Consider the following 277,086-nt stretch of genomic DNA (forward strand, 5'->3'; position numbering starts at 1 on the left):
CTAAAAGCTAGCATTTATTTCACCTACAGTTCAGAAATACGATTTTAGTCTTTACATCAAAAGAGAGCGAAATATACCAAAACTGAAGGAATATTCAAAACCACCAGTCGCAAACAAACTGACAATGCCATGACAAAAAAAATGACCAAAAGACAATTATACTAAACGCAACATAGAAAAACCAATGACTGAGCAGCACGAACCACAACAAAACAGAAAAAAAAGTATCAACGTTTGTGTATGTGGCTTAGTAACTAGGGAAGGTGAAGTTAACCGAGCCTTTCCACCTTTTCGTGCTAAATTCCAGCAAATTTATATTTTTCTGACAATGTCCAAAAATAGTTTTTTGTACTGCAACTTAAAAGATTACAATTAAGATAATGAAAATATTAACATACACATATAAATTCGTAAGCTAACTGAAAAATTGTGAAGACAAGTGATGTGGCATGAAATCGAAATTGCACGATATATCACTGTGTTACTATATTTGGAAGTTAGAGATCTTGCTGCAGTATTACGCTTACAAATACTGCCATAAGCCACCCTACAACATCACGATTATGGGATATATATTTTGTAGTTGTTTAGCATGCAGCAGAGTTCTATGAATTTTGTCACATAATGCTACAATTTTGTTAGTACTGGTTTAAACAGTCATGCAAAATAGACTCACATGAAAGATTGCAGTTCAACCAAAAGGTCCGACTAAACCATGCACAGAAAAACTTAAATAAAAATATATACACATCTAGAAACGGTAAAACCAGGTGTAAAATTTATTTACAACAAGAACAAATATACAAATACAAAACATGACACCAGAACAAAAAATGCTGATTGTGTTCATCATAAAGACTCAAGATGAACAGACAACACTGTAGCATAACCACCTTCATTTCTATTCTAACCAGTAGTTACAATAAAACACCATTACTTGATTTAAATACAAATATATCTACTTGTCTGTAGTTATACATTCATTGCATATACTGTTAGACGCATTTGTGGATACCCCATCCGCAAGTGGGGATAGTTTCTAAATAAATAAAAATACATATACAGTTCAAATGTGTACTTTGAATGCACAATACAGAAAGACTTGTACAAGAATATGAATTAAAACAATTTAGACGAACCAGCATGTTCTTTTTGTTATACCTATATATCAATCCTCTTACACCTCTTATTGCAAACGTTTATTTTTTGTTAAATATGAAGGGTAAATAGTGCAGCTCCCAGGCACTTCTTAAAAATCGTTGGTTTTTAATTGCTGGCTAGTCGTTTATTTTCCCACAGGTTAGGATTTATGGAACCGTTAAAAGTCACAAAGATTAGTTTTTAATTTTAAACTCTCTAAAGAAGATCTATTTTTAATAAATATTTAATTCAATATGACCTTTTTGCGACTTATTAACATGTACGAAAAAAACCTCTTTAATAATATTTGTTCTAACATAAAATCGCTTAAAGCATTTTTTTTTGGAATAAAGAAGAAAAATGTTGAAATTTACTATTCACGTAAATATATGCACCTTCCGTTGTCCTGCTCTATTGAAGATAGTTTTTCTTATCATGATTCCTTTTAAGTTTGACCAAAGTGACCGTCAACACTTTTCACAAAAGGACATGCCATATACCATTTCTTACATGTATGTTACATTGATCACCTTGTTTCAGAATTCAGATTAAATGAAAATCCACATAGAATTTTATTTAATCCGTGGCATTAGTTTTCATATGCATTACAAAATCAGTGCAAAAGAAACGCAGAGTGTCTCTTAATCATCAAGACTGGAAGGAGCGATTATGTTGTATTTCAGAAAATAAAATTTTAAAGTTGATAAATCAGCCCCAAAATTATTTCTGGTGGTCCACAGGTACTTGTGGACAGGATACCATTTGGGTGCACCTGAGTGAGAGTACCCTGAATGACCTCCTTGTAACATTTTTTTTTTTTTTTTTCACTTGGAATATATGTTGAAGTTACTGACAAACAGCATTTGAGATTTTTACCGGTCGACATATATTCCAAGCATACATATAAATCGACCGGCCAAATTCGGTGGTTTTCCTTTTTGAAGGGTTTTACACTAGTAATTTATTGGGCCCCTTATAGCTTGTAGTTAGGTATGAGCCAATGCTCCGTGCTGGGGACCATAATTTGACCTACAATGGTTTACTTGCACAAATTGTGACTTGGATGGAGTCTGAGAGTGGTCCCATTGGCACTCATACCACATCAACTTATATTTATATATCAAACAACATTTGTATAGATAAATATATCGTAAACTAAACAGATATTGATAGTATTAAGTGAATTTTTTTATCGTGCAATTTAAAAAAATATCATTATAGATATATTTTACAAACGAACAACTTGCAAGAGAAAAGCAAATGAAACGGTGATATAGGATTAAGATTTTGAGACCAAATTGGTCCTTTATCAATACTTTCCCACGGTAAAATTCTGACTGGAGGATTAAAGAAAACAGTAAGAACTTTCTGTGTTAACTAATTATCCTTGATAATCTTTCATTACAAAGTAAAATGAACTGCAGAGTGGTTTGTGTTTAGATTTTAGAGACGCCAATCCGATTAGGAACCTCCTGTCGATACGTCACTATATAATCCTACTTTAATCCAATTCAAAATATGAGGATAACTTGTACTTCGCACCTGATCTATTTGTCAAATCATATATTTACATTGCCAATAACTTATAATACAAGTGATACGAGCTTCTGTCACAATTTATCCACAAGGATATGTAAGCTGACAGGGTATATAGCCTTTTCAGCAGTATGAATCCCAAATACCCGTTAAACCAAGGACTGAGTTTTTTTATCAGTTGTGTGATGGTGCATTGCTACTTTTATGAATAAACACCATGAGCTTTCATCAGTATTATGTACAGTGTTTCAATGTTCTTACATCAGTAAATAATTTAATAAATCACCGATGAATCGGCTTTTGCAAGATAAAAACATAATATAGGCCCAAAAATGCACAATTTTACAGCTGGCAACGGATTCACAATGGCACATATACCAAACGTACAACTTACTAGTTCAGTATCGAATTTTTAATTATAAAACTAAGTTTCTATTTAAATAGTCAGGATCTGTTAATCCTTGCATCCCTACACCCTAAATAACACAAATGACACTGATTCCAATTTACCATCACATAAGAGGGCGATTTAGAGCTTGACATATTGCGCAAGTGATATGATTGCCAATGAAGAGATCACATGACATAGAAAGTAACAACTATAGTTCACCGTACTGCCTTCAACAACGATCTATAACAATACCGAATAGTCAGCTATAAAAGGCCCTGAAATGGCAATCGTAAAACAATTCAAACCAGAAAACTAACGACATGGTATGTACATGTACCTAACAATAAAAGAAAAACAAAGATAACCACTGAATTACGGGCTCTCGTGAAGTTGGACAGGCACCTACAGAACGTGGTGACACCACCCCTACCACAGCGTTGAAACAAAAAACGTTGGAACAAACTAAAACTAGCTAATTATGTCTGTGTCGTTTGGTCTCTTGTGCAATCATACCACATTTCCTTTTTATATACTATATGACCGTATGACAACCTCTGTATTTTATGTTATGTTGTCTGCTTGGGCGTAAATGCAATTTCATAAAGAAAGAAATATTGGCATGTATGTTTTGGAATTGTTTGATGTTTTGACACATAAGCAATATATTTATCAAGACGATAAAGCAGTTAGTTGCCGTGGTACATATTTGTTTTTCCATTATTTTGTACATAAATTAGATCATTATTTTTTTTCGTTGGAACTGTTTTACATTTGCCATTTCGGGGCCTTTTATAGCTGACCTTGCGGCATGGGCTTTGTTCATTGTTGAAGGCTGTACGGTGACCTATAGTTATTAATTTCTATACCATTTAGTCTCTTGTAGATAATTGTCTCATTGGCAATCATATAACATCTTTTTTTAGATGAATAAATGCCAACAAGGACATTGTATGTTAGTTATAAATCATTTAAAATATCTTTAGACTAGTAAAACAGCACAACTTACACACATGTTGAGACAACTGTTGTAAGCTGCATAGAAAAAACACTTCTTAAAAATAGCAGTGATTCTAAGAGCATAACACTCATCACACTAAATATTTTCTTTAATGTTTCGAAAAAAAATATCTGAATGAAACGAGGATACTTTTCAGTATGGTTATTGTTCCATACAATAAATGAATCATACATGTTCAAAACATTCAGGCGTCAATATGAATGGGCTGTTGTATCATACAACCATTGTATTAAACAAATACGGATACAAAGACGTTTATCAGAAAAATTAAATTGAACAATAAGATGTAACCTTACATCATATTATCTACAACTTTGTACTGAATTTATAATTATGTCTTATCCTCTACTGAGTCAAAAGTAAAAACGTAGTAATAAGTAAGGTGGGCGTTATTGTTACGGGTATATGTATACATTTGTATTATCAAATGCTCCGTTGTTTACATGATTAAGACCTTACATCTAGTTCAAGATGTTACATATGACAAATTAGTCAGCTTAATTTGTTTCAAATTTTGTTTGATTTTTGGATTAGTCGTAATTCATAGTACTTTAAGATTCTTTCAAGCTCGAAATGATTTTCATGTAGATTATAACTTAATGTTTAAAGAAAACAGAGTATTGTTTGATTAAGTGAAATTTTTACATTATATATATAGATATACATTCCTATAATGTTTCTAATCTACAATTTCAGAGAGGCGCAAATATTTTTGGACAAAAAAAAACCACAGAACGTTGTATAGAAGAAACCTTTCATCTGATGACTTTTAAAATAAATAACTTATGTTACATTATACCTAAATAATATGCATAAACACGTATATATCAATATTTAAGTGGACCTATCATTGACAAATGTGTAAACGTTTTGTAGATGGCCAAAGAAATTTAAAAAGACCACCAAATGCTGGTTTAATATATAATTTTCTCATTACATAGTTGCCCATGCCCCATTGGGTGCATTATTCTATAGAATCTGAATGCATGTATCATGTTTCTCTTCAGCAATTGTCAAACTACTTAACCCGCTTGTTACATAGAGAAACATTCCTTTTCTCATACTTTTTTGGGATAGAAGACGCATCCATCCGATCAACAAAACTACTTTAAACTCAATTGTTCAGAAAAGGGATTAAATTTTCCAATGATATGGAGATAATTTTATCACCGTCATGGTTGCGATGTTACGAATAAGGCAAGGATTTAAAATTTCTAAAAAATCGTTACAAAGCTATCGGTTTTGCCATCTTAAACTTATGTTTATCTAACCTGTTTTAATAAATATTTTGAGGAAACAAAGATGACCTCCAACCCGTTCATGCAAATCTTCTTTCAAAAAGGTTAACAAGATACCTTACAATAGACCATTTATAGTATATCTTAACCGAGGGCAAGACTAGTGTTCTTCATTAACGATTTAAATAAGTAATCAAAACGAACCATCTGTAATACTTCATGACTTAATAGGTTAAATAAGATTAAAGAATGTTTACAGAAATCATTTGAAAATGTTTGGTAATGTGGTTTATTTAATATGAAAGATTTTACACTATAAAAACAACAATAGATCACCCTAAGAACGCGTGTAAACAGATCATATACAAACCAAAGCTTTTATACATTTGTTTTGCGTTGATGTTGACAAAATTATCAATGTATTTGGAATTACATTACATTTGTTTTGGCTTTGATGAAGGTGATTAATCATGGGGACATCACAGACATGAATCTGAAACTGGCATTGAATGTCTGTATTTCAACACACAGACATCTATAAGATTCTTTTACAGAAATGTCAAACCGGTTCCTTTAACTAAAACGATAATGAGTTACTTTGTCATATATAATTGTGAATCATTTAATCTACGAAAATCCAGGTTCTCATTAATGAAGTCATATTAAAGAGTGAAAAGTTTCAAGTATAAGGGAATAAGCTGCCATTATATACAATCAAGTACATGATATGTTCGAAATAAGGATTTGCCTCCTGTCTTTTTATTAGGAACTGACAGTGTACCAAGTTTCCAGTTAATTATTAATACCATAAATGGTCCATAACAATTTAAAAACAAACACAATGGCAAGGTGGGTGTTAGACATGTCCAAAACTTCCAAGGTATAACAAAGGGAAAGCTCAATTGACCAGAATAACTTCTTCCATGCACGTATGCATAGCAGGATCTACCAGTCCAGGCATAATACATATGTATGTCACATGTTGGTGCTGGGCATATAAGACATTTTGAAGATCAAAGAGCACAATTCTTTAAAAAGTAAAGGAACAAACAATTTACTCTCATGAGCGCCTATATATCTAAAAAAAGAAAAAGAAATGCATTTTTGCGCCTGTCCCAAGTCAGGAGCCTCTGGCCTTTGTTAGTCTTGTATTATTTTTATATTAGTTTCTTGTGTACAATTTGGAAATTAGTATGGCGTTCATTATCACTGAACTAGTATATATTTGTTTAGGGGCCAGCTGAAGGACGCCTCCGGGTGCGGGAATTTCTCCCTACATTGAAGACCTGTTGGTGACCTTCTGCTGTTGTTTTTTATTTGGTCGGGTTGTTGTCTCTTTGACACATTCCCCATTTCCATTCTCAATTTTAAGACTTAGTTCCTAGTTACAATAATCCTCGTTAGAAGAATTGTATTGACAATGCAGATGCAGAGTAAAATGTATTTACAAGTCACAGTTGCAAAACCCTCACAAAACTTAATTAATCAGTTCCTTGTAGGGTTATTGATATGATTGATGTTATTGAGAGCTTGAATTTTCTAAAATATTACATAACACAAATATAGGCAATTCTACAGAGTTCAAAGTTCCATAAGTGAATAATTGTTTCTACCAATACATTCAGATGAAGGTTTGTATTGTTCATTCTTTTGTTTTTTGATGTGTTCTGCAAATTTTACTTTGGACTTTTGCTTCTGTTCTTCAATATCTAAATAAACACATAATATGTGTTAATTTATTGCCACACACCTTCTTTTTGTCACTCTTCTTGACAGTAAAATCATGTATACAAACTAACCAGTAATCAACCAAGCCATAATAAGATCAACAATCCAATATCAAAAAGAACACACTGAAACTTACAAGAACTAAAGTATTTTTAGTGCCCTTATTATTAAACACAAACTCTACATAAAAACATCTCAGACAGATACTTTTTTCAATGCATTTTTTTCTAGTGAGGTTCATTTTGGCTGTTATTTTTAAGTCCATTCTTAAAGAAGTTCTTCAACGATAATAAATGTCAGATAGGCGGTCAATAAAAATCATTGACACTTTTTCCAATGCATATGTTGCAACTTGTGCAACCAATAAGAAACTGTTTTTAAAATTCTATTAAATGGTGACGAACAGTTTGTCATTCAGATCAGCAAGGAGGCAGACTATCCTGTTACTGTGACATAAGGTAAATGAAAATTATTGCCTTTGGATCAATGCGCTCTTCCTTAATTAATGTTAAGGGAACACATTTTTTTTTCTCAGAAATCAGAGATATGGGTCTGTTATAATTTTAATGCATTAAATATCTCCTATATAAACAAATGTATTTATGTGTATGTATAGTAACATTTTTTTCAGTAATCAATATCACAGTAAGATTTGACTCCTATTAATAGTCTGGACATCACCATTTTAAACTATGACATTAGTATTTCACGTCTTAGTTTCTCATCTGTTAAGATTGTGTTTTCTACAGGATTGTCTTCGGCTATTACAGTCACATTACCATGGCAACTAGTAGTGCTGCCATCTTGATTCATCTGTTGATCGTTGTCATCATCTTCAAGCTGACATAATAAATTGTCATTTTCATATGTTGGGAAGAAATACCTGCAAAAATCGATATACAAAATGTATTAGAATATGATCAATGCATAAACGTTGTTGATAGTGTTGCTTAAAAAAATGAGCATGATTTTAATTACGTAAGTAAAGACTTTAACAAGGACACTGAACTTAAAAAAAAATAAAAATTGAAAATACCACCTCAGTACCATTGGCTTTCATATGAAAATCAGAGTTAGGGACAAGAAAAGCAACAAAAGTACTTTTAAACAGGTTTGGCCTATGACATAATGTTTGACTGTTGACAGTGATTAAGAAATGTCACTGTAGCGTTGTGCTAATGTGATTAGAAATAGTATCACTGCAATTATTATATATGGTGATAATGTATTTAGAAATAGTATCACTGCAATTGTTACAGATATGTCAATATTGCATTGTGTATATGTAATTAGAAAATCTATCACTGCAATTGTTACAGATATGTCACTGCAACATTGTGTTTATGTGTTTAGAAATAGTATCATTGCAATTTGATATAGATATGTCACTGTAACATAGTGTTTATGTGTTTAAACATAGTTTCACTGCAATATAGTGTTTACATGTTTAGAAATAGTTTCACTGCAACATAGTGTTTATTTGTTTAGAAATAGTTTCACTGCAACATAGTATTTAAGTGTTTAGAAATAGTTTCACTGCAACATAGTGTTTAAGTGTTTAGAAATAGTTTCAATGCAACATAGTGTTTAAGTGTTTAGAAATAGTTTCACTGCAACATAGTGTTTAAGTGGTTAGAAATAGTTTCAATGCAGCATAGTGTTTAAGTGTTTAGAAATAGTTTCACTGCAACATAGTGTTTAAGTGTTTAGAAATAGTTTCAATGCAACATAGTGTTTACATGTTAATAAATAGTTTCACTGCAACATAGTGTTTACATGTTAATAAATAGTTTCACTGCAACAAAGTGTTTAAATGTTTAGAAATAGTTTCACTGCAACATAGTGTTTAAGTGTTTAGAAATAGTTTCTAGCAACATAGTGTTTAAGTGTTGAGAAATAGTTTCAATGCAACATAGTGTTTAAGTGTTTAGAAATAGTTTCAATGCAGCATAGTGTTCATTTGTTTAGAAATAGTTTCACTGCAGCATAGTGTTTAAGTGTTTAGAAATAGTTTCAATGCAACATAGTGTTTACATGTTTAGAAATAGTTTCACTGCAGCATAGTGTTTAAGTGTTTAGAAATAGTTTCAATGTAAGTTTGCTTATTATAGATATGTCACTGTAACATTGTGCTTATGTGTTTAGAAAAAGTATAACTGCATTTTGATACTGATATGTCATTTTAATATAGTATTTAGAAATAGTATCACTGCAATTGTTACAGATATGTCACTGTTAAATTGTGTTTATGTTTTTTGGAATTGAATCACTGAAATTGACACAGATATGTCTCTGCTACACAGTGTTTATGGGTTGAGAGAAACAGTGTTACTTATACCAGTGGCAAATTCACGGGGGTCCGTGAGGTTTGAACCCTAACTTTTTTTAGATGATCAATGCATTTGAATGAGGACATGTGGTTGGAACCCCCCTTTTATCCTGGCTTGGGAACCCTTTTTTAGAATGGCTGGATCCGCCCCTGCTTATACAAATATGTCAGTGGGACAATGGTGTTATAATTGTCCATGTCAGTAATTGAGAGATATATCTCTAGAACAGTCAGTATCAGTAGTACATTTCATTCTTTATTAGCTTAATGAAAGTTTATTATATAACAGCTTTGCTATTCAACATTCTTCCAAATCATTGATTTAAAAAATAATAAATAAATTTTGTGTATTTACTGTCTTCTGATGGGTTGAAATTATTAATTTTATTTTCAATGTTATCAATTTTGATGGCGACACACCCACTCTGACGTTGTGTATTCATACGCCAACATGTGTGTACGTTGTTATTGTCAAGATAAATAATATAAAACATTTTAATCATACGTTTTTTGATTGAGTTAAGTCTGCTAATTGATATTTTATCGTATGTTTTTATATGTTGTGGTTTCAGAAAAAGGGAGAAGGTTTGGGCCCATTAAAACGTTTAATCCCGCTGCAAATGTTTGCACCTGTCCTAAGTCAGGAATCTGATGTACAGTAGTTGTCGTTTGTTTATGTAATATATACGTGTTTCTCGTTTCTCGTTTTATTTATATAGATTAGACCGTTGGTTTTCCCGTTTGAATGGTTTTACACCAGTAATTTTGGGGCCCTTTATAGCTTGTTGTTCGGTGTGAGCCAAGGCTCCGTGTTGAAGGCCGTACTTTAACCTATAATGGTTTAATTTTTAAATTGTTATTTGGATGGAGAGTTGTCTCATTGGCACTCACACCACATCTTCCTATATCTATTTGAGCCTTAGTTTTGATAGAAATTTGTTTATAATGAATGGCAATAATTTATTTTGATTTTATTGAACCATAAAACTAATTTTTGACTCTTCACTATCATTTTCTATGTTCAGTGAATCGTAAAATTGGGGTCAAAACTCTAATTTGGCATTTAAATTAGAAAGATTATATCATAGGGCACATGTATACTAAGTTTCAAGTTGATTGGACTTCAACTTTATCAAAAACTACCTCGACCAAACGGACGCACGGACCAGAAAACATAATGCCCCTCTACTATCGTAGGTGGGGCATAAAAACACAAATTAAAAGATATCAATAGACATCAAAAAATGGTTCCATATGTATTTATATGATCTTCAATAGATATTTGTGTATCCTGTTTAAAACTCACTTATAAGAAAAATAAAGCAGTTTTGGCTAGATATGAAAAAATTTATTTTAATTACATTTATCTATGTAATCATTTTACAACATTAAATTTTAAAATTTTAATAACAGATCCATTCAATCCTTATGAGCTCTATGGACTAATAAATAAAAATTAAATCCTGAGAAAACACACAGACATGATCTTATGAATACAATAATAAAAAAGACTGCATTCATCTACTCAGTTATCAATTTGAAATCGAACATATTTTGACAAACACGGATCATAAAGTTATATTGATATACAGGTGATATGGGAAGTGTACATTAATTCTAAAACTAATTTCCCTCTTTTTGCTTGATCTAACAGGATTTATTAAACAAGAATTTACCCCATACAATCAACATAAAGTTACTATGACAAATACTGCGACGTACAAACAGTTATTGATTTGAATAATGCATCAATTTAAATAATTATCAGATTTTGTGGTCTGACAAAATATGTGTCACCCATCATCAAGTTCGGGAGATTCTTTGTTATATAAAACCTGAAGCTATTTAATAAAGCACGGTATATATTAGCTTTATTTTTGTTAGCATTTGCTATGGTGTACCACACATCATAATTGATACTATAAGATGTCTTTAGGTGCTAATACCCAAAGGCTACTGATGCTTTGATAGTACTTGAACTTTTGGCATTGGGACTATGAATTATGTATATCATATCTTACAAACCAGTACTATCTAGAAGTACTACAGTGCATTTGGTTTGTATTTTTGGCTTTAAATGTGTGGTTTTCTCATTGACATTTTAAAACCAAATATCTCCTTTTAATAAGTTTTATTCATAAAATTTATAAAGATACATGTATATATATTTATGAAATGATTCTCATAAAATTGTAATTATAACTAAAAACAATTTCCTGCACCTGGAGTCCTACGACCTACCGGTATACATTTCTAAATGTTGAATAGTATAGGAAAATGTTAAGTTCATTCTGTATAAGTTCAAAAACTAAAAATTACAGAGTTTAATGAAAAAAAACAATCTTTAGACATATACTGTATCAAAGACTTATAAGCTTTGTTTAGTGAATGATATTTTTTAGTCTTCCTTGTTATTATATAATACAACCATGATTCTTGCAGTCCTTATTACTCCTTACAATGCCATTACTGATGTTTGCATTTCATTATTCTTTTCCACTTTAAAATAATAAATCAGCCTCCAAATATAGAGCCTGCTTTTAATCTAAACATAATCTGTTTTTCTCTAAATTAACTTATAATGTGTACTTTTTCGGACCCTAAAATAACATGATGAAACACTAAAAGAATGTTATTTATGTATCACTTTAACAAACAAATGACCATTACACTAAATAAACAAACATGACTTTCTGGATATTTACGTCAAGATTACCTACTTCAGATATCAATTCCTTACAGCTTATATGGATAAAAAGTGAAACAAGACCTCTTTGTGTGCTCATAACAACCAAACCTTCACACTAAATTTCAAAACAGTTAATATTCAAACTCAAATTAAATACACTTCTTCCTGACTTTTCTTTAGCCCTTCCTAACAATTGACTAATTTGAATCTAATTTGTCAGGTGAGCACTAAACCTTTAAAGTCACAGGTGTAACAAAATACACATCCCAACAGATAAAACTTCAAACAACAAAAAATACTAGGTCATTTTATTTACCTTACCAAGTCTTAACAGAAATTAAATGTCTGGATTTAAGAAGACAGAGGGCTCACTATTACAAAAATAAGTAGAAGATCAAAAGTGAGAATTTGTTCATATGTAAATGAGGGTCGTATAGGAGAAAACTTGATGAACACAGGCAATATCTTAGGTATGACAAGCTCTGTACATAAAGACGACAAGTCTTAACCTCAGATTTCTTTCACTAAACCCCATCTCTGGTTACTTTTATGTGGATATCTTTTGACTTGTCCTCATATTGAATGGATCACGTCAACCCGTAAAGTCACCCAGTAAGAAATCTGATCTGTAACATTAATTTTATGTGGTTGATATTGGAGTTTCGTTGTAAATTAAGGTTTTATAGGTGGCAATTTTAATATCAATAGATCAAGCTTAGATAACTTAGATAGAGTATATATTGCACCAATGGATAAGGTTCTCTACTGTAACAATGGGAAAAGACCTCTGACTGTTGACAATACAAACACTTCACTGCTCTCTTCTATAGAATTCAGGCTTCCTGTTGCAAGCAACAAGAACAATGGAGGACAGTAGGATAAAACAAATAGAAAAACAGATAGCACCAATTCATATACAACAAATTATATATGACCCATTTATTGAATGAAAAACTGCACTTAATAATCTCTATTTCATTTTGTATTTTCCCTTTTAGGGGTCTGTACTTTTAATGGGGTATAAAGCTATCCATTTATCAGATCCACTAGAACCAGCTTAGCACCATATATGAATGCCTTGGCTGATTGTTAGAACATTTTGTCTGGTGTTACATTAGAAATATGTGCAAGAGTGAATAACTTCACTGCATATTATAAAACATTAAAAGGCTTTATAGTTTATCACTTAAAGTTGAAAGCATGGTTGATTCCTTAAGATCTTGTAATTTTAACTCATGAGTTTCTGCTTTTTTTTAAATTGTCAGCTGCCCCATTTTTTTTTAATAAAGTACATGTATTACAAATCTATCAACAAAAAACTTTTGATGTACACATGAGATTAGTTTGATGGTTAATAGTTTTCATATTTTTGGGGAATTTCTGATACTGCTTTAATGATATATAAAAGAAAGAACACCTTTATTTGCATGTACCAGTATAAATAAAATTCTATTTAATTTTACCAAAGTGTAAGAGCGTGAGTATCTGCTTTATTCATATTTTATTGCAATTTGATTATCTGACGCACCCTCACCACAAGTGCTCTGCAATTTTAAAATTAAACTTTTTTTTTCAGTTAAAAAGATGAAGTTAAATTTGAGCAGACAAATTGTAAAAGTTTGTATATCAGACAGAGGGGTTTATGTGTGCTGTAAAGTAAAGAGCCATTATCAAATATCTGTCAGCGATAAAATACTACAAAGCACTACTATAAAGATCTTAAATGATATTAACTTCAGACTTTTAATTGTTTTCTTTCAAAATTGAAATGGAAATTTTGATTTAATTTTAAACTAAGCGAAGCATACGATATAAATGATTGTTGCAATATTACAGGTAACAAAGACTGAAAGATCGACAGATATGGTGTAGAAGTTGAGGGCTGATAGGCGTTGTTAAAGATTTCAAATTACGGTCACAATTAAGTTTTTATATTGACAGAATTCAATAAGTAACACAGATATGTAATGAAACCTCACTTGAGACCAACAAAATAATTCAATTAGATCATAAAAGCTTTCTCAATAATGATCGGTGAGGTGATCGATCACTTTTCTATACACAAAGATAGTTCTTGATTAAATATTGCTTCTCATCTAACAGTATACACTTTGACCATTTAAAAAAACGTAAATTGTTCATGTCAGGCAAATACTCAATTGACTTGTAATTCCAAGAATTTCTTTACACCCAGTGTTTAAATGCATATTCATTCTAATAGTCATTAAAAAGCAAGATTTTTAATATTTTCTTATTTCATCACATTAAATAAAGTCACCACATATAATCCATAATACTAAGGAGAATATTACAAAATAGCAAACAAAACTTGTGGACTAATTACTACTCTCAAGAAGAATTGAAGGCTAAATACTACTCTCAAGAAGAATTGAAGGCTAAATACTACTCTAAGAAAATAAAAGATAAGAAAATGCTTGAAAAAGCAAAACATCTATTAAACCTTTTAACTATGGAAACAAAATAATGAAAACAACATGTAACTTAAATAAATTTGCAAAATATTTTTTTCAACTTAAAGAATAAAGAATACCGTAGTAGTTTCTGAAATAATACAATTCAATACACAACTCTTTTTATTCTCATTCATTCATTTTCATTGTCAAGCCTACAATGCAAGTGAATGAATAAAGTAATCTAGAAGAGGTCAACTTATGGTTGGATGAACACCCGTTCACACCATTAGCTCGCCCAGATTCTGTCTGCATAATGAATAAACTCAACAGAGACAACTGTAGAACTAAATCAACACAAAATTAACTAAAGACAAAAGAACTAACTGATAACAGAAACCATGAGTAGACAATTCTGCAGTTACTGAAAGCTAGCATATACCACTGATGACAAAAAAAAATGGATTTGACTTCAGTAACTGAAAGCTGGTAGATTAAAATTACCACTACTGACAAATCTTTATACTGCAGTAACTGAAAGATGGTACATTGCAGTTACTATTGAACACTTCTTAACTAGATAAAACTGCAGTAACTGAAAGATGGTAGATTGCAGTTACTATTGAACACTACTTAACTAGATAAAACTGCAGTAACTAAAAGATGGTAGATTGCAGTTACTATTGAACACTACTTAACTAGATAAAACTGCAGTAACTAAAAGATGGTAGATTGCAGTTACTATTGAACACTACTTAACTAGATAAAACTGCAGTAACTGAAAGATGATAGATTGCAGTTACTATTGAACACTACTTAACTAGATAAAACTGCAGTAACTGAAAGATGGTAGATTGCAGTTACTATTGAACACTACTTTACTAGATAAAACTGCAGTAACTGAAAGATGGTAGATTGCAGTTACTATTGAACACTTCTTAACTAGATAAAACTGCAGTAACTGAAAGATGGTAGATTGCAGTTACTATTGACAACACTTAACTAGATAAAACTGCAGTAACTAAAAGATGGTAGATTGCAGTTACTATTGAACACTACTTAACTAGATAAAACTGCAGTAACTGAAAGATGGTAGATTGAAGTTACTATTGAACACTTCTTAACTAGATAAAACTGCAGTAACTGAAAGATGGTAGATTGCAGTTACTATTGAACACTTCTTAACTAGATAAAACTGCAGTAATTGAAAGATGGTAGATTGCAGTTACTATTAAACACTACTTAACTAGATAAAACTGCAGTAACTGAAAGATGGTAGATTGCAGTTACTATTGAACACTTCTTAACTAGATAAAACTGCAGTAACTGAAAGATGGTATATTGCAGTTACTATTGACAACACTTAACTAGATAAAACTGCAGTAACTGAAAGATGGTAGATTGCAGTTACTATTAAACACTACTTAACTAGATAAAACTGCAGTAACTGAAAGATGGTAGATTGCAGTTACTATTGAACACTACTTAACTAGATAAAACTGCAGTAACTGAAAGATGGTAGATTGCAGTTACTATTGAACACTACTTAACTAGATAAAACTGCAGTAACTGAAAGATGGTAGATTGCAGTTACTATTGAACACTTCTTAACTAGATAAAACTGCAGTAACTAAAAGATGGTAGATTGCAGTTACTATTGAACACTACTTAACTAGATAAAACTGCAGTAACTGAAAGATGGTAGATTGAAGTTACTATTGAACACTTCTTAACTAGATAAAACTGCAGTAACTGAAAGATGGTAGATTGCAGTTACTATTGAACACTTCTTAACTAGATAAAACTGCAGTAACTGAAAGATGGTAGATTGAAGTTACTATTGAACACTTCTTAACTAGATAAAACTGCAGTAACTGAAAGATGGTAGATTGAAGTTACTATTGACAACACTTAACTAGATAAAACTGCAGTAACTGAAAGATGGTAGATTGCAGTTAAAACTGATGAAAATACTAGATAATACTACAGTTACTGAAAGTTAAAAGATAACAGTAAAACTGATGAAAATACTAGATAATACTACAGTTACTGAAAGTTAAAAGATAACAGTAAAACTGATGAAAATACTAGATAATACTACAGTTACTGGAAGTTGAAACATAACAGTAAAACTGATGATAATACTACAGTTACTGAAAGTTGAAAGATAACAGTAAAACTGATGAAAATACTAGATAATACTATAGTTACTGAAAGTTAAAAGATAACAGTAAAACTGATGAAAATACTAGATAATACTACAGTTACTGAAAGTTAAAAGATAACAGTAAAACTGATGAAAATACTAGATAATACTACAGTTACTGAAAGTTGAAAGATAACAGTAAAACTGATGAAAATACTAGATAATACTACAGTTACTGAAAGTTAAAAGATAACAGTAAAACTGATGAAAATACTAGATAATACTACAGTTACTGAAAGTTAAAAGATAACAGTAAAACTGATGAAAATACTAGATAATACTATAGTTACTGAAGGTTGAAACATAACAGTAAAACTGATGAAAATACTAGATCATACTACAGTTACTAAAGGTTGAAAGATAACAGTAAAACTAATAAAAATACTAGATAATACCACAGTTACTGAAAGTTGAAACATAACAGTAAAACTGATCAAAATACTAGATAATACCACAGTTACTGAAAGTTGAAAGATAACAGTAAAACTGATGAGAAAATGTTATAGCTGAAAAAAGTATTTGTTAGCCAATATTCTAGTATTAAACTGGAATTATAATCCAGAGGTAGTTTAACAAAGTTCTGTAAGATATTAAAATCAATCTTTACTTATAAATGTGAAACAGGTGTTTTATAGCGACATCATTTTATTGAGATCTATAAGAAAAATTATACATAATTCTTTTAAAACAAATTTGGTAAGAATTTAAATAAAATTAAAACTTGTTCAAGTAAAATTGGTTAATACATGTATGGATTTGGTCATAAAACTCGATGAAACTGACAAAGGCTCGTCGAAGTGTCCATTTCAATACATAAATGAACTGCCATTCAAACTCATTTAAACCTTTATTTCACAATAATGTTTAGATTCTGTAGGCACATTAAAAGGAAAGTCATAAAATTCCTTTTATAGTTTTTAAGGTATAATTTTTACAAAGAGACCAATAACTAGCAGTAATTGTTAGTTTTATTGTATGGCTGATACACGCGACGCTTTATTAATATAGAATTAAACTGAAGATTACATAGTTTCTGCTTTTGTAAGAAGTTATTATATTCTTTTAAAGTTAATGTCTTTTGGCTTTTTTTAGGAAAAAAAAATAGGCTTCTTTTTTTTTAGAATTTAATTGAGTAAATTATAATATTAACCAGACTTACTTTAAGAAATCTTCTTTAAATATCATGCAAAAAAATGCTTTAGATATACTGAAAATGAAATTAAGTGTTCACCTTTAAGATAATTATGCAGAAAATTAAATAATTTACATATGTTACCCGATAAAATAGTTAAATTATTGTCAAAGTGGATGTAAAACCTCAACTATTTTAAATATTTATAACAATACAGGTAGAATGTTTATAAATGAAACCATTAAAATCTCGTTTAACAGACTATAAAGTATGAAAACACAATCATCTTAGGATGTGAAACAAATTTTATAATTCTTATGTTAGTGATAATGTGCACTAAAATTCCGGGGTTAAGTATATGTAGGGTTTGGTCAAGGTAATGTCTGGAAACATATTGTAATTCATTGAGGAAAATTATGCAGGGCTTAATGAAATGAATAACTTCTAAATTTTTGAATAGCATATACATTGTGTTATGTTTTGCTATAAAATTGAGAATGGAAATTGGAAACATGTACAGGAGACAACAACCAGACTAAAGCGCAGACATCTGTTTACATCTTACCAGAATATTTGACAATTATTTAAATCAACTTCAACGCATAAGCTGGCAAGTTTGTTTCAGATTGGCCAAGCCGTTACAAAGGCAAAGAACAATATGTGCTTTCTCATAGAGTTCAATGGCAATCTAAATGTCATGTTTGAAATCCAATCTCAAAACCATTGGAAACTAAATCTGTGCTAGGTAACCATGTTTTTCATCCTAATGAAACAAAATTAGTTAGAAAATAAAGGAGTCTCCTAATCATTCATTACTCCATAGATAGTTTGAAATGGTTTGGGGATACATTTTATCAGAATTTGTTTATCAATATTGACCACTAGGAGTCAAGAATTCCATTTGGTGGTCATACTTTTTGCCTTAGTGAAAAGATTGCCTTTCATACACAATATTTCTGCCAACATTTGTTGCCAGCAGTTTCAGAAAAGAATGCTGAAAAAATGTGGCAAGGTAATGGACACAAAAAGAATGCTATCATGATGGTTCTGAATCTGTGGGTAAGCTTCAAGCTTACAAAATAATTAAGGCTATAGTGATGTGGTATGAGTGTCAATGAGACAACTATCCACCAAGTTCAAATGAATATAAGCAATTATAGGCAATTACATCTTGCCTATTCTTGCAAAAATAGTATACAAAATCTAATATAAAACCACACTTTTAGAAATAACAGGTAGATAATGTAGATTTGATAGATTAAAAATAGGAAATTGTTAGGAAATGAATTTTTAACAGTTTTTGTAATTCGCTCAAACTCTAAAGACTCCTCCTTGTTCCTCAAACAAAATGATCATTCTACTTAGCAGGAGGCTCATATATAAATTATATGTTGTGTATCATTATGTGCAGGTGCAAAATTATGAAGCAGATTTTTACTAAATAAATAATTATATCTGATGTAAAAATATGGCCTAAACATCGCAACAAAGTATATTGTGGTAAACCTAACATTAGCGACACTCTTGGTTCTATTAAACGCCCTGTCAAGGCACATCAACATCATACCTTTTTTATTACTTCACTTTAAAAGATGGCTGCTTTTGTAAATGCAAATTATAAACAAAATAGATGTCTTCTTGTAGACCATATGGGCCATTAAGTTTTTAAAGGATACCGGTAATTAAATATAATTAACTGTCCTTTGACTAATGACATGTATATAAAACTGTTACTTTTTGTTAAAATACCATGTAAAGGGGCTATACAAGGGCTAAATTGACAAATGGGTCTGCTAAGTACTGTAAATTCAGAAATTATTGCGTGCATTTATTATTGCAATTTTGTGATTTTAGTTTATGATTTTGAGAAAAATCCTCTTTAATTCATATTAAAAATTAACTACAGATGGTATCAACATGGGTAACAATTATCTATTAATGTACAATACTTCAAAACAAATGAAATTAAAAATCTTTTTATTCATAGTTTAAGGAGTTGATGGGAAGTCAATGATACAGCTACCTAAAAAGACAAAATACAAAAGTCATCTAAGGTTGTAAATGCAATCTTAATTATCCCCAAAAATTCTTTTTTGCCAAAAACCTATGACTTCTACTTGTCATTTTAAACAAAAATAAGGGCAATGTACCGGTAGGTTGAACTGTATAAGACAACTGTCAAAAAAAGGGCCAAAATAGGTAAAACTGAGACTGCTATCAAAAATAGGGGCAACATAGGTTAAACTACAAGATATCTGTCATAAGTAGGAGCAATGTAGGTTAAACTGTAATACAGCTGTCAAAATTAAGGCCAATATAGGTGAGACAACTGTCAGAAGTAAGAGTAATATAGGTCAAAATATGAGATAACTGTTGAAAGTAGGTAGAATTAAGGTTAAACTGTGGGGCAATAATCTAAACTTTTTATTTGCACCATCATTTAACCAATTGCAAACATCAGCTTAAGCTGATATGATCTAGTGTCAGATTGAAAAATTGAAATTCAATGCTACACAAACTACCAAAAATAAGATATCTGTTAGGACAAACATGACAAAAAACTTGTTTTTAACAAATAATATATATCCCTTCTGTGCCCTTTCAGCTACTTAACCCTGGTTTATATGTAACCTTTACAACCTGGTATACATAAATTTGAGAAGGCTACATGTTTAGAATTTAAAGTACTTAATAACATGAGGCCTTGTGGAGAATAGTAACAGTCTCCTAATCTCCAATGCTATCAATGTGGGAATGCACTGTGCCAATACATATCTAATCTTTTTATTTAAAATCAATAAAACTCTGTGTACTTTTGAATAAAAAATACCACAAAAATCTGCCTTTTGATCATTATTGTATCATGCTGGTGGTTTAAATCTCAATGGGTTCTTTGTTTTTGCTGACAATGTTTTTTCTATAAAGAATTATAAAGAAATTGTGTTCTAATGTAAACATTGATAGAAAAGATATCAACATTTTGTATTCTTGTTTCATAAAATTTATAATTTAGTGTCAAAATGTCTATGGTTTTGAAGTAAAGAATTTTTATGTCCTGTTAAATATAACTTTTATGATATAAAGTTTCTACAGAATTTTGATGAGTAACAGAGGACATGCATGTGTAATAATTAAAACAGAGAAAAGTGCAACATCATTGGAACATTGCCATGAATAATGATGATAATTCTGAACCATCACCATGACTTCTAAACTCAGACTAAAGCCACAGAACTATGAAATAACTTTTATGAATGATACATGAATGTACATGTATACCCTATATCGGGTAATATTCACGGTTTGGGCCTTAGATATTTGTTAGATATCAGATGTGTTCATTAAACTTAGTGCATGGCCTTGGACAATGCATTTTAATATTCCTAGTGAGTAAATTTCTTTGTAAAAAGTCTACCATATAAATGGTGAAATTTAAACAACATGTCTTGAAAAATTTCCAGATCTTAAATTCATTATGCCATCACATTTTTTATAGCTTCACCAGAAACATTGACTTTTAGTAATAAAATCTACATGTGATTAGCACTTTTCCCTCTTTGACAGAGACCCATCAGCCCAGGCTTGTATTTCTTTCCAGCCTGAAAGAATCCTTTCAAAAGATAAATAGAAACTGTACATAAATTTAAAAAAAAATATACATCAGGTCTGTGACTGATAGAAGTTAATGTGAAGATTGATTTTGGCCATGATTAACAATAGTTTGCCACTTTCAAAAGTGACATTATAGAAACTTTTCAGAGTGGAAAAATATCTTAAATCACTCACAACAGAAGGATAATATATGGACCAGAAGATAAAACATATAAAAAATAGACATAAATTCATGTTTTCTCAACAAGCTTTAACAGTTTGCTCTCAGCAGGAAGAAAGTACTAAAGTACAAAATAAATCATTTTCTTTGCTTCATCCATGTAACAAATGTGTTCTCTATACTTTTTTTTATTAGAGACCAAAAGAAGAGGAAATGTGATTTTAATTCTAAATCAACAACAAAAAACAATTAATCATTATTCAAGACTTCATTCTAGATTTACATATTACTTTCAAGCTTTCCATTATATGAACATTTAAAATGCTTGCATTGATTTTACCAACAAAAGGGGATTAACTCTTGATTTAAACCAGTCGTTTATCAATCTAAGTGGACGTTAAATATGTATTTATTTCCTTCAGAATCTGTAAAAATACCTTTTTAAACCCTACCTTAAAATTGTCAGATAATCAGATTTTAGAGAGGGTAAATTGCATAATGATTTGGATGAGAAAGACAGATGTATATTGAGGGCAGAATGACAATTTGTTTTGAATTCATCAAGAACTGCAGTAATCGTGATATGCCAGTAGTTTTATATTTAGTTTTAGAGGTCATCTAAAACTTGAATAACCTTGTCCTTCCATATGCTTTCTGGGTGGTGTTGTCACAGGCAAGCAGATTTTGGAGAAGATGTTACTAAGTTTGAAACTTGTGTCTGATCCATTTCTTGTTTTTGAACAATAAAATAAGTTGAAATTAAACAGGAATTCAAATAAAAATTAAAGTTTTATGTTTTTCTATACATAACAAAATCATTGAAACATTTAATTTTTTCTCACAAATTTTAACGATAGTAAACTTGATTTTACTTTTTTTAGTTGCTCTTATTGACCAAGTACCAGAAAGAATTACCACAAAAAGATAATCTGTGGAAAAAAATTATTATACTTCAGAGTCAAAAGTAGGTTGTATGAAAATGGTTTAATCACAGACAATTGTCATCATAATTAGAGGATTATTGGATATCTATCTAGCTTTTTTTTTTAATGATAATAGGCAAAAATTAAAAAAATAACAATGAAATTTGACATGTAAGGGCAATAACTCTTAATAGAAGTAGACTGACAGTTTTGACATAAATCGACAATTGGTAGAGCTCACCATATTAGCCTTTTTACCTATGTGAGTTTTCTTTATTTTTAAAGGTTTTCAAATTAATAGGCAAAACTTGCATTTTACCTGAATGATTTATTTTTAGCCAAGCTGGCCATCTTGGTTGGCAGGCCCAGTCATCAGACATATATTTTTAAAACTAAATACCCCAATTATGATTGTTGCATAGTTTGGTTCAATTTGGCTCAGTATTTGAGAAATAGAGAGAAAAACAGCTGCACAGAACTGTGTTTTTGTAAACTCAGTAGTATTTTTAAGATGTTCATATGAGTATTGTAATCTTACATGAGTGAATCATGATTAAGAACTTAACTGTTGACATAAAGAGTGTATATGTCATGTACAAGTTGTAATTTTGTACAGGTTATAACATGTACACAAATATTGTACATGTTATAACTTGTATAATGCAAAAATACAAGTTATAACCTGTACAAAAGTACCTCATACATGTTATAACCTGTACAAAATATTGTTTAAAAATGGTTTTAACTTGTACAAAATCAGATATTGACCTCAATAATATTTTCCTAACTTTTTATTATTCCTTGATGTTAGTGTGTTTTGTCCTTGTTTGATACAGTTAATGTCCAGGGGTCGGTATTACGAAGCATTCTTAAGACCTGTCATTATATATATCTTAGGACATGTCTTATGATCCTCCATATGACATATCTTTATTTGATGATTTATAATTGTGAGTGTCCACTTTGAAGGCAATAGTAAAAATCCTTCATTCTAGTTGACATTAAAAGACATAAAAGGATAGCCAGAATAGATGTGTCTACAAATAAAATTGGGAATGGAAATGGGGTATGTGTCTAAAAGTCAACAACCCACAAATGGAGCAGACAACATGCAAAGGCCACAAAATATATGCTTTCAAAGTAGAGGATATATATTTCAAACATCAAAATGACATTCGCCTCATGCAATGATTTTATAATTTATAAAACAAAATTGAGTTATAAATTTACATAAGTCATGCTGGAGGCCAAAAATGTTGAAGACAATAAAAATCAAAACCAAGGAGTAAACAAAGACTCGCAAACCCAAAGGACATTTACATCAACAGTTATAAATAATAATTAAGAAACAACACGAACTCCATTAAAAACAGGGAGCGAAATCAGGTAGATCCAAACATATTGATAATGAAGCGTGGTCCAATGAAAACTATTTCAGCTCTCTCTCTTCTTTACAGAGTAAGCATGTAAAACATTGTGTTAGTCTTTGCATGCCCTCAAACGAAAGGAATGAGTATTAACCAACATTATTAGGCATCGTTCTTAAATATTTTGGAAGTATTCAGTTACTAGTATCTAATGTAATTGTCATTGAGGAAATGCAAGCTTTTAGTAAATAGTTTCACACTTATTTAAGCCATGATGGACTACATAAAACATACAATTACATAAAAACACATTTTGCAAACATAAGTCATGAAACATATATTTCTGAAACTTTGTGATCATTTTCCTCTACAGAAAAAGACACGTTCTGGCCTATTTATTGTTGTTTGCTATGCATTGGTGAACTTAAATGTATATTTTACTTCATTAAGATTTATATTAAATTTTGTACAAGTTAAAACCATTTTTAAGCAATATTTTGTACAGTTATAAGATGTATGAGGTACTTTTGTACATGTTATAACTTGTATTTTTGCATTATACAAGTTATAACATGTACAATATTTTTGTACATGTTATAACCTGTACAAAATCGCAACTTGTACACGACATATATATCTCATCTGATTCATGTTTTTGTATCATTTTTCACCAAACACATTACTCAATCAGAAATTAAGTAGAGTATTCAAATAATTATCTTTGTAAGGTTGAAAAGGTTTTTTAACTTGTAGTTTCAGAGGAAAAGAAATGTTTAAATTCAACAATTAGATTCAAGAATTGCTTCTATCAGCCATGTTTTCAGTAGGCAGTAGGAGCTAATTGAGATTTTTAAATAAAAAGACATAGCATGCATCTTTCCTTTTTAAATTAACAAGATATTAGCCTGTAGTTTTGGAGAAGAAAAACATTTGACTTTACATAGAGATCAATTGGTGTAAAAATATCACCAATTGCTCCTAAGTATGCCATCTATTCTGTATACAATAACCTTTGAAGATTACCAACTGATTGTCATACATGTAAGTCTTAAGATACATGGTTTATAGTCTAAGAGAAGGAATCTTAAAAACCTTTGAAAAGTATATATAATATCTGTAGCAATGTTTTTGTATGATAAAGGAATTTTTATCATGATGTTTCATATATATAATTTCTGCCAACTTTTATTCAAATTGGATAAATGGTTCACAGATGACACAATTAAATTTTTCAAGGGGTTCAATAAAAATGTTTATAGGCTCTCATTGGCGTTTCTTTTTCCGACAAGATTGTTTTTCTCAGCTACAATCTCAAGGAATCGTCTTCCATTCAGCATGCACTGATAAATATTTGTAGTACCATCATTCTTATGAAATTTATGCTTTCCTTGTAGTTTCAAATGAGATGGAATTTGAAAATCTTGCCGTATAAAAGATGCCTTTTTGGCGGGGCAAAGCTGAAGAAACATCAAATTTTCATATATATGTTTTATGCTCTGTTATGCTCAGTAGCTTAAAAAAAAGGAAAAATGTGCTGAGATCTAAATTGAATTAATAACTAGAGGATTTGTTCAAAGCCATCAAAACGGTAATATTATAAGTTATATGGTTCACTACTGACCCCCTATGGATCAAAAGAGGATTAGTGAAATCAAGCGAAAGGTCGTATCTTCTATGGATTTAACTCACCTTCATTAGTCTGTAGGGGATCAGTAGTCAACTGTATAGCTGCTGTGTTTTGTAGAGAAAGTAACAATGAAATACAACATCATTAGATGATGTCATGAACCCCATTTGAAATCTACTAACCCCCCTACATATCCATAGTGAGTGGCAACACAACAGCATTAAACTAATCACAAGGTCATAATATACCGCCAGTGCGATAATGCCATTGTCATGGTCCTGATTTTTATTCAACGATATGTACTTACTGTGGCTGATCCCAGGTCAACAGATCAGGTATCACATGTGTGTGGCCCTTCTCATGCATATGGTCTGTTAAAGTCTTTATGTCTTCAAACTTCTCCTGGCATCCAATACATATACCAAGGTGCACCTGGAAAAGGGAACATTTTTTTTATTTGCAACCATGTATCCATTTTTGTTGAAATCCTTGCATTAAAGAATTTTCTCAAAAGTTGTGACTTTAAATAAAAAAAAAACAAGAATGTGTCCATTGTACTCAGATGCCCCACTCACACTATCATTTTCTATGTTCAGTGGACCTTGAAATTTGGGTCAAAACTTTGATTTGGCAGCATTAAAATTAAAAAGACCATATCCTAGTGAACATGTGTACTAAGTTTCAAGTTGATTGGACTGCAAATTCATCAAAAACTACGTTGACCAAAAATTTTAACCTGAAAGGGGACAGACGGACAGACGGACAGACAAACAGACGAAGGTGGGGCATAAAAATGTTTAATAACATTTTAACAAGAGTAACTAAAATGTCTAACCTGCTTTACTGACTATGGATTTTATGTTTATAGTCCTAAATATAAAGCTTTTCTACAAGTATCATATGAACTTAACATTATTCAAGAAAATAAGGTAAATGTCATATAAACCAATCTGAAAAAACATGTACATCTTATAATCATTCCATACACCAAATATAGTTGACCTATTGCTTATGGTTTCTTAGAATCAAATACAACCAGGATACATAAATTGACCATTGAACCATAATGATGAGATTATGGTTAGATGAACCATGCCAGACAGACATGCACATCTTTCAATCAATGCATTAAATTAAGTTGACATATAATTATTGCTTATAGTATCTAAGAAACAAACTAAGCCATGAAAACTTTACATTAACCAATGAACCAAGAAACTGAGGTCAAAATCAAAAGATGAAACCTGTGTAGACCTTGCAAGATTCCATATCCAAATATAGTAATCCTATTACGGGTACTCATAATATGTGAGATAATTCAAATGACAAAATAACTATAATTTTTTTAAAGCAGTCCATGACTATGAACCATGAAATAAACTCATCATAGATACCAGGACTAATTTCTATATATAACCCAGATGCGGGTTTCATCTATAAAAGACTCATCAGTGACGTTCGAATCCAAAAAAGTTAAAAAGGCCAAATAAAGTATTAAAATTGGTTCAAGGACAATGAATATATCAGTGATATGACAGACAGAAACTTTGTAACATAAGGCATGTGAAAATAAGATATAAAGCATCAAGGCCTTCTACCTTCTGAAATATAAAGCTTTATACAAACAGTTTATGCTGCTGCTGCTGGAAAGTAATATCTAAGTCACAGACCAAACAAAAAAAAGATATAAACTAGACTTTTGACTTAAAACAGGTAAATTAACTTTGTGGAAGTTTTACAAGCTAAATGCTTACTTAACCCTCTCTGATTACTGGTACGTTATTAAATAAAGTAGAATAGGGGTTCATGTATACCGGTATACATCTTTAAAGACAGCAAACATCTAAAAAAATCCCCTAAAAATAAAGAACACCCTAGTAAGTTTAGCACACGAAAAATAGTATAAAAATACATCAAACAAGTTGATTAAGAAAGATTTATTAATTCAGATATATTTTTAAAACAATCATTCTTTAGTCATGTTTGACCACAGAATACAAATCAGAGAGAATTAAGTTTAATAGCGTAAGTTAAACCATGAGAAACATTACCTGTCTTCTTATGTAATTTATTAACTTCACTTGTTGATAGAAGTTGAGGTTCAGTCTAAGCTTTATTTCCTTCAGGTCAAGGTCATGCAGCTCCTAAAAAGTAATATTACTTGATTTATTTCACTTGACTGGGCAGGTTTAACCCGTTCGATGTGTCCAGTTATTCGTCCCTTATCATATGTTCAGTACATTTGTATATATCCGTTTGGTGACACTGATAGGTGATTAGAAATCAATAATTATTATAACAGCAATCATTCTTATCACACACATCTTCAAATAGACTGTCTGTATGCAAATTAAAATGTAAGCTCCACCTGATCAGTTGAAATAACATTGGTAATACATTGTCGTAGTTTTTGAATACTGCATGTTGACATAGACATAAAATGTCTTATAATGATATATAAAAGTCAGTATATGTAAACTTATACAATTCCTTTTTAGGAAAGTTTAAATATGTAAGATATATAATTTTGCTTCAATGATGACAAGTATGAGGGATAAATCAATTAAAAATAGTAACACTGCGCATCAATTGTATATATTTATATACCTACCGATATGTTACCTTATTTTTAGTTAATTTACAAAATTTCAGAACAAAATAAATGTCAGCATAAAGTTTTACAGATATACAGCCTAGTTTACACTGTATCTAGATGGTTGCATAATAAATAAGCTGCCTGTCCCAAGTCAGGAGCCTGTAATTCAGTGGTTGTCGTTTGTTTTTGTGTTACATATTTGTTCTTCCTTAATTTTTGATACAAATAAGGCTGTTAGTTTTCTCGTTTGAATTGTTTTACATTTTCATATCGGGGCCTTTTATAGCTGACTATGCAGTATGGGCTTTGCTCATTGTTGAAGGGCTTATGGTGACCTATAGTTGTTAATGTCTGTGTCATTTTGACTCTGGTGGACAGTTGTCTCATTGGCAATCATACCACATCTTCTTTTTTATATTTGAATAAAGATGTAAAGATGCACCTCATTGGGATTTCTTAAACTATATAAGAACATTAACTCATTACTTTTACAGGATGAAAATTCATACTCCATTCTGTACCTGCATGTAAGAATCAAGTTCAGCAGTACACAAACCCTTGAGTAAACTATACCTGCATGTGAGCATGAGGTGTATAAGAAATGCTGGAGGAAAATTCACAATAAAACAACCACACTTGGGTGTACTATACCTGCATGTGAGCATGAAGTTTATCAGGTATGCTGGAGGAAAATTCACAATAAAGACAAACAGCCTGGGCCCCTACTTCTTCCCAGTCACTGTAATCTTCTCTATACAATAAAAATAGTAATCATAGTATAACCTATTTTACTGTTGAGTATTGTACAGTAGCTTGTGAAACAAGAGTGCACACGCTGAAATGTCTCGCCTTCTTTACTTATCATAGATATTACGTTGATAGACCAAATATAAAGCTTTATTACAACTGTCACATAAACTCAACATTAACCAAGAAAACAAAACATTGATCAATGAACCATGAACCATGAAAATGAGGTCAAGGTCAGATGAACCATGCCAGGCTGACATGTACAGCTAACAATTCTTCAATACAACAAATAAAGTTGACTTATTGCTTATAAATTCAGAAAAACAGACCAAAACACAAGAACTTAACACTGAGCAATAAGCCGTGAAAATGAGGTCAAGGTCAAATAAAACCTGTGTAACAGACATATAGATCATAAAATATACCCATACACCAAATATAGTTGACCTAATGCATAAAGTATTAGAAAAATAGACCAAAACCCAAAAACTTAACTTTGACCACTGAACCATGAAAATGAGGTCAAGGTCAGATGACACCTGTAAGCTAGACATGTACACCTTACAATCATTTCTTCCATACACCAAATATAGAAGACCTATTGCATATTGTATAAGAAATAAAGACCAAAACACAAAAACTTAACTATAACCATTGAACCATGAAAATGAGGTCAAGGTCAGATGACACCTGTCTGCTAGAGATGTACACCTTACAATCATTCCATACACCAAATATAGTAGACCTATTGCATATAGTATAAGAAAAACAGACCAAAACACAAAAACTTAACTATAACCACTGAACCATGAAAATGAGGTCAAGGTCAGATGACACCTACCAGTTGGACATGAACACCTTACAATCCTTCCATACACCGAATATACTAGACCTATTGCTTATAGTATCTGAGATATGGACTTGACCACCAAAACTTAACCTTGTTCTCTGATCCATGAATTGAGGTCGAGGTCAAGTAAAAACTGTCTGACAGGCATGAGGACCTTACAAGGTACGCACATACCAAATATAGTTATTCAATTACTTATAATAAGAGAGAATTTAACATTACAAAAAATCTTAACTTTTTTTTCAAGTAGTCACTGAACCATGAAAATGAGGTCAAGGACATTGGACATGTGACTGACGGAAAGTTCGTAACATGAGGCATCTATATACAAAGTATGAAGCATCCAGGTCTTCTTCCTTCTAAAATATAAAGCTTTTAAGAAGTTAGCTAACGCCGCCGCCGCCGTAGCCGCCGCCACCAGAACACTATCCCTATGTCGAGCTTTCTGCAACGACAAAAATGGAAATGACACAAACAAAAATTCACTCACTTGTTTTATATTATTGAATTTGTCTTGTTTATAACCCAATATTAAATATTAATTTTATTCTCCATTTAACATAAAATTTAAACTACAGTGGTTTTTGTGTGAACTTTTACTATCTCGGTATTCTAATTATGAACACTTGTATAACATGATTGCTTTGTGAATTTAGTTCCTTAGATGTGTATCTCAATGCAGCAGTTTAGTAATGTAGTTTTATAGTATTTTACCCCCTTGCTACAAGTAATTGCTCACTTTAGAAGGTATTTTTATATAATATATCTTAAGGTATAACTAGCATATAATGTTAAAAAGGGACATAACTCCAGAACATTAAAAGTGAAACAACCAAAATTCAAATATTATCTGTGTTTTGTGGTAATAAGCCTTGTGTATAAATTTCATAACATTTGGTTAACTAAAGATAGAGAACAGAAACTAGTTTTGAGACATATGTATGGACAGACAGACAGACTAATGGACAAAAGTAACACTTGTATACCCCATCGGCCGCAGCAGGGAGTCAAAATTACACTGATGACTGTCATTGGATTAGCATACCGGTACATCACTAAAGTTAAGCTATATTTTTCACGGGCATGAACAATGTCTTTAATTCATATGTCTTACACTTATGGAGAATAAAATTGAGAATGGAAATGGGGAATGTGTTAAAGAGACAACAATCTGACCAAAGAGAAGGCAACAGCTGAAGGCCACCAATGGGCCACAAAGAATGTTTTCAATACAAAGTTCCCTTTAATAACTTACTCCTTTTCTGACTCCGCATCATTATCTATGGCAGTATCATCTTCTGATTGTATAGCCTCCCAATTCTTACCAAGTTCCTGTGAAAATATTATAAAACTAGTTTCTAGATGTTTACTATTTGACATGTGTTATAATTATATACATGTATTAACAAATTACATTTGGATGTATTAAAGATATTGTGCAAGTGAAATGCTTTTAATTCTACTGCTTGCCAGTTGTCTAAAAAAAAATACCCCAAAAGTTTAACACTAAAAGCAACATCAATCCTAGTGCTGACTTCAGATATCATTACTACCTATCATTTTAAAACACTCATACCCCTGCTTTTTACCAGTCTAGCTTTAATGTACAGCCTCCTAATAAAGCACCTACAGTCATTTCAACTCAAAAACAGTATCCCTTTGTTTAAAATTTTCTTAGAAGTTGTAAGAAATTTTGTAGTCATAGAAAAATGGAAACTTTTCTTTAAGATTTTCAATAAATAGAAAAATAAGACACCAAACAATTTACGAAAAAAATATGGCAGACATGAGCCAGGCCCGTAGCCAGGAATTTCCAAGGGGGGTTATTTGGACTCACAAACTCGACTTTGACAGTCACAATTCGAACAGAACGTTGACTTGAACAGTGCTTATTTGTTTTCAAGGGAGGGTTCGTCCGAAACCTTCACAACCCCCTGGCTATGGGTATGTGGACCAAGAACAACACTTAAACTACAGTCCTGACTTCAGGCAGGGACATAGGGTCTCAAAGAGAGTGTGGCAGGGTTAAAATTGTTTGTGAGCACTCAAACCTGGAATAAATGTTGGTTACTTATTTATTTAGATTTTAGAAATATTACTTTAATGTAATATTAATACTTACCAAATAATTTATCATATAAAATCTATCGTAAACTTTATTGTTAGGATTAATTTTTCTGTGTTGTTTCTTTCTCATGTGCTCTTTTAAAACAGTTCTGTCTCTAAATGTCTTCTCACAATATAAACAATTTAAACTGGAAAAAAAGAGAAATTAATCAGACATGTAGAATTCTAGATCTGATTTAGAAGTGTTTTGTATAACTTCACATTAGTGCAGGTTGTAAGGGCTAGTTGAAGTTAAAACTTTAAAGTTGAAATCTATTACATATATTTACTTTCTCACTTTTTATAACATAGACCTTCAGAGCAATAGTCCAGTTTGGCTTCTTCAATTTAAGGTGGTACCCAACACTTTCACTAAAATTAATGTGGCTCGTTTAATTTTCATAAAATTTTGTCAAAGTATTGACACTTAAATAAAAATATAGAAATTTAAAAAAATTTGAACCTACCGTTTTGTCAGAAAAATTACAAAGGTTATATAGCAATTTGACAACCACCAATTTTGATCATTGAGAAGCTTAATATTCCTTTAAAACACAATGAATTAAAACGTTACGTTGACTTTACAGAGTTATCTCCCTGTAGTGTAAGGTACCACCTTAATTGAAGCTATACTTGTTTTACATCAACTATTTTTGATCCAGTGTTTCAGTTTAATCATTCATTTATTTCTAAATCAAAATAATGGAAGTGAGAACAACAACATTTTGAATCTATACATACATATGCTTAAAGGATTGGTCTGCATTCATTTCATTCAATGACAGTCAGTCACTGGATGGGTACAAGAAGTTTTCTTTTAATTTACTTTAAATTTAAATATTACAAATTTATCTAAACATCATATAGGTGTATATTTCTTAAAGAAACCGGCTTGATTATAAATTTTTATGACATAGGCTGTAATAGTTTCATGTGATACTCTTGCAAACAGTTTCATCCTTATAAAGAGACAACTGATTTGTGTATTTGACTTTAATATCATGAGTGTTGGTTATTAACAATTTTCCTACATACTTAACTTACTTATTTAACTGCTCTTGTAATAAATCTAAAAACTCATCTTTGTATACTGAAATATAAAACATATAAATGCATATGATGTTAGTGTAAAAGTATAATATTGATTGCCAAAAATCATTAAGATACAGAGAATCAAAATTTTGCTCATGGTGATATCTCTTGTTTCTGAAAAAGCTTCTGGCCAAGTTTTGTCAAAATGAATAAGCGTTTGACAGTTATCCAAGTGTTTACATCTTCCACCACAGACTGTACCTGAATGTTGACTTGAAAAAGAAGGAAAACATATAAAGAATATTTCAATGGGACACAGAAAACAACACTTGTAAATATGTTTCCATTAATAAAGGGACATAACTCCAGTGGTGAAAGTGAAGCAACCCTAATTCAGCTTCATCTGTGTTTGGAAGTAATAAGCATAATACATATATTTCATAATATTTGGTTGAACAAAGTAAAGTAAGAAGATGGAAACTGCAAATTCAGCAATTTCTCTTTAATAAAGGACATAACTCGAGATTTTGAACTTGATCTATGAACATTTGGTGGAGGACAAGTACAGTCTGAGAATGAAAACCAATTTTGAGACATAAGAACGCAAAGTGTTACACCTTGTTCCCATCACCTAACTTCTGGGCATACACATAGAAAAAAAATCTTGATTAGTATGAAGAAGCTTCTGTGAAAGACTTCCATGGTGTTTTAAAGACTTTAACTCTAGACTGATTTGAAATTTGGTATTGTTCTAAATAATATTGCTATTGAAGTAGCTTCTATCTCAGTTTCATAAATTTCCATAGAGATATTTTTGCAAAGTTTTTAATGCCTAAAAAAACTTTAACCACAGACTGAACCTAAATACGGACTTTGCTGACAGAATGTAGAATCTCTATGTCTGTTTGGTTAAGGTTGACACATGTATTTCTGTATTGAAGCAATGATTTATCGTGAAAAACAATCATACCAAATCTCAATTACCACAAAGGTGTTTGCACAAAAACCTGATAAGGATAAAAATATTTATTCAAACAGTAATATGCAATATATTTATTTATTCAAACAGTTATATGCAATCAATTGCAATTTGTATAAGCCGCACAAAGATAACCTTGTCCTGAAGTGCCATTAAACATTAATTGGAGTTTTATCATATCAATATTCAATTTATTAAGATCCTTAGTAATGCACAGTTTTTAAACTGCCACACTGAAAATTGTAGTTGAACATCATTTTTTATTTGTTCACTATTTAATTTAAATTACTGGTTTGCATGATCATTACAAAAATCATGATAGCACAAATCAAAATATCTTTACAGTTATAGGACAATCCTGCATTCCAAAGAATACAAATGTATGTGGTGTTTTAAAAAAGGTGAAGGTTTTTTAAGATTTTCAACAGGTCTGTATATATGTTCTGCTTCCGTTTGTAATCAGTATCATTAAGTTCTAGAGTTATGCCTCTTTACAAATGGAACAAGACAGTGTCCATAGTACACAGATGCCCCACTCGCACTATCATTTTCCATGTTCTGAGGACCATGATATTGGGGTCAAAACTTTAATATGGAATAAAAATTAGAAAGATCATATCATAGGGAATATGTGTACTAAGTTTCAAGTTGATGTGATTTCAACTTGATCAAAAACTACCTTGACCAAAAACTTTAACCAAAACTTTAACCTGAACATCGCACTATCATTTTCTTTGTTCAGTGGATGGGGTAAAAACTTTAATTTAGCATTTAAATTAGAAAGATCACATCATAGGGAACATGTGTACTAAGTTTCAAGTTGATGTGACTTCAACTTGATAAAAAAACTACCTTGACCAAAAACTTTAACCTGAACATTGCACTATCATTTTCTTTGTTCAGTGGACCGTGAAATTGGGGTTAAAACATTAATTCGGCATTAAAATTAAAAAGATCATATCATGGGGAACATGTGTACTAAGTTTCAAGTTGATTGGACTTCAACTTCATCAAACACTACCTAGACCAAAAACTTTAACCTGAACTTAGTGAAGCGGGACAGACGGACAGACGAATGAACAGACTGAGGCACAGACCAGAAAACATAATGCTCCTCTACTATGGTAGGTGAGGCATAAAAATTGCTGAAATATTTGTTTCTCTAACTTATGTTTGCCTCAACTAAATGTTATGAAACTTATTTACAATGCTTATTACCACAAAACTCATTTGGCTAGCAAAGATATGTAAATCCTTGAGTTACATGAGCTGACAAAGTAAGGATAATTAAATACCTATATTGTCTTGCAGTCCTACATTAAATACCTATATTGTCTGGCAGTCCAACATTAAATACCTATATTATTAATTCGTATATTTTAACAAATTTGATTCGTTTAGAGATAGTCACATGCTAAACTATATTTTCGAAGGTAAAGAGTAAACGGCGGATAGCAAAAAGCATATTGACCGGCAAAAAGCATATCGCACGGTTATTTTTAGAATATCTAAAACCGATATACTTTGTGACGTCATGTAATGAATTTCAAGATATTGTTTAACGTTTTATAACACATGATATCTGTCATCGATTATTTGACAAAAAATCTTTAAATACATAAGATGTAAAAAAATAAAAAAAAATAACAACTAATATTTTGTTACTGTCAAGGAGACAATGTAATATCTGTAAAATTCCAATAATCCTAAATGACGATTTTGATACAAATATGGTCGGAAATTAATAATATAACAAATATAGCCTTTGTATGAGGTCAATATAGGATATATCGACCCAAAGAAGTATATCGACCTCGGACTTCGTCCTCAGTCAATATACTTCTTTCAGGTCAATATATCCTTGTATTGACCTCATACAAAGGCTGTATTTGTATACTATTGTCTGGCAGTCCAACATTAAATACCTATATTGTCTGGCAGTCCAACATTAAATCCATGATCATGAGCCATATGATCAAACAATAATGCCCTGCAAAACAATGGAAACAAAATATCTTTAAATCATTAAATCCATGATCATGAGCCATATGATCAAACAATAATGCCCTACAAAACAATGGAAACAAAATATCTTTAAACTATTCAATATTTCCAGTTTTCATTTGTCAAATCTGATAAATAAATATATATTTCTGCTGTGAAGCTTATTTAGTATCAATGAATATTTCAAGTTCTTGATTTTTTTACGTGTTTTTTGCAAGTTTGCCAAATGAAAATAACATAAATAAAAATGTGAACATTTTTGTACAAATTTGGCCATTACTTTTCTCATTTGCATCATTATACATGTGTCATTACGGGGTCTTTAAAGCTACTATCCAGTATGGGCTTTGTTCATTGTTGAAGGATGTACAGTGACCTGTAGTTGTTAATTTCTGTGTCATTTGATCTCTTGTGAACAGTTGCCTCATTCGCAATTTTACCACATCTTCTTTTTTTTTATATTATATGTTAAAATTCACATCAGGTGCAGTAAAATTGGTTTAAAGCTATCATTTCCACTGAGTCAATACCTCTGCTAGTGGATGCCAGTACTTAAAGCACTGGCATGATAATACAGATCTAAATTTTAAGAAATTTGCTGTTATTAATTTTGAAAATCATTTAAAATACATAAATGTATCTCCCTCATGCATTGCTCTGATTTCTTGTCTTGGTTTGGTTTTACTTTAGGTCCTTTTTGGTTATGTATATTAAGCCCTTCAACATTTGTATTAAGTTTTCAGATTTTAAGTGATTTTGCCATTAGCACCACTGCAAATACATGTGAAAAAGCACATTTTTTTGTAAGGTGTTTAAAATAAGTACAGTAATTGTAATTGTACATATCCATAATTAATCAATTCCTTGGGTATCTTCTGGCATTCTCTTAAACTATCAAATTATTCACACAAAAAAGCCATAGTCTATAAAATGTACAATGAAACAAATGCCTTAATAAAATATGGCACAATCATAACATTGAAAACAATACCTATTTCCTTCTAATTTCTCTCTACAGAATAGACAATCTCTGGCTGGCAGTGAATTATCTCTTTCTTTCTGTTGGATACTCAATACATCCTCCTACAGTGAAACAAAACCATATACATGTATAACATACCAACATTCTAAATGACTTAATAACAGAGGAACAAAACCATATATAACATATACCAACATTATAATTGACTAAATAACAGGCACATTTTTTGCTGTGTCTATTTACAGGCCATTTTGAATATAATGGCACAAAGACTAAAGTTTTCAAATGAACTAAGATGGCAAGATATATAACTATAGCCTTCATCAAAATCTAATATAAAAGTGATTAGATATCTAAAAAAAAAATCAAGATTTGCAGAAAAGAGTTTATAGCCTCAGAAAATAAACTACTATATGGATTGTCATGAGACAGCAACCCTACAAATGAGTTACTTTAGTTAAATTGTTTTATACAACATAAATGAAAATGAAATGAAAATAATAACATATTACTGTGGTGTGTTTCACTACAAATTCAGGTCTCACACACTGATAGACCCATAGTTTTTTTTTCTTTTCCCTTTTCTTCTTTAAAGAATGATCTGTTATCAAGTTTTACCTATTAACATTTAAAATGCAAGTTTTTATATTTATAAAGCAAACAAACCAATGTCTTTTTCTGTAAGAAATTCCTGAGACTTTTATCTTCAGACAAGACATCACTGAGTAAATAGTACTGATCTTTAGGACCTGAAAATAAAAATTAAGAGCATCATACAAGATAAGGTAAAGTCAGATTTTTACTTAAATAATATGAGACTCTTTATTTTTGACACTCTTTTCTCTTGGCATCAATTACTCATTATAAACAAGAGGCTGTCACAACGACAGCAAACCGGATTTATTAACATTTATTTGTGTCCTGGCAATATCACAAGAACCATTACTGATGAATGGAGAAAGTGAAAATCGTCAATATCAAATTTGACCTCCATTTTGTAGTCAGTATCAACATATTAAAATTTGAAAAGCTTAGATTGAATGATTCATGAGTAAATGCAACAACGTGAATGGAAACGCCATTTTACGATCTTTCAAGAACCATAACTCCTGAACGGTATAAGTCAAAATCGTAATTATTCAACTTGACCTCTATTTTGTCATCAGTAACAACATATAAAAATTTCAAAAGCTTTGGTTGAATTTTTCGTGAGAAAATGCAGGGACATGACTGGAAATACAATTTTTCAATCTTTCAAGAACCATAACTCCTGAACGATAAAAGTAAAAATCGTCATTATTGAACTTGATCTCCATTTTGTCATCAGCAACAATATATTAAAATTTAGGAAGCTTTGGTAGAACAGTTCATGGGTAAATGCACAGACACGACTGGAAACTCCATTTTTCAATCTTTCAAGAACCATAACTCCTGAATGGTAAAAGTCAAGATCGTCATTATTTAACTTGACCTCCATGTTGTCATCGGTAACAACATAATAAAATTTGGGAAGCTTTGGTAGAACAGTTCATGCATAAATGCACAGACACGACTGGAAACTCCATTTGTCAATCTTTCAAGAACCATAACTCCTGAACGATAAAAGTCAAGATCTTCATTATTAAACTTGACCTACATTTAGTTGTCAGTAACAACATATTAAAATTTTAAAAGCTTTGGTTGAACGGTTCATGAGTTAATGCACTGACACGACTGAAAACTCTATTTTTCAATCTTTCAAGAACCATAACTCCTGAACGGTAAAAGTCAAAATCGCCATTATTGAAACTAACCTTTATTTAGTTGTCAGTAACAACATACTAAAATTTTAAAAGCTTTGCCCGCCCGCCGTACATCCCCAAATCAATAACCGACATTTTTGTCACAAAAATCCAGTTAAATATGTTGTTTATTGACTGTTAGAGATATTTGGCTGGTGTCCCATTAACATATAATCCACATCACTTTTTAAACATATGATTAGGTATGAAAAATATGGTGTAAGTATAACGTCTGTATTATGTATTTATTATGGAAAATACTGGACAACACACAAAACTGCAAAATCTACTCAATGCCATTGCCAATCATTGCTAACATTTTATGATGGAAAAACACTTTTAATGCAAGTTTTATCATTCCAAACCTGATACTGTGACATTCTTTCCATTAATAAAAACATTGCAAAATTTTTGGGAATTTCAAATAGTTCGTATGTAGGACTCTGCTACAAGTGCTTACCTTCATCTTTATCACCAGAGTTAGTAAGTATAATGGAGCAAAAATCTTCTACTGGCTGTTCCTTAAACCTGGCTTTCCAATATAGGAGATACCTGTTGATAAAAATAAAAATTAAAATATCTGTAAATCCATCCATTACTTGACTTTTAAACCTGTTTCTTTCCACCTGCACTTGTATCAGAATTATTTTTTACCTTTATCTAATATAACACAACGTACTCAACTCTGATGTTTTAGAATTGTAACCTTGTAGCAAACTTCTGTTAAATTTCGTTTAGAAGGTTGTATATGTTACAGTAAATAGGTGAAATTAGGAATTACATGTAATTACTAAAATTTAGGAATTACAGGTATTTCCCGATGCACTTAGTTAATACAAGTAATTCCTTAAACGGCCCAGTTATTACCAGTAATTACTAATTTTAAAATGAATTTTTACACCTATTTACTGACTGCTAAAATAATGTTGTATTATGGTCAGATGATCAAAAGTTATGGTAATACTAACTAGAAGATGAGTTAGTACTCTTAAAATTTTGAATGGTTGATTTGTATAAAAAATATCTTGAATAAATATGGACTTTCAAATATTTGATTAAATCAGAGTAACTTTAGTTTTAATCCAAAAGGGTTAAAGTTGAGCATTATACAGATAATTTAAGACCAATTTCAGCAGACATGGAAATCAGAAATGGAAAATTCTCCCAAAGCATTATGTTTTAACTTTTTAGAGAAAACTTTGAATTTGAATATTTAGACTTATTACCTTATAAAGATAAGATAACGTTATGTTATGTAGGTTAAGAACTGGAATGAACTGTTATGTGCATTAGCTTCGAGTTATAAAAAAATATCTTTTTTTTTTTGTTAAATCATTAATAAAAATGATATAGTGAAATTATAATTCACTGTTAGCAGCCAATCTGCTACTATTTTGTTAAATAGTATTGAAATTAATAAGTTGTCGTTCATTTTTCTGTTCTATTCTGATAGACAAGATAGCTGAACTCTTCTTTACTCACTTAATTGTTTTGCATGCCCAATTCATCAAACCTTTATAGATTGTCGTGAAACATTCAAGATCAAGAAAATTTATGATTTCTTTAAATCCCTTTAAAGGAATGAAAAATTGATTCACCTTTTGTGGGAAGAAATCCTAGGTGTTCCAGATTTTTTTTATATTGCTCCTCTTAGAAATATTTGTTTCCCGTGTTCATAAAAAGGTGCTTTTGTCGATTGTCTGCTTTAAAAACTTTAACTGCAGAGTGTATGTAATGTTAACTGGGGAAACAAACTAGTCCATTTATAAGTAATATAGGAAAAAAAGGATTTTTTTTACAAACTTTACTTTTGGATATTATCATCTTATGATCATAAACATTTAGCTTCTGTTCAAGTTTAATGAAATCCAGGATATTTTGAGAAAGTTATTTTAAAAGTTTTAAACCACAGTGCATGATGGAGATTTTAGTTTAACAAAATTATGAAAATCAATTTTGGATTGATATTATTGTCTTGCATGCATATATTTACGGAGTTTCAAAACCTAAAAAACAACCATTTTCCAGTTTCAATTTACAAACACTAAAAATATGCACTTTTGATGTGCATTATATTCCTACATCCTTAAGTAAGCTCCCTTAAGATCCCTACCCCTTTACTTTCCTATTTGGTATCTTGAAAAAAAATTTAATTTTAAAACAAAAACATCATGTTAGTAAATAGCTGTAAAAATGACCAAAAAAATCAGTGATTACCAGTAATCACTGAAACAACTAGTAAATACATGTAATTACTAAATTGGCTAGTAATTACAGGTATTTACTGAAATGTTTAGTAATTACGTGTAATTCCTAATTTCACCTATTTACTGTAACATATATACCACTGTCACAATAGTCCAGTTAAACTAAGGTTTAACCTCAAACTAATTGCAACAGAAAAGGTTTAAGTTCTTATCTATAGCAGTAAGCCTATAATATACACAGAAGAAATCCCATAAAATCTAACTTGATGAAAACACAGAATCAGCAATTTTAATTTCCTAGGGAAATTAACATTGGAAAGGAAAGATAACTCCGCAAAAAATGAGTCTTTTTTGAGGTTTTGGTTGATTTTCTTAAAATTATGTAAAGCATGATACTTTGATGGGGTTTCAAGTTTGTATATGACTATATCATATCATCTTCCCCTCATGAAATGTACAAAACTCAAGTGTTTTATTTGTGCATTTTTCATTGAGGAAATTGCTAATTTGTGGCTTTGTGACTATATTAAAAAAATAATGAAAACTTTGTTTGGGTATATCTGTAAATTATATATTTGTTCAGCATCTACCTTTTTTAAAGAAACTTTAAACCACAAAAAAAAAAATATGTGCTTTTAAAATTGTTCTTATTAAATTTGAGATTCTTTACCTTGACATGCTGTAAAATATAATAAATGGTCACATAATGAAATAAGAAATGTAGATTGAAGCTTAATAAAAGATATGAAAACATCTTTGGAGTTAATTGTCATACTTTAAAGACAGCTAAAATATCAAGAATCAATACATTCTGCTGAACATAAGCCGTAAAGTTGTAATTTTGTACAAAATTTTATTGATATTTTTGCCTTTTTGCAGAGTTATCTCCCATTTCAGTGCAAATCTCCATAGGAATTTTAAAATCTTGATATTAAGGCTTCGTCAAGTTATATTTTGTTGGACTTTTTTCTGTGTATATTTTGGGCAAGTAATTCTAAAGATTAAAACTTAAAAATCTTCTGTTGCAATTACTTTAAGGTTAGGGTCATATTAATGCTAGATTGACTGGACTACAAATATTTCCTAAATTATCTACAAAACAGTGTATAAGTAATAACACGCCTATCTTTATCATCAACCTTCAAAGTCTGTCAACTGAAATTATTTCGTCTTTTCACAGTTTATTTCAAACATTATTGTAAAGGTTTTCCTGACATAATACCAAATCAATGGTTGTAAAGGTTTTCCTGACATAATTCCAAATCAATGGCATATATGTTTTCCTTTTAGAAAAGTTTTCAAACGCACGTGCACACATCAGCCAGGTTGATGACATCAGTGCATTTTCCATTAATTTTGAATATCTAATTAAACGACATCATAAACACAAAACAATTAATTTAAATTCATTATCTGACCTGAGCACGGTATCAAATGCCTTTACACTGAAGATATCATCAAACTTTTATTGCTGACTTTAAGTGGCTTCTATCTTATGTTTTTTTACACCAAATTTATTCTATTTTTGTAACCTAGAAATATATTGTACATGTATGTACAACATCTAGTTGTCAATAATTAGTTAGGTATTTATGCTTTTTTGTTGGGTTGTTGTCTATGCTACATCGTATCCATTTCTCTTATATACATTTAAGAATGTATTTTGTTGCATGTGTCTAAAATGTTCCTTTAAAGTATAATTATTGTAAACTCCTGTTCAAATTGTAATAAAAAGCAATGCATTTTCCTGATACCTTTGGAAATGACTGATAAGATTAACATCTGCTATCACTAATTTATGTTCTTTCACCAAGTGTCTCTGAACATTATCTTTTTCATCAAAAGTCTGGTTGCAAAATAAACAAGAGAAGACAACTCTGTCATTTAATTCAGTTGAGTCACCATCAATGTGAGATAAACTGAGGCATTCCAGAACCAATTTTTCTGAAAGTAGACAAAAAACAACAACTTAAACATTGTGCTTGATCATAAGTCAATATACTTGGATGCATTATGAGTCACTATGATTATAAACATGTACACCTTATTGCTATTGACTGCTGACTCAAGAATCTGGCCTGCTTGAACTATTGACCTCATACAACAATCACTTTTCCATTGTGGTGTCAGATACTTTGTATAATGACATCATTTTTTTTACAGGAACCTGTGTGATGTCCAGTAATGGTGGACAAATAGAGATAAGGTGTATTAAGAACAAAATCAATCTCTACCTTATAGTTTAAAGATATTCAGATGATTTATGTTGTGATAATACATTTAATAATTTCCTTTCTCAATTTGAATACATGTATGATAAAAAGCCCTTCAATTGCATTGTATTTTTGAGATTTACATTAAAGATAAAGCTTCAGTTCTGTATAAATATGAAGATATGGTATGAGTGTCAATGAGGCAACTCTCCATCTGTGTTAGTTTTTCTTACATATTCATTTTTGTTTCATCTCATTTCGATCTTTGTCTTATTCATTTCCATTACTGTTGCAGGATTTCATTTGTTAATATTATTCCCCTTTGAACATATAATATTCAGTGTCTTCTATTTGTTATCATAGATATATTGTACATAATTAGGTTAAGTTTAGTTTATCCTTTATATATGTGTTAGTCCTGTACTTTATGCAGTATTCTGACACTCCATGATTATTCTATCTAACAAAATTACATTTAACCTCCAGATACAGGGAAACAAAAAGTCACTGACAAAAAGTCACAATTCAGTTTTGAGATTATTTTTCTTTGAACAAGAAAACACTAATATTAAAAATATTTTTATTGTCTTTGTAATTAAATTTATTCATTAAATATTAATAATGATCAAATAATTGTGTTTAAAACAAATTATATTCAGGTCAACGGCTAGTATTTCTGTACAAAGTGGTTGAGGAGTGAACAACTCGTCCCAGCTATTAATCCCGACCATTTTCTTGTTAAAGTAAACACAAGAGGAAAATCAAACCTAAAACATTTGACAATTTTGTAAGTGCCAATATAGTGACAAATTCAGTGAAGAACAATACGAAGGCACTAGAAACTATTCCTAGCATCACCAACCCATACAAGGACTCTTTCTCTGTCTAGAGCATACTGTGGAGCCAACTATACATGTAGCTAGGAGACCGCATTGTATGCGCAGATACAGTTGAGAGCTTCAAGGCTGCTCTCCAACATCGTCAATAGGTGTCTCTCTCTCCCTTTGAGTAAAAGCTAGAATTGGTGTCTTCAATGTATACATACAGATACAGAATTGTAAACAAATTATTTGTGACTTTTCGTCCTATCAAATTTAGGACTTTATGTTCTGTGACTTTTTGTCCTGTGACTTTCTGTCCTATTACGAATTTTAATTGAGTAAATTAAACAAAACAGTCAACATGACAAAAATGTCTTTAGTCTTTAGTAAGTGTCCCAAATGACACTGTAAACACTTGTGTACGTTTCCTCTTTTGTAGTTTCTTCACAAATGTAATGTTCACTGATGTAATTAATTGAAATGGTGGCTGCTGCTTAAAAAAATTTGACTTAATTTTGATTTAGAATTATAGTGTTTTTTACTGTATAGTGTTTTTGAATCTACCAGACTCCGTTAAATAATTTTCCAGATGGCACAATATCTCATTTCGATTGTCTCTATTAATGTCTTCTTCATCGATTCCTAGTAAGGTGTCTAAATCCATATGTATATTTCCTGTTATGAAGTAAATAGATGTTCTCATCCTCTCTCTAGCCTCCTCATAGTTAGAACAATGTAAAAGGTAGTGTTCTACAGTTTCTGGCTCTCCACAGGAACAATTTTTGTCTGTTGATGGTATGATTTTGGATTTGTAATCATTTAGATCACAATAACCTGTTCTCAAACTAGTAATAATTGAAAACGACAATTTGGATGGTAAATCTTTTGGTATTTTTTGACAAACTTTTTGATGATAGTTATAATAATTTCTGCCACGTTGACTTGATTCCCATTGGTTCTGCCATTTTCTTAAAACACTTTCTCTTGCTGCACGTTTTATATCCTGCCTGGTAACTTCTGATGGTTCTTCAATTTTTTCAGCTTCTTTAGCTCCTTTTTTGGCCAGTGAATCAGCAATGTCATTTCCTTGGATATCAGCATGACCAGGTGTCCATTCAAAATTTAATGGAATTCCATTCATCTTTAATACTTTCATGTTTTTCTTAATTTCTCTTATGACTTTGATGTAATTTTCTGAATTCCAGTTTAAAGTTAAAATTCCAATGGAGGTCTGACTATCTGAAAAAAGTGTAATTGAGTCTGTGTTTTGTCTGTTTTCTGATATTAAAAAGTGGTCAACAACAAGTTTAATGGCGATCAGTTCTCCGAGTAGTATTGATCCTTTCTTGGATACAGCTTTACTAATTTCAATTTTTGGTTGATTATTTGATGGAAAAATGACAGCACCTGCTCCTACAGGGCCAGGACTACCAAGACAGGACCCATCAGTAAATGCTATACATGAATTTGCTGGAAGATGACTTAGTTTTTCCATTATTATGTGTTTTCCAACATTTTTTTGGTCTGTTGATCTTGATTTGGAATTTCCAAGGTTTTTCCAATAATCTGGAGGAGATTTATATCTTTGTAACCCATTAAACTGAAATTCTGCTTCTATACCATTTACATCAACACCTGTACATACCTTCATGTCTTCTGCCTGAATAATCATTTTTCCCACTGGAGATACATACTTTTCAGGGATGTCAATTGTTTTCCAATCATCCAGGATTTGTTTTATTGGAATGGAGATATCATATGAGTTGATTTTTGCAAGTGTACGAGTTGCAATTTCTTCTCTACGCAGATGTATTGGTAGGATTCCAGAAGCTACTTCCAAAGTCTCTACACTTGATGTTGGGGTAACATTAAGGCAAATAGCTAAGCCCTTTCGTTGAATTTTGTTCAGTTTGTCTGTTATATTGGTTTCACAGGTCTGCCAAACACTACTTGCATATTCTAAGGTGGAAAGGACAATACTTTGGTAAATTTGAAGTAGAATTTTTGTAGAGATTTTTGCAACTCCTTTGATCATTCTAAGTAGGCTAATTGCTTTATGTGCCTTTTGTTCCACATTTTCGATGTGTTTGAGAAATGATAGTTTTTCATCTAACGTGACTCCTAATATTTTTGGATTACAGTTATATTTAAGCAATTTACCTTCTAGTTGTAAATTCATTTTCTTTATTAGACCATTCCTTGAAAATATACAATATTCTGTTTTTTCAATACTCAAATTAATTCTCCATTTTTTGGTCCAATCCTGGATTATGTTAAGATCCTTTTGTACCAGTTTCTCCATGTCATTCAAGTTCTTTCCATTTATCCATACAGTACCATCATCAGCAAATTTACACTTTTTACATGATAGGTTAGCAAAAATGTCTTTGATAAAGATATTAAAAAGAAGTGGAGCTATAACTGATCCTTGTGGGAGACCTATTTTGGTTTCAAACCAGCTTCCTTTATGATTGTTAATCACACACCTTGCTTGTCTTTCCTTTAAAAAATTGTTGATCCAATTCCAGATGTTACCTTTAACACCATTATCATAAAGTTTTGTGAGAAGTCCTTCCCTCCAAACACTGTCATATGCTTTTTCAAGATCAATAAATACTGCTAATATAAATTCGTTGTTATTAAAGGCATTAAAGATGTTTTGAGTTAAACTTAACAAGGCATTTTCAGTAGAGCGATAGTGACGAAACCCTTCTTGTTCTGGATCCAATATGGAATTGGTCTCTATATAACCTTCTAGTCTAGATGTTACTACTCTTTCCATAACTTTACCCAGTATACTTGTGAGACTAATTGGACGATATGAAGAAGGGTTATTATATGTTGACTTTCCCATTTTCCTTATAAATTTTACATTTGCTAGTTTCCAAGGTTTTGGAAGTTTTCCTTCTTCCCAAGATTTGTTAAACACGTATGACAACACACTGTATAAGCTTTCATCCGCCTTCATTAATAATTCTGAAAAAATTTGATCGGGTCCAGGTGCTGTGTCATTTTTTAAACGTTGAATGGCACCTATTAGTTCATCTGGATCTATTGGTTCATTGTATTCTTTATCTTCCATTTCCTGGTCAAACATTTCTTTACTGATGTTCTTATACTTCTCCATGATCTCTTCATAATGGGTTTGATCAAAGCTGCTTGTTTTCAGATGATTACCTTTAAAGAATGTTTTCTCAAGTTCTTCACATTTCAATTGTTCATTGAACAGCACCTTTCCATCACAATCTATAAAGGGTAAAACAATATTATTTGTTGTTTTCTTTGTCATTTTTTTGAAGGCATTCCATCTGTCTTTGGCTGTACGAGCATTTGTTAATTTTGCACCTAAATGTTCCCCCCATTCTTCTTGGGCCTTTTCTGTAATCTCTTGAAACTCTGATTCAGCATTTTTCAAAATTTGAAAATTTTCCGGGGTACTTCTAGACTTAAATCGTCTTTGGGCTTGATTAAGTTTTCTTTTAAAGTCCTTTACTTCCTCATTCCACCAAACTGGATGTCTATGGGAGATCAGTTTTCTTTTAGCAATCTTAGGTATTGTATCTTCCATACATTTTTCAAATTCAATTTCAAACCGTTTTTTAAGGGAAGTCAAACAAGATATAGATTATAACCTTATCGCTAAGCCTTCTCGGCCGGCTGACCCTGCCGCTTGACCTTTTGACGCATACAACAATCACTTTTCCATTGTGGCGTCAGATGTTTTGTTTTAAGACGTCAAAATTTTACGGGAACCTGTGTGATATCCAGCAATGGAAGACAAATAGCGATAAGGTGTATTCAAGTATCGCTCAGAAGCATTGATCATAAAAAGAAGAGAAGGGGTTGCAACTCCAGGAACCACACTACTGGATACACCACTGTATTGTACATGTGGTGTTAAAATTTTACAGGAAAAACCTCGTCTGATCCACTAAACAAGCCCCTGACCCTGTGCTCAGCCTAAGCCTAAAGACACAACAACAAAAAAATTTTTTTTAGGCCCATTTCAGAATGTGAAAAAAAGGTAGACATGAAAATTAACAGAATCAATGCAAACATAATACTTCTAGCAAATAAACTTAATCTGAAAGTTTAATATAATCGTTTGACATGTTAAAATGTTGAAACCTGCAACCGTCGAATCAGCTGCAGTGGGCGCTGACATCTTGAAGTTCCGCAGTGAATAATTTATAAATAAATTTGGAAAATTTGTATGCATCATTTTTCCATCAGGTTATTGTCTGGCTGTCACGGCTTTGTTGTGAACAGTTATTTGACAGATTCACGATATATAAATAATAAGAAACCATTTCAAAATTAGCAATCGTGTGTAGTACCGAAAATAAAGTTGGTGAAATGAGAATGGACTGATAATGAACTGATGAATCAGTGACATTGCAAATGAGAGGGATTTACAAAATGCGGAAGTAAACAGTACTGTTGTGTTAAAATTACGATGGAATTAAATACATGGAATAAATCTTGTCATAAATATGGAGTTGGTAAGAAAGATATAACTTTTTAAACTCGATTTCGAAATTACTACAACACATATAATTTGAATGTTCAACAGTGGTACAGTGTAAACTGTAAAATTTAACCTCTAAGGTTGACTGAGATATAGAAATATTTATATACATTCTTCCCTGGACTATTTGCAGTCTGGAAGAAACATTGCTATAGAAGGGCGTGTTTGTTTGCTATTCTCGAAGGGTGGGGGATAGGAGGGGTCCTGATCACGAAATCCCGGGCTTAAAAACATGAAATCCTGAGGTCCCGAAATTGGAACAATCAATTCCCCAGATCCCTAAAGGGTCAATCCCGAAATCCCGAGCTTAAAAAACCTGATCCCGGAGTCCAGATAAAGGTCCTATCCCCTCTCTATTCTCATAAGGGCCGAATCCATGAAACTGAAGAAATACTGACGAGTGACACTGCGAAGCAAGTATTTTTTCATGATTTCATGTTAAACAACTTTATAAATTTTCCAATCAAATGCCTTCTATGCCCCTAAATTTTTGAGGGTTCCTGATGCAGCCTGAGGTTCAAACAATTCTCAATTTTGCCAATAACAATCATTTTCCAGCCCTTTATCTTCTATCTTGGTCAACACATCTTGCAGAACCTAAATGTACCTATTGTATTGATAATTGATATTGCTTTCCCTCTAATACTTGCCACTGGATATACAACATAACAATCAATCACTTCATACTACATTGTACTAAAGAGAGGCAAAAGATATCAAAGGGGCAGCACCATGGCTAATAAAGAAAAATACAAACAGACAGACAAACAACAATACACAAAACTCAAATCAAAGACTAAACAACACAAAATCCAACAAACACATGGGATGATATACAGTGCTCTGGAAGGGTAATCAAGTCCTACTCCACATGCATTTTGACATGTGGCACTCTTACCATTAACATTAAAATTGTAATTTATAGAACTTTCTCACTATTTTTATGGTTAATAAACTTACTATAAAAAAATGTAAGGTGAACAGTATTTATAATTATTATGTATAAATTCATGTAAATGTACATGCTTTTTCAGAATCAGGGGAAATTACAAATCATTTAACTAAAATACATTTTCTTTAAAGTAATTTCGACAGAAAAGATCCTTAGGAGGTACTTGATAAAGTTACATCAGAAGTGTTCAACTTAGTTAAACATTAACAAACTGTCATCTACATATATATGATGTATATTTTATAATTACAATAAATACATTAAAAATATAAACGTTGTATGTAGTTAAAAAAAAGATTCAGAAATAATCTATCAAAATACTTTCATATTTATATTTACATGTTCATCAAGGACTATATACATCCCTGATGTTCATGTACAAAATGATGTACAAATGTACAAAAATGTACCTGATCTTTTAATTTAAGCAAAATAACTTAAGTGATTGAGATAACTGTCATTGCTTGTGAAATATTTTGAGAAGGTCAAAGGAATTCATTTTTCTTCAAATAAAGCAATCTGATTAGCTTCAGATGTCCCTCTAACCTACTCTGCTCTGTTATTTTGGTTGGAGCAGTGTGTCCTAAAAAACAAGCAGAGTGTCAGAGATGTTTTATTTTAATTGATTGAAGATAAGATAAAATTTCCCAAAATTCAGATACAAACATCGATCTGTCATGACTGTTGGACCAGTAATTATAAATTATTTTACATTTTTGTCCCATTTATAGTATTATTAATTTTATCTTTATCATGTTTTCACCATTTTAATATAGCAATAGAAATCTTTGTAGTCTATTTTTTTTTATAGCAATATAAATATTAGAAGATGTGGTATGATTTCCTATATGAGAGTCCGAGACAACTCTCTAAGGTCGTCGTCGTCGTCCAATACTTTTAGTTTTCGCACTCTAACTTTAGTAAAAGTGAATAGAAATCTATGAAATTTTAACACAAGGTTTATGACCATAAAAGGAAGACTGGTATTGATTTTGGGAGTTTTGGTCCCAACATTTTAGGAATTAGGGGCCAAAAAGTGCCCAAATAAGCATTTTCTTGGTTTTCGCACTATAACTTTAGTTTAAGTTAATAGAAATCTATGAAATTTTGACACAAGGTTTATGACCACAAAAGAAAGGTTGGGATTGATTTTGGGAGTTTTGGTTTCAACAGTTTAGGAATTAGGGGCCAAAAAAGGGCCCAAATAAGCATTATTCTTGGTTTTCGCACAATAACTTTAGTTAAAGTAAATAGAAATCAATGAAATTTAAACACAATGTTTATGACCACAAAAGGAAGGTTGGTATTGATTTTGGGAGTTTTTGGTCCCAACAGTTTAGGAATTAGGGGCCAAAAAGGGACCCAAATAAGCATTTTTCTTGGTTTTCGCACCATAGCGTTAGTATAAGTAAATAGAAATCTATGAAATTTAAACACAAGGTTTATGACTATAAAAGGAAGGTTGGTATTGATTTTGGGAGTTTTGGTCCCAACAGTTAAGGAAAAAGGGGCCCAAAGGGTCCAAAATTAAACTTTGTTTGATTTCATCAAAATTGAATAATTGGGGTTCTTTAATATGCCGAATCTAACTGTGTATGTAGATTCTTAATTTTTGGTCCCGTTTTCAAATTGGTCTACATTAAGGTCCAAAGGGTCTAAAATTAAACTTAGTTTGATTTTAACAAAAATTGAAACCTTGGAGTTCTTTGATATGCTGAATCTTAAAATGTACTTAGATTTTTGGATATTGGCCCAGTTTTCAAGTTGGCCCAAATCGAGGTCCAAAATTAAACATTGTTTGATTTCATCAAAAATTGAATAATTGGGGTTCTTTGATATGCCAAATCTAACTGTGTATGTAGATTCTTAATTTTTGGTCCAGTTTTAAAATTGGTCTAAATTAAAGTTCAAAGGGTCCAAAATTAAACTAAGTTTGATTTTAACAAAAATTAAATTCTTGGGCCTCTTTGATATGCTGAATCAAATCATGTACTTAGATTTTTGATTATGGGCCCAGTTTTCAAGTTGGTCCAAATCAGGATCTAAAATTATTATATTAAGTATTGTGCAATAGCAAGTCTTTTCAATTGCACAGTATTGTGCAATGGCAAGAAATATCTAATTTCACAATATTGTGAAATAGCAATTTTTTTTTTAATTAAGAGTTATCTTTCTTTGTCCAGTATAGTAAGCAAGAAATATCTGCAAGAATTTTTTTTTAATTGGAGTTATCTTTCTTTGTCCAGAATCAACTTAAATCTTTGTTATATACAATATACAATGTATATTCACTTTTTACTACCAACTGATAAATTTAAATAATCTTTACCATTCAGTGATAACAAGCAGTTTTTTTACATCTTAATATTTTATGATGTATTTAAATGAGTAGTAATTGTTGCAAACTCCATTAGAATATTTTAATTGAAATTAGTTTTGGAATAAGGGAAAGGGGGATGTGATTAAAAAATTGAACCCAATTTTTCTCATTTGAAATTTCATAAATAAAAAGAAAATTTCTTCAAACATTTTTTTGAGAGGATTAATATTCAACAGCATAGTGAATTGCTCTAAGAGAAAACAAAAATTTTAAGTTCATTTGAATACATTCATTCTGTGTCAGAAACCTATGCTGTGTCAACTATTTAATCACAATCCAAATTTAGAGCGGAATCCAGCTTGAATGTTGTGTCCATACTTGCCCCAACCGTTCAGGGTTCAACCTCTGCGGTCGTATAAAGCTACGCCCTGCGGAGCATCTGGTTGTTAGATATCTTTGAAAGTAAATATCCTGAATATGCTTTGAGCATCCCTGTTTAAGACAACTAAGACAGCTAACTAACTGACCAACTGACTTTGTAATACAAATATATGCACCATTAATCATTGTTAATGATAAACATTGTTAAACAGATACACGCACATAAATACTTTTTTGTGTGTACATAAATCAGATATTAGAGTGGTTCAATTTTTAAAGTTGCCATGCTGCAAGTCTTCTAACATTGCCTAATATCATGAATTTACCAATATTTCTTGTTTCAGCTGTGGTAAACTACAATCCCATCAGACCAGAGTTTCTACCTTTATCAGTAGGTGATGTTGTTCATATTATTGAGGAGTATGGATCTGGAAACACAGGTATCACAAAGCTTTGAAGTTAATTACTTACAGAATTCTGCTTGAGTTTTTACATATTTTATTCTGATACCTAAATCTGGATTGAAATTCAAACTTACAAACTCATTACATGCTTCATATAACATATAAAACACTAAATCAATTTGAATTTAGTATACATGTAATTATAGTGTAAATATGTAATCACGGTTTATATGGTTAACACAGTACAAACATGACAAATTATATTTTATTTTGTGTTGTAATCCAGGTGCAATTTTACAACTTTATATCAGCTTTTTAGATTGGCATGGAGAGTTTTCATATCATACATGTACCCTTGAATGGGAGAAGATTGTCCCCAGTTTTATTCCTCCTTTCAACACACCTGTACATCAAACTAATTTAACAAATTTCTGAATCAGTGCCGATTCAGTGGTATAGTGTACTTAATGGTTTTATTGGCTCAGGCTACCATGTTTTCAGATTTAATGACATATACTTTGTCATGCATCTTCCATGGCCTATTGGAATTGTTGTGACTTATTAGAATTGTTACTCATACATGTCATATATCAGCAGCAATGGATCAACTATACTTGGTGTATGGAATGAGTAAACATAAGTCATGTCCATCTGAAAGAGTTCACATGACCTTGACCTAATTTTCATGGTTCGCTGGTGAATGTAAAGATTTCATGGTTACATTGTAGGTCTGTTTCTCTTGGTGGTTATATTTATAAGCTAATGGTCAACTGAATTTGGTGTACATGTTTGGTAAACTGTACCTCTGAACTTGAACTCAATTACATTGGTGATATTTGTAGTAAAACCTCTCTATGAAATATTCAAAATAAATCCAGCCATGACCTGTAAATGAGGAGAGAATTTCACTTTGTGGTATCTTGTTAATCTGTGGTAGAAGTTTGTAGGAGAAAATACACAAATTAATACTAGTCTTTTTTATTATATGACAATACATATATCTTGTGCCTTCCTTCATATATTTACATGAGGATGTTGGGACAAATAGGGGAGATAATAGATATGAATCTTTGAATATCTTCATGTTGGCCTAATGTTTTCTGGTACGCAATATTTATGACAGTTTCGTTAAAAATAATCCTAACCAGGAAGTCAGGAAAATATCCTATCATATCAATACATACTATTAATAGAATTAACATTGGTTTCTAACATGTATACAAAAGAGATAGAATTTAAATTTTTCTTTTATATGATTTAAATTTGTGCAAGTTAACTTTAGAAAACCGAAAACAAGATTCAATGGTGATAAAGTAGTTCAGTCCTGTTGGAATAATAGCTTTTTTAGGAAAAGATTTAAATATTGAGATTGTAGACAAAAGATTTCCTTTCATTATCAGGAAATTTGTAAATTGAAACCTGTTACTGTTATAAGTATAGGAAATTCCATCTGAAAAGTTTCAGAATATTTATATTATATGATAAATGTTGACCTAATTTACATCTCATAAGATTTTAAATTGTGTTGGTTAAACTACCTGAAGCAATTGGGTTGGGACTGTTATGTAAATTATAAAACTTAATCAGGTCCAATATCTTATGTTTTCATACATATATTGGTAGTGTTATTGTTTATATATACATGATATATGGTGGCCAAATCTATTTCTTTAAATTGTCAAATTTATATGAAGTTATCCTGTTGACCTGGTTTGAACAATATTTATTGCTTTTTACGACACATTTTTGAATATAGGTATTTTAAAAGCCAACAACATAAATTAAATGAGATCAGGAAGTAAAAAATAGATACCTATGTATACTATGATGGAAGTTTGACCTTCAGATTATCACTTGGTAAATAATTAAATATCTTCCTAGTGGTAAAAATATTTTTACTGCAGTTTAAAAAGCTTTTAGAAACCTAGTCTGTGCCTTGCATCTTTTCTGATTACTAAGAAATAAACTGCTGAGTCTTTATTTTTTGTTAGTTGATGTCAGTTCATGCTAGCTAAATTGAGCTATCATATTTTTTTTTTTTTCGTTTTGGTTCACGAATCAGGCTGTTAGGTTTTTTGTTTTTTATTGTATTACATTTGTCATTTCAGGGCCTTTTATAGCTTATTGTACTGTATGGGTTTTGCTCATTATTGAAGAATTTACGTCACCTATCACCTCAAAACACATTTCAAATTTGAAATTTGGTGTTGTTACATATACTGTTCTTAAGTTATGCCCCTTCTTTAGAAATGGAAAAATTGATGCATTTTTCGTTTCAATTCTCTAACTTATGCTTGCCATAACTAAATATAGTGAAACTTATACACAATGCTGTGTAGTTTGCAATTAATATTTTAGGGAAATGTAAAGTTGAATGAATTGTCATGTTTATGATATTCAATAGGTTTTATACAAGATTTTTTTAAAGTGATTTCTACTTGACTGTCTATGTTATCAGGAATGTAATTAATAATATTTTGAAAATGAGTATCTTAATTTTCACATATTTGAAGTGTTGAATTAAGGAAGAAGAAACAAACCATCAAAAATTGTCCTAATATCTAAAGTACTTTATACTATTGAAACAGGAAGTTGTTCATTGACCTTGTTCAGATATAGTTAAGTACATTTTTAGAACATGATTTGTACATAATTGTCTTTAAAAAGTGTGAAAAGGTTGATAAATATGGCTATAAAACATGTTATTTTAGTTGAAACAGTTTTCGGGGAAGACAAAACTTCCAAACTTTATGTACATAATGTTACTGCATCTCCCTTTAACATGTTTAATTACAAATCATAAAAATGCATTGTTTCCTTAAACTGTTTTATCTGTTATAAAGTGATACTTAAGTGGTCTGTCAAATTAGATCTTCCTGTCCTTATGAAAGTTCTATCAAGGATGAAGGATTTTAAAATTAGCTGTCATGATGTGTATTTGAAAAGCGGACAATTTTCAAACTTTGAGATACTTTATAGATGATTTTTGGTGGAATAAAGGACAGATAAGGGACTTATTTGGCTAAATTCTTGACTGAAATTTTAGGTTTTTATTTCCAGTTATGATTATTTTGAGGACAAGGTAATAAAAAGTAAAATTAGGTAGTTTCCATTCCATGATATGACTCTAGATAGTACCTTAAATGTAGTTTTGAATTCTTAGAAAAGCCTCTTCTACACGTCTTTGGACCTACTAAATTTGGACCTAATTATAATGAGTTACCTACCACAATGTTTGTCAATATAACAACTACTGTCATGTAAATATTTATTGTGGTACTTGCATGTGCTTTATATTTTGGATTTTCCCATTCACAAAATGTGGAAAAAATGCAATTTTCATAGAAAAGTTGAATTTTCCTTCTTTTGACAGGTATGACCATAAAAACTATGTCAATATTTATGATTGTTTTGAAACATTTTGCTTTTTAGTCTTCCAATATTTGTATTTAATCTACTCAATAATCACCTGGGTTTGGGACACTCAATTTTGAGGCCAAGTACATGAAATAGGGCTCTTATTGCACCTACTTCTCTAACTTATTTGACTGATTGATCTCTGTTTATTTAATCTCAATAAACTACTGTTTGGAGTGATACTTGTAAAGTGGATTGATTGTTGGTGTTTAGCCACTTTTAAGGACCACCTTTGGGCTTTTTTGGTGGCAGTCAGTTTTTATGTGTGAAGGAAGTCTGAGTGTCTGGGGAAAACCACCAACCTTGGATAGGGATAATTGTAAAACATCTATACCTTGACCTATAATTTTTTTCTTTTATAAATTGTTACTTGGATAAGGAGTTGTCTCATTGGCACTCATACCACATCTTCCTATATCCATTTATAATATATGAAGATCCATAATGGGGGAGGAGGGGCTTGTCCCCTTTTAACCTACCTCTGGAGGGGAATGAGAATTTAAAAAAACAGTTGTTTGTACAATATAAACAAAAGAAACATATGTCTGATTTATTTTGTATCAATATTTTAGCATTGTACAGTATATTTATGTGAGCTTATATTTTAGGAAAATAATTGGGTTAACAACTTCACAGCTGTTCTGTAAAACACCAGGTAGCTTTATCTTTGTTTAACAGATAACTTCCTAAATTGATAAACATTTTTTTCTGGTTAAAGATGTTCATTGTGACCTTGCTGATATAGGAAGCCAAATCTTGTAATATCCTGTTGCTGTACTTATAATTGATTTTAATCTTTTTATGAATGAAACAATTTATATTTCTTTGTAGCATGTGTTGTTTAGCATATATATATATTATAAATTACTAAAATGCTACACCATTCATATGAACCAGATATTTTAAGGTATAAATTTCTAGGTTTTAAGAGCATCTTAAGCTGAAATTTTGGACCTAAATACAAGGAGTAAGTCTAGTAAGACCCCTTTTTGCCCCCAAAATATATCAGTTTTACAAAATTGTTAAAATGTAATTTATTGGACAATACAATGCTTCTGCTACATTAATATGGGCTGTTTTTGACAATACAATGTACATACAGGTACTAGCATTAATAGTTATCAAAAGTACCAGGATTATAATTTTATACACCAGGCATATTAAGTCATGCAATTTCTTCTCAATTCTAGCACTTTAGTTAAATTTTAGACGGTTTTCTTGTAAAACGAAGGTGTTCATCCTAAATATTGAAATGTAAGTTGTATTTGATGATAATACATAACATATATGAAGGTTGAGGATGAACACAGATGCGGCCACTTTCATTTTTGACAAAGACCATCTGAAAAGTGTCATTTTTCAGCATATTTGGTAGATTTTTCATATTTGAGCTTGAATCAGATCATTTTTAATGACTAAATTAGTTTAAATCTTTTATATAAATTAATTTAATCAAATGAAATAAACACTTAAGTGTTTAAAAAGTGGTCAAAATCTTTCATCTGATGAACCTGAAATTTCGGCCAAAATCAGTCCTTATCAGACCTACTCCTTTGTCAAATATTACTGTAAAAAATAAACTGAATTGAACCAAATCAAATTTCCAGCTGATGATCTATAATGCCAGTTAAAAGATTCACTAATATCCATTCATGGTTTAAGAAGCATGAAACATGTTTAATATGGTTTCTAATTACTGTGTATTTTCTAAAAGTCATTGAGCAAAAAAGTTGTTTTTCTCTCTTCAAACCGATCATAGACGATCAACCAGTGAAAATTTTAAATCTAATAACTAGTGAAAGTTTCAGCATCAGAACTTTATGTACTTAGTATGTTCCAATTTTGTTTAAATCAAGGTAACAAAACAAAAAAAGGCGTTTTAATGAATTTAAAAAAAGCAGCAAGACAGGGTTAGTCATCAGTGTAAGCATCTCACTCAGTCAAAATGTCACAGTCATGACTTAAAAAAATGTTCTAAAGATAGTAGTTTTCCTAAATTAAAATAAAACTAAGTTTCTGTCTGTCATATGTCCATTGTCCTTGACCTCATTGTTATGGTTCAGTGACTACTTGAAAAAATATTAACATTTTTTGTCTGTCAGAAAGTTTTAAGTTGACCTCGACCTCATTTCATGGATCAGTGAACAAGGTTAAGTTTTGGTGGTGAAGTCCATATCTCAGATACTATAAGCAATAGGTCTAGTATATTAAGTGTATAGAAGGACGGTAAGGTATTCATGTTCAACCTCATTTTCATGGTTCAGTGGTTGTAGTTAAGTTTTTATACGACCGCAAATTTTGAAAAAATTTTCGTCGTATATTGCTATCACGTTGGCGTTGTCGTCTGCGTCGTCGTCGTCGTCGTCCGAATACTTTTAGTTTTCGCACTCTAACTTTAGTAAAAGTGAATAGAAATCTATGAAATTTTAACACAAGGTTTATGACCATACAAGGAAGGTTGGTATTGATTTTGGGAGTTTTGGTCCCAACTTTTTTGGAATTAGGGGCCAAAAAGGGCCCAAATAAGCATTTTCTTGGTTTTCGCACTATAACTTTAGTTTAAGTTTATAGAAATCTATGAAATTTTGACACAAGGTTTATGACCACAAAAGAAAGGTTGGGATTGATTTTGGGAGTTTAGGTCCCAACAGTTTAGGAATTAGGGGCCAAAAAGGGACCCAAATAAGCATTTTTCTTGGTTTTTGCACCATAACGTTAGTATATGTTAATAGAAATCTATGAAATTTAAACACCAGGTTTATGACCATAAAAGGAAGGTTGGTATTGATTTTGGGAGTTTTGGTCCCAACAGTTTAGGAAAAAGGGGCCCAAAGGGTCCAAAATTAAACTTTGTTTGATTTCATCAAAATTGAATAATTGGGGTTCTTTGATATGGCGAATCTAACTGTGTATGTAGATTCTTAACTTTTGGTCCCTTTTTCAAATTGGTCTACATTAAGGTCCAAAGGGTCCAAAATTAAACTTAGTTTGATTTTGACAAAAAATGAATCGGTTGGGTTCTTTGATATGTTGAATCTAAAAATGTACTTAGATTCTTGATTATTGGCCCAGTTTTCAAGTTGGTCCAAATCGGGGTCCAAAATTAAACTTTGTTTGATTTCATCAAAAATTGAATAAATGGGGTTCTTTAATATGCCAAATCTAACTGTGTATGTAGATTCTTCATTTTTGGTCCTGTTTTCAAATTGGTCTACATTAAAGTCCAAAGGGTCCAAAATTAAACTAAGTTTGATTTTAACAAAAAATGAATTCTTGGGCCTCTTTGATATGCTGAATCTAAACATGTACTTAGATTTTTGATTATGGGCCCAGTTTTCAAATTGGTCCAAATCAGGATCTAAAATTATTATATTAAGTATTGTGCAATAGCAATTCTTTTCAATTGCACAGTATTGCGCAATGGCAAGAAATATCTAATTGCACAATATTGTGAAATAGCAATTTTTTTTTTAAATTAGAGTTATCTTTCTTTGTCCAGAATAGTAAGCAAGAAATATCTAATTGCATAATATTGTGCAATAGCAAGAATTTTTTTTAATTGGAGTTATCTTTCTTTGTCCAGAATCAACTTAAATCTTTGTTATATACAATATACAATGTATATTCACTTTTTACTACCAACTGATAAATTAAAATAATCTTTACCATTCAGTGATAACAAGCAGTTTTTTTACATCTTAATATTTTATGATGTATTTAAATGAGTAGTTATTGTTACAAACTCCATTAGAAATTTTAATTGAGATTAGTTTTGGAATAAGGGAAAGGGGGATGTGATTAAGAAAATTGGGTTCAATTTTTCTCATTTGAAATTTCATAAATAAAAAGAAAATTTCTTCAAACATTTTTTTGAGAGGATTAATATTCAACAGCATAGTGGATTGCCTTAAGAGAAAACAAAAATTTTAAGTTCATTAGAACACATTCATTCTGTGTCAGAAACCTATGCTGTGTCAACTATTTAATCACAATCCAAATTTAGAGCTGAATCCAGCTTGAATGTTGTGTCCATACTTGCCCCAACCGTTCAGGGTTCAACCTCTGCGGTCGTATAAAGCTACGCCCTGCGGAGCATCTGGTTACGTTTTGGTCTGTTTTTCCTGTACTCACTACTGTATGCAAAAGGTCTATTATATATATTTGGTGTATGGAATTATGCTAAGGAGTACATCTCTAGCTGGCCTCATTTTCATGGTTCAGTGGACAAAAGTTAAGCTTTTGAGTTTTGGTCTTTTTTTTATGCCCCATTTGTGGGCTTTGTGTTTTCTGGTCTGTGCCTCTGTCCGTCCGTTCGTTCCTTCATTTGTCCGTTTGTCTGTTTGTCCCGCTTTAGGTTAAAGTTTTTGGTCAATGTGGTTTTTGATGAAGTTGAAGTCCAATCAACTTGAAACTTAGTTCACATGTTCCCTATGCTATTATTTTTCTAATTTTAATGCCAAATAAGAGATTTTACCCCATTTTCAGGATCCACTGAATATAGACAATGATAGTGTGGATGGGGCATCCATGTACTATAGACACATTCATGTTTCTAATACTGTATGCAATAAGTCAACTATATTTGGTAAATGGAAATATATTATAATATATATGTCAGTCTCTCAGGTTTTATTTGTCCTTGACCTCATTTTCACGGTTCATTGCACAGTGTTTAGTTTTTGTGTTTTGGTCTGTTTTTCTTAAACTATTAGCAATACTGCAATAGGTCAACTATATTTGTTGAATGGAAGAATTGTAAGCTGTACATTTCTGCCATTTCATGGTTAATCTGACCTTGACCTTATTTCATGGTTCATTGCTCAATGTTTAGTTTTCTTGGTTAAGTCTGTTTCATAGAAAGTATATAAGCAATATGTCAACTACATTTGGTGTATTGATTGATTGTAAGGTGTACATGTATTTCTCGTCTGGTTTATATGACCCTGACTTCATTTTTTTGGATCATGTTAAGTTTATGTGATATACTTGTAGTAAAGCTTCATATTTAGGACTATCAACATAAAATCAATGTTTAGAAAAGGAGGTGAGACATATCAGCTATTGAACTCTTGTTATAGTTTGTTCTTGTGTTGTGCTGTAACACTACTGTTCCAGGTTAGGGGAGTATTGAAAGTCATATTGTCTTTTAGCTCAATTGTCTTGTGTTGATTAGATATATTTTGACCTCAACATGTCTAATTTGTATGTCATTGGGTTGTTTTCTCGATGTCAGATGTTATCCCACATCTCTCTTTATTCATAGTAAGTTATAGTGGAATGTCAAATAATAAATAACACACATACAAAAACTACAAAATCTTGATGTTAAAATATTGGCCAAGAAAAACACAATTACTAGTCAAATGTGAAACTCTAAATCAATTTTAATGAATAAATTTGACTAAGACTACTAAAGATCTGCAACCAACATCAAAATTTGAAAGGAAAAAAACAATATAACAAATACCACTGATGAAAAAAAATATGGATGAGTTGATTTGGAACAAGCACTTTATTATGAAGCAGGGTTTAACTAGTAATTCCTTTTAGTGCTCAAGGGTGGTCCCTTAACATTTTACCTGGATCAATGTGGAATAAGTTACTATTGAAGCAGCTGTCTTATAATAATTATTTTTAGTAGTTTCATAATTTATTAATTTCACTATAAGACACTGTTAATTGTAAAACTGTACCAAATATTCTCTAATGAATTTTAATGTAGATATGAGTATGAAAATAGGAACTTCACATTTACGATAACTTTAAACCAGAAAAGATACACTACAGCTGTAATTCAGTATTTTTTAAATTTGTGTTAGTATTGTGTGATTTGTGGTTCAGGTATCATTATTAGTCAGTTTACTTGTACCATTGACAGTTTGAATACATAATTTGTGTTCGTAAAATAAGTTGGCAAATGTTTTAACCACAAAACCTGTTAAAAAAGTGTTTGTTTCATCAAAAATTCATGGACATTTTGATTTATAAAAAATATTGTAGATTTTACTGCCCATATTTAGTTCAAATTACAGATTTTTGTAGTGGAAAATATTAACATGATTTGGAACATGATGTTAAAATTACAGTTTATATATAATTTGAAAATGATATAGTTAGTTCAAATAAAAAAAAAGCATCTTAAGAAGGAATGAATATGTTGCCTGCTGTATCTGTTACCTGCTACTGTGGATTCATTTATTTTCAGGGGAACCAATTTTTGTGCATTTTCTTGGATATTTGATTTCATGATTTCCCAAAAGTCTGCACACAAACCAATAAAAAATTTGTCATTCAGTGAATATTTAATTTCGTGGTTCACCACTACCCACGAAATCCGCAAAAAATCGTTTCCCACAATAATAATGAATCCATAGTATATCCCTGGCCTGCTATTTCTGTATTACAGAACTAGATCACAGATATAACTAGATAGAGATTTTAGATGATAAGTTTCCTTCCCTGTTCGATAATCTATCATCATAAAATGTCCTGGAACAACATGAACAAAAACTTTAGAAGAAGAATTTCAGTACTAAAATTTCACCAGTGTGTTTACATTAACATAAATTTAAGATTTAAAATCAGTGACTGAACTAAAACAAACATACCTTTGCAATCTTCCTTTGACACAAGAGGACACATTACTAGAATTATGGGGTTTTATCAATTTTCATATGGCTTCCACAGTTGTCTTTTTCTAGGAAATAAATCCTTTTATTTGTGGAAGTTATATTTTAGAGGTCTTAAGTTTCTAACCGTATGTGGATGTAACTAACCTTCAATAACAAGAACTGCTATACTAATTAAGGTATGAACTTTGAAAAATCAAGTTTCTGTTTAATTTGAGTTCTTCCTTGTCTTATAAGGATAATTACATCAATTATCTAATATTTGTATATCCTGCTCAGTCAATTTAAACCAGAGTGTGCATTACTCTGATATGTGTATCCTTGTGTATGTTCATCGAAGTCCTGCACTGGGCTGCCATTAGGTTGTGAAGGATGTATACATATGCAGTCAGATTGGGGACACTCTCTCCAACATCCCTCATTTTTTTTGTGGCAGAAAAAAAAATCTTCCCTTATATATACATATTGTATTGATTGCTTTTTCTTTTTATCTTGCCCTGAATATGCATGAAATATTTGCCACTGAATGTTAATTAAACAAACTTACCAAATTATCCATCCTTATAAGAGTTTTCTGGGTACAGTTTGAAAATTAAACCAAATGATTCCACTACATTTCTACTTTTTGTTATTTTTAGGATGGTTTAGAGGACATTTACTTTCAAACAGAAACCAGGTGGTAAGTACAAGAATAAATAACATTTTATTTGGTCAAATTTGATGATGGGATAATCGGGAAAATATAATATATATCTAGGGCCATCTGTTAAAGCCATTAAATTCTGCCACTATCTGTCTTTTGGAAAACAAATCCATCTTTTACTTCTAACAAGGAATTATTTGAATCTGGAATAATTTTAAATTCTGGAAATTAATGAGAAATTTATGATGAAAACTAACCCAAATAAATAGGGTTAGCCTATGGAACGCCGTAGCTGCCTTATGTGTACTTGTTTTTAGATACGCTTATACTTTTCAATATATGCACATAGTTTTTCTATATATGCACATACTTTTTCTCTATATGCACATAGTTTACTTTATATGCACATAGTTTACTTTATATGCACATAGTTTTTCTATATATGCACATAGTTTTTCTATATATGCACATAGTTTTTCTATATATGCACATAGTTTTACTATATATGCACATACTTTTTCTCTATACGCACATACTTGTTCTCTATATGCACATAGTTTACTTTATATGCACATACTTTTTCTCTATATGCACATAGTTTTTCTATATATGCGCATAGTTTACTATGTATACACATCGTTCTCCGTGTGTATACTTTTCCCTTATTTTCTTGATAGTTCTTCAAGGATATACTTGTATTCAATATACTTTACTATTTCCTGATTGAAGGAATCCTGGGTACCGTAATGGTAAATAAAATGGCAGAGCCACTGATGCTGACTGTTTTAAGGAAAGTGGGATTGCAAGAAGTTTACGAAAGTTTTGAACGGGAAGCTATAACTCCTGATATAATAAGTCTGCTTTCAAAACAAAATTTGCAGTTTTTAGGTATTCCAAACGCAACCGACATGATGATGATGAGATTGCGGGCAGAATGTGTAAAATATGGAAAATCCAAACCACAGATAATAGGAGGATACTCTGGAGCACCAAAATTTGATATTGATAAATTAACATTAGACAGTTTGTTAGATTGTGGATTCCAAATATCCGATATTGCAAAACTTTTATTAGTATCAGAGCGCACAATATATCGCCGAATGGCTCAGTTTGGATTGTCAAAACAAGGCTTTTCAGAAATAGAAGATGGTGATCTGGAAAGAGTAGTTTCAGAAACCATTGAAGATTTCCCAATGTGTGGCGAGCAAATGCTTCGACAACTGTTAAGAACGAAGGGTTTAAAAATACAACGATGGTGACTAAGGGACTGCATTCATGAAATAGATTCGTCTGGAGTTCGAGCAAGGAAAGCTGGTCGTCTCCATCGGAGAACTTATAACGTAATGGCCCCTAACCATTTGTGGCACATAGACACCAACCATAAACTAATTCGATGGAGGTTTGTAATAATTGGTGGCATTGACGGGTTTAGTAGGATGATTATGTTTCTTTCGTGTAATGACAATAACACTTCTAAAACTGTTTTGGAAAGCTTCCTCACCGGTGTTGATAATTATGGCATACCATTAAAAGTAAGATCCGACAAGGGACGGGAAAATGTTTCTGTAGCAGATTTTATGCTGACGGAACGAGGTGAAAGCGGCATGATCACAGGTCCCAGTACACATAATCAACGGATCAAAAGACTCTGGAGGGACTTTTTTGAAGGCGTCTTGTGCTATTTTTATAATCTTTTCTACTACATGGAGGATCATGATATCCTTGACCCCTTAAATGATCTACATTTGGCAGCGCTGCACTATAATTTCAAGGATGAAATTAACAGAAGACTGAATGTGTGGTCTACAGCATTGGGTTGTCACAGAATAAGGACCGTTAAGGCTACTCCCCTGCAGCTTTGGGGCTCAGTGCAAGTTCAGAACCCAGTTGGCATGCAAATGAATGAGACGGAATTACCAGAATTAGGAGTTGGAGAACAGAACAATGAAGCTACCAGAGATGGAGAAAGGCCAATATTTCAACCCTTAAATCTTATAAATGAACAATGTAGGGAGATCCTAAATAATGAATTGAATCTAACAGGCGAGAACTTTGGTATTGAAGACTATTTAAAGTCTTTGGCGATCATTTCGGCAAATAATTAACATTAACAAAATCATAAAAATTACATGTGATTTAAAGTAAAACATTGTTGTTGTTGTTGTTTTATCATGATTAAAGACATAATATTGTTTTTGGTACTAGGAAGATTTTGTATTGATTCTGCACCTTTATCAACAGTTAAGATAACTTAGTACCTAAACTTTTCTCTATTATTCACCAGCAACCACAAAATAAGGCAATCTAGCATTACATAGCTCGTCTCAAACCAGGTTCTGATTACAGAACATATTGACATGTAGTAGTTATAAAAGTAAAACTAGAGGTATTTTATGCAATGCTCACACAGGGCTACCCCACGTACCCATCAACATAAATAGTAAATTATTCCGTATAAGGAACCCCCAGTTACAAGAGTTTGTGACCTTGATATACTTTATGTGCCTGTCCCAAGCCAGGATCCAGTGTTCAGTGGCTGTCTTGTTTTTATTTGTTGTTTTGTTTTCATGGGGTCATTTTGTCGGTGTGTCTTCGAGGTTGTTTATGTCTAGTTGCTTGCACTTTTTGTAAGGAGCCTGCTTGAACTCACTTGGTAGTGTAGGTGATGCCATTGTTGAAGACCACTACAGTGACCTTTGGCTGTTGTTTTGTGCATGTCCTTGTGCTGTTCTGTGGTGGGATGATATATGTGACAGTGGAAAAGGCAGCTTCAGTTTATTATTTTGGACTTTAATTTAAAATTCTCAGTTTTGATATTTTAGACTTTAATTCTCTGTGTTTTATAATTCATTTTCTTTTATATTTTCGTTTCTATTTACATTCGTATTCAAGACTTAAAATCAACATGCTTTGATATGCAAGTTAATTCTTAGTTTGGACATTGAGTGACATGTTTCAATCTGTCACCGGGGAAATAAGAGTGACTGCTAGGTTGTGTAACAAGAGCCTGCCTGAATGGCCTCTTGTTACTGAAATTGTGTGATGCACCTGATCACACAACGAATGATTGCTGTGAATAGCAATGAGAACTCTGGAGACTGGAACTCGGGTGAAACCTGACTACTGAGACTCTGGAACTAACGACGAATAAACCAATAATTCAGCATGGAATACTATTACTTTTATTACAGATGGACTGTCCAAACTAAGAATTAACTTGCATATCAAAGCATGTTGATTTTAAGTCTTGAATACGAATGTAAATAGAAACGAAAATATAAAAGAAAATGAATTATAAAACACAGAGAATTAAAGTCTAAAATATCAAAACTGAGAATTTTAAATTAAAGTCCAAAATAATAAACTGAAGCTGCCTTTTCCACTGTCACATATATCATGTGTTTTTTATCCCCTATCAGTTCTTTTATATATAATGATGGACTAGTGTTGCAAAGTGTTCAAAAGCTGTTGTATTTGCAAAGATGCGGCATAAAAATGACATGAAATTTCATTCAAAAAGATTGCATTTTATGAACAAGTAGATGTAAATTGTAATGCATAAAGCATTTACACTTTGAGCTTAGCATAATAATACATGTATGGGTTAAGTCTTCTGTGAACTTAATAAATATGGAAATAAGACATATTTGGCACTTGCAATGTTTTATGAGGTCAAAGTCAAGTAGTATACAGTGGATTCCTTTTAATCACATAACCAATTTGTTATAGAACAAGAGGCTCAAGTGGTGAGCCTGTAACCTCACCTGGTATGCTTGGTATAGGACCTCCCATGGATGGTTCATACCAAGTTTCAGTTCATTTGGCTCTACTGCTACAGAGGAGAAGAAGTTTTAAATTTCAACCAATCAAAACATGTAAATCCTCATGGCAGCCATTTTATTTTTAATGGACCTGGATGATTTATGCAAATTTTGTAAAGGACCTCCCATGGATGCTTCATACCAAGTTTCAGTTCAATTGACCCAGGGGTTTCAGAGGAGAAGATCAGAATGTAAAAGTTTACGGACGGACGGACGACGGACGCCAAGTGATGACAAAAGCTCACATGGCCTTTGGCCAGGTGAGCTAAAAATGTGCAACTAACAGGAATATGCAATTATAATCAAAGCCCCAACGGTGCTAAAACTAATTGCAACTAGAAGTAGGGCTGTCGGAACGACATCAATACCCGCACCCCACATTGTTTTGAAATATTACTATTTTTAATTACTTATTGCACATCTACAGATGATGGACACTCATATGCAACAATGAAGAAGTAGTTCCAGGGACATGAGGCATGCCTGAAATATGACTTAGACACATTTGGGCCTCTTGTTTTGGCCCCTGGACCAAAATAAAAAATCCTAAACCTTATTGCACATCTGGGAACTATATACAACCATTCTATAATAAAATTGAAACCCCAAAATGCAGAAGGAGTTCCAGGGACATACCTCAAATAGGACTGAGACCCAATTGGGCCTATTGTTTGGACTCCTCGACCAAAATCTAAATTCTGAAACCTTATTGCACATCTGCAGATGATGGGCAATCATATGCAATAAGAATTATCTTACTATGGCTTAAAATGAAGGAGGAGATCCAGGGACACGAAAGTGTAAGGGACGGACGGACAGTCAGACGGACAGACAGACGGAGACGAAGACAATATACCCGAACTTTCTTTAGAAAGTGTGGGTATAATAATCAGGAATATTTTTTATCTGTTCCTCTCCGTTTTCCGCCATTTTAATTGAATAATAGTTTAGTCGATGTCGGTAAAGAAATATTAAATTTCTGACAAAAACGTATCTTTTGAAAACTATGAGTCATCTATGTGCATATGGAGAAAAAGTATGTGCATATAGAGAAAAAGTATGTGCATATAGAGAAAAAGTATGTGCATATAGAGAAAAAGTATGTTCGTATAGAGAAAAAGTATGTGCATATATAGAAAAAGTATGTGCATATATAGAAAAACTATGTGCATATAAAGTAAACTATGTGCATATATAGAAAAACTATGTGCATATAAAGTAAACTATGTGCATATAGAGAAAAAGTATGTGCATATATAGTAAAACTATGTGCATATATAGAAAAACTATGTGCATATAAAGTAAACTATGTGCATATAGAGAAAAAGTATGTGCATATATAGAAAAAGTATGTGCATATATAGAAAAACTATGTGCATATATTGAAAAGTATAAGCGTATCTAGAAACAAGTACACATAGGGCAGTTACGGCGTTCCATATTAGCCATATGCATGAGTGCATGTCTAAAAAGGGGGGTAGTTAGTTCATACTGAAATGATAGTGACCCTAGCCATGGGCGCATGGCTCGCCCATGGCTAACACTATTTAGTTGATTTAGTTTTCATCCTACATTTCTAATCAATTTTCCAGAATTCAAAATTATTTCAGATTCAAATAATTCCTTGTTTTCTATAGATATAAAATTATTTTAGATCTGGGTATGTTGCACTCTATCTTAGTTGAAACTGTGATAGTTCTCTATGGATAAAAATGACTTCAAAATAAACAATATAGTTATGTATGAAAACAAATCTGTAGGCCCAATATCTTGCTTTAATACAAGGTCAAAACTGATGAAGACAACACATATATATTGTAACTATGTCATGAAGGGTTAGTCATTTGACAGTAGTTTATTGTGCATACATATAAACCTGTCGCCTTAAACATAAAATATGTGGGGATCAGGAATAGCATCATTGATGGGTAGGAACTGAAAATGACAGGTTTTTAAGTTTTTCGGGAACTATGATCATTAGGACAAAAAGCAAGCAATTTAAGGAATCATCATTTGGAACTCCTCAAGGGCCTAGCACTAGCAATAAGTTAAAGGGTTAATTAAGAATCATTCCAAATTTTTGGATTTAAAAAAAAAAAATATTTTAATAAACATGTGACTTGAAAATATTTTAATTTACATGTGACTTGAGAATATTTTAATTTACATGTGACTTGAAAATAGATGTATCTCAGGCATGAATGAAGTCATAGACAAGCCTATTAGATTTACATACATCAATTGTCTAGCCGTAAGGTGTATATACAGACAGGTGGTCGAAAACAAAAATTAATTACTGAGAATATTCATTTCTGTCATATGATTTGAATGTCATGGTCACAGAATAATATATCTACAAGTCATTTGTACTACTATAATATTTGTCCCAAGGAAGATGATTTTAAAATCATTGTAAATTTTATTAATGATATTTTGTTCTTATCTATAATTTTATATATTAAATAAAACTTTTTATGAATTTGATATTTATCTACCTGTCCATCTTATAGGTAAAAAGTTACTTTGTAATGTTTATAGGTCAAATTAATAATTGAATTGTGAATAAATGTGATTTATTAGGAGACTTAAGTCAATGATTTTTAAATTCCTTTAGGGTAGACAGATTTGTACAGTTTTGTCCATTAACATGTACATGATGAAGTTTAAAATCCCTTTGTACAGATGACACTGTTTCAATGTTAGTTCTATAAATTGATTGTATATATATATGTAAAGATAATATAGGGATTACATGCAGGACAACACAAAACTTGTAAAAAACAAGGAATGTACTTCACATTAACTTTGTTGGGGAATCTTTGCTGGTTAAAGTCAAATGAAAGGAGTTTCTGGTAATTATAACATTTGTCCTTGCACTGAATTAGGCTGTGCAGTTGCCAAATTTCTTAGGAAAGGTGTCTGGTTAGGTTCATTGCATATGGGAAAGCCGTCAGCAAATGAGAGTAAGAAAAGACAATAACTCAATAGCAGTGCATATCTGAAAATGAAGATAGAATAAAGGATTTTTTTTTTGAAAGAAGTTCTATGTGCTTGTCTTTGGCAGCACAACCATTTAATTATATAAAACATATTCAATTTTTATGCCCTTGTCGTAGGCAATGGGGGCATTTAGTGTTACCCTTGACCATCTTCCATCATTCTGTCCATCCAATTTTCTTTCTGCTCTTTAACTTAAGATTTCCTCAAACAAATATGTTAACTATGTATCCTACTTGCCATTTGAAGAGGTCACATAAATTTGATTTGCTGATAAACTTTCATTATTTTAAAGCATTAAGGTGGTACCTAACACCTTGACTTAAATAAATTTGGATCATTTAATTTTCATAAAATTTTGACAAAATATTTACTTTGACCCTTTGACAAAAATGTAAAATTTCAAAAACTTTGAACCACACACTTTCTCGGAAAAAAATCATTGGATATATAGCAGTTTGACAAACACTAATTTTGATCACTGAGAAGCTTGATATTTCCTTTTACAATATGTTTTCCTGATTTTACAGAGTTATCTCCCTGTAGTGTTTGGTACCACCTTAACATGTTCCTAAACCATGTAAACTATGCCACGGCTGCTACATGTTTTGTCATTCTAAATAACCCTAAATTTTCATTAATTTGAAGCATTAGCATGTTCCTAAGCTATGCTATGGCTGTTAAACATTTTGTCATTGTGAAGTTACCCTAAGCTTTCATTATTTTGAAGCATTAACAATGTTCCTAAACTATTCAAGGCTGCTATATGTTCTGTCATTGTGAAATAACCCCAACTTTTAAATGACCAAAACTACAATCAAGACCTAACCTTCAAATACAGGATGCTTTAATTTAAAATAATATTTCTATTGTTCTTAATAATTAAATGTATACGCAATTAAAATTGTGGATGGAAAATGATGATTAAATTGCTGGTATATTTATTGTCACTTTTACCAATAATTGTTTTTTTGCTTAAACTTTTATTGTTATTAGCACTAATCAGGCATTTTGCATTGCTTCATATTTTGTAACCTGGAGCTTCTATATAAGGTACATTTTTGAAGGCTTTAAAGTTTAGTTATTATGATTTATCAAAGCTAGCAATGAATTATCCAAAATATGACGGGACAAACATATTAAAAAACTAATTAGATCACATTTAGACCCTATCTTTTGGTTAGTAACATAACACAATCACAGTAAAGAAATCAAAGTTTCTCTGTACTGTTGGCAAACTAATATGCATTAGGATTTATTTTCATGACTCTTGCAGGTAGTGCTACAACAGCAGGGTACATTACAGTGACTTTCTACTCTTCTATGAACGCATCAACAAAGTAAAAAACATACAATAAAAAACATTTGTCGCAAAGTAGACTAGAACAATCTTAACACAACAACAAAAAAGTATTCAAAAAAATGGGTTTGTTAAAAGTGGATTATCCAAACACATGTGACAAAATATTTCTCTACCCTTGACTGTAAATTTCAAATATTTGTAATGTTTGGCCGACTATGTGTTTTAGAATTGGAAAAGTAATCTGTCTTGATGTCCAAGTGTAAAGATATCAAAACTCACTTGATGCAGTTGTAGAATGTTACTTTTTATTTTCAGGGAATATTTCCAAAGATGTATATACATACCAAAGACTGTGATGTAGAAAATCCAGGGTAAGCTTTACATATGTCATAAACACAAAGCAATCATTAACCATTTGATTAACTTTGAAAAAATATTCCTGAGGAGAATGTTACTCATTGTGAAATGCATACCATGATTTTATCAATCTTTGGGTATCCAAAGCATGATGCGTCAAACAATACTTTAAATCTAGTGTACTCAAAGTACATAAAAAACTACATATTATACTATGTTTTAGAGTACACTCTCACATGTTATATTTGAGGTCAGTTTTTAATACATTTTAATAGTTTACTTTCACAAAATTATGATTAATTTATTAATAAGTCAACTTCAAGTATCATTCAGATCTTTGACCATGTAAAAATAGGATCTTGATAGGTTAATTTTTGTATAAGGATTTACATCTTTTCATATGATGAGTTAAGCTATTAAGTAGGTATGAATCATTGAGATTAGGGTTATTGTTCAATGATACAGAGACAGAAACCCAACACAATTAGATTTGAAAAAGAGATTCTGCATGGCTGCAAATGAATAAATGTTATTTCTGACATTGTTTAAATAGAACACTGACATTTTACTAGTTTTCTGCATTCAAGAGGAATTGGATCATTGTTACCTTTATTTGAATGCTTGATGACCTAATTGGAAATTTTGTAAGTCTTACCAAGAGTGGATATGAAAATTTGAAATATGTTCACATGGACATGCATTGACAGGAAAACTTGCAGCTGCTTTTTTATTACAGACAATATGAGACAGTGAAATCAAAGGAAGATTCAATGGCGATGGAGTTGACATTTACACTCAGAGAGTGGTGGGTGGCATGGAAACATTCATTTCTTAGACAGGTTTGTTTAGTATACTATGAATTCTTTTATTTTCATGGGTACAAAACATTTTTATGGATTGAGGAAAACTTGTATATTTTGGATATTTTATTTCCTGATTTTGCCTATATCTGCCTACAAAGCCTATAGAAATGTTGTAATTCGTTCAACATTTAAATTTGTGGTTCACCTATACCCATTAAACCCAAGAAAATTGGTATCTAACAAATAATGATGAATCCAACATTTTTCATGAGTAACTAAAGCAGTATTGTGTTTTCAAAACTCTTGGTTTAATATTTAGTGCACTGAATAATGAAATCTGTCCGGCACCAAATTTGATATCATAAATTTACATACTACTATTCATTCAATACTGTTGCTGATGACATGTAAGTTTCCAAGGATATTTTCTTAGATAACCCATCAGTGTTTGCATTACAAAAACAACACATTTTGAGGGCATTCAGTTTTGATAAGTTATGTAAATGTACTTTAACTAATATTTCATATCCCTAGATTTTAGGCATAGATTACTTGACCCAAGACACCTTTAGGCTACTGCATGTGTTTAGATCCGGTTGGTTTTTATGCTTGTAAGCATTTCATGTATGTGGTTTTGAAAGCTTCTAGCATCCAGTTTATCTGATGAAGATTGACCACATCATTATATTTATTTTATTTGTCACTAAAATTAGAACTCCTTTTAAGTCTGGTGCCAAAACTGTAAATTGATTTTATTTTATACATAAGCCGTTTAAAATTGATATTGGGACGAAGATCCTTATTTATATTGAGTCACTTTGTATTATGTCAAGGTCATAGCTACATACATACAGAAACCAAATTTTAAATCAGAAAGAAGTTTTGAGATTATAGTTCTAGAACACATTTGATGCATACATGGGTACATTTAATGGTTAGTGCATTTCTTTTAGAACATAAATGAAAATAAAAAAAATCCCACCTGCGCTTTCTCAATGAAACTTTTACAGTGTGTTGTACTACTTTTGGGACAAATTATATCAAAATTATAGAAAACTTCATCGGCTCTAACTCAAAATATGGATATTTTTATGTTTAGGGCGTCTTGAGAAATCTTTTGACAACTTATGAAGTGCTAATTTTTAACCTTTTCCATCTGGACCAAATCACTACTTTCCTTTAAAATTCTGGACACAATTTTTTTTACAGTGTAATTTCAACCCCCTACTTGTCATTTGAGGCATTGAACATGGAGAAATAAATTTGGAAGGGGTATAAAACATAAAAGCAAGTAACCCACTGTCAACACTAGGGACTATATTTGTGGGCAACGAAAATCAAGGGACAACAATTGTGTGTTATAAAACTTTTTGAGCATCTATCCTAAACATATCACTACCTAAATGGACTGAATCCTTTGCTTTTTTATGAATAAACCTCCAGTTACTTGTTAGAAATAGTCTCTAGCATTGCCATTAGGTACTATAAGCTTGCTCACCTGAGTTCTTTAATTAATAAAGAACTCTGTGTTACCCTGCAGTTTGAGTCCATGATACTTTACAATTTAACTTATTTTATTTTATTTTGTTTTTCAGGGACAAACTATAGTTCTGACTCAAATTTACCATACAATGAATGAATTAATTCTTTTACGAGGAAAACTAATGAGTAACATGTTAACGGAAGATAGTATGGTAGAACTGAAAGAAGAAATAGCTGATATTGTAGATTGGGGAAATGGGTAAGTTATACACCGAGAGAGTGGTACAATACTCTTAAGGAACTGGTAGGTTATTGATAGAAGTTACTATAGACTTTTGGATACATATAAGTCATAGTAATACCCTAAATGTATTTTAATTGATAGGGCTCTTCAGCAATGTAATACAAAATTGTGACTCTTCCCTTGGCTGACTTTTTAGGTCAATAATGAAAAGCAAAAGTCACAACAAAGTACTGTTCCTTCAAAGCAATGTATTAAAGTGTTTTCTTAAATAATGCACCCATCTTTCAACTGAAAAACTTCTTTTTTGTAATTTTTTCTTATATTTTCAAGTGTACACAATACTTATCTACTGTTTACATTTCACAATGAAATTGTACCTATGATCTTTAAGATGCCAAATTTAAATTGTTAAACATGATAAAGAAAAGAACAACCTATGGAATTTTAGAAACATGAAATTTTATTTGCGAACCAAAGGAAACTTTTCCACTGAGTCATCTCCTCTTGGTCAATCTGTTTAAACTTTTGTCAGATTGTTTAGACAGAGAAATGAGAAGGTCAGTCTTTCTCTCTCTCTGATGGAAATATGCATCTTAGAGAAGGATATTGTAGGCTTGGGCAATGGAAGTAAGAGTTGAATTGATATTTTAGAAGAGGGAAATGGATACCCTAGAAATTACTGATATGACTCTAGAAATTGGTATAAAGATTGATAGAAATTATTACAAAGAATACAAACTTTTGACAGACAGAATGAGAATGATTTATCAGAACCCTGGGAAAATAGTTCAGTTACATAAAGAACATTACCTTACATACCTTAGAAAGCATAGAAAGAGGAAATGCCTAGATTAGGGGGAGAAGTAAATATTTTTACGAATATTGGGTTTGTTATATCAAAAACATATATCATGTTAGTTATACATCATTTGGTATATCATCAAGTAACATCAGATAATTTAAAACATTCTAAAAAGGTAGGTCACATATTACCGAAACAGGGAAAAAAAATTATAGAAGGAAATTAACAGATAAAATTTTCTTTGATTGAAATAATGAAGAAAAAAAAATGTCAATTATTATTAAAGAGGAGTATATTTATTTAAGAGTGATTCATTCCTTTAATGATTTTTCCTTATTTTAAAAGTAGCAATTGTTTATACTGTATAAGGGTTTCTTTGGTACAAAAAGGACTGGAAAACCACAAATCTTGTTTTTATTTACTTTAAAAGGACTAATGCACTCAAACCCTATTTCAGATAGGAAGTAATCAAAATTTTTATAATTTTGTGGTTAATTTGTGGTTAAACAAGTCATTAATTTAAGTTTCATTTAAGTCAGGTGATGAAAAATCTAGGTCATTATTCATTAGGTCAATAGATCATTGTTTTCATTCATCTCAACAGTTAATTTATATTGTAATTATCACATTGAAAACTTTAAAATTTTTAACAGTTGTTAAAAAAAATGACTCACAAAAGCGTAGTACAACCTTTTAAAGTTTTAGTTTACAAATTCTCATAGTTTCTATTCATTTTAAGATGACCTTATTACAAAGAAAGATCCTTCCTTATTTGTATTTTTGATTATGTTAAATGTAACAGAGTATATCCTATTGCATTTCAATATACAAATTTCATTAAAAATCAAAAGTAGATCAAAATACTAGACTTGATTAGCACTGGTAAATGATCCAAGTATTAAAACAGCCTTTGGATGGAGAGTTGTCTTATTCAATGGCACTCAGACCACATCTTCTTATATCTATTACGTTGAAAACAAATTATTTGAAAATATCAAAGGATCCAGGGCCTTTTCATACATCAATTAAGATTTTCGTGAGAAAAAAGCCAGATACCAATATATCTGGTTACATAAATACTTCATGCTTAAAATTGCTAAATAATGGATTGTCCGTGCTGTTGAATTTGTGACTAAAGTGGACTTGAAAATGGTTCTTCCTTCCCTGATTGATTAAGTACTGTTATAGAAATAACATTGGAAGGTCACTGCACCCAATCATTCCCCCTCTGCCTTAAAACTTGATTACCCAATATCCTATATACAGTATTGACTAGTTAATCTTGTTAAAGGACTTTGTACTTTTATATTCATCCTTTTTTTGATTTTTAGACTATTTAGGAATGATTGCATGTTATAAATATTTGGTTTTATGTTTTGATAGACAACATTGACACATATTTATGATTTTGTTAGAAGTCTGGAACCACATCACAGGTTACTTTTTGTCATATGTTAATGTTTTCATTATTTTGAGAATTTCTTGTTTTTGGCACAACATTGTAAGACTGCAGCATTACTGACAGACAAAAACATGTGGTCATTTCTGTCAATGTCAAGAATTAGGGGATAATCTCCAGTTACTATTGTGTTTAGATCTCTATAGATGATTCAGAAAAAAAGAAAACCAGTTTTTGGATAAATTTTACTGGAGCTGAGTGAATGTAATTGAATTTTGAATATTATTTAAAACAATGTGTAGAAATAAGTAAAAAAGGATTAAATATACAATATATAGAGAGAAATATATAAATAGAGGAAGATGTGGTGTAGATGCCAATGAGACAACTTTCCATCCAAATAACAATTTATAAAAGTAAACCATTATAGGTCAAGGTACGGCCTTCAACACAGAGCCTTGGTTCACACCAAATAACAAGCTATGAAGGGCCTTAAAACTACCAGTGTAAAACCATTCAAATGTACATTATCGAATAATATAAATTGATTTGTATGAGCTTTAGAAACAGGCCAAAAAGCGAAGCTCACTGAGTTTTTATATGCCGGTCAAAATTTTGACGGGATGTATTATGGTATACAAATGTCCGGTTTCTGTCCGTCCGTCTGTCCGGCGTAAACATGTCGCACCGTAACTTGAGAACGACTTATCCAAATTTCTTGAAACTTAACATAATTGTTTCTTATGATGGTCAAATGATCTGTATACTTTTTGGTGAAAATAAAATTAAAACTTTTTGAGTTAAGGCACTTTGTAACTAAAACAGGGGTGTGTTTTTTTTCACATGTTGCACCGTATTTCAAAAACAATTCTTGATTATGGCTTAAAACTTTAAACACTTCTTAGTTATATTAATCTAAATATCTGTATACTTTTTGGTGATGATTAAAAATTTTATTTTTGAGTTATTGAGTATTTTGTAAAAAAGGGGGAGGTTTTTTTTACATGTCGCACCATATCTCAAAAACAATTTATGAGTATGGCTTAAAACTTTAATCACTTCTTAGTTATATTAATCTAAATATCTGTATACATTTTGGTGATGATTAAAAAATTTATTTTTGAGTTATTGAGTATTTTGTAAAAAAGGGGGAGGTTTTTTTTTACATGTCACACCATATCTCAAAAACAATTTATGATTATTGCTTTAAACTTTACACATGTCTTTGTTATATTAATCTTAAGATCTGTATACTTTTTGGTGATGATTCAAAATTTCATTTTTGAGTTATTGAGTATTTTGTAAAAAAGGGGAAGGTTTTTATTACATGTTGTGCCGTATCTCAAAAACAATTTATGATTATTGCATAAACTTTACACACTTCTTTGTTATATTAATTTAAAGATCTGTATACTTTTTTGGTGATGTTTTAAAACTTTATTTTGGAGTTATTGAGTATTTTGTTAAACAGGGGAGTTTTTTTTTACATGTCACGCAGTATCACAAAAATAATTTATGATTATTGCTTAAGACTTTACACACTTCTTTGTTATATTAATCTAAAGATCTGTATACTTTTTGGTTTTTCAAAATTTTATTTTAGTGATATTTAGTTTTTTGTAAAAAAAAAAAAAACGGGTTGGGGGTTTCACATGTCCCGCCGTGTCTCAAAAACAATATATGGTTATTGCTTAAAACTTTCTCAGAAACTATTTATGATTGTTGCATAAAACATCCACACACGTCGGGCATATCATGCGCTCATGGCGCAGCTGTTTAATCTCCTGTTTTGTAGCAAGTAGAGATAAATTATATATTTTCCTACATTGTAATATATTGTTTTTATCCTGAAATGTACTCCCAACACTTAAAACTTTAGATTTTAAAATCTTAATGATTGTCACTAATTTCTCAAAGAAATCAACATAGTTTTAACATGAAGAGCACCCCAAAATGACCTGGTACATAAAAAGAAATATTCACAAAACCACTTGCTCAACATGGAAGAGGGTTAACAGGAGATTTTTATTTTGCTGTATTGGTATACCTGTTATTTGTACAATAGTCAGCTAATTGCAAGATAAATTGATCAAAAAGTCTTCCTGGTAAACATATGTATCTGTTCTCTTTGTGATGATGATCTGGAATATAAATCAAACGCTCTGTTCCTATCATGTGCACAATTTATCATTTATACAATGTATAACTTTTAATATTTGTACCAATTAGTAAACAGTGATTTAAAAGATTAGATTGTCTTGTGTTTTATTTTTTAAAAGTCCAAGTAATTGCACCTGTCTTATAGTTTAGTGAGAATTGCATAATAAAAGTGATGTATAATATATTGTGGGTTCAATGAACCAATTTTTCCATAACAATTTAGGTATTTAACTAAAGCTTTTGTTTAATGAAACATGTTATGCAAAAAAGAAGAAGTGGTATTATTGCCAATGAGACAACTATCCACAAAAGACCAAAATGACACAAACATTAACAACTATAGGTAAACGTACGACCTTCAACAATGAGCAAAGCCCATACCGCATAGTCAGATATAAAAGGCCCCATATGTCTGTTTTAAGCTATCAAGTATTATTAAAATGAAATGAAAAAGGCGGACCAAATTAGAACAAATCTGGTCAAAATTTCACATTTGAAAATAATGTGAACTTATTTCCAATAATGTAATTTCTTAAAACAAGTGTTATTTGATAATCAAAATGTTTTACCTGCTTATTTACATATTAATAAATGCTGGTAGTATTCATTTACATATGTTAGATGTTGCTTTTTGTTAAAAAGTAATAAGATATACATAGAATGACTTATTCCGCCATTTATCTGGATTTTGACAAACTTTGTGAACTGTATTACTACATTTAATACATGGTTAAATATAATGGGCTTAAATTACTTTTTTTGAAACTTAATGATCTAGAACTTGATAAATGGTGACATAGCCTCCCATAGGTAAAGAATTATGTAACACAAAACAAAATATATACTCTAGAAATTGGAAAGGGAAGATAAACTTTAATCTTCAGTTCAGTATTCCAGAGCTGTCCAATCAAGTGTACATCTTTTTAAGAAGGAAGTTTTGCTATCTAAAAACAGCCAGAAAGGAACTTTTTTGTAAATGTCAAATAATTCTTTTGTAAACATGATAGCTGTGCATTAGTATCTCTTTCATTGGAACACACCCTACTGGCCTCAGATTCAATTTACAATGCTTTTAGAGGTGACATTTACCTAGTGATATTGTCATTTCAAAATGAAAAAAAGACTAAATGTAGTTAATAGATATAAACTTAATTTGAGTTATAATTATTACTTTCTTGGTAAAAAAAAATATCAAAAGGTGTGACATCGTTATTCCACATATCAATTCTGACCTCTTGCATTATTTTTAATAAATAACATTTTTGGGTTAGTAAGGGGCTTAATGTACTACAAAATGAGTTGGATCCTGGAACAATACTTAAGGTGGTACCTAACACTACAGGGAGATAACTCTGTAAAATCAGCTAAACGTTTTAATTACGTTGTGTTGTACAGGGAATATTAAGCTTCTCAGCGATCAAAATTGGTGTTTGTCAAACTGCTATATAACCAGTGTAATTTTTCTGATAAAATGGTTGGTTCAAAATTTGTGAAATTTTTATATTTTTGCTAAAGGGTCTAAGTAAATACTTTGTCAAAATTATGAAAATTAAACGAGCCAAATTAATTTTAGTGAAAGTGTTGGGTACCACCTTAATTTTATGTAAAAAAAAAAAAACATAAAAAAAGATATTATCTGAAATTTGCAAAAACCATCTAAATGCTAATTGGTTGATCAAAAGATCAAACCTTGAGAGAACATCTTAAATCCTTTTGCACTTAGAACCTATGAATGAATTAAGCATTAAACTCTCAAAACATTGAACACAAATAAGCATTTATTGGTTCTAGTTCTTTTTGTCACAGTGACCTACATTTCTTGTTTGAGTGACCTACATTTATCAATGATATTTTGCCAATTTTGTCCTATTGTTAAACTTCAATTTGTTAAAGATAGGACATTGTTGAATGCATTGTTGGCTGAGTTGTCTCTCTGCATACTCTTTATTTATGTTATTTACTTTGCCATTAGAAAGTAACATTTATTTCTTAAGACATATATATTGTAACAATTTCGATTACCGGTAAGTTGGAATTTGGCTTTCAATTAAATGAATTGTCTAGATTTGTTTGTTTTTGATTGATGTTTTTAATTGATTTATTGTTGGTCATTTCAGACAATTGGGAATGGACTTAATACCAAGAGTTGATGGAGAACAGGTGGATGTTGATAGATGTAGTATTGTCAGGTTATACAGGGTTCACTTACAAAGTGCAGAAAATGCCAAATCTTCACAGGTGAGGGAACTATAGTATTCATATCACACAAGTTGAAACTGTTCCTTGTGAATATAGCGTGATAGAGTGTTGATATTAAGTAAATTAATACCTTGTTATATGGTTCATGTTCAGTGAATTTGTTATAACATGCCAATATTGAAAATAGTGTTAAGTGTACAGAGGTTAAACTTTAAAAAAATATTGGACCAATTAAAACTTAGGATAGAAAAAAAAATTTCCCACCATGAAAATTCAAAAATCATTGTTTACGCGCGTCTGGCGTACTAAATTATAATCCTGGTACCTTTGATAACTATTATCATAAAATTTGAATAAAGGAAGTTGGACCAGAGTGGAAATTTCTGTAAAAAATATTGAAAAGACATTTATCTCATGGTGTTAGCTACATAGTTTTCATATATAAGTCCCATGCATTGACTTTTAAGCTCTATATTTCAGAGGTTAGAAGACCAGCCTGCTTCATACCTTGTATACAGATGACTTATGTTACAAAGTTTGCGTCTGTTATATTTCAATTGTCTGTGACCTTATTTCATGGTTCAGTGACTGTTTAAAAAAAATGTGTATGTTTATTGTCATGTCATGATGTGAAATACTCACTAATGATCAGTAATACGATAACTATATTCAGTATATAGGTTCCTTGCAAGGTCTACATGTCCATTAGACAGAGGTCACCTGACCTCAACTTCATTTCATGGATCAGTGATCAAGGTTAAAGTTATGTGATTATGTCCTTTTCTCAGATATTATAGCAGTAGGTCAATGAATTGTAGAGTAAAGATACTAAGGTACATAATGATTGTAAAGTGTACATGTCAGTCGGGAAGGTGTCATCTTTTATTATTTTCACGTTTCAGGGGTTATTGTAAAATTTTTGCTTTTAAGTATGTTTTGGAAATATTATCAGCAATAGGTCAACTTTTTTTGGTAATAGAAAGATAATAAGGTGCAGATGTCTGTCTGGCAGGTATCACCTGTTCTTTACCTAGCTGTGATTCATTGGACATTTAAGTTTCCATAGTTTGGTCATTTTTTCATATATTTAAAGCAATAGGATAACTGTATGTAGTGTATGAAACAATTGTGAGGTGCTGGTCTGACAGGGTTCATCTGACCTTGACCTGATTTTCATGGTTCATTGGTTAATGCAAAATTTTTCTCATTTAGTCTGTTTCTTACATACTATAAGCAATAGGTCAACTATATTTAGTGCATGAAATGATTGTAAAGTACAAAAAAATAAGGAGATGTGGTTTGATTGCCAATGAGACAACTGTCCACAAGAGACCAAATGACACAGAAATTACCAACTATAGGTCACTGGTAGGCCTTCAACAATGAGCAAAGACTATACCACATAGTCAGCTATAAATATCTGTCTGACATTCACTTCATTTTCATGGTTCAAAGGTCAACTTTTTTTGGTTTATAGAATCAGCATTAGGTGTACATATCTGCCACTCTTTTCACAAAAAAATATTGCAATTAAATTTGATCATAAGTTATACTGAAATGTGTAGGACTTATGAGTATATATTTATTCTTAAGATTTGTTGTGAAAAGACTCACTGTTTGAATTGGTTCAGCTAACCATGACAGCATTTTCTTGGTTCATTGATAACTGTAAAGCTTTGTTTACAATGTTATAATGTATATCAAGTGATTTTTGTGTTGGCTTTAAGTTGTTGTTTTGGTCATAGAAGAGAAAATAAAGTTTAGACTATGTCCATTTTTCTCATATCAAGCCTTGTAAAATATGTTAAGTTGGATTGAAAAATGTTAGTTTATGGTACTTGTATTTGTAAATTTGTACCATGGACATAGAGAAATTCCCAGAATATGGCAAGTCCTTAAAAGAGTGTTAAAAGATACCAGAGGGACAAATTAACTCATAAATAAAAAAAAAAAACTACAACGCCATGGCTAAAATGAAAAGGACAAACAGACAAACAATAGAACACATGCCACAACTGGTCCGAGAACACAATTAATTCGTAGTGCATTTCTTTTAGAACATAAATGAAAATAAAAAAAATCCCACCTGCGCTTTCTCAAAGAAACTTTTACAGTGTGTTGTACTACTTTTGGGACAAATTATATCAAAATTATAGAAAACTTCATCGCCTCTAACTCAAAATATGGACAATTTTATGTTTAGGGCGTCTTGAAATCTTTTGACAGCTTCCGAAGTGCTCATTTTCAACCTTTTCCAGCTGGACCAAATCACTACTTTCCTTTAAAATTCTGGACCCAAATTTTTTTACAGTGTAATTTTATCCCCCTACTTGCGATTTGAGGCATTAAACATGGAGAAATAAATTTGGAAGAGGTATAAAAATTAATGGCAAGTAACCCACTGTCAACACTAGGGACTATATTTGTGAACAACGAAAATCAAGGGACGACAATGGTGGTCTCGGACCAACTTAGAAAAACTTGTCAACTTGCTATTCAGTTAAAATAATTAAGATGACACAAGTCATTTCAATGTACACTCTAGGTGGTAAATACTATATTTTCAAAATGTTTCTAGTTGAATGTTTTTTTATGGCACATATTATTTACAATTTCTATTTATTTTTGTAGCCAAAATACTCTAAGAAAAGACACAAATCAGTTTCTGTCAATACTCCTAAAGATACAGATATTGTTTTTAATGTTTTGGTGAATTTGAAAGTATCTCAGTGTAATGTTGGTGATGAATCTCAAATAGTGATGAGTGTTTATGATAACAGAGATCAGAAATTTGTAAGGTAAGATTTTCAATGCTGTAAAGATTGAATATGAGATTAATATAAAAATAAGAAGATGTGGTATGATTGCCATTGTGACATCTCCAAACAAGAACCCAAAATGAAGTAGAAGTTAAACTATTATAGGTCAATGTACATCCTTCAACAATGAGCAAAACCCATACCACATAGTAAGCTATAAAAGCCCTGAAATGACAAATCTAAAACAAGAAAATCAAAAGCCTGATGCTCATTACACAATAGTTAATGAAGCAATTATCTACTTGTGATTTTTGTGAACAATACCTTTGTGTTTGGTATATATCAATAAGACAGTAACCCAACAACATATTCCATCTTCTGCAGATCATTGAACTATTTAAAAATAATAGTCAGTTTTTACCAGAGATTCTGATTTCAGAAAATAGATGGTGGATGGAATTTATTGGAAAACTTCATTCAGTCATAAGCTTGAGGACTTCAGAAAACAAATCAGAATGTTATAAATTAAATCAATGTACTAATAATTGTTCAGGTTAAAGTGTATGAAAAAAAAGTTAATTTTATATTTTGGACTGACTGAGACAATTCAGGTTATTCCAATATAATGAGAGAACATGTGTCACAATCTTAAAAAACATATTTTAACAAAAATAATCAAACGTTGCATTTATTCAATTATTATTTGTAGTGAACAGTTTATAATTAGAATGAACAAAAATGGTGCTCCTATGAAACCAGAAAAACTTGATAATTGTTTTGGTCTTTTTACTGTAAGTACAACAGTTCTTTCCATTTTTGTTTTTTTATGAATGTTTATTTAAATAATATCATTTTGAGGTGTGGGGGGATCACAGAGACAGCAACTTGACAACAAAAAAGAAAGGAAAAATACATCAAGATAAATTCTTCCATTTAGACAGTACCTTACAAGCTATATTAGAATGTTGTTAGGCACTAACTGTTGACTGTCTGAAAGTCTTTTATCTACCATGTTATGTTATGTTATCATATTTTGCTGCTAAGGAATGATTTAAAACTATGATGTTTAAAAATATTTTTGGGTCAGTGTTTATAATTTTTTACGTAATACTGGATGGGGTTGATTTAAAACACCAAAAAATCTAATATTTACCAATTTGATTCTAGGAATTACCACTAGATGAATATCAGAAGTATTTGTATATAGTTGTTAGAATTTATAGAATTGGTAAGTAATCATTAATTGATCATTTAATGCTATATTGGTCTTCTAGCGTGGTCAATCATTACTTTCTTTTATCAATATCTTATACAAATGAAAAGAAGACAGGTAGAATTTAACTGGAGCATTAAGTGCTACCCTTTTTTCGTCTGTACATACTTCCAAAAACAGCTTCTGTTCTCTAATTTTAATTTGCCTCAATCAAATTTTATGAAACTTATACACAATGCTTATTTTATATCAAATATACATAATAAAATATATGGACTATTTTGATGAACTCAACAGCTGCTATTGTTTATGTAAACAAAAACATTTAAACTCATATATAACTGTATATTATTTAGGTCGGATGTTTTCTGACAGTTCTAAGAAGTCTCCCACACGCCCATACAGAAGACCCTTTGGTGTAGGAGGTAATTATATGTTTGTACAAAAATGTACTGTATAACTCAACTTTAAAGATGCGCATATAATATCATATGGATTCATTAGATGATATAACCTAAGTTTAAACAGTGAACCAAAAACCTCTTAAAAGAGATGCATAAAAATACCAAAGGCATAACTCAAACTCATAAGTTAAAAATAAACTGAAAATGTCATGGCAAAAAAAGGAAAAGCTATGAAAAGATAAACAACAGTACACAAAACTCATCACAAAAAAAACTAAAAAAACTCAGCAAGACAAACAACACCACTAGTGTGATCTGTACAGAAAGATGTTAACAAACTAACTAGTCAGTTTGATCACTGAGGCTCATAAGTAGAATCTTCTGTAATGATATTGTTTTTGCTGAAGCATGCCTTGGTTGAGAATATTTAAAAGGATGTACAAACAGATCTCCAAAGCACAAAATGTACTGAAAGAAAACATTAGGAGTAACAGTTACCAGTCAGCATATAATTTATTCTACTTTAAGCAGGAAAATTATTAGTTTGGGTCAATTGCTCATTTTTGGGGATATTGGTTAAAATGTTCATATTGATCCATCTAAGAAAATGAAAAATTACAAAAAAAAAGTGTATACATATTATTCCTGTTAACCAAAGACACTATACATAAGCTTTGATGTAGTTACTCGTACCGATTATCAGGTTATCTGCATGTTGATATCGTAAAATATCAGCTGCGAGACATGATATGAAGCTTTTTGTCGAGTGAGCGTAGCGAACGAGATCAAAAAGCCTTCATATCATGCCAAGCAGCTGATATTTTACAATATCAATATGCAGATAATCTGATAATCGATTTATCGGGCTATATTTGCGTGTTTCGGAAGTGTTTTCTTTGTTTCGCCAGCACACAAAAGATGACTTGATAAGTTCGGGTCAAAGTTATTAACGTCGGTTCAAACATTATGACGTCGCTGATAAGTCCGGGTCAAAGTTATCAAGGCCGGGTCAACCTATTTGACGTCACAAAGACATGATACGGAATAATATTAAGAGCTGAACAGAGTGATATAGACAGAGGGACGACCGATAATTTTGGTTATCAGCTGTTATCAAATCTGTTAATTTCATACAGATGTATTTTATTTTTTTCAGTATTAAGTATAGAGGAGGTTAAGAATGGGATGAACGAGGATTCCTGTGTTTGTTCAATTAATATATCATGGTAATCAGATATTCATACACATTAAGTCATTCTAGAATTCCCACAAAGGAATTTTATACCTCATCATTACTGATTTAGTTGGCAGAAGCAGGGAGGATCCAGTCTGTTTTAAAAGGGGAGGTTTCCAACCCATGATAAAGGGTGGTTCCAACTAAATGTCCTCATTCAAATGCCTTGATAGTGAAAAAAATGGGAAGGTACCTTATGATTTTGATGAATAGGAAATTTATTTGAATTTTATTCCTTAGTTCTATTATGGTTTCACAACAAGAACTATTACCATAATTTAATTTTATACAGCCATTTCAGAAAATTGGGTAACACTCAAATGGTTCTTTATTTGAGTGAAATGATAACATGTGATATCAATTATCCAATTAAGTAATTTGAATATTGTTATCATGTCATGATAATTTTTAAGTGTCATACCAATAACAAATATTATTTCCTTGTCCCTATTGAAAATTGTGTGGTGGAGTTAGGAGCAGAGTAGAATGTCATTAGGATAGAATTTCAGGTAAAATTAATAGGATGTGAGCTATTTTTTGTTCAAGAAGACAAATTTGGTTATAAGATAATGTCAGCCACATTTATTTTTCAAAATTAGGCTTAATTTATGTACCCGGACAACATGATTCTTCTTACAAAATGGCTTGTCTCCACCCTCTGTGTTACAAGGCAGCGTGTTAACCAACTGAGCTAAAGAAGTACTTCCTTAACTCAACTGTATACGACTGACTAAGGATCTACCATATTTTCTAAGGGAAGCAATCCTGTCACAATATGATAACTGAGTAACCACTCACCAATAGCTTTTACCTTAAGTTTGAAATTTTGTATTTAACTTTTCTAGTGTAAGCTTAATCTATCTCTAAGATTTTCTAATTTTGAGAAATGTAACTTGTTTAATTCTTAGAATATAAATGCCTTCAGTTTCAGTAAATTTCTTTTCACAATATTTTTATAAAGTTAGATACTTTAAACCTTAATCACTTAAATGAATGTTTTATTTATAGTTTCTTCTATATTTCAGTTGTATAGAAAATGAGGGAACTTTTCCAGAACTACATAAAGATCTGATTAAAAAATTGTCCAATCCAGGTGTTTCTTCTGGTGTCGGTGCTAATATAGGTAGTAGTACAAAGTTAGGTAGCAGTTCAGCACTTAGTAAAGCAGGAGGTAATGTGGGTAGGTTTTGTCAACTAATGAAACTACTCTTAGTCTGTCTACTTATTTAACAGGTAGAGTCACAAAGATCCATTTTTTAAGAAAGGTTGCTTCTGAATAAGCTATTTACTAGATAGACATTATGTTAGAAACTAAAACAATAGTATGCTAGATACTTTTAAAAAGAACTGTTTACTTGATACTTTTAAAACAACAATTTGAGAGGTACTGTAGATAATAAAACAATAAAACAATAGTTATAACAACAATATAATGAGCAACAATTGTTTCTCCAATACTATATGCAGTTTCTTTCATTTAATCAAAGTTTTTAACATGTTAGATACTTAATCCAGCTGCTATAGACAGAGGCAGATTAAGGGGGTCCCAGGGTTTCCCCCTTTTCGGGAACAAATTTGGTTGCTTATATAGGGAATCACTGAAGCCTGACTCGAGTTGGCCCCCTCTTAGGCAGTCAATGGCCCCCAACTGATAAAAATTTCTGGATCCGCCACTGATATTAATCATTAATGTTAAATAGCCAAGTTGAAACAGAAAGCATTCTTACAATCCTATTGGATTTAAATCTCAGTCTTTATGATAAGGCAAAAGCAAGTAGTACAAATGTACCAGAATTCAGAATTTCTTTCTTTCTTAAATCACATATGGTCCTTATGGTTGAAAGTAAAATATTCACTGACTCCAGTTCAAATTTTATACATACTGCTCAATCCAAATTCTACTTTTTTGCTTTTTGGCAAGGAACAAATTTACCATTCTTAACAGATAAAATATTTTTTTCTGTGTTTGCTTCTTATATTTATTAATGTTTAAAAATGTTTGAATAAACAGTTAGTCAAACCTGTCCACTGACCCAATATTTGTGGGTCATTTTTGACTTTTTCACCACTTGAAATCATCAGGTGGGTCACAATAATGTAAAAACCATGGTTGGTAAATCCAATAAGAAAATATTTATAAAAATCAGTTTTGAGCTTACAGAACCGAACTGGTAGTGCGAGAGAAACCAAAACTATCACCTATATTTTTAATTTTTAGCTTCTACGATAAAAGTTTTGTTTTTACTTGTAGGAATGTCCTTGACCTTTGATGTGTCTGTCTATGATGGTGACCTACAGGCAGTAAAAACAGATTACCCGGTGCTGTTTACAAAAGATATCACTATTATACCTAAGCTCAGTCAGTTTGATGTCATTAACCCAGGTAAAGAAATACCTCAATGTTAATTTTAAAAAGACAAAGTATTTTAATAACTCATATTTTTTTTAATTTCCTTTCTTAGAAGATCATATGCAGTATATATTAATTTCATTCAGTTAAACTAATTTTGAAATACATGTATATCATTTATCATATTCACATTTGTCATTTGTTCTTAATATCTCATCTAAGGCTGTTATCTAAAGTTAAAATGTGAATAAGGTAGGAATCTTTCATCTGTTGCTGTTTATAGTTTAAACATTTGAACTGTACACTAGTTATATCATTCATTCATTCATACTTTTGTTTGTTCATTCGTTTGTTCATTCATCTGTTTGTTCTTTCTTTCTTTCGTTTCATTCATTCAGTAATTCATTCATTTATTTCATTAATTCATTTATGTTTCTTGCTTTTGTACTTTCATTTAAACATTCAATGGAAAAGAAAGGATATTGTGTAGTTAATTTTGGCACAAAATCCCTGCATAAATTTAAAATAGAGTTCATTTATTCATTTTTACATTACATTCATTTATATGTTCATTCATTTTTAGCTCACCTGGCCCAAAGGGCCAAGTGAGCTTTTCTCATCACTTGGCGTCCGGCGTCCGGCGTCGTCGTCCGTCGTCGTCGTCCTGCGTTAACTTTTACAAAAATCTTCTCCTCTGAAACTACTGGGCCAAATTTAACCAAACTTGGCCACAATCATCATTGGGGTATCTAGTTTAAAAATTGTGTCCGGTGACCCCGCCAACTAACCAAGATGGCCGCCATGGCTATAAATAGAACATAGGGGTAAATGCAGTTTTTGGCTTATAACTCAAAAACCAAAGCATTAAGGGCAAATCTGACATGAGGTAATATTGTTAATCAGGTTAAGATCTATCTGCTCTGAAATTTTCAGATGAATCTGACATTCCGTTGTTAGGTTGCTGCCCCTGAATTGGTAATTTTAAGGAAATTTTGTTGTTTTTGGTTATTATCTTGAATATTATTTTAGAGAGAGATAAACTGTAAAAAGCAATAATGTTCAGCAAAGTAAGATCTACAAATAAGTCAACATGACCAAAATGATCAGTTGACCACTTTAGGAGTTATTGCCCTTTATAGTCAATTTTTAACCATTTTTCGTAAATCTTAGTAATCTTTTAGAAAAATCTTCTCCTCTGAAACTGCTGGGCCAAATTATTTGAAACTTGGCCACAATCATCATTGGGGTATCTAGTTTAAAAATTGTGTCCGGTGACCCCGCCAACTAACCAAGATGACCGCCATGGCTATAAATAGAACATAGGGGTAAAATGCAGTTTTTTGGCTTATAACTCAAAAACCAAAGCATTTAGAGCAAATCTGACATGGGTAAAATTGTTAATCAGGTGAAGATCTATCTGCCCTGAAATTTTCAGATGAATTGGACAACCTATTTTTGGGTTGCGGCCCCTGAATTGGTAATTTTAAGGAAATTTTGCTGTTTTTGGTTATTATATTGAATATTATTATAGATATAGGTAAACTGTAAACAGCAATAATGTTCAGCAAGGTCAGATTTACAAATAAGTCAACATGACCAAAATGGTCAATTGACCCCTGTAGGAGTTATTGCCCTTTAAAGTCAATTTTTAACCATTTTTCGTAAATTTTATATATCTTTTACTAAAATCTTCTTCTCTGAAACTGCTGTGCCAAATTGATCCAAACTTGGCCACAATCATCTTTGGGGTTTCTTGTTTAAAAAATGTGTCCGGTGACCTGGCCATCAAACCAAGATGGCCGCCACGGCTAAAAATAGAACATAGGGGTAAAATGCAGTTTTTGGCTTATAACTCAAAAACCAAATAATTTAGAGAAAATCTGACATGAAGTAAAATTGTTAAACAGGTCAAGATCTATCTGCCCTGAAATTTTCAGATGAATTGGACAACCTGTTTTGGGGTTGCGGCCCCTGAATTGGTAATTTTAAGGACATTTTGCTGTTTTTGGTTATTATATTGAATATTATTATAGATACAGGTAAACTATAAACAGCAATAACTTTCAGCAAAGTAAGATCTACAAATAAGTCAACATGAACGAAATGGTCAATTGACCCCTTTAGGAGTTATTGACCTTTGTAGTCAATTTTCAATCTGCTTCCTTTGTTTAATATTCACATAGACCAAGGTGAGCGACACAGGCTCTTTAGAGCCTCTAGTTTCTTTAATTGATTTATTATTTACTTATATTGAAAAGACTATAACCTAGGTAGTAATTTCAGCTTTCACATGATTATTATATAATCCTGAATTTATTTTTTAAAGCATTCTATGTGGATACAGTGATCAGGGGTAATTTGACAGTTTTAATAAAGAATAATGTTATTATAGTTTTTTCCTGTTTCTTTCCTTGTTTTTGGTGAAACAGTTACAAGTTACCATAGGTTTTTGAGTAGATGACTTTGGAATGCTCAAATTAGTAAATTATAGTATATTTTATGATTTGAATGTCTTAAATTCACTTGTACTGGTTAGTATTGAAATGATATGTAGATATGTGTTCATTTTTATGCCCCTCCTACGATAGTAAAGGGGCATTATGTTTTCTGGTCCGTGCGTCCATTCGTCCGTTCATCCGTCCGTTCGTCCGTCTGTCCTGCTTCAGGTTTAAGTTTTTGGTCAAGGTAGTTTTTGATGAAGTTGAAGTCCAATCAACTTGAAACTTAGTATACATGTGCCCTATGATATGATCTTTCTAATTTTAATGCCAAATTATAGTTTTGACTCCAATTTTACGGTTCACTGAACATAGAAAATGATAGTGCAAATTTCAGGTTAAAGTTTTTGGTCAAGGTAGTTTTTTGTAAAGTAGAAGTCTAATCATCTTGAAACTTAGTATACATGTTCCCTTTGATATGATCATTCTAATTTTAATGCCAAATTAGAGAATTTATTCCAATTTCACGGTTCACTAAACATAGAAAATGAAAGTGCGAGTGGGGCATCCGTGTACTGTGGACACATTCTTGTTTAAAAATAGATTAGTTTGTTTTTCTTGATCAACATTGAAAAAAATGGTAGTTGGCAAAATAGCAAAATAAAATCTATACTTTGTTAAGATTGACTCAAACTTTGTGAGAGAAAAATGAAAGTCCCAAATATTTTTGAATTCATGGATAAAGTTTTCACAAGAAAACTATTATATTTATCCGAAAATATAGGGTCATAAATTTAACACAGTCAATACATAAGAAACACTATCTTTAATCTTCAACTGAATTCTATTGTCTGCCATCTTTGTAACACTTGATAACCCCCAGTTACTCCTACACTATTTGACAGAAACAAAAGGAACTGACACATAATGGTTTACTTTTACAAATTATGACTTGAATGGAGATTTGTCTCATTGGCACTCATACCACATCTGCTTATATCTATTTACACAGACTACTCTAAGAGGAAGTAAATTTTGCACTTCCTGTTTAAGTTTTGATCATGCTTATTTCATCATTGGTTGTTTTTGTAAAGCTTTGGCAATGGTACAACAGAAGTATTATTTATGAAGAAAATTCTGTTATGGACATCCTCTGCCTTCTTTTGTTTTTGCTGGATTTTTTCTCAATTGTTTCATCACAGCTTTTTGGGGGTTTTTGCTTCACAGAAAATGTAGAACAACTGAAATATTTTATTACATTTACTGCAGATTATTTTGTAAAAATGTGATTATTTTACTTTTTTTCAATGCAAGTTCTAGGTGTTTTGGTGTTGTGACCTCTGTGACCTTTCAACCGTGATGTAGATGTAAATCACAGTAAATGTATATGTGTTGTTTGTAACAAGTTATGTGTTTTGTAATTGTATTTATATTTAACTTTGCAATCTTTGTAATAGTAGCATGTTTGAAAGAGTCAGTGTATAAGTTAACTTAATTGTTCATTTCATATACAAAATAAACAGGAAAAACTATCAGCAATGTAAACATGCAAAAATATATGGATTCAAATAGACCAGTTTAAAAATTTGAGAAGTTAAAGCTTAATTTTATCAAGTTTAATTAATAACAGGATACAAAGGGAGATAAATATTTGGGGAATTACTTTTGAACTTCAAGGGGTGTGGTTATGTTTTTTTCCCTAAAATATATTCTGATCCCCAATTTGATGAAAAAATATTATGGTTAAGCAGATGTCAAAAAAACAATTATGTTATTGGTAGGGTTGGATTTTTTTTTTTTTAAATGTTTGCAATATATGCCAAAAAAATAATTCTGACTTGAACAAAAGGGCATATGACATTTGCACCGATTTTGAAAATGTTTCGTTTGCGCTGATTTCATTTTTCATTTGCGCTGATTTATATTTTTTTCCTTATTGGATTTACAGGTAAGTTACAGGTTATACTTTTACATGTAAATTCCAGGAAATACAAAAAAAGCCACAACAAAAGGTAGAATACTAACGTGGGCCTACCTTTTACAAGCAACTAAAGCTATATTTAATATAGGTGGTACAGACCCTATTTGCCCGCTATGCAAACTTAAGAAAGAAAACCTTCAACATTTTCTCACAAGATGTCCATTTCTATGCCCCATTAAATCAGCGGAAAAGACTAATTTAAGAACTAGGGAAACATTGAGCCAATTAATTGTTGACTTCAAAAAAATAGTGGGTTCTACACTTCCAAAAGACAGTAATTTCTTAAATGCTTTTGAAACAATTTCTAGAGATTTGTGTGATAAATTACATCAACAGAGGTTAACTCAGAGCAATGCTCTATCATTATAAAAATTCATCATTCATCACATGGAATTGAACTTTTCTCAAAACTTGTCAAAGTTCAAACAGTTATATCCATGTTATGATTGATAATTCATAACATTTGTACAACTGGCTAACGAAAAAATGTCTTTAATGATATATAAAAATAAGAATTGTCTCATTGGCACTCATACCATATCTTCTTATATCTATTCACCTGTAATTTACCTGTGAAAAAATCAGTGCAAATGAAAGAAAAATTCGGTGCAAATGAAATGCAGATCGTCGCAAATGCAAAAGGCTTAAACAAATTCTATAACCGCCCTTGAAGTTCAGTGGTTGGTTCAGAACAAGAAATCTTTGTGTTGTGGCATGACATTGGATTGTAAAAAATGTTAGGAAATGCATTTTGTGCATGATTTGGTAATTAATGCTTTTTAGACATCCTTTTCCAAAACCTCTAATTGTGTTAGAGTGTAAGAATGTTTCACATAAACTTTTATTGTTGTTTTCACTTCTTTATAAAAAGCATTTTGTTATAAGCTTCAATTGGATACGTGGGATATATTTACTTTACTTGAAGATATTTATTGTCTTTTGAAATTAAGGATACACATAGAAATCTATCATCTAAAGCTAAGTTGATCCTAGATAATTCAACTATTTTTCAAACCCCTTTTAATTATATAGCTCATCATGAATTCCAACACACATTTCTCATTTCAAACTTTTTATATTTAAGCTCTCTGAATGAGTATTTACATGTTAATATGTCAAATTTGATGTGTGAATTTGAGAGTTTGACTCACCATTTGAAATGCCTCCTATTTACATGTATTGATTGAACAGGAATCATTCAATACAGAGTTGTTCCATTACCAGTTTCACTTGTTACTGACAGTGTTTTAAATTTCTTTCAGGGGAAGTAAGAAATGACATTTATTTGACCTTGTCAGAAGCTCAGTTTGAAAGAGGAAATAAGAAATCTCAAAAGAATGTTGAAGTTGTTGTAACAGTTTATAATTCTAAAGGAAAAGTAGTGGAGGTAAGTGTATGAAGTTCAAGATTAAACTTTTAATTGGAAATATGGTCATCAGCATCATTTTGCAAATTGTATTATTATTTTATTCAAAGTAGAACTGTTTTTGAATTGTGATAAAATGTTTACACTGTGTTTTTGTAGTCACAAAACATTGACACATCAACATCTGTTCTTTATAGATAGACAAGTAATACATTACAAGGATTACAAGAGTCATCAAAATATAAACTGGATAGCAGACGACACTAACCATCTTTATGATATGTCAAGTTGAGATTAAAGAATGTTAGTTTATGAAGAAGTATCTACTAGTTGGTGTGCCATTGCATAAGCATCTATCTATTTTACGTCAGTAAGATTGTTATCCCTGATCTTTCATTCATTATTTCAATAATATTGATTTTTTTCTACAGCTGACAGATTTGACTCAGTATTTGTAGATACATATTTATTTTTTAGAAGTGTATACACCATGGTTGCGGAGAAGATCCACTAATTCATTTTCCGTCCTGTGTATTTTACCATGACAACTATCCAAAATGGCAAGAAACAATTAAGGTATATTTATTTTAGTGTCAGTATCATAATGGATTGTCATTAATACTATATTATTGAAAGACCCAAGCATGGGAACTACAGTTTACAATGAAATTTTCTTTCTTGAGAAGTTTGATAGCAAATTTTTATACCATCTATTCTAGAACTTTTCAGATCTCTCAGAAACATGTAGCAATATTTTTAATTGTCAATATGTTGAATGAACTTAAAATATTTCAAAAATTAATATAAAAACAAAATGCCTTTAAAAATAGTCAGCAACATCAATTTTAGATCACAGTAGAACTTTTGAATATGACTACATTTTTAAAAGGATGTTTGCTTGTCATGTTTTGGGATTTTTGTCAGATTTTGGGAATCCTTTGGTTTTATCCATTTAAATCCCTAATAAAACTTGCCCATTGACCCCCATTTTCTTCTTTTTTATATCTTTTACATACTGTGGATTCATTATTATTCTTGGATACCAATTTTTGTGGAATTCGTGGGTACAGTGGAACCACGAAATCAAATGTTCAACGAATATCATCTTTTCAATAGGCTTTGCATACAGAGATTGACAAAACCACGAAATCCAATATCCACGAATATGCAAGTTTTCAGCAATCCATGAAAATTAATACCCACGAAAATAAATGAATCCACAGTATATAATAATCCACAGTATATAATAATAAGCCATCTGTTAAAGTAACATGTTTAACCACGCCACATTATTTATGTATGTGCCTGTCCCAAGTCAGGAGCCTGTGTTTCAGTGGTTGTCGTTTGTTTATGTGTTACATATTTGTTTTTCGTTCATTTTTCTACATAAATAAGGCCGTTAGTTTTCTCGTTTGAATTGTTTTACATTGTCTTATCGGGGCCTTTTGTAGCTGACGATGCGGTATGGGCTTTGCTCATTGTTGAAGGCCGTACGGTTAACTATAGTTGTTAATGTTTGTGTCATTTTGGTCTTATGTGGATAGTTGTCTCATTGGCAATAATACCACATCTCCTTTTTTATATATTATGTAAATTTTATTATTTTTTAATAGTTTTTGAGAACTTGATAAAGCTATGAAAAGTCAAGAGAAAACATTTTCCTTCCAAAATTTCAATGGCTAATATCTCGAAAACAAGCACATTGACCTACATATTTTTTTTGTGCTTTTGATTCCTTTATTAATCACCTTTCAATATATACTAGTGTTTTGAAAAGTTAATTATTTTGAAACTGAGCAGCTACCTCCCTTTAAGTAAATTGTAGTATAGTTTTTCATTTTGTTATATTTTCAGATCTCATTACCAATGGATGAACTTCCTGGATCTCACATTAGATTTGATGTTTACCATTGTCAAGGTATATTATTCAATGTGTCTTAGATCTTCTTAGTTTGTTTTTTAAGGAGATGACATAAACCAAGGCTCACATCTAAAGTTAACCTTAAGACTTTCAAAATGGTCGAGTGCTCAACACCATGACTACTCTAAATCATTTCTAGTAAAGAAGTTGTATGCAAATTGAACAAATAAAATGAAAACCAATTCTCAATTCACGTAAGAAAAGGAGGGAAGATGAAAATCATTCGTCATTGATTGTTGAGGGTTCTAAAATATAGTCTGAGACAAGTTAGTGCAGAAAATACTGAGTTATACACAACTGAATAATTATCTTGACTTTAATATCCTTCTTCTTACAATATTATTTTTTCTTCTTACAATTCAATATTTGGATGCCATTCATCCCATATTTTACATCTGTTTAATGTTGTTCATTAATATATATTTGCAGCCAGAAACAGAGCAGAAAAGAAACTTTATGGTTTTGCTTTTATGAGAGTTACTAATAATTTACAAATTGTTATCAAAGATGGATCTCATAATCTTTGTATATTTAAGGTAAGAAAAGATCATGGCTGAATTTAAAGCTTTTTAATTCCAACATTTCCTATTTATCATTTCAATGGCATCTCAACTGTTTCTATTTAAACTATACTTTAAAACAAGGAAAACATAATTAATACTTTAACATTAGTACATGTCGTTATTCTATATGTTTATTCTATTCTTAAAATATTTTCATTGGATCAACATTATTGCATCAACCTAAAAGTTGTATGTTAATGATACACCCTTGAATTTACCTTTATTTTTTTATTTCTCATAAGAATAAAGAAATGTTTCCTTTATTCCTGCGCGTATTTTTCTGCAATACAAAAAAATATGAGCATAAGAGAATTATTAAACCAAAGTAGTAATTGATAAATATACATAAAATATTATTTCATTTTATAATGATACATGACTTGGTTTTATTTTATAGTGTGAAGATGAAAAGAAGATCAAATTTGAGAAATATTGCAAAATACCATTTCTGGCAGAAGATTATGGCGAGACCACTAAACAGTCATCTGCACAGTCGCCTACATCAGCACCTTATGACAGACATCAGCGAGAACATATAGGAATTAGAACTCTTTTATGTTCTACAAAGTTTACACAAACATGTAAGATAGAAATTCAAGTATACACATATTAAATACTACTGTACTTGTACTTTTTTTAGCGGGTACTTATTTTTGCAAATTTTGTATTTCAAACACGTTTGTGGGTATTTATTTTCACGATTTTATAATTATTGCCTTTAAGTTAAAAGGTTTGATTTAGATTCCTGTGTATTTATTTTCGCAATAATAACCCAACTGTGAAATTTGTGAAAATAAGTATAATTACAGTAATTCTAATAATGTGTTCTTTATTTTAGCTTTGTAAACAATACAACAATGTGTTTAGATATAAAAATAATTAGATAGGAAATAATGTATGTACATTGATATTTTATGTGTATAAGTAATAGAAAACGAAGAGGCAGTGCTAACAAAGAACAGATCTTCATATCTCAGGCATGGGAAATAAATGTATATTGTTTGTTGCTTTTATTTTCAGCTGAGCTCCTTGGTGTGTTAAACTGGAGAGAAGAAAAAAGTCATATAGATAAAAATCTGAATGAACTGATGAGTGTACAAGGCACTGAAGTGATGAAGGTATGTATGTCACTGATAGCTGATATATAATGTACAGGAAACATTTATTTGAAGGTCACCCTTGGAAACAAAGTCCATAAGTGTTACTTCAGCAACAATCAGGTTTTTAGGTTAAGATTGCATGCATTCATGGGACAGGCTTGATATCTACATCTTCCAATGTTAATCATGGATAGTTTAAACAGAACCGTGCAGACAAGTGATCATTATATAGGTCTTATTCAATAAATGTCATACAATTTATAGGTGATATGTTATACTTTGATATATAAGATACAATATGATGAATATTTGAATTACAATTTTTGTCAAGAAAACATTTATTTTTATCAAAAACTTCAAACTTAATGCATGGCGTATAAATCTTTTATACAGGATCAACTACAAATGTACAATCATGAAAAAACGTGGATTACTCAAACTCAATTTGAGTTGTCTAGCAAAATGAAATGAAAAATTAAAACAATGTTTACCGTTCAGTGCTCACAAGCACTTTGATTGCGTAATAGAGGTGAACTTAATAGCAGCTTTAGCTGTAATTGAAAATTGTAAAGTTATTTTTATGGTTTTCACTCACTTTTCTTTTCCATATGTACATGTTATTGACAGAAAGATATCGGAAGACATTGGATGATTTTTGAGAATACTTACCATACTTTATGTTGGTTTTTTTCTATAGTGGTCCCTCCTGGCTGAAATGGGAAAAATACATTTATAACACCTTTTTAAGTTATTTGTTTATCACAAATACTGTAAAAGTACTTTAATTCGTGGGTATCAATTTTCGTGGTTTGAGCAATATTTACATATTCGTGGGTTTTTAAATTCGTGGATTTTAGTTTTCTTAAAAAAAAAAGAATTGAAAAAATTAAAGCCTTTAGACACGAAAGTTACAAATAGTCTGGATTGAAGGAAATTGCAAAGTAAACATTGACCCGTGTAAATCCTAGTGACAACACTAATTAACCCAAGATTAAAGACCATGAAAGGTGTAAATTAGGCCATAAACATGTCACCTAAAGAAAACAGCAACATAAACAAATGATATAAACGTATCTCAAATTGTCAAATGATTTTTATCATAATCAAGCCCAGCATGAAAATATTATTTCCCATGTGTACGAAAACTATGAGGATATAAAATGAACACTTTATCATACTAGCATATCAATACCGGAAATCTGACTTTCATCATCAAAAATATTTTTATGAGAATTAAAAGATCAAAAGTTGTACAGTTTAGGTTATTAAAGATTAAATGGGGGTCTCATTGGGGGGTTCCGATCCCAGATCCCGCTTACTGTTTTGTCAGATTCCCGTATCCCGCTTACACTATGTACGTAACCAATTCTCATTTTTTTGTCATTTCCCGGGTCCCACAAGACCTCATTTCCCGTTTTCACACTTTATCATACTAGCATATCAATACCGGAAATCTGACTTTCATCATCAAAAATATTTTTATGAGAATTAAAAGATCAAAAGTTGTACAGTTTAGGTTATTAAAGATTAAATGGGGGTCTCATTGGGGGGTTCCGATCCCAGATCCCACTTACTGTTTTGTCAGATTCCCGTATCCCGCTTACACTATGTACGTAACCAATTCTCATTTTTATGTCATTTCCCGGGTCCCACAAGACCTCATTTCCCGTTTTCACGACACAATAATTTGACTTTCACGTTTCACGCTTACGAAAAATCGGCAATCCCGTGTCACGCTTAGACCCCAATGAGACCCACTTAAATGAGTATACTCTTCCATGCAGGTGTAGTTCGGTGACTGCTATTAAAGTATTCTCTGATTTAGCGTTATTCAATACTTTCTTTAGATCATATCAGTAGTCAAACCTACATGGTAATCTTTCTTGTCTTGATTTGGACAATGGTTGTTTTATTTCGTTGGACACTTAAATTCGTGGATAGAGTCATCCACGAAAACCACGAAAATTGGTACCCCACGAATAAAAGTACTTTCACAGTAAGTGATATTGTAACTGATCATGAATGACCCATCTTATTTGCTCTATGAGTTATTATTGAATATAGAACAGATAATGATATATGTTTTGTATTTTCAGTTTTTACAGAACATTATGGACCGTTTATTAGAGATGCTGGATGATGGATGTACAAACAAAGCTCCTTATTGTTCCAAAGTCTTCCAAGTTATTGTAAGTATAATTGTTAAAAGAATTGTAAAGCAGCTACATGAAAAATACGTTTGATATATTAATAGCCCATTTTCCATACACAATTTATCATTTATATTCTGAATTCTGTTGCTTTTGGAATTCTTCTTCCACAAATGTAAAGCACTATGGTTAAGGTATCCTAACCAGGGGACGATAAAATTTGGGTGATACAAGATTTGTGATATGGATATGAATTTGAGTTAGGAATTTATATCAAATATGTAAGATTGCCGCAGTAACTGCTTACATAAAGTCATAGCAAATTAAGACTAAACACATGATTATACTTTGGTCTCATTTATCTATCTGATATAAGGAGCACTATTTAAACATTTTACTTTGACCACAACATTATATATGTACCAAAATAATGCACTTTATGACATAATAACAAAAAAATGGGATCCTCCACGAGGTTTACCAAAGACTTGAACATTGTTTTTTGCTTCTTCTCCCTTAGTATGCAGAATAAATGAGTAAAAATAAAGACTGTCAGTGTCAAAATAATAAATCCAGATAAAAAGATATGTCTTCTTGCAATTACCTTATGAACTAGCACTTAAAGATTCCAGGTAGTGTGTATGTCTTGTTCAAAGCAGCTTTCACAATCTTTTCCCATTAGCATGTTCTCGTCCTGAAGATGCACATAGTTTCTCACATACGGTTTATATGTTGGAAAGGATGGGATTTTAGGGGATAAATTTCATAGAATTACAGAACAATAGGGATTTCAATATGTATACAAATAAAAGCAAACGAATTATTTCACAATTTATATAGAAACTAAGGTTCAACTCCCTCAGGCAAGTTGACCTTAGACGGATTTGGCTAATCATTGTAAAATTGAGAATGGAAATGGGGAATGTGTCAAAAAGACAACAACCCGACCAAATAAAAAAAAAACAGCAGAATGTCACCAACAGGTCTTCAATGTAGTGAGAAATTCCCGCACCCGGAGGCGTCCTTCAGCTGGCCCCTAAACAAATATATACTAGTTCAGTGATAATGAACGCCATACTAATTTCCAAATTGTACACAAGAAACTAAAATTAAAATAATACAAGACTAACAAAGGCCAGAGGCTCCTGACTTGGGACAGGCGCAAAAATGTGGCGGGGTTAAACATGTTTGTGAGATCTCAACCCTCCCCCTATACCTCTAACCAATGTAGAAAAGTAAACGCATAACAATACGCACATTAAAATTCAGTTCAAGAGAAGTCCGAGTCTGATGTCAGAAGATGTAACCAAAGAAAATAAACAAAATGACAATAATACATATATAACAACAGACTACTATCAGTTAACTGACATGCCAGCTCCAGACTTCAATTAAACTAACTAAAAGATTATAATTTCATCATATAAACATCAGGCACAATCCTTCCTGTTAGGGGTTTAGTATCATACCATCATAACATATATGAAAAGAACATAACCCGTGTCATGCCATTAACTGTTTTTAGAATAAATGTGTTTAGTTCCGACGCAAAGACCTTATCAGTGACTCAATATTAACACCAAAATATGCAATCTTTAATGACTTGACAACAGTTTCGTAATTATATCCCTTCTTAATAAGTCTATTCAAAGGTTTTGTAAGTTTCTGAGGTGAATACTGACACCTTTGTGCTTTATAAAGAATGTTTCCATAAAAAATTGAATGTGAAATACCTGAACGTAGAAGAAGTCTGCATGTTGAGCTATATTTACGAATGATGTCTTTATGCCTTTGTATGTCATATAGCTCTTCAACTGTTTCTATTCTTAATTTACATCATTATCATTCAAAGTTTGGGCTTTGAGCATTCCTGATGAAGATAAAACCAGAAAAAAGCTTATGATGGATGCTATTTATAACATTTTATTTCATTTGTTATAGGTATTTATATTGAATTTATTATTGGACACAAGATTTGAGAATTTTAGACCAGTTTATGAGGACTACTTAGCAAAGACCTTTTCTTTTCCTAATGTTTACAAGTAAGTTATATGTCATATGACTTAATATTCATTTAACTCATAATTTTATTATTTTAAGCTGAAAATCTAGACCAGAATACTTTCTTTTATTCACCTCCAATGTCATATCTTTGAACATACACAACTGCATCTTAAATCGGTTAAATATATTTTTCTACTGTTTAAAGTTTTTATTGTCTTATTAACTGTTATTCAATAAATTCACATTCAGATGATAATTTAAAACTTTTTTTCTCAAGACATTTAATGAACCAGTTTGCCTTTGGTATAGAACAATTCTGTGAAGGGAAAGCGTTCACTTTGTCAATGGCAATGAAGGTAAGAATTGTTATGAAACTCAGAATTAGTCAAATAATATTGAGAGGAAGCTTTTTGACATTGCGAATATTGATGTTCTGTGTATTATTTACAAAGATTTCCAAATTGATTTGTTTTATGAAAATTGCTTTATCAAATAAAGTATACTCTTGAAGTGCTTTAAATCTATGAAAAAAAAATATTCTTTGTGTGCATTGAAAATATTTGATAAACAAACATATAATTTTTAATATAAAAACATTTATTATGCAAACAGTAATATATTTACCTGCATAGATGAGAAATACAAAATCTAAATTTAAGATACATGATATTGACTGTAGGTACTTGGAGAACTAATGAGACTTATAACAAGATCAAGACAGTTAGAAAAGGAAAGGTAAAAATACCAATACTGTTATAGCTTCATTCTGTTAACAGAACTATAGTTTCCTATTATTTCATTATCCAATGCTTCAACTTTTATTCTCTAAAGTTTTCTTTTGTAGCTAATTTTTATGGATTAAATAAGTTAATAACTATACATTTTTTGCAATTAATCATGGTTGAGGTATTTTTTGATAAATGGTTCTAATGGATTCCTTTCTGTTCTTGGGATACAATTTTTCATGAATTTCTTTGATTAAGGTTTCCCACAAATTTATATTAAAAAATATACACACCCTCTGTAGATTTGTGTACAGATTTTGGCAAAACCACTGCACCAAATATCCATGAAAACATGAGTTTTCCTCAATCAGTGAAATTTGGTATCCACAAAAATCAATAAATCAACAGAATATTGTATAGCGGATTATTTTCGCTGGGTGTAAATTTTCGCTTATTTTCGTGGATGGAACAAAATCACCAAAATAAATTCAGCCAACTTAAAAATGTCCATGCAAAGGTATTAGTAAAAATTTTGATACGCCAAAATAATAATTGCCAAAATATTTCTTATGACTTATTCAATGAAAATCGTGAAAATAACCTGCTATACGGTATGTAGTATTTATTCAGTTTGTAGTGCTATGAACTATGAAGACTGAAAGGATAAAGATTTTTAATACAGTTCTATAGTTATTTTAAAATCTTTTATCTTTTGTAGTCCTTTTAATGACAGAGAAAAGGAAAAAGAATTTAGAATAAAACTTCAGCACCTGTTTGAAAAAATGGGACGACTACTTTCACAACAGGATGAAAAGCTTAAAATTTCTCAGGTATGATGAATTTATATGATTTATTTAATTAAAATTCATTTTAGGTAGGCAGTAATTGATGCCTTTTCCACAATTTGTGTGCCCATATCATAAACTTGGATATGTATAGTCAACTAAGGCTATATTCGCAGTTAGTAACTCAAATAACTTGACACACTCAAGTGCTGTCAACATAGTTTGAAGCATTGAATGGGTCAACTGTCACTCATGAAATAGCATCTGTAGTTAATTGAAAGTTCATTGTTGCTGGTTAAGTGATTTTTAGCAGGTGGAAAATAAATGCCTCATACAATGTAATACATTGAAAAAGTGTAAGCCAGTGAATTTTCTAACCTTGTAAATGAATAGACAAGTTCTTGAAAACTTTTACAATAGAGGTTACCATCCCATGATGCATACAATGTTTAAATTTTACAATTTGATATATCAAAATGAAGGTATGTTTGTTTTAAATAAATATGAAACATTTTTCAGATGGAACTATTATCAAATCTACATAAATGCTATGAACCACTGATGGAGTTGATAACCAAAAGAGAATTAGCAGACCAAGTCCGAGATGTGATCACACATTTACCTAAGGCCAAAGATTTACCTGTTGAAATTAGAAGGACCAAGATGGAATTTATACAGAAAACTGTTAACTCTGATCTGTTTAGAGATGATGGTATGACTTCGTATATTGCTCAATTAGTCTTAATTTTAAATTATTATACTCGTCCCAGACTCTAATACCTGCAATCTTTTCAGAATCTCAATGGGGGATTTTAAAGCGCAAGAGGACTTAATACTCCTCTAATATTGTCATTAGTGTTTTTATCTACTGTATTTGGTCACAAGTGATAATTTGTAACTTAGTTTAGATCTGTCCGATACTCACTTCCAGTTTTCATATTCTTTTTATTACAAAATGTACTAGTGGAAGTGTGTTTAGCACAACATCACATGCATTCTTGCTAGAATTGGTTATATTGAGATAATGAAGATAAAACTATTATGGTCTGAAATTTTCAGTGGTTTTAAATAAGAACTTCAGTATTCATGCATTTTGGTCGATTGCAAATATGCCAATTTGAGATATTTGATGTTTAATATTTTCCTATTCGAGATTCTGTTTTATGAATTGCTTATTTCATAGTTTCTTTGTTATACCCCCGATTTAAAAAAGGGGGGTATACTGTTTTACCTCTGTCAGTCCGTCCGTCCGTCAGTCCGTCCGTCCCATGAATATTTTTGTCTCATTTTTCTCAGGAACTACAATACAAGGATTTCTGAAATTTGGTTTCAGGGTTTATCTAAGTCACCTATACCGTGTGATGCGTTTTCAGATTGATCACTTGACAACTTCCTGTTTACCGAACACTTGTATGATTTTACACATGATAAAATTGAGAATGGAAATGGGGAATGTGTCAAAGAGACAACAACCCGACCAAATAAAAAACAACAGCAGAAGGTCACCAACAGGTCTTCAATGTAGCGAGAAATTCCCGCACCCGGAGGCGTCCTTCAGCTGGCCCCTAAACAAATATATACTAGTTCAGTGATAATGAACGCCATACTAATTTCCAAATTGTACACAAGAAACTAATATAAAAATAATACAAGACTAACAAAGGCCAGAGGCTCCTGACTTGGGACAGGCGCAAAAATGCGGCGGGGTTAAACATGTTTGTGAGATCTCAACCCTCCCCCTATACCTCTAACCAATGTAGAAAAATAAACGCATAACAATACGCACATTAAAATTCAGTTCAAGAGAAGTCCAAGTCTGATGTCAGAAGATGTAACCAAAGAAAATAAACAAAATGACATAGCCAAGTTGAAAATTTTCGTCACATTTTTCTCAGGAACTACAATACAAGGATTTCTGAAATTTGGTTTCAGGATTAATATAAGTCAGCTATACTGTGTGATGTGTTTTCAGATTCATCACTCGACAACTTCCTGTTTACCGAACACTTGCATATTTTTACACTATTAATATTATCCACTTGCGGCGGGGGGTATCATCAGTGAGCAGTAGCTCGCAGTTTCACTTGTTTTAAAATCTTTTCTTATCTTTGGTATAATTTACTGACAGTTTCCATGTAATATTCTTAAGTTTGTATTTCTGATGAAAAACAAATCTGCTTTGAGGTTTAGAAGACAAAGCAAAGTACATGTTTTTGTTGACAAAACTATTTAAATGAATGGTCTTATTTTGAAAATTGAAGCTTCTATTATAATAATATTTACTTTTGTCTATATTGAAAATGTTATATTTTCAGAATCTCGGAGTACTTTATTATCCTTATGTTTGAACCATATAAAGGCATGTCTGATAGAGCGATATTTCCTCGACATACAAATAGCTACTTCAATACTTGGAGATATTCTGGAGATTTTTTTTAACTTGAAAGAGGTAAAAAATTTATTTAGTATTACTAGCATAAACACATCAGCTTTATTAAAGTTGGCTATATAAGATTTTGTGTTACACAATCAAATATTGTAACTATTTTTAATTTCTATGAAAACATAAGCCATTGATTAAAAATCATAAAGATGGAATTTAAGTCATGTCAACAGTTTCAATTTCTATTCTTAAAGGGAAAATTCACGATTTTTTACTTATGGTTTAAATATGTTCATTATGACATAATATATATATTCACAAAGTTTTATCGCTATATGTGCAGTAATAAAGGAGAAATTCAATATTTAATGAAAAAATATTAACTACTTCCTGTAGGTCGTGACGTTTTCTCCTGGTTTTTGCATGCCGGGATTTAAAAAACAATCATTAAAAGTCTTGGTTTTTAATCATATTTTAACGTAATCGTAAGCGCGCCGATGACTTATGCTTTATCTAATAACCATCCGATAATAAGAAGATAAAACGCACATACGTTCAATTGTACATATTCATGAGATAAATTTTCTATGTTAAACGTATATATTCGAATTATTTTTGTAGACAACACAAAAAGTTATAAATTGATTTTTAATTAATGTATTTTCGGACTGATAAGGTGAACAAAGTAAAGTACAATAATCTGTATAGACAATATGTTGGTGTACTCTTATTGACCTTTTACTATCTCTGCTATGACTTGGTTGATACGATGTGTGTATTCACGGTTCTGTAGCAATACTCGTAGATGGCTTGTTGAAAGGTAAATTGTTATTTGCAGTTCGGTATTTAACCACGCCTCTCGGGCACACCTTGCCAGGTGTGACTGTCTATTCGGATCAGTGAATTATAAGACATGGGGAGCATCCAATACACATATTTAAAATATATATTCAAGTTGGTGACAAATAAAAATTGATCGCCGTGGAATTATTTAATTATGTTTGGTGCTATTATTTATTTGAATTCAAATAAGTTAATTTACTAAGAAATACACAATTTTTGGTTAAAGACGGGAAACTTAATTCATATGTCCGATTGAAATGATTTACACCTTTTGTCCTTGATTGATGTCTAATAAAAAGGAGAACTTAGAAATTATAAATAGCTTTACCAAAGTATTTTTATTTGTCTTTATTAGGCAAATAAATGAATGAGAACACTTAGATTTAGACTTTTTAAAAGCCACGTACAAATTAATAACTGGAAGTCACTGAAGATAACTCTACCGAAGCGGAATATAATATGAACGAATAAAGAAAAAATATATTTGTACTTGAGAAGTCTTAAAACATTGACAGCAAATTTAAGGTCTTCTTGGAATGGAATCGAAAAATTACGAATAGATATTCTTTATCAAGTGTGAAAAACGTCAACCAAATTTAATCATAATCGGGGACGTCCTTATTAAAGTAGTCTTCGTCTCACAACGTATAATACTTAATAACTATTTGACCAAAGATGTTTAAAAACAAAAGACAACGAATTTAATGTCATCTTTCCCTATTTTTGAATGTAATTATAAGTCTGTTCAATTTGCAAGAATACCCCTAAAGCGGACAAATATATGACAAGCAGTTTATTCTTTAAATTTGCTGTCATTGAATATCAAGAAAGAAAATAAATCCCGAAAATTATTTGAAACTTTAATACTCAATAGCTTTCCTAGAAAATATTCACATCCCTCGGGGATTATTAGTGTACGTCCAGTTGCATATGTCGGAACAGTTGTGGTGATGACGAATTTCTTTCTTTATAATTGATATATAAATCTGTGATTTTACTATGTTCATAACTTCGGTGAACCAAAGCAAGTTATAGATCGACCTGTATTTAAATCAAATTGGTCCTCTTCTTCTTCTTCTTCTTTCTTTGGTATACAATAGTCTATCGAATTGGATGATTACATACTGTTGGTATACGTGGACTAGTCTATTTACAAAACTTTTACCCCAATTTGCACAAAATGTATGTTTCTTTCTTATGTTCAATGTATACATGTATATATTTTAAATTGCGCTGTAGTTCCGTAACTTTCTATCTGGGCGTATAAACGAATCGTCGACAAGTGCGCACGTTTTTTTAATCAACATTTCTGGAATGATCCAACTATGTCCTTTACTATTGACAACGAGTAAATATTACATTGTCCCAGAGACATATAATACAATTATATGTCTCTGATTTTCCCCAAATTAACCCTTGGAAAAAATACGTATATTTGTATATCTTCAATATTTTTTTTTTTTTTTTTTGTATCATTTTTTTTTTTTTTATAAAATATTCTTTACACCAGAAATTTTATTTATAAACAAGCGTATGAGTTAAGTAATGACTAGTATATTATATCACTTTCGGACACGCAAGACAGAGATGTATATTATACATGCACCTGATAGTTCAAAATGGAAAGTTATAAGTGATCGGCCGTGTACACTGATCAATACCTACAGAAGTGAAACGATGCATGAACTTGCAGGCCCGACAGGAAATCGCTTGAATACCTGGTCGTGTCACCTTACACCCCTCACAATACCTTTGGGAGTAATACCTTAAGCCATGCGGGTGATCAGTGGAGCGAAGATCCTAATTTATTTGAATAAAGTATATTACTTTAAAGAATTATGAACGAATTAGATTTTCGAAAACAATTTTCACGGAACTCTTATTTATGATTTGAACTTTGACTTTTTAACTAATTCCAATATTAACAGTTTAAAAATAACAGACTATATGGTTATTAGAAATATAAGAACATTTTCCGAATCAAGTTAGTTAGTCAGATAAAACAACCGTACGATTGACAAGATATCGACACGTAATTACGACAACATCGGTTACTGTAGTTTTGTTTCTTTATGGTTTATAGACATATCGTGATTTTTATTTGGACAAGATAACAAAATGGCGGAACGTAAAGAACTGATACTCAAAATTTAAAATCGATGGTGATCTCTTATCTAGCGGAATAAAACTTTAATATTTATAAATTTGAGCATTTTTATACAGAATGGACATAATATGAATTTTTGATTTTTTTGCGAAGTTTCCCTTTAAATATAAAATATTTGTATGACATAAGCATTCAAATTTCAGTTTTGTTTGAAGCTTTGAGACTTTTTATGTATAGCTTCAGAAAAATGCTTTTTGGCATGCTTGGTGGGGGTGTTGTTAAATGATATAAGTGACCTATCTATTCAAGAAATATGAAAAAGCCAAATATATAAAAGATAATTTCACAAATTTGTTCCCTTAAAGAAGTAATGAAACAAAAATACAGATTAATAAGCATATGAATAATGTGAAATGCCCTAACTAAGGCTTACTAACTGTAAGATACTGAGATACTGTGGATTCATTGATAATTGTGGGATACCAATTTTTGTGGATATTGAGGGTGTGGGTTACACACATTTAGCATCTTGTATTTCAAAATTATCAAAACCACAAAATTTAATATTCACGAAATTACAATTTTTATCCAATTTCTTAAAATAAATGAATCCAGAGTAAAATAATATTTTATATAATTGTGAATTTAAGACCAAAAGATTATGTCCTCCACATGTTCAGGTAAGTACCAAGTCCTATAACCTATCATTGTTGTTGTAAACATGTATTAACTTTGTGTGCATTGTTAACATTATAATTAATCTGCATATTATTTTAAAAGAAGGTTCTCTAGCGTTAGTTTTTCAGGGAGATGATCTTTGATCATGAGGTCCCTTCCCATTCTTCGTTATGCCCCACCTACGATAGTAGAGGGGCATTATGTTTTTTATGCCCCACCTACGATAGTAGAGGGGCATTATGTTTTTTATGCCCCACCTACGATAGTAGAGGGGCATTATGTTTTCTGGTCTGTGGGTCCATTCGTTCATCCGTCTGTTGGTTCGTTTGTCAGGTTAAAGTTTTTGGTCAAGGTAGTTTTTAATGAAGTTGAAGTCCAATCAACTTGAAACTTAGTATACATGTTCCTTATGATATGATCTTTCTAATTTTAATGCCAAATAAGAGTTTTTTGCCCAATTTCACAGTCCATTGAATTTAGAAAATGATAGTGCAAGTGGGGCATCCATGTAATTGGGACACATTCTTGTTTTTATGCTAAAATGCTTTTGCTTTAAATATATGCTTTAATGTAAAGTATTTACTGACTAGCTAATTATTATTAGCTCACCTGGCCCAAAGGGCCAAGTGAGCTTTTCCAATCACTTGGTGTCCGGCGGCGTCGTCGTCCTTCGTTAACTTTTACAAAAATCTTCTCCTCTGAAACTACTGGGCCAAATAAAATCAAACTTGGCCACAATCATCATTGGGGTATCTAGTTTAAAAATTGTGTCCGGTGACCCGGCCAACCAACCAAGATGGCCGCCATGGCTAAAAATAGAACATAGGGGTAAAATGCAGTTTTTGGCTTATTAATCAAAAACCGAAGCATTTAGAGCAAATCTGACATAAAATTGTTTATCAGGTTAAGATCTACCTGCCCTGAAATTTTCAGATGAATTGGACAACTGGTTGGTGGGTTGCTGCCCCTGAATTGGTATTTTTAAGGAAATTTTGCTGTTTTTGGTTATTATCTTGAATATTATTATAGATAGAGATGAACTGTTACCTGCAAAAATGTTCAGCAAAGTCAGATTTACAAATAAGTCAACAGGACCAAAATGGTCAGTTGACCCCTTTAGGAGTTATTGCCCTTTATAGTCAATTTTTAACCATTTTTCGTAAATCTTTTCTATATTATCTTGTACAAAAATCTTCTCCTCTGAAACTACTGGGCCAAATAAAATTAAACTTGGCCACAATCATAATTGGGTTATCTAGTTTAAAAATTGTGTCCGGTGACAAGACCAATCAACCAAGATGGCTGCCATGGCTAAAAATAGAACATAGGGGTAAAATGCAGTTTTGACTTATGACTCAAAAACCAAAGCATTTAGAGCAAATCTGATAGGGGGTTGATATTGTTTATCAGGTCAAGATCTATCTGCTCTAAAATTTTCAGATGAATTGGACAACTGGTAAGTAGGTTGCCCCTGAATTGATAATTTTAAGGAAATTTTGGCTTTTTTGTTATTATCTTGAATATTATTATAGATAGAGATAAACTGTAAACATTAATAATTTACAGCAAAGTAAGACCTAAAAATAAGTCAACATGACCAAAATGGTCAATTGACCCCATAAGGAGTTATTGCCTTTTATGGTAAATTTTAACAATTTTCATAAAATTTGTAAATTTTACTAACATTTTCCACTAAAACTACTGGGCCAATCCTTATAGATAGGGATAATTGTACACAGCAAGAATGTTCAGTAAAGTAAGATTTACAAACACATCACCATCACCAAAACACAATTTTGTCATGAATTCATCTGTGTCCTCTGTTGAATATTCACATACTATGTCATAGACCAAGGTGAGCGACACAGGCTCTTTAGAGCCTCTAGTTTTATTTTGCATAACATTATGTTAAAAAAAGAAACATTTATAGTTGTATAAGTTTGTCGTTGGACACATTCTTGTTAAATTTCTGTAGTCAGTACTGAACTAGTACATATTTGTGCTTAGGGGCCAGCTGAAACCTAACTCTGGTTGCAAGATTTTTTTATGGTGTTGAAGAAACATTGGTAGCATTGCCTGTGTTCTGATCTATGGTTGGGTTTTTGTCTCTTTTGACTTTTACACATTCCTCATTTCCATTCTCGATTTTGGTTAAATCTTTAAAAATGTAGTCTAATAGACTTTATATTCAGTTCTTTATTAGTCAAATGTTTTACATCTTATAGTTATATCTGTAGTCTTTTTTGTGATTGTCATAGCCTGTCATAGGTTAAATATTTTTGGCCTTAATTTTAACATGTGAGATCTTAGGTAGTTGTTAAAATAATCTGAATCTGTTATGAATTATGTAGGTTAGACATTTTGTGCAGCCATTAGGAAATAATTTTCAGCAACAGACATTCAAAGAACATTTGTGTATTTTTTGAAGAACTAAAAGACAGAGTTCGTATGAATATTATATTAAAGGAAATCAAGTTAAAATATATTGAATTGATTTTTGAGAGATTTTTTCTGCAAATAAGTAAAAGACAAACTGACTGTTTTAATACATTTCATAAAGATGGTATTAATCTTCAGCAGTGATAGTTTGTAGTCTTTATAAACATTTCTCTGATTTCAGGTGAAGAGTATTTCCCAGGATATCAATACATTGGCTCTATCCCTGTTTGAAGTACTTATACAGAGTATATCAAGGATAGCTGATGGAGAATTTATATCAAATCCACAAAGTTATCCTCAAGTTATGGTGAGTTGTCTCTCTTTGCAGTATCAATAATTTTCTTTGGCAATGGTGTCACTGCTACAGTTAACTTTGAATATTGTTTCTATCTTTTTTAGAAAATTGGAAAGGAATATTTTATAAAATTTGGAAAGGGTTATGTTACAGATTTTGATAAGTTTGCATGCAACTTTGGTATGTTAAACATGAAGTAAAAATATAGATAAGTTATGTGTGCTTTTTTGGTGTATTTTTATATATTATCAAATGTAAACTTTTAGATTTAATTTACCTTCCTATTTATTTAGAATTCAATTGAAATCAGCCAAAACAAATCTTAGAGTTGTCCTAAAATAATCCGTTCTCACAAACCAATAAATTTGTTTAACCGAAAAGAATTAATATGTTGGAAAATAAAAGATTTTTTTTGATAAATAAGAAATAGAAATATGCGTATTTTTGTATTTCTTCACTTCGAATGATGTTAACATCAAAATTGTTGACCCTATGACTATTTAACTTCTTTAAAAACAGAAATTTATCTCACAACAACACGTTTATTTTAAACAATTAAAAAATTGCCCAATTTCTACCACTTGACCCTTGTTTATATTTTAGTATTGAAATACATATGAAATAAATTTATTATTTATCAGCTTCGAAAACCAACTATGTCAGAAAATAGTAGTCCATGTTCTACCTTGGATAGAAAAAGTAGACGAAGTCGAACTCTGTTTCAGGGAGTTAGTCGACCTTCTTCTGAAGTTATAACAACCAAAGATGATACACCTAAATTTCTTGTATGGTTTGAATTTAAATTACTATCCAGAAACTTTTGTATAACTCTGTCAGCTTTTGTGAACTTCTGAATATTGTTTGTTTCGCTATAATAATTATAATGCTGATTAATTAACTTTTCCTGTTCATCAACTATGATTAAAATTTTGTTCATAAAAATTCTATCTTCTAACCCAACATAAGCATTTGTTGTTGTGTCCTTACAATTAATATTTCTGTAAAATCTTAAATATTTAAAAGAAGAAATTGATAATTAGATAGCTATCCTGAATGGAAAAAGAATATATTAATATTTTTCTCAACACTTTCTCCTATCAAATTATGTTCAAACATTTATTCTACTTTATTGATTCAATGTTGCTTTTTGTTCTGAGTTTGCTAGACAGTCTTGTGTAGGGAACACGCCTGACAAAATTCTTTTTTATTTTATTTTTTGTGATTTGGTTTTTATAGTTCTATATTCTTGATTATTACTCAGCCTAACTGATATACTGGATTACTTATTGAATTTATTTTCATTCAGCCTTAGGTAGGGACTATTGGTATCCATTTCATTGTTGCAGCCACAGGTATATTTTTCAGAAACTGACCGCTGTATATATGTTGGTTTACAGTTTATCTTAAAGAGTTTGAGTGTATGTCAGAAGATAAAGGTCAAATGAACAAAATTCAAATGATCAGTCAGTTACTTTGATTTTAAGTCAAGGACCGGTAATCACATGGACATTGGAGAATGGTTTCATCCATTGTCATAATTGACCTTTGATTCTTAACTGAAAAAAATGTTAAGGTTTCTAATCAGTTTCATTTTTAGCTCAACTGGCCCAATGGACTATTGCCAACACTTGCCTTCTGTTGTCCTTATTAAGATTTTTATATTTTTGAAAATTTTACAATTCTTTCATTTTGTCAATTTTTAATAGCATTTAGATACCATTTTTTTTTAATTTTTATCTATCTGTCTTTATTTTAGTTCTAAAGTAATGATTTCTGGATGATAACTTTTTAATCTTTTTGATAAAAATCCTTACTATATTGGACATTTCTGATATACATCTTATAAAGTTAAAGATTAAAGTTAATGTTGAACATAGTAGTATTTTCTGTTTCAAAGTTATTCACAATTAACATTCAAATTCTGAAAAATCACTTTTTTCCCTTACTCATAAAAACTTCTGTTACCTTGGCACAGCCTTGTTTTATTTGAATATCATCTTTTGTTACTAACTTATATGATCTGTGCAAAGCACACCTCATGACTTTGGTAATGATAAGAAAACTGGGAAAACAAATATTTATTCCTTAGAGAGATTCCAACAAGTTTATATTCAAATTATAAAAAATCATTAAATACATCCAAATATAGTAACATATGGGTAGATAATATTTTTGATAAACATCAATAATGAACATTGCATCTTTTCATCATAGAAGTTTTGTTGATTTAAAAGGTCTTTCAAAGTAATTTGAAAAGGTTTGATACAGATTCAGAACAAATAGACTACTTATTTGTCCTCAAACAGTTTAATAAAGAAATACATGAAATAGTTGATGTCAATAGTCTGAACAAGTTTAATGTAATTTCCTGATTTAATAATATGTTGATATGTACCTTGACCTTTGACCTTTAACCTTTGAAGCCAGAAGAAGATAAAAGTAAGACATTGCCAGCAAAATCACCACGACGTTTAACCATACAACTGTTGCCATCACAGCTTCAAAGTCTACCATTTAATGATGATCCACAAGCATACTGTGTAAAACTTTTAAATATTCTGCATCTGCATCCAAATTAAATGCATGTTGGTGGCTTGTACTGTTCTCAATGTGAGAAAGTTTAATTTTCAAAATGTCAAGTTGCCTCTGAATAGTAGATTCTTCCTTAGTTTTTGTGAAACCTTGCAAAAGTTACCTGTCTTTCTTTCATGGGTTATCTGTACAAAATCTTAATAAAAAAAATCGGTTTTTGGAAATGTTTCTATTTTTTAATAATTTTATTTTATAACTTGGAAACTTGCATGCTATGTTGCAGAGAAGTCTGTATCATAAAATTCCTTCAGCTGTATAATATCATTAAATTCAGAGTTGTCTCCCCTCTAAACTGAACCAAAAGTTTTCATTTCGTGAACTTGACATTTTGCTAATAAACTGAGTAATTTAGAATGGCCAAAATTGAATGACTGTCATGTCAGCATGTTCAAGAAAGAATAGTTTTAGATGGTTAACTGGTTTTGTAGAGGTTGGATGTCTTTTGAATCATTAATGCAATTGATATTAACAAAATCTAATGAACCTTATTAACAGGAGTTCATTCAAATATTAACAGCTGTAACATACATTGATGATATTAACATGAGTTCTGAAATACTAATAGATCAGGGAGTTTATAATAGTCTTGTTATTTAATGGTGACATCTAAGGTATATACATGTACTATATATGTCCTAAAAAACCATCAAACCCTAGATAAGAGTGCACTAAACTGTTATTGTGATGTATGCATGAATGCATCTTAAGATTATTTTTTTTCAATAGATAATTTATTTTTGTCAGCAAAGTTATTAATGTAAATGTCTGCATCTCTTAATTGTTGCTGAGCTTTCACTAGTAACAAAAGCAACAAATGAACGCGTTTTTTTTTTTTTTTTGCTGTATGAATTTTTTTACCACTATACTATCTTTCTCTGCAAACACACTGGCTAGTTTGAAGCTTAAGAGACTGCATTTTTTTTGTCTTGCCTGTCATAAATGGCATGAAGCCAGAAATAGGTGTAACTTTTTACAGAAATGTGGGCTGCAGACAACACCTGCTGATAAGGTTTTGAACAAGGTCCGTTTCAGAATAAACTCTTAGGATAAATCTTTATTTTGCTTAGCATTCATGCATTTCTACTGCCATATTTCTGCAGAATCATGGCAGTCAATTAAATCCATATTGACAACGATGAAAATGAGACATATTATTGTGATGTTTTATTCTGTCAATAATTTAATTTATATTTACTGTGTTTTTCTTTTGATGATGTTGAATTAAAAAGTTTGAATATATTTTATTCTTTTTCATTAAGTGTTGTATAATATGTTTTAAAATCTTGACTCTCATACGTTTCTTTAAGATAATGTTGTCTTTATGCGTCACTTTTTCTTATTAATTTTAAATGTAAGCCTCATTTATATTAGGGAAAAATTCTCTTAAAAATGAGTAAAATTAATAATATTTTCTGGTCATCTTGAAGTTATTGATAAAGTTAATAGTCAACCATTTTAGAAAATAAAACACAATGTGCACTTTTTACTTGATAAAAACTTGATTATAAAGATTTGAACTTTGAAAATGTTTTTTTCTTTCAATTTAAATATATGTTGCTAAACTTTTTGTACTCAGTATATCGATACTTAGTGGAAAAACAAAACATATAAAATACCTGTATAAAGTACTGTAGATGTTTTTGATTTATACTTATGAATTTTGTAACACTATGATATATTTCCTCAATGTTTCACAGGATAATATAGGTATTTACCAGACACAGATTGTTTCATGTTTTGAAGTGATCTTTTGTTTTCCAGGGTGAGATGGTAGCTTGTCTGACAGAACTTTTACGTCTGATGGAAGAAACTCATTATACAGCTGTAATACAGATACATCCCAAAGGACCACCTTTAAAAGTAATGCTCCTTGTTCATTATATTGATTGAACCCATATATATTTTAAATGCAAACAGCTGCAGCCCTTTTTACAAAACAATTGTATATAACACCTATTGTATAGGACAATACAGTTCATGACTCATAACTGATATTTATGTAAGACACTTTATTGAAATAGCTACTGTTTCTTAACCTTCTGATTCAGAATAAACTTGGGATCCAGTAGAGATCAAAATTCTTATAGACAACATTTGTCAACATTAGATGTGTAAAATTATTTACATGGATTTGCTGGAAAAATCTCAAATCTTATTGTTTGAAACAAGTTATTTCTCTTGGCAGTTCATAGAACTCAAACCTGCCGACTTTTCAAAATGCTCATGGGGGATTTGCGTGCAAGATGGCTGCCATAATCCTAAAATAAACATTAAGGGGGGCTTCAAATACATTTTAATGTTGTTTTTATGGCTTCTCCATACTCTTATAAGTCAAACATCATTGTAAAATTAATTGTTTTGTTTGAAATTGTGGACATAATTGTTCCTTCAAAATTTCAATTTGGGAGCCTCCATGGGGGAAATCCCCTGCAAATAGTGACTGTTGGCAGGAATGAGAACTGTACTGTTTGTGGCTGTGTAGACCAACATTGAATGAGTGTCCCATAGGTTGAACATGCAGTTATAATTTTAATAAAATTAAATCCTGGCTCACAATTCAAAATGTAAGTCAATATTAGTAGTGGTCCAAATTAATGCATGTAAACAAAAAATTCATTTGAGTAAATAAATCAATTAATTATTTTAAAAGTAACCATTTTACTAAAGATTTATCAGCATCCTTTTTACTCAGTATGTATGTTCTCTTACAGGATTTCTTAACTCAGGTTTTACATACATTCCTAGAATTACTCAAACCAGAAATGTTATCTGCAGATTGGACCATAATGAGAATGGAGACCAATAAGTATGTATTTATCAGATCAGATCCCTTATTTATATACAGGGGCCTCAGTGGCTGAGTGGTCAGATTGGACCATAATGAGAATGGAGACCAATAAGTATGTATTTATCAGATCAGTGAATTATCCCTTATTTATATACAGGGGCCTCAGTGGCTGAGTGGTCAGATTGGACCATAATGAGAATGGAGACCAATAAGTATGTATTTATCAGATCAGTGAATTATCCCTTATTTATATACAGGGGCCTTTATGGCTGAGTGGTCAGATTGGACCATAATGAAAAAGGAGACCAATAAGTATGTATTTATCAGATCAGTGAATTATCCCTTATTTATATACAGGGGCCTTTATGGCTGAGTGGTCAGATTGGACCATAATGAAAAAGGAGACCAATAAGTATGTATTTATCAGATCAGTGAATCATCTCTTATTTATATACAGGGGCCTCAGTGGCTGAGTGGTCAGATTGGACCATAATGAGAATGGAGACCAATAAGTATGTATTTATCAGATCAGTGAATTATCTCTTATTTATATACAGGGGCCTTTATGGCTGAGTGGTCAGATTGGACCATAATGAAAAAGGAGACCAATAAGTATGTATTTATCAGATCAGTGAATCATCTCTTATTTATATACAGGGGCCTCAGTGGCTGAGTGGTCAGATTGGACCATAATGAGAATGGAGACCAATAAGTATGTATTTATCAGATCAGTGAATTATCCCTTATTTATATACAGGGGCCTTTATGGCTGAGTGGTCAGATTGGACCATAATGAGAATGGAGACCAATAAGTATGTATTTATCAGATCAGTGAATTATCCCTTATTTATATACAGGGGCCTCAGTGGCTGAGTGGTCAGATTGGACCATAATGAGAATGGAGACCAATAAGTATGTATTTATCAGATCAGTGAATTATCCCTTATTTATATACAGGGGCCTCAGTGGCTGAGTGGTCAGATTGGACCATTATGAGAATAGAGACCAATAAGTATGTATTTATCAGATCAGTGAATTATCCCTTATTTATATACAGGGGCCTCAGTGGCTGAGTGGTCAGATTGGACCATAATGAGAATGGAGACCAATAAGTATGTATTTATCAGATCAGTGAATTATCCCTTATTTATATACAGGGGCCTCAGTGGCTGAGTGGTCAGATTGGACCATAATGAGAATGGAGACCAATAAGTATGTATTTATCAGATCAGTGAATCATCTCTTATTTATATACAGGGGCCTCAGTGGCTGAGTGGTCAGATTGGACCATAATGAGAATGGAGACCAATAAGTATGTATTTATCAGATCAGTGAATCATCTCTTATTTATATACAGAGGCCTCAGTGGCTGAGTGGTCAGATTGGACCATAATGAGAATGGAGACCAATAAGTATGTATTTATCAGATCAGGGAATCATCACTTATTAACATACAGGGGCCTCAGTGACTGAGTGGTCTTAGTAGTTGAACTACTGTTATCACTAACCAGTTAACAATGAGGTTGTGAGTTTAAACCCCATTTGTGCTAGCTCTAATCTAAATTGACTGGGATTGTCAGTTTAACTACCGAAGTCTGTGTTTTTTTCTGACCACTTCAGCTACTTAGCTGGAGTGGTCAGAAAAAAACACAGACTTCAGTAGTTAAACTGACAGCCAGAAAAAAACACAGACTTCAGTAGTTAAACTGTCAGCTGCTTCCTCGAAAAATAAAAAATGACCGCCATAAAATAGAACAATAGTGTTGAAAGCAGTGTGGCGTCAAACACCAATTAATCAATCTTTTACATACTTTAAAGTTTAGCCCAGATAATAACTTATGTTTAGTTATCAAAACCATGGATAAGTTCAGTAATAAAAGAATTAAATTATATTTGATATCTTTATATCCTACAATTTTCAAAGAAATTACATGTGTAAGGGAGCTCGCTTCTCAGTTTCAAAGTAATTAACTTTTTAAAAGACTAGTTTATATTGATAAGGAATTAATAAAGGAATCCAAAAAGCAAAAATTATACATAGGTCACAGTACTTGTTTTCAAGATATGAGCCATTGGAATTTTGGCGGGAAAATATTCTCTCTTGACTTTTCATTGCTTTATCATTGACAAGTCAAAGTTCTCAAAAACTGTTTAAAGGTAATTTAAAGATTTTTACAGATGGCTTATTATTATACATGTTAAAGAATTTCAAAAAGAAAAATGGTGGTCACTAGGCAAAAAATTTGTTTCAAGGTAAACCAGAGGATTCCAAAAATCTGACAAAAAATCCAAAACATGACAATCCAGCTTCCTTAAAAGTATCAATCAACAATCCTTCAAAAAAATCAATTTGTTTTTCAGTGTGATATTTTCTGCTGTTGAATATTTCTCCCAAGCTTTAAAGAACCAGTTCCTTGAAGGAGAGTACTTTGACCAACATGTAAGTCTATCTAGATGTTTTGTAATGTTATGTTTTTTTATCTCTATTATTTCAAGTAAGTCATGGTTTGTATAATAAATGATTCTAAAACATGAAAAAGACATATAATTAAAAGTGTCTCCATTACAATCTAAAAACAAGCCATAAATTCTTTTGGGATGCCACATTAATATATTAGGGTAGCATTGAAAAACTATGTGCTGTGATTCAAGTTTTGAAAAGCTTCCCCAATCAGTGAAACTTTTTTCAAGCTACAAACTATCTGTACCTTTATCTTATCTTTAAGATGACTGTAAGCAGTACCTGCGATATCAATTCTTTTCTTCTTGGAAATTTTTAAAGGACTATAGATGATATGATAAGATACAATTATGACTTCATTTATGAAAGTCTTTAAATTTGTGTTGTTATTATTGCCTTATTTCTCATAAATGTGTTCACATTTTGTAATGACCAATTCCATTGCTGTTATCTGGTTATTGTGCTTTTCTAGCATCACAATTATTTAAGGGAGTGATGTTTGACATAATTATTGAATATCATCAAAATAGGCAAAGGAAAAAGTTCTCTTTAGGCCAAATATGGCCTTGCATTTTACCTTTATCCTAAAATTTAAATAGATCTATTAAGACTTGCTACTGGTGAACAAAATCTTTTTATAAGATAACATTCTAGGCTTCAAAGTCAGTACATTTTAGAAATATTGTCAAAAAACATCAATTTTGTGCATTTTTTTTTATCTAAAATCTTGAGGAAACCCTAGGACCCAAACTTAGGATCTAAAATGCTCTGTAGCTAAAAGTCGGCAATGATGATATTTAATCCTTAGACACAAGCATTTTCAGGGTCATGGGTTGTGGCCAAGGCAAATTAAGTATAATACTGTTAAAAATTATTACACAAAAATGCATACTTGAGGGGTCATTTCATTATCATTTTTAAACTGATTTAAAAAAAAGAGTACATTTAAGGTATTTTGAAGATATTTTGAAGATATTTTGAATCAATAGGTATACATGTATTACAACTATTTCTATGTGAAATGGTACTATTTTGTCCCATTAAAACAACAATAAATTATTATGGCCAATTTACTCCTTTACATCACATACTAACATGGAATTGTCCTGATTTTTTTTTGCATTTTCCTTACATTGTATTTATTGTTGGTTAATGTGATTTATATTTTCAGTTATGGAACCTTTACTTCAGACTTGCAGTGGACTTTATAACACAACCCAGTCTTCAGTTAGAGGAATATTCAGAAAGTAAAAGAAATAAGTTTATTGAAAGGTATATTAAAATGCAAATTATTTTACATTGTTAGTGCTCTTCTTTCTAGTTTTGATAAGCAAGATAGAAATGATTAATTTTTTTTTAGATATACAAAATCTTTAATTTTACTTGAAAGAGAATTTTTGTGCTTTTGATACCAAATTATTTGCTCAGGAAGAAAAGACGCATGTCTTCTGATAATTGTAATATTCAAACACAAAAATCTTTTGCTGATGATTATTAAAGTTAATATTTTTTTTCTTCAGGTACCATGATATGAGAATAATGATGGGACATCAGATACAGACATTGTGGGAAAAATTAGGTAAAAAAAAAAAAAAAGCTTTTCTATTTAATGTTCATAGTTGTATGAAGTTAAAGGCATACAATACAGGTGTGATGGCTTGTTGATTTTTATGCCCTACCTATGATAGTAGAGGGGTACTATGTTGTTTGGTCTGTTCGTCCGTCCCTTCATCTGCCCGTCTGTTCCTTTGTCCGTCTGTCCTGATTCAGGTTTAAGTTTTTGGTCAAGGTAGTTTTGGGTGAAGTTGAAGTCCAATCAACTTGAAACTTAGTACAATGTACACATGTTCCCTATGGTATGATCTTTCTAATTTTAATTTTTAATAACAATAACAGTTTTCCTGTCATTTAAATGAATGGTTTATATCTATTGTTGTAAGCTCCCTTTCTATTTTTATAAATTTCATATATAGTGTTTCTGAGAGATTTGATTTTTAAGATTGGGCTAAAAGCAGAAATCATCATTTTTTTTCAACTCTGTTTGAAAGTTTTCTCATTGGCCATTAAACCACATCTCCTCATTGTTGTGATTACCAATGAGACAACTATCCACCAGAGACCAAATGTTATAGATATAAGCTGTTCCATGTTTGCATATGGCCTTTCACAATGAGCAATACCCATACAAGCTATAAAAGGCCCTGACATTACTCTAAATGTAAAACAATATGTGTGTAACGTTAGAGAGTGTTGTCTGTGGGAAATGCACAAAGATCTAGGGGAGCTGCTAATGGTCCAATTTATATATTTTACAGGGACCAATAGAAGACATTTCATTCCATCCATGATTGGACCATTCCTCAAAGTGACTTTGGTACCAGAAAAAGAACTCAGGGCAGCAACTCTTCCAATGTTTTATGATATGATACAATGTGAACAGAAAACCAGTGGACATTTTATTTTGGTATGCAAAAAAGTTTATGATTAGTTATCTCCCTTCACTTGACCTTGGACAAGGGTTGTCTTATTTTATGGCAATCTCAATCTTTTAGTGTGATTTATGCAAAAAGATAAATCTAAAAAAAAATGATAATGAGGATGACTTTACTCTGATTGAAATGTATAGAGAAGAATTAATAAAAAGTACTGAAAATTCTGTTTAGAAATTGACATGGTTAATTATACTGCATTTAATTTTACCTGTCCAAGGATGTATAAATAAACGTCCTTTACCTCTCCAATCCAGGAATTATACATAATACCATAGAAGTATTATATTGACAGGAACTACAAAGATTAATTAGCATTTATTTATAACCCAGGTAGCCCTGTAGAAAAGATATGGAAACTGTCTAATTAGTACACTGTCGTTAAATTCTTTTGTGACTATCTGTGATGCTGCGGTCATAAATTGACCCGAGATACTTCTTATCAATCACATGGTTTTAATCGAGACAGCTTAACAATATTACCTGTCAGAAAACACCTTTACTTATTTCAACGATTTGAAATAGTGAGTGACATTATTTTATTGGTTTGGTGGTGAAGTTTAAATCGCGATTAAGGTGTGTTCCAGTTACCGCCGGTTAACAACAAATATTTTTCATAAATATTAAAACTGTGAAGTTAAGAGTAATATATATGGTTAAGTTACTGGATACTCCTGGAAAGTAAAATTTTACAGTTTACAATACGAAAATTAATTGAGCAAGTACCAATCAACAAAATACAACATATCTAACTACGTTATATAGCTATTTATATAATACATTTCTGTCCCCTAAAATATGTTATCACCATCCTACCAAATGAAACCGTCCAAATGCTACTGGTAAATATTATTGAACAGTCGCACAAGAATTTGTATAATGTCACTATACAAATCCTTGAGTCGCAGTACTAAAAAAAAAAAAAACATCGGGGTTCCGCTTAACATTTATTTTTTACCAAATTATGATCTTACCCTTTATTTAGAGGGAAGCTTAATAATTCCTTCATTTATCTAAAATCTCTTTGATCTTTTGATTTTATCAGAACAATCATTTACAATCGTCTTAAATATGAAGGAAATGTGTGTCACTCAGTGGAGTAAACAGTTATTATACTGTAGTTATTATATAATCACAACTTGCGATATATATTACATATAGTGCAATTTCTACCGAAAAATAAATCAATAAAAATGGGACATTTATTCAATAAATTTGGTACAAATTTCCATCATCAATGTTTTTTTCTATAGAATTAATGATGACTTGCATTAATCCATCGATCACTCAATCGGCACACACATGCAAATGTTAAGTAACAGAATCTGCCGAGGTTTGCCGATTGCTGTTTCCTAAGAATTTATCACAACTTTCGATTTCTTCGTTTATTTCCTTTATCCCGAAAGCAACCGAGAATGACAATATTGTAGGGCACCACACGTTGGTATGTAGATAACGTGCCATGTTTCAAGCTAATAAACATGTCATTAAATTGCGTGCGGCATCGCAGATGACACTTTTGAAGTCGGTTGTAGTAGTTCCTGTGAATATAATACTTCCATGATAATACTATTTGGAACTCTGACAATTGATGTCTCGATTTCAAGGGAAGTCTCTGGAATTCATACCTTCTAAATATATTTCAACTCTTTAAAATTCAAGAGTATCCTAAATTGAGGTAAATTATATGACCTTCCAAATACTGTTTCGATCCCTATCATCACTAAAGAGACATTAATTGTTGAAATCTGTATATGGTGTACAAATTTTAGCACCTCATGTTTATGGTATACAATTTTTGTCGCAAGTTTATTGATTTCTGTTTGGTATTAAACTAATATAAAGATCCATTTTGTTACAGCTTGATATCATTTTATTTGGCAGTCATCAATGGCAGTCAGTAGGGTATAAGAGCATCAAATGTTCGACCTGTTAGTCAAATGCATTTTGTTAAAATATACATTTTCACTCTATTGGTCTTTTGGAAAATGTTGTTTGTGCTGTATTTAGACACCACTACAACGAAATTTGTGTTACATGTACATGCAAATGTATAAAAATTGCAGTTTTATCCAACACAATCATTGGTTTGAACGTTGTTTTCAATTTTGAGACTTGTGTATATATATATATTACTGGAAATTTGTAAGCATCAGCACAATACTATAACAGCACATGAATTATCATTGATATAGTCATATTTATTAATTAATCAGGAATAGATTACCTTATCTGTATTTGGCAAAACTTTTAAGAATTTTGGTCCTCAAAGCTCTTCATCTTCGTACTTTATCTGGCCTGTTTAACATTTTTGGAAGTGAGCGTCACTGATGAGTCTTTGTCTGGCTTAAATACAAAATTTATTTGATATGCATTTATATTAGCATTGGCAATTCAATTATTTGGCCTGCACTGTCATGATTTAAGAAGCCATTATAATTTCAATATTTATACTGTGAAGGTTATAAACAGGCAAGACAGATCTGTAACAACAGTTTAATTTACTGAATTTCAGGTTGAAAGAGAGATTATAGAGAAGTTAGACCAGTTCATTACCATGGACAACCAAGGAGACGATGAATATAAACAATTGTTCAATTCAATGTAAGTAAAAGCAACGCTCTATTATACCACACCTAGGGGCATTTTGTTTTGGGGTCTTTGCGACTGTTCTTTCATTCCTACATCTGTTCGTCCGTCTGTCCCGCTTCATGTTAAAGAATTTCGTCAAGGTAGATTTTGATGAAGTTAAAGTCCAATCAACTTGAATCTTAGTACACATGTTCACTATAATATGATCTTTCTAATTTTAATGCCAAATTAGAGTTTTGACCCTGTTTCACAGTCCACTGAACATAGAAAATATGAGAGAGCATTTGTGTATAATGGAGAAATTCTTGTTGAGAAATGATTGAATGAGTGTTTTTTAGTATCACTAATGTGGTATTTGTAGTACACATACTTCTTTGATATTTTATTGTCTTATCAAAGTTGGAATCTATCAACTCAAATATAGTAGGAATAATATTGCTGTCTACAACAGAAATTTCTTCAGTTCATTGAAGAGGAATTTTAACAGACTTTTAATGGTTTACTTTTATGAATTGTTATTTGGATATAGAGTTGTCTCATAGGCACTCATACCACATCTTCCTATATCTTTTAACACTAAGGTTGTAAAAGATTAGTGATTGTCAAACTGTTAAATTCACTGCATACAAAACCAGCCTGTATTATCTGTTGTATGGCATGTACAACATGAATTTCATACCATTTGTAAAACTATGAAGTTACAATCTGTTGAATGCTGCAGTCCATAACGTAAGTTAGTGTCCATTGTGAACGATGTCCATAGACCTAGGTGAACGACACAGGCACTTTAAAGCCTCTTGTATTATAGAATTTTTTCAGGCCAATACAGTGAAAAATGTTACCTTAGATCGTAATAGACTGGATGTCATAGAGTTTTGACCGTTGAACTATTTGACCTGTTTAAGTATGCTCTTTGTGTCCTTGCAACTCTTCATACATGGCTTATCTTATATAAAACTATGCATGATCCATTCCTTCTTACAATCATGATACTTATCTGAATCATCACAGGTAGTTTTAGAAGCAAGCATTATTAGTTATTTGTGCTATTCAGTGGTAAATGCCGAAATTCTCATAAATTGGGGCCTGCTTCTGTCACGCTTCATTGATTCCCTATATAATCAATCAAATTTCTTTCTCAAAAAGGGGGGCTGGCCCCATGCCCCCCCTTAATCTGATTCTGCTATTACTAGTTGCATGGCATTACCTTTTTTCATAAGATTTGGCTATTTTAAAAAGGTTTCATGAATAATCATTCTTTTCAGTATCCCAGATTAATTAAAAATTTACCGTTTATGTTTTTAAAAATTCAATGATTCTGAGGATTAATACAAAATGATTGTTGTTAGATAAAAAAGGATAGCTTAATGGTAAATCTATACTTTGCTGGTGAAGATTAATAGAGTCGAATCAGTCAATAGACCCATAACTCAATGAAGTATTAATTATCTCAACTATTCACAGTAAACAAAATCTTGAAAGATCTTGAAAACTAACAGAAGATAATTAATGACTGAAGCATTAAGTCTTAATGATCTACAAACATACTGCAGAGATTAGTTTCCACACTTCCTAATCAGTTTGAAATTAAGGTGTTACAGGTAATTTGTGTGAAATTAGCCAGAATAAAGCAGTAGTTATTTCTGTACTTGATGGTATTGTTGTGGTTTCTGCCAGAAATCAAAGGAGATTGATGATTTCTTGTAGTTTGTACTGGTGCCATATTTTAATGCAGTTGAATTGCTTTCTGTATGTGGGAAAATTTTAAGAATATTTCCTCTTTCTTGTATTTTTGTTTACATTATTTACATCTTGTTTAGCCAATTCGTTTTTGTAATGTTTTTCGGATGATGGTTTAAATTATTTTTTCAATACACCTCTGGTTCTGTTCTTTGGTTTGAGTAGAGTTTACTTCCCAACTTCATACCTGTCCACCCTTCCTTATAACTGTCACCTGCTGGTGAGACCTACTGGTGAGGAAGAAGTCAATCAATTTTAGTCAGTTTAATAGTGCATAATTGGATGATAGATATGAAGGCATTAGGGATATGTGTCTGGTAGTAAATATATAGAGAGTGATCAGGATGTAATCAAAATATTTTTAACAGGACTTTTTTGTACAATAAAACAAAATACTAAATATGATGAAATTCTTTTTAAATTGCAAAATGCTGATATCATTGCATTCAAAGTTAATAGAAGGTATCAAGTATTAGAATTTGAATGCTTGAACAGAGTAGAAGGAATGACAGCTGCTTGATTCACAGATGCAGTTTCTTTCTGGCATTTGTCTGTTGTCCATGACCTCTTTTTTATTGCTTAAAATAGTTATCCCATGATTTTTTTGTATAATTATAATGAGCAATAGGTCAACTGCATTTGTAATTAGTCTTAGGGGGATCACTTGCGCTTGACCTTATTTAATGGTTCAATGCCAAGTGAGTTTTTCAGGAAAGTTCTATAAACAATAGGTCAACATAATATGTTTATAAAAAGGATTGTACCGTGTACATGTCTGTCAAGCAGCGTTCACTTAACCTTGTCCTCATTTTATGGTACATGGGTCAACATTATGTTTGATGATTTGGTCCCCATCTTAGATACTTTTAGCAACAGATCAACAATACTCAGTGTATAGAATAGATGTAAGGTGTACATCTGGCAGGGTTCATCTTTGCCTGGGATCCTGGCTCACTGCACAACAGTAGAGCCAGGCGAAATTCACCAACATGGTTAAGTCAATCGGATATAAGAATGATGCATCGTGGGATAGCATCATTTCTTTACAAATGGCGCAAAACTTGATATTGTCACAAATTCATTGAAAATCATTGACATTTCATATAAGATGCAAATTTCGAAAAAAAATTAGCCTATATGATTCAAATTTTATTGATTGCCACAATAAAGCAACTGTTAATTAACGATTTGAGCGATATATTCCTTGTTTATAGAACATGCAAAAGCGCTCTTTGTAATGTTTTTCTTGATAAGTAAAGCAACTTACTTTTTGATAATGATTTGTTCTATAATGTTCATGCGTATCTTAAAATTTTAAAAACAAGTTTAAAGTAGAACTGACCATTAGTAAAATGAAAAATGAACCAAGGAAACGTGCCATTTTCATTGTTTGCTATGAAGCTCTTTGGTTACTAGTTGTTTTCAAACAATGCTTACACAAAGAAGGTCAACAAGAATGATAAAGTTGTAAGTAATTAAAATGTAAGAATTTTTTATTTTCCAGGCTAGGGAAATATTTTTAATATTGTACAGCACCTTATCATTTTGGTTATCAGAAAAGCATAAACAACTGATTTTCAATTTCCTCACACAAATTGTAATGAAATTTGTGATACTGGGTAAAGTTTTGTTTGATTTCGCCATATTTTTATTATTCTTGCTACAGAAAATACCTTTTAAAGTTCTTTTTTAAACCAAATTTTTTTACAATTGAATTTATAAGTGTATATATATATATAGGCCATTTAAAAATCATTTATTGATTCAGAAATATATTTTGCAATGATGGGTTATTTTAACCTGTAGTTGTTGATATTTTGGATGAAATAAAAAATATTAAATTGTATGACTGTCATTCCCTTTTAGTTTTTCTTCTTCATATTCAATTTCTTCATAAAACTAAACAAATGTTAATGAAAGATAATTTGAGTGACAAAAACTTGTGAAAAAAGAAGAAACCAATATCTCAAAGGTTATATATATTTTGAGAGTATTCCATGGTTGAAGTGAAATAACTTGTGGCAACAATTTTAGCTATGGTCAAATAATTTGCACTGAACAGCTAGTAAAACATCACAAGGTTGTCATGTAATGGATAGGGCACATGTACTTAACAATTTGTTATTTTTCATGTTTAATTACCTCAATTGATATGCCATTTGCTGCCTGAAGCACAAAAAAAAAAAAAAAGATGATAAATGTCTTATATCAATTTTACAGGTATGAAAATATGATTTGTAACGATTAAGGTGTGTTTAAACTGCCATTGAAAATATATACCACTATCCTGTTACATGTCCTTGTTCAACTTTATTATTAACATTTTGGAAATTATATTAAAAGTAACATGCAATAGGCCTACACAGTAATAAAAGAAATATAAAGGAAAATGAGGATATCAATTTTCTTTGTTCAATATCCATTCTATTTTCACTAAATTCAGGTATCTGTAAACATTAAGTTTTACAAAATCGTGATTTTTTACTGAATTGACTCATTATTCTTGCATCTGAGTTTAAGCTTTTATTTCAATACTTCATCCCAATTAAAACTAAATTTAAACTTGTTCAGTGCTGCTTAAGTTTGAAAAGCATTTACGTTTCTGATAAATTTAAAAAAATGAACCCCTTGTTAATGGTCACTTGAATTTAACTTTAAATTGTTGATAAGGTTATTTCAAATATTGATATAAACACTCAATGGGTGGCAAAAACCCATCACAGAGGCCACCATAAGGTGTCAAAAATACTCTGGATTTGTTTATTGTCCTCAACTTGTATTTCCTCTTTATACAATTCAATATGCCAGTTTGTTTATTTATTTGACATTTTGTTTATTTATTTATATGTTCTGTCTTATATATATTGTTTGAGGGAAAGAACAATCCTCAGATAAATCTTGAAAAGTACATGTGTAGAGATGAAGTTAATAAACAGGTTAGAGTTTTATCAATTATTAATTTTGAAATGTCTTTAAATGATTCAATTACTACAAAAGCAACAAAAAAAAAGTTTCCAAATATTTTTAGATAAAAAACTTGTCATTAGAGAATATGTCTCTTGAAATTTTTGCTTGAATTTTTTTTTTTAATAGAATTCCCATTTTATGAAAGTCAGAAGAATAGATAGAGGTATTTTAATCAGTAAATTATAAAAACTTATTGCAAATACAGTTTAGGAAAACTTCCTTCTTTAAGAAAAAATAGATGTATCTTAAATGAAACAAAAGATTTTTTTGGTGTACTATTGAAAAAAACAAAGAAGAAACTTTGTTTTAAATGTCTTTGCATGTGTATTAGTTTCATCTGCACTTAGTTTTAAATTAAAACTCTTTTTGAACAATTAGCAAACAGGAAATCACTTAGATCTTATCAATAGTTAGAATGTTGGTTCTTATTGTTGTTTTTTTATCCCTGATCATACCTGGTCAATTATGTATTGATAAAGGTAAACAGTTATGGATTCTTGTTAAAATCCCCTACAGCATGATAACACCTTTTTAAAGTAATCTTCAAGGTTTTCTCAATAGGGTGTAATTATCTTCCCTTTAAATAATACTTAACTCAACCATCGGGACTTCAATATCTGCTAGAGTTTTTAGGTCGTACTTATAGCGTCAGCTTTTGAATTTGATATTTAAAAAAAGTCAACAATAGATGATATTTTAAAAGTCGACCACATTGTGGAGCTATTTATCCTGTTTGGTAGTATAAGTGCCTGATTTGGAGAAATTATTCAATTGTGGTTTATGGTTATGTGTTGTTGACAAATAAAGCATGTATCCAGAAAAGATAACAAAGGATAAACTGATACGGTCATGTAGTTTTTCTTTTCATCAGAGACCAAAAAGTTTAAAACAACGAAGACTTTCAAGGTAAATTAATTTTCTTATTTTAGATTTTCTTTTAAAGCAAATAAAAATTATTTTTTATGAAAAAAACTACTGCCAAAAGTTAGTTTTTAACCAGATTAATGGAAAAATGAAAATCATGAGTTTATTTAGTTGCAAATAATGCATTTGCCTAGAAAAAAGAGATTCCTGAAATCAGATGCATTCTACCTTATAACTATATTTACTTAAAAGAAAGGAGTGATATTTTATCTGTATTTATAAATATTTGTACAACACATTTTGAGACCACAGTAGCCTTGAATCTGAAGAGAATCAGAGTGGAATCTCTTGTTTATAATCAATAAGTTTATTATACAAATTGTGTATACAACTTTTAACATAAAACATATTTTAAGATTATGACATATTTTGTAAAAGAGCCAAACCCTTGAGTTTGACCATGTGAAGTTATTTATAGAAGGAGGATGTTAGTGTTGAAGTTTTGCCAGATATTTTGCATTTTACAAGAAAATTACCAATAATTCACTTTAATAAAGAGGCGTAATATCAGGGGTTTTATGAAGCTATAAAGGATGAAACAATTTTCTCGTATATATAATTCTGGGTATAAAAATCTAAATCTTTCAAAAGATGTAAAACCAAAGTAGTAATTAACAATTTCATAGGTTGAGATATTTCTAGATTTTAATAATTTGTTTCTCCCTGGATAATTTAGAAAAAGGCCAACATAATTAAGGTTTCATTTTACATCACAGAGCTTTAATGTCATATAAAATGCACTTCTTAATTAAGTTGAATAACGTTTGCATAATGCTATCAAATTTACAGCGGATTACAAATGATTCTCTTATAGTGCATCCAGACTCATTTAAAGACTGAAATTTAATGTTATACTCATTGTCATAATTTGGAGTTCATTCAATGTGCCATCAATGTAGGATTATTTTCTCAGTTATAACTGGGAACAGTAAATCAGTTTCTGGTAATAATAAATTCAGCTCTAAACTAAAAATTTAGAGCTAATCAATTGAAGTAAGAATAGAATGATATTTTAGCAGTTTGCATGTCTTTGCAACTTAGCAAGAGAAGTGTAAGCTGACTGTCTTGAATACCTCTATACATGTTTAGATAAAGGCATGTACAAAGCTTAAGATATCTCTGACCTACATTCCATGCTTCATTTAATGTGTGTCAGTCTATTGACCTAAATTTTATGCATGAATTATAATACCAATAGTCCAGGTTTCAAGATGAATTATGATAAACAGCTGATTGAAATCATTAACTTATTTGCAATACAACTGCTACACTTCATTATCAATATTTATAAATTTGTTAAAAGTATAACTTTAGATCCCGAAGTTTTCATTAGGGTGGGCCCACTGACAACCTAAGAGGGGGCCACTCCATTCATGCTAATATATAATCAACCAAATTTTTTCCACAAAAGATTTTCTTAGTCACAGTGGCTGGCTGTAAATTTGTTATGCAATATGCTTTGACCTGAATTTATTGACTACAATAACACATTTTTATTGAGCCATCTCAAACCACCATGCTCAACTTGCTGTGTAACCATATTAACTGAAGAAATGTGATTAATGAAAGCAAGGATGCAAGATAAACATCATTGAGACATCAACCCAACATGATAGAAACCAAATCGAGAACTAAAATTCACAATGTTATTTATATAGTACTTCCATAGATAGATGGTCACCCTTATGAAAAGCTCTTGATATTTTTTGCCCTCTGTAAGTAAAAATGCAGAGATATCTAAAGACTTGAAATTAGTATAAATATTGAAATATATTTTTTATTTATTTAAATTCTCTGGGGCCATATTATATCACCAATATCTACCTTTTAAACTGGAGAGGTCTATTTGGTTACATAAAACATCATTCAGAAAACTGGAGTTCTAAAATTTCACACATTTGTTCTAAAGTAATTAAAACCATAAAATTATGACATATTTTGATTTACAAGTAAACATGAACATAAAAATGGAGGTACTTCAAATAGAGTTAAAATAACATCAAAAACAGATGTTTTTTTTAATCTTAAAAATAACATAAGAATCTCTCCTTGAGGGCAAGGAACTACTCGGCCCCTCCCCTGGAGTTTTGCACATGTGTTTGAAGTTATTTTTATCATGCAGGAAGACCAGTTTATTTTTCCAATTATTTCCCAGTATAGATCAATTCTACACTGAGGCTAACAGGAGTAATTTAACAGCATATATTTACATCACTATCATCATCAGTCTGTGAAGCAGTTAACAACCTTACACAATAATTACTTCTTGCAGAATCTTAGCTATAGTTAACTAGAAACAATTAATTTTAGAATTCTTTTAAGAAAAGAAAATCAAGGATATTGAGGGAAAAGAATAAGCCTTTGCGCCTTTCTTTGACTTCTTTAAGATTGTGATGTTGGATTAGTTAGATTAACATGTAGTTTGTAATGGAACATCTATGTTTGCCTAGAGAGTGCAGGGAATGTCATGTTTAGGGTAATACAAGGATTTGTCACCGCTAATGACATCATTGGTATTTACCTGGAACCAATCAAAATGTATTGATTATAGACGATTGAACCAATTTGTTGACAAACAATTTTAGCAGAGGAATAAATCTACCTAATTTTATATAATATGGGATATATGTTCATATACAACTAAACAAATTCCATGCCACAAAAATTTAAAGGATAAGCTAACAAGTATTTGTGACAATTTATTTTAAAAAAGGCCCTTCAGAACAATTTTAATTATACAGACTATATATACTAATTTATCTGTAACTAATGTTCTGTGAGATGTAGGCTAACAAACAAACGCTAGCAGTTTGTTATGGAATAGATGCAACATAGAGAAGAGTTTCTTTTAAGTGTTCAAAACTGAAGAAATTGTGCTGTTAATTGGGGTCATTCAGAGGTTAATGAGGCTTTAACAGACAATGAATTGATTGGAATTTTACAATAAGTGACAATTCGATGATCTCCTTGGAGTGAAAGAAGATATATAACTTGACAAGAAGATATATAACTTGACCATTAATTAGGCTCAGTGAAAATATATATTGATTTTAGTGGATTAATGTCAGCATCATTGTGTGTTCATTTCAAAGTCTTGATTTGTTAACATATAAGTTTATTTAAAATTTATTTGCAGTAGTAATTAAAAATGAAATTTTTTAACAGACTTTTGGATCGTGTCCAGTCAGAGCCAGCTTTGAAGGAAACTGGTTCTCAGTTTATTGTATCTGTTACTAATCTGCTGGAAAAGTTACTAGACTATCGGTAAGTTACATTTATTCTTTTAATCTTGTGTCTTAAAATAGTAATTGCTTATAAATGTCAGTGTAAAGAAACACAATATGTAATCAAAGAGAATTAAAATAAAATGAGTTCAAAACTATAGCAAAAGCATGTCTTAGACCATATTTTGACCTAAGATGGAGAGTTGTCTCATTGGCACTCATATTAACTCTTCTTATATCTATTGTGGTGTGCAGGAATTATAGGGTTGCTATAGGAAATTTTAATCATATACAATATACAATATACAATAAACAATTCCTTGATACAATCAAGTAGATGTTTTAGTTGTGGACTATACTTATGACGTCTACAGTTTCCTCAGATGTTCTTTAGATTTTTAGTGGAAAAATTCAGAAGCATCATCTTCAATCAACACATCTTTCAAACAGACTTCAGAACTTCAGTATCACTTTTAACATAAATACTTTAGACAAGAAAATTCCAGAAGCAAAATCAAAACATTATATTTAATTGGTGGAAAATGCTTTTCCTATCCAGATAATAAGAGTTTATGTTTTGTAAAATTGCATCTGTTAAAGAACAACTGTGTTATAAGTTCTGACAGGAGAATTACTCTTGAGGAAGTCATTACATCCTTTCATATTAATTCTAAATGCTTTCTAAGTGATGATGTTTCTTCACTTTAATCTGTTAGGTCAAAAAAGTATCTGTTAGAATACAGATGGTGTAAAAATGTTTGAAACATTTCAATGTGTTTGGAAGACAAATGTACAGATGTATTAACTACAAATTTTGAGGTGCTTCCTTTCACGAGTTTTCTTACAAACTATGTTAGAAAACGATAAGAGTTTATTTTTTCTGCTTTTACTGACTTGTATGTGATGGATTTTGTGAATCTTTTAAGGGTTTAGAAAAACTAAATATTTAGTTGTTAGATTAGATATATTGCAGAATAACAACCAGATTTTCAAGAAGACTTGTCAATTTCCCTCAAAATATAATATTTCGTTTTTTGTCTGTTTTGTTATGCTTTTTTTAACCAATAGTTTACTTGTGTGTGTACCTGTGTTTTTTTTTCAATGTATGAGTTAATGAAAAAAAGTCTCAGTTGTTACTTTATATTATATGTGGGATTTCTTGTGGCAAATGGAAGTAAAATCTTTTGTGTTAAAGGATTTTTGCTTCTAGTTGTTAAGAATTGCATGTTTCTTATAACACCATGGCTGGTGGAAGGTGGTTATCTTACAAGTTTACATTTTTTTTTGCAACTAAAATGACTTAAATGTATCAAAATATTGCTTTTTTATCTTTTGTTTTGAAAGGTTTTTGTTCAATTTTTCAAACTCAGAAAGGAAAGTTACAATTTTGTGCAAGAGATTTTCACTACAACCACAACTTCAATGCTACAATGACATTGAAATAGAATAAGAATAAATCCAGGTTTATCTATAAAGCAGCTTTTTAATGGTACACACATGCTGTGAAAGCCAGGAGATTATAAACAGGAATGACACTAGATACTGTTATACTTTGTAAACTAATCAGTCATAAATTGACGACTAGGGGCAGATAACTGTGTTCATTAATTTGTGACAGTGCCCTTGAGGTGGAGTTTACAAATCACATTTAAATTGAATTAAAGGGCTACTTGGTAATGACTGTCACTGACCACTATAAGAAATTCAAGTACCAAAGAATTAGCAAGTGTCTAGGTTATAGAAAAGAGACTCTAATCCAAATACATTGTAATTGTCAAAATGTTACTGGTTAAATAGCAATAAAAATCAACTATTATCAAAGGTAGATATGTAAATATGATATCTTGCTTATGAAGAAGAAAGGTTTCTCTTTTATTAAAAATAAAAAATCTTCTTTGAAATTAAATTATGTACCCTGTGTAAGAGCATTATACTGTACCATGTGAACCTCTTCCATTGTGATATGGTTTTCAATACTGCCATAAGACTATTACTTTGATGCATATAATCCTTAAGCTCAAAGGTATATATCTCATATTTAAAATATTTCCTAGATATAACTTCTTTACTGAGGAAATCAACAGAAGTATTATTTTCACAGAGAAACTGAAAGAAAGGTTAAGCATATGACACAATTAACATGTATCAGTAGGTTAAAAACATTTTTAGAACTTGAGAATTTATTTTTCTTTTACAGACAAAATTATGATGGAGAAGAAAATAGAGACAAACGTATGCAGTGTACGTTCAATATACTTGTAAGTATTTCCAGTCTAAGGCACATGCAGGCACAGGTTAAACATTTTTATAAGGGGGCTTCAAACTCAAAGAACACAAAGAAATGATCACATAAAAAAACTGGAAAAAGGGGGTTCCAACTCAAAGAACACAAAGAAATGATCACATAAAAAAAAATAAAAAAAGAAGGGGTTCCACCCCTGGGTCTTCTTATGCACATGTATGAAGTTTATATACAAGACATATAGACAAGGCAACATTCAATATTTTTGTAAGTGTTTTCAGTATAAGAGAAAACAGTCTTGTCTTTTCATGAAGTTTGATATATACTTTTTTACATACGTTTCTTTGTGCTCTATGATTGTTATTACAGATGATAAAACACAGTTTTGGACATAATTGAATTAGCTTGGATTTAGAACCTCTAATTTTTCATGTAAATCTGTTGTGAAATTGTTTATAAAACATTCTAACATACAGATGTGTGTACAGATGTATTTTTATAGGATGAGTTCTGTTGAGATTATCCAGAAGTAGGTATATTACTCCTTGTTGGTGGAAAAATCTTATGTTTAATAGTGTTTTTCATAAAAAACTTGTGGAAAGCTTCTGCAGAAGTCAGCAACGTAGTGTATTGGGTATAGAAATCTAGATTATATTCTATCTTCTCATTTCAGTTATTAAGATCTTTGGTTGTTTCAAAATTTGTGTTAATTAACAAGTTTTTATAGTTTTAGAGTAGATTTAAAAAAAAATAAGTTTGTTCTTCGGTCATCTTTTTTTTGTTCACAGCATTTTTTCAGTCAAAGTCTTGGTTCATTTCTCCTCAGTAAAAATTGAAACTTCTGTTTATAGAACAGATAATTGTTTAGGCTAAAAGAAATAGAATCATCATGAAGTTGTTTTTACACTCATCAGTTCTGTCAAGTAAATCTTTTAATTCCATATATAGATGTTTTTATGTCCTGAGTTAATATCATTTCTTCTCTTTTTGTTTAACTGAATTATTGAAATAAAATTCCTAAAATAAAACTGCATTACTCCTATCAGTTATGTGATAACTAGCTAGCTGACATGTTGGTTATTACCCATTAGTTCTTTAATCTAATGCTGTCAGTCATAGCTGTAAAAGTACAATATCTATTTTCTAACTTTTATAATTTGATCACAGTAACTCTACCAATCATAAACAAGACAATTGATGGTTTCAACCCATTGCTTTGAAGACTGTTAATTTAAAATATAAACCATATAGCATTCATGTATTACTCACTTAACTTTTAAATGGTAAAACTTTCAAACACTTCAACTCATCTAAAGTATATTTGAATCAATAAACCATTTTTTTTAGATGTTTCTGCCATTTGCCTTCTTCAGTTCTTTATTTTTCCTCTCAACTACATGGCTGACATTACATTTGTATTTCCTTTTCAACCATTGAAAAGATGTTACATCTGTAGTCACAATAATAAGTGTGATCTGGGGAAAATTGATTTTAATTTGGAACAATTTTTTTTAAATATTTATTTTCAAAAATTTGAATTGAACCTTTGTTTATTTGTTGGAGCTCAACACCACTGTCCCACCCTCGTTGATTAAGGTTAAGAGTCAAACTCACAACATCTGAGTTGACCTGCTAGTGATTACTGTAGATAAGCTACTGAGACCACACACACACTGAGTAGTTAAAAATTACTGTAAATTCAGAAATTTCTTGCAAGGTTTTTATTATTGAGATAAATGCGATAGAGTAGTAAATGCAATTATTTAAACTCGCATTTTAAAATATTTTATATGAATTAAACAGGATTTTTCTCATAATAGTAAAAAATAAAATCGCATTTCAGTCTTAAATGACAAAATCGCAATAATAAATGCACACAATAATTTCTGAGTTTACAGTGATTAGTTAACATTTAGGGGGTTTTATAATGTAAAATAAAGAAGAAACAGAATCTTTTGCGACTGCATCTTTCTGGTATTCTATTATATTTCTCATTCATGTTATAATGTACAACTATATAAGGCTACACAAAAAGATACAGATAGAACAAACTCAAAATGATAAAGTGATGAGTATCTATTGAGAACAGAAATTTGATACTGCTTTAAAAGATGATACATGTATATTTCATTTCCTATCTGAAATTGCTACCTCTGCTGTAGTAAATTCTTTCTTTTGGATTGAGGTGCCAGTTCTTTATGTTTTATATCAAAGTATTTTTATTATAGTGTGAAAACACAGAGAATGAAAATATATTGTTTTTGTTGTTCGGGTAAGATTTATTTATTGAACATAAGTGTTTTTTACTTGGAAATATAATTGGATGACCAACAGGATGTGATCTTGAATTTGGAAGGAATGGGACTATTTTAGGAACTATTTTAGAGAAAACCAAATGTCAAAGGATGGTGCCCCACTTTACATAAACCCTTTACTGAAAACACTGATACATAATTATGTAATATGATGTTAACTAACTTAAATTAAATCTTCTCTGACAAGATGATTGTTTTTATTGATCATCTAGTTATAATCCTTGAGGGTTTACATATTTTCTAGTGCCTTGAACTACGTCATAACCTAGAAAACCAGACCAGTGACCTATAGTTGATCAGAAGCTTGTTTCTGAGGTTCTATCATTAACCCCATTATTGATTAAAATGTTTGAAGAAAAAAACATGTACACCTGTTTGTATGGCAGATAAGATAACTTTGTTGTTTGTTCCCTGTTTGTCAAAAGTTAGTGGTAAAAATAGGCATCAATATTTGAAGCATTGTTCATGTTAGCTCAATATAATGCCATTATTTTTGTACTTGAACGGATAGTTTTACTTCCTCGTTGGCATTACTTTATTGATCAATGATTTCTTTTGTTTGACAAAAAATTTCTCACTGACAAATAAATATCAAATGAAGAAAAAACAGAAAAGATTTATGTAATTATTGTTTAAATAATGCAACAGATGTGACAATTTCATTCTCTGGTTTTTAAAGGCAGTGCTTTAAGGCCTGACTTTCAAGTCATGAGGTTCATCTTTTTAGATTTTGTATACTTTGATAAACATTTGCTCTAGATACAGCCAAGAATAATAGAGCTTTCATCTTTTCAATTATTACCACTGGACTCCCTTAGGGATGACATTAAAAGTTCAATGTAGGATAAAAAAAACTTAATTCACATAGTTTTTTCACTGACCCCCCCCCCCCCCCCCCCCCCCTCTTAACTTTATTTGGGAAAAATTGATTGACCAATAGGGATATATGTAAAAATTGATTTTATATATACAAAACTTGCAGAATTTTAACCCCACCCCCACCCCCACCCCCAAACTATTTGATTTAAGTTTTTTTTTATCTTACATTGATCTTTTGATGTCATCCCTTAATTTATCAAAATGCTCAATTTGTTCTTTATACTCATCAGCTTGTATATGTAGAAAATTTTCTGTTTTTTGGTAATTTTACAGGTGTATGCAAGCCCTAATTGAAATGAATATAAAGTGAAGGGTAATTTTGTTTCTGAAATATTGAAACTTACCCATAAGATTATTATTAATCCACAGAAAATGAAAAAAATGAAATTGATTTTCATATTGTAATGTATTTAGTTTTGGAAGATCAACCTAATGGGAGGAAAAAATCAAAAAATCAATAATTGATGATTTTACTATTTGATGATGAAAAGGTAAATATGTATTGATTCCTAATGATGACTGATGCTAATCTGTAGAACAAGTCACAACAGTAAAAAAAAAATGAAGTCATACTTAGGTGTGAAGACTAGTTCACAATTTATTAAAAGTTACTGATGTCATTTTCAGTAGTGTTTTCCCATATGCAGTCACTGTTCATACAGCTTCCCACTTTCATGAGAAATCATAAACTATACTAATGCTACGAATTCATCTACAGATTTTTTTTACTTCAACTTTCTGTAAACTTCAAGAAATATTTCAATTTGAATTTTTAACTATTCAGAATTTCTACCGGGACAACAAAGACAAGCGGCGAGAAATGTACACACAATATATTAAGAAATTGTACGACCTTCATAACTCATCCAGAAATTACGTAGAGGCAGGACTAACACTTCAGTTGTACGTACAATTATTGGAATGGAAAAGTGATGAGATCCACAGTGAAATGGGATTTCATCCAGAACCACAGTGTGATAGGAAAGAAAAATTACTGAAGGAAATTATTGAATGTTTTGATAAAGGAAAGGTAAGTAGCATTTATAGTTGTGGCAAAAGAGTTGTGTATCCAATCAGATGGATGTAATTCTTTGTTACTATCAATGTAACGTAATCAATTTATTATTTAGCTTCATTTACTGGTATAACCGGGGAACTTTGTGCTTAAAAGACTTCACGAAATAGTTACGTCTTTCATTTAATTGTTAAATAGACAAATTTGAAAAATTCTCAAAAAACAAGTCAATATTCTAAGTGAACTTAGTAAAGCCATCATACTATATGTAATTATCTACAATAATCAGAACAAATATTTTAATTTAAAAATGTCTATCAACAAGAACTAAATGTCACTTTATATCAGGAGAAATTGAAAAATTCTTGTATTCTAATTTGATGAGTCCCACATTGATACATAAGGCTTTAAAGTTCTGTAAGAAGTCATTATCTTTTATACTTCTTTGCCAGTCACGAGATGGCTATTAGATTGGTCTCATTTATATTATAGTTAATGATGTCATCATTTTCAGTTATGGGAGTATGGTATACCAGTTTGCAAAGATTTAGCGAGTTACTATGAGAGTAGGTTGATGTACAGAAAATTGAGTGAAATATTAGTAAGTTTTACACAAGATGTTACTGGTAAAACATGATGGTATTCTAGATAATTTTTCTATATAATGATATAAAAATATATGTTTCCAAATAAACATACCATTAGATAGGACTCATTCTCTGTGATATTTACTTCTGCCTTTAGTTTCTGTGAATATCAAAGTAATTAAAAATAGAAACTTTAAGAATTACTAAAAAGAAAGAACAAGAAAGGTAAAAAATTTATATTCCACAAAAAAATTGAAATTATTTTTTTCCCCCTAAAATAATTTGTTTCCATTTTTGGGAAGTGCTTGAAAGCAAAAGGATTGATAATCCAGGCCCGTAGCCAGGAATTTTGAAAGGGGGTTGACTTTAACAGTCACAATTCGAACAGAACATTGACTTTAACAGTGCTTATTTGTTTTCAAGGGGGGGTTCGTCTGAACCCCGAATCCCCCCTGGCTACGGGTATGTTATCTAAATAAATACACTCAAATTGAACACAAACAACTGATAAGTGGCCTCGACTGGACAAACCAAACCATTCATGTAACATGCAGTTAAAAAAAAAAGAGAGAAAAAAAAAGAACCTGCCTTCCTGGTCTGTTTGCAAAGGGTAGACCTGGGGGAGGGGAAACCGTCATTCTTTTAAATAAGGCCTTACAATAAAACCTTGAATTTTATTTTCGAAAACATGGACAATACTTTTAAGATGATTTGTATTGTGTTTCAGCAAAGAGAAGCATCCTTTTTCACCAAGATTTTGGATGGTGTACAAGTAAATGAAACTGGAACCTCTAGCCAGGAACAACCAAAGTTTTATCCAAGACAACAATCAGCATACTTTAGAGTGGCATATTATGGAATGTCTTTTCCTCCATTTGTGCAGGTGATCTATCATACTTTTCCTTTTCTTATATTTTTATGTCTACACACTCTTATGTCATGGTATAAGATATATGATTAAAAGGGGAATCAAAAATAAAGTTATAACTTCAATGTAGAGATATTTAGCAGCTGTCAATTTTAATAAGTTTTAGCATCACAATATTTTCATCTGAATAACAATGATCATTTGCTTGAATATTCCTTTGTGGTTCCCACTAAAAATATACTTCAATGCACCATTTTTATCAGAGAAGGCCACCGTTGGCACTTAAATTTTCGTAAAATCTTCCTAAAAAATAGCTTTTCCACATGCAACTAAACATTTACACTATTTCATCTATGCAATGTTGTCACAATATACTACTGTTAATCATTATCTTATGTATGGGCAAGTTTTATATTTTTTTTCCAGAATAAAGCATTTATCTATAGAGGGGACGAATGTCTGAAACTTCAGGACATCATTAATCAGTTGACGCAAGAGTTCCCGTCAGCAGAAATACTAAAGACCAACAATCCTGTGGAAGAAAGTAAAAAATACGGAGAAGCACAATGTATCCTTTCAGATTAGCATTAGACAGCTTGTCACATTTATAAGTACTCTCTGAATTTGGACATAGATTTTGTATTTTATAGCTCTAAGATGTGTGGAGCTTAAAATATGGACATAAAATAATTGTTTTTGCACATGCATGTATCAATAATACATTTAGTTTCAAAAATAACATGTACTGATTAGTTGTACATTTAGGTAAATTACATCAGTTTTTTTCTACAAAGCAATTGAAATGTTTCTGAAGTAATATTCTGTTATCCTACACATTGTCAGTTATAAAACCTTAATTAGATAAAAGATATACAAATAAGTGGTGTAAAACCTGTACCTGATCCAAAGAATGCCTACTCCTCAGACCAGAAAGTACCAAGAGAAGTGGAAAAGTTTTACGAAAGTAATGATGTAGACACATTTCAGATGGACAGATCATATCACCAGGGAAAGAAAGATAGAGATAATGAATTCAAAGTAAGAACAAACTTATGGAGAGACAAGAGCAAGTGTATTGAACTTCATGTTTCATAATAGAAAAAAAAACTTAAAGTAGTAATCTTAAAATTACAGCAAAGCTCTTGAAGAACTCCTCACATGTTCATCAATCATTTTAACATTAAGTTTAAAATCATCAGTACCTTGCTATTACAGAGGTGAAAGTCTCGCTTTTATTATTAAGTACCAAATTTATTTCACTGAGAAATTGCAGTATTTGGACCATATGATTTCTAAAATTGTTCTGATGGCTAAAAACATAAATTTACATTTACAGACATTGTGTACAGAAAGAACTGTGATGAAAACAAACCATAAATTTCCTGGAATATTACAATGGTATGAAGTAATTCAGAGTGAAACAAAAATATTTAGTCCTGTTTTGACTGCTATAAATGCTGTTAACAGTGCCTGTCAAGAGTTACAGGTCAGCATAGAAACTTCTCGTAGAAGCTGTAGTGACAACAACATGAAGGATTTATCCAGACAACTTAATGGCATGATAACAGCTCAAGTACAGGGAGGCATACCAAAATATCAGGAGGTAAATTTTCATCTCACTTTTTTCAATGCTATTGAACAAAATTAATTCATATTAAGTCAGCAGATTGGCAGTGATAAGTTTGAAATTCAGAGGACTTGGGGCCAGTAAATTCAAATGTGAAATCTAAAGGACTTTATTTGTTCTTTATCTATTTTCTGTGTAGAGGACATTCGATCATCAGCATGGTTAGATTGTTGCAACTTTATACATGTATATCATTATTACGTAATTTATACCTAAATTTTGTAATTTGTATGTAATCATTTCATTGTTATATGTAGTAAAATTTGTAATTTTAGGCATTTTTCTCTGAAGAAGTTACAAGGTTACATCCATCAGAAAGTGACAATGTTCAAATTTTGAAAGATCAGATAAACTTACAGGTAATGTCTTATTAAAAATAGATTTACACTGTTTGAGATTATAAGGTATATATATTTTAAACTGACCCATTAAGAGTGTTGGCTCAGGAGGGAACATCTGTCCATTAATCTCTACTTCCATCAGAATGTTTATGCTTTAATCCAGATGTCGTTACTTTGTAATCCCCAGTATAGCGTCTTCATCTTATTAAAAGTAAATAGAAAATACTATGCCAACAGGTCACTTTAAGCTCTCTTCATTAGTGATATGGGATTTGCAAGCTTGCTTAATAAGGCTCCTTCATTTTAGTTAAGCTTTATAGGAAATTAACAGTTATTATCCCCTACCGACAAAGTCAAAGGGAACTTTATGTTTGCACTCTGTTCGTCCGTCTATCTGTCCATCCGCCAGTCTGTCATATGAGTATTCCACACTTTTCTTGCTTGACGATATTGATTTGACATTTTGTATATTTTTTTTATTTAGTTTATGATTTTATCATGTTTTGTAGATAAGCTTGTTGGACCAAGGACTTGCTGTAATGAAGAAAGATAACAGTGAACACTTGGTCATGTTAGTCCAAAGTTTGGATGAAGAACTCAAAAAACTAATGAAGAAAGTTGGCTATAGAAAAGAAAAGAGAGCTGTAAGTTCTTTGTTATCATTTTGTAATGCTAAAAGAAGAGTGCTGGTTACATCTTAACATAAAACAAACATTAATAGAAAGAATACCATAGTTAACTATGTAGTAATAACAGAAAACACATGATTCACTTTGAAAAGAATAACAACACTTGATTCACTATGTAATAATAACAAACAACTCATGATTCACTATGTAATAATAACAGACAACACTTGATTCACAGTAATAATAACAAACAACACTTAATTCACAGTAATAATAACAAACAACACTTGATTCACTATGTAATAATAACAAACAACACTTGATTCACTATGTAATGATATCAAACAACACTTGATTCACAGTAATAATAACAAACAACTCATGATTCACTATGTAATAATAACAGACAACTCATGATTCACTATGTAAAGATATCAAACAACACTTGATTCACAGTAATAATAACAAACAACTCATGATTCACTATGTAATAATAACAGACAACACTTGATTCACTATGTAAAGATAACAGACAACACTTGATTCACAGTAATAATACCAAAACAATTCTTGATTCACAGTAATAATAACAGACAACACTTGATTCACAGTAAAAATAACAGACATCACTTGATTCACAGTAATAATACCAAAACAACACTTGATTCACAGTAATAATAACAGACAACTCATGATTCACTAGTTAATGATAACAGACAACAGAAAATATATGAATATCTATTAAAAAAAAAAATTGTCAAAATAAATATTTGGAGAGAATTTTATTTTATTTCAACAATCTCCTAGATGAAGAAAATGAAAGCATTAGCTATATTTTTTGGTTATTAATTTCAGGCTGTGCATAGTGAATTAAAGAAGTGGGACTCTGGGATGGGAAGTTTTATAGATCCCAGACCAGGAACACCAAATTCTCAACATTCAAGTGGAAGGTATGTATCTCAAGTTTTAACAAGATAGGTGTTGAAATTCACCAGTTTGTGAAATGAAATGCTAGCATGTATCCGACACAATTTACTGACAGAAATTTCAGCTAATCATTGTAAGCCTTTACTCTCCAAATTAATGATTACAGAGGGTCAATAATCCATACAGACTTTTAAAATAATAATATCATAGAACTGTTTCATATATTTAACTGAATTTTTCTAAATTGAAATGATCCTGTTTCAAAGAATTTTGACATTGAAAGCTCACTAGTAATTGATTAGATATAAGAAAATGTAGGTAAGACAACAATGTAATGACACAAAAATCAACAGACATGAAGGGATACTTTATATGATTGTTTCAAGTTCAATTTCAGCAACTTAGTTATTATCTTAGTTACCATTTTGGCAAATTTAAGTACACAGCTAATTCCAGCATATAGCTTCTGAAGACTAAGCTAATATTGATGACAGTACATACCTGGTTTTTTTTTCAGAATATATAGTTAAGGTCAAGGTAAACGCTGGGTCAAAGTTGTTTTGAAAAATATATATATATACATGTGTTTGATTAATGAATTGTCATTTCTATTTTTAGTAACAGATCATCAGTGATATCATCAGATTCTAGATCAAATGACCGTGATGATCTGATAGATCTCACTTCTACGGTATGTATCAACATTTTTTTGTTAATTTTCAAACAGACTTTCACATTCTCAAGAAAAGACAGCAACCTTTTACTAATTTAAAAACTTTTAAGAGACTATAAAGTTTTGAAATGTTTCACATTTTGTCTAATAAACAGCAATTCACATTTTTGAAATTAATTCAAAAATGTTTTAGGTAGTAATTTGCAAATGGTCAATTAAGATTCTATTTCTAAATTTAGTAATGCATTATGCAGATGTCATTTGTAATTGGAATAATTTTAAAACATATTTTTATAAAATTTTGCCTGCATCGCATTTACTTCTCATACCTAATCTGTAATTACATTCATAAACTTTTTACAATTGATAATCAAAACTGATGCTTTTCTGAGCTAGGCTACAGCTTTTGTTTTTGCTGTCTTTTTGTCTTGCTGCAGTTTATATAGTGCTGCAGTATCTTATTTGTAGTAATGCTTTATAACAGCAATAGTTAGACACTAGTATGCATGCAATATTATAAATGCCTGTTTTTCTTTGCTGGCTAGTTGAAAACATATATTTTTACTGCTAAATGAATTTATTTTATCTCAATTTTGTTTCCATCCTATTTTTATTCCTTTTACCTGAATACTTGCTTGTATAGAGATTTATTTAAACTTATGCTTGTTCATGTAGATTATAATGCACTAAGCATGAATAGAAAAGACAAGCAAGCTTCATATATTCATAATCTAAATTAAATTGCATGCCTGAAATATTTATTGGTTAGCTTAAAAGATGTCTATTTACTAACTAGTAGCAGAGGGTCTTTCAAGTTGACTTAGTTCATATAATTTTTAATGCTGATTTATAAATTAATTAAACTTTCATAACTGCCCCTGTTGTATCTCCAAAAATGAGTATGGTCTTCTTGGTAAAATACTATACACAATGTGTTTTATAAATAATTGAATTAAATTTGATTTTATCATATAATTCTTGATTTCATGTATAAACATAAATATAATATTTTTAAAAAAGTTGATTGTCCATATATAACATAACTATTCTTCAAAATATGATGATGAATATGATAAAAAAATATATGATATGAAAATAAATTCTATAAAACGTCAAAGTTGGATTTGCATTGTTTCAGGATATTCTTACATACATACTAATGATTTTATATTTAACAGAGTTGAAGTAACTTTGAATAACGCAGTAAGATTAGTACTAACATAATAATTTTTAAACTATAAACAATATTAAGATAAAATTATGTAAAGTTAATTGTCTATTGCTCATCTGCATGTATCATACAGGATATACCAATACTTATTACCTCCCCTACCACGGTGGACAGACGGAGGTACAGTCATCACTTTCCTTCTCGGAATCTGTCACTTCATCATCGTAGCAGACCTCTGTCTCTGCAGTTTAGCGATCATCTTGTCATTAAGGTATACCATTTAAGCATTGGTATGAAACCTTTGTGGGCATGGTATTATGTGTAATGAATTCAATGTGTTGGAATTGTGTGGGCTTAAGTACTTTTGGTGTTGTTTGATGGTAAAGAGTGGTAATCCAGTTGTTTTTGGTGTTGTTCCCTTTTTATGTATTATTTTTATTTTTAACCTATCCAGTCAGATTAATTAATGTTGTGATTAAGGAGCATGATAAACAATGGTGATTTCTTTCTTTTTGCATGTGTTTTAAATTTGCATTGATTTTTGTTTGAATGGTTGCAATACGTTATTTTATTTACAGGAATCATATTGAATTAAGCTAGACACTAGACAGACATTTATTTTTCATAAGGAAAGCTATTGAATAAGACATTAATTTGAAATCTCTTGTTGGTTATATTTTTCTTCTAATAGTGATAAATTTTAATGGGTTATTTTAACCAAACTTATTGTATTCACTATGTCAAGTAGGATGTATAGACAAAAGTTGTGGTTAAGGAAATAAAATTCATTTCTGTATCTGAAGTATTAATTTGGATTAAATGTCTTAACTTTTCTAGATGAACAAACCTCTCACATACAATTCATTAGTTTAAAATATATAGTTTGATATACCAAAAAAAAAAACAGGTTTAAAATTTAAAATCTGCAAAAATTAAAAGGCTGTTTGAAAAATTTTATCATTAAAGAATGAATGTCCCAATATAACCATCCTTGTAACATTTATCTGATTTCTTATTGAATGTCTTTAAAACATTCTTAATATGTGCAAGTTATTGATTCTTTAGAAGTAGATTAGCTACACTTTGGTGTGTTGATAGCAGCTTTTCTTTAGTCTTGAGAGTAGATTTCTATACTAATTCTTTAGATCTAAGACTAACCATAGATACTACTATGAACTAACATTATTGTAGACCGTGAGAGATTTGCATGCAACTAAAGTGATGATAATACATGTTATAAAAGACATGGACAGATGAATGTCATATCAAAGTATTTTTCTTTTTCTTGTTTATGTAGTTCCAAAGTCAAATTGTAATGGTTTTAAGGGGAAGTTATGTTGTCAAGAATTAACAGCATTCAGCACAAAACTTGCGATTGAATTCTTTCGATTTCTCATATTCCTCACAAAAAAAAGACAATTTAGATGCCCACACATCCCTTCCCTGCCCATTTTCGTACCCTCATCATACATGTATTAGGTGCTCTTGTTAGAAATAAGTTTGATCAGATGAAAGAAAACAGTCTTGATCCAAAACTCACAACAACATCTGAAATTATGGTAGGCAAAACAAACCTGATAGTAAACTTACTTTGATTTCTGTTAAATTTGTTATCTAGTTTCCTTAATAATTCAGTAGAAAGTTTCTACATTCAGGTCTTGAAATTAAAAAGAAAGAACTATTTTCTTAATTTACATTATAAAATATGAAATATTCTTTCAGGCTGAAAGTCCACAAAGTAAACCAACACATATTGAGTCACCTAAACCAAAGGGTAAGTTAATCATTTAGAAACAGGTGAAGTTTTTAGTTTTGCTCCCATTTATGGTGGTTTTGACAGTGTTATAGTGGGTTGAATATCTTTTTGTACATTAGTATCATCTCCTTCTTCCACAGCAGATTGATTAAACTGTGAACTCCAGCACATTAGATGGTTAAAATCTAAATATTTACAAAAAGTGTTTCAGCCATAGTAATCAGTCGTTAGTTTGAATGGTGTGAACATTCATTATATGATCATTTTTACACAACCAATTCAAAATTTACCTAGTATTAGATCATAATTATCGATGGGCTCTTAACATATATATTTATGAATATATACTACTTAAAAAATAGTATTCGTTAGCATAAAAAACCTTTCAGAGGACAAAAATGTCATCAATGGAAAAAAAGTGTTTGACCTCTAAATACAGATCAGGGAAAAATGATCCTATTCTTTATTCTTATTTGATATTCTTTAGTTCCAGCCAAGGGTAATGTGTCCATAGATACTTCTGCTATTAAACACTTGAGGACAAAATCTGTAGCATATACCAGGAAACCTCCTATTCCAGAGAGAAAAAGATCAGGTAATTACTCATTGTACAAATATGGAGTTGTGGTATGATTGACAAACTATTCACCAGAGACCAAGCATGTATAAAAAATAAACTTTTTTGTTACATTTCACTGAAAAAAATCATTTGAGAAAAAAAAATGCACTAAAACTAGTTGTTTATGGTTCTTTGAAGCTATTTCATATTTGATACATACATCCGATGGTTTAAACACCTGCATATTGAGAATTTTGTTTTTATAAAAAAACATCTGTATAGAAGATACAACCTGCTGTATTACAATTTTAAGAAAGATAAGAATAAAAATAGCTAAAACAACCAGCTGAGATATTCTTCCTAAGACCATGACCTAGTTTCATTTATGTTCATATTGACTCTTGATTGTGGAAAGAGTAAACCACAACAACTTGGCAGAATTAATTTCAATTTGAATGTTTTGTTTTAGATCCTTTTCCAGCAAGTGTGCCACGACCCTTCCCAGGTCCAGATGGATCTAGCATCATTGAGGAAGATACAGTACCTAATTTACCTGTTAAGCATAGTACATCAAAGGTAAACAAATTAATTATTATACCTTGTGGCATATTTTTAGTACATGTACAAATGTATCTTCACTTGTTGTTATGGAACGCCATCACTGCCTTATAAGAAAAAACTACTATGACATGATGCAAATGTTGCTTACATGATTTGAATTCTCCTTTATATGATGTGAATTCTTCGTTACATAATGTGAATTCTTCTTTACATGATGTGAACTCTTCTTTACATTGGCTTCGCGTTGTGTTTTATGTAGTAGAATTGCACCAAGAAGAGGTGACTAACTCTTGCGAACTTCACCGAAGTGGTGACTATATATAACTCTAAACTCAAGTGGACTGATACAGTCCGGCGAGTATTTGGAGGACTGTGCAAGGCCGACTCCGACTGAAAAACAATTAAAATCCTTATATTGTCATTAAACCGGATAACTTTTACATTAAAGGTACTGAATACAAATTGAATAAACTAATATTCATAAAACATTACAGAAACATCAAAAGTTAAATATTAAAACAGTTAAATTAACAATCCTTACTTTTATCTCACTATGGAGTTTAAATCAAATTAAACTTAAAATAAACATTTAATCAACAAATAATTAATCCATCCAAAAGTAAGGGGAATTAACTAGGCACATTTATTACACTATTATAAGGTTTATATTTTAGGAAACATCAGTATTATATACTAAACGTTTATGAGTCACTTACCAACGAAGTTGAAGGGGACTTTCGGTTTGCAATTTGTCTGTCGGTCAAAATGTCCGTCCGGAAAATTAGTTTTCCGCATTTTTTAGTTTTAAACATATTTATGTATAGTGGATTCGGTAACACGTTTTGCAACTTATATAAATCCCTTTCCACTTTGCGAATGCGAGTGCTGCCTTGTAGCGGCATCAGCCTACTCGTTTTCGAAATCTACAAGGATGTCTTTTACGTGCAAGAGATATGGCACTGCTGTTGGCAATGCTTGAAGAAATTGATTTGATATTTAGTATATAATATAACCATGAAAAGTTACAGATCAAGTTCTAATTTTGTTACGGTTTGAGGATTTTTTTGCAGAGTTATGGCCCTTGGACTTAGGAAATTCACTCAGATAATTGGTTTCCACATTTTGACTTAAAATTTGACATAAAGATTATTTGTAAAACCATGACAAGTTACAGATCAAGTGCGATTTGTGTTTGCAAAGTTATGGTCCTCGAACTTAGAAAAATAATGCAAGAATTTTCGACTATTTTTTTGTCATTAACTTACAGATTTAGATTTGAAATTTTGTTTATAGTTTTACCATTACAAGTTACAGATCAAGTTTAAATTAAGTTTTGATTTGATGATAATTTGAAAATTCATGTGATCCTTAGACTTAGAAAATCACACAATGTTCTGCACATGTTTTAGTCATGCTTGTCTAACTACCGTTATATTGATTTGATATTTGATATCTACTTTTAACATTACAATTTGCACATCAATTCTAAATTTTCTGTTTGAGAATAATGAATATTAACTGGAAGGGAACTATGTATTGTCATGCAATACTTTCAGAATGATGGATACTTCCAATACTGGTCTCTGTCCACACTTTTTATGTTTGTGTATCATTTCTTAGCCATTTTTTATGGATTTATTTTTTGAAGTTTAAATAAATTAATAGATCAATTAATTTGAAAGTGATATATGTAACAAAGTAACGTAAGTGAGACAATTGTACATGTACCGTAGAGCTTCTGGATATACATGATATAGGAGAAGTATTTTCGAATATTTTTTGGAAGGGGTTTGCCAACATTGCCTCTAAAAAATTTGAATTATGTTCCTAAATTTATATAAATATATAAAAAAAAAATGACGTATACTTAAATAGAAAATTTTAAATATGACACCGTCACGGCCATGCTTATATGTATAAGCTCTAAATGTATAGCATCACTCATAATTTACAGAAATTTTATATTCCGCTCCATTTGAATGCATTTAAAGATGTACTTAGTTGAAATTTTTAAGAATCCAGTAATTAAAATTGATATTATAAGTCGAAAGAGCATCAGCTAAGGTACAAAACAAGCTGAAAAAAATATTGATAGGTCATGGAGCTCCTTTTTGAGATGTTTCAGTTTTAAAAATTGGCGAGAAAAGGCTGACTTGTACTTTTTCCTTGCATTTGCATTGGTATTAATTGGATCTCCAAATTAGCTATTGAAGATTTTTATGAAAATAAAAATTAGTGTTATGGGGCAAAATATTTTTTTGGAAAAAATCCATGGAGTCTGAATAATAATAATAATAACGTCCGAGAGGTCCCGTGTTCTTATAAAGATGTTTTGACATAATGAAGAGTTCACATAACGTCATATGTGTTTCTTACCTCGTAATACCCATTTGACATTACGATGTAAATATTTTGGCATAATGTAATAGAAATATGACATAAAGATTTTTTAACATAACGTAAAGAAATTTTCGCATCATGTAACAAAACTTTCAGATTAGGCAATGAAACAACTACATCACGTAATGAAGTTTTCACATTATGTAAAGAGGAATCCACACCATGTAATGAAGTTTTCACATCATGTACAGAAGTTTTCACATCATGTAAAGAAAAATTCACATCATGTAAAGAAGAATTCACATCATGTAAAGAAGAATTCACATCATGTAATGAAGAATTCACATCATTTAAAGAAGAATTCACATCATGTAATGAAGAATTCACATCATGTAAAGAAGAATTCACATCATGTAAGCAACATTTGCATCATGTCATAGTATTTTCTTATAATAAGGCAGTGATGGCGTTCCATATGTTGTGGTACTTTGAATGTTGTAGATGCTATATTAATTTTAAGCCTGATCTTTGACAACACAATGTGTTGTATACATGTACAAATAATAATGCTATCAAAAAAGAAAAAAACTTTCTTTAATTTCTTACATCTTGTATTATATGAGAATCCTTCTGTGGCCATATTTTTACTCAGTTCTCATCAAAAACTACAATGAAATAAAAAACTAAACTCTGTGTATTCTTTAGTTACAAGGTTATACTTTGACGAAGTCTTAATGGTGACAAACAATAATGGAAACAGCTTTAGTGAATAAATAAGCTTTTCCCCTTTAAAATCATCTAAATTATAAAATTTAATCTTAAGTTAATGAGTTTTTTTAAGAGGGATAAAAGTCATACACATATCTTGGTTAAAGTGTATTTTATACTAACTTTGTAAAATACAGGTCAGAATGTTAACAAACAGACAGACAGTTAACTTTCCAAAAGTGGATAGTTCAAAAACAAATAAGACTATTTCTCAGTCTTATGAAAACACTGTAAGTAATAATCCCATCACACACATAATCTATATATGTATCAATATATTACACAGCTTTATATAGGAAAACAGCATCTTCTGTTATCTGGTACTTGACACAGAATTTTTTGGTCAAGAAGGCTTCATACAGTTTGTTAGCTAGATATACCATATAACATGAAGATTAGTTTGAAAATGCTGTATTCTCGCAAAATTATGCATTACTCATTGAAAAAATGTTTTGGTTAGGAATATTTAAACTTATAAGGAAGCTGAATGTCTTATTATAAATTAAACTTGAATAAAACAAAGATACGCAAAAACTGCAAAACATCAGTGTCAAGTAAACAGATGTGAAAACAGTTAAAACATGCTACTATTATCCCTGGCTAATTGAGCACTTTTAGTCTGCTCACCTATTTCCGTACAAGCATTTTTAATAAAAAAAGCTTTATTTAAGTTTTTGTTTTTCTGTAACAATAACGAGAACATGGAAAAGATATACAATTTATATCATAAAGATGGTTTCCCTAGTTTCTTACTTCATTTATTTTCAATTTACACATCAAAAAATATTTTTTTAAAGTCCTTATATCTGATATACTAGTAGTTATTTCAGATTCTTATTATAAAATAAGCAACATTATTGAAAAATTAATCTTAAAATTCCTGTTCTCTATCAAATAAATAATAAACTTTGAAATAGTGACCTATTCCAGCAGCTCATCCCTAGCTTTCAATATATAGTAAGTGCCTCTTTCCCGTTCTGAACCCCCTTTCCTTGCTTAGATTCTTGGTTATGTATATTTATAGGTCTTAGTTATAAAAAAAAATGATGATTAAGAAAAGTGCATGACATTTTAAATACATATACCCTAAACATTATGCATGCATATAGAGATACATATGTTCAAGTTTACAACCATACATATAGTCATACATATGTTGAATTTATATCAATAACATATGCATGAATATTTTACATATATTATAGTTTTATACCTTAGTAGAACGATAGTATACTATTGTTGTCTTATTAAAATAATAGTTTATTATTGTATTTATTTCTGAACTTGAGGATCAAATGGGTAACCCTGGAAGTCATATCTTTCCATCTTCATCATGATAGTGTATTTTCGATAATGATCCTTTTAAAATAGTGTACGGTTGAAAGACCATTGATTTAGTAAAATATTGAAGTAAAAAGTTTTTATCAAGGTGTGTCAGGAATAAATGTCTGGTTTTGTTAGTGATCCAATATAAACATGTACATGTGTGTCTGCATATATATGAATGCATGTTTGTGAATTCATAGCATGAACAATTGATACATATGTATTTATTATTTCCATTATGTTTGCAGACATCTACCCTGCATTATGTTATTTTATATTCCCTTTGTGATAGTAGCTTATACAAATGTCTGTCACCATATTGTTTCTGAGTGAAATAATGTCTGTCACCATATTGTTTCTGAGTGAAATTCTATGTGTGTAAATTTTTTCTGTTGATTTCCTGACTTCTTTTAGTAATTTTATGGGCATTTATTCCAGCCCTTCATGTTTTTTGTTTTGTTTGTTTAATGGTTTTCAATTTTTATATTTTCTATCCTTGAACAAGGACAGTGCTTTCATTGTAACTTTCCCTACTACTAAAATCTTTCTTTGTTCATGTTATAGACTTATTTGATGTGGTCCTCTCATCATTATACTATGATATTTCAAAAAGTTTCATGGAGTCTACCAACTGTTTCTGATTGGTTGAGCTAAGGATTTGTATAGTGACAAGGCAATCCATGTCACTATACAAATCTTTGGTTGAGCTTTCTTGGTTTCAAAAAGGGATATATGCAGGAAGATGACAATTGATCAAATTAACACCTGTGTTTGATTATAATACTGCAAACTATACCTGGTGAGGCATATGTTTGTGTTTTCCTTGGTTTTATGACTATGACTTTTTTACATTTGGAGTTCCCTGGATTTTTTAGACTTTGTAAAAACTAAATTCCTTCTACTTTTCACTTCACATTTACATTGATAAGTCTAAAAGGAAATAAATTTCCATAAAACTCATAAAATTGTAAATTGTAGTTGAAATCTACGAGTGGTAAATAGGTAAGGTTATATATGATATTATTGCCTATACTAAATAATTCTTCTAGTACTAAATAGCATGAATGCAGACTGTCAACTTGTTACATTGTTCATTTTTAGCAAGACTTCTTGGTGAGTTATTGCAATGCTGTTTTAGGTGAAAGTTTTTCAATTTGATAGTGCAATTCATATTTAAGGTCATAATTATAGACGAATAGAAATTACTTAAAATTCATTTAGAACAAAAGTTGAACACCATTTGGGTGACATTATAAAATGAATGGCGATTGGAAATTACAAATAAATTTAATTATGACCTTACTGTTATATAATTTTTATCTAATGTTGCATTATAACATATAATTGCTTATAAATAAAATGAGATGTGGGGAGTTTGTCAATGAGACAGAAACCCAACGTGAATATTCAAAAGACATCTATGGTCAACAGGTCTCCATTCATTTTCAAGTTTCAAACAAGGATGTATTGAGCACAAAAGTAATAAGCTATTTTTTTCTTTCAAATATGCTTTAGGAAGTTAATGGGATGATTGATAAATATCATGGACTATGCAAATTAAAAATTCTCTATTCGGAAAACAAAATACTTGTTTCCTGCAAGACTAAAACAATAGATGCCTAGTGATATTTCTTTTATATGAGATATTGTCTACTTTATTAAAAAATCTCAAAGCAGAAAGTTGAGAGTAACACTGAAAATGTCAAGAAAGGGAAACAGGAAGTATTGAAATCCAACAACCATTCTGAGACAGCAAACACCATTGTTGCATTTGTTTATATGATTCGTACTATACATGCCTGTAACAATTTTAACAATATTTCAAGTTTGCTTGCATAATTGTTATGAGCATTTCAGCCTTAAAATTCACTTTCTCATTTCATAGTTCATCACAATGTTAGTTATCATGTTTATGAATAATTGTTATTCTGTCACAATGCCAGCATGTTTCAGACAAGTGGGTTATTTTTTATCGCAAGGGTTTGGTTTATGAAGGGGTTTTCACCATTGAATTTATTTTAGTAGACAAAAGTCTAACCAATAGGACAGTTTTCTGACAATGCTTTTCTTATCGCAAGTAATTTAATTTGGCTACCTTAACTGCAATAAAGATGGACCTTTTCCCCCTTTAAAAAGAAAAAATAAGATATGTAACTGATGTATTTCTAGTTATCTTGCACAATATACAACATAAAAATATAATCAATAACACAAACTTTAATCATTTGATCAGGCAGATGAATTACATATTTTTTATTACTGGTTTTAGTTTTCCTATTATTGCTTGCAATCATTTTTCCTCAGAGGTTGCAATAGTGATGAAGTGTAGTTGTTTCAAAGCTATGCTTTCTCTAAAAGACTTTGCAGCACTCACTACCATTATTACTGTGGTTTAAAAAAAAACACAAACAAACACAGACACAGACACATATAGGAGACTTTTTAATTGGAAGAAACAAAATTTGTCATATAATTATGTTTTTTACTTTGAAAATCTACTTATAAACCGTTGTTGATATCTTTTTTTTTGGTGTAGGTAGAAATGGAAATTGTCCGTACATTTCTAAGATTGATCTTTTAAAGATATAAATGCATGTTTTCACCTTTGCATTGTTACCTCTTGAATGAAAATACCAAGTTCATGCTTTTGCATTTATATCTTTCAATATCTTATGTAAATAACTAGCTGTTTTGTGTTTATTTGACATGACAGAAGTGTATAGGATGAAACAGACTTAGCAATATCTTTATGAGGTTTTCAATTTTATATCATAAAATTTTCTTACACATCTGAAAATAAAAATGAAATTCAGGTTAATAAAAATTAAAGTCAAAGTCAAGTAATGAACTCCAGATCATTTATAGAGAAACATAGATACTTCTTTCAATTAAGTAAGAAACAATAGCACATAAAAGCCAACAGTTTTTACAATATTAAAAAACAAAGCTTCAAAAGTGTTTACTAGTATAATATTTTTGAAACTCAACTGTCAAGAGTAGATGAAAAATATTCTGAAGATGAAGTGGTAAAATTGGCTTCAAATTATTTTTTATTAGTAGCTACTTAGGCAAACGTAAGGCTCTTCTTTGTTAATGTAAAACGATTGTGTTCTGTACCAATGAATTCATCAAACAAGCCATTTTTGCATGTTGTCACAATATTGAAAGCAATGAATGGTATTTGTCATAGATGAAATTCAACCAATGAAGATCTGAGAATAGACAAACCATTTGTCATAGTGTCAATAATTATCAAAATTTAAAAAAAAGACAAATGAGATGGTTAAAGCATAAATCAGTAAAGATTTTAAGGAAATTGTTTAAACAGTTATTGCATGGGTACTAGTAGTGTTGATTTATTTACACTTGAAAATACAAATTTCAAATATAAATCAGCTATGTTATGACTTTTACTAACTATATATTATATGCATTTACCCTTCCCATATGCTGTCAATGATTGAATGTATGAATTTTTATAAATTTTCTTATAATTATTCCATTATTATTTTCAGTTGTTGAACTTAGAGAAAACAGATGATGGATTTTCTAAATCAAATTCTCCTGTGCCACCTCTTCCTCCTAGAAGATCAGTGCTAATACGTAATACTGTGGCTCTGGATTATACTGACAAATCTTCACCTAGACATTCTAACAGTTCAGAAGAAACAGAATTCTATCCTGGAACAAGTCCAAGATCTGGACCTCCTCCTATTCCGTCTCATTCCTCCAGCAGAATGCCAGCAATACCAAGTGGAAGAATTCCATCAAACAGTGAGCCTGCCAATAGTAACTATAACAACTGCAATCCTTGTCGACCATCAGTTATAAATCAAATTAATGTTGTGAATGGTAACAAACAATCAGATTCACGGACTAGTACTATAAGTGATAGTGGGTCACATGATAGCGTGTTTTTAAGTAACGAGCCTCCTCCACCTATTCCTCAAAGACCAACCAGACTGTCAACATCATCACAATCATCTAATGCTTCATCCGGTACAACACATACAAACCAAGAATTAGAATCATCCAGTCTTTAAAGTTTTTGAAATTACTAACTTATATTTTTTTTTCATTTTGTAATATTGGTACATGTATAGTGTAAAATCATGATTGCCACATATTTTAACTATAAATTCATTATATTATCCCGGTATTGGCCTGTTCATGGAAGTTTCACTGTATTCTAGAATGAAAAAACTGTTCATCCTTATAAACCTATATACACATAATTCCATTTATCGATTTAATCTACTAACTTAGATGAACTATTGTGTGAACAGGTCCTTTAGAAAATGATGTCTGTTTTTACTTGTTAGTTGTATGAGAATGTAAAGGTTGATCAGTAATTGGAAATGAACTTTCATTTTCTTCTATTTTATGCCAAAAAATGTTTTATTGAAACGAATAGGCAAGTTGGTGCTATAAATGATCTTTTTTTATTATTATATTTATCTATTGATAAATTGGAATCGGCTTTAATGATAATTTAAAAAATTAGAAAACCAATAAGAATCTTCCATTTAGTACCAGGTGCTTATGTATTACAGTATACATGTTTTTAGATTTGATGTATGCAAATTATTAATCTCATTCAGAATCTCACATTTAATGTAAGATGACCAACAGGTTGTCACGTCCATTGCTGAAATTTGCTTTATACATTTATCAAGTTTTATGAAACATTGTTTAGGTCAAAAACTTGTGGAATCCAGTACCAGAGGTCTTGAAAAAAATCTTTGTTGAAAGAGATTGATAAAAATATTTCACTTTGAACTCTTTTTGATGCATAGTGACTTATTACCTATTCAAAGTTAAGATCAAAATAGGACAAAATATATGTCAACCTCGAAAAGAATATCTTCAGAACTACAAGGTAAAGAGGACTACTATTGTAGCCACATCCTCAAAGTCTTCATAAATTTAAATGTCTGTTTTGCATTGCAATGTGAACGAGTGTTATATAGTTCTATTGTACTACTAGACTCTATTGGACATTCACTTGCCTTTTTAATGATGCTGGATTCCTGTTACTTTATAGGTTATGGTCCAGATCTTAGTAATTGACAAACTGCTTCATATAACACGTTGACTCTGACTTTGTTTATAGTTTGATTTCTGTCAGAGTCTTATCTGAATGAGTGCTTCGTTTCTGTTATTTAGTATAACATTCCTGACATGACAGTCAATGTTGTTAATGTATTTTTTTGTGTATTATTGATGTATATTATTATTGTATTGTTTTTTTGGTTTTTGTTTATGTATTTTATATATGTATATATTGTTAACATTTTTTTTAAATACTGCTGAAAGGTAGAACATTTCATTTAATTCAAAATCTCATTAAAATCAATTAAAGTAACAGATAACTATTGAAAACGGGAAGTATATAAGTACAGTATTTATTTAAAAAATAGCAGGGTTATTCTTAAAAGACATAATTATGGCAAGCCATTTTACTATTTATTCGAATTATTTAATTTCATTTTAATGATATATCTTATATATTATATAAGATATATTATATACTTTATAAGATATCTTCTAAAGTTTATAAGATATCTTCTAAAGTTTAAAAGATATCTTATAAAGTATATGAGATATCTTATAAAGACAATTATATAAGATATCTGATAAATTATATGAGATATCTTATAAACTATATGAGATATCTTATAAACTATATAAGATATCTTATAAACTATATAAGATATCTTATAAAATTTATGAGATATCTTGAAGTAAGAATAAATAGTAAAACGGCTTGCCATACATAATGTTAAATTCCTTCTCTAATTTTATGTTGAGGCGGTATAAAATATCTTTTCTGCAGATCATTGTGGCCTAAAATGATAGAGGATAGCAATTGTATTTTATTTGTTTTTGCACAATACAAATAAACAAGCTATATCTTTTGCAATCTCATTATGTCGATTCATTATTTTTCGTTGGATACCAATTTTCATGGCTTTTTTGGGAACAGGTGAACAACGAATTTAAATGTTCAAGGAATAACAAATTTTCCATAGGCTTATATGCAGTCTCTGCAAAACCACAAAACATGCAAGTGTTCCGTAATCCAGGAAAATAAATGAATCCACAGTATACAGAAAAATAGGGGGGGTGCTTTTTTAGTAAGAAGAAAAGGAATTTTAGATTAACATATTTTAATTTTTTTCTATTTATGTAAGTGTGCATGTTTTTGAAACCATTGTTTACCAACTTTTGTTAAAGAAAGTGAACATTTTATGAAAGGAAGTGTACTTTAAACACCCATGACGAGTTGGTGTGAAACTTTGTTGTTGTTTTTATATAGAATATGGTCAGATTATCAAAGAATGTCACAATTATTATCCTATAATGAAAAAAATGATTTGTATAGGACTTTTTATGATGAGCTTTAAAGTGCATATTTGAATAATCAAAGAAATTGAATAAAGGTATATTAGCATATTTAAAATATACTCATTTACATAATTTTTGTACTGGTAGCTAAAGATAAATATATTGATATATTTGTGAGAATAGCAACAGAATTTTTAAATTGATAATTTTCCATGATTTTTTTTTTCAAGATTGCTATGTATTAAGGTTGTTTTGAAGATTTTGCTTTTGGAAGCAGCTCTGAGTAAGAATGAAATATTTACATGTTCTCACTGGAATTAATTAAGTATGTTAAAATGTGACGAGGTTTTCTTATTTTTAAAATTCATACAAAGAACACAGTAAACTACTGTATTTTTTTAAAACTGTTTAAAAAAAAAATGTTAAACTGACCATTTAAAAAATATCTACCTTGCCTTGATGATCACTGCGGCTTCATTATAGTTTCAATTTTAAATAAATGCTTAAGAGAATGGTTTTACTGCAAAATATTTTCAGAATGATTTTATTTTACAAAATTCTTTAATCTTTACAAACAATGAACTAGGCCGATTTGGATGTTTGAGATATTTTTGTGTACTGAAATTACAAGTGAAAAATATGTTTTGTAAACCAATATGAGCCTTGAAAATAATCATAGTCTATTATTTGCTTAGATATTTTTTTAAGTTTACAAGTGAATGAAACAAAACCTTCTTTTTATATTATACATGATTGAAAAAGATGAAATGTATTTTTATTCATCTGCTATAGCAAAAATAAATTTGAATGAATTGAAATGTAATGAAATGAAAATGTAGATTTGAATAAACTGGAGTATACATATAAATGTGACTAAATTGTAAATAGGTTTTACATATGTACAGGTTTATTTATTCAGATAACATGTATTTATGCATAATATAAGAATGAGAGAGTCATGATGTCTTATGGTGGACAATAAATTGTTGAAAACTTTGCTTGTTGATTTGATTCAACCTTTCTACCTAACAGAAGCCTTCTATAAAGATAGGTATTTACTACCATTTAAATCCTTAAGGTATAAAGAACTAATCCATAGACCCATCGCTTTCTATGTAAAATTCTTCAATTTCACACTGTAATGGCTAGCTACTTGGCCTTAAGTTCAAAAAATTACATTAGATGTATGTTTCATTATAATGCTTTATTCTGATTGGCTAACTGCACGTCACATGTTATTCCTTAAGCAATTGCATCACTCAATAAAACTTCTCATTCATGATAACAAGTGGTTCAACAAAAAAGTGCACAGGTAAATTAAATAAAAAAGAATATAAAATTCGTGTTTTCATGATCATAGCTGAAAAAATGTAATTATAAGTATTGAATGCTTCTTTTTGTAACTTCAAAGGGTTGTAAAAGCATTGAACGTGCATACATTTTTAGAATGAAGTGCTTCCAAAATGTACTTCAGTCAAAGCTTTTACACCCCAATAAAGTTACAAAAAGATGCATTCAATTCTTAAATAAAGTGGCAGTTATTTCATATCAAAACTATACCTTAAACTGACTTGTGGTGAAAAATTCAAACTTATTTAAAATTGCATATTAGAGTAAACTGGTTCCTGGAAGTTTAATAGAACAACAACAGGAACTTCTGATTGAACAACAGGGCAAATGAGCCCTCCTATCAAAATTATATATACTTTTTTATTATTCAAAAGAAGCCTCCAACAAAAGTTCTACAATTTGCTGAGCTTTCATACCAAAGCTACCCAAATATTTCATCATTCTATAAAGGTAGAGCTATACGTAGAAACTATTGTGTTTAAAATATGTACTGTTGTCTTGTATGTTCTTTTTGACCTGCCTTGTCTGAATAAGCAGTTCTATACCTCATACTATACAGTTTTGATCCTGTATTTACAAGTTCGTGAAAAATGCATATAGGCTATTTTTTACCTGATTAAATCAAATATTTAATAAAATATATACCTTCATGTGCTACTTTTTGAGTAAAATGAGGTTAAAATTTTGTATATTTACTCAAAACTCAGATTTGTGGCAGTAATTTCTTTTTCGAAAGAAAGACATAACTTTTTGTTATAAAAGATAAACACAAATTGGTTTTTGTTAAATAATCGGTGATTTCTGTATTTTATAAGTATGCTAAAAAATTATGCATTTTTTATTCAGAAATAACTCATATTTATCAAATGTTCATGAATTGAGGAAAATACGTCATTTTTTGATGCATGTATATCAAAATTTTAAAAAAATCCTCTATTTACAGTTTTATAAAATTTGGGTCACATAATCTCCATGCAAAATGAAACAAACTGCTGTTTTGAAAAATAGGGGTCCATGAACTCGTTTTCAAATTAAATCAGTTTGAATGATAAAAATCAGTTGAAAATTGCATCTTTTCCCAATATGTCACAGTTTGACGTCCCGAAAATAACATTTTACATTAGCAACGTCATTACCGCCCCTGTAACTGTATCGTATGCCCTTAAAGTATAGGGTCACATGATCAGTATTAAGACCAGATTACAAACTCAAATGAAAATTATGATAGAAATCAAATTTCTTTAAAGAGACAAAGAAGAAATAATATAGCTAATAGATTCCTTTACAGAGATGAAGAAGAAATAATATAGCCATTAGATTTCATTTAAAAGATAAAGAAGAAATATTGAAAGCCATCAAGTGTTGCCCATTTGTCTTTAGGCCAGTATGGGTTTTGGGTTCTTTCAACCAACATGACTGTCAACATTTGAAAAAGAGCATATGAGGGAAAATGGGAGTAATTATCACTCAAACATCTTGAAAACCAACATAAACATAGTTTATATCAAAATATTACTCAAGTTCCAAGTATCATTCTTGTATAAAAACTATATGAGTTCTTTCAATATGACCGCAAAAATGGATTTTTTTTTTTGTTGTATATTGGTATGACGTTGGCTTCAGCTTCGTTGTCCAAAGACATTTGGTTTTTGCACTATAACTTTAGTATAAGTAAGAAGGAATCTATGAAATTTAAACACAAGGTTTATGACCATAAAAGGAAGGTTGGGATTGATTTTGAGAGTTTTGGTTCCACCAGTATAGGAATTAGGGGACAAAAAGGGCCCAAATAAGCATTTTTCTTGGATTTTGTACAATAACTTTAGTATAAGTTTACAGAAATCTATTAAATTTTAACATAAGGTTAATGACCACAAAAGAAAGGTTGAGATTAATTTTGGGAGTTTTGGTCCCAACAGTTTAGGAACTAGGGTCCAAAAGAGTCCAAAATTAAACTTTGTTTGATTTCATCAAAAATGAATTATTGGAAATCTTTGATATTCCAAAATCTAACTGTGTATTTAGATTCTTAATCTTAGGTCCTGTTTTCAAATAAGTCCCAAAGGGTCCAAAATTAAACTTAGTTTGATTTTAACAAAAATTTAATATATGGGGTTCTTCAATATGCTGAATCTTACCATGTATTTAGATTTTTAATATTTGTGATTGGTTATCAAATTGTTCCACATTGAAGTCTAAAGTGTCTTAAATTGAACATTATTTGATTTTATCAAAAATTGAATTCTTGAGGTTCTTTGATAAGCTGAATCTTACCCTGTATTTAGATTTTAGATATTGGACCATAATAGGTAAATGTCCAATTAAAAAATTTTAAGTTTTTAAGTTTAAGTTCTTATACCACATTCATTCTTTGTCAGAAACCTATGTTGTGTTGGCTATTTAATTACAATCCATATTCAGAGCTGCATCAAGCGTAAATGTTGTGTCCATACTTGCCACAACGTTCAGGGTTAGACCTCTGCGGTCGTATAAAGCTGCACCCTGTGAATCATCTGGTTTCCAGTAAAATTATAAAACATGAGTTATTGCCCTTAAAATGACATTTTTGTCTGTTTTCCTGACAGTTATGATCAGTAATTTACATGAACAACAATACTATTAACACTGAACCGTCAATAGACTGTTTATGCGTTAATAGACCAAAACCATCAAGTGATTCTTCTATATGTCCTCATGTTTTCACTTTTAAAGTTATATAACAGGAGTTATTGCCCTTACATGGTAAGTTCTCCTTCAAATCTGGATAGCATTCTTGAGTATAATTCTGGCGAGAAGTTTATAAAATTAAAGTCAATGGTGAATGTCAATGAAAAATTCTGAAATCAATGTTGATAACTTACTTTAAAAATAGTTATGCCCTTTGGATGTATTTACTATATTGTAAATGGCATTGTTAGCAATTTCATGTTTACTTTTACAAAAATCTCCTCTGAATTTACTTGGCAAATTGGAACAAAGCATTCCAACAATCATCCTTGGGATATCTTTTTTTCTTCAATTGTGTCCAATGTCTTGAAATTTTAAAGGATAGAGTGAAACTTTAACTTAGGCAAAAATGATAAGCAAGACATGCCACAGCTGTTCAGGGTTGGACCTCTGCGGTAATATTCAGCTGCCCCAGGCAAAGCAATTGATTACCCTTACAGGTAAATGATCTTAAAAATGACAATTTCACCATTTTGGGGGTAAAGCCTACATCAAATGCATTCAAAACTCTATGGTACTGAATTGATATCTAAATCTTCCAAGGTCTTTCACAAATTTAGAGGAACATAAATAAAGTGTATGGATCACTAAAATTCTATGGACTATACATCCTATCCATGAACATTTCCAGAAAGCCAATGAAAAATATGCTCAGATATAATCTAGTAACAAAATTATTTTATTCTTATCAAGAAAAAGCATTACTTGTGCAAGCTGAAACTATCGAATATGTGTTCTTAAAGATCCAATTGTGTCATATCGTCCAACGTATCTTTAAAATTGGAGTTATCTTCCTTTGTCCATATTATAAGTGTAGTTGGCTCAACTACAAACGCAATGTTTAACTTTACTTCACACTGATCAATTGAAGCAGGTATTACCCTTCAGTTCTCACAAGCTCTTTGATTTTTGGTGTTTGTGTCTTTTATTTTACACCTCTGCCCCTTCAACATCTCAAAAAACACAATATGTGTCGCTTTTAATGGTTATGAAGAGTCTCCAATACAGTGTCAATTAAGATAACAAAATAATGATCTGAAGTGTTTATTAAATATAAGACATATGATATGATCAGATCATCTAGGCAATGATTTTATTTTGTGTTACTGTTTTCCCCATTATCAAGATTTTTTTGTCCTGTTGATAAGCCTGTTCAAACTACAATTAATGATGTCAATCCGTACATAGCATAGGACTAATCAAATATTACATTTATGGGATCGTCCTGAATAATATTCATGAAATATTTGCCACTGGACGTCAAGCAATCAACAATCAATGTATTGTCTATAAAGGTTAACAGGTATTTCCGACTTAATTAAGTACAACTATTCATTGGTTTTTTTCAGTTTAACTTTGGTTTTTTTCATGATTAATGTCTTTCCCACATAAACATGCAAAGCACAACAGATTTCAAAAAGGTAACATAATGACACCGCAAATATATTTATACATTATCGTTGATTATCTCATCGAGATTAATTTTCTCTCTAAAGCCGGTAAATAGCAAATAGCGATAAACAGATTATCATTGGTAATCTCAAAGATAATCTCTAAATATCATACATATTGATACAGTACAAAATCATAATTAAATAGATGAACTATATAAACTCTAAAGAGCAGAAAATTTATTTATATGATTATGTAATATCTTTTGTAAAAGCTACGAACCAGTGATGCAGGTACATACAAATAATTCCATATTCAAAATAAAACATAAATATTATTGTATGTATGCCAGCAAAAACATGGAGCCAAGGTAATGGTTATTATAATTATTCACAAATACTTCTATATGCCATTTAAATATCAATAAAATTATCTGGCAGGACTAACAGAAACATGCTGTGAATAAATAAGTGATAATATGATATACTTTCAACGAAGTAAAATTAATAAAAAAAAAAAAGATTTGCAAACCTGTCTAGTGAGTAGTGTGTAGCAGCTTCATTTATTATTCAAGATTTTGATATAAAATTTTAGCATTTCCTTTTAACTTTTCATGGTAAATGATCAGTATTGTTATCGTTCATGTACTTGTATATACTAATTTATTTTAGATATGTTGACTTCAAATAATAAATTATCTTTTTCTCAACTATATTCAACAGTATAAGTTCAGAAATGTGAAGTCATAATTAACATGTCATGCTTTTCAGCTGAACAAACAAATATGTGTCTTTGTCAACCAGTGGCAAGTATTACATTTATATCCAGAACGATAGTTATATGAACATTATTTCGTACAAGACCAGAAGGCTCCGTCTATTCAATCAAACATTAAGTATTTTCCGAGGTAACAGACTAAAGGTTGACATATTAACCCATCTACCATATGTATATAATATATATAGTTCAATTTGCACTAACTACTGTAGTAGAGAGGCTAATTTAAAAGTACATACTTCGACAATTGACAGGAAGTGTCTATGCAATAGTGTTTATGCAATAATTCAAGCTTTAAATCGTCATAGGTCTCTATAAGTTGGAAATGGTTTAATAGAAATAACCAAAGATTTGACATCAGCGCAAACATCTTTAACTTGATAATGAATCAATATAATACGACAACTTCTGATTTAGTGTCGATTGTTATATATACAAAGCGAACAAAACATAACATACAATAACCATAACAAATTTCAAGGAAACTAATAAATAACGATATTATAAGAGACAGCAACAAAAAGAATTCATAAATACTATTTACTGTCGTATATTTTCAACAAAATTTTGTTATCAATATTTGTGTACCTTTGTGTATGGTCCTGGATGCCAAACACAGTTTCCTCTCAAATATAAATTTGCTTGAAATCCACTTTGAGCTGGTGATAGATGTATGAATTCAAAATAAAAACAAGGAGAAGAAGTGTCGGACAGACAATAAAACAACTATCCACGTATAGCACGGTCAGTAACAAAACGCCCCGACATGAAAAATCTAAAACAATTTCAAAGTAAAATAATAGCTAATCTCAACAAACCGCGCTTTCTCAACAACACAATTTAAGGAAATCAAGAACGACAGGACTGAACCATCAATATGCAATAAGTTACAGGTTCCAAGTAACTATACCGAATTTGGAACTACCAGTGTCGGGTACAAACGGAATGTGGCGAGGATAAACATGCCTTTGAACGTTCATGCACCCCTCACCTTAACCTTTGTAACAGTAGTTAGATAAATCAACAAACGAATAAAAAAACAAATGTATACCTGAAGATACCCTGGTCTTGATGTACTAATATATAGGGATCTCCACTGAAACCGTGAGCTGTACCAGTGAACTTAAATCTGTTAACAGCATGTACAATATTACTGTTGAAAAAAAAATAATTGTAAACATCCGATGGTACGAAGTTCGAAAATAATAACATACAAACAATCGACACAAAGCACCTGCGATAGAAAAAAAAACTCGCATTTACTGATATCATGTTAAACAGAAGATGTGCAAATGAGACAACCGCAAGGACTTCGCCATCGAGCTCATACTACACAGTATGCTATACGAGTACCCGAAATGACAATGCAAAACATTAATTTAACCATGTCCGTCCGTCTGTCAGTCTTGATTATGATACATTGCTTGCTTATCTATCTGCTCCTACATTTTCGAAGGTACAACTTTAATATGTTGTAGGATTTTCATACACATTATGAAGGTGTGCATTGCCTCAGGATTTTTATACTCCTTGTGTAAATTTCTGCAGTTAAAATTCTGCGACACAACAAGAGCAACAAACTCTCCTTAATATAGAAAGATATTTATTACACATTTATATGTGTGCATTGTCAAGGGTTTCACAGTCTCATATTAGTTTTTGATATATGTTTTTGCTATATTTTTCAAAAAGCTCATCAGATCATGTTTTTAAAATAGGCTGGTAACGTTTACAGGCAAAAGGTAACACCGACTAAAGCAATGCTAATGCTGCCATTAATGAGGGATCCAGGATTTTTCAAAAAGGGGACGTTAAATTCCATAAAACGAATCGAGGAACAAATAAGAATAGGAGTTTTATGCTAAAAAAATGTTTAAAACGTAAAACACATGATATCATTATTTGTAAGACGATCAAAGGAGGCAGTAATGAACGCAGCTACGCCCACTCCCTCCTGGATTTGCCACTAGTTTTAATTAATATCTTTAATCGTGCATACATTAAAAAAATGCCCCGTGCCAAACTAGTTAATTTGTGTTGAATTTATAAATAGAGAAGATCATAAACTTGACATAGTCATTATAAAGCTGCTTGATTTCTTGATTGACAACATATTTGTTACATTTTTATGACGTGTTTTTTCAACAATCAATCTGCTTTCCCACGAGAACCAACTGTGCCACTCTCTTGCCGACTTGCTCCTTTATTCGAAATGAGGTTGACTTCATACAGAAAATTCTTAGGAAGAAAGAAACGAAGTTAGCAGTATCCTTTTACTTAACTTACCGATATAAAGATGATGTTCTCTCACTAAATATTTCAAAATTTGGTAGACTTTATCAGTGAATTTCTTATCTATCTCATCGAACTTGAGATAACAGATACAACAGATACAGTTGCGTGTGCCTCATATCTTGACTTACATCTATAAATTGACAAAGAGATGATTTAAGCTTCTCAATTGTGGACTTTCTATTTCTATGTAGCAACATTGATTACATGCAGGGTATACATCTCCCAGTTAATATGACATTCCAGGACTTGTACGTATTTCTTATCATGATTTCTTTCATAGAGGGTTGCCGCTCTGAAGCCGGGAAGCTATTGAACCAAGAGTTCGATGTGATAAAGTTGAAATCATTCCTTCGTAGTTTTACGGACGCCACGTGCACACGAAGTTGGTCCGAGAGATCGGTATGGAATAGTTGTTTTACCAATGTCCGACGATCTAGCGGGATTTGTTCCTGAATGTCTACGCTACACTTATCGGCCCTCATTTCCAGAATGACCAACCGAATTAGACTTATTATCTAGTTTATATTAACATGAGCATCATAGTTTTTGGTGATGATGTGATATATATATATAAATGTACTATAATGAATTTGTCTGTAGGTCTTTTTTTATTTTGTAACCATTGCGTTGTCAGTTTATCTTAGTTTGAATGTCCCCCTAGTTCATTTCCCGTTATCTTTTGGGCACACGTGTTTGTAATGAAGCTTAGGGAGCCATCATTTTTGAATTTCAGGGGGGTTGGGTCTGGATGAAATTTGAGAAAAAAGCAGAACAGGAATTTGAGTTTTAAAAAATAGCAGGATGAGCAACATAACAAAAAGAAAAGGCAGAATGACATAAATATAAAGCCAAGAAAACAAATAAAAAATGCAGTACCGAAAAAAGTGAAAAAACATGAGACCTATTTTTTTCCATTTTAGTCCCCCCCCCCCCCCCCCCTATCTATATAAATAGTTGCTATTACTATTGATAAATGTAAATAAACATTTTTTCTAAATGTTGATTTGTATTGATGTAAATGATGCAATAACAGATCAAAGCAACATGACATGATGCAGTGACAGTTTTTATTATTTACTAGTATTAATTTTAGTATTTTATAGAAAGTCCCTGCATGATGCAAGAATTTCATCATACAGAACTTTCGGAAGCTCTTTGGTTTTATCATTACTTGTTATAAAAAGAGTGCTCCGAATGCTGAACAACCGGTTTAGCATTAGCTGTTTTGACTCTTTACGATCACCTATTGGAAAAAGAAAACCGTCGAAGAACCAGTCTTTTTATGTCTTAGCATTTCTGAACAAGTGATTGGTCGCTGAAGTCACACCTTCCACATTGTTTATCCGAGGTCAAGGTCTTTTATAAAGAAATGTCGATCATTGGGAAATTTAACTTTCAAGAACTGAATAATTTGAACTTATGTGTGAAGAGATTGGCTAAACATTGCTGTAAACGACAATTTAACAAACAGATTTCTAGTTCCGTAAGTCATTTATTATACTTTAGTTCAATTCTGTTTCATAAATTTAAAATTAGTAAGATAATTTTTGAAAACTAAATCAGCTGATTGTCCCAACTTGACCTTTCATAAACATTCGCCAGTTTAAGTGTTAAATAAACGAATCAAAATAGGAAGAGAGAAGAAAAATGTGTTAAAGTAATTATGGATGATGTATGGTCCTGATAAGGTGTCCAATATTCTATACAATAATACAAAAACAGCGTGGCTATACACGTTTTGAACACATAATTTTATGCAAGGGGAAGTAATAATATATAATTATAGTTTTCACCCAAATTTGGTTGTCCAAGACATAACTAATGTGTGGGAAGATGAACAAATTGCAGATAAATGTATTCTGTTTGTGATTTGATTGAGCAAGGCAAAATGTATTCTGTTTGTGATTTGATTGAGCAAGGCAAAATAAATCTAGCTTCTCTGCACTAGGCATGATGATAACAGGGGAGAAATACTATAGACTAACTAATAATATATTCCCTTTTGTATTTATTTAATCATAGACCATCATAATGATTCCCATATATTTTTATTATTTAGGTACATGTTTGTTTCTATTTGGTACAGATGTACTATGTATATACATGAATGCTTTGGCATGTCATATAACACCATCCCTTTGTGCCTCCTACAGTCAGGTCACCTTATTTTGTACCAAATGTATCAACCCCTCTGCACCAGACACAAGGATGACTTGCCAGGTTTATTCATCTGCTAAATTCATAATATTTTAACTAAATTGTCTATCTACAGTCTACATACATATATATTTACCATGTGCGTCTATCTCCCACCTGACAATGCAGCACTGTCCCTTGGTGGTATTTGCATTTAAGTAACAAATGTACATATCACCTAATTTGCCAATTTATTAAAAAAAAACACTTTTTTCATGTTGGGGTGTGCCTTTGAAGGAGTTGTCAATAACACTTGCATATGAATATAGATATGTATATTTTTTTTATATCAATTTAATAACGGGCCCATGAAAAGCAAGTAATTATAAATTACAATGATTTCGATAATTGACACAATAATGTTGATATACATGTATGTTAATAGTGAAGTTCATACATGTACATGTTAAATCGGCTTTTCTCTTCTATTTATGTATAATTGATTTAATATTGTTTATTGTTGATGTTTAAATAATTATATGCTTTATGAGCCCTTAAGGAGTTCAAACATCTTCTTTTTCTACATGTACTTCTGTTAATATTGGCCATGGTCTGAGATTATAGATAATAATAAATGTAACCTACATATCAATCACAAGTAAAATAAAGACGAACAGTTTGATAAATTCTCATGTTGTAAAAATCAGACTAGAACTTAATTAAAAAAACCAATGAAAATCACACCCTAGGGTTGTACTGAAATTTCCATCGCCCTGAGTCAGAATCTTGGTCAGAATGAGCTTCAGCACTGTAGCCATTTGTCTTAACCACAAGTCCTTGAACCCACACTAACCATACATAACTTAATGATACAAGATTTCTGTTGTTAAGCTTAACAAAAAGTAAAAACACAAAAATACTGAACTCAGAGGAAAATTCAAAAAGGAAAATCAAAAATCAAAAGGCAAAATCAAAAGTCCAAACACATCAAACGAATGGATAACAACTGTCATATTCCTGACTTGGTACAGGCATTTTCTAATGTAGAAAATGGTGGATTGAAGAGCCCACCCTTCAAACTTGAAAATGTTTCCACAAACTTCTATCATGTCTATAACCTGCTGTGATTAAATGGTTGTCTGTTCTTGGTAGTATTAAGAGGAAAATAAGGTGAGAAGATACAGTTTTAGAAGAAAAAATTACTTAAAAAACTAAGAAAGTTTAAAGTCTTATTGATTCAAGTTTTATTCATGCTCCCATTAGTGCAGTGTTAACTTAGTAAAACCAGAATGTAATTGCATTAGGCTTAAATCTGAAAAATAAATCATTTCACCAAATTGTTATAATTATTACTTCTAGTATTTATATGTAATTTTATTTTTCCTATAAATGCTCACAAATTAAAGTTTTTATAGATAAGTCATTATATATTGCTAAGTATACCAGTTTTGAAAATCTTGCAATTGTCTGAAAAATTCTTTGAATTTACAAAAAAAAAAAACCAGTTTGAACCTTCTTTACCTTAAAATTTTCTGTTTTATTTTCTTATTTTGCAATCATCTCATTTCAATCTACTAACATTTCAAAATCATTAAAATTACTATAATATATATAATGGGAAACTATATCAAACCCCATTACATGAAAAGTAAGATAGTTGTTATTTAAAATATCTGTACCTGAAAATACTGTGGTGGCCCAGGTTTGAGTGATCCATAGGTTTAACAAGAAAAATACTGATATATTCGTTATTGATTGAGGCCAAATGTTCTTATTGTTTTTAAAACTGCCTTGAAAAAAAATTCTTGTATATTTTAAATTCAGTGTTGATTTTTAGGTAAACAGAATAAGAACCATCAAAAGTAAATTTAAACCTACATTTTGTAAATCATGCGTGTAATTATCAATTTAAAAATGTTTTATCAGATGAAATAAACCAGAAATGCACTACATAAGGGAAAAGGAAAGTTTTTAGTATAATTTTTGTGTATTTTTGTTGGGAAAATGCTAAAATGTTTTTCAATTGTTTCTATGTAGAAAACCTATACATTATTACTCATATTCCTGTGGACAAGCGATATATTTTCTGTGATAAAAGTAACATTCATTTTATATTGAAAATCTGAACAATGATTTATTTAAAAAGTGAATTACAAGTATAAGTTACCTTGAATGCGACCTTGGATTGAGTCAATGTAGTCACCTTGAGAAGTAATATATCATACAAGTTAGTTGTACTGTATGATTATTTTAATCTTAATGATTTTTTTTATGTACATGTACAAATATATTAGTATTTGATCATGTTTATTTATGTTTTAGACACGACATGGTAAGTTTGGTTTCCTTTTTGACATTGATGGTGTCATTGTAAGAGGAAAACGTCTTCTTCCATCAGCTAGAGCTGCATTTGAACTGCTGATAGATCGACATGGACATTTTCAAGTTCCCACACTTTTTGTTACAAATGCTGGCAATAGTTTACGACAACAAAAAGCTGAACAGTTATCAGAATGGTTAAAGATAAAGGTATAAATTTGTTGTCAAATATATAAATCTATGAACTTGTTTTAAGGGTAAAAAGTTTTTTCCACAAGGATTTTAATTTACAAACTGCATTTTTTTTGCTTTTAATTTTACTGTTACAATTACTACCTGACCAAATAGCAGAAAATAGCCAAAGGCCACCAAAAAGTTGACTCTTTATTTTTTTTTTGTCTGAACAGCTTTTGTTTTCCAAATTTGTCTTTTAAGGCCACACTTTAAAATATTTTGATTAACCCAAAACCATCACAAAGGTAGAGACAGTGGTTAGACAGGCAGGGATTTTCTCACTTTTTTCTCCGCAAAGAGAAACTTAGGTGTCAGAGGTTTTTTAGTCTTTACCCCAATTTGATTAAAAAAAGATTTTTTTCACATCTGGACAATAAAAGATATTAAGTAGACAGATATTTTCTGGATAGGTAGGGTAAGGGCAAACACATATATTCTCTTTTGTGGCCTGATATAAATGAAAAATACAAGAATCTGCTGTGGATTCACTTGATTTTGGTATTAGAATATATTCAACCAGTAAAGTTATTCTAATATACAATGAATTGAATAAATATGTACAAACTGAAATTAAGCTGATGACTAAAATCCATTTCAATGAATTCAGTTGGTCAGAATTAAATAATTTTTCAGAATTAAAAAAACTACAGAGTGATACTGATATCATAAATAAAGAGAAAGAATCTCTTTTTCTAATAATTTGATAATAAAAAGTCTTATTCTAAATTGATTTGGTCAAGGATGTATAACTAACATACGTCCTTGATTTGGTATAACATCTTAATCAACAATTCAATCAAAGAGATGTTAATAAAATTTAAATTTTCCATCCATATTATTATGATATATAAAAGAACATATCTATAAGTAATTGATGATGCTTATTTCAGGTTGATGCAGACCAGGTTGTGATGTCACACAGTCCTCTGAAAATGTTTCGACAGTTCCATGACAAAAAAGTATTAGTCACAGGACAAGGGCCAGTTGTAGATATTGCTAAAGGCCTAGGATTTAACAATGTGATTACAGTAGATGAGATACGACATATTTTTACCAATCTTGATATGGTGGATCATAAACGTCGAAAATCTGCTGTAAGTTACCACAATACAAAAGACATTAAACCACAAAATTTACATATGCACTAGTGTATTTAAGTGTAAACCACATTTTACAATTCATCACATATATAATGTATATGGATATCCTAATATGTTCTAGACTAGTATAATACAAGACTACCAAATATCTGCCACTCACAACAAATTCATTGAAGTATAGAATCAGGTCTAACTAAAGACTTCAGCTAACAAAAGTTCCTGACTTGGAACAAAAACTTTTATTAATGAGAAATGCCAAATCTTTATACCCATCTCCACAACAGCTGTCAAAAAACAGGAAAACAAGGATTTTGATAAATTGTTTGCCTCTAAATAAGTATGAGTTTTACTTAATTTGTATTATAAGGTAATTTCATGATTGTCTGTTTGTTTTTTTCCAGCCATGTGGATTTCAAGATTACTTTCCAAGAATTGAGGGTAGGTTTTAAAGAAGTTTTCTATCTTAGATGAAGCCATAAATAAGATGCCTACAAACATTTAAGACAGCCTTTATCAGTGGTGTTTGAAAACCAATATGTTTAATATCCATATTTGAAATATAATAAATTTTCACTGAAAAGGGATGTTTTATAGTTTCTTATCAGAACATCATTAACAAGAGCCGTGGTGTTGTGGTTAGTGCATCGGACTACTAACACAAAGGTTCCTGGCTCGATTCCCATTCTGCGATGAATTTTTCATGGACTGAATTTTGGGCTCTCCCTTGACACATTTGCTAGTATGGTCTTTAGGAAATGATGATAAATTTTGGAAATGGGACGATAAATGGCTGACCCGTGTTAATAGAGAGCCACATCTCTTGCACGTTAAAGACACCCTTGTAGATTTCGAAAAAGAGCAGGCTAATGCTGCTACAAGGCAGCACTCGCACCTGCAAAGTGGAAAGGGATTAATATAAGTTGCAAAACTTGTTTCCCAATCCACTATAAATAAATATGTTTAAACAATAAATGTTCCAAGAAAGAATTTTAAAGAAGGACATCAATAAAACCATTGGTCACCATATGGTGTCATTATTACTTTTAATAAACCATAAACTGAGGAAAATAGAAAATTATTATATGTAAAATATTCTGTTTCATAATATTATTTCATTTTTATTCCAGCTGTGATATTATTTGGAGAACCAGTCAGATGGGAGACACATTTACAACTGGTCGTTGACATTTTATTGGCCAATGGAAAACCCCATGAAGCCCCCAGTGAAATCCCTTATCCACATCTTCCAGTTCTAGCCTGTAATATGGATCTATTATGGATGGCAGAAGCATCCATGCCTAGGTAACTTCACATTTCTTTGATTTTAAGCTTTGGTTATAATTCATTCATTGTGAATGATACATGTAGGACAAATGTGAGACTACTTTAATCACCAGCCAGTCAACACTGAGGTTGTGATTTCTAAAAAAGTGGTGTTAAAATCAAATCAACCAATGTGAGATTCCCATGTAAATAAATAAATATTCATCTGTTACAGGTGATATATATCAAGGTAAGATGTCCTTGCTTTCATCTTGTATCATGTGATATATGCTGCAATGCTTTAATCTTATATCATGTGACATAGGCATATTACCATGTACAAATGTACATGTCATGTGTGCATGCAAAAGATATATTTCTTCTGCATTATGGAAGCATATTGTTTTGTATGGTTTTTTAATCTACTTTTATGGGTAAATGAAGATCTTTGATACTATAACTTACTCTTAGAAAATTTTTGTCTGTGTCTAGTTGTTATGGTTTTCATTTTTGTGGTAAAAGATAGAATTTGTTGTTTATTTTAGTGCAATTTATCTTCTGTCTTGGATATTTTCATAAAAAGACATTTTAAAGGTTATCAAGGAATACCAAAGAGTTAAAATGTAGCTATGATATAACATAATATAATCTTTTAAAATACAAATGCAATGAATGTATTAGTTTATTGTGAAACGTTGTACTTTAAATTGATAAAGTTCATTTCTTAAGACATATAAGAGGAAAGTCAGAGTATCTGTTGGGTTTATCAGAATCTAACATTAAAAATTATTTTTTAGAAATCGTTTTATAAACATTCATTATTATTATTGTTTTTTCAGATTTGGACATGGATGTTTTCTTGTATGTTTAGAACAACTCTACCAAGTAAGTATGGCAAATACAGGAGCTATAAATAGAATTTAATATTTCATTTTCTACATCTAGGCTTCGTTTTTCTTCCACCGACGATCACATATGCAGTTATTATACCTGAGTTAAATTTCCCAATTAAATTGTGTATTTGGAGTACCCTGATAGTTTATTTGACAGGCTATATATATGAACCCATCTACCCTGTGAACAAAAAGATGAAAATGATTATTAATATTAAAATCAGGACACTCCAGAATAATATGTTAGATTTTATGTGACTTATTTTTTTACTCATGTTAATCAAATAAATCCATTTTGTATTAAGGCTAGCATAACTGTGAGAACCATTTCCAGAATTGAAGAACAAGTATTTCCTAAGGGATTATATATGTATTTTCACATTATATAATTCTTGCCTAAAAAATCCATGATCAGTTTTTTTGTTGGGAATCAGGAGAACACACAATATTGGTTTTTATTCAATAAAACACCAAAGCTATAGGACATTTGTAACATTGTGAGGAGATAAAACATTTTTATTGAAGTCATTCTAAAGATTTGTCTTAAAAGATGCAAGTTTGAAATGATTTTCATTTTTGAACTATGACTTTTATATTTAAACATCAGATCTTGCACCTTTTCCTCAATTATGTTCTTCTCTTCTTTCAGAAACTTTCAGGCAGAGAACTAAAATACACAGCATTGATAGGTAAACCAAGTGAAATTACATACCACCATGCAGACCATCTACTTTATCAGCAAGCCAAACAACTAGGATGGGAAAATGTAGATAATATATATTGTATAGGGTATGTAATACTGAAATTGACAAATTACCATCTCTCAGTATTTGGCTCTACTATTTCGCATCTTTAAAAGTATATGGTTTTTAATACTGTAGATATGGAGTTGTCATCTTTTAGTCTTTTTACTTTTTGTCCGGCTTGCAACATATGCCATGCAGCAGTTGATGTGACAGTGTAAACTATTTACATAAAGCTATATACATGTATAAGAAAATATATTTTGTTCTGGAAACTTAACTTGTATAAACATGTTTGTGTTTTTTTCTGTTATGCTGATATATTTTTTTATCACATTAGACTCCCATATGTGTTTTAGGAAATTAATATTTGGTAAATTGTTTTATTTCAAGTATAAATAATTAGATGTGGTATGAGTGCCAATGAGACAACTCTCCATCCAATGCATTGTATAAAAAGTGAACAATTATAGGTCAAAGTATGTCCTTCGACATGGAGCCTTTGCTCTCACAGAACAGTAAGAAAGGGCCCAAAAATGACTAGTGTAAAACAATTCAAACAGGAAAACCAACAGTCTAATCTAAATAAAATATGAGAAACTAGATATATGGTGCCATAGATTTATATTTCTCAGACAGGGTTTATCTTAACTTAACCTCATTTTTGTTGAGTAGGAAATATTGATTTTGTAGATCCAGGATTTTGAACTAACATGGAGGGGTCCCCTAGGCAATGTTAAAGATGGGATTTGTCAAAATACTGGCCAAGTTATTAACCATATATGTATCTCTATAAGGATTTGCTCTCCCCCTAATCCCACCTCTGTTCACATCCGTTGCTCATTAACTTCCTATAACTAAACATTGAATTGTTATACATTTGTCCACACATGTCTAGACTGAGTTCTTGTGTAGTTTTAAAGGATCAACTCCTCTTTTAGATATGTGTAACTATAGTCTACAGTCTTCTTTTTTATTCTTTAGTAAATAAATTTGACAAAGATAGAGGTTTGTCTGAATTTTTCAAATTACAATTCTTAGGTAGAAAATAAATTCTCAACTCAAGGTCCTTGTTGATTTTCTATGTGTTAGTTTATTTGTTTATAAGCTTTAATTTTACATTGTAGAGATAATCCAGAAACAGATATATATGGTGCCAATTTATATAACAGATATTTACAAAATCGTGCCTACCAAATGAGAAACATAAAGAAAAAGAGAGTTTTAGCAGGAAATTCCTCAACTCTTGATGTGGACTCAGATGATGATGAACTTATTAGTTCGGTTGTTAATACTATAGAGGACGAGGAGTTAGAGAGTAATTACGCTATGAACTGTCACTCAATATTAGTATGCACAGGAGTATATTGTTCGTCTCGGGACTATGTGACTTATGACAACAAGAAACCGTCCAACCATAATCATAGAGACTTTGTTTTAGACCCTCATCTAAAACAACCTAATTATGTTGTGCAAAATGTACACGAAGCAGTTCAATTAGTCTTTCAAAAAGAACAATGATATTAAAGATTTTAGTGGATTTGTTTTTAAGGATAAGAATCTTGTTAATGTATACACTTCCTTTTATTGTTTTTATTGTCATTATTATTTATTATTTTTTAAATGGTCATCTTTAGATTGTTGTTATTATTATTTCTTTGAGAAATTTGTTATCATTATTCCAAAGATGTGAGTAATTGCATAGATTACCCTCATGACTCTATCATACATTTCATTGAAAAACAAAACATGATTGCAATAATAGTGTTAGTTCAATTGTGCTATTCTGACTGAAAAGATTTTACAACTATTTATGCATAATTCTGATATTTTTAAGATTGTTTCAAAGAACCCTTTTAAAAATGATATTGTTCCTAGAATTCAGAGAGATAATTATTCCAGAATGATGCAATTATACTGGAAGTTTCAGCACTGTAACATTGTATAAAATAATTACAATATATAGGAAAGTCCATCATTGTATTCTGTCAAAATTACTGAATTTGTAGATATTATTTTTGGCTTCTTTTGGAGTTTATATATTGTATTGCATATTCACTATTGGTTTTACAAGATTTGAATATTGAATTCTGCAGCTGACAAATTTACAAATTGCAATATAAGCATCTAAACTGACTATACAGTAAATGTTTTGCTCATTCTTGAAGACTGTACAGTGACCAACAGTTGCTTAAATCAGCTTCATTTGGACTTATGGTGATTTGCCTCGTTGCTAATCATACTACATCCCTATGTTTTATAATGAATTGCCAATTATAAATTTGGAAATATTTTGAAAAAAAATTCAGTGCATTCACAATTAAAAATTACTGGTATTAGGAAAACAATCTATTGTTAACATATATATAAAATTCCAGTATTTTGGTTTTAAAAGTATTAAACTACTACAATTAGAGTTGAACAATTTATTATAGCTTCTGAAAAAGATTACCTAGTCAAAAGAACAAGGACAGAAAATTCCTGAAACTTAAGACTGATATTATTTCTTTTTCCAGTTTGCTTATTTAAAAGTATTGCAGCCGTAGGGCTTGTGTGTCATGATTAAACAAATAAAATAGATTAAGAACTACTGTATATTGAATATTGTATGCGAGTTTGTTACCTCTAACATTTTTAAAATATTGCAATATATTTATCTTATGTCTAGGTAGATTTATAGTTTCAATTCTGTTTCATTTGAGTGCTTTTCCTTTTAACCGAACTGTCTTAATGATCTTGTGGTAGCCAGCTTGCTAGCCTTGATTGTAGGAGTATCTCTTGCTTGATCAAAACAAAGACTTGACAATTGGTGTTTGCTGCTTCTCCACTAAGCATGCAGAATTTAGGAGTAAGAACACACACTGATTAACTAGGAGTTACCGGTAATTGGAAATTGTTCTTGTAACCATGTAGGGAAAACTCATCTGGACACATCTCTGAAACTTTAAAATGGATGTGCATTTCTAGATTTGGTTTCCCCAGTGACAATGTGATATTGTGCTCACAAAGTTTATTTCATTTTGAACCTCAATGGAGTGTATACATTTAAGAGGCAGTAAACCAAAACAACACATGACCTAAATACATCTAGTGGCCACATTGTCTTCAAAAAGAGAAAGGTGACAATAAAATTTATGGTCTAAAAATTCTCTGATTGCTTAATATTCAGATTATTGTAACTTAGGTTTTAACTAGTGCCACTAGATGAGTATTGCAATAATAAGAACTTGCATTCAAATATATGATCTATATATCTGTTTGTAGCTTTTCCTAAAATTACAATAATAGAGACTATCAACGATCCTAAAGCAACACCCCATTCTCCAAATTACAAAAAAACCCAACAGGAGATAACATATGAAATCCAATATGAAAATTCCTGAATAAAAAAATCATGCAGAAATTAACACAATTGACATTAAATGTACCCACAAAGATAGTTTACCTTTACATCCATTTATAATACATTTATTAACAAAATATTTTTGGTACAAAATGAAAAGTTTGCCATGTGAGTTTTGTTACAGAAAGGTTGACATAGGGATAGCGATCCTCCGTTATTATGAGTGATAGGATAACTACATTTGGTATGTACAGATGTGTGTTTCTTGCAAGGTCACTCAGCATGTCTGTCAGACAATTTTCACTTCATCTTGACCTCATTTCATGGATCTGTGAACAATGTTAAGTTTTCGTGGTTAAGTCCATATCTCGGATACTATTAGTAAAAGGTCTCCTATATTTGGTGTATGGAATGATTGTTAGGTGTACGTACATGTCCAATTGACATGTGTCATCTGGCCTTGGCCTCATTTTCATGGTTCAGTGGTAAAAGATGGGTTTTTTGTGTTTTGGTCTGTAATTATACTACTGAATGCATTAGATCAACTATATTTGATTTATGAAAATATTTTATGATGTACATGTCAGTCTGGTATGTTTTATTTGGCCTTGACCTCATTTTTATGGTTCATTGCTCAATGTAATTTTTTTTGTGTTTTGGTCTTTTAATCTTATAATACTGTTAGCAATAGGTCAACTAAATTTAGTGTATGGAATGATTTTAAGGTGTATATGTCTGTTTGGCAAATATCATCTGACCATGGCTTCATTTTCATGATTCATTGGTTAATGATTAGTTTTCCTTGTTTATGGGAATTAGAAGATTTGGTATGACTGCAAACAAGTCAACTCTCTCATCCAAGTTATAATTTGTAAAAGTAAACCATTATAGGTCAAATTACGGTCTTCAAAACACAGCCTTATCTCACACTGAACAGTAAGCCTAAAAGTACCCTAAAAAGGACATGTGTAAAACCATTCAAACAGAAAAAACAAGTTTTGTTTATCTGACCTTTACCTCCTTGGATCATGCTAAATTGTGTAATAGTTGTAGTAGTCCTTTATATTTAGTACTATTAAAGGTTGTAAAGAAAGACAGAAATTTCAGCATGTGCACTCTTTTAATACATGAAGATTGAGGAAAAGTTTATATCTTAATAAATGCTGCACTGAGCACAGCTGGATATGACTGCAGAGGTCCAACCCTGAACAGTTGAGTCAAATATGGACACAATATTAGCTCTTTATCCCTTTTTTGAAAACAAATTTTTTTCCCCTCAAAATATGATCATAATCTCAATTCAAATTTCTAATGGAGTTTGCAACCATAATTATCCATAATTTTGATTGGATTACCTCCCTTACACTGCTTTAAAATTGTCCATTAACCAGGAAACCTTTTTCTTCCCCTAATTCCTAAATGGTTTGTGCCATAACCCCCCCCCCCCCATGAAGATTGAGGAAAAGTTTATATCTTAATAAATGCTGCACTGAGCACAGCTGGATATGACTGCAGAGGTCCAACCCTGAACAGTTGAGTCAAATATGGACACAATATTAGCTCTTTATCCCTTTTTTGAAAACAAAATTTTTTCCCCTCAAAATATGATCATAATCTCAATTCAAATTTCTAATGGAGTTTGCAACCATAATTATCCATAATTTTGATTGGATTACCTCCCTTACACTGCTTTAAAATTGTCCATTAACCAGGAAACCTTTTTCTTCCCCTAATTCCTAAATGGTTTGTGCCATAACCCCCCCCCCCAAAAAAAAAAAGTCAATCCTAACCATCCCTTTGTGGTACAATTTCAGAAAGATTCATAAACTTAATTAAACACAAGTTATTGTTTGGAAACTACTAAAATGCTTTTTTTGGCCCCTTTTTTGCCTTTTCCTAAACTGTTGGGACCATAACCCCCAAAAATCAATCCCAACCTTCCTTTTGTGGTCATAAACCTTCTGTATGAATTTCATGGATTTCTATTAATTGATACTAAAGTTAGGCTTAGGACAACAAGGTGATACCAATCAATGACTGCAATTTTTTTGTGGTCGTATAAAAAAACAAACAACAATCAAAGTAATGAAAACCAGGAGGTACAACATATCTAGAAACGGCTCTCACAAAACAACTCATTGTCTACCTACTAACCAAGTATGAAGCCATTCTTATATTAGTCTACTGTTTTTGTTGAGCCTGTGACTTTTGTCGCAGAAAGCTCAACATAGATATAGTGATCCGGCGGCAGCGTTAGTTAACTTCTTGAAAGCTTTAGAAGGTGGAAGACCTGGATGCTTCATACTTTATATATGGATGCCTCATGTTACAATTTTCCGTCAGTCACATGTCCAATGTCTTTGACCTCATTTTCATGGTTCACTGACTACTTGAAAAAAATGTTAAATTCTCTCTTATAAGATAACTACACTTGGTATGTGCGTACCTTGTAAGGTCGTGCCCATCAGACCGTTTTCATTTGACATAGACCTCATTTCACAGATCAGTGAACAAGGTTAAGTCTTGGTGGTCAAGTCCATATCTCAGATACTATAAGCAATAGGTCTAGCGTACTAGTATTCAGTGTATGGATGGACTGTAAGGTGTACATGTCAAACTGGCAGGTGTCATATGACCTTGACCTCATTTTCATGGTTCAGTGGATTATTTGTCTTATTTTCTAAAACTATGCAATATATCAACTATATTTGCTGTATGGAAATATTTTATGATCTATATGTCATTTACACAGGTTTTATTTGACCTTGACCTCATTTTCATGGTTCATTGCTCTGTTAACTTTTTGTGTTCTGGTCTGTTTTTCTTAAACTATTAGCAATGGGTTTAGTTAATGTAAAGTTTATGTGACAGTTGTAATTAAGCTTTATATTTAGGACTATCAACATAATATCAATGATTAGTAAAGAAGGCGAGACAGTTCAGCATATGCACTCTTGTTAAAAGAAGGTCTTATTCATTCAACATATTGATAAATTCAATGTATAAAAAAAAATAGCAATGAGCACCTGACAGATTCATTAAGTGTTAAAACAATACAACTCACTTTCCAGCTTCTGACCAAATATGAAGTACATTTGTACCCGAGAAAAAAGTGTTTGCCAATGGACAGATTGTTAGTTGAGGATACAGATTTCCTTGTTATTGACCATTGTCAGGTTGTTGTAGAATTTTATCACAGAGATATGTCTCGCCTTTTTGTAATTTTGAAATCCAAAAAGCAATACTCTAACTTCTTACACAAGTTATCCAAATATCTAGAGTCAATGAACCTTGACTGAGTTATATGGCTAAACAATCTCCATGTAAATGAAATGTGCCAATGCTAATACAACTGCATACCAAATACCATTGACTTATTATAAGTCGTTCCCAAATCTAAATACAAACAATGACTTGTAAACTATGTAAAAGTTTCAAAGTCTGCTGTAAACTAGACCTAATCACATACATGCATTGTTGATGCCATCGCAACCAAAGCCAGAAACAGCATACCTATGTCTTACTTTTTGAATCTGTCAAGGAGAGGCAAAAATTCAATGTTAAAGGCTTTTATCTTTTTAACTATTATGAATTCTTTGAAAAATGTGTTGAATTGTGTTCAAGTATACAATCTTTGACATACTGTATTTTTAAAAAACAATGATCTGTACCATGCCAGGAATATGATAGATGTGTTTTATCATTTGATTTAACCATTTGATTAGGGACTTTCTGTTTTGAATTTTCCTCTGAGTTCAGAATTTTTTTGATTTCACTTTCTACCAGCATGTCAAGCAACATTTTTATACAGAAGCTATCTTCCAGTTCAGAGTAACTGCCCTTGGAAGATATGGTCTTTGATTTACAATGTTTTACATCTACTTTCTAAGATCGAATGACAGTTTAATATCTATATAAGTATAAAAATAATCATACAAATTTAATTTTCATTTTTTTTAATCAATTCACGAAAACAACTCGACTCTCCATGTCCATTATAAATATGTTCATCACTACAGAAACTGTTAACTTTATTGTGGAGGTTGCCAACTATCTATTTTTGGCCTTGTGGTACTGTATGGTACATAGCATCCTTTAGTTCCAGATAAGTTTTCTGTGTGCACATCTACCATCCATTTCCTTTTTACTGGAGGATTATCTATAGGGGTTTCATCAGTTGAATAATGGAGCCATCCATGCCTGAAAAATAAAACAATGGGTGTTAAATACATAGAGAAGGCAAAGTCAGGTTGTTCTGGTTTACTGCCTTTTTCTTTTTCTTTTTTGGTTGATAGTTCTCCCATTGCCATTGGCAATAATTTCATATCTACCTATTTTATATACTGCAACAGTGTCATTAATGTGTAAATTTGCAATGGTATAATATATTTCATATTTCTAGAGGGAACAGAAATTGTATTTTTATAAATCTTGCCATATATATCAGTTAGATAACTTGTTTCCCTCCCTGCATGTCATATCAGCATCTTGGCTGGCCAAAGATCCAGCCCCCTCCTCTCCACCTTTGGTGGATTAAAATAAAATGTCAGAGACACAAGGTAATGATTTCTATTGGTCACAGTTATAAATGGCTGCATCCTATCAAAAAGCAATCATGTGTAAATGTTGAAAATATCAGTAAACAATTGACATGTGCTGATTGTGCAAGAAGTCTTAATCCCCAAAACATAGAACAATATTTGGTGAAAATTTTAAAGTTCTTAATTAACTTATTGAAGTTCCTGGGTATGTTTTTCATGCAAATGATGAATGACGACATATATTTTTAGTTCCTGATTGAGGAAATTTGTAGACACTAGACATAACCAGTTTTACACCTCCACACTTAAGAGAGTTCAAGTGCTGCCATTGGACAAGAATGATGATGTCAGTATGACATGACTTCTATCTACCGATGGTGCAGCATTGAAATCACAAATGTTGGCATAATCCGCCAAGGGTGGTGCCCTAGTCACGTATAACTTTCTAGAGGGGCATAACTCTAGACCAATAAAAGTGGCACCACCAAAATTGAACTTGATCTGGGTTTTGTGGTGATTCAGTAAACATTGTGTATAAGTTTCATAACATTTTGTTAATGCAAACCAAATATATTATGAAGAGAACTAATTTTGGTCCATACATATGTATAGACAGACGGATGGTCACGGTAACACTTAAATCTCCGCTCTGTAAAATTCTATAAATCAAAGAAAAGTGAGTTTAGTTTAATTTATCTGTATGGGATGATTTTTACTTACCACTCTGCAGGAATCTGAGATGAATCATAACAAAACCCTTGATTTCTATTATAAACAATCCAACGGTTTCTACCTGCAATTCAAAAATGTACATGTAGTATTAAATAATGATTATACAGTTCTAACTTCTAGGCATACCTCTATGTAAATGTCATTCAACTTAATTTTTTAAAACTGCATAACCACCTGTTTTTGTGATCTGCTTTTTACCAAAAATATGGGATGCCCTTAATAAGAAGTGAAATTATTATCATTCCTGCATAATACACCATGGTTGTGACTCATGTACTGATTAAACATAGACCAACTTTTGTCATACCTAGTAGTTGTTTCCCATTGGAAAATAAAAGGAGAATGTGTCTGATGACATGAATGCCCCAGCTAATGCTTGCTGATAATATATAAAAATACTTTTTGAGAGCATTTAATGTTACAGCTAGTTCTGTTGTTCTAGACTTTTCATTATCTAAACTGCTCAGTTGTAACAAAAATATAGTTAATTCAGATGATGTGGCCTCAAACATGCATGAAGTGATGGTACATGTAATTTAAAGAAACAAGACTCCAACTGAGATAAGAGGAATCAAAGGCAAAGCAATTATTTTCTGCTGTTCTAGGTTTTCTGTATTTTAAAAGTTTATACAAGTATCTTACTTTTAAGGAATTTTAAAACCATACAAAGCAAAACAAAATGTCTTAGGTTTACTTGTGTTGCTGTCTTGTTTACACCCTAAATCTCCCCTTCATACAAAATATTTTTTCATATGACATTTGCCTGATGATTATCTTGAACTAGGAATCCATCATGTCTGTTGAACTTTATCTAGTATATCTAAACTATTGGTGAGTTTATCTAAGAAATGCAATCTTGAAATCTAACTTGGAAGTACATTTCCCTAATGTCCATTTATCAACTAACCTATGAAATACTTGTTGTTTTCATAATAGTTGTTTCCATATTTATCTGTGCCTTTTAATGTTCCTTCTTTGAGATCATCAGTACTACAAGGATACAAAATTGAAGATTAGCACATATATATGTTATATCATCTTATAAATATTACCACCACTAACAAACATTAAAATGTGAATTCTGGTGGTTTTAATATGGTACACACAAATTTCAACTTTAGTATATAGAGGGGGGATAGGACCTTTATCGGGACTCCGGGATCGGGTGTTTTTAAGCTCAGGATTTCGGGATTGACCCTTTCGGGATACGGGAATTCTTGTTTTCAAATTTCGGGACATCTGGATTTACTTTATTTAAATTCGGGACCTCGGGATTTTGTGTTTTTAAGACCGGGATTTCAGGATCAGGACTCCTCCTATCCCCCTCTATATACAATGGAAAAAAATGATAAGCATAATAACACTAAATGGAAATCAATTTTCATAAAATGTAGTATTAAAAAACTTGTTTTAATAAATAAGTGGGGGCCCACTGACTTCTCTGGTCATGCTTAAGTGTTTCCCTATATAATCAACAATTTTTTTCCAGATAAGAGGAGGGCAGGCCCCTGTGCCTCCTCCCTAAATCCGCCTCTGCTTTATTACTTATTTTTCCAAGTACATTGTCTGTCAGTTGAAATTTGTGTGTACCATATTAAAACCACCAGAATTTACATTTTAATGTTTGTTAGTGGTGGTCATATTTATAAGATGGGTGTGCCTGTTTGACTATTGTGACAGGATAAACGTATTCACACTTTTGGTATTTAGCTGAATCTTGCCTCCGAATGACCTTAGATCTACTCCGAATGACCTTTTGACGTCAAGCAACAATCACTTTCAAATTGTGACGTCAAATATTTTAAATTATGATGTCAAAGTTTACGGGAACCTGTGTGATTTTACGTAATGGCGGACAAATTTGCATACAAGTGTAAATACGTCTATTGCTACCCTTAGAAAACTTAATAGATACTTAGTCAGCCGTAAGGGAAGTACTTCTTTAGCTCAGTAGGTTAACGAGCTGCCTTGTAACACAGATGTCCCTGATTGTATTCCCAGTGGAGAAATGCAATTTTCTAATGAATTTCATGGTCTCCAGTTACAATTTGTACAAATGTAGATGTAATGTATTGAAATTTTTTATCTAAGGTCACTACAGAACTTAATTACTTTAACAGATGCAGACCGTTATAATGGCGTCTTATCATACGTGTAACTTGTATTAGTTTATTCAGTTGTATTAAAACCATGAAACTGGAGACGACTTTATTACCTCTCTAGCAATTAGTAGCTATTTTATAATGGCGACGACAAGACAAATTGGATTTACAAATGAACAATTGGATTAATTAATAGTATTGATTGGTTTAATTCATAATGGCATCGGCACTACCTGTGTTTCCACCTTTCAGTGTACATGAAAGTGCAGCTGATCAGCGCTGGAAAAAATGGTCAAAACAACTTCAAAATTTACTTGTGGGAATGAATATCAAGGATTAAGTGAGACAAAGAGCGTTACTTTTGCATTACGCAGGGGAAGAAGTAAATGACATTTTTGATACCTTACAAGAAACTGGAGAGGATTACGATACAGCACTTACGAAGCTTACTGAATATTTTGCACCGAAGAAAAACGTTGAATACGAAATATATAAATTCTGTCAGGCAAAGCAAGAAACAAATGAAACAATGGATGCGTTTCATACAAAGTTAAGACAATTATCTGTCAACTGTGAATTTAATGATGACAATCGGGAAGTGAAATCTCAAATCGTTCAAGGATGTTCATCTTCAAGACTGAGGAGAAAAGCTCTAAGAGAAGATATGACTTTGGAACAATTGTTTATCATCAGCAAGAGCTCTAGAACTATCTGAAAGACAAGCAAACGCAATCGAGAACAAAGAAGAGAAACTTGAGACCAACGCTTTACACAAGAAGAGAATTTTTCGGAAAAATCAACCAAGATATTTACAACAAGATAAGCGTCCGGAACAACGTATGAATGAACAACGTATAAATCGAAACAACAAATGTAGGAATTGTGGAGGTGAATTTCCACACCGAGGGAAATGTCCTGCTCAAGGAAAATCCTGCAACTTTTGTAAGAAGCCTAATCACTTTGAGAAGATGTGTAGGTCAAAAAGAAATGCTAATACTACAAAAAAATATGTTAATACGCTAGAGAATTCAGATTTTGAAAACAATTTCGAATATCAATCTAAGACAGAGATAGACAGTAGTTCAGATGATGAATATGTTTTCGGACTACAGACAGAATCGCTATTAAAAGGAACCGTGAATTCTATCAAACGTGATCAGCCAAGAATTTGTGTCAAAATCAATGAATCGGACATCAACGTTCTTATCGACACTGGCTCAAGTATCAATGTAATTGATGAGGATACCTACAACAGGATGAAGAGAAAACCAAAATTGATAGCTACAAAGACCAAAGTTTTCGCATATGGATCTCATCAAAACTTAGAATTCGTGGGAAAATTTGACACTGTAATTGAAACGAGAAATAAGCTAACACGTGCAACTGTTTATGTTTCTAAAGGGACAAGCGGTAATTTATTGTTATGATACGTCATGAGAACTACAGATAATCCCGCAAATATCGAGGCTCTCAACAGGGAACAAACACGAACAATTGTGTGAACAATATAAAGATATATTTCATGGACTGGGCAAACTTAAAGAAACACAAGTGAAAATTCATGTTGACAAAACAGTAAAACCTATAGTTCAGCCACATAGAAGAATACCTTTTCATATAAGGAAACAAGTAGAAATCGAACTTGAAAGGTTAGAGCGGTTAGACATTATAGAAAGGGTACATGGACCAACTCCCTGGGTTTCACCTATAGTTGTAGCACCAAAACCTAAAAGTCCAGGTGAAATAAGAATATGCGTAGATATGAGACTACCAAACCTGGCTATACAACGCGAGAGACACATAACTCCAACTATTGATGATCTAATAGTTGACCTTAATGGAGCAAAGGTATTTTCCAAAATGGACCTTTTAAACGGGTACCATCAGTTAGAACTTACACAAGAGTCACGAAATATTACTACTTTCACAACACATGTTGGACTAAGAAGATACAAACATCTAAGCTTTGGAGTCACGTCTGCTGCTGAAATATTCCAGAATACGCTAAGTACAGCATTAGAAGGTCTAAAAGGGGTGAGAAATATCTCCGATGATATCATTGTGTTTGGAGCATCTCAAGACGAACATGATACACGACTGACAGCCTTATTTCAACGTATAAACGAAAAAGGTTTAACACTTAACAAAAAGAAATGCGAATTTAACAAAGACAGCTTGGAATTTTATGGACATATATTCAGTTCAAAAGGAATATCAGCAGATCCGAGAAAAGTTGAAGCAATTCGTAACACCAATATACCGAGTGACATATCGGAAGTACGAAGTTTTTTAGCGATGACTAACTACGTTGGAAGATTTATACCAGAATATTCTACAATAACCGAACCATTAAGACATTTAACTAAGCAAGGTATGACATGGACATGGACTTCAGAACAACAACAATCGTTTGATGCACTTAAACAGGAATTAATGAACAATAGGATAATGGCTTATTTTGATCCAAGAAAGGCCACTGTTCTTATAGTTGACGCAAGTCCAGTAGGTGTTGGCGCGTTACTTACTCAGGATGGCAGAGTTAACGCATACACAAGCCGTGCGCTTAGTGATGTAGAAAAAGATACAGTCAGACAGAGCGAGAAGGACTAGCCATAGTTTGGGCTATAGAACACTTTCATCTGTACATGTACGGACACAAATTTACACTTGTTACCGATCATCAACCACTGGAATGTATTTTCAACAATCCAAAATCGAAACCGCCGGCGAGAATTCAAAGATGGAGATTAAGACTGCAAACGTATAATTTTGATGTTAAGTACAAATCAGGAAAATCAAATGCCGCAGACTACATGCCAAGACATCCGAATATTAACGAAGCAAATCGAACTGATCATTCCGAGGTAGCAGAAGAATTCGTGAATTATATATCAGAGAACGCAATACCGAAAGCAATGACAATTGAAGAAATTGCATTAGAGTCCAAAGACGATATGAATATTCAGTATGTTATCAAAGCCGTGAAATCGGGAAACTGGGAAAATTCATATGACAATAAATCTCTTGATACGTTTGCTCGTTTAAAGAACGAATTAACGACAGTGAACACAGACAAAGGAGAAATTTTGATGCATGATAATAGAATTGTCATTCCACACAAACTTACAGACCGAGTTAAAACATTGGCACACGAAGGTCATCAGGGAATTGTGCGAACAAAACAGTTACTAAGGGAAAAAGTTTATTTTCCTGGTATAGATAAACGTGTAGAAGATACATGTAAAGCTTGTATTCCATGTTTAGCAGTACCCCAAAGAAAACTTTTGAACCGTTAGCTATGTCAGAACTACCAGATGCACCATGGACATATCTTAGCATGGATTTCTGTGGACCGTTTCCTAGTGGACATTATCTCATGGTGATAATGGATGAGTATTCACGATATCCAGTTGTAGAAACACTAACAACAATTTCTGCAAAAGCGGTTATACCACTACTTGACAAAGTATTTTCAACATTTGGAATACCAAATATAGTAAAAACTGATAATGGAAGCCCGTGGCAAGGAAAAGAATTCAGAGACTTTGCGACATATATGGGATTAACGCATAGAAAAATAACACCATTATGGCCTCAGAGCAATGCAGAGTGCGTAGCATTGGGAAATCAATCAGAGCAGCACACACGCAACATCAAAATTGGAAACAGGAAATGTTTACATTCCTCCGTAATTATAGAGCGACAAAACACGCAACAACGGAAGTTTCACCAGCAAAACTTTTATTTGGTAGAAATATCAAAACCAAATTACCAACTTTAACACCAAAATATGACGACAAAGAAATTCGAGAAACTGATGAGAGGAAAAAGGATAAAATGAAGGACTATGCGGATACAAGAAGAAATGCCGAACCGTCAAATTTACAAATTGGTGACACTGTATTGGTCAAGCAAGACAAACAAAACAAACTGGCAACTCCATATAACTCTAATCCATACAAAATTGTTGAAAGGAATGGTACAATGTTAACAGCTAAAAGAGATGATGGACACACGATCACTCGAAATTCTTCGTTTTATAAGCAAGTTAAAATACCACCAACAACGTTAACTGTAAATGATGAGAAAAAAGGAGAAGAACCAGCAACACAACTCAGAACGTCAGGAAGGATAAACAAAACACCGGCGTACTTAAATGATTATGTGAAGTAATGTGTAGCTAGTGAGCAGGCATAATAATCCTGAGCTCACATTAACTAGGCATCACGCTTAGTATTTATGATCAAGTGAATAAGTTTTAATTTTCTGCGATTGAGAATACCAAAGAATTTTACACTTTAATTCAGTTGTGATTCATTCATTCATTCATGATATTAATTGCTATGTTTACTGCACTGAGAACTGTGTATACAACATTTGGACATTATTACACCGCTGTTTTATGGACATCGTTAATGTATTAAAGAAAATTAATTTTATGGCTAATTTCACAATTCATTAATTTTATTTCATTTTATTATTCTTCTGACTGATAAAGATTAAATCTAGAAAGGGAGAGATGTAATGTATTGAAATTGTTTATCTAAGGTCACTACAGAACTTAATTACTTTAACAGATGCAGACCGTTATTATCACGTCTTATCATACGTGTAACTTGTACATTGTGTATTAGTTTATTCAGTTGTATTAAAACCATGAAACTGTGCAGACGACTTTATTACCTCTCTAGCAATTAGTAGCTTTTTTATAGTACCTACCCATTGGCATTAAACAAAATGTAGGTGTAAAAAAATATCCAGGTGGTGTCCATATGTTTGGTTTCAAATTAAAGAGACAAGACAGTAGGAGTAATCGGTGACCTTTCCATTTTGAAAGCCTGTACATCCTTGACGCGTTTTAAATGATTACACACATAGAAAATTGTGGTTTATTTTTGTTTGGGTCAATCAATGTCAAGCAAACAGACCTTTTGATTATGGGGTTCATATGCACTTTTATTTAAACCTCCATGCATATTTAAATAAATACTAACTAAAACATTGTTTTAACTGAACTCATAATGCCTCCATTCTGTTTAATTATTCGCCCAAAGCTCCTGAAGACCTCAGTATAAGGTCGTATGAAGCTCATTTTTAGTTTTGAGATAACCGGAACTGAGTCTGGTTACAAATTACAAACTGGTTTCCTGTCATTTAACAGCGAATATTCGCCACATCATTCGTTCGTCCCTAAATGTGTATTTATTCACGATAAGAAGAGGAATGGTTTTCTGGCATAACTGTTTGTGAACGATTTGAAAGGAAAGATATCCAGTTTGTGGCTTGATGTGATATGTAACAGTAAATTTAGTCCGGTAGTGAAATCTGTCCTCCAGACTTTTTTTCCTAGGAAATCACTATTTTACTAGAAATCATGTAAGTCTCAGGCAAACTTTCCTAGGAAAATAAGTCTATAGGCAGTACAATATGTCTGGCACTTATTTTCCTAGGAAACGTTGTCCTAAGACGTTATACAAATATTTTTTTATTATATTAAAACAATTATTGAAAATAAAAACAGAATCATATGTTTAGTTGAGATTTTAAAACTTTCATTATTTTTTTTCCCTTTTAAAATTTCAAAATAAAGGAAAGTGATGTTATAACCTAGAATGGTAAATAACATGGATATGATGTCCTAGGAAAATTATTCTGTGGACATGAATTTTATTAAAATATTAATACACAACTCTATAACCGAATATTGAAACATCAACTTTATATTTATCTTTAAAATAAAGATCATGGACGATTTTACCCAAGGAATATTATTGACATCGACATGATTTCCTAGAAAAACTAGTCTTGGGACATAAATTTTATTAAAGTATTCTTAACAAGAATATTAAAACATAATATTTATATTTTTCATTTAAAATAAAGGTCTGACATGGACAATTTTACCTAGCAATATTATTGACATGGACAATTTTACCTTTTAAAATTAGTCTGGGGACATTCTTTTCATTACATTTTTAATGCCCGTGCTCTTGATCCGAACATTTTTTTAAAACGAAAATTGCATGTCCAGGTAAATGATTTGTTTCATTTAAAAAATGTAACTTCTAAAATACAGGACATGGACGCCGGATTTTACCTAGGAATATTAATGACATGGACGATTTTACCAGGGAATATTTATGACATAGACATGCTTTCCAAGCAAAATTATTCTTGGGACATACATTTTATTAAATTTATAAATACACAACTCATTGTTTAAATGTAAATTATTTGATTCGTTATATTTTTCCTATAAAGAGGACATATGCATGGACTTTTTGAATTTCTACTAGTTATATGTGTCTGCCCAGACATATTTTACCAGGACAAATTTACCTCTTATAGATACACCGAAAAATTGAAGTTTATATAGTCAACGGCTGTGTGTAACTTTGTCAAAGGCTTTTGCGAAATCTATCATGATTAGATCGTTTTTAATGTTTTTGTCGTTATTTTAACAAAGCTGGTGAATTAGTGATATTATTTGGGATTCGCATGACTCGTCTATTTGCCCTGAAGCTGTGTATAGCAGGTCATAAAGTATTTTGTTGGATTCAAGGTGTTTCATGATGTTGCCTGTAATTATGTGCTCTAATAATATGCAGGAAATACATAGACCCTTAAATAAGAGAAAATTTATTCATATAATAGATTTCGATTTTTTTTATATTTATATGTGAAGATACGTTTTCAAAGGTGGGGTGAGTTGGCAGAAGTAAATTTAAAGGGATTTAACCTCTTTGATCAGTGTGCGATCTATTCAAGTTAACATGTTTAAGTGGGGCGAGTATACAAGAAATAAGTGGGTTTTTTTCCGAAACGTTTGGTGAGTTGGTGAAAAAGAGGGGCGATTTGATGTGGGGCCATTTGCCATTGGGGCGAGTTGTCTTACTCAACCCTACCCCCTCAATTTTTTTAGACACGTTTATTCCAGGTCTCGCTTACAATGGCTTAGTAGTCCAAATTATTCATATTTTCAAATCGCAGGGTTCATCCTTTCTTTCCTTTGTGGAGTTCTTAGATTCAATAAATATATAAAAAAAAAATCCTCACATTTTTGCAAATCGAGGTCAGTACCCTCCGCCAGGTTATAGGTCATGCAAAGATGGCGAGCACCATGGACTTTTCCCCCGGTGGTGCCGAAGACGATTTCGACGACGACGATGATGATGGATTTATCCTAGGCTGTGACAACAATCATATAAATTATGACCATCCAAATGCTTCACAGTGGAGCAATGGAGATGTAAATGTAATTTATCTTTGTTCCATTAACCCTGAATCTGTAACATCAAGATTTTTCCTTCCAAGATTTTAAACTTTTGTCCAATATTCAACACCCAAGTTTAAAGAGAATATAGACATATGGGCATTACAGGACTTCTACTTGTGTCAGTTCAACCTCGTTTAAGTTTGGGTCCATTGTATAAATGCTCAAAGAGTATGAGAAGGGGGCGTTACATTTGTTTTGGTAAGTTTTTATTGTTTTGTTTATGCATCAACTCTCTGCATGATCTACATAATATATGTAGTCTTTTTCAAGTCAAAATGTCTCTCCCTATCCTAAATGCCCTCATTTTTCATTTGCAGTCCAGATAACCTGCCTTTTACCCTGGTCTAGAACCTACAATGTACCTATGGCTATCATTTGCCTATGGTAGAAAAAAAATAAAAATAGCTATAACTTTTGGTATAAACTTTTCTGAGCGCTTACATTTTTTTATACATCATTGTATATGGTAAACAGAAAAAAAGTCACAGGATAAAATGTCACAATGTCCCTAGGAAAAAAGTCACAGGAAAAAAAGTCGCAAGTAAAAAAGTCACAATTGCTTTAAGTAAACTTATTTGTCAGAAATATGATGAATGCAATGAATAATTAAACTGGAGTTTTTGGATGCATTGAAAAAAAGTCATAATATATTTGTATCGGATTACTTACTTAAGTTATGTTAGTGGTTAATTTTTAAAAACTATAAAGGAATTATATATACATGTATACTTATAAAAATGTATTGGAATAAATACTGTTCTTTTTTTTCAAAATTGACTTTTAACAAAACTAATTGTGTCCTTTTATTTAATATTGAGCATAAGTTGTATTTCATTGATATTGCTTCCTACGAAACAGGAAATGAAAGGTCTTCAAAGGGGGAAGGGGCGCCCTGGGGAAGGTGCCACAAGAAGCCACACATCAATATCAACAGTCCCTAAATATATATATCTATAAATACTAAGCTATTATTAATGACAAGGAGTTGTATGTTTAACACTTAATTACGGAATACTTATCTTTATAAAAATCAAAAAAACATGTGGTCAAGTTATATACTGAACTTCTAACTTGTATTCAAATTGAAGGAAATGTTGCTGTTAAACTCACATCTCTTTCATAAGAGATATAAAACAAAAATAATTACAACAAATCCTTGAAAACATGTATCAATATAGTACACCAGCATGTGTACATGTACATGTTCCATTTAAATGTTTTGCGATTTATATCTAAATTTTCAAAGCTAGTCGTATAAAACGAATTAAAAAATGTCTTATTTCCAAACAAAATATCTATTGGGAATGTTTCCAGGGTTGGCAAAAACCCGGGTTTTATGAGTATTGCCCAGCCCAGTGGGAAATACTGGTAAAACCCAGGTTTTACTGGGTTTCAGTGGGTAATAATGGGCAATACTGGGTAATATAAAATACTAGTCTGAATTTTATAGAGGATTCAGTGATCAAATACAAATTTTATACATTTAAGAAATATATAAACCTTTGGTGTTTGTCTGCATTGATAAAACTGTAAATCATAAAGCCAAAAACTGTTTTTTGGGATACGATTGCTGTCAAGCAATCTGTAGACTTTTACCATTGACCCTATGATACACTCCCTCACGTCATTCGTTTTATTCTAAACATTCAGCAACATCTCAGATTCTTATGATTGTCTTGCTTTAAAAGGTAAAAACAAGCAAAACAATTGAACATAAACAACTTTCCTGTAATGTTTTACTCATAATCTTCATGTGTGACATTTTCCTTTACTTATATGCGTGTTTTTAACAATACGGAAAATCAGAATTAAACAGTATTTATATTTAGTGTTTTTATAAATTTAGAAACACGTCAGAGGGAATTCCCAAATTTTGATAACTTGCGAGAGTTCTCTGAAAGCCGATCGATAATTATATTTCTGTCACAAGAACTGAAGTGGAGTATTTCTATATTTTACCGTTATGAAACTGATATTTGATACTGTACTCTCATAAAGAAATGGAGAACCATTCATCATATCATTTAATAAACGTTCTTGTTCCAAATAGCAAGTCGCGGTTTGTTTATGTATTAATGCCCATGCATGGTCTCACTAATTAGAGACAAAAAGAATTGTAGAGACAAAAAGCGTCAAGAAGCGACAAGAAGAATAATATTAGCAACAAGAAACTATTTAGCGACAAGAAAACATTTTTTTTATTTATTTTACTTATTCGAAATAAATATTAAAAAAATATGCAAAAGAAAACAATTTGAACGACAGAAAAGTTAATTTTGATAGGGAAAAAATGAAACTTGTAAATCTAATTCAGTTGCTACATTTATTTACATGATATTTTATAAGGTATCACAGGAAGTATTACCTTTACCCTGTCGTTTTATGGTATTACTTTTACTTGTGTTTTAGAACAATAATATATTTTGTCTTTTTTTGTTGTTTTTAAAACTATTTTTGTACAATATATAATTAACTTGCAAAATGCATTATTTGTGCATAATTGTCCAGAAAATACATACACAAATTGTGAAATACAAATTTTGCAAGAACTGAAATCAAACAAGAGGAAAACATAATTAAAATGTGAATATTTTTCATCATTTTATTTAGTGTATTGTCTCATTTAACGATATTTATCATGTTTATGCATGTAGATTGAAGATTAAAGGAAACTGATGACAATCTTGAGTTTTCAACAGGTGTTCACTATTCGGTACAATAATTGTATATTCTGATGCGTGTAATTGATGAAGGTGTTAATGGATGTTATTGTAGCAATTAAACAAAGGACACACACCTAGTTAATCTCATTTGATGCTCTTAATTGTGTATTACCTTAGAGTGAAGCCACATCTAATGTTGGTCCTATCAGGAAAAAATAATTGTACAGTTAGGATGGAAATAATATTTGATGTTTTTGTTTTATTAAATCCTTCAAAAGGAAGGTGACAAATCTTTGTTTTTATTTTCATTTTATAGCGTTTACATTTCCTTTGCTCTTACACATGTTTACTTTCTTCATCTATCAATATGATAATAAAAAGAACACAATCTCTTCCTTGAATTTTTTTTTTTCTTCATCTTTCAATATAATCCTAAAAATTATTTTGATGTATGTGATAAAAAAATGTATTCTTGTCGCTAAATAGCTTCTTGTTGCTTTTTGTCACTAATTTTTTTTCTTCTTGGCGCTTTTTGTCGCTAATTAGTGAGACCCCACATGCGTGTAGTTTTCCTGATTTCAAGGGGTATCAGATTGAGTGATTCCCCGCTTCATTGATTAATTTGAAACTCATGGGATTCTTTCTATGTCTGTCTGCATATGGAGGGCTATTGTTGTTGCATAATTTTAAATCATATGCATAATTTAAATTAAAATAAATGTTTCATTGTAAAAAATACCTATAACACCCCTTCAGCAGAAATGGAATCTTCCATATTATCGTTTCGAGTTGTCTCCCTTTTCGAAGTATTCGTCAAGAAGAATCAACTCGTTAATGCCGATAAACGTCGTATTATATTAAGAACGATCTCAATGTAAACAGAGGAGTGTGTACGGAAAGGAGTCATGCCCTCTGACCCAAAGGAACTTCAATAATTAAAGAGTAAGAAATGGGGTTCCTCCTAAACTGGTCCGCCGTTCTATATAGCTTCGCACCGAATGTCAGTGTAGCGATAAGTGAACACAACAGGGGTCCAGTTTAGGGTTCCTCCTAGAATTACGGTGATAAGATACGGAAGCAAGTTAACTCGTACCACGGCATTGGAACCAAAAAAGTTAACTGGTACTACTGGGAAGTCGTACCATTCAGAAAAATATATTAAAAAATATGATGTTTTAAGGGTTTCTGTTTGTAAACTTAATAGAAATAAAGTTGAATTACTTGAATTTTACACAGGAGTTAAATGAAAACTTAGACAAAAATAAAGAATGTTTTAAAGCATTAATGTTTTAACTGATCTTTCAAACTAGAACATAGGCGGATCCAGCCCCCTCCCCTTTTTCGTGGAAAAAATTTGGTTGATTATAAAGGGAATCATTGAAGCATGACTGGAGCAGGCCCCCTCTTAGGTCAGTCAGCGGGCTCCCCCTTAGGAAAAGTTCTGGATCCGCCACTGTAGAACTTAATCCAGAGGAAAGTTAAAACATTGCTTTAACTGTACCTTATTAAAATTGAACATGTTGAATATATATATATCCAATTTAAGTTAATTAAAGCTGTAATCCATGATCACAAATTGAATGCTATGTTTACAATTGTTGAAAGCCATGTGCTTTTTTTGCGGGGAAAATGCGGACCCCCTTAACAGGAATCAGTCACATTTCATTGTTATTTATAGACAGTAAAAATAATTTTGGCAATCATTTTGACTAACTGCTAAGATTTAATTATTCATGAAAAATTTTCTTCGGGTGAAACAGTGTTGATACTTTAATTATCTACATCTGCGACAGTATTTTCTATCCAATATACAAGGAACATTAGCTACAAATTGGTCATTGTACTTTCAAATTATATGCATTTTACAGACTTAAGAGGTATTGGGTGAAAGTAACATATATCATGTATATTCATCATTTAACACCATTTGAATGCATTTAAATAAGTTGGTACGAGTTAGCAATGGTACGAGCTTGCATTGGTACAAGGTTTTTTTAGTGGTACGAGTTTACAATGGTACAGGATAACTATAATTCGATAAAACACAATAAGTACATGGCTCATACACTTGTAACGGGGATTGGCTATTCTTTAAGTTGAGTGACTATTCAGATTGTTACATTTTGCATGTGCAGTTGAATTAGTTTAGAGAATAATACAAAGGCTATCCAGCTATACCAGGGTTACTGGCCAAAAATGCTTGAGACTCACGCATGTTCATGCTTTTTTGCGGCAGTATTCTTGAATCTATTTTTTTCCTCTTTGGTCTTTTCAATTTTGGCCAAATCTCATGCATTTGTATAATGAAAATTTGGCAGAACTGCTATACATGTGTCAATGAAAACTATGGCAATCGTATCCCTCAGAGCATTCTGCTCTTTGATTAAATTAATATAACTCCTATTCAGAATTAACAATTACATGATGCAAGAAAAATTACATTTAAATAGTGTATATATAATTATTATTATATGTACTGTCACTAATTAGTAAGTAATTATTCTGATTAGAATGCAGATTTGTTTATGTAACAATAATCAGTCCTTTCAATTTTATAAGTGTTAATGGCATGACCCCATGGGTGTTTATTTAGCAATATGACAAGTGTATGAATCAGCGTTTTGCATTTGCGCCGATCTGCATTTCATTTGCGCCGATTTTTTCTTTCATTTGCGCTGATTTTTCTTTTCATTTGCGCCGATTTTTTTACAGGTAAATACAGGTGAATAGATATATTAAGAGGATGTGGTATTAGTGCTAATAAGATTACTTTTCATCCCAGTCTTTGAAGACCTACTAGATACATTTCCAGACTTTTTCCTTGCCGTACCCGTAAGTTCTTAAGCCTCCGTCTTTTGGTCAACTATCACATGTTTATGTTCTTTCTGTGATTTGACAATAGTTTCCCCATTTGAATCCGTTGTGACTCATGCTTTATTCGAATTAGTGGTACATTGGTACGATATATTATTTTTCAGGACACTGACCTCTCGAGATGTATTGCCGTCGATGATTAAAGATTTGAATCCTCGGGTCGTTTAAGTGAACAATATGTCCATCGTGTAACAACAAAGTTCTAGAACAATATGAATAAAAAAAACTTTAAAATGGTTAAGTTTTATAAATAGTTACTTGTTGAATGGATGGAAAATTGTCTCATTAGCACTCATACCACATCTTCCTGTATCTATTAAACATAAGTGAAAACGTTTATAACCAGATTCACCAAAATACTTTCGATGTATAGTACATACAAAAGACATAAGAATTATTTTTTTTACCTGTAAATCCAATTAGAAGAAATGATAAAATCGGCGCAATTGAAAAAATGAAATCGGCGCAAATGAAAGAATGAACATTTTCAAAATCGGCGCAAATGTCATACGCCCGTATGAATGTATAACATTTAAATTAACAATTCATTTAAGCATGCAATAATTTTTTCTTTCAAAGTATGGATTATTGAAACAATTCTTGGTAATTTACAAGGTTTCCTTAAATGTGAAAATCTTGTATCCCGGCTACATACAATGAAATTGAATTTTTAATTCTTTTAGAAATGACTGTCAATAGTTATCTGTATAAAAAGTATATATTTAGCTGTAATACTATGAAACTACACCAAGACTTTACTATTTTATATTAAAATAAGCTTAAAAAATCATATTGCCCAGTAATGCCCAGTATTCCTAATTTCTGGGAGTATTGCCCAGCTCGGGAAAACCCGGGTTTTCCCACCCGGGAATTCCCGGGCGGGTAATACTTTGCCAACCCTGAATGTTTCCCAATTTATTCATATATCATATATGTGCGGCTTTATGACCATTTCCATAAAAAATACAAATTGGGAATGTTTCTCCTGTTAATGCATGTATGTGAAGACCATATAACTATTTTGCAAAAAATATATATTGTGACTTTTTTTCCTGTGACCTTTTTTCCTGTGACTTTTTTTCCATGACTTTTTTTCCGTGACTTTTTTTCCTGTGACTTTTTTTCCAACATTATTAAGCTTGTATATGTAGTGGTCAGACTGAGATTTTTCAAAGGATCAATGTACATGTAGCTGGGTATCCATTTGTAAAAGTCTCTGAAAGCACTGTTAAATGGTACCAAAATTATAACACCAGGGATAACACTGTTGTTTTTGTGTTTACCATGTTTACCACTATTGTATTAGCAAAGGTGAAGGTGTTGCTGTTTAAAGATATTATGTGTGGGTTTTTTTTGTTTTTTTTTACACTTTAACATAATTTCAGGATTTATTTGAGATAATTAATAAAAGGTTGTAATTAGCAAAATAATATCTGCAATAAAGTCAGACATACACATGTCTAAAAATTATCATTATTTTGATTTCTAAAATTAATTAAATGCCCTTGTCTATTTTCTTGATATTATGGTAGACAGTTTGAAACTTTAAATAGCTAGTGACAATTTGATACCTAGTTCTTGTTTTGTCTATTATTTGGAATCGATATATATTTTTATTTTGAAGTACAACTTGGTACATGTTCATGAAATACAATTTACATGTACATGTACAAAATGTATTACAATTTTAAGCAAAAGAAAAATAGTCTGCAGGACTTATATTTGACAGATAAGTCAATCAGGCTCTCATGAATTTAGAAGTGTTTATTTTAATGGAAAAACTAGTGAAATATTGATAAGGTACCTGGATTGAGTTCAATATCCTGGAAGCTACGTAGCTGCTATCAATATCCATGTAGCAACTATTCTATAGCTACACTTTCAATAGTCAAAATCTATGTAGCTACTACGATATTAAACTCAACCCAGTACTCAATTATGATGCAGTGGTGATACAATAATTTTTAAAGGCAGTGCTTTAAGGCCTGACTTTTAAGTCATGAGGTTCATCTTTTCATACGCAATCCATGCTGGGGGTCTTTTGGCCAGAAATAGATCCGGAAATGTTCGAATTTCTCCTCTTCTTTTTATGGTATGATATGGTTTTTGTTTCTTTCATTTACATTGGGGACTAAAGAAACGATCAGTGTGTATTGTTCGTTTTATAGAACTTGTTATAAGTGTGTATTTTGCATTATAAGCAGTCAACCTGACTACAAACTATCAATAGTTGTATATTCCGTGTGGAAAGAGGTCGGGTCAATTTCAAGTGTTATCTGACATCTAAAGATTCTTTAATTAGTTCAGACGTTGATGTAACAATGAAAAGTCGACTGAACATGATTAATGTTGCATCTTCTATAATTCAAAGCGGAATTCGGTTTATGAACGAGAAACCGTAAAGCGTTTTCAATTTCGGTATTAGTTATGTATGTTATCTACGTATTATCCTGGTTCCCGGTACTACGTTCCGGGTATTAGCTATTTGATATATTTGATGTGTAACATTACAATCGGGTACCAGCCAATCTACGTGTGTATGTGTACATGATTTACCGCCAAAATGACCGACTTAAAAAATAGTCCATAAACGTTCCGTATAATGATATGCAAATTCATAATTAATCGTAACTTTTTTTTATCTTTGTATAATTAATATAACAAAATGGATTCCACAAAATTGAAAATAGCATTATTTTACGAGGAGTTCTCATATTTTTTTCACTTCTGGGCGCAGTAATACGTATGTTTTGAAGAAGCTCGAAGAATTTGACAAAGTGAATTGAGAAGGAAACGGATAGATATACGTTCTTGCTATCAGGTAAAACAATTTAAATGTACAGAACAAACACATTTACTTCACACAAATAGTACAGGCTTAAGCTTTTTATTGTCTAGCTTATACACGACTGTAGTCAAGTGTTTAAACGACGGCTGTGACCTACAAGGTACGGGTCATACTGGGTCAAGTCTAAATATGTAAACACATATCCACGTGCTATTAGGTAGAACGCATCGTAATGCAATATCTACAATTTTTCCTCCTTTATACATCGTTTAACCAGATATATTTCTCCTTTTTACATCGTTTAACCAGATTTATTTCTCTTTCAAATACACTTAAACACGGGTTGTGTGTACGTATCTTTTCTAGTGTTTTCTTGTTGTTATTAAAGTTCATTTGTTGATGTTTAGAAATTTTTGAACGACTGAACACAGGAGTGAATGAATGCAACAATTATATATACTGAAGACTTGGGCTGTACAATGATAGTGTACGTATATCATACTGATAATCATTCTAGCAGTAATTATGTTAATGTGGTAAAGTGTTATTTTAGGATATATGTATTTTATATATAAGTAATACTGTAGTATTATATTGTTGCATGGTTAAACTATACGGAGTGTATATTTCAGGTTCGCTCAGGTGTGACTTTTATCAGGTGTTTCAATTGTGTTTTATTGGTATTGATTAGTGGTCAATTTCTTTGGCGGGAACTTCACATTTCTACATGGTCACTTTGTGTAATGGACACCATTTTCATTGTCAAGTAAATTGTAATATTATATTCTATTTGGAGTTTGGTTTTCCTATTTATAAGGTCAGTTATTCTTCTTATACTAATATATTAATTATCTATCCTTCTAATTATATGTATACATGATTTACGAATGTTATGAATAAATGCATGTTTGAATGATGTGTAGATGTGATATGTAAGTGTAATAATAGAAAACTTAAAAGAACTTTAAATCTCTTTAATAATTGTGCTTTTATGGTTAAAGCAGTAAATTATATAAAACAGCTAAATTTCAGTAAATGGATTAAACTATTGAGTTTTATGGAATGAATGTTTTATAATAATTTCAGATATTAAATAAAGTCATAAATTGATAAAGATAATAACTATCTTATTTTGATATGCAGATTAGGTTAGTTATGAATTTAATATTTGTACTGCAGGTATATTCCATATTGATGACCCACCATGTCGGCATCAACCTGATGTGATTGTATTCTTATTGTGTTCAAGCCTTCACAAATACCTGTGAGGTAGGTTATGTTATGTTGAATCTATGTGCGTTTTGCTTATTGTATTGTCTGTTCTAGAAAGTGCTTTATGCTTTGTTTGCACATATGTTCTGGCTTTGCATGTATATGTTATTTTTAAATATGCTTATTTAAATTTGGTATTTAACAGTTCATTGCATTACTGTTATAATGTATTACTAATGCATCGACATATGCATTATGATTAGATTTGGTATTTAGATGTATTCATGAGACAATAGAATTGGAGATCACTATTTCCGACTTAATGAAATTATATAGTATTCTTTTATTATTAAAATGCTTGGAAAAGTAAATAGTTTCCTTGTTCATAATTGTTAACATAATGTTTTAAATCTTTTATATAGTTACTTAATTATATAACATCCATTAATATAATGTATTGTTATTACAGGGTGTTTATTTTGGATTACAATATAAATGAAATAAAGAATCCATAACTTTATATTGTCTTGGTGTATTCATTTGCCACGAAACAAGACTACATTAATTTAGGATTTAATGTTAATGACAGGAATTCATGAGCTATGCCTCAGGCTTTCTGAAAAAATATCAATGACAATGTAAACAGGAACAAAACATTGACACGAATGATGCTCTCTTCTATGTTATATAGTTATTTAGGTATATGTGTTGCACAAGTTTCAATTAAACTTAAGTTATAAAACTTTTTTTCAGGGCACAAACCCACTTTAAAGAGACTTGTCTACTGCCATACCCATCCTATTTTCATGCACCATTTGCAAGCAAGAGACTGAATGGTTTGCAAAATTAAAAATCAGGACGGTGTCCAATTAAAACAAAAGAACTAAACTGGATGAATATTGTAGGAGAAATCTAGACATGCTAGAGGAAAGTTTTGATTTGTGAAATTGGTTTTCCTGAAAAGTCATTCATCCTAGCCTGCAGAAAGGAACTATAACTGTCCACCACCAACTGACGAGCTAATGTTGAGCTTCACATATGGAATTACTCAAATACCATCAATGTCTATGTTTTCAGCACAAATTTCACAATTTATGACACAGCTGTGCTTTTTTTTATACCGTTAAGAGTTGTATACCAAATTTTATTTTTTTATCAATAAATATATATTATATTAATTGTGTCATCTAAGAACAAAGTCTTGTATTTTGCCAAAAAGATGCATACTAGTGAATGAAAGTGGTGCAGTTCATTTTGCTTTGGTATATAGAATTGAATTACAATTGTTCATGTTATTGGAATGCATATAAAAATAAGGAGATGTGGTACAATGTATATGATATTTAGTGAGTTTATCAAGCAAAAGTGAATAAGAAATAGTTATAAGCAGTTACAGGTACTACTGTACAATCTCAAACAAGGAGAAAAACTCATACCGTAAAGAGAATTTCATATTTACAAGTAAGTTTTGTTTTTGCGTTGAATAATTTTCTTCTATTGTTTTAAATGCAAATATGGGAAGTGGTTAAAATGCTAATGAGACAGCTGTTATGGCCACAGAGCCTCTTTTTCATTCATACCGGTAGATTTTGCCTGGAGTAAGAAACATATCTGCCAACTTTTCAAAATGCACATGGGGGTTTTACGTGAAAGACGGTTCATATATAGTCATACAAAACCTTCAAGGGGGCCTTCAAATGGAAGCAGGACAAGTCGCCCCACTGGCTAATCGGCCCACTTTTTCAAAAAAACACCACAAACTGATTTATCAAATCACCCCACATGTGAAATTGGTTAAATCATGTTTAATATTACTCCTGCCAACTCGCCCCACATGTGAAATTGGTTAAATCATTTTAAATCAGGGTTCTCACTAAGGATTTTTGAAGGCGAGTCCAGGGACTCGTCATTTTTGGCCACGGTGAGTCATGGTAACTGTGTTCAGTTTATACAAAATATTTCAATATTGATGTATTTGTGGACTCACCAGTTTTGAAAATGGTGAGTCCAGACAGATTTTGTTGAGTCCAGGGCTCATGGACTCGCCTTAGCGAGAACCCTGTTTAATATTACTCCTGCCAACTCGCCCTACTTATAAAAAAACGGTAATTTTTAGATTAATATATATATATGTATAACTAAAAATAAAAACTCGCACCACTTTAATGAAAACTAATCTACACAGAATACAAACAAACCGAAAATTAATTTAATTACTATTATTGATATATACTGAAGAATAAATGTAAGTTTTGAAGCTTAGTTATTTGCATAACAATTGAAAAGAAACCTGTTAATTGTATCATAATGCAATATAAGGAATTGAACTTATATTCAATGGGATAACATCTTTTTCCATACGTGGGGCGAGTTGGCATTACTAAATTCATCCTGTTTAATAATATATTTATCTAGATTTCACCGATTTCCATTAGGTGGGACCAGTTGGCAAGAGTTATATTAACAGAATTTAACTTATATACAATGGGATAACATCTTTTTACATAAGTGGGGCGAGTTGGCATTACTAAATTCTTCCTGGTTAATAATATATTTATCTAGATATTATCGTTTTCTATTAGGTGGGGCGAGTTGGCAGGAGTAATATTAACGGGATTTAACACAGTTCACAAGTGGGGCGATTTGGTAATCCAGGTTGGGGCAGGTTTTTTTTTAAAGTGGGGCGAGTTAGTGAAAAAGTGGGGCTATTTGCTAATGGGGCGATTGTCATGGATTCCCTTCAAATATATTCTAATGTGGTTTTTGGCTTCTTCTTGCATTAACAAGCTTATAGCCATTGTTGAATTAATTGTTTTCTTTAAATAGTCGACAAAATTGCTCTTACAAAATTTCCATTTGGGAGCCTCGAGCTCGATGGGGGAAATACTCTGCAAATATTGACAGTTGGCAGGTATGGTCATCAAAAAAGTTGACATGTTACTATGTACATTTACCATTATGTTACTTGATGTTCTTGCTATACACACAGTACAGAGACTAGTCAATCTTTGTGAACTATTTTTTTATGGGAGTCATAGAATATGCGTATACAATCAATAATTAAAAATAGTCTATTTATATTGAAAAGGAAAAGTTCTTATATGTCTAAAGAAGAGGGACGAAAGACACTAAAGGGACAGTCAAACTCATAAATTTAAAGCAAACTGACAAGGCCATGGCTAAAAATGCATTTCATGGCGAGGCACAGAAAATATACTGTAAACAGTAGACTATAGATACATGTATACGTGAACTAAGGTACAAAAGAACTCTAAATCTTAAATTCTACAAACCACCTCTGTTCTATGGAAGATAATGATATAACTGGACTAGAAATACACACAACCTGTAATTAACTGCCTTTACAGCGCTTTCGCGCTTTGATTTTTTTATTGGTTATTCATGCAATCAAAACTATGATACTGACTTGATATCTAAAGCTACCAAGGCTTGTCACTACCTTTTTGATACACAAAATATAGTGATTGATCATAACATACTAAACATCCTATCCATGAAAATTTCCATAAAATTTATCAGTGTAATATATGCTCAGATATTCAAGTGACAAAACGATGTTACAACTGTCAAGAAAATTACATATCTTTTGCAAGGTTCTGTTTTAAAAATATTAATGATGTCCTTTTAAAATTGGAGTTATCTCCCATTGTCCAGTTGACAACCAATGCTTTATTGACAATGCATTATTTAATTTTACTTCCCACTAATAAATTAAAGCAATTTTTTTACCCTTCTGTGCTTACAAGCTGAAAAAATTCTGGTTTCTGTACACCATGAGTTTGATTTTAAACTTTAATTGAAGTATTTAATAAATACATTGTATATGCTTTAATTTCAGACAAACAATAATTTTCAACAGCCAGATAATGTTGGGAAAGGTGGATTTGGAGCACCTCAAAAGAAAGCTGCTCAGAAAAATGTCCCAGATAAGGCTAACCAGAAGAGGCCAGTCAACAGAAAACTAGGTGTTGATGATTTCAGAATGGCTATCACTAGAGGAAATATGGATGTCATCACAGAATCTGTTGCTAATGGTACAAACTTATCTTTTTGTTTTTGTCTCGCCTGCAACATTTGTCACCGAATTCGAGACATAGGGTTTTTATTTGGTTGTGGCAGTGGCAATGTAAACTATTTGTACAAAGCATTATAGTTCAGAAAGGTAGATGCTTCATACCTTATATGAAGTTACCATATGTTATCATATGGAGTTTGTGTTGTCCTATCTAACGCATTAGACTCCATCAATCAATCAACGTTTCATTTTTGAATTTATACAATATGATAGTTTGTATAATATATATAGTTTGTATATAGTGTGTAACTGTGTATCCACTACAACATTATGTTTTCCCTCTTTCAGGTTTTGATGTTAATACTGTATTGAAATGTGGTTGGACTGGATTGATGTATGCAGCCAATTCAGCTAACAAGCAGATCGTAGAATTTTTGGTGAACAAAGGAGCCAATGTTAAATGTCATCATGGTAAAATATTGTAATTATCACCTACTGTTTTCAATATTTACTGAAACATGATTGCATTTTTTTTTATCAATAGCCTGTTTGTAATAAAATCTGTAGATTTATTCTTGTTTTGTCATTGTTCATGATACCTTTTTGAACAAAGTTTTATAATAAATTTGATTGGAAATTTGTAAAGATTGGGGATATGTGCCTCAGTGGTCTGAAGATTCAGTATTAAGGTGTTCTAGACTAAAATAAATTTAGGGTGGTTGTATGTGATGAAAATTGAGATTATGTTTGATTTTGAAAACGTTCAATTTTGCCATTCAAGAGTTATTTTTCTCCATTGCTTCATAAAATGTGACATTGATAAAAGTGACAAGAACATGGTGTGCAGTCATATTTGAAGTGCTTTGGCATATATTAAGTTTATAATTCCTTAAAAACCAAGTCATTTTAAGTTTATTTCTGTAATGAATTATATCCAAAATTACTTTAAGCATTTTGTAGACATTTAATGACTACAGATAACAAACTAAGACACTCAATACTGATTTCTCTTTTATATGTCCAAAGACTACTATTTAATTTGATATTGAAATTTCCATCAGAATAAGAATCAAATGAAAACTTCAAAGTTAATTTGAGTATAAAAGATAGGTAAACAGAAAGTGAAAGTTCTTTTTCACATTTTACTTTCACTTTCATTCTTATTTTCACTATCAGTTTTACTTTTACTTTCTGTTTCAATTTTAACTTCTACTTTCATTTTCCTTTTTAACATCTGTCATTTTAAAGTTTGTGAACAGGATTACGATACTAGTAGTTCACATTTAAGGATTTTTTTTAATTTCCATATCCTGACAATCCCAGTTTCTTCAATCACAATAAAAAGAAGGGGGCATTAAGTGGTAACCTTATTTTTCTCCCCCTCTTTTCATTTGTTTAAGTAATGGTTGGCCAAATAATTTGAAATTTAATTGTTTTGGTTTGGTTTTTGTTTGGTCAATTTTCTTTTTAAAAAACTCAAGTTACCCCAAATTCTATTTCATTAAAAGTCCTGCAAAATATGCATTAAATATTACATTTGTCATCCGTGAGTTATCTGTGATATAAGTTATATCTGGTAAATCTTTATTTTATGAGCCTTTTAAAGTTATTTGGAGCAACAACGGCCAAGTATTCTAAGAATATCATCTATAGTGATAGGAAGCTTGTCAACTCAGATGTTGAGAGTTTAAACTGTACATGTGAGATGTGTTTGGCTCCAATCTTAACTTAAAATTATCTCCAGTTTTCCTGCCAAAGGACCATTCTGTTTCCTCCCTCAATATAAATGGCTACCATGGTGAATGTTGTTACTGACCAGTAAACACAGGTTGAGTTTGACTTGTTGGCAGTTTCTGAGTTATGAATCTGGACTAAGCAGATAATAGATATTTAAATTTAAATAATAAGGCTTTGGAACTTACTGTGACTTTATAAGTTTCTTGATTATGCCAAAGGTTAGGTTTTATAATTTACATGTAGGGCACCTTTAATCATTCAGTAATCTCATAGTACTCTCAACAGTTTCAAATCCATTACAAGTTCAAACTTTAAATTGTAGATATTCTCTTTATTTGAAGCTGAGCAGACAAAAAGGAACACAATGGCTAAATTCAGATCAGTTTATATATTGTGTGTCTCCGTGTTCTCATATATATATAAGAGTGGACCCCTGGAAGCTCATTGGAGTAGGAATAGTGCCATTGTATTATCTAGCAGTGTCTAATATATTTAACAAGGAAGTCATCAAATGACAATTTCATAACATTTTGATTTTCTCACCTTATTTTAGATATGTTTAATGTACTGATGGCAGCATGTTCATCAACAAACAGTAATCAAGAAAACGTATTGTCCTGTGTAACAATACTTATAGGTGCAGGGGCAGATGTTAACAGTCATGATAGGTAAATATATAGTCCTTTGTTATATAAAAATAAGGAGATGTGGTGTAAGAAAACCATATAGTCAGGTAGTATGGTCCTATAATGAAGGTATAAACCAAAAATGAAAGTATGTTTAAAAATTTATTAAATAGCGTTTTTTGAAGTTTGAGTACTGTATACTATCCTGTATCCACTTGTTCTTTTCATAGAGGCTTATAAATTGTAAAGATATTTTTTAAAAGTCTGAAATGTATATTTCAGGTACCACATGTCGCCATTGATTTATGCTGCCAGGGAAGGGAGAGAACTTGTAGTAAAAGAATTATTAGAATGTAGTGCAAATGTTAATAAACAAGATAGTCGAGGCTGGTCTGTAAGTAGAACATTTGTATATAGCAGTTATTTATGTATAATTATGTTTATATAAATAAATAAATTCTTTGCTATTTTGTGAAAAGATGTATGTTATTGAAATTATGTACTGGTACCCAAATTTTTATGCCCCACCTACGATAGTAGAGGGGCATAATGTTTTCTGGTCTGTGGCTCCGTTCGTTCATTCGTCCGTCTGTGCGTCTGTCCGTTCAGGTTAAAGTTTTTGGTCAAGGTAGTTTTTGATGAAGCTGAAGTCCAATCAACTTGAAACTTAGTGCACTTGTTGCTTATGATATGATCTTTCTAATTTTAAAGCCAAATTAGACTTTTGACTCCAATTTCATTGTCCACTGAACATAGAAAATGAAAGTGGGAGTTTCAGGTTAAAGTTTTTGGTCAAGGTAGTTTTTGATAAAGCTGAAGTCCAATCAACTTGAAACTTAGTACATATGTTCCCTTTAGTATGATCTTTCTAATTTTAATGCTAAATTAGATTATTACCCAATTTCATGGTCCATGGAACATGGAAAAGGATAGAGCAAGTGGGGCATCCGTGTACTTTAGACACATTCTTGTTTTATCATCTTTTATATTGTGTTGAACCCATTCTCTAGGAGTGGGGGCTATATTGTTGAGAGAGGATAAATATCATATTGCACAGTGGTGGAATGTGTTTCTCTTATGATTTTAGACAATATACAGACAATCTTAATCACATTTCATTATTAAAAGATTTATTGTTGATGTAAAACAAGTTTTCCTTCCACTTTAGGCACTGAGTTGGGCTGTTAGTAAAAACCATGTGAATGTTGTGAAGGCTTTGTTAAAACGTTCGCCTGATATGAGTATAAAACAATGTGATGGACAAACACCTTTGGATCTAGCTGTCTCACAACAAAATGATGAGGTAAGAAGATTTTACTGAAAACCTTTAAGGGACATTTTTATACCCCATTTATGATCATTAGGGTTTTCAGTCTGTGCATCAGATTGCTGTGCGAATGATAGTGTGATTTGGGCATCTGTGTACTATGAACACATTCTTGTATTTATCTGGCCTGCAGTGAAAGTCACAGAAGTGAGGCATAGGCCAGCTGTTTCTGGTGTCGGGTGTTATTAAAGTCTGTGATCAGGTCAGATTCCACTTATGGTAAATCAATTATAGTTGGCCATGGTATATATAATTTAATAAACATTGGTACATTTGAAATCCACAGTGATTTGTTGATGCCATATCCTAGGTTAAGTCCATTTCTGTTTGAAATTTTGCATTATTTACATTTTTAAAAAAAGTTTGTTATTAGGTCACTTTAAAGGGAACTGCTTATAATTAGCCAATGACATTAAACTTTCAGCTGTACACCTTGCAGGATTAAACTATATAAACTATATAATCTTGGTTGTAGTCTATTGTACCTCTTTACCATGAACAATGGTCAAATCATATAAATGTTATTCTTTTATAATTACATTAGATGTATGTTTCATTATAATACTTTATTTTAATTGGCTAACTGCACATCACATGTTATTCCGTAAGTAATTGCATCACTCAATAACATTTTTCATTCATGATAACACGTGGTCCCACAATATAGTGCACAGGTGAATTAAATACATAAATTATAAAATTTGTGTTTTCATGATCATAGCTAAAAATGTAATTATAAGTATTGAATGCTTCTTTTTGTAACTTTATAGGGTTGTAAAAGCGTTGACCGTGCGCACATTTTTAGTATGAAGCGCTTCTTACAAAATGTACTTCGGTCAACGCTTTTACACCCCAATAAATTTACAAAATGAACCATTCATTTCTTAAATATTAGTCAGTGGTCAAAACAAATTTCCCCTCCAAAAAGATGCAAAAACTGATAAAAAAAAAAGGATTAAAAGCAACAATTTATTTATAGTCTCGTCCACTAAACATGAATTCTTAATTGTTAATTAGCCAAAAAAAAGCCACTATAAATAAATGTGAAGCAAAATTATTATTCGATTATGATTATATATTACTTACAAAGAAAGTGTTAACTAACACTTCAAATATATTGTTTTGACAGCTGGTAGCATTGCTTGGAGGAGAAGCAAAATCAAACCATATAGAAGTTACGTTAGAGTCAATGGAAATCAAAGAGCTTGTGTATGATGATGAAATTTATGATGAACTTGGTATTGACCAACAGTGAGTAGTGAAAAACTTTTAATATCTTCCGTGTAATATAAGCCCATTCTCTTTAAAATATGGAATTGAGTTTTATACTGTAAAATAACAAAGTGTTTTAGCTATTTTCTACCGTGATATATAAGCCCATTGCCAATAATCAAGCAATTGATGTGGAGAAAGTTACAGAATGAAGAAATGAATGAGGATTTTAATGACCTTATTTAGTTGGATTTAAAACTTCTAGTGTTAAAAAGGGGAAACTTAGATAAAAAAAAAATAATTCAGAGATGAATAGATGAGAAGAAGCTTTTAAGGAATAATGTTTAGAAAGTGTATTTGAGGGAATGGATTTGTTTTAACACTATTAATGAATAAGATTAAAGAATTAATAAAATAAAACTCTTAGTATAATTTTTCATGTAATATGTATATTGTAGATCTGTGGTAAAGTATGGAGAAATGGAATTATTTTTGTGTGGTTTAGACTTAAGTCGTTACATAAGCTTGTTTCAGCGGCAACATCTAGACTTTACCACAGTATTGCATATGACAGACGAGGACTTGATAAAGGTGAAATTTCTTTACAAGACAGTACAAAACATATATAAAACTTGTGTCAGAAAGTCATATAAATATCAGTAAATGTTTTCTTATTTTTGATGATTTAGAAAATAAATTCTTATAAAATTTTTGAAGCCCATAATTATGTTAACCTTTAAAAAAGCAAAGACTTGCGGGGATAGAAAAATCCTTGTTTCAACCTGATATCGATGAATATTATTCAAATAAGTGAAGAGAACGAAATTAAGTAAACCATAGATGGCTAATTGTGAGGTAAAGTATCCTTGAATAAGATGATTTACAGTCCTTTTTATTGATGTAAATCTCTGCTAACAATCATATAGAAGTGACAAAAGTGTCTTTATTTAGTGTTATAGATGAATCTTTATTTTTTTCAGATGGGTATTCATCAAATTGGTGTAAGAAAGAAGATATTGGATGGTATTAGAACTGTTCATAAGAAAGAATGGGAGACAACAAGTCTCCAACAAGTACAATACAACAAACAGATAAGGTAAGGGAAATAACTCTTCTGATAAGTGTATGTTATTTAAACTTCACTGTAGGGATGGGGCTATACTGCAATTACTTCTTTTCTGTCCAACACATATCTCTGGCAACACTGACTATATATTTGGTCAGCAGCCTGACAATGATGAGTTGTAACATGTGAGCACTGTTCAGATGTGTCAGAAGTTAACTTCCTGTTTTTCTGATACTTTCATTTTCTAAACTAACCCAATGAGGGTTATTTCAATATTTTTTTGGTAGGGTTGTGTCATTTTTGTCTAATGTCAAAGTTAATTACTATTTATTTGTCTCTGTTCAATAACTTTGAATATCCTATAGATTTTTGGTATGCCACTGAAATAGAATATACTTCTAACTTAATTATCAAATTATCATCTTTATTCCAATTGGGAATTAAAATTCCTAAATCTGACTTTCATTGATATAGTATGATGAGATGGCATTAAGGAATACATACATTTTCCTATTTCATTTTTCTCATATCTCTGTATTTCAAAATATTTTTTTTTTAGAAATTTATGTAAAAATAATTGTTAGATATTACTGGCATATTACTCTGTCATGTATAGCTGAATATAAGCTGATAGCATGTCACTTTGTCTTTTATAGCTGTGCTGAATCTATTGCCATGGTAGCTAACATCAGTAAACATTGTAAATATATTGGAAGCACAACTGGATATATAAGGGACCAGATTTTAAAGAATCCAGAAATTCTAGATGTTCAGGTAAATTTTGTTTAACTTTTTACAAGAACTATATCGTCCTGAATATGCATGAACTATTTTCCACTGGACGTTAAGCAACCAATAATCAAGCAATACAAGAACTATAAATGCAAAAAAAATCTTCAGAAATTTTGTTTTTTGTTTTAAAGTTTATCTTTGAAATCTTGTGACATCATACAAGACTCTGTAAACAATCATTTACCAGAAAAAATTTATCTCTGTAAAATCTGATATTACCATACCATATTCTTATTATTTTTAACACTTTTATTTTACACAGGATGGGACAGGACCTGAATTACTCTTACAACATACAGATGATACAATGAAAAATGTACAGTCGCTATATACAGAACTACAGAAACTTACCAGAACTTTAAACTTGGTAAATATTCTATATTCATTGTTTTAAGAATGTCTTAGTGTGAGATTTTGTTCTACTTAATTTTATAAGACAATGTTGAAAACTATATTACACCAAAAAACTTCATCCCCTAATAAACAGCATTTGATTATTACATAAGGTTTATGTCAGATCAAAACTGTGTGACCACTTCCTGTTAAAAAACGTTACAATTTATTCTTATATATAAGACTACAGCAAAATTAATCAATCTGAAGAATAAATAATTTTATGAACCATACCTTCAGTCCAAATTTTATGTGTGCAGGTGTATTTTTTTCAACCAAAGAAGTATGTCAATAAAGTTTCATCACTATATATGGTATATAGTACAACATTAATTGGCTAATCTTATGAAATCAATATTTGTGGAATTGGAAATTGTCCTTAAATTTATATAATTACTTAAAGGGATAATTCGCGATTTTTCACTTTTCATCTTATTATGTTCATAATACCATAAAAAACATATTCACCAATTTTTATTTTGATATGAAATCTAATAAAGAAGAAAATTGGGAATTATTAATTTTATTTTTTTGAAACTTCCTGACTTATGTGACGTAGTTTAAGTCTTTGGTGCATGCCGGGAGTGAAAATATCTCATTTAAGTCTTGTTCGTTTAACCATCTAATAACGCGATTTAAAGTGCATCGACGACTTTTGGTGTAGCTATTAACCAACGAAAAATAAGTGATAGCCATGCAACTTTTAAAATTAGATCATGTGGATTTTTTAAAACGAATTTAATAATAAAAGTAAATCATACCATAGAACATTTATATGATTATTTTTCTAAAAATGCTTTAAAAAAACATATGAAACTGACATGATCGATAGTGTATTAAAAATACATGTTTGTATTCTGACCTTTTTGCTTCATTCCATCAATCATTTTCACTTGCTTGTACAGTGGAAACAATAAAATGTGTATTGTTTTGTGACACCTAAAGAATGTGGAATGCGTAGTTCAACTCAAGGTAATTAAAAGATTAGCATTATGTAATTCTAATCTTTTGATCCTCGTTCAGTGAAATCTAGGCGTCACGGTTCACTGGCATTTCAGGTGTGAACAACATTTTTCATATCAATTGTAAACGGGAGTCAGACAAAGTTTCAGACACATGAATGTAAAAAAAAAAAAATTAAAATTAATTAACAGGAATAATAAGATCGCACAATAACTGGATAGCTGTTGTATATTTTTATATTTTGCATAAGATCACCTTTAATGAATTATGACTTTTGATTATTTTAGTAACGATAAAATACTGAATTATTTTAATCAAGGATTTGTTTAGTTAACTATACAAATCCTTGTTTTAATTGAAGTATTTATAAATAAAAATAGCCTTCTAAACACGAGTTTATGAACTAAAAAATGTACTATTTCAAATTAGGATCGGCAGCCTTAAATATTTCAAACTGATCATTAACAATTGCAATTATATATTTAAGTCCATCCAAAGTGATCTTTAATTACCTATTTATATTTAGGAATTAATGTGCTCATCAAAATATTTTAAATCCCACAACACATGAATACTTCAGATATTTGAAAAAAGATGTTTTAAAAAATTGACAGGCAATTAAATTTCTAATTGGAATGGAGTCAACAAATTACGAACAGATATGCTTTCAAGTGTGAAAAACATCAACAAAATTTATACATAATCGGGAATGTCCTTCTTAAAATACTCTTCGTCTCACACCGTAACCATATATAATCAGAGACATATAATACATGTCTCTGATATAATACTTTAGCTATTTGACCAACGATGTATTTAAAAAAAATGAACGAATTAATTATCATCTTTCCCTATTTTTTAATGTAATTATAAGTCTGTTTCAACTGGCAAGAATACCACTAAAGCGGACAACCAGTTTATTCTTTAAATTGCTGTCATTGAATATCAAGAGAGAAAATAAATCCCGAAATTGATTTGAAACTTTGATACTCTATAGTTTTCCTGGAAAATTTCACATCCCTCGGTATTAGCAGAGACATATATACATGTATATATGTCTCTGGTATTTGTGTACTTCTAGTTGCGTATATACATGTATTACATGCATGTCGGAACAATTGTGATGATGACGAATTTCTTCCTTTTTTCGAGAACAATCTAATTGATATATAAATGTCCATAGCTTCATCTTCTTTTTGGTATACAATTGTCTATCGACATTTGATGATAACATACTGTTGGCATACGTGGAATTGTCATTTTACAAAACTTTTACCCCAATTTACGCAAAATGTATGTTTCTTTCTTATGTTCTATGTATACATGTATACATTTTAATTTGCGCTATAGTTCCGTAACTTATAATCCAGGCGTATATACGAATGGTCGACAAGTGCGTACATTTTTTTAAATCAATATTATTAGCCTTCACCATTGACAACGAGTATATATTACATTTTACCAAATTTACCCTTGGAAAAAATACGTATATAGATTTTTATTTCATCAAATCTGTTTGGTTTTTTTTGGTATTATTTATATTTTTATAAATAATTTTCTTTTCACCAGAAATGTTATTCATAAACAAGCGTATGAGAGTAGTAATATCACTTTCGGACACGCAAGATAGAGATGTATATTATACATCTAATATAGCTCAAAATGGAAAGTTATAAGTTATCGGCCGTGTACACTTAGCAATACACTAAGAAGTGAAACGATGCATGAATTTGCAAACTGGACAGGAAATCGCTTGAATACTTGGACGTGTCACCTCACACCCCCTACAATACCTTTGGGAGTAATACCTTTAGCCATGCGGGTGATCAGTGGAGCGAAGATCCTAATTTATTTGAATAAAGTTTATTACATAAAAGAATTATGAACTAATTAGATTTCCGAAAACAATTCAAGTTTCACGGAAGACTTATTTATGATTTGAAATTTTGGCTTTTTCACTAATTCCTACATTATCAGTCTAAAATAACAGATTATGGTTATTTAAAAAAAAAAGAAGAAAATTTTCCGTATCAAGTTAGTTAACTAGTTAACTAGTCGGATAAAACAACCGTACGAGTATATATTACATTCGTTTTCCGTATCAAGTTAGTTAACTAGTTAACTAGTCGGATAAAACAACCGTACGAATGACGGAATATCGACACGCAATTACGACTACGTCGGGTTACTCTAGTTTTGGTCCTTAGACATATCGGGACTGCAAATCGGAGAAGGTGACAAAATGGCTGAGGGCAGAGAATTGATACTCTAAATTAAAAATCGATGGTGATCTCTTATCTAGCAGAATAAAACTTTAGTATCTATGAATTTGAGCATTTTTATGCAGAATAACATAATATCAAATTTTTTTGTGAAGTTTCCCTTTAAGCTTTAAAATTTGAAGAAAAGTTGTAAATATAGATTTTTTTGTATGAGATTGCTTATGGCAGTACATGTAGTGTCATGTTTCTGGTCTGGATATCGATATATCTTTCCTTCAATATGATATTAAGACCTGTACCAGGTTAAAATTCTGGTTACAGTAGTTAACAATGAAGTTGCAGTCACATCAATTGACTCTTAGTACTCCCGTTTTATTAATATGTGAACTTTTAAAATATATCCCAAATCATGGTTCATGGTCTACTGAGCGTAGAAATGAGATAGTGCGAAATAAGTAATTTGGTTAAGATATTTAAACTTTAAGCTGTAGTCTTTTTAAATTGAAACTAAATGCACATGTTCCTTGTTTATGCAACTTTTAAAATTATATGTCAAATTATAATTTTAACCCTGAATTCATGGGTCAATGAAATTATTTTCATCTGACAAAGAGAGCAAGGCATTAAGTCCTATGAACACATATACTTGTTTAAAATAAGATCAAAGGATAAAACACATACTAAACGTTAGTTTCAGATATGGTTAAAGAGTAATTTTGATGTATAGTAATAAAAATTATAATATGATGTTGATATTTTTTAGCAATTGAAAAGAAAAGACTTTAGTCCTCCAGATCTCGTTACTTTAAAGAAGAAGAAAAGTGGTTTTAGAAAAAGACGATTAGTAGGTGTATGTTGTGTGACCTTTATAGTAGCACTAGCCTGGTGGAAAAAACAACCTATATTGGACTTTATATCACAGTATGATCCAGTCAATATAGTTTAATACATTAATTTTAGTTTCACAACCCTGTACAAATGAAGTTATAAGATAGAAGGATAAGATTTGCAGCATAAGTGGGACCAACGCTTTTTCATAAACCTGCCAAATTTGTTTTCATGATCATGTCAAGATAGTGTGTTTGTAGAGTGTGATAGTTTTAGAAGGAAGTTGTTTATTTTGTTTTAGTGATTGGAATGTTTATTTTCACAATCGTTATATTTTGTGTCATGAAACATTGTTTTATTTATAAAATGTGTTTCTTGATCATTAATTCTTTATTTAGGATATTATTGTGTTACCTTAGAAATAAGGCAACATGTTTTCTTTTGCGCATTTGTGTGTTTGTCCATCTAAATAAAACTTAACTAAATCAAAATCATTAATCACCAGTTGAGATCAGTCTTCACTTTCTTAATATCTATCATAGAATTGTCTCTTAATCTTAGTTTTCCCTTAGCAAATTATGTGTTTTGCTTAATTAATCTTAATTCTGAAAATTTAGTTCTTTTACCTTTGATTACATTCTTCTGTCATTATTGATGGTATTTATACCTCAAATAAAGATTTGTGTATGCAATGTCTGCCTATGATCTTTTTTTTCATAGTAGAAAAAGTAAACAGTATATGAAACATCACCATTACCAGTATGTTTATATTAGCACCATAAAGGAGAGTGGCATACCGGTTTAACTCTATGTCTATCCATCCATTCAAATTTCCGTCTTATTTTCTCAGGAACTTCCAATCACAGCTTTCCATATTAGGTAGCCAGCTTCATGTAAGCATACTAAACTCAAATATATTTTCTAATTCAATGTAAATTGCATGTGATATTTCATGCAAAATTCATTCCAAGGGAAAATTTGTCTACATTTATTGCCAAAAAATATAATAAGATTGATTTTATGAGTTGTTGAAGTGAGTCTCATTCAGGTCTAAGCGCAACACAGGATTGCTGATTTTTTTGTAAGCGTGACACGTGAAAGTCGAATTATTGTGTTGTGAAAATGGGAAATGATGTCTAGCTGGATACTGGAAATTACAAAAAAATGAGAATTGCTTACATACATAGTGTAAGCAGGATACAGGAATCTGAAGAAAAAAACAGTAGGCAGGATCTGGGATCAGAACCCCCTGTTGAAGGAATTCTAGTTTAAATTGTACATAGCTGTCCGTGTTGAAACTTGTCGTCTTAAATATACTCAGAAGTTGAATACAATCTAGTCATTAAAAGGGGATTCTATGCACTCATAATTGAATTTGAAGAACTCTGTTCTTTTGAAGATAACTATAAATTACAAATACATGTACATGTAAATACTGAAGTTAATCCAATCAAATACATTGATTATTTTTTTAATAGATTTTATATTTTGAAATATGCCATTTTCTTTGCCTTTTCACAGAAGGTATCTTTTTTTTTTGGTTATGCAATGTATGTAGAATGTTATATCTTTTTCATCGCATATGGTTGTTGAATTTTTGTTTATTGTTTGATAACTGAATGAGAAATTAAAATGCCATTTGTTGATTTAACCAATTAGTAATTAATGAATTTGTTGATCCACTATTAAAGAGGACATAATTCTGTCTCTGTTTGTTTGTCCTAGAAGAGGTTAAGACATACATAAACAAGATAACAGAAATGATTAAAAATATTGTTTAATCACAACAACAGACAAGCATCTATACAAATAGTCCAGATTAATTCATTAGGGGTAGCCTAATTTCTTTTTCAAGTGATTCCAGGTTAAATACATGTACATGTGTGTTGTTGTTCAAGGTAATTTTGATGTGAAATACATGTACATTTGTATATAGATGAACTTATGGGCCAAATTTAAATCAATACTTAGTCGATTTTGTTTTTTTTCTGAATTGCTTAGGGTATAAAATGGTTGTGTATTAAAATGCAAGTAGATGTAATGTTCTAGTGGGAAACACTGTTATTTGCAAGTATATGTTTGTTTGTTTTTCATTAAAGTGATTTTATTGTGATTTTCTTTTAATTTAAAACAAATTTCACTTGTCTTGCAGAATTAAAATGTTTTTTACTGGTTACTTATTTAGCTTATAAACAAAAGAGTTGAGATTTTTAATCAATATATGATAACTCATTCTTTAGAGATATTTTTCCGTTTACATGTTTTTTTTTATGTATGAAATGCAATCTGTTGTCTGATTTTCATATAATACTGTTAACAAATGAATTAGGTTAAGCCTTTGATTTTTTTAATGCCTGATTTATGAAAGTAGAGAAATAAACCAGACAATGTTTATAAATTTCTGTTGTTGAATGATTGCTGTAAAATTTTATACATTTGTATGTCTCGTATGACAGGAAAATTGTTAAAAGTCCCTGCACTGAAAAGAGATTTATTGGATTATTTGATGTCACAAATTTCTTTTGAATAAAGTTGTTTTTCAATAGTATATTATGTCTTTTTTTTGTAAACAACAAAGGACAGAGCCACTTTTACATTTCACATACTGTTACATCTCAACCTAAAGCCAAGACCATGGTGTTTGGTTGTATTGTCAAAATAAAAGTCTTGCTTCAATATTTGTTGTGTCTGTGAAAGAAGGTGACAAATTGCTAAAATTGTCTTGTTTCTTGTTATTTTCAATAAGACTTAAAATATTTGGTATGAAAGTTGTGTGCTATTGTAAAAGGTCTTGACCTTTGAATTGAAAGTCAAATACAGTGTAGATGTAACTAATGTTTTGGGATATTTTTGTGTGGCCCATAAAGTTACTTTTCTTCAACATATAAATCTGATATTTTGAAAACTGATACATCATCTCTGGGAATGTCTTGTATTGATGAAGGGAGACTCATGAAACAGTTCCTCCCTAGTTCACCTCTAAACTTAGGAAATTAGTTGTGAACAAGAATGTGTCCTTAGTACACGGATGACCCATCCGCACTATCATTTTCTATGTTCAATAGACCACGAAAATGGGAGAAAATCTCTAATTTGGCATTAAAATTAGGAAGATCATTTCACAAGGAATATGTGTACTAAGTTTCAAGTTGATTGGACTTCAACATCATCAAAAACTACCTCGACCAAAAACTTAAACCTGAAGCAGGACAGATAAAAAGACCAGAAATCATAATGCCCATAAATGGGACATCAAAGTTCAAGCATGCAATTAAATGAGATACATGTATAGGGTATATTTCATCATTGAGACAGCAAATAAACATTTTTCTGTCAAATGCATTCTGCAATGAAAGACAGTTGTACATTTTAAGCTAACCAAAATGAGACTGAATAGACATTTCCCCTAGGTGGGCATTATGTTTTCCAGATTCTGTGCATCAGTGCCACGCTTCAGGTTAAAAATTTTGGTCAAGGTAGTCTTTGATGAAGTTGAAGTCCAATCAATTTGAAATTAGCACAATGTATTCATTTTCAATATGTCATGATCTTTTTTAATTGTAATGTCAAATTAGAGTTTTGACCCTAATTTCACAGTCCATTGAACATAGAAATTGATAATGGGAGTGGGGCATCCCTGTAATATGGACACATTCTTGTTGCACAATGTTATGGTAACATGTACATGTATAATAATGATGTATTTGATCTATGACTAAAAACATAAGTTGAACAATTTGGTTCAACCTCTAGACACCAGATATAACTTGCACTTAGAATCTTAAAAAAAGATGTCTGATAAATGCTTGGAAGAAAATGATAATAGGGTTTTCAGACAAACCATTAGATGCACTAATTGATGGCATTAAAATCACATCGTTTGGGCCAGTATTCTAACAATCATGAGCTACATAAGAACACCAATAAAAAATATGACAGTTTATTTTTACATGATCAATGACAAAAATAATATATATAAATATATATACAGGTACATATTATATGGCAACATTGTTTGTTTCACTAAATCTTAAGAACAACAACATGATATTTTTGTCAATGCATCACAGAAATTGCTATATTGTAAATCACAAAGATATATTTCTGAAGAACTCCAGCGTATACCCCTGTGTATTCCCTCTTTTAGATAAGCATCATTTAAACAATCACTTGAATCACCTCAGGACAAGTATATAAAATCCCATGAGAAGACATGATAAAGCCACTGGTATATGTAATCTTGTGCCAATAACGGATGCTGAAATAGAAAACACAATTGATATTATATACATTTATCCAATGATCTACAAATGTATATATTGTTGTTTTCAAAATGAATATTGTTTCTATATTTTATTGGTAAAAAAAATCAGTTTTTATATATAATTATAGTTAACATACAGAATGTTTCCTTGAATCTGAAATATCAGTCTGTCCAAGCAATAGGGGGCACTTGCTGTCAAATTCATGAGCATTGATATGATTCCAATTTTCATATTTGATTTATAGCATCCTTAAACAAAAAGCCAAATTACAACTGGTCAAAAAGAAGCAATTAATAATGCATTAAATCCTCATGATGTATTAGGATTTTGAGTGTTTTCAGACTAAATAGATCTTATAAGCCATCAAATGACCTCTCAAGAGTGCTCATGGTTTGATATGTAAACATTATACAAGTAATCTATAAAGAATTATTTTTATGTGGGTTGAAGAAGTCAACAAAATTGGTCTGCTCAGTGGCTTGCTTGATTCTCTTATTAAATGTTGAAATTTACTTTTAAATAACACATAAGCAACCAGCTTAGGGTCAAATTAAAGGTTGCATGAATACAGATTCAACAAAAGAGGTTCTATTATTCACAAGCAAGCTGATAATACATTAGCTTATTTTGTCTACTTGTAGAAAAATATTGTTTCAGTATTTTGCCTTCATAAATGATAGAAAGAAAAAGATAAATCATATTTTAGTTTTTGTCTGGTTCATGGTTAAGATTGAGTTATCTTTCTTAGAACAAGTAAGATCAAATTTGCCATTTAATTTTATACAGATGGCAGACTTTTGGTAGTGCAATTTTGATTGTTTTTCTTTTTAGTCTCTCAAGAATGTGACACATTTATTAAAGCATAAGATATACAATGTAATAGCTTAGCATAATTCTTAAATTGTAAATCAAGTGATATTCTTGCTGATTATTTTTCAGCACATTTAGAAATCAATCTTTAAATTCCATAAGGTATAAGTACAAATACAGGACATTCTAATCTATATGTTTTAAGTACTATATATACCATGGTTATTACGAGTTAACATATTTAAACAAACGAATTCGAAGGATGAGTTTGTTTAAATATGTTAATGAGTAAGACACATGGTATATAAAATTTGTAATATAAATAAAATGATTGACAGCTTCAAGACCTTCAACTAATATTGGAAATTGATCACGTTAAATTTTTATCCAATGACATGGAAGCTCGCGCAAGTCACTTTTGCGCCTCGTGTATGATATTCTGTGTATTTCATGTAATAGAACCCCTGAATTTGCAAAAAGGAAAGAAAATGTTAGATTTTCCCGATTTTTATTTAGTTTTGCGTGGTTGTTTGCGCAAGTAACTTCATAATGTCATCAGACTGAGGTAAACAAAAATATCGGATTCCAGCGTCGGACAAGGATTAAATAATTATTCTAATGACGGTAAGAATTGGTTTTTTTTTGTTTTCAAGTATCATACAAATTAATCATATTTTACAGAATTTTCATCTCATTGAAAAATGCATATTTATACATTTCTAGTTTTTGTACAAACTGCTTTCTTCCGTTATTTTATTAATTCGATTATTAGATTATTTATTAAAACACAATTTTAATGATAAAACACTGTACTTAAACAGTATCGGATCCAGGGAGCGTAGAAAGTGTACGTTCCCCTAATTGATCGCAAAAAATATCATGTTTTTTCACAGATATTTGTAGCCAATATTTATTCCTTTTTTCTATAGGTACCCCCTTTTTAAAATCGAAATTTAATCGGATCTTCACAAAGGAAATGATAGTTTCACATTTCATTTTTTTCACAACTTAAAGAAGAAACATGTAGTAATTGTTTCCAAAATTAGGGGAATTCGTAACAATCCTATATAGTTTGAAAAAGGTTTCTAAAGATTTGGGTACACATAATTTATTGCTTTTTGTTATGAAATGAAAACAAATGAAGATCTTGACCTTTTAGTACGTTTAACAGTTTCCTAAATATTTAAAAGGCGGATAAATTTTTAAAAAAAAGGTGGAGCTTCAGCCATGGAATAACATAAACATGTTATACCATGGCTGAAGCTCCGCCTTTTTCCTTTGAATTCTAGTTGAGTTGAATATTTAATTAGCAAAGTATGGTACAACATTAATTTGCATATAATATACCATGGTTTTCCCTCACCACACTTTTTAAGCAAATTGTTTCATAAAAACATCAAAGGAAAAAAACTAATTTATGTTACAATATAACTTGTACCCTATCTTCTTAATACCATATGTTCACATCCTTAATGTACATGTATAGATCAATTATGAATTCTTGTTTTTTAATGTATTTGAATTTCTGTGTTATCTGTCGCATCTTGTTTCATTTCTGAGTGACATTTACATATATGTTGGACTATTTTCTTCTACATACATGTATTAACACCTTTGTATTTTACAAATAAAAAATTGACTTTATCTATAAAGTAAGAATAATATAATCTGTATTTTTTCAATATTCAAGCCACAGTTTCTCCAGTAAATCACATATATTATATATAGGAAGATGTGGTGTGAGTGCCAATGAGACGTTTCATCCAAATAACATTTGTTGTTTTACTAGTGTAGCAAATTTTAAAACAATCTGACAGATCACTGTTTTTTCATACACCTCCCGTTCTGTGAATTCTCATTTATTTACATTATCTCTTAATCTGTAGTATTTCTATTATAACCTGATATTTTTTGTCTTTATATGCACTGTACATTTGTACAAGGAATACTATGTTTAACCTACCTTTATAAAATACCCCAAGAAATCCTTTTTTCTCTGACAAAAACCACTGTTTAAGACGTGGGACTCTTCTCATATATGCACAAGTACAAACAACCAGAAGACTAAACACTAGAATCCCCTCAAATGAGTATACTGCAAAAAAAATAAGCCTTTTTAATACTATAATTGTCTTGTTAAAAAATATGCAACAAGTTAATAAGTGAATTATAATAAAAGTAATATTATTATTTTTAAAATCTATATAAAGTAAGTTGATGTATATATGAATACAGTATGACAATGTATATTTATGGGTCAGTATTTTCAAAAAAAACTTTAATATGCCTCAATGCAATTTGTAAATCAATCTTTAACACCTACAATACTATAACCTTGTTTCCCCCTAATTTCTAAAATGATTTGAGCCATAACCCCCCATCACCATCCCTTTGTAGTATGGAAACTTGTGATATAATTTCAGAGAGAGATTTATACACTTAAATACAAGTTATTGACTGAATACTACAAAAATGCTCATTAGGGCCCATTTTTTGCATTTAAACATTAGTTATTGTCCCGAAATTACAATAATGCTTGTTTTTGGCCCTTTATTCCTAAACTGTTTGCCCCTTAACCCTTAAAATAGATCACAACCTTCTACTTAATGATATGAACATTCTACAATGATTGTGGTACAATATCAGGGCAACTATATTCAAGTTCAGGTCTTCTGGTGCATATGATTCGATATTGAGTTTCTTATTCATTTAAGACAGTCAATTGAATACGCAGAAAGATATCTTGTCTTTAATCAATGATTTTTTTTATGGTTGCTAAACGTTCAGTGGCAAATATTTCAGGTCAAACTAGTCTACATCTAGTGACTAACTGACTTATCTTTCGTTCCCAGTCGGCAGCCCATTAACACTATCTCAAATTATCAATACAGGGACCATTATAATGTGATATATGGGAGCTGTCGAGGTAAATTTAAACTGAGAAGTAAAATTGTGTTTACCATTTGTCATTTTGCGTGTCCGGAAATAACAGATGAAACTTAATTTCAGAACCGGATCCGATTCCCCTCAAGTTCGAGTTCCGAATTCTCTAAATAATGTCAGTCGTTATATTCCGCCGATCTCCGACTAATTTCTGTTATACTCATGTTAATTCTTCAATCCTCGATAGAGACTGATACATAATTATTCAAACTACAGAGAGTCTTATTTGTAAGAATATCTGCCGGGTTCTAGACCTTTAATCGGCAGAGTATAAGAAATAATGTCATGAGAGAAAGAGACCTTTAAAGTATTTGTATTTTTTCGAAGATGCTATTGCTGGCTACTGACATTTAAAGTTTAATGATGAGGACATAAGTTAAATCAGGAACATATATATATTAAGGTTAGATATACTGTTCCCAGGTTGATATCATAGGGTATAGTTTATACCAGACACATATCACATATATCTCTATCAGTTATATCACGGATCATATGATGCTTCACTTTCAACAAGAGTGCACACGCTGAAATGTCGCGTCTTCTTTACTAATCATTGATATTATGTTGATAGACCTAATATATGGCGTAATTACAACTGTCAGTCACATAAACTCAAAATTAACCAAGAAAACACTGGGAAACTTAAAGAAGCATATAGATCATAAAATATTTCCATACACCAAATATAGTTGACCTAATGCATAAAGTATTAGAAAAATAGACCAAATCTCAAAAACTTAACTTTGACCACTAAACCATGAAAATGAGGTCAAGGTCAGATGACACCTGTCAGCTAGACCTGTACACCTTACAATCATTCCATACACCTGAGTAGATCAATAGTAGAGCTATTGCATATAGTATAAGAAAAACAGACCAAAACACAAAAACTTATCTATAACCACTGAACCATGAAAATGAGGTCAAGGTCAGATGACACCTGTCAGCTAGACAGGTACATCTTGCAATCATTTCATACAACAAATATAGTAGACCTATTGCATATAGTATAAGAAAAACAGACCAAAACACAACAACTTAACTATAACCACTGAACCATGAAAATAAGGTCAAGGTCAAATGACACCTGCCAGTTGGACATGTACACCTTACAGTCCTTCCATACACCGAATATACTAGACCTATTGCTTATAGTATCTGAGATATGGACTTGACCACCAAAATTAACCTTGTTCACTGATCCATGAAATGAGGTCGAGGTCAAGTGAAAACTGTCTGACGGGCATGAGGACCTTGCAAGGTATGCATGTTCCAGACCATATGAGTATTTGGACCATACGCGTATGGTCATGACCATATGCGTATACTTATATGATCCGACCATAAGCGTATGGCCCGACCGTACGCGTATGGTCGGACCATATGAGTATATACTCGTATCGTTATTAAAGGCCCGGACCATATGAGTATTTTGACCATATAGGTATTTTTTTCAAATATGCATTACACCGTTTCAATAAAACAATAAACTTTAGCTTTATCTAAAAAAACAATGATGGTAACATGACAATGTATTATTTCCAAGGCTACGTTAAAATTAAATATTGATGCCAAAGTTAATTGTCATCGCTAATTACATTCTTGCATGTAGGCTTATTGTGACATTTACTTCCACACGCGCGGTAACATAACTTTTTTTGAATTTGCACGTCATGGCTGTGCACGATCTGACATTACAAAAAATCTTAACTTTTTTTCAATTAGTCACTGAACCATGAAAATGAGGTCAAGGACATTGGACATGTGACTGACGGAAATTTCGTAACATGACACATCTATATACAAAGTATGAAGCATCCAGGTCTAGCACCTTCTAAGATATAAAGCTTTCAGTTAAGAAGATCACTATCCCTATGTCGAGCTTTCTGCAACAAAAGTTGCATGCTCGACAAAAATTACATGATAGTTTTAAGAATAAAACTTATGAGAATACTTTAACATGTTCTCTCAGAAAAAAAGAAAAGATAACCGGTTGTCACTGAACTTGTTCCCTTGCTACAAATTAAAAGACATGTAGGTAAAATTACTGAACATCACTGAAATAAACTGACTCGTGGATCTTGTGTTATTTCCCGTTATATAACCAAGTTAAAATATTGAATCCCGGGAATATACTCAGTGTTCCCAGATCTTGAATCAAACGAAATGTTTCTGTATAAGAAGACAGTTGTTATAAAGTGTTAGATCATATTGTCTTCATTTTAATAGATGAACAGACTTGCATTTACAGAAAATATGCAACGGGATTTAACATGTTTGTTATAGCGCCAACATATTCCCCACACCTCCAAATATATAGAGTTTGTTGTTCACTGCACGATGTAGCGACAAAGAATAATTTTTGTTGTAAAATTAAAAGTTATTTAAGTGTTTTCTCGGTAATGCCTAATGCAAAATGTCATCAAGGTGATACTGTGATTACATTTTCCGTTTTATGAAATTAAGAAAATGCATTGTTTAAAGTTGAATTGCAGTTTACAAACTTGCGCTAACATAATTCAATAAACAGCTGCGCCATGAGCGCATGATACGCCCGACGTCTTATGTGGAAGTTATATGCAATAATCATAAATAGTTTCTGAGAAATTTTTAAGCAATAAACATATATAGTTTTTGAGACACGGCGGGAAACCCCCCACCCTGGTTTTTTTTTTACAAACAACTAAATATAACTAAAATAAAATTTCGAATCAAAACCAAAAAGTATACAGATCTTTAGATTAATATAACAAAAAAAAGGAAGTGTGTAAAGTTTTAAGCAATAATCATAAATTATTTTTGAGATACGGCGCGACATGTAAAAAAAACCTCCCCTGTTTAAAAAAATACTCAATAACTCAAAAATTAAATTTTGAATCATCATCAAAAAGTATACAGATCTTAAGATTAATATAAAAAAGACATGTGTAAAGTTTGTAGCAATAATCATAAATCGATTTTGAGATATGGCGCGACATGTAAAAAAAAACTCCCCCTTTTTTTTTACAAAATACTCAATTACTCAAAAATGAAATTTTGAATCATCACCAAAAAGTATACAGATATCAAGATTAATATAACTAAGAAGTGTTTAAAGTTTTAAGCCATAATCAAGAATCGTTTTTGAGATACAGTGCGACATGTGAAAAAAACACACCCCTGTTTTAGTTACAAAGTGCCGTAAATCAAAAAGTTTAAATCTAATTTTCACCAAAAAGTATACAGATCATTTGACCGTCATAAGAAACAACTATATTAAGTTTCATGAAATTTGGATAAGTCGTTCTCGAGTAACGATGCGACATGTTTACGCCGGACAGACGAACAGACAGACGGACGGACAGACGGACGGACGGACACCGGACATGTGTATACCATAATACTTCCCATCAAAATTTTGACGGGCGTATAAAAACTATCTTTTAAAAGAAAGGAACGATATGTATAAACGGCTATTATTAAATGTCGTGTGGATAAATCCAAGTCGAAGAACACATCAAATAAAAAATAATTTAAAAGAAAAATTGTATATTAAAAACTTTTTAACCGTAAACTAATTGAAAAGAGAAACGCACAAAACTGAAATGGGTTCATATCCCAAGCACCTTTGTGGTGGAACACAAACTGCAAACTCTTCGGGTGCGCCTTAGTTACATGTAAGATGAGTATCTTATTTGGACCATACCAAGGATTTACAAATCCTTGACAATGTAAATCTTTGGCCATACTAGGTACAGTTGAACTGTAACTTAATTTTTACAAAGTTCATATTGCCAATCTTCACACGACAAAGTACATATTTAGTACATGTCATCAGCCTAATGTAGGCCGTTGTGCCCAATAGCTTTTAAGTCTGTTAAATGCGGTAGTTTAGGATTGACGACGCTCAAATCCGGGATATGATTTAGCATAGTTGGAATTGAAAGGAACTTCCTATTTTTGGAACTGCCAGGGTTTTGTAATAATAGAAGTTATTTTTAAATTGAACAAATATACATTTGTTATTACCATAACAAAAAAATAAGATAAATATATATATATAAACGACTTTAGTTTATATAGAAGGAAGTCGCGGACAATCATTTTATATATGTATATTAACGGATCAAAACAAACATTTTTGAATGATGTATATATAGTACTCAGGAAAAAAGTAAAGTAAATCAAATTTGTACCTAAAGTACTAGTGATCAAAGGTATTTTAAAATTGTAAAGCTGATAGGTGGTGGATAAAGGTTGTTACTCTATTGACGTGTATTTATTGAACTATAAAGTAAATACTAGCCTGTAAAATTCAGGAAGCTAAAAATAAAACACGCGGATTGGTTGGTTTAATGTTCAATAGGTTTTTCCCTTAGTCAGTTATAACAGGTAAACACGTTTTGAAACGGTATTTGGTGAAATGGCGTTTTCGTTAATAGATGCAGTACGCTGTGGAGATAAAGAAACAGCGAAAAAAATATTAATGAACAAAAAGTATACTGCTATTGATATACAAGGTTCGAAAAATGATGGAACTGCTTTATTCTGGGCATGTTGTCGCGGATTTTTGGATATATTACATATATTAGTTATTCAAGGGGCTAGTTTGAACTCAAAAACTGCATGGGGAGCAACACCAATACACGCAGCTTGTGATAACAACCAACCTGAAATCGTAAGGTATGTATGATAGTGTGATAAAATAACATCGTTTTCTAAGGCGTTCATAAAAATTGTTTTCAGAAATTTAACAGCATTCTGAAATGAAATACAAAATACCATAAATGTAAAAATAGCTTACAAAACAACAACAAAAAACCATGGAAAATACCTGACTAGCTATTTTTCCATATGAGTCCCTTATTTATTCTCTTTTTATCAATTCTACATAATTTACATACCCTCCTTTCGTCTTTTTAATTGATCTTTTTTTACAAATTTGGAGAGTTTTACAAAGGTTTTTAAAATTGTTTGTTGGTAAATAACACTATGTTTTGGTATACCTCTGATATTAAAATTAAAGTATTTACACTTTTCTTGAATCTTCCGATTTGTTTTTATGTTTTCATTTATTTATGTATCTATTTGGCGACAGTCAATCATCTATGCATTTACTATTCCTATTAATTTGTTGAAATTTTATGACCGAAAAGAAGTATTAAAATAAAAGGGGTAAAAACGCAGTGAAAAATACACACTGGCATATCAAATGTGACATATCTCCTTTTTTTCACATTCACAATTTTGTAAATGGTTTATTTAAAATCAATTCTTAGCACTCGCATCTTATGTTTTTGTTTTACGTATTTTTATAGAAATACTACCTCATTTTTGATTTTGACCTATATATAAAAGAACATCGAACGGGTTACAATATTTCGAAAATTGATAGAACTAGATAGCACAATTATCCATGGAATTTAATGTAACCATTGAGTTTTCGTTCTTTGATTATAAACGATCAAGAACTCTGAAAACACATAGACTGATCTTAGATAAGAAATTGTTCAAACCAGCTGGCACTTGTTTAGTTTAAAAAGACTTGCGTTCAACTGAATGGTCATTGGATGTCACATAACCGTATTATGACGGTCATTTCCGTTTTAAACAGAACATATATTTTCGTTCTTCCACATATTGGAAAATTTCTACTTTTCATTTCAAATTTTGCATTAATTCGTTCACACGGTTCCTTTTCAACTTTGGATTAGTGGATAGTATCACCTTAGAGGTGTATTTGCGTATATATATTTCAATGACATGCAGAATCCAAATAGAGTTCTTTAAATAAATTTACTAACAATTTTGCTGAGGTTGTCTTTTTTTTCAAAACTTAAAGTCGGATGCAATTGGGCCAAATTTTTCCACAAACTTTGTTTCAATTTTAGATTCTCATTTATATCTATTTAAAATTTTATTGTGTTATACTTATATTAGACCCTCCACGTTTACAATTAGATAATTTAGAGTAAAACAGGCGAGACCTCTTCTTCACCAAACATCATTATAACATGTCATTGCTCGAAGTTCCATCCTGCTCTTCATTTTATTAAAATGCTAGTTTGGATTTTCATTGTTTGTTATGAACATTAAATGATTAATGACATTAATAGTTGTTAAAACCAGCGGCTAATATTTCATATGAAACAAGGAGTTTTGATTTTATTTTGCAATTAGACATATATTCAGAGGCCAACATCCGAGCATGTCACAGTTTAATACAATTATAGATATCCATCATGCATATTTAAGAAGAATGGATAGAAATTTACAATTATACATGCATCAATTCTCAATACATGAATATCAGTTGATAAGTGAAAGAGGGCGTTTTCAATAAGAATCTGAAATTCACACTCCATCAGAAAATTAGAGGCCATTAAAATAACAAATATTTAGTCTTCATATAAATCTCACAAGAACCATCTCAATTCAAAGGGGGTTATACATAAAAGTTCCATGTACAATCAATTAAAAATAAATCATATATTTATATATCAGTAGTAAAGAAAGGTGGATATATGTTTTTAAATGATCACGTTTGTGTTTTTTAAAGTGCGTAAACAGGAACAAATATTCCCCACAATTTCAAACACAAACAAGATTAATCACTTTTAAACTTACGTAAATAGTATCGTAAAGATTGATGTCAATGTATATAGGGTGAATCTTTACCTAATAAGGAAAATATTTTCTCGGTTAATATAAAGGGCACTGCACTTACAATCATGGTATATTAAATATCCAATTTGATACATGTAAACAACATTGAAAAGTTGCATTCGCGTATCATACAAGTAATGTGTAAAGAAAGGTCTTAGGTAACATGTCATGGGATGTCATAAATGTTTTATAGTCAACATAGAAAATCAAGTAAGGCTAGACTTTGGAATTCTGCGTCAACAATTTTCACCGTCTTTTTAGAAACTTTCTACTTTATTTAAAAAAACTAGAGGCTCTAAAGAGCCTGTGTCGCTCACCATGGTTTATGTGCATATCATAAATGAATGACACATATTATAAACGAAGGACACGGATTCATGACAAAATTGTGTTTTTGTGATGGTTATGTGTTTGTAGATCTTACTTGACGGAACATTCTCGCTGCTTACAATTATCTATATCTATATGAACCTATGAATCTATCCCACTAGAAAAAATGTTTATGAAAATTGTTAAAAATTGGCTATAAAGAGTAATACAACTCCTTATGGGATCAACTGATTATTTTGGTCATGTTCACTTATTTGTAGATTTAACTTTGCTGAACACTGTTACTGTTTACAGTTTATCTCTATCTATAATAGTATTCAAGATAATAACAAAAAATGGCAAAATTTCCTTAAAAATTAACAATTCAGGGGCAGTAAGCCAACAACCAATTGTCCGATTCATCTGAAAATTTCAGGGCAGAAAGATATCGACTTGATAAATATATCAGATTTGCTCTAAATGCTTTGGTTTCAGAGTTATCATGGTTATAAGCCAAAATGTACATCTTACCCCTGTGTTATATTTTTAGCCATGGTGGCCATCTTGGTTGGTTGGCCAAGTCACCGCACACATTTTTTAAAACTAGATACCAGGCTAATCATGATTGTGGCCAAGTTTGTTTAAATTTGGCCCAGCGGTTTCAGAGGAGAAGATTTTTGTAAATATAACGACGACGACGGACGAGGGCGCCAAGTGATGAGAAAAGCTCACTGACTATGTCACTGAGTGAACTTTGTACCATCCAGTGGTCAGGTTCAATGAGTGTTTTACTTTCATCTGTAACCATTCCTCTTGAACAATAACAATAACATGCTTTTATCGATACAAACTATCATATATTTAAAACTCCCCCTTCCTGTCCATCGGCCGATTAAGTCAAAAGATTGATGTCCCCTTTATTCAGTACCCAAAAAACACTAATAAAAAATCAATGTGTAAATATATATATGTGATTGACCAATTGAATTTGAATATCACATTAAAGACGATTAAATATTTCAGGTTACTGATAAAATATGGATGTGATTTAAACGAGAAAACGGAAAGTGGTGATACACCGTTACATTTAGCTTGTTACAGAGGATTTCCTGAAATTGTTCAGATACTCATTGAAGCGGGAGCTAACTTCAATATTTTCAATAGCAAACATCAGATTCCTTCCGATATAGCTTATGTGCAAGGATATTATACAATTGTGAATTATTTACAAGCCGTAAAACAAATAGGTAGGTTGCATAACTTTGTTATTTTATAATAACATTGCACTGTAACTATCCACAAAACTACAATATACCAAATATAATCTTTTTAATAATGTGTACACAAGCCTAATACTCTTAAGCATATATGTTGCATGTGATCAATTTCTAACTTAACATGTCATTTGCTTCGACACTTTCCTGAAAATCTCCTGTAAATGATTTTATAAATCCTATATAATAGATCATGCTTATTTTGTATGACCAGCGAATGTTTGAATATTTAGGTATCTTATTACAAAGTCGTACTTATTACTTAAAACTTCTTTAGAATACGAATTGCAGCCAGTTGATAGATGAAAAATCAGACACAGAGAAATTGTGAAATATAATAGGATACAATACTTAAACATATTAGAAAGTGAAGTGTTCTTTTAAATTGAGCAATTGCAATAACCAGGCATGTTCTCGCTATGGATTTTTCTCTATATATATAAATGCGTTATTGCTCAACAAGCACATGATCGAGTATGCCATAGTATTGCTGCTTGGTATAAGAATTCATGAATTAGGCAGACACAAAAGCTACGACAACCACACACAACAAATCATACAAATTACTTTTGCAACATTTTCATTTAATTTAATGCACATGCAAGATGACGCTTGTCGCGGTATACACTATTTGTTCTGATGTGAAGTTGATTTATCGTCAATCAATCAATCAATTATATGCTTTAATCATTTCTCTTTCTTAATTTCTTGTAGTTAAAAATTCTTCTTCCAAGGCTAAGCACAGAAGACTGAGTGATCATAATTGTGTTACATGCTGTTTGTCTCAAGACCCAAATGTTCCAAGAGAGGTCTATGAATATTGGACAAGAAATGACCTCGGTTTACAAAACTATTCTGGCAAGGAAAACAATCTTTCAAATCAACAAAATAAATCAACTCATCATCGAAACGTTTGAAAGATTTTCCTTGTACGCATTGGTATTTCAAATTAGCCATAATTCGTCAATCCATGGTCGTTGATTAGATATTTATTGGAGGAAGTGATCGGAAAATTAGTTAATGTTATGAGAAAATGACATTATTATTACCCAAACTACTAGACATCAAACATGTTGGTGGAGTTTTAATATTAAAGTTTTCCTGGTTCATAACATTAACGAAATGGGATAATGAAGTCGACAGCGGGAAACGTGCAAGATCTATCCATTAGTTACCGTATAAAGTGTCCATGCATTATTAAACTGAGCTAAAAAAAAAAAGGTTCATCAAACATATTTTGACAATTATGTCTACATAATTTACGTGATTCCTGTTAATACATCATGCATCATGCTATGTGAACTGTGATATTGTTGTGAAGACATTAAATAGGTTATTCTATTTTATCGTAAAGTTAGTTGTTGATATTAAAAATAAATCCAAGATATAAAATTTATTAATTGAAATTGCATTTATGTTACGATTCTGAGTGTGAGGTCTTTGGAATGGTTGGATGCATTTGTCAAGTCCAGTGGCAAATTAAATGCATCTTCAGGACCATGCAGGACGAGAACTTCATATTTGCACAATATTGATATGAACCTGCGGACGATTTCGGCTATGGTAAATTATGTGTAGATGTTGAATTGCTGATCATTTTTGCTACTCATACTTTCTATCTATCTTTTATAGTATTCGGGATGAACATTAAACCCTTTAACAGTTAGCGTAACAGTGCAATAATTCCAATAGGAGTCGATCGACAATTTCGTCGATCTGAATTGTTGAAGGTCTTGTATTGCTTATGCCTTTTATAATTTCGAATATGCATCTAAATCTTACAACGATGTGAAAGACACAACGCCAAAATGGGAAAATGGGGGGTGGGGGGGGGGGGGCTTATTGGAGAGGCAATAGCCGTCATAGTTTAGTTTAAACATATTTTATTTGCTGAATTAAAGCAAAATGGATTAGACACAAGTAAATCATACTTATGAAGTCTTCTCCATAATACAATATAAATTTACAATGCATATGCATATTCATATGGACATGCATATAAAACAAACAGTTTATACAATATGATACTAGCTTTCATAGGTAAACTAAGAGGAGAGAAAGTATAAAGAGAAAAAGAAGGTTTGAAAAATCGTATAATTCTGTGACGATGACTTGTGAATTGATGACAACAGCCGTCATAAAAAGAAGTTGTACGGGTCTGTTTTTTCTGTAAATTTTAGGCAGAAGATCTCAACTCACTTAACATTATATCACTACAGCGGTTTTCGATTATATGTTTTTATTTTTAGCCATGTCTGACATGTTGGTTTGTAATTTATTTTTATTAAATGTATACCGGCCAACGATTATCACGGTGGACAATTGTTGTTCCTGTTTGCCCAGAAGTTTTCAAGTTTGTTCTCAAACCAATTCGATGGTATTCGGCAGTGTCTGTGAAATCAATATACAACAGTCACTTGCATGCCTTGTTTGTTATGCGAGTTTACGTATTTGCTGACCTAAAAAATGTTGGTTGCTGCATTATAGAATGAATAAAGGAATCTTGAACGGAAAAGCATAAATACGTTATAGCAAAATAAATATAATTTATAACATGATGCAAAATACAAATTGTTTAAACAATTAAGGGCGCGGGAGGGCATGATTTAAAAAAATGCAGTGAATAATACTTTATTCCGAAAGCAATACAGCTTATATGATACATATATGATATTAGGACATGACGCACAAAGAGACAACAGAAGGCAAGCACATATTTTTATAAAGCAAATTTACAGATCTAACATTGTTTGGTTGATGTTTAGACGAGTTGTAAATATATACAAGTTTTAACAATACTGATGTCAGTATTGTTAAAACTTGTGACACAGAAGAAGGCCATTTGTTAAGCCGAAATATTTGTCAACACGATTTTATAACAACATTTTCGTATTATTACATCTTACATCAGTACCGTTGTGCAAATCTTTAGACTGATATAATTTTTTTCCATATCTGCATAGTATCGCCTATTCTAGACGATCCGGTACATAGTAAAGTTGCTGGTTGGTCCTTTTTTATAGACTTTTATATATATATATATCATGTACTGTAGTACGCCGCTAGATTAAAACTGACGTGGAAAGGTAACACATGCCCACCGAAAGCTCTTTTTTTGAGAGCCCAGGTGGTCGTGTGGTCTAGCGGGACGGCTGCAGTGCAGGCGATTTGGTGTCACGATATCACAGTAGCATGGGTTCGAATCCCGGCGAGGGAAGAACCAAAAATTTGCGAAAGCAAATTTACAGATCTAACATTGTTGGGTTGATGTTTAGACGAGTTGTATATATATATATATAATCCCGGCGAGGGAAGAACCAAAAATTTGCGAAACCAAATTTACAGATCTAACATTGTTGGGTTGATGTTTAGACCAACAATGTTAGATCTGTAAATTTGATTTCGCAAATTTATTGTTCTTCCCACGCCGGGATTCGAACCAATGCTACTTATATACAATGAAAGCCGTAAAGTTACGAATCTATATGGCATATTATACTCTGTGCAGTTTTTATATGAATAAAGTAATCGTGCGTTTGGTTATTAGACCAAGAACAACAATAGTTCTTCCCAGTTGTATTATCACAGACCTACATGATGGACACTTTGAATCAAAATGATACGAATCTACAACTTTAAGTTTACAGCATACCCGCAATATGATGATAACGGTCAACTTAAAATTTGTCTACGTTGCTTAAAGTTAGGTTGTATACATAAACATAAGATGTGCATGATATAATTGGCAATGAAACCACTCTCCATGAGTGATCAATAGTCAGCTACTAGTATAAAAGATCCCGAAAGGAAAATGTAAGAAAAGAAAACTAACGGACTGATTTAGGCACAAAACAAAATCACAATGCCTATTTCTACATTCAAACTAATTTACAATTTATGTGAACAAACCCAAGTAAGAAATGACCACCATAAAGGAACATACAGAATCGAATTATACAAATAGTACATGCATGCAGGTACTTAGACATCTCACAATGACATCATTCCATCATGCAGAAATACGTGATTGTGTTCCCAATGTGTTTCCTGTGAAACAGTTTATCATAAAACCCTATGGGGAAACAGAACTCTTTATATCAGAACACTGTCAAACATACCCTAGTACCATTCACACTTATATGTGTCCACCCTTGTTTTTATGTACAAAACACATAAACAAACAAATACTACTATGATATACAGCAACAAACAAATACTAGTATGATATACAGCAACAAACGACATCCACTTAATTACATACAGCCTTCTTCTTTGGACAGACAGATACAGAATAGGGCGGGTTTAAACATGTAAGCGGAATCCAAACCTCGGACAGTGGTGAAACAGTGCAACATATGAAACCCATATTGATGACATATACCTTTTACTAACAAAAAATACAACACATGACCCATATAGTCTAACTGGAACATTAACCAATTTGCAAATGTGCATGGCTAAGTAGTGTATGTACTCACAAGCCTCCATTTTGCTTATCTAGACCATATGTTGCAAAAGTCAAACACCAAACATAACATAAAAAAGAAGATGTGGTATGATTACCAATGAGACAACTCTCCACAAGAGACCATACTGACACAGAAAACAACTATAGGTCACCATACGGCCTCTAACCTTGAGCAAAGCCCATTCCGCATAGTCGGATTTTAAAGGCCCCGAAATGACAATGTAAAAAAATTCAAACGAGAAAACGGCCTTATTTATGTACAAAAAATGAAAAGAAAATCTAATTAGAAACACATAAACAAACGACAACCACTGAATTACAGGCTCCCGACTTGGGACAGGCACGCACATAGATAATGTGGCGGGGTTATTCATGTTTGCGGGGTCCCAATTCTCCTTCTAACCTTGGACAGTGATGTAACAGTACAACATAAGAACATAGTATAACTAGAGGCACTCAAGAGCCTGTATCGCTCACCTGACTCTATTTGGGTTTTTGAATTCATATAAAAAAAAAAAAATTTGCTACAAAGTAACAACACTTGGTCAGCACACAATATGAAACATTCATGCTATGTTTGGTTTCATTCCATTCAGTGGTTCTCTAAAAGAAGACATTTGTATGTATTTCCCATAGGGTCCTATGTTAAACTAAGTCCCCCCGCTGGCGGCCATCTTGGATGATGGATCGGCTACAAAGTAACAACACTTGGTCAGCACCTCATAAGGAACATTCATGCCATGTTTGGTTACATTCCATTCGGTGGTTCTCTAAGAGAAGTCATTTGTATTCATTTCCCATAGGGTCCTATGTTAAACTAAGTCCCCTGCTGGCGTCCATCTTAGATGATGGGTCGGCTACAAAGTAACAACACCTGGTCAGCACCTCATAAGGAACATTCATGCCATGTTTGGTTTCATTCCATTCAGTGATTCTCTAAAAGAAGTCATTTGTATGCATTTCCCATAGGGTCCTATGTTAAACTAAGTCCCCCTCTGGCGGCCATCTTGGATGATGGATCGGCTACAAAGAAACAACACTTGGTCAACATCTCATAAGGAACATTCATGCCATGTTTGGTTTCATTCCATTTAATGGTTCTCTAAAAGAAGACATTTGTATGCATTTCCCATTGGGTCCTATGTTAAACTAAGTCCCCCGCTGGCAGACATCTTGGATGATTGATCGGCTACAAAGTAACAACACTTGGTCAGCACGTCATAAGGAACATTCATGCCATGTTTGGTTTCGTTCCATTCAGTGGTCCTCTAAAAGAAGTCATTTGTATACATTTCCCATAGGGTCCTATGTTAAACTAAGTCCCCCGCTGGCGGCCATCTTGGATGATGGATCGGCTACAAAGTAACAACACTTGGTCAGCACTTCATAAGGAACATTCATGCCATGTTTGGTTTCTTTCCATTCAGTGGTTCTCTAAAAGAAGTCATTTGTATGCATTTACCATAGGGTCCTATGTTAAACTAAGTCCCCTGCTGGCGGCCATCTTGGATGATGGATCGGCTACAAAGTAACAACACTTGGTCAGCACCTCATAAGGAACATTCATGCCATGTTTGGTTACATTCCATTCAGTGGTTCTCTAAAAGAAGTCATTTGTATGCATTTCCCATAGGGTCCTATGTTAAACTAAGTCCCCCGCTGGCGGCCATCTTGGATGATGGATCGGCTACAAAGTAACAACTCTTGGTCAGCACCTCATAAGAAACATTCATGCCATGTTTGGTTTATTCCATTCAGTGGTTCTCTAAAAGAAGTCATGTGTATACATTTCCCATAGGGTCCTATGTTAAACTAAGTCCCCCGCTGGCGGCCATCTTGGATGATGGATCGGCTACAAAGTAACAACACTTGGTCAGCACCTCATAAGGAACATTCATGCCATGTTTGGTTTCATTCCATTCAGTGGTTCTCTAGAAGAAGTTCAAAGTGTAAAATGTTAACGACGACGACGACGGACGACGGACTCTAAGTGGTGAGATAAACTCACTTGGCCCTTCGGGCCAGGTGAGCTCAAAATCACTTGAAACTCCTCAGATGGATAAAAATACAAATGCTACAAATACAAGTAGACGTGACCGGGTACTACTTGTACATTGAAGGCATAATACTTGGAGGACCACTTAGTCGAACAAGTAAATAAAAGACGGTACATAATTCACAGAGCAGTTTTCTACTACAATTAAGATGCTAACTGGAATGTTGGTTAAACTGTCGGTCAAGAAAACAACAATCGGAAACACCACTCCTACCAGCTTTGTTTCATGTCAACATATTTTAATACTATTAGGTATGACAAATAGCTCGGATTAAAAACAAGTAAAGAAAAATTTAATGTTTTAGGTACAGTATAATGAATAACGTACGGTGACCTATAATTGTTAATGTTTGTGAAATTTTGGTCTTTTGTGGATAGTTGTCTCATTGGCAATCATACCACATCTTTTTTTTTAAATATATAAAGGCAGGCATTTATTATATTATTGGAAAATGACGCAGTCATTGTTCCATAACTGCCGACCTGAACTTCATTACATTGCTCTGCCTACCGCGTTTGGTTTCGTATTTCCTATTTTCCAAACAAACTGGAATCTGCTTGTGTTATCATTATGCATCATTGTGTAGTATTAAACCAGCCAGGACCCAGTTTACACTGGTTTTTGCTTGTATTCCACTACACTCGAACAAAGTGTTGTAGTTTGACGGGAACCAGTTTTAGAATTTGTAAACTACAAAACGTAATCGGTTATTGTTCATTCCGTTTTGGTGTTTCATACCGACTTATATGGTTTGAATAAGCTTAAGACCATTCAAACATTAATGTGATAGGTATATTAAAGATTGTTTTACAAAAGGATTGAACTGTTTTACTTTCAAAGTCGTACTATAGGGATATCTGTCATAAAGGGATTTCCACTCTCACCGGTTAATTTCTTCTTTTACACGTGCTTTGGAAACTTCCTGTTTAATCGGAAGTTTTAAAATTGTTTTTGAGTGAATTAAACTTATTTTAACAATCATGAAGCGTTCCAGAATCATTTTAAAGCAGTTTCTTCTTCTCTTTGATGATGGAAAATAGGTTTTCTCAAGAAAATACCGCAAACGATCGCAGAGGAATTGAAACGTACAAGTCAAGTCGGCACCTGGTTAACCAACAATCCTGTAAAATGCTCAACTGGTTAAAATAATGCAGAAAAATACACAATATCTCGTGTATTAGTCCCAATAATTATGACATCTGGCAAGGCTATTTTATTATTTTTCTGGGACGCCTTCCTAGGACGTTCAGGTGCCAATTTAACTAGGTGCCAGTTTGACTAGAATTCTTTGACAAATGTTTGAAACTATCTGAGTTTCATTAGACCTTTGATAGCAGTAACAAAAAGATTATTTACTTAATATTTTGTGGGAGAAGGGGGTTCAGACTGTGTGGCATCAGGTCTGTTTGTGCCCAATACATTTTCGCCCCCTACACGTTCGCACATTCACACTCTACTCATTCACGCCCAATTTTAATTCAAATTCAAGTTGAATAATTGGAAAATTATGGTTGTTGTTTTAAATTGCTTTGGTGTAAATACTGAATGTATTTATAGCTTGGTATGAGTAAAACATTGAAGATTTTAAAGGAAAAAACACAAAAGATAATTGTTTTTAACAGCTTGGTCCCATTGATCTGAAACAACGAAACAATAAAACATAGAAACCAAAATATAGCAATCCACTAATATAACCAAAACATGATAAAATTTATTCAACACGCAGAAACAAACATAGTCAGAATCTCACTTCATTTTGAAACAAGTCAATGAAACAAGTTATAGCAATACACTAACCAAAACATGATTAAGAGTTATTCAACACAAAATAAAACGTTGACAAAATACCACTTTATTTAGAAAGGATTATTATTATTTTTAGCAATACCTCATCCAAAACATAATTAAGATTTATTCAACACAAAAAAAAAATTGCTGTCTCACTTTATTTTGAGACAATGACAACAATTATACTTATAAGAAAACACTTGCTTACATAGTTATTAAACACAAAACCAATTAAGATTGGGTGCGAACATGTAGGGTGTGAAAATGAGTGGGCGCAAACGTGAATGGAAGCGAACGGACTCAGATTCAGACTATGTACCAGTGAGAAATATACAAGCCTTTCTACGGTATTTATTTGTACAATTCAGCTAGTCTTGACCTATTCATTTGTCTTAAAAAACCAGCCAGTTGTCACCTTCACTTCTCACACACACACACACACACATATACGAATATCAATTATATGCTTACGATACATGTTGCATTGTTAAACTAATTACGGTATGTGAAAATCAAGACTTGCATAAAAACTATCCCAATATTAGAGACAGTGGCGTCATTTTTCTTCAGAGCTTTCAGCTCTTTGATTATATTAGGACGATAGTTACAGACAAAATAGTACAGGATTATTCCGATTCATATTTCTTGCCTGAGATTGCTGCTTTCAATGTAGAAGCGTAATAAAAAGTGGGTCCAAGATTTAACAAAGAGGGAAAGGGACAAACAGGTAAAAAGTCTATGCATTAACCATATATGAAATCTATAAAGGGGTTGTAAATCCACCTCTAGTAATGTTGACTGCTAAAAACCAATTCAGTATCAGTAGCATACGGAAAAAAAACACAACACAATTGCTCTTGTTGGTGTTTTGTAAATTACAAGGTTATAAATAGTCATTTATGTATATTTGTTCACGTAAGTATAAATCTGCACCGCTAAACTGACTAAGTCAATATAACACTAAAATAACCCTCAATGCCTGTTGTGCGCAGAGTTTGACTTTGATATAGACAACATTGAAAAATGAAAATACAATAAGTAAAATGATGCTGAAACAATCTGAAATAAAAACACAAAAATGAAGGATGCCTAAAATTGGTTTGCAAAAGTTAAAAATATGGTTTAATTACAAAAAAACCAAGGTATGAGCTTTCAAATTGTGTATAGCATTACAATATGGTCAGTAAAAATGTTACTTCCATGGTAAAAGATACCAGTATGCACAAAACTACTTTAAAAATTAAGATTTGTTCCAAACGGAGTTTTTCTACTACATGTCCTACAATCAATTAGTAAGTACGATTGGAAATCTTAATTAAAGTGGTTTTATGCATATCAGCCCAGATCTTTAGCTTTCGCTATGCTTGTTTTTTTTAATATGTTACCAGGTCCTTGTTTTTGAAATATGTAACCGGGTCAATTATTTACGAACCATTTATTATCTTTTTAATTAAACAATGTTAACTGATAGTGATTTATGTTTATGTTATTATGCATAATTAACCGACCGCCTACACTTATATGTTTGCTTATCCTTGAGTTCTCGGAAAAAAAAATGTGTTTACAATTGTTTGAGAAGGAAAAGTAAGTGTCGGGAGGTCAGATCAAGGACATACCGGTATATTTTGGTTAGACGGACACGGACGTCCTGGAATCACTTGAAATTCCTTATCTAACGAACGAATGGACAGCTTCGGGATAATGTACAACACGAAAAGACGGAAGTATTAATATAAAATAATTTTTTTATTTATAAGAAATGTAACAGGAATGGTAAAAATTCGACATGATAAGATCAATAACAAAACCAATACCGGAATGTTTTATGTATAATAGTTCACCTGACATTGACTATACGGAGGAATCATAGTACACCTGAGGTTGACTGTACATGAATACATATGGTTTTGATTGTACAGGAACATATACTTTGATTTATAAAAGTCGAAATCGCAAGAAAATATTATACCCTTCGTAAGTGTTCAACATTTCTTTTCTGATGTTCAAAATGACTATTGTTTCTCATCACATTTACTATGTTATAATAAACCAGTTCTTCTGCATTGTATCCGTAAACTCGAGTTCATAAACACAACATAATTAAATTATCTAATACGTTTGTGTGTACGTTTAAATCGTAAAATGTCAAAATATAATAATGCAATTAAAAATTTGAACATTCATTAAATATTATATCATGTGATTACATCAAATAGGAAAGGGTATTTTTTTTTCAAGTTGACTTTTTATCCAAAATCTCGCCCAGTACCCTTAATATGTATCAATCCGGTGACTTTATGGGACTAGTATATGACTAAGAACTTTCGTTCGATTGAAACGAATGAGGCTGTGATGCGATTGTGACTTAAAGGGTATTGTTCCATTGTAACATCGCTCCTGTATTACAATCATGTAGCAGAATAACACCAATCCAATTATTCACAGATCATGAAGTATTGGCAGTCTATACTGAGACTTCATAAGTTAGATGTCTGTCCTCAGGATGATATAGAAAGTTGATAAAGTATTAGAACCAGGAAGCTTGATATCATTTCATACGTGATTTCTCTATTAAATGTATGTTGGAATTCTAATAAGACCACAGAAACACTTTTGTTTCAAGTATAAATAGTTGTATGGTTGGTTGGACACATAAACATTACTAATAATGCTTATTTATATTCACCCTATATTAATTGCAATTAGGAGTGCAGGGGTGGATACAGCCAATTTAAAAAGAGGGGGAGGGGTCCAAACTTTGGATCAAAAAAGGGGGGGGGGTGTCAAACTACATTTCCCAATTTAAATGCATTGATCGTCCAAAAAAAGGGGGATTCAACACCAGGACCCCCCACCCCCTTTGAAGTGGGATACAATCTGGCAACCAATCTAAAAAAATGTATATTTTAGCAATATCAACCTGAACACCATTGACCTGTCCACCCCAAAATCTATTGACATTTCTCATCCATATAAGTTTCATTTCAACCAAACAAGGAAAACTTGAATTACCATAAAAGTTTTTCTGTATTTAGAAACAGTGACCTTATTCTTTGACCTATAGGTGTTTCTCTCATCCATATTTTTAATTATTACAATAAATCATAATCCTATCAAGCAAGGGTCAAAAAGTTATCATTCAGAAACTTTTCTTCACAAAATGTGTTTTTCTTTTTCTTTTAAAAAGTGGCCTTGACCTTTGAATAATAAACATAAAATCACCTTGCCTTTGTACAAGTTAACTTCCAATTCAAGCAAGGGGTACTTTAGTTATCAAGCAGATGAAATTTGATTCAGATTCATGGACAGATGAAACAATTACTGTATGCAACAGATTTTCAGAGAATAGGTAGTGTTATTTCATATTTCATTCCACATTAATTTTGTGTCTACATCCTCTCGAGTGCATTAGGAATATTGATTCAGGTTAGGGCAATAACTCCCAACATGAACAGTTGATTGATAATCTTGGTATAAATATAATGTAGAAATATCCATGCTTACATTCAGTAAGATTTTCTCTCATCTGTTTTGATATCAAGATATTAAAGGTTTTTTTTCTTGTGTTGCTGAAAATTTTATTGTTGACAATTTCTTTCTTTCTACTACAGTTTGTTTAATCTTTCTTCATCTACTATAGTTTTGCCAAATATGCGAAGCAGGAGAAGAATCAACATTTCGAGGAATTACTACAATAAGGAATGATAGACAATTTCTGCTATTTATCCTATGTCTGTGTTTTGACAGATTTTCTCTATACCAGTTTTCCAAATAAAAGGTAACACTTGCAATCTTATCTAAGTTTTTGTCTCTTCCTCGATATTTCAATGAGAAAAGTGGCAAATTTTAGGTAAATTTGGCCCAGTAGGATATATTTTTTTGTAAAAAGTAAACAGATGACAGACACAGAGTGATGGCAAAAGCTCATACTGGCCCTTTATATACAACATAAACATGTATTCTGTTTAAAGAACATGTGTAAAGACAGTGGTACCAAATATAACAGTGAACGATCATTATACCTAACAATATTCAACTTTGAGTAATAGTGACCATGTAGAACAAAATTGATCCATCTGTTGTTCATTATTTTGAATGGTATCATCTTGGAATAATTCAGACAATTTTAGTTTTTATAAGCTGAGCAGTAATAAGAAAATTAACTTTATGGATACTAATGGGGAAATATACCAACCACTCAAGACTAATGAGCCAAAAAGTATTAACAGAAGAATAAACATTAGACTCTAAGGCATGCTTGGAATAAGAAGAAATGTCAAGCTGGAAAGGCAAATTTACACAAAAAATTACAAATATTTTATTGTTTACATTTTCTCAATCATACGAACAAAATATATCACAATTCACAAGTATCTCTCTAATTGTTCAAGTATTCTTAACAATGAAACAAAATATAGTAGTGTTAAGTATAATGATATAACAATCATGACAATACAGTGTAACAACTTTCTAAATATAGTAAATCAAGTAAGCATTGTGGGTAATTCTTATAACAACAGAACATCTTTCTATTTTATATTGATGTACACTTTAACTTAACATAACAGAAAATCTTGGGATACAACACTCATACTTTGACTTAAGAATTTGAGTATTTGACATATTGACAAACAGAAGAATGTCTGCTCTGATTTTTGGAAGGCATTTTATTTACTTAGCCATCTTTTCATAATTTGTAAATATGCATCCCTATTTATATTTATCTTTTAAACTTTTTTGTGGACTACTACTATGCACTATGTAAATCAAGAAAAACTCTTTCATTCTGTACCAACAATCCTGATCAGCTAAGCATCAAGAAGTCCTTAGCTCTTGAATATACTGGACCACACTTCCAATTGCTTGCACTCTTCAGGTCAGATGTAAATATTAGTAAATAGCTGATTGGCTGAAACTGTAGCAAAATAACGAAAACCATCAATATATAATTGCTGAACAATACTGCACACCATGTTGTGCTAAGTATGCCCCCATTTGTAATTTGAAGTTTCAGATAACAGGAAGTAGGTACTATATAAATCCAGAAAATTATCACACCACTAACTAAAAATGAAGTCATTCTGTATACAGTAGTACTTAGGAAAAGTGTGATGAAAAAGATCAAGTCCATTCAAGATGTTTCAAAATTTAAGTATTCACAAACAGGGTGAAGGTATTACACACATTTGAAAAATTCTCATATGTTACAACTCATTAATGTTCAGCTATTCAAGGACGAAATTTTATGTAAGTTCACAAGAAAAGACTCATTGTTCGTGGAGATATGACAAAATCTACAGAGCAAGACTCCTACAATTAGTTTAGATATAGCAAACTTATATTTGGAAAAAACTTACAAGGTTTGGAATTCTCAAATTAATTTCTTCAATGTCCTTTCCCTATTATGAGTAATAGTCTAAAATTGAAAGTTCTTGAAAACTCTGAACAAGTCAGCATAACCCATCTCTATATGAAGCACATAAAAAAAATTGATATCTACAAAGACTACTAAATGATATTTATAAAGAAGTGAAACAAGATCCTTATAATTTATAGTGAATCACATATTGAAAACACAAAAGCATCTGAAAACCTTACTTTTTCCTCCTAGTTACAGCTAAATATCTGAAATGTGAAGTTGGTTAACATTTTATTAGATTGGTGAACCACATATTCCTTCTTAGCTATTGAATATATAAACAAAACAAGTCAAACTGTTCATACAGACTATCCAATGGGAAAATAGTAACTCTTTCAATTAGAAGTTTGTACTTGATTTCACGTTTCACCTAACATAGGAGAAAATTTCTATTGCACTTTGTAAACACTCACAGATATACTGTGATGTAGACAGCTTCAGGTAAAGTTTCTAAAACTATTATGGCAATAGATTTCTAAAGCTTTAAAAAAATCACAGATCAGAGTGTTAAATAATTTTGCCAAACACGTGTTTTAGTGTGACATTTCTAAAAGCTTAAAAAATTATATGATATTAAAATTCTTTTAAATAAAAATATTAGATCAGTTCAGATATCCAACTTCGGTCCTCCTAAACTTTGTCCAGTATCCTTTTAAATAAAGTCTGGACATATCAGAAAACACAAAACAATGTAGTACCCCCCATAATACAACATTATCTATCAAATCATTGAAAAAAAGCCTTCCTAATATAAAACATGTTCACTAAAAATATCAATATGTTGTTTCAAAGGTTGTATTCATAGTATGAATGGTATGAAATCACAACCTATTTTTAGTACTGTGTCTTATATATATATAATAAAGGTCAAACTTTTATAAAGTGTCTACTTGTATAACAAATATTATAATGAATATGTCAGGAAATGTTTAATTTCCCTGTGAGTATAACATTGTTTTGTATGAAGAGGTTATATATTGTATTTAAACTGTTCCAATATCTCCTGTCCATTCAGATCTCAATTCAACTGTTTTGAACACCTACATGTAATATTTTTGGAAAAAATATTTGATTCAAAGGCAATTTTCTCTTGAATTCCCTATACACAATTACCTCAATGTCACAAGATCTTTCCAATCTCATTAGTGAGAAAAGTTTGTTTAAACTTGAAATATTATTCACAATAATATAAACTATTGTTTTCTCAAAGTCAATTTTCGCATACTTAATATTCTGTCTAACCGTGGGAACATTTTTCTTAGCTTGATTTTTCTCAAACTGATGAAATTGAAGATTGTAATAAATGCTTAGAATTCTGCAATGATCTAGCAATTTTTTCTGTATGATGAAAATGCAATACTAGATAAATTCAGAATAGTTATATACATAAATATACAGGTAAGATCATTATAGTCAGTGCCTCAGAGCAGACATGATTTTGTAAAATATTTCATTAATTCCCTCTGATAAATTTAGAAATATTATTAAGATACTAAGTTTCTAACTCTCTCACGCACAGTTAACATGAAATAAATTTGACTATTCACTTTAGGTGTATATTGGTTATATAGTTTCTAACTTTGCCCCAAATATATGCAACCATGGCTTTCAAATGTTCTGGTTTTACATTCCTAGTGTGGTAAATCTAGAAAGGTGCTCCTAATGCATGAAATTTATTATAAAGTGTAATTTCACATTGTTTTGAAAATATCTTGTTTGTTGTCCCCTGTCAGTTCCGAAATTCGCTTCTTTCATAAAAATTGATAGAAATGATGAATAAGTCACTATATATATTTATTGACAAAATACATTTTTGATGAAATCTTTCATCGATCATGAAATGAATTATGACATATTATGAACAACTTCAAACAACTAAATGCTTAAGAACTATATATGTACCGGTATTCATTAAAATATTTGATCACAATTCCTCATAATGGTTAGTCAAGGAAAATTTGTAAGGGGTAGGGGATGCCTGATAGATTGACATATATAAAACAAAAATACAAGGCTCAAGATCACAATACTGTATAAACACTTATGATATCCTTTTGAATCTGAAAACGGTGGGTTCTGAAAACAAATTCTGTTCATCCCATCTTCATGCTAATTTATTATATTTTTCTAGTTTAGTCCAAACTTATGCAGAGGTTGTGAATGAATCAACAAGAAAGAAAGTTCACATTTATTTCATGATTCTTGCTGGAACTTATCAATGTTAATGGCAACACAGATACTCTACAACATTATTAACAAATCACCTGGGTCAATTGTTATTCACTTAACAACATATATTTTAGAAGATACACAAATAGGGATAAAGTAAGAAGATTACTTTTGATAAAAATCGTTTTCCCCCTTTTTCCTCCAGACTTAGAAAAGAACAATACTTTAAAAACTATATGTGTCAAAGTCACAATGTGACACAAATCCTGCCTGCAGAATTAAGAAGAATACTGTTGTTCTGTGTGAAAAGTAGCTCAAAGTTGTAATGAACTATTTGTCATGTAGAAATAGCTTCCATATTTAATACTGTTTTTTTTTCTTCAGCTGATAGAATGTTAAAGACCTGGCATGAATGCTATGCACATTCTCCAGAACTTCATTAAAATGTATTGTTAATAAATATTCAGAAAAAAATATATCCATAGATGTATCCATTTTAAAAAGTTCATCTAAAATATTACTATAACAAATATCATAACAAGTATATAAAACAAAAGTATGTTTTTAACTATCCTTTGAAAAACGATCAAAAAATCATATGAAGAACAAAAACATCTGAATAATCTGTTTTCCTCACTTATAAAGAATATTTTGCTATTCTCAACATGACTAAATTGACTAAAAACTTCAATAATTGATGACATTTCAAACCATTTGTTCTTCGTTTCTCATTTTTCGTTTTTTAAGAATAGGGTTGTCAGAGTCTGCTAAGTTCTTTATTGGACATTGTTCATAATCTACTCTCATTGTTGCTAAAGCATTTGTCATTTCCTCCTGAAAAAAATGAGAAGCAAGCCATTAAATAAATGTCTATGATAAAGGAACCTGTCAAGTATAAGTATTATTAAACTAAGATAAAATGTAAATGGAGAATGTGTCAATGTGTCCATCTGTCACAGGTAATGCCCCCACTGAATATTACATTATAAAAAGGCATAAAGGCAACAACAAAATTCAAACTTGACCTGTGTTTTAAGCATTGTGTATTAGTTTTATAACATTTGGTTGAGGCCAATTTTGGGATGTACATACAGACAGATGTAAACAGACAAAAGTAATACTTAAAGCCCCCAACAGGTGACAGAGGCATTAAAGAGCCGTTGTGTAGTGCATCGTACTACTAACACAAAGGTTCAATTCCCGTTCCAGAATGAAAATTTCAGGGACTGAAGTTTCGATTCTCCCTATGACACCATTTGAAAGTATGGTCTTAAGGAAACGATGATAGTCCGTCGGAAGGGGACGGTAACTGGCTGACCTGTGTTAAGAGAGAGCAATATCTCTTGCAAGTAAAAGTCACCCTTGTAGACTTCGAAAAAGAGTAGGCTTATGCTGCTACAAGGAAGAACTCCCACCCGCAGAGTGGAAAGGGATTAATATAAGTTGCAAAACTTGTTTCCCAATCCACTATAAATAAATACGTTTAAACTAAAGCTTAATGGTATGTTTCTTGTTCAGCCCAATAACTTATCTTGTATTTTATTGATCTGCTAACTATTTACATGTGTGGCATGTATTATATAGATGTAAGTTTGAATCTGAGAGCAGTTAGTCTATGGAGTGTAATTCATTATTTAATTCCATTTTTATCAACTTTATTAGTTCTTACCTGAACGTCCTGCCACATGTCTTCATCTTCCTTCAGTATTTTTGCAGAAAACAAAGGTGTATCAGGTACAATTGTATTGTCCTTAGAATAAAATTTATAGTATTAAATTTGTGATTCCACAAAACATGTAAATTACTTTTTAAGGAGGCTCGCGGGTATAAGATTTTTAGAATTTTTTTATTTTTTTTTATTTTACACTACAAATTCTATTAATTACCTTCAGTAGTTGTTACTTTATCTTATAGTACAAAAATTATTCCAAAAAATCAGTTCGTGTTGACCCCAGATGACTTTGAAAATGTCAATATCATTGAAAAAGCTCTAAATTATCTCCCTTTGCTTCAAAAATGCCCTTTTTTGGCATTAAAATTGAAATATCTTTTTTAACTCATCGGTGACCTATATTTTTTATTGTTGTTTTCTAATAAGCTGTACATTAAGTAAATAATTGTAAAATTTAAGCGATTTCTGTAATTTAGTTCTTTTTTTATTTCAATATTACCGCTATTTCTCCTATTAGTTCAACAGAAAAAAAGGACATTAACAAAAATGTATGCATTTTTTTACGGCAGATTGTGAGCGTAAATGAACGGTGACCCCATTTTTTATTTCATTTTTCTATTAAGGATAAGATAAAGTTCATTCATAGAAAAATATAGAGATATCTTATATTAAACAAAAAATTTCATTTAGACCCGCGAGCCCCCTTAATGATCTAAGTCCAATAACTCTAAAAATAACAAGAAAAATGCAAGAACTTTTTTTTTATGATGACTTTTTTAAATTACAAAATTTGACAATGTGGAAATTTTCCATACAATGCCCTTTTCAAAAACAATTTACAGCAATAATTGATTGCGAGTTGAACATGACTTTTTTGGTCACATGACCCTCATGAATGAGTTGTAAAGTTTCATTGAATAATTTGGCTGAAAGTAAATAACTAAGTGATATCCCTTTTATTTCACATAACTAACATCACAAAAATATTTTACTGATACATAACAGGATGAAAATAACTTACTGAAATCCATTTATTACCCATAACATCTCCTATTGATAGTCTTTCTTCAGGAATTGTTTTCAACAAACCTCGTATTAAATCTTTTGCTAAAATATTAAAGAAAACTTGTGTTAAATGTAAAATCATATAATATGAAATACGTTTTAGTTTTCAAAATAAAATTTAATTTTAAAGAACAATTGGGCACAGCTTTTGAAATGGGGCAAGTATGGACACAACATCGAAGCTTTATACAGCTCTCAATTTAAATTGTGTTTAAATATTTAACAGAGCAGAGGTATCTGACACAGAAAAAATGTGGTCTATAAACCTAAATATTTGAAACTGGACATTTACCTATTATGATTCAAAAGCCAGATTCTAAATACATTCAGCCTATCAAAGAAAACCAAGAATTAAACTTTTGATGTATAAATTAGTATTAGAGAAGTATTATTTGGCACCTTTTCCTAAATGGTTAGCCATAACTCCAAAAATCAATTCCATGGTAATATATGGTATATTCCAACTTTTATGGTATGGACCCTTCAGGTATAATTTCTTACAGATCCATACATGAGTTCTTGTAGAGAATCATCAAAGTCCTTTTATTTTTTGTTCTTAATTCATAAACAGTTTGGCCCATTGCCTCCTTATTCGTAAACAGTTAGGATAATTATAAGAACCCATTAAATATTTTTCCCAACCTATCTTTTGTAGAATGGAACCTTGTGGTACAATTGATTTCCACTTATACTCAAGTTATTGTCTGGAAACAGAAAATGTTTTTGGAAGAAGTGATCCTGACAGTGTCAAGTAGGTTATACAGTTTGATAAGCAGAAAGATAGTAAAATTGCAAAAAAAACAAAATTCACTGTACATTGAAGACAGTATTCATCTACAAATGTGTAATATTAGATTTTTAATATTTAACACCATATTATGACATTTGACAATGTTAAAACTGTAAATTGTTTATATACCTTCTTTTGATACTTTACTCCATTCTGGGTTCGGAAATTCATATTGCCCATTCCTTATTCTTTTTTTCATACCGGGTGAAATAGCTGCACCATGATTACTATAAAAAGGTGGGTAACCACATAATCTACAAAAAAAAAACCAGTCATTTTCTTCAAGATGTATTTTTTATATCAGCAATTAAAAACAATGAGTCTTTTTGCGTAATTTCTCTTTTATTTATATTTACAAAATTAAAACAAAAACACATGTGACTCTGTCTATTATTTACATATTTTTATATATTCATATACATCATGCATACCAGTCAGGAACATCATGATTTATTGTCTTATACATATCTTAATTATGTTTTTCTTCAAACTTTCACAGAGCTTGATATATTGTATAGACTGAATTATTGAGGACTATGTTGATTTATTTTGTGTTTTTTTTTATTGTTGGGTTGCTTTTTCATAGATATTTACAAAATATCTCCTTTTATTCTTATTATACAAACTAGAATTCCTTTCAAGACACCAAAATTGTTAAACTTTAATAAAAGATTCACAATAATTAATGTTAAATTGGTAGTTTTGACCAAGGAGTTGTTTACTTTTGACTCATGTGTTCACAATGAAATACAACCTTAAAGTAGATGTGACTGGTAAGGCCATGTAAAAAATAAAATAAAATAAACACCTTATAATCTGCATTTAAATTTTACAGTTTTCAAAACAATCAAAGGGTGAGAAAACATTATTGTATCCATCAAAAATTTGTAATATTTGCACACTTTCAGCTGATAAAATATAAACAGTTTTCAGTGAAGAAATAGTTTCTTTCCCTTGATCTTTTGATTAAAAGTGAAAATGATATGCTAAACTGATTTTTTTTTACTAGATTTAGGGGACCAGTCTGAAATTCCAGATAAATTTTGCAATTGGCTGAAGAAAAAGTCTATGAGCAACAAAAATTTGATGTCTGTGATATTTGCAGGATAAGTATGTCAGGGGGCATTTTTAAAGACCAAATCAATCTATACTTACAAAATATACATAATAACACCTAAAGACCACATATCGCATGATTTGTCGTATTTTTCTGGACCCAACACTTCAGGTGCTGAAATGAAACAAACAAACATGTTTAATATGTTACATATATCCTTTATCTACTTTAATTACAATTTTTTTTGCATTTTTTCTTATTTATGCAAGTTTCAATTTGTCGAATATCACAACAATTAGGCATAATCTGATAAATGATACATGTAATTATCTTTTTACAGATTTTTCTAAAAACACAAAAATTGATCACATATTCTGTCCATTCTTCAATTATCATAATAATAAATGCATTCAATAATTTCAGAATTTACAAAACCCTAATCAATCCAATGAGACTTAAATTAATTAAACATGTATTCATGTTGGCAACTTTTTCATGTGTATAGATTTCCTGTTGGAAGTAATTTCTTTTAATAGGAGTAAAATGTTTTTGCATTATTCATGTGGCATGCAGAGATGGTTTTACAAGTCATTCATCTCAAAAACCTGAAGATTTTTTTATTCATTGGTATATACATACACTGTAGAGATAAATTTCTGTTGGATAAAAAGTTATAAGCTATTAAAGTATAGCTATTTACTGCCAGTATACTGCTTATAATATGTCTACATATATGTATCATAAAGTATATAAAAGGTATAATTTTATTTAACCTACCAACATAATATGGTGTATAACATGGTGTCTGTAAACTTTTTGTATGTGTAGTTATTTCTTTGGCAAATCCAAAATCTGTCAACTTTAAAATGCCTTCTGAAGATTTTCTTGTATATAGCAAATTTTCTGGCTGAAAATATATAAATATAAAGTATACACCCCAATAAGAACAACAAATACTACCTGGTTCTATAAAAGATACTGATTTCAAATGGTGCCAAACTAGTCTGACTTGATTAATACCTTTTAACCATAAGTAAGATAGTAATCTTCGATAATAATCAAATTTTAAGCTTATATCCTTTCCCTTCAAAAAACAATAAATTAGTAAGGCATGTACATGGACAAATATTGCTACCATGATTTTTTGTAACAATAAATATTACTTTCATTAAATTTTTTTGTTTCCAAAAATAAAATAAATTCAGATGGAAGCTCACATTAGCATGTCCCTACACAAAACTTAAATGATATGATAAAGGGATAACATACCCTTTCTTGCAGAAAAAATATTGATATTAAGATCACACCTAAAATTTATCAGTGTTCTTCCAGGGCCTTTTATCATCATGGTAATGTGATGCTATATTTCTTGAAAGTGAGGTTATCTGAATTGATTTTCATATAGGTATGGGTGTAATGCTTTAATTATATGGAACAAGATTTTATTTCAAATTTCCCTGTTTACCAGGATTTACCAGGATGCTATATGTTGTATACACTGATTTGTCATTAGGAATTCCTACCTTTAAATCTCTGTGTGCTATGTTCATGGAATGTAAGTAATGAATGGCACTAGCCACCTGAGTTACTATTTCTGCTGCCTCTGTCAGATGAAAAAGAAAAAATCAAGTTTGTCAGTAAATTCAGAAATTCATTCAAATTTTCATATCCGCTTCCTCTACTGAAGAAAGGATTCTATATGAACATCAACAATAATGGAACTAAAGCTGCTTCTAAACACAGAAAAGTTTGATTATGTATTGTTGTATATAATTATACAAATTTCCACTAACACTTTTCCCCAATAAATGTTAAACTACTCTTTTTTTTGTTATAATTCTGTTAGGAATCAAAGAAAATGGATACATTTCATTATGATGAAAAGGAAAAAAACACTAACTCTCATTCACCTTTTTCAATGTCACAAACTTGTCCCATTACCATTTTGATATAAAAAGATGTAAATATGATTGCTAATGGAATAGAAATTAACAACTATAGGGTAACGTATAGATTTCTACAATGAGTGAGTTTATGAAGGTCCCAGAATTAACCAGATGCTCCGCACGGCGCAGCTTTATATGACTTCAGAGGTTGAACCCTGAACGGTTGGGGCAAGTATGGACACAACATTCAAGCTGGATTCAGCTCTAAATTTGGATTGTGACTAAATAGTTGACACAGCATAGGTTTCTGACACAGAATGAATGTGGTCTAATGAACTTAAAAATTTTTTTTTTGCCTTTGAGCAATTCACTATGCTGTTGAATATTAATCCTCTCAAAGAAATGTTTGAGGAAATTTTCTTTTTATTTATGAAATCTGAAATGAAAAAAATTGACCCCCCCCCCCCATTTTTTTTTCCACATCCCCCTTTCCCTTATTTCAAAACTGATCTCAATTCAAATTTCTAATGAAGTTTGCAACAATATTAAAAAATGTAAAAAAAGTGCTTGTTATCACTGACAATGACTGAATGGTAAAGATTGTTTTAATCTATCAGTTGGTAGTAACAGTGAATATACATTGTATATTGAAGAAAACAATGATTTAAGGATGTCTGCTGGTCATGTTTTTGAATTCTTGTCATATTTTCGATTTTCTCAGGTTTTATCCATCCAAATGTATTAAATTTTTTTTTACACGACACCCCACTTTTGTCTTCATAAATCTGTTCAATAGATCATTTCAGATTTAGTGATCCGGCGGCATGAAATCCTTGTTATTTTTTCTTGGTTTAAAGGGTAAAAAACAATTCCAATGTTAACAAATAGTAAAGTCTGAAGAAAACCCTTTTCCCGCCATTTTCTAAATGTCTCGTATTTTGAAAACTACACACGAGACTAATGATTTTATTACTTTATTTTGTTTAAATATCAAAGTTGTTTTCATTTTAAGCAACCACATGAAATCCTTGTTATTTTAAATTAGAGCAGCAGACATCCTTAAGTTGATTCAACTACTATTCTGGACAAAGAATGATAACTCCAATTAAAATCCAATTTGAATTTCTTGCTATTGAAGATTTCTTGCTGTTGCTGAATTTATAACTGTGCAATTGAAAATTTCTTGCTATTGCACAATACTTAATATAATAATTTTGGATCCTGATTTAAACCAACTCGAAAACTGGGCCCATAATCAAAAATCTAAGTACATGTTTAGATTCAGCATATCAAAGAGGCCCAAGAATTCAATTTTTGTTAAAATCAAACTTAGTTTAATTTTGGACCCTTTGGACTTTAATGTAGACCAATTTTAAAACGGGACCAAAAATTAAGAATCTACATACACAGTTAAGATTTGACATATCAAAGAACCCCAATTATTCAATTTTTGATGAAATCAAACAAAGTTTAATTTTGGTCCCCATTTTGGGCCAACTTGAAAACTGGGCCAATAATAAAAAATCTAAGTACATTTTTAGATTCAGCATATCAAACAACTCCAAGGATTCAATTTTTGTTAAAATCAAACTAAGTTTAACTTTGGACCCTTTGGACCTTAATGTAGACCAATTTAAAACGGGACCAAAAATTAAGAATCTACATACACAGTTAGATTCGGCATATCAAAGAACCCCAATTATTCAATTTTTGATGAAATCAAACAAAGTTTAATTTTGGACCCTTTGGGCCCTTTATTTCTAAACTGTTGGGACCAAAAATCAATACCAACCTTCCTTTTATGGTCATAAACCTTATGTTTAAATTTCATAGATTTCTATTTATAAATACTAAAGTTATAGTGCGAAAAACCAAGAAAAATGCTTATATGGGTCCCTTTTTGGCCCCTAATTCCTAAACTGTTGGGACCTAAACTCCCAAAATCAATACCAACCTTCCTTTTGTGGTCATAAACATTGTGTTAAAATTTCATTGATTTCTATTTTACTTAAACTAAAGTTATTGTGTGAAAACCAAGAATAATGCTTATTTGGGCCCTTTTTGGCCCCTAATTCCTAAACTGTTGGAACCAAAACTCCCAAAATCAATCCCAACCTTTCTTTTGTGGTCATAAACCTTGTGTCAACATTTCATAGATTTCTATTAACTTAAACCAAAGTTATAGTGCAAAAACTAAAAGTATTCGGACGACCACGATGCCAACGTGATAGCAATATACGACGAAATTTTTTTCAAATTTTGCGGTCGTATAAAAATATAAAACATTTCAAACAAGAAAACTAACAGGTTTATTTATGCACAAAAACCAATGAAAACATGAACCACCCTTAGAACAACCACTTGATAGATATTTTTAATAATATCTGAAGTTCAAATATTTTTTTCTGTTTATTAATGTAAAAAAAAAATCTCCACCTATCAAACTAACATAATCCAATGTCTTTTTTCGACCTTGAAATTTCTATAACTAATTTATCTGCATCCCAATATTTATGACAAAGCTGACAAATTTCAATCTCTTTAACTCATGGTAATATTCTATTATCTTCATAATAATACATGGAGTGAACATCTTATACTTATATTCATACAGGTGTGTGTCGTTTCACATTTAGTGATCATTATTTTTCGACTTCTAGCAAAAATCTATGAAAAGGTTATTCATGTAGATATCATAGTTTGGTTGTTGGTCAGCTGCCATTTCATTATATTTACACCACAAATCTTTTCATTCATTTTTATTTTTCTCCATGTGGTCTACACATATGTGTATTAAAATCAAAAGTTTTTACCTCTTTCTGTGAATGCACTGTCAGCTCTTTCTTGTATTCGACTGAACAATTCTCCACCTTCCATACTAAAAAAAAAAGCGATCAATGTTAGAAGAGTGTACATGATATCCAACCATACTGATCATTCAATTTATAATAACATGTCTTGCTTTTTTCATTATATTAAATTATGTTTGGTGTCCCATTATTGAATGAATAGTTAATATCAGTCTTCACGCTGAATGGCAGACCAGACATATAAAATTGCTATCGCGCCTGTCAAAATCATATCTACAGGCCAACAGAATTCAACTAAAAATTTTCAAAAATTCAGCCTCGGGCCTGTAGATTTGACAATTCATCATGAAGACTGTATATATAATGACTGTACGTGGTCATGTATCAATTATCATTTATTTGTTTTTAAAAATGTTTTTTTTTGTAATATTTTTATCTTGCATATAAACAGCATATTGTACTTTTCAGCTTTTTCCATGTTTTCTGACAATCTTTCCAACAAATGTTAACCTGTATACAATAGACCACTTTCGAGTTCATCCGTCACCGGCAAAAGCTCGTCAATTATGCACGCCTTTATGACGTCATTTACCAGATAGAGGGGGGCGCCTGTATCCCTGCACTATTTACGTTCATCAAGCGTCTTAGTGATTGTCTTTGTGCAGGATAAACTAGAAATAATGGTTGCTCTGTAGGTACTTACTGACAATTCCCTAATGACAGCAGTGTTGATTGTCAATTTTCAGAATTCAATTTGCCGAATAATTCGTACAATATAGAATTATAGTTTTCCAACTACTCGCTCAACATTGGAAGGAAGTGATGACGCCTCTAAACACACAAATGACGGTGATAAAGGTGCGTATAATTGACAAGTTTTTACCGGTGACGGATGAACTCGAAAGTGGTCTATTGAAAGTACATGTATTATTTGCCAAAATATTTTAAAATTGGAATGCAATCATGACACTATATTTTAAATTAGATATAAGTGTAAATAAACTTTTTTTATGTAACAGAATTAGGGGTTAAAATTTAAATGCAGGGCCATTCATAAATATTTAGAGTAACGGTTCAATGGTCCACTATGGAAAATGAAAGATGTAAATTTAATATTACTCTTAGAAACAAAAAGGTCAGGAAATTTAATAAATTTGAATGATTCTATAACTGAACACAAATATTAAATTCTTATTTTACCATTCCATCACTACAAGCAGACATCTCTGACCACTGTAGACATTTTCATAAACATCTATTATTCTGACAATATAAGGACATCCTGAAGCCCGCCAATGTAAATCAACTTCTCTTCTCGCCTTTGGCACATCCCGCAAGACCTGAAAGAAATAATAATGTTCTGTAACAGTTGAAAGTTTTCTTTAAACCAGATTATGTATATACTTATAATGCATTAAATCATTTTCAGTATATGTTGGAATATCTTCTATTAAAAGACAAACTTTACTGAATCATGTCAATAAGGATAGAAATCAACACCTCTATGAATATCTATAATACTAAAATTACGAGGTCCAATTTGTCAGCCGTCATCACGTGAAAACGATGAATCAAAGAATTCAATTTTTTGGTGTCAGACAATGAAATATTCAACTTGTGGCTAATGTTTTAAATATATCTTATTATGTATTGCAGGGTTTATAATCATATGATTACACCATTGTGGAATAAGGAACCCTATAGACTATAGAGACTTACTAAGGTGTAATGAACTTGGTATTCAACTGTTCGTAAAATCACCTTTTAAATTGGCTCTCAACTTGATCAAGGCTTTATAAACCAATCAGAATACTAAAAGCCCTATACACCCCAGTGAATATTGAATACTGGAAACTCAAAATCTGTTAACATATTGAAAGCTCGGGGGGGCCACTTCCTATGTAATGACTGGTAGGGATGAGCCGCTGGAATAGGTCACTATTTTATGCTTCATGATATATGAAAAGGGTGAGAAAATCAGATTAAATATATCAATAGGTTGATATTATCACTTGCTGGATTATATCATAAGTATCTGAAACTAATCAAATGTTCGTATTTATTTTTGATGCGGTTAAACCACAGTCGTAAATGCATCAGCTATTTGTCAACCCAATTAAACTCTATTTATACAATGTGGTATTTCCACTGAGGTTAGTTATAGATGCAATAAATCCAATCATTTTGACATTTCCACCTAATTAACATTGAAAAGTTTGTATACATGAAACATTTAAAGAAATTCCATAATATAGTGTCAGCGTCCTTCGAGAGGGAACGGCAAATGTGACTTTTTATCAGTTTTTAAGTAATGTTAATCTCAGTAAAAGTGATACTATGTGAAGTGCTACTACGTTTATCTGACAAAACATATTTTATTGTCTTTTGAAATTGAAAATTCTTCTTAATAAAAGATAAAAAAGGGGCAAATAGAGGAAAGTGTTTAAGATGTAACGAATTCATTGGAAAAGCAAGGTGTGATTATTGTGACTGCGTTGCTTCTAAACAAGAACGTAAAATGAGCGGGACCTAAAAATTTATGCATATACTAAGGTACAAGAAGATGAAAAATATCCAAATATGTGTATAGGTCTGTTTTTTGTTCATTAATATATGATAAGGTATATATTTTTGATAAACAAAATATATGAAAAGGGTGGGGTACTTGATGTCTCAGCTGCTCACCCCTACCAAAAAAAGTTTGAAGTGGCCCCCCCCCCGAGATTGAAAGATATGATCAATGAAAAACACCTTTTGAATACTGGAAAAGGAAAGTTGTCCCTCATTTGAGAGTTATTCATTTAGGAAAACTATTATCAATATGATACGTTTCCCCAACCAGTGAATAAGTTTGATTTATGATACCTTTAAGGCACATTTTTGATTTGTTGTCTTCTGGAAACATTCTACAACTTTTCCATTAATACCAAGCCCTAAAACACTTCCGGTTATTCGATAATCATCGCTAATAGGGTTCTTCTTCGGTTGTAAATTTCTGTATATTGGTACATTTTGTATCATACTGGAGAGTCTTTTCTTAATGAAACCGAAAATTGTGATGTTTTTTGTGTGATACGGTAACTAATTGTAATGTTTAAATGGTCTTTCACAATAATCTTAAAAGTGTGTATAGACTCATTGATAATCTGTCTGTGTGTCCTTGTGACAGGAAGTGACTGGATTCTTGTTAAAAACCAGATATTTACAGCTAAATTAGTTACTGATTTTCTTACCAAGGAACATTGTCGTTGGGAAGAACAAAAGATTTCTTTCAGCAATGTATGACTAAACTTCTTTTTTTATATACATGTAAATAATAAAATGACAGACAAGTTATGTTAACTAAAAGATTGGATTTGAATTTCAATTATTTCATGTATGTTTTATATTTTAGAATTCTTCTCATAAATGTCATATACCACCTGAACATTTTGTATAAACGTAAGGACTTTTTTGTTGTGGGTTTTTTTCTTATTCCTGCTGGCGAATTTCTTTTTTAAATTAAAAAAAAATACATAAGATCACACAAATAAACAATACTGAGTGCATGTGGAGTATATCACTTCGTTGTTGGTTAAAATTTCAGAAAAGAAAAGCAAATAACCTAACTAAAAAATATGTTGGGTTTTTTTTAACATAATTTGTAATTGTTACATATTTGAAGTATTGTTTATTTGTGTGATCTTATGTATTTTTTTTTAATTTAATTTCAGAAGTTCAGACTGGAGTACTATTCACGGTATCATATTTTAATGTTCATCGGCATTGGGAAAATTAAAGTCATATGGGTGTGAAGTTTTATTGATCTTTTCTGAACATCTCCAGAATGTCTTCTGCACATGGTGATGAGTTCAAAAAAATGAATCTGGACCTCTTCTGGAGATATTCTACGGAAGATCAATAAAAAAAATCTTAGTCTACCCATTTTTTTTAAGTAATAAAACTGGATTATTTTTGTATAAAGCTATTAAAGATGTCAGAAAGTTCTCAAAATAATTTCTCTCTGGCGGGCTTTCAAGAAAATCCCCTGATCCTAACTATTATTTCTAATGAAAATTTCGATTGTAAAAACCTTTGGACTACTACTTTTCAAAATCTTTCATTGTATGTGGTTCTATATGTAAGTATGCATCGTGCTTTATAAAAAATCAAAAAAATCTGGGAATGCATCACTAGCTAAAAAATACAAAGAGGTTAAACACCAGGTGCAGAAAAGTATACGAAAATCATACTGGGAATACATCGAAAGCATCATATTACCACCACAAGATGAAACAAAGTGTGCCGGGCACTATGAAAAAATTTTGGACCTACATTAAACATAAAAAAACTGATTATAGTGGAATTACTGAAATCAAACAAGATGGCAAACTTCTAACTGATCCACTACAAAAAGCTGGGACACTTAACGCACAATTCCAGTCTGTATTCACACCAGCATCTAATGACTCTAATGTTTCTCATTCAGAATTTTTCAAACAGTGTAACATGCCACAGAATACTCCTTTTCCACCCATATCAAAATAAATTAATAATAAAAACAGAAGGTTTACAAAAACTCTTACATAACTTATATCCGAACAAAGCAGCAGGACCAGATGAAATTAAACCAAGATTTTTAAAAGAACTTTCACATGAAATTGCACCCATACTTACTATTATCTTTGAGAAGTCAATCAAAACAGGCGTACGTTGTTCCAGATGACTGGTAAACTGCCCATGTCTCTCCTGTATACAAAAAGGCCAAAAATATAACCCTGAAAACTACCGTCCTATATCACTTACATGTATTTGTTGCAAACTTTTAGAACACATCGTAGTTAAACACACCATGAAACATGCAGATAATCACAACATTTTATATCCCCTACAGCATGGATTTCGCAGAGGTCGATCCTGCGAAACACAACTACTAGAATTTATAGACGATGTCTCACTAAACATGGAAAACGGTAAACAAACATATATTTTGGTCATGGATTTTTCTAAAGCATTCGATAAAGTTTCACATTCTTTTCTATCTAATAAGCTTCATCATTACGGGATACAGGGGGGGATTAAATTGCTGGATACAAAATTTTCTTAGCAATCGCAAACAGGCAGTAGTTCTAGAGGGGGGAACATCTGAGTATGTTGCAGTTGAGTCAGGGGTTCCACAGGGGTCAGTTCTTGGACCGAGTCTCTTCTTGTACTATAATAATGACATTCTAACTGGTCTAACATCTACAGTACGTTTATTTGCAGACGACACAATAGTTTATTTGGCAATAAAATCAAACTCCGATGCATAACACTACAAAAAGATCTTGACAAATTGGCATCGTGGGAAACTACCTGGAAAATGGCATTCCACCCAGATAAGTGTAATGTAATTTCAGTCACCAGAAATAAAAAAAAAACAATCACATTTAACTACACATTACACAATCATTTATTAGAACATGTAACAACAGCAAAATATCTGGGGGTCACCATCAGTTCCAACCTTAAATGGGATGTGCATATAAAACATACTTACAACAAAACATTGATAGCATTGAAAAAAGTTCAAAGGAGGGCTGCGCGTTTTGTTACCAGCAAATACAGAAACACCTCAAGCGTTGGTAACATGTTACAACATCTTGAATGGCTCAGTCTCTCTGACAGAAGAAAAGACTCCAGATTGGTAATGCTTTACAAAATTGAACACGAAAAGGTTGCAATTCCTAAAAATAATAAATTAATTCCACAAAAAAGACAAACAAGACATTTTAATTCGAACAGCTTCCAAATTCAATCCTGCAAAACACAGTACAGAAAAGAATCCTTTTTTTTCCAAGAACTATTACCGACTGGAACAAACTACCGGATAACATTGTAAATTGCACTTCAGTAGACTCTTTCAAATCTTCAATTTCAAAACATCAATATTAACTCAATTACAACATCTTACTTTATTATACAAAACATTTAATATTTTTATTTTTCGTATTTTTAGCTCACCTGGCACGAAGGGCAAAGTGAGCTTTCCCATCACTTTGCGTCCGGCGTCCGGCGTCCGTTGTCTGTCGTCTGTCGTCGTCCGTCGTCGTCGTCGATGCATCGGACAAACCGTTGTTGGGTTTCTGCCCCTGAATTGGTTAATTTAAGGAATTTTTGCTGTTTTGGGTTATTATCTTGAATATTATTATAGATAGAGATAAACTGTAAACAGCAATAATGTTCAACAAAGTAAGATCTACAAATAAGTCACATGACCGGAATGGTCAGTTGACTCCTTTAGGAGTTATTGCCCTTTATAGTCAATTTTTAACCATTTTTCGTAAATCTTAGTAATCTTTTACAAAAATCTTCTCCTCTGAAACTACAGAGCCAAATTAAACCAAACTTGGCCACAATCATCATTGGGTTATATAGTTTTAAAATGTGTGGCGTGACCCGGCCAACCAACAAAGATGGCCGCCACAGCTAAAAATAGAACATAGGGGTAAAATGCAGTTTTTGGCTTATAACTCGAAAATTAAAGCATTTAGGGCAAATCTGACATGAAGTAAAATTTATTATAAGGTCAAGATCTATCTTCCCTGAAATTTTCAGATGAATCAGACCATCTGTTGTTGGGTTACTGCCAAATACTTGTCCCTTAACTGTTATTGTACATGTAGTTATCCTAGTTTACTCATCCAGCTTGTCGTCCTACAGAAATGTCCCACTAAGGCTGTCATATAATAAAAATGTGTATAACACAGCTCACACTAATATATCTTCATTCATAAATTCATTACATGTCATTTAGACTAAACGACGCCATGTTTGTTTTGTGCCTTTGACGTCTAAACCACCTACTAGAGAATTCTCGATATCTGACTTTACTAACGTCATACATAAGTATACGTAAGAAATCACAATTAAGACTATATTTGAGATTGAATTGTCTCCCTTTTTCCGAAATGCATTCAGCCATTTCGCCTTTATCTTCATATTTTTCCTTAATCTAATTAGGATATTTGAACTAAGACCACATTAGTGGAAAACGTTTATTTTCAGTTAGGGAATCATGAATACATTGGACAATTGAACAATCTTTTGTTGGTTGCTACTGTACGTGTAAGTCTTTTTTGTTTGATAGAAACAAACCGATTAAAAAACAGATACAGCCCAATGCCATTAATCGGCTGAATTCTGCTTTATGGTCTGGTGTTGTCTTTTTGAAATGTTTTCGTCTTTCTTTTTTTTATACTTCGTTATCCCGGGCTTTAATATCTCAGATCGTTAATCTATGTCATAGCTTAGACTATTTCTTACGAGTTATTTATTGTGAATTGTTGCAACTGTCTTTTTAAACTGATTTTTACCGACTGCTGTTGCATCGCTTTCTAATGCTTAGGAGAGAATTTTGAGTCGGTAAACATGTTTGTCCACCGCAATGAATTTATGCTCGGTCATTTGCTACTCAGTGCTTGACTAAGTTGCTGTTTATAATATTTGTGTTTGGTTTGCACATGTTTGCTTTCTCGTTTTAATTCCCTTTCCAAAAAAGAGATGTCGTCAGTGCACAATTAGTCAATCTTTAAGCTAACATGCACGTCTAAAACTTGAAAAAGCAGTTTTGATTTTTTTAACATTTAGTGATTCTGGTAACTTAAAATTATTGACCATTAAATCGCAAGAAAAATAATCGTAATTAATGGAAGCAAAGGAAGGTATAAAGAGCTGATATCCAGTTTAGGATTCAATAACTGGAGACACTGCTATACATCTGTTATACTTTATTTTAAATGTCAAGGGTTAATAATTAAGTCAAGGCATGATATAATTATTATAATATTATAATTGAAATAAAAATCTCAAAATACAAATATCATCTCACTTTGTTGACGATATCCACGTTATTCACACCAAAATAGGTTGTATCTCTAATTTAAAGTTGTGTTTGACGTAAAGTTGTGTCTGGCGTATAGTTATCATAACTAGTATTTTGAAGGTTTTTTTTAACCCCATCAGATAGACCTTATAGTCAAGTCAGAATCACTATGTGTGAAATTATAAAAAAATCTAAAGATGAATATTTATGGTTGATACAAAACTTCACTCCAACATATACATGTGTCGTATATCTTATATCAAGATAGTTCTTGTTTGTTTATTGTCGTCAGTACATAATTAAGGCAATCTGAAATTGAGCCCTGGGTTTGGACTAAAGTTCAATAATGAAGGTCATACGGTAACCAATAGTTGCTTAAAGTCAACATTACTCCCCCTTGTAGTTCTGATTGTTTATATAGTTAGATATCGACCATTTATCTTTTGTGGTTAAACAAAGGATTTTTTAAAAGTTTTATTCTGTATGCTTCATATATACTTCATCAAATTGTCTGTACGAAATAAAATGCCCCTCCGCACCAAATTTTTAAACAAATAAAAAGATAATGTAAACATCAGATAGAAAATTAACGGAACATCTGAGTGGCAATCTCCTGGTTATATTGTACTAAACATCTCTTTAAACAAGTATCTACAGTAAGGTTGAACACATACATAACGAAGTGTTTTTTGGGGAAGAACTTCTTGCAAAAACGTTTATGAAATATCGAATGAAACAAGTGTGGACACAGGCTAGCGTGGATTGTATTCAGCATATAAAGAGTAACACGGCCAAACAAATTCGAACTTGATCTGGATTTAATCGTGGACATTTGCCAGCCAGACAATACCACCAGAAAGACAGATATACAGACAGATAAGACTATCAGACCGACAAGACCATCAGAGAGACAGACCGACATAAAAAAAAAACACCACCAGACAGACACACAAACAAGACCACCAAAGAGACACAGACAGACAGCCAGACAAGTTAACCCTTCAGACAGACAGACAGACAGACAGACAGACAGACAGACAGACAGACAGACAGACAGACAGACAGACAGACAGACAGACAGACAGACAGACAGACAGACAGACAGACAGACAGACAGACAGACAGGACCACCCGATAGACAGACAAACAAATATAATAAAGTCTCCTACAGCTCCACTTCACAGGTCAGGAACTTGTATAACCAGTTAACACTTGATGAGTAACGATCCATATCAATCAATAAAATGTTTTTTTTAGATAATTAAGCACGTCAAGTCCCACACAAATCAATTTAGTTTAATTAATCCAAGTTAAACTTAAGGATGTTTGCTACTCTATTTTAAAATAACAAGCTTTTTAAAAGACTGTTATAAATTGATAGTATACAATTAAAGAAACTATAAAAGCAGAAAAAAATGGAGGGTCCGTGTGCATGTTTTCGAGATATAAGTCGTTGAATATTTGGCGGGAATCAATTTTCTCTACACTTTTCATTCATTAAACATTGGCCACTATCTATTTAAAACAACTATGAAAAAATAACAAGGATTTTATAAGATTTTGAAAAATGGCTTATTCAAATATATGGAATGAAAATATGAATAAAAAAAAGGGGGTTAATGGGCAAAATAATTCTAGGCACATTGAAGGATAAAACCAGAGGATTCTGAAAATCTGACAAAATGTCTAAAAACTGAGTAGCACCCCTCCTCAATCAGCATATATTTGCTTCTTTGCTTTAAACGTCATATATAAATATGTAGCATGCATGCATAACGTTGCTATGAAATAAAGAGAAAAGCAAATATATTTGCGGGTTCCCAAAATGTACATGAAATACTGTGGAGACCGAATATCTACAGATAAGCCTTTTTCAAATGATTTTTACATTTCGTTCTTATATTGTACTATAACACCACTGTTCCAGTTTAGGGAGAGGATTGGGACTCCGCTAACATGTTTAACCCCGTTTTACGTACATATGTGCCTGTACCCAAGTCTAGAGCCTGTAATTCAGTGGTTGTCGTTTGGTGCCGTGTTACATATTTGTTTTTCGTTTATTTTTTTGTACATTAATTAGGATTTTAATATTTTATTGTTAATCTTTAAAAAAATATGTCTATCACAATTATTGATCTCTTCAAAACCGAATCGATCCAGAGCTTTAAATTTTGTGTAGAAAATGCATATTACTATATTGCAGATAAAAGGCCTAGACTACAATTCATTGACGGTTTATGTAATTGTTGTCGTAACTTATATAGCTACGACTGGATTACGAACTTGACAGATAAGAATAAATTGGAAACTAGTGATACGAAGCAAGAATGTAATTTGTTTTTAAACAACAATCTCCTATAAGTGTTCTGTGATATATATGACTTTTTGTTTTATTTAAATCCCCCTTTTGATGCTTTTATACCCCCTTGTTGACACCATGTAAACGGATTTAACCTATGAGATTAAAACATTTGTTTCATCAAAGAGCTTAAAACATTTGTTTCATCATTAGATTTTTTTAAATAAGGTTGTACAAGTTCCGGTTAGATGAAATTTAAAAAAAAAAGGCAGGACAGAAATTTTGATTTAAAAAAATACAGGACATGAGTTTCGATTGAAAAAAAGGCAGGATGAGCAACTGGGCAAAAAAAACCAGGACCAAAAAAAATATAATGCAGGACAGAAATTACAACTTAAAAAAAAATGCAGGACACAATTTTTTTATCGTAGCCCCCCCCCCCCCCCCTAAAATCAAATGGTAGCTTCCTGAAATATCAGATGTATGACATTAAGTGATGTGAATATACCCCTTACATTGTGATGCGGCAACTGGTCTACCATGATAAGAATACTAACCGCATCATTTAATTTCAAAAGGTTTTTCGAGAAATCATGCATTGAATTTGCGCTTCAGAATTGTACAACATTTCGCGAAACTAAATTGAATCTGTAGGAAAAAAAGACTTCATCTTATATGTGAGAAGATATATTTAAACTTCAATGTTGGATTACGTTATACAGCCGATGTTAGTTTCTTTATCGTCCTGGAGTGCCGATTGGGAGTCCCAACATCTTTCCGCCTTTTTGGTTCTAAACTTCTCGGATGGGTAGATTTGTATAGAAATAGTTCTAGGTGCTTTTTTTTTTTTTTTTTTTATCTTGGGTTACAATGCAAAATCACTGTCAGTTCCAGCTCAGGCCAACTCTTCACTAGAAGATGGAGTAAATTAAAATAGTTCCGGAACAGAATCGATCAATGTTGGGCGTTATAACGTTGCAACTACGAGACAGGGCTTTAGGATTGGGGTGCTCTCTATAAGGTCCGCGTTCTCAAATTCATATATGGACTTGACTAGGATGTAAAATTGTCTCATTGGCACTCACACCACATCTTTTTATTTATATTGATAGGTTAACATTCTAATTTGGGTGCTTTCTGTGACGTTTTCAAGTTGTGTTATTAAATATCGGCCTAGTGTAGTAGTGCTCATTTCACACTTTAAAGTATTGCCGCTGCTGCTGTTGCTACATGTTGAGTCATATACAAGGTGTTTCCATGTAATGCTTTTACTTCCTCTACAGCTCTTGTGCTCACTACCTTCTAATGTGTGTTTTGCTGCTTACGCTAGTCGAGGATAGAGAGTTGTTGTTGCTGCTGCTTAAAATACTCATATTAAGATTTTTTTTAATAAACTGTATTCAATGCTCCTGCAACTTTTGTCGAACGAACGAACGAACGAACGAACGGAGCCACAAACCAGAAAACATAATGCCCCTCGGGGTGTAAAAATTGGAATTGATGTCTGGGGACTCTAGAAAGATCTTCTAGTAATCTAAATAAGTGTCCATCGGTTGATAAATAACATTGCGCATTAACATAAAAACTGTAAAGATACAAATGTCGTCTTCACCGAAAACTTTAACAAATCAATTTGGAAAAAAAGGTATCAAATATGACAACTTAAATTAAAAGATACTGATATATTTTATTTTTATCTATAAAAATCGTATTTTTTAGCTTACTGTCAAAAAAAAAAATATGAATCTGTAAAAACAATCACGGACTTACCATACGTATGCAAAGTCAGTGATTAATACATGTACGTTTTCACCTGTTGAACGGTCTAAAAATGATTTTGGGAAAAGAAAGACAATCCAAATTAATAATTTGCACTTTCATATGTATAATGTATGTTGAAATGACGCTTGGAAGGTATAAATAACATGAAGTTGACGCTTCCTACGTACAAATACCATTGTTAAGTAGCATTTAACGTATAAAGTAGATACTTATGTCGCTTGTGTTGTTTTCTCTACTAAACGAGCCAGAAGATCTCCCCAATGTAAAAAAATAAATAGAAATAGACCTCTTCTGGCCCACTATCGAAGAATACGCCCCAGAAGAAGGTCACCAATAAGTCTTCAATGCAGCGAGAAACTCCCGCACCCAGAGGCGTGCTTCATCTGGCTCCTTAACAATATATATACTAGTTCAGTGATAAGGGACGTCATAATTAACTCCAAATTATACACAAGAAACTAACATTAAAAATCATATATGACTAACAAAGGCCAGAGGCTCCTGACTTAGAACAGGCTATAGATATGTTAAACACCATAAACTGGAGAACTTTACAAGAAAGAAGAACACGCACAAGATTAATAATGTTTGGTTCATATGTCAAACGATAGCCTTCATTTTAACTCTAAATTATGTGAATTGCTATCCTCATTTTACACATTGAGAAACCGAATATTTGCTTAACTGAAACTTATAAAACATATTTATAGTAAAATTGAGAATGGAAATGGGGAATGTGTCAAAGAGACAACAACCCGACCAAATAAAAAAAACAACAGCAGAAGGTCACCAACAGGTCTTCAATGTAGCGAGAAATTCCCGCACCCGGAGGCGTCCTTCAGCTGGCCCCTAAACAAATATATACTAGTTCAGTGATAATGAACGCCATACTAATTTCAAAATTGTACACAAGAAACTAAAATTAAAATAATACAAGACTAACTAAGGCCAGACTTGGGACAGGCGCAAAAATGCGGCGGGGTTAAACATGTTTGTGAGATCTCAACCCTCCCCCTATACCTCTAACCAAAAGTAAACGCATAACAATACGCACATTAAAATTCAGTTCAAGAGAAGTCCGAGTCTGATGTCAGAAGATGTAACCAAAGAAAATAAACAAAATGACAATAATCCATAAATAACAACAGACTACTAGCAGTTAACTGACATGCCAGCTCCAGACTTCAATTAAACTGACTGAAAGATTATGATTTCATCATATGAACATCAGGCACAATCCTTCCCGTAAGGGGTTTAGTATCATACCATTATAACGAACATAACCCGTGTCATGCCAACAACTGTTTTTAGAATAAATGTGTTTAGTTCCGACGCAAAGACCTTATCAGTGACTCAATATTAACGCCAAAATATGCAATCTTTAATGACTTGACAACAGTATCGTAATTATATCCCTTCTAAATTCTTAATAAGCCAGTCTATTCAAAGGTTTTGTAAGTTTCTGAGGTGAATACTGACACCTTTGTGCTTTATAAAGAATATTTCCATAAAAAATTGGATGTGAAATACCAGAACGTATAAGAAGTCTGCATGTTGAGCTATATTTACGAATGATGTCTTTATACCGATGATAAAATTTAGTAAATGTTTTGACTAGTTTGTGATATCGAAAACCCTGGTGTAATAATTTTTCAGTAATACATAAATTTCTCTCGTTAAAATCTAAAACATTGTTACATACACGAGCGAATCGTACAAGTTGAGATATATAAACACCGTAAGATGGTGACAAGGGAACGTCACCATCTAAAAACGGATAATTAACGATAGAAAATGAAAAATCATCCCTTTTATAATAAATTTTAGTATTCAGCTATCCGTTAGTGATATAGATATCAAGATCGAGGAAAGGGCAGTGGTCATTGTTAGTAATAGCTTTATTTAAAGTAACTTCAGCAGGATAAATTTCATTAATATACATACTGAAGTCGTCATTATTGAGAGCCAAAATATCATCCAAATATCTAAAAGTATTATTAAATTTGTTTATCAGATGTTGTGTTGATGGGTCTGTGGGGGTCTTTGCTTATTTTTGTCATAAATTGTAACGCATAACAATACAAAAAGAGGTCCGCAATAAGTGGTGCACAGTTAGTCCCCATTGGAATTCTGATAATCTGACGATATACGGAATCCCCAAGGGCATATATAGTATCAAAGCATGTCCAATTAACGTAGGTTTTTTGTTTATTGCTTCTAAAAAATGGCCTAAAAGAGTTTGAACATATATATTCACATTCTGATTTTTTGAATGCCCATTTAATTAGGTGTGTGAATTTTTTCTTAATAAGAATGTGAGGCAATGTGGTATACAGGGTAAAAAAACCAAAACTTTGAACAGATTCAAAATCACCAATATAAGCATGCAATTTATAAAGTACTTCCAACGAGTTCTTGACACTCCAAAAGTAATTTATTCCACTATTTTCGAAGGCCTTATTTGAACAATGTATTATAAGGTTTTTACCAGTTCATTGTCACATTATACTTGAATTGTTTTTTTTTCTTTTCTGGGCAGTAAGAGTTCAAGTTTCCTTCGTTCCATATATACAATGAAGGCAACTGACTCTCCTCATAAACAAAATTGTATCTGTATTTTTATCTGTATTTTATTTTCATTTTCATGTTGTTCT

The 277,086-nt window shown here is 31.2% G+C and overlaps 8 protein-coding genes across 12 annotated transcripts; 4 read left to right on the forward strand and 4 right to left on the reverse strand.

Moving 5' to 3' along the window:
• Positions 1 to 7,442: 7,442 nt before the first annotated feature.
• On the reverse strand, positions 7,443 to 48,159 carry LOC134686176 (zinc finger protein 277-like). 2 transcript variants are annotated; one of them, XM_063545861.1, is made up of 14 exons: positions 47,957 to 48,159; positions 42,549 to 42,738; positions 39,048 to 39,139; positions 37,473 to 37,555; positions 36,816 to 36,907; positions 35,844 to 35,887; positions 35,147 to 35,167; positions 32,854 to 32,899; positions 31,826 to 31,958; positions 30,959 to 31,035; positions 28,755 to 28,854; positions 27,559 to 27,651; positions 25,815 to 25,939; positions 7,443 to 7,934 (listed from the first exon to the last, which is right to left on the reverse strand). In XM_063545861.1, the coding sequence occupies exons 1-14, from the start codon at positions 48,048 to 48,050 to the stop codon at positions 7,742 to 7,744; spliced, it is 1,383 nt and encodes a 460-aa protein (XP_063401931.1). In that variant the 5' UTR covers positions 48,051 to 48,159; the 3' UTR covers positions 7,443 to 7,741. The 2 variants fall into 2 exon arrangements, with proteins under 2 accessions (XP_063401931.1, XP_063401923.1); XM_063545853.1 differs by lacking the exons at positions 35,147 to 35,167; positions 35,844 to 35,887 and adding an exon at positions 35,746 to 35,810 and having other exon boundaries at positions 7,445 to 7,934; positions 47,957 to 48,155.
• Positions 48,160 to 48,189: 30 nt separating this feature from the next.
• LOC134686153 (dedicator of cytokinesis protein 4-like) lies at positions 48,190 to 162,112 on the forward strand. 3 transcript variants are annotated; one of them, XM_063545829.1, is made up of 56 exons: positions 48,190 to 48,330; positions 52,354 to 52,449; positions 63,098 to 63,138; positions 71,539 to 71,594; positions 72,317 to 72,419; positions 73,979 to 74,124; positions 80,588 to 80,708; positions 83,301 to 83,467; positions 84,138 to 84,219; positions 84,596 to 84,656; positions 84,998 to 85,066; positions 86,202 to 86,271; positions 87,305 to 87,459; positions 88,531 to 88,662; positions 94,311 to 94,435; positions 94,892 to 94,990; positions 96,269 to 96,332; positions 96,765 to 96,871; positions 97,296 to 97,479; positions 97,919 to 98,016; positions 100,095 to 100,187; positions 102,090 to 102,190; positions 102,430 to 102,508; positions 102,832 to 102,887; positions 103,596 to 103,707; positions 104,182 to 104,374; positions 105,978 to 106,111; positions 109,646 to 109,675; positions 112,294 to 112,419; positions 113,049 to 113,192; positions 114,831 to 114,947; positions 116,761 to 116,859; positions 117,711 to 117,805; positions 120,149 to 120,227; positions 121,420 to 121,520; positions 121,769 to 121,827; positions 122,564 to 122,712; positions 125,253 to 125,341; positions 134,126 to 134,224; positions 136,382 to 136,442; positions 140,405 to 140,650; positions 141,150 to 141,236; positions 141,950 to 142,105; positions 142,517 to 142,658; positions 142,959 to 143,128; positions 143,427 to 143,693; positions 143,993 to 144,076; positions 144,568 to 144,702; positions 145,543 to 145,637; positions 146,233 to 146,305; positions 147,592 to 147,729; positions 149,181 to 149,232; positions 149,702 to 149,809; positions 150,243 to 150,349; positions 153,580 to 153,672; positions 158,284 to 162,112. In XM_063545829.1, exons 1-56 carry the CDS (start codon positions 48,285 to 48,287, stop codon positions 158,809 to 158,811), a joined length of 6,519 nt encoding a protein of 2,172 aa, XP_063401899.1. In that variant the 5' UTR covers positions 48,190 to 48,284; the 3' UTR covers positions 158,812 to 162,112. The 3 variants fall into 3 exon arrangements, with proteins under 3 accessions (XP_063401899.1, XP_063401913.1, XP_063401906.1); XM_063545843.1 differs by lacking the exon at positions 147,592 to 147,729; XM_063545836.1 differs by lacking the exon at positions 109,646 to 109,675.
• An 8,730-nt stretch (positions 162,113 to 170,842) lies between these two features.
• LOC134686194 (haloacid dehalogenase-like hydrolase domain-containing 5) lies at positions 170,843 to 180,940 on the forward strand. Its single transcript, XM_063545872.1, has 8 exons — positions 170,843 to 171,140; positions 174,116 to 174,322; positions 175,237 to 175,440; positions 175,848 to 175,884; positions 176,574 to 176,748; positions 177,549 to 177,594; positions 178,252 to 178,391; positions 179,473 to 180,940. Exons 1-8 carry the CDS (start codon positions 171,027 to 171,029, stop codon positions 179,864 to 179,866), a joined length of 1,317 nt encoding a protein of 438 aa, XP_063401942.1. The 5' UTR covers positions 170,843 to 171,026; the 3' UTR covers positions 179,867 to 180,940.
• A 4,687-nt stretch (positions 180,941 to 185,627) lies between these two features.
• LOC134710228 (NADH dehydrogenase [ubiquinone] 1 alpha subcomplex subunit 12-like) lies at positions 185,628 to 194,195 on the reverse strand. Its single transcript, XM_063570496.1, has 4 exons — positions 194,058 to 194,195; positions 187,869 to 187,951; positions 186,950 to 187,022; positions 185,628 to 185,888 (listed from the first exon to the last, which is right to left on the reverse strand). The coding sequence occupies exons 1-4, from the start codon at positions 194,153 to 194,155 to the stop codon at positions 185,720 to 185,722; spliced, it is 423 nt and encodes a 140-aa protein (XP_063426566.1). The 5' UTR covers positions 194,156 to 194,195; the 3' UTR covers positions 185,628 to 185,719.
• A 1,954-nt stretch (positions 194,196 to 196,149) lies between these two features.
• On the forward strand, positions 196,150 to 221,416 carry LOC134686204 (ankyrin repeat, SAM and basic leucine zipper domain-containing protein 1-like). Of its 2 annotated transcripts, none has more exons than XM_063545884.1 (12): positions 196,150 to 196,318; positions 209,736 to 209,931; positions 210,261 to 210,383; positions 212,203 to 212,317; positions 212,558 to 212,669; positions 213,444 to 213,578; positions 214,732 to 214,853; positions 215,273 to 215,405; positions 215,795 to 215,910; positions 216,537 to 216,654; positions 216,935 to 217,039; positions 221,014 to 221,416. In XM_063545884.1, exons 1-12 carry the CDS (start codon positions 196,172 to 196,174, stop codon positions 221,194 to 221,196), a joined length of 1,605 nt encoding a protein of 534 aa, XP_063401954.1. In that variant the 5' UTR covers positions 196,150 to 196,171; the 3' UTR covers positions 221,197 to 221,416. The 2 variants fall into 2 exon arrangements, with proteins under 2 accessions (XP_063401954.1, XP_063401960.1); XM_063545890.1 differs by having other exon boundaries at positions 196,150 to 196,312.
• A 3,588-nt stretch (positions 221,417 to 225,004) lies between these two features.
• Positions 225,005 to 229,245, reverse strand: LOC134710237 (protein kish-B-like). Its single transcript, XM_063570509.1, has 3 exons — positions 229,114 to 229,245; positions 228,117 to 228,248; positions 225,005 to 225,336 (listed from the first exon to the last, which is right to left on the reverse strand). Exons 1-3 carry the CDS (start codon positions 229,121 to 229,123, stop codon positions 225,254 to 225,256), a joined length of 225 nt encoding a protein of 74 aa, XP_063426579.1. The 5' UTR covers positions 229,124 to 229,245; the 3' UTR covers positions 225,005 to 225,253.
• Positions 229,246 to 233,443: 4,198 nt separating this feature from the next.
• Positions 233,444 to 238,723, forward strand: LOC134686220 (ankyrin repeat and SOCS box protein 2-like). The gene is made up of 3 exons (XM_063545901.1): positions 233,444 to 233,761; positions 237,077 to 237,300; positions 238,042 to 238,723. Exons 1-3 carry the CDS (start codon positions 233,502 to 233,504, stop codon positions 238,242 to 238,244), a joined length of 687 nt encoding a protein of 228 aa, XP_063401971.1. The 5' UTR covers positions 233,444 to 233,501; the 3' UTR covers positions 238,245 to 238,723.
• Positions 238,724 to 249,934: 11,211 nt separating this feature from the next.
• Positions 249,935 to 265,689, reverse strand: LOC134686228 (MAP kinase-activated protein kinase 2-like). The gene is made up of 10 exons (XM_063545908.1): positions 265,374 to 265,689; positions 263,709 to 263,848; positions 262,512 to 262,576; positions 259,336 to 259,415; positions 258,590 to 258,719; positions 257,911 to 257,986; positions 256,885 to 257,009; positions 255,922 to 256,007; positions 254,898 to 254,978; positions 249,935 to 254,062 (listed from the first exon to the last, which is right to left on the reverse strand). The coding sequence occupies exons 1-10, from the start codon at positions 265,527 to 265,529 to the stop codon at positions 253,934 to 253,936; spliced, it is 1,068 nt and encodes a 355-aa protein (XP_063401978.1). The 5' UTR covers positions 265,530 to 265,689; the 3' UTR covers positions 249,935 to 253,933.
• Between the last annotated feature and the right edge of the window lie 11,397 nt (positions 265,690 to 277,086).

The sequence above is a fragment of the Mytilus trossulus genome, chromosome 1, assembly GCF_036588685.1.
Source record: "Mytilus trossulus isolate FHL-02 chromosome 1, PNRI_Mtr1.1.1.hap1, whole genome shotgun sequence".
NCBI lineage: Eukaryota > Metazoa > Mollusca > Bivalvia > Mytilida > Mytilidae > Mytilus > Mytilus trossulus.

What these genes read in the sequence shown, in the direction of transcription:
- LOC134710237 (XM_063570509.1), bottom strand. An exon ending in TCTTGGGGTATTTTATAAAG is followed by an intron (nt 225,337 to 228,116) that starts GTAGGTTAAACA and finishes TTTCTATTTCAG; the next exon opens with CATCCGTTATTGGCACAAGA.
- LOC134686220 (XM_063545901.1), top strand. Translation starts at nt 233,502, where the DNA reads ATGGCGTTTTCGTTAATAGATGCAGTACGCTGTGGAGATAAAGAAACA. An exon ending in AACCAACCTGAAATCGTAAG is followed by an intron (nt 233,762 to 237,076) that starts GTATGTATGATA and finishes TAAATATTTCAG; the next exon opens with GTTACTGATAAAATATGGAT. An exon ending in ACAAGCCGTAAAACAAATAG is followed by an intron (nt 237,301 to 238,041) that starts GTAGGTTGCATA and finishes AATTTCTTGTAG; the next exon opens with TTAAAAATTCTTCTTCCAAG.
- LOC134686176 (XM_063545861.1), bottom strand. Translation starts at nt 48,050, where the DNA reads ATGATGCATACAAATTTTCCAAATTTATTTATAAATTATTCACTGCGG. An exon ending in CTTATCAGTCATTTCCAAAG is followed by an intron (nt 39,140 to 42,548) that starts GTATCAGGAAAA and finishes TTTTATCAACAG; the next exon opens with GTATCTCCTATATTGGAAAG. An exon ending in TCTTACAGAAAAAGACATTG is followed by an intron (nt 36,908 to 37,472) that starts GTTTGTTTGCTT and finishes GTTTCACTGTAG; the next exon opens with GAGGATGTATTGAGTATCCA.
- LOC134710228 (XM_063570496.1), bottom strand. Translation starts at nt 194,155, where the DNA reads ATGAGCTTCATACGACCTTATACTGAGGTCTTCAGGAGCTTTGGGCGA. An exon ending in TCAGTTAAAACAATGTTTTA is followed by an intron (nt 187,952 to 194,057) that starts GTTAGTATTTAT and finishes GTATCCTTGTAG; the next exon opens with TACTGATGATCTCAAAGAAG. An exon ending in TCTCAGATTCCTGCAGAGTG is followed by an intron (nt 185,889 to 186,949) that starts GTAAGTAAAAAT and finishes TTTATTTTTCAG; the next exon opens with GCATGGATGGCTCCATTATT.
- LOC134686153 (XM_063545829.1), top strand. Translation starts at nt 48,285, where the DNA reads ATGGAATTAAATACATGGAATAAATCTTGTCATAAATATGGAGTTG. An exon ending in AATGGCAAGAAACAATTAAG is followed by an intron (nt 94,991 to 96,268) that starts GTATATTTATTT and finishes TTATATTTTCAG; the next exon opens with ATCTCATTACCAATGGATGA. An exon ending in TGATAGATCTCACTTCTACG is followed by an intron (nt 146,306 to 147,591) that starts GTATGTATCAAC and finishes TGTATCATACAG; the next exon opens with GATATACCAATACTTATTAC.
- LOC134686228 (XM_063545908.1), bottom strand. Translation starts at nt 265,529, where the DNA reads ATGATACAAAATGTACCAATATACAGAAATTTACAACCGAAGAAGAAC. An exon ending in CTGCTTGTAGTGATGGAATG is followed by an intron (nt 262,577 to 263,708) that starts GTAAAATAAGAA and finishes TTTTTTTTTTAG; the next exon opens with TATGGAAGGTGGAGAATTGT. An exon ending in TGGGTAATAAATGGATTTCA is followed by an intron (nt 254,979 to 255,921) that starts GTAAGTTATTTT and finishes TTTTATTCTAAG; the next exon opens with GACAATACAATTGTACCTGA.
- LOC134686204 (XM_063545884.1), top strand. Translation starts at nt 196,172, where the DNA reads ATGGCGAGCACCATGGACTTTTCCCCCGGTGGTGCCGAAGACGATTTC. An exon ending in CAATGTTAAATGTCATCATG is followed by an intron (nt 210,384 to 212,202) that starts GTAAAATATTGT and finishes ACCTTATTTTAG; the next exon opens with ATATGTTTAATGTACTGATG. An exon ending in TTACCAGAACTTTAAACTTG is followed by an intron (nt 217,040 to 221,013) that starts GTAAATATTCTA and finishes GATATTTTTTAG; the next exon opens with CAATTGAAAAGAAAAGACTT.
- LOC134686194 (XM_063545872.1), top strand. Translation starts at nt 171,027, where the DNA reads ATGTCGATCATTGGGAAATTTAACTTTCAAGAACTGAATAATTTGAAC. An exon ending in TTACTTTCCAAGAATTGAGG is followed by an intron (nt 175,885 to 176,573) that starts GTAGGTTTTAAA and finishes TTTTTATTCCAG; the next exon opens with CTGTGATATTATTTGGAGAA. An exon ending in GATAATATATATTGTATAGG is followed by an intron (nt 178,392 to 179,472) that starts GTATGTAATACT and finishes TTTACATTGTAG; the next exon opens with AGATAATCCAGAAACAGATA.